This window comes from Atractosteus spatula, chromosome 4, assembly GCF_055471065.1.
Source record: "Atractosteus spatula isolate fAtrSpa1 chromosome 4, fAtrSpa1.hap1, whole genome shotgun sequence".
Lineage (NCBI taxonomy): Eukaryota > Metazoa > Chordata > Actinopteri > Semionotiformes > Lepisosteidae > Atractosteus > Atractosteus spatula.
The window spans coordinates 62,966,249-63,210,041 of NC_142709.1; the positions used below are offsets into that span (position 1 = coordinate 62,966,249).

Below are 243,793 nucleotides of genomic sequence, written 5' to 3' on the forward strand. Positions count from 1 at the left end.
CAGTGTGATTCTTCAGTGAATGTTTCATGTCAATGGGGGAGAGAATAAATTAATGTTTGGATGCATGGTTAAATTAATACCAAGAAATGTCATTCTAAACTATAATCCACTGACACAATCTCCATATGGTTCTAGGCTCAAAACCACTATACAAGCAATTATTATAGGCCTGTTGGGTATATAGTACATGACGCATCAAATATTGGACAAGGCCACACTTAAAAGTGCCTTATTAGTGAAGTGTTAAGCAAAATCTAGCAAATATACTTTCACAACTTGCATCCTTTTGTACCATTAGAAGTGACATCTTCTATATAAAAGTATCACCACGCTAATACAGTATCAAATTCTGGTCAAGTACTAAGAATTTGTGGTTTATCTTGTGCAGTAAGTTCTTCAGTTTTTTTGTTCGCTAACCTGTCTCATTGGTCTCTGTTTAAAAGTCAATCGCTTCTTACAAAGTGATTCAAGTCACCCTTGGTGGGGTATTCAAATATTTTAATTTAACCAGAAGGTAGGTTAAATATCCACAAAGACAGCCACTGTTGAGCACTCTAAAGCTTAATTAATCACTCTTAAAGTTCCTTTGCTCCCTGACAGCTAGTCAGTGTAACAAACTACAGCCGTTTACAAACCATTTTGTTTTCTGCTTGCAGAATTTTTGTGTAAAAACAAGAATACATCCGAAGTTATACATCAGGGTATCAATAACAATATATCATTTTATTTTCTGCAAAGCATTAACTGTTTATATCTGGTCTTACAAATCTATTAGTATGTATACAGTTCTGTATATAAACAGAATTAAAAGGAAGAAAAGCCTTCCCTACCATTTCACTGGAAAACTGCAAACATACAAACAAATGTCAATTTCTCAATCTAAAATTTCTCTACAGCAAAAACAACAATTGTTATCAATGACGATAAGAATATTAGCCCATTATCGTTATAATTAACAGTTTGCAGCATTTTCTTTCCATCATATCTACTGTATTCCTGAATATAACTGCATAATGCTGACCTACTGCACCACTGGTACAGCAGATTCTTCTTGTTGGGACTACATAAACAACATTCAGACTACAATATGTTCAAAAAACAAAAATGGTTCTATGGCAGTGATATTATTGAGTTAGTAATGGCAAATTTGCTAAATTACAATAGTTTATAATTTAAAGGGTACATTTCAAATCGAGGGGTATTATGTTAAAATTGTACAATTCATTTGTGAGACCTCATTTAGACTATAGTGAATATTTTATAAAAAAATATAGCTGCTCTGGAATTGGAGCCAAGAGGTACAGTATGTTCCCAGGCTTAAAGTAAAATATTACACTGACTGCTTGTAAAAAGTGAATCTCCATAATGGGGAAACATATGAGGAGATCTTAACTCAAATATTCAAAATCCTTCCTGACAATAGTCACCTAATGGATGTCTTCAGGATGAACAGGAAAACTTGAGCAGTGTATTTATGAATTTGAAACGAAAGCACTTCTGTTACAGAAAGGTTTGTGGGAGACTGGAACAAGCTAACCTGTCACTTTGTTGAAGCATACTGTATATTCTGGAATCATTCAAGAAATGAGTAAAAAAATAAAAATATAAATTAAATAAATGGGCTGAATAAATCTCCCATCTTGTAATGTATGTTCTGAAACTTAATATTATGTTTTAAACTGACACTAGACTTGACAGAGAATAATATACCCAAAATGTGTCACTTTCTATGAAGCCAACAGTCATCCAGACTTAGCTAACTCATTCTCTATTCATACTTCAGGAATTTTCCATTTGGTAGTTTTCCACAACAGGTCACACTAACTATTAGTTACTTGTGGCTCTTGCTACTTGTATATTCTGTGGTGTCCTGCCCCACCAAGTGGCTTAAGGTTTGTCTATAACCTCTTGAGATATTAAAAGAGACAAATGGATTGAGGATTATTGGGTTCTGCCGATTTCTTTCACTAATCAAATAATTGTCTAAAAAGTTCAATCATTGACCTATGTCTAAACCCACTGAAAGAGCCAATTACAGTGTACTACTTCACAGATGCAAAAGACTCACAATCCCAGTACTCATTTCCAGGCAATTGGAGTACAAATCGATCAAACACTTTCTCATTGTAAAAATCGAATGACCTCAGTTTTTTTTTCTGAACTTGCAAAAGAAAGCATTGGTACACAGCTTTTATTGTTATCATTTTAACAATCTGATTTTCTATACTCTATGCATTTACTTCAATTGCAGTAATTCAAAATCTAGAAAACCAAGCAAAGACATTCTGTCAAATGTTTCTTCTTCTAATACACATTGAAGAAACATACTGTTACAAAACAGGATACAAAGTACTGTACAAACAACAACAGTTCAGAAAAAAAACATATTTATATATATATATAAATCCCCCCCTCCCTTATCCTCATCTTTTCCACCATCTCTATTGTTTTGTTATCCTTTTCTATCCTTTTTCATGCTGTCTCGTACTTTTCAGTTCATTATAGAAACAATCTAGAATGCAGACTTACTGCGTTTGAACAAATGTTGAGGCTGGTTAAGAAATCAACTAATTTTATAGCCCAGGGACATTTTTAGTGAGCCAATTACATTGTTGCAAGGGTTTAGGTGGACGACAGGTAATTAAAATGCAGAAAATGTATTGAATCTTGCAACATTAATTCTGTCACTGTTTTCAATCTTGAAGGCCTGTTTTTGTCCAGAGGACATTCCCAAGTGCTTCATTAAAATAAAATGTAATCCCTTTTAATACTGTGGGCTTCAAAAATTGATTAAAACAGATTATATATACAGATCAAATAATAACTAGATAATGAAATAATAAGAAAATATGACTTCACCTTGAATAGAAATTTCCATTTTTAACATAAATCTTCCTCGTTTTCACTCCTAGTTTTTTATGGCGTATAATCACACCCTGGTTTATATTGAGCCTGAAGGGAATAGACTTAAGTTGTGATACAAAGTGTTTTCCATTTCACTCTTTAAGGTTTTAAGAGTTTGGCAGTTCTTCTCAAATGTCCATAGCATCTTCTGGGTTGTTTTCCATCTGAACTTCTATTCACTTAAAGTGGTTGATTTGTTTTTAACTGAATATTGTTTTTTATTTTTAAGCACATGTAAAATTCAGATTACCCATTAAATTTTATGGATAGTTTAAAATCTCAGTTTTCTTCAGAGCTAAAAGCAATTAAGAAATTTAAAGAAGCAGTAGTTGGTAGATCAGCCAAGATGTTAATTAAAACTCAGCTGGAAATACCGCAAAAAAATGCAGTCTCCATTTATATTTTGTTCCCAAATCCTACCACTAAGGGAACCAAAAAAGAAAATAATTACAATGCATCTGAATAAATTACATACTAATTAAGTTTAAAAATATGTGCCATTATTCACCAGTTCCAGAAATGTCTGATGTGTTTTAACACAGATCTCCCTCCAAACATAAGCTGCCCTGATGGAAAAAAATGGCAACTGCCTGGTACAAGTTTCCTGCTTGCAGCCGACAGTGATCAGTGTAGCCAGTGGTCACCTTTGGATGTCCATGGCTCTCGGGTGGATGTGAATAAAAATATGAAAATAAACACATTGAATCAATGTTGTCCATCATTGCAGGAATAATATTACAGAGTAAATGGAGTCCCAGTGGGCAAGATGTTGATCTTAAACTAGGTTTTCTGCTAATCTGACAGTTAAGATTCCTTCTCCAACTGAGTGGATCATGTAGTTCAATGTCAGAATATCAGGAAATCTGTGGGGAACAGTTATCCATGAAAGATTTCTCAGTATGGACATGATGTATTTTTTGTTGTATTTCTTTTTAGATTTGAACTAAAATTCTTAAAATACAATTTAGTCCTTAAGCATAAAAAATTGTTGTCAGGCACATCTCTGTCAAAAATTAAATCTTGACTATCCTGACAGAAATGCTGTTTGAAATTGTAAGGGTTTATTTTAATACACAATCATCAAAGGGTCACTTAGTCATGTGCATTACGCCTTACTTAGAAGCACAGAAATATAAGAATAAAAGAAAAGTACTACAATAAGGTTTCAAAGTATTCTTGTGAGGAGAATTAAAAATAATAGTTAAAGCTACTAGATATCAGTGTATATTTGTTTTTGTTCAAAAATCTGGATTTCTTAAAGAGGTTATGTAATCAGAATAGAATCCAATCATTTCTTTCACATTGACAGGATTAAATGTGCTAAAAGTAGGTTATTCCACATTTTTACTATTAAAATAATATATTGTATGAGTGTTGTCTTGTAATTGTGTAACATGTGTAAGCTTTTGCTAAAAATGTTGATTGCCAGAAATAATGATAACAATGTAAGTGCATGTAAAAACATGCACCTTAATAAGAATGAGAATGCTATTGTTCTGGCCCTTTAAAACTGACCTCTTCTTCTGGGTCTGATTATCACAGTCATTCTATGCCCAGCTACCTGCTCTCCCAGCATGTGTCTCTGTGGCTTAGTAATGAGGGACCGCAGGTGCCTGTCACAACCTGCTTCCTAGAAATAATGTCCTGGATGGAGGGATTATCCGAGTATCAGCAAATAACGGTGGAAGCAGTGAGTGGTTTGACTTAATTAAAGACAGAGGTGCTTAATGAAATAGGCTGTAAGACCTTCTTCTCATTTATAGACATGCCAGGTCACCTCTATAGGCCAAACAGAGCAGCTAACATCACCAAGCAGAGTGATTCATAGAAGCTTGCAAAGACCTCTACATACCTGGTGTTTCAGCACTGTTACGTCAGTTTTTATTTTCTGTTTAGATTACTGTAGGTCATGAGCAATGCCCAGTAAATTACCCAGTAAAGCATGAATTTTGCAGTTTGAAAATTACATCCGTAATTTGCTATGTAATTTTAAACTTTCTATTAGTTTAGTGATAGAAAATAATATTGCAATGGAGGCTATACAAAAAACTTATTTACAACAATAAGCATATCATTACAAATAGTGTGTCAAAAACTTACTTGATGAACACAAATTAATCTTACCGGAATTCTGTACTCATTTTCTGTATGACATGGACGAGATGTTTTGTCCCTAAATCAGAACTAAAATTGATGATGACAGGAAACAGGAAACACTCTTTTTTATAATTCGACACATCTTGTTACAAAGAACAAAAAACAATTTTCCTCTTATTTCAAGCCGTACATATTCAGTATACTCTTGTTACCAAGTGACATGTCTGCAGAATAAACAAAGAAACATTCGACAGACCTAACAGCATATTTGTATTAAAAGAGTACTGCTTAAATAAAAGAGAAATTAAGAACAAAAAGTAACTACTCACAGGTGTTCAATAAGTACGAACATGTAGGCTAAGCCATTTTGGGACAACTACCGTATTCCACATATACTCCACATATATTCCACATACAGTACTAATCCAGCACAAAAACAATGTTTCTGAATTCATTGTTTGTGAAATATTCCTTCAATTATGACCTGAAAGGAATACTAATGAGTTTTTGATGAACATGTTGACTAGTTAGACCTCCTAACTCTTCCATTCAGCTGTATAAACATGCATGTTGGCTCTGTGAAACTCCTTCTTATGCTTGTGTCAGCCTTTGCAGACCACAACAAAATGTTTACAGTTCTAGTACATTCCATCAATTGCTTTGAATGTAAACTGCCTTGGATAAAGTTATCATTTATTTTAAGTTACAAATACAGTATACGTAATCTCTAAAGCATATGCATACATACACTCTATATACAGTTTTATTTGTTTTCTAACTTTCAAACAGTTTCTAGATTCACCTGGACTCTGGATATTACCACGTCTTTTTGAGCTGAATGGTAGTTTAGACATTTGGTATTAAACTTAGTACTGTGCACATTTTCCTGCTTTCAGTATGTGAATGTAATAAACATTACTGATGTAATTGTCTTGATTTTAAGTACATGACTGTAATAAAAACTACAGGTATATAAAACATATTGTATATATTAAAAAATAGTCCAATATGTCTGTAAAAAATTAACTTCTTATTGTGTTAGTGAAATTGGAAAAAAATAGATTAGCAATTTCTCCAGTCTGACAGTGATCAATCTCATTCCTTTTCCACTGCAACAGTGAGAATTTTGTCCCAGAAAACAAGTAATGGGTTAAAATATGAGAACTAAGTGACCTAATTATTGCCTAAAATTGTTTGCAAAGCCCCATTCAATTCGTGAAATGATCTAAATGACAACTTGGACTATTTGTAAAAAGGTACATTTTATGAATATGATGAATATCAAGATTATACATCAAACTACATTTCTTTAACTTAAATCCACTTTGGTATTCCATTGCTCAACTATTGCTGGAATTTCATAAGCTGTGCTCTTCTGACATTGTACCACAAAGATTAATCCTTTCTCTCATAACACATACTCTGCCACATAAATTAAAACTTTTAAAGCGCCTCCTATTTTGTTTGTCTTTTCTATGTCCTCAGACTACATTTGTTATTCTTATTGCTTTAGGCTTTCCCCCCACATCTCTCTGAACTGTAATCTCCCTTGAAAGATATTAAATAAGGTGACAGATTTCTTGAATCAGTGGTTTCCATGGAAATGCAGCTATTGTGTACTTGTAATTCCAGTCTCTCAGAGCGTTATCGAACAATAGAGAAATAGACCATGTTTGTCAGACACGTCTAAGGGTAAAAGCCTACAAACAGCAATAGAATGTGTGTCAGTGTTATTAGTCTTTTTATGTAAAGTGTCTTTTTCCTCTTTTGTATTGCATTTCTATTGTCAAAAATTATATTCCAGCAGTCTGTTACATTAAAATGCAAAACAATTCTCCAACAGATTAGCATTTATTGATGACATGCAACTAGCTAATTCACTCAAATTAGCAACCAAGCAATTCAAACCCAAATTTTGCACAAGCAAAACACAATTATTTTTTTTCTGTTAGGAACTTGCTTTAGTAACTTTGCATCTGTTCCTTTGACACATTAAACTTGTGTAATGTATCTAAAGATATACTGCATAGCAAATTTAGCCGTTACATTCATCGTGAATGTCATATTAATTCACAAAAGATATCAAATCATTATTAACTTTTGAGATTAAGGGAGGGGTAGCTATTTTTCTGAAGAGCATGCTACATGCTTTCACTAAACATTTAAAAGATATATTTTATTTATATAAACATCTAATGTAAAAGTCAAAACTAAAGTTTCAAATACCAGGAGTACATGGAATTAATGAAGAATTTTTGAAGAATTATAGTTTATAAGTATTTTTTATCATTCACACAGTGTGTCAAGCATTTACAACATATTTGAATTTTTTGCCTGGGCTAATCAACTGTCACCCTGGGCAACACTTGAAAAATAACAAGCAACCAAAATTAAAATTAAACACAAGTGTAAGGGCAAATAAAATCAAGTAAAATGGACAGACTTTACATTCCACCTGGAACTGTGTCAGCATAAAATAATGAAAACTAAAGAGAAATGCTCTTAAAACTGAGAAGAGGAGGCAGTTCCTATACTCTAAGGAATACGAGTCTTGAATAACCTACCCAGCCACGTTATCAAAGTCTATATCATTGCCTCGCTCAAGAAATGGTTGGATGAGATTCTCTGATCTACTGTCAACCAAATGTGCTAGACTGGCTGAATTCCAGGATCCCAGACATGCTATTGCTGTACATTATAACTTCTGCTGGAATCATTCAAAATACTGCACAAATTGTAATCTTCTTAATCAAGAAAAATATTTGTTCCCCCTTTCCTCTGCAGATTTTTTTCTGTTCTTATATCTCAAGTACATGCCACTATTATTTTGATATGAATGTGCAACACACCTAAGCAGAAACTATGGTCAATACTGTAACTTGCTATTTCCAAGTTAAAAATGTTTTCCTACATGTCCAACACCTGCCTGGAGGGATTACAGACACAAAAGAGCCAGAGGACATAGCCACGTGGGAGTATGAATCAATCTTGGTACATTGATATGTTTTATATCATGTAAATGATACATCAAGAGTTCAAAGGGTCTCTTCAGTGAGAACACAGTACGCATTTGCATGAAAATAAACCTGCATAAATGAATGATAAAAGACATAGAAGGAGATCTGTAGGCCATTTCTCATCATGTTTCTATGAACAAAATAAACTTTTATTCTGTGAAAAATGAAAATGTATGAAAAACAAAATACAGAAATCTGTTTAGCTAAATTTATTTTTTTGTACAGATGACTCTTACTTTAATACAAACACAACTCCTGGAGATAGAAAATGAAACACAGGCCACAGGTTTTGTGTTTACAACAGACAACCCCAGTCTTCTATAACTTTCCATTTGATAGACCTGGCTGGGAAAGAACAAGCAGAGAAAGTTAGGACCAGATAAAAACTTTGATCAAGTCTGATCAGCTGTCCAGATTAGATTTCACTGAGTCATGTTAACCTTTACAACAGGGGATAAATAGGATCACTGTGCATCTAGCATGGTTTATGGATACCTCACGACTGGGGCTGGTTGACCTCATTGAAACTGAACCTTATTCCTGACTTCTCATCCCGTTAGGACCATTGTACAGCAGATTGTCAACACGTTATAGGGTCATAGGTTGGGTCACCTAGTACTATTTTCTTGAACCTTTGTTCTCCCGCTACTTTACCTTTGCCTACTGCCCTGTCTCTCTCACACCTGAAGAAGGCTCCACGGCCGAAACGTTGTGTTCTCTTTCTTCTTTTTTTCAGCATGGAATAAACCTATTACTTGTTCCTTTGCAGCCTACGCATGCTGACGCAGCTACCCACCTGAACTATTTTCTTGTCTACACATTCTATCTGAAGCTACTTGGATAGTAAAATAGGGTCTAATTTCACATTCCATAGATAATTTCAATGGCCCTTTAAAAGAGCCAATACCTATACAGTATATGCTCTTTCATGAAAATGAATACCACTGGGGAGTAGATTCTTTTCAATATGTGCCTCCTCATTTGAATTACATAGTAGTTTCTTCAATGCCATTAGCAGGCCTAGTTTCACAGCTTTTCACACCATGGTAAAATTTTAGAAGCTTATTCCAACTGGGAGACTAGTTTCTGTGAAAGCTAGAAAAGTAGAAGTAAATGATAAATTCTGTAGTGAAAAGACTTTTTTTCTGCCATGAAGCAGGTACTGTACTAACAATGTTTTTTTACATATAGTAGAAGAAAGTTTGTAAACGAGGAGGTCCATTTAACTCGTTTGAATTTTAAGAGCTAGCTGATCCAGCCATTTATGGAAATGCATAATGTTAACATCTGATCTTGATTTAAATTCAATGCTTTTAGTAAGAAATAACTAGAAATCATATCAACCACTAAAATGAATAAATACTCAATAAACTTTAAAGAAGTATGTTTGTCAAATTAATTTAAAATATTGATTAAATTTAATAGCTTTGTTGGAGAAAAGCAGTCCTTTTCTTTGTATTTATAGCACAGTATAATTCAAACTTTAACAGTATTTTTTAATGAAACTAAATAATATTTCTATTTCTTCATATAAGAGACACATTCTCACAATGTGGAAAAACAATTTGCAATATTTGGGGTTCCATGATAAAACAATCCTTTTGTTTGATCCATCTGGCAAACGTATACTGTACATAGAGAATAATGCAGTCTATGAATAAATATATAGTACATGGAAGAGTGTCTTCTCAAAGGGACTATTTTCTGATAGTATCAGTATCATCAAAACAGGGACAAGCCAATCAGTATGAAAAGCATTCAATGACCAATTTTCTTTAGCCAGAAACAAAATGAGAAACGCTGGTTAGAAATTCTTCAGCATTCAACAATTTACATGTTGACGTTATTAGTAAAGACAAGAAAACATATTTCTCAACAATTGCTCCCAGTAATTGTCTTGAAGAGTTCATATATAACAAAAAGACCATTAACTAGGATTTGAGATTTCTGCTACGATTTCTAAGACAGTGGGTGTAAAAATATACCCCATCCCCAGACCCTGTTAAACTAAAACTGTATTTTGTATTTGTTGTGTACATTATATGATCTTTAAAGACAGAGTAGTGTGTGCTACATAAACAGAGCTAGTAATGATGTAATAGTTTACCAGTAGCTTTGATGATAATTACTTTGCAGTACCACAAAAAACACCAAAACGTGCTGGAAAGAAACAAAAATTGAGGAAGTAGAATTAGATTTTCAGACCTTGGAAGCTAAGGACTTTCAATTGCATTAATTAGCCAATGTGAATTGGACTAATCTGCATGGTTTTAATTTAACCCTTTGTAAAACTTTATGATAACAGATTGGCACACTGGCTCACAGTTATGGAAGTGTATAATACTGCATTATATGAGGTGAAAAACAAAACTTTGACTTCTATGAAACAATGTCAGATGACAGAATAAAAACATCTGTGCTTTATTTACAGGGAAAAAAATCAAATGAGAAACTCCAGAACTTTAAACTCTAAATCCCAAACCCAGTACTTCATTACGGCTTTTATTTGGTAGAGGCAAAAGAAGGGACTGTCATTATAATAGCCAGTTAGAGCCAGACCTCCAAAAGTCATCAAATACTGTACTGTATATTCAAAATGTCTCTCCTGCCTTTATCTCCATCCTCCATTCCACTTGAGAAATAAACCTGTACCTTTGACAAAACGACTTTAATATTGCAACAAATTATGTAATAAATCATACTGATCAGAGAATATTTTGTAGGTTCTATGCATAGCTAAAGGTAGATTTAGACTTCCTCTTTAATATAGGTTTTAATTAACATTACAGCTACATTTTATTTGGGACTCAAAACATTGAATGTGTGCTATGGAGGACAAGCAGCTTTCCGAATATTGTTACTCAGCATAATTTTTATTGGAAGCTGTATCACTGACCTTGTTTATGAGGTAATGAGCTTTCAAAATGAGTTTTATTGTTATATCTAAATTGTTTTTTTGCCATGACATTTTCCTGTAAACAAGAAACATAATTATTATTGCTGTTGTTAATTTGATTGATTCACGGTGAGCGTGAATAATGTATCAAAGACTACTAGAACAGCTTTGAATTATGATAAAATGACAGGAGATCTCCTTTTCTTCACAATAAGCAATTTGTCTTAGCAGAAAGGTTCAGCACTCTTTTTCCTCAAATAGCAACATTAACTCCTATCCTCAAGAACAGCACCCTGAAGCTCTGCAGCTTTCTGCCTATCTTAACTAGGCATTTTCTGTCTAAGGATTTTGAAAAGGTCATCACCAGCAATCTCACACAGTACACTACAGAAAATAACCCTCTTTAATCCCTGGGGTTCAGTTTTCTGCTTTACCACAGTGCTTAATCTTTAGTAAAGAACAGTGTGAATGACCTAATGTTTATTGTCGACAATAGCAGATCCTCAGTTCTTGTTCTTGCTTTCCTGGATTCACCAATTAACTTTTTAAACGACAAATATTCAAAAAACTTAGTGCATCAAAAAACACTTTGGTCTACCAGGTCTCTAATAACTTCAAACATTTCTGTTTCTGAATATTTTGAAAATTGTTTGTTCTGAATGACCGGACTGGGTCATTTGGCTTGGAATGCATAGGCCTCTTTCTGGTACTATGCACTCAACATTGACAATACCTTAGAAATGATTCTGAATGTTTTCTTGTTGTTGTTTTTTTCTGGTTAATATATACGGCATCAATGGCTGAACAATGCCCTTTATTACAGAGGATCACTACCTTTCTCTTACTTAAAATAAATTGAAGACATTGGTTTTCTTTCATATTCACCTTCCACCTTACTTATAATAATTATGAAATGTATTTATATACTATATATGTGGATCTTTGTATTTCTCTTTTCACCAAGCTGACCAGTGATTTACATTTTTTTTATATTATTTTCCCATGTTCTTTTTAATGTTTAAGGAAGTTTTCATTAAAACCTGATACTGTATATACAGTATATTTAACAGCTGCTGAATATTTGGTCTTTGTAAAGTAACTGCAGTTTGCTGTTGTGCCTTTATTGCACTTATTTCCACTCACACAAAAAGAACTCTATAGAATACATACAGATTCATTGATTGATTTAGCCTCACTTTCTGTGCCAATTCTAAACTGTTGTCTTTGACTACTTCCTACAACTACATTGGACATATATATGTTAGATCCCATATTTCATAGATTTATATTCACTTTCTGAACACATTGACAGATGAAACGATTGCTAAGGAGTACATGCAGTAGGTTTTTCTCCAGAGACATCTGAATATTGTGCTGTTGCTATGTGTTTTTTTTCTGTCTCTGCTTTCCACCAGTTACTGGTTAGCACTTGTTCACAGGTTCATTTACATTATGCTACTTTGCAGAAGTGCGTCAGCTTTACTATAATGCAGGATATGATCATGTTTATCTCATGATTAATGGAATCCATAATTGATTAGTAAAATTATTTGAGAATACTACAGTGTTGTAACTTATTTCCCTTGTAACCCTTGGTTTAACAGACTAATAGAGGAGAAGCAGTCCATTGTTGCAGAATAAGAAAAAGTTTATTCCATGCTGAAAAGAGAAGAAAAGCAACACAACATTTCGGCTGTGGAGCCTTCTTCAGCTGTGAAGAAGGCCGAAGAAGGATCCACAGTCAAAACATTGGGTTTCTCTACCATTCTTTTCAGCATGGAATAAACCTTTATTCACTCCTTTGCAGCCTACGCATGTTGACACAGCTACAGTACCAACTTAAAGTTGTTGCAGAATGTCCATTGAATCACAAATGCCATTTTTTTAGCCCCAAAGCACACTATTATATGAGAAGATATGTAACACTATATATATATACTGTATATGCTCTCTGTAACTTCTTTAACAATTGCAATCAACACACTCAATAAAAGTGTTCCTGTGCCTTTTTGTATCATAAATATACAATGTTTACAGCTTTTTATGTTATGTATCTTAAAAATGCTGTTGTATATATTATGTATACTGTACATAGCATACAAAACAACAATCTTTTAACTAAAGCATACAAAACACGACACCCATCTTCAGCAGTTAAGCTATCCCAATACAACACCATTGATACTTCTGAATTTTACCTATTAGTAGAATTTTTTCATTTTGTTTTATTATTTGTGCATTTTACAGAGCTTTCTTACATATTGTTAGCATTTTAGGGTATGTTTTTCAAATGTATATTAAAAATTAATTAAAGCATACAGATCATGAACATCACCCATCATAAGCAATTCACCTCTGTTATTATGAGAAAAGTCTGGTTTTTCTGATTTTATAGACAAAATTACCCTTAAGCAGATTTTGTCTGTTAAAACCGAAGTCCATTAAACATGGAGTTTACATGTTTTAAGTACCTTCAGTTTTGAACAAGGCTATATTTTGGATTTTGAAAGGTTCTCCTACTACAGTACAGAAAGTTTAACTGAACTCAAACGCTGTCTTATATTCATCTATTTTACGTGAAAATGGCTACTCACATAGGCCTAATTAAAATATTAAAATATAACTTCACTGTGATGAGAAAACAACATACTGTACAAGAGGCCTGCACTGCAAAATAAACATATCATAGAAAATAAATGAAAATCTGTTAGAGTTCTAGCTACTGTACACAAGACGCATTGTATATAGTGGACAGAATGCCCTGCGATCCATTTCAATCTACTATACAGATTTCTGCAAAATTTGTATTCAAGCAGTCTCTTAAACAACATGGGAGGACACAATAAACTGGCATTGGACCTATTGTACGTATTTAGAAAACAGGATGTTGTAATCCCCCCCCCCCCCCCATTTTCCTCCTTTCTGAGCACAGTGTGGGTCTGTGTGTTAGCTGAAAACCTTTACAATGTTAATTTCTGTGTTCCACCTTCCCAGTGCATGGAGAGAGGTATTAGATCTTCTCTGCTGTGAATCTGGGGCTTTCACACATGAAATGAAACTTATCAGAAAGCTGCTGAAATTATGAAGCGTCACTGCTGGGCCACGGCTTTTTCATCTGCCACAGCTTCCTGCTCAGTGGCAAGATGACGTTCGGCAAATCGACAGCTGATCGAAGAGCCCAGCAGCCCCTGGTAATTAAAAATTAAAAGAAACAGGCAAGTGGCAGGTGGGTGACAAGATCACCACTTATCTCGCACAAAAAAATGAATTTTTCTGATGTCCCACACAAACCTACTCAATAATACTCAAAGACGTAGGTATATTTAACCCATTAAAGGCTGAAATTACACACATTATTCATAATAAAAGCTAAAGGTTTTAAACATATTAACGAAAATATGTTTTAGAATATAAACAGTATAAACAGTATAAACAGTGGAGAAAAGCTTATACATACACTACATCAGTTATTTTTATTTACATTTTTACATTACTTATATATGCGTATGCTGTAATTACATAGCAATGTTCACAGCAAAAATGTCATTATTTAAATTTGTATATAGTATGTTTACTTCAGTCAGATTGACTCTAATGATTGTGCAGACAGCATTGCTTCAGGTTCTGAGTATCCGAATGGCTAGATACTGTGTGTCAAATCAGCAAGAATGAACAATCTAATATCTCCATCACTTAATGAATGACTTTCCACATTAAGAGACCAAAACATGATTGATAAAAGGAGATCAAGGGGTTAAACCTTGCAGAGAGGTTTTTCTCTGTATGTGACAAAACAATGGGGGCCTTTGTAGCCATTTCTTATTAAGTAGAAGCAGGGAGCCGAGGTATCAGTATCAAAGATGTTATTACCCTTGTGTCTGGCTATCAGTGGAGCCCAGCAATCTGATCTCCCAACAGTGACTTCTTTTTCTGATTATCCAGAGTAATATTATACTTGATCAACCAAATACTGTGACCCTCCATTCCCTTCAGAAGGGCTCTATGATGCTGGTCTGACCTGCTCTATTCGCTCAATTTGAGAGTGGCCTCTCATTGCCAGGTGGAGAAGAGAGGTCAAATCCCAAAAGAATGCTGCTCAGGCTTCCATAGCGCCCCCAAATCTTGGCAGTCCGTCACAGGCCATCCAAGTAGCTATGACAGACTGAAACAATTACGCTCAGCTTAGTCCTCACCAGTGAAGGCCAATTCCGTTGCACCACTAAGGCTCTCTCAACCACGAGAATGAGTGATTGAAAATCCCTGGGTTATAACTTGGTTATGTAGAAGGCTTAAGAGCCGGCAGACATTGGCCCTATCTTTGAAGTCAAGCTGATTGCCTTGTAGCGTAATGTACTGTATTGTTTTAGAGATGTATTGTTAAAAAAATATCTAATAAAAGAGTATGGCTTTGATCTTTGTTCAACAGTATATTGACTATTGCACTTTATGTATAAGCAGGAACACTTTTGATATGAGTAGCATTTCAGGTGCAAGTTCTAATCTTCTCAGTGTTATTAATTCATTTCAGTCTAAGGCTTACTACACAATTTGTATGTAGAACAATGAAGAGTCACATTGTTTTCCAATACTTATGCTTTATCATAAATAAATCTGGATTATGCAGATCTAATCCTATCAAGATTTCACAGATCCCCCAAGCATTCTTGAAGGTGATGTTGAGTTTGGAACAGACGAATTACCTTCCATGCTTGATGAATCAATTGCACAGTCTGAGCACATAAAACAACTACCACTCAACATAAAAAATGGCAATGATATGAGACACATTTATCAAAAAGGAGGAAAATTGGCATTATAAATTATGCTATATAAATGTCTTTCCATGTTGTGTGAATCGTTTATGTACCAAAGACTTTCTTTTTCTCCTGGACAACATTAATGCAATTGCTATTACAGTCAATGCCCTTGTGCAGCACTCAATAACATGACAGTACAACATTATGCTTAAACCCTTACATCAAAGCTGGAATACAATTTACATTACGATTTGAACCCATATGCAAAGCACACATATATATATGAAGTTTATCAAATAATCTCAAATATCTGTAGCTCAGGGCTTTTCCAATGAGCTAAATGTAGACTTAAAATATAATATAGGATATTAAACAATCCCAGGATTAAGAAGGGGAGGGTAAAAATCCACTTATTACGTGTCACACGTCTGAGACTATATAAACTGTCTTTGCCCTTTGGCTGCTAAATTATTCATCCGGTCTCTGAAAGTTAAAAGTCAGTAGCTAGGAGCCAGTAATGTGGGTATAGTGCTTAAATCTTTTTTAGGAGCCAGTCTTTATTACATATACCTCTCATTGAACTGCTAATAATGTCTCCTGAGCAAAACTGCAGAATACTATTTATAGATGAAACAGGCAATGAAGAGAATTGAGTCCTGTGGGGGCGTATTCGTAAAGCATTAGCAAACTCTCATTTAGTTTGCACGTGACCTCAGGGCTTCTGCCATCACTCCTAAGGTTCATACATCTGACATAAGAAGCTGTTTGGGCTGTCCATCATATTAAGCTTGTATTTTACTTTGGTTCTGAACTGCAGAGCAAAGATCCACTGCAGAGCGAATTCTGGAACATAGAGCTCACTCATTGAAACAACATACTTACCAACTCTTTTCTACTTTTTTTCTTCTAATAAAAAATTAATATTGAAATAAATGAAAGTACAAACTCATCATTTCCACAACACACAATTCAATCATGTTTTTTTCAGTAGCTCGTACTGTGGCAGTGCAATGTGTTGGGCAGGGCAGCCACCATGTGTCACGCCCGACATCCCTCCCTAGAGGGCGCTCCACTGCTCTCATTATTGATCATGTCATTTAGCTCTCCAGGTGTACCCTTTTAGTGTTATTATTTAAAGACCAGCTCCTCCAGTCCTCGGGGCTCATCATTAGGGTAAGATGTCACGAGGCCCGCCTAGCACCAGGAAACCCTACGTCCGTCTCCTGAGGGCATAGGCCTCATCCCCGACACCTCCCGTTTCCTGAGCCCGGGGTCTGGAGGATCTCGCCCCGTCACCCTTGGACCTCCATGTTTCGTTTGTCCGTGTGCTCCCCCCTCCCGGGGATTTTAACTTTGTCGCGTCCCAGGATGGATTTCCAGTTGATGGACTTTCGGATCGTGCTTTGACCTGCCCTTGGACCCGTTTGGATTTGGATGCCGTTTTGTCTTCCCCGTACACTGTCTCACGGATTGTCACTATTATTTTTGTGCACTATTAAACCCCTGTGTGTTCCTTTTTACCACGCCTCCTGTTTTCTCCAGCTCTTACCGCATCGCATAGGGTCTTCTACAAGAGCTGACACGGATTCCAGTCCGTGTTCGTTATACCATGAAGTTGGTGCTCCACCTGAAGTCCTAGGGTGGGTGATGGTGGAGAAGGTGACCTGAGAAAAGTAGTCATGGCACCTTAAATGTGTTTTTAATCTTGCTAGGCTTAAGCGTTCTTGGACAATTGCCTCAACTAATGTTCTTGCTTCTTGCTGTATTGATGTGGCTTGCTTTACAGGTATTATGGCAGTAAAATATATTTTTGTAAGAAAATGAATTGTCTCTGTTAGATAAATTGGTAAAAAAATGTTACTGCTTTGGCCCCCAGTGTGTCAGCACAGTCTTTTCTTTCCCAAGTCCCTCAGAAGTTCTGAACAGTGCACCAGTCAAAGCATCTATCAAAAAAGCCCCTTCACATACTTCATATGTCATACTGCACTTCCACTGAATAATCATTGTTTTGACAAGCACAGCAGTGTACTCTGTGGAATATATTGACAGAAATCCATTAACCCATAAAGTCTGAGACTCCTGGGGTGCCATGTCATAAATATTGGATGGCGATAATTTTAGTCATTCTCCATTTGTAGATTCGTCACATTTGGCTGTGCTTACTGCCTTGACAGGGATAAACATATAATTACTTTTTTAAGAGCTACTTATTCTGGTTAGCAACATTCTCCAGATGCCATCAATGTCACCACCATTACCTTCGTGAGATGACTGGTGGAGTGTGATTCTCGTCTTCTCAGTGTATCGGCATTGCTGGCCATACATGACCTAACCCTACAATTTAGAACATTACAAATGAATATTCAGGGTCTGGATGATGAAGAATATTATTTCACACAGTCTTTAATAACAATCATTTAAAAAAAGAAAAACATTACTTTTAAACACAAAAAATGAAGAAAAATGAAGGGCACAAAGTATTGTAAAATTACCCTTCTGTAAGGTGTACTTTAAAATTAATCTGAAGGGTCACTTTTATGCACAATCTTTAACAAATTATAATCATTATTTAACTTTTAAAATGTCTAATTTTATTACTTTTTTATTTTTATAAAATGTCCTAAGATGCAATGCATGAAAAGGTTCTTTATACAGTACATAAAATGCTGTTGAATGGTAGATGAATGGCGGTTCTGCTTATGCTCCTTAAAAAATACAAACAAAAAATACAGCTGGCAAGACCTGGGTTGGAGCCATTACAGTGAGGCACGAACTAGGGTGGGAGCGGCGAGGGCACAAGCCCTAGAACCCGAATCCGTTACAATAACAAAAGGACAGATCATGAAATGTGGGCTATTTCGAAGTCGCAAATGTGAGATAAAAAGTCGCAATTGCGAGATATAAAGTTGGAATTCTGAGATACCATAGCGCATTTCTTTTTACTCCCTGGCGGAAACGGGCTTCCATACACATGCGATCACGGTCTAACTCAATATTTACTTTTGAGACCTGAACCATATATCATCATTTTTTTCCAACAAAACCACAAAACCTTTTCAGAAAATCTGTTATCAATCGAAAAAGGATGACCAGAGCTTTACAGAACCATTTTCAGAACCAAAAAACAATCAATTACAAGGACACTTTTTATCTGATGATGCACTACCAAACTTCCAAAGTGCATCGATAAGGTAATCAATAAGCCAGCAAAAGAAAATAATATATCCCATGTTTTTACCTTATTCTAAGCAGTACATATCCACAAAAGGCTAGACTAACACACCTCCAGACCTGGAGAAAACTGAAGGTTATTGGTTTTGGAATAGACATTTGAAACTGGACTGCCTGAAATAAGGTGATCTGATTGGTAAAAAACACTGTCATTCATTGTATTTTCAGCCATTCAGAGCCCTTAGGGGGTGAGACTTTCTCTAGAAGCCTCAGACTGCATTCCACCTGCCTTCTATCTGTCAATCATTGACTCAGAAGGGGTAATCAATCAGTTTCTAATCAGTGGTCCTTTTTTTCACACCAGAAGGCAACTCTGAGTTTTTCAATGCCTAACAGCAGAAAAAGGTTCTCTAGCAGTGTCTAGAGGTTTTTATAGCAATTGCAATGGATTTTATTGTTATTGAGTTAAATAATTTTTATAATTTATTCTGGGATGCGAGAAATTTCATTCCAGGTCCAGTCTTCACAAAACATTATGTAGAATTTTTTCAAATTGATCAATTTGTCCCAAATTTTTAAAGCATTTTCAGCTACCCGACAGGCCTAGAATTTAAAATTCTGACCTCTGAAGACCAAAGAAAAATTTTAACCTGCTGTTTTTTGGTTGTTTTTTTTCATGTTTGTCTGCTAATAAAATAAATTTGACTGTTTACACCGAAAGCCAAGGGGGTTAGCTTCAATTTAAGACCTGAACCAAGCTCCTGCTTTGTTCTGCTGCTGAGATATATCAATGTTTAAAGTGAGGAAATTCCAGGCGGACACTGGCTAAAAGGGCCTGGAACAGTAAGAGTCAGACGTGAAGTAGTCACATTATGCTAGCCTAGATTCAACTGCTCAAAAGTGGAAAAACTCTACACTGTGATCTCATCAAATTTATAATATACAATTTTGTGTTATAATAAATGTACCTTTCAAGTGTGGAATCTCACTGGTAGATGTGCACTTCCTAAAACAAATCCAGTAACACATCTTTTTTTTAATCTGGCTCAGTCAGGTGCTGCTGCGCTTAACTTACATCAGTGCTGTCTTATTCGATTTCTGTTTTCTGAAATGAAAATGCTGCTGTACAAAGGCCAGGCCTTCTAAGTAATAGAGTACTGTGGGAAGACAGTGTGAGCTTGTGGCTTCTAATGTTAACCAGAGGGTTAGTGAAGTTCTTTGATGGAAGAAAAAGTATTTTAACCTCCACTGTACTTCAAAAACAAAAGATCCCTTTGTACCATCTAATTAAGAATGCGATGCAAAACCTTGATCTCTCAAATTTAACTTCATTTCTTTTCTGTGGGAAAATATTTCATTGATTTTGAAGAAATCGAAAAAGGCTTGAATGGAAAGGGGTGTTGTTGTATTTGGGATTAAATCCTGAAGGAAAAGCACTCCTCAGAGATCTCTCTACATAACCAGCTAAAACCCACCCTCCGAGCATGCTAGTGTTCTTAGGTTTATCATTTTACGCTTTATTATCATGACAACTTTGAAAACTCTTACTACAAGTCACAAACATTTGGCTAAAAATAGTCTATTTTTATGTCTACATTGTCTCTTGCTAGATTTGCACTGTTAAATGTTTACTGTTACTTTCAAGGTGGAGTAGAATTTCCTGTACAGCAGAAAAGATTTGAAAGTCATTGTGTCATTCTCATTTTCCCCAGAGGGTTCAAATGAAACTGCATCTCACCACTTGCAAGCCACATGAGTTGAGCTCTGTCTCTTGTACTTTTACCCTGTAATGCTTGGTTTAGTTGCTAGGCAACATTCACTGATAAGATGCAGGGGGGACTTGTTGGCGATACCGGAGGACAGTCTGGTGTCTTTATTCTCCATGTGTGGGTTGAGGATAGGTCAAGTCTTAATTCTACACTAAAAAAATTAATAAAATGAAACAAAATACAGAAAAGATTAAGTATTTTCAAAAGGATTGGACCTGGACGGGAGACCTCCTGGGAAAAACTAAGGTTGCTGTTGGAAGTGGCCAGTAGGGGGCACTCACCCTGCTCTCTGTGTGTTACCTAATGCCACAGTATAGTGACAGGGACACCGTCTTTCAGATAATATGTAAAACCGAGGTCCTGACACTCTGTGGTCGTTAAATATCCCAGGGTGTTTCTTGAAAAGAGTAAGCATGTTACCCCAGCATCCTGGCCACATTTCCCATTGGCCCTTAACAATCCTTGCTTCCTAATAATCCCCATCTATGAATTGGCTTCAGCACTCTATTCTCCTTCCCACTGAATGGTGATGTGTGGTGAGAGTACTGGCACACTATGGCTGCTGTTGCATCATCCAGATGGGGCTGTACATTAGGTGTGGTGGAGGGGAGTCCCCATTACCTATAAAACGTTTTGAGTGGAGTGTCCAGGAAAGTGCTATATAAGCGTAAGCAATTATTATTACTGTTACTGTTATTAAACTTAAAAAGGTAATGTACAAGGGCAGATGTTGAACCCTATCATTCCACAAGTAACAGAACATTATGAAAATACATGTATTTAGATGGGCATTCTAATTCATGCAAAGGAACAAGTAATAGGTTTATTCCATGCTTAAAAGAGAAGAGAGAAAACACAACGTTTTGGCTGTGAAGCCTTCTTCAGTTATGAGCCATTCTAGTTCATGTACACATAATGCAAATATTAATGCTGATTGTGTACATATACTGTACTATTCAGTTGTTTTGTAGAAAGTCTTCAGACTGCAGTTTTCTTAAAATAAAAATATTTTAATAAATAAGGACACAGAAACATACCACACTCTGAAAAGTAATAATAAATGTAAACTTGGTTTTCTTACATTATACACATTAGTTACTAAAGTATTTTGGGGGAAAGTCCCCTTCACCAGCCATTCAGCATGAAGGATAAATCATGGAATTGTAGCTTCAAAGACAACCTGTGCTACTTAAACCCTGAGCCTGTCCCTAGTGATGGCACAAATTTGGCAGAGATTTTAGAGCAGAGTCAGCTTCAATTTTCTATGCAGCTGCTGCTACTGGCAAGGTTTGTCTATTTAGCAGTGTATAGAAGAGACCTGTCTCTATATTCTTTTACTTTGACTCCTTAGTGCCTCAATAAACAAATGTCCTGATGTGTGTGTGCACTGTGTTTTTGTAGGTGAAAAGCAGAAGCATAGCAATGAAACACAACAGATTTACATCTAAGCACAGAAGAACAAAAGGGGTCCTCAGTCCTAAAAAACACTTCTAATTAGGAGAAACAGAGAAGGTGATTCATGATGAAAACTGCTTCCGAAATACAGATTCTTGACATACTGACATAACGCTTTAGTGTGATAAAGCTGTTAGTGATTTGGCCAGAATTAAAAAAACAAAAGAATGAATCATTTGTACCTCATAATACTTCAGAATAAATAAATAGGATTTTATATCATAATTAATGCAAATATAAAAAAGTACAGATATTACATTCTTATCTTCAATGGCCTGAGTCTTATAAAAATAAATTTAACGCATTGAATTTTTAGGGCTAAAACAAATGCAAAATATGTCCACTTAGCTGTCCATTTAGCTGCTGAGATTCACACAAGGTATAAATCTGGTGACCCTACAGCCTTAGTTCATTTCTCCTCTTCACCACCAGTGCTCTATTCCTATGCATGGAGAGCAATGGAAGTGTAAATCCAGTCCCAACATAATTCATTTTCCTGCTTCAAATGAAATGGAGGTTATATTTATTTAGGGTTTACCTTCGCAGATGGGGATTGAAAATGCATGTTTTCTTCTCATCATATCCTTAGATTGACAAATGATGAGGATATAATAGACCAACTGGTAAAGCAAACCCTCAGAGTAAACAGTAATTATAATCGTGGGTGGGCCAGATCGTGTCTCACTTTCACTGTGACGCTTTTCAGTCTATCAGTTACATTAAACTCCTTGCCTGTGCCAAAGTTCCCCTAAAATCATAATTCACATGTCTACGGAAGATTGCTTTGTTAATTATATTTATCATAATTAAATTTGATAAAGTCCTCTGAGTACTGAATCTCATTTGATCCAAGCCAAGCTATTTATTATGCTTAAATGAAAAAAGGATTTAACACTACCATTCTTGAAGTGGTACAATTAAATCCAGGAATATATTACAAAAGTTGGAAAAGAGATTAATCACCTCTCTTCCTACAGTACAAACGCTCCTGAAATATTTTGCAATGTTATTTAGAGAGCTATTTTTGTTCCTAAAATATACTGTAAAACATACTGTAAAATACATGTTAGAATTTTCCATACTTGTTTTATGTATTTTAATTCAATTTGATAATACCAATGTTCATCAATGGATGCAGCTACAGCTGGGCATAGTGCCAGGAGGAAATTTATGAGTATGCTCATAAGTGCCACAGAATACCTGAATCCTGACCTGATCACCTTCTTTCTGGATGTCAGCCAAACAACGCTGATAAATTATGCTGATGTAGGCACAACTGTAAGGGGATGTGTTGTTCCTTTTTTAAGTGCAAAATTAGCCTAGGCCATCAAATTCTTTTCAGTGAAACCATAATTTAGCAAACAAACTGAAAAGCCAAAAAGCAACCACTGCAACCTTTCTAACATTCTTCCACAAAAACACCTGAGAAAGGAAGGATAATAACAGTGTTTCTTCTACATGGATTCCAGTGGCATATTCTGTTTAGATTAAAGGACATTATGACCTTGATGAGCTGCTAATGCCAAATTTACGATTACCAATACCAATTACGATTACCAATAGCATGGAATAAAACTACATGTACTTTTATACTTGTATAAAAACTATTTTACTGCAAAGGCCAATACAAACTGACTATTAGGACAACGCTGACAGGACCCCAAAAGAGATCATAGGAACTCCATGACTCAGATACTACACTCGATCTTAACCAAAGGGCCGGGAAGATTCAAATACCCAAAGGAACTGTCACGAAAGTGAAAGCAGACGAAAGGAGATGAGTGAGGAAAACACGGGGAAAAAGCATGCGGGAGTCGGGAATGAAAACAGGGGGCGTGTCCATGGTGCGCTGGTGTTTGGGGGAGGTGTGGCCGAAACAAACAATCCAGGAATAAGTCCAAGGGAGAATCCAAAAGGAGGCAAAAGTCCAAAGCCAGGCGGTCCATCCTAGACAAACAGGGTTAAAAACAGGAACCGGGTCGGGACCAGCACGGGAACGGGAACAGGAACAGAAACCAAAACCTTAACAGGACCAAGCGCTTCCAGGTCCCAGACTCGCCTGGTAAGGAAAACAGAGCAGAGCCCGGAATAGAGTGAGTGCCTGGCTTTTAAGGAGAACTGGAAAGGGGGTTGGAACAGGGAGCAGGTGCGGTGGATGAGTAGAAAACAAGGAAGGGCTGGAGCGTCCTTAGGAGGAGGGGTTTACGAGAGTGACAGGAACCCCGAGACTCAGATGCACAATCGGTCAGTGATAAAATTGCATGAGCTTTTAGTTGACCAGTTAGGTAGGCTTCAGAGGGACACTATCCTAGGGCTTAATGGTAAAGATTGGAATTCCATGATGGGTTGCAGAAGACTCTGTACTAACCCTCTCTCGGATGAGACGTTAGACCAAGGTACTGACTCTCAGTGGTCATTAAAGATCCCCGGGCATTTCTCAATAAAAGGAGGGAGTTACCTCGGTGTCCAGGCCAAATTTCCCCCCTCAGCCTTTACCGTGGCCTCCAAATTGTCCCCATGTATGATTGGCTTGCACTGGCCCTGCGATGGACTGCCTTGTGCTCCTTGCTTGCCGGGTAGGCTCCGGCTTCCCACGGCTTCCCACAACACCATATGGTATAAAGTATAAAGTGAACTTCTGATTAAAAAGTTACATATTTGGATAAGAAGTAAACAAGTACTGAGGCAAAGCTGTCCTCAATAATGGTGTCCTCAATTTGGTGTTAACAATATTGATGCTGATAGACATCAATGAGTTGAATCCTGGAATAAAAATGTCATTATGAAATGCTATAAAATTAAACTACATAAAATAAAATCTCCAATATATTGGCGATCAAGAGATGACATACTGTATAAAGGTAGAGCTGTGGTCTCTGTATTTTTGATCTTTATACAGAAAAGCTACTTTCAAGGCCTCAAAGGGAAAACATGCTGGCTTAAGCTGTTATCTATTATTAATGCTTTGTTGTACTGTTTCTGCACTGACACCATACATCTTGTAATATAAATGCAATGCCCACTGAAATGTAATTTTTACAAGGTTCAGATATTATTTAATGAGAAAGACACAGCATATACTTAACAGTTTGAGAGTACTGTCACACATTTTCAATGAAGTTAGTGTTTGAGTTCAGCACCAGACCAAAATGAACTCTTTCAAGGTGAATTTTTTAAATAATTTTCTTTTAATATTAACAATACAGATCAACAAAACAGAACTAAAGAAAAATATGGTTCAGTCCCATTGAATGGGCCTTCAACCCTTCCCCAAATCATCTTACCTCCTAGAACATGAGTGAGCTATTTGTACCAAATGAATAAATGCCATTATTGAACCATGCCAGAAACAAAGAGGTTTGGTTCCCAGGGCAAAGATAAAAGAAATATAATGCCAGATGGTTGTATGATCCAGCCATTTATCTCTAATACCTGTTCATTTTTCAACAGCCCACTGGGTCTCAACTGAGTTAGCTATAACAGGACCAAATCGTTAGTACATTTCATCACAGAGAAATCCATAAAAAATGCCTTCTGATCGATGAGGCTACACCAGCACTTTTTTAATTGCGTGCCGTGGAACCATGTTCAAGAGGGTGTAGTTGAAAAGCCCAATAGTACAGTTCAAAATCGGTACAGCTAACCCACCAGTTCACTTAGCACACTGAAGAATCATAAATCTAATCCTGGGTTTCCAGAAAATCTTTTTCATTACATTATTATCTGTTACTTTAAAGTAGGTATCGAAGTGAGGAGTAAGTCAATTAAGGAATTACCCAAGAATGAACTAAGACAATTAACACGAGTAACAATGTTCATTTTTAGAAATGTAGATCCTAGATTGTAAGAATAAGTGTGTGACCTGCTTCAATTTTTGGGAACAATGGGTAAAGATAATTCACAAATGTACAGTTAGATGAGGGATATTCTGATTGTAATTGTTAAATCAGACACAGTTATTAAGAGGGAAAACATCAGCAGACAAAACTGTGAAACTGAAAAAAAGTGTAAAAAGTGAACCGCTGAAATATGAAACAATGTACAATTATGCAACCGTATACTCCTAAAATAAAACATTAAATTATATAATAAATTTGGATTAAAATTTTCCCCTAATTTACTAAATATACAAACATCCATTTAATGAGCAAGTCCATCGAATTACCTCAATAAGCAACTCATATCAAGAAACACCCAAAGTTCCTAAAAATAACTAAATATAACCTGGAATTATTAAGAAAAATCAAACTATCAAGCATTGATAATGCACCAGGAAAATATGAAAATGTCTAAGCAGAGGTTTGGCTCAACAGAAAGAAAACTATATAATAAAACTTTGTCATCTAATCAATGTCACAACAACTAAAAGTAAAAAGAATGGGTCTTATCTGGTCCACAGATTCAAAGCACCCAAGACCCAAAAAAGATTATTTTCACTAATTTATTTAAACACATTTTGAAAGAAAGTTTTTTGACTGCATTTACTTAAAAATAGAGAACTGAGAAGAACAATAACAATATACAATTTCTTTCCTTTTGCTACATTGTCCGGTTTCATCCTTGACTGCTCCTAAAAAGGAAGGTAGCTAGACACCCCCCATTCCATTAAAGCCCTGTGGAAAAAGTAGCTCTGGTGATTCTGACCTGGGCAAGTCACGGGACTGCACAGTATATGTGTACACACCTTGTACAAGAAAATGTCAAATTAGATAAAAGCATCATGGTGAATTCCTTTAATTCCGCAGCTTGACTATGGTTTCAAAATGTCTGCACAGTTTTGCATGTCACTTTTTTCTGGTCTGTTTATCTGACAAATACAAACATTAGGTTCTAAGTTTTAATTTAAACTGACTGGTCCTACAGCGATAATATAACTTCCTATCACCGGAACACACATACACTGATGGAGTTACCGACAGCAGCTCTTTGCACTTCAAAGTATCATGCTGAGTCATGTTCTGTTTTCCAGGTAATTGCCTTGAGAATATTGATTGGAAAACTTAAAAGCCGTGTCTACACAGCAGCAATTTAAAGTTTAGGGAAAATGGAATTAAAACAATAATTTCCCTGGAAAGCCCAATTGAGAGCCTTGTCACAAATCTGGTAAGATTTAATGAATGACAGTGCATTTATGCAGCATGTTTCTATCAATCCAATTACATTCCTCATCCAAAGCTATGGAGTTACGTTATTGTCCTCCAACCCCCCCTTGTTCTGTAAGCAATACATTTCATTTCAATAAAAAGAATATATTTCTAAAGCTGTGATTAAGAAAAAAAGATCAATTACAATAAAGGCTTCTGTTCTACAGAAGCCATGACAACAGGAAAATAACTACCACAAACAGTCATTAAAATCACTAATAAAAAGCATCTGGAGTTACAAAAATAAAATTAAATCATCAATTTTCCCCCCTCATAGGTCTTGTAAGGGATTATGTAAAAAATGGAAATTACAATCTATAATGAGAACAATTCAGTTGTTATTACCAGACAGATCTCTTAACACACTCATTGTTCATCTACCTCACTAATTATGTGTAGTTATGGTAGAAATGGACCAAACTAGTTTTCCTGGGATTCAAAGTGTTTTGCAAAAGGCTCTGATAAAGTACAAAATCCAGTGCAGAACCAATTCCTTTCTTACTAGTCTTTGGTAACGTTTTTGGACATAGCATATAAATCAGTCTTTTTATTTTGTAGGAAACATTAACAATGTTTAATTGTCCCAGAGTTTTTTTGTCTGAGACAGCAAGAGATAACTTGGTGTGATGCTTTTGCTTTGATCCCTAGAAACCTGGGAATCTGAGTTAATCTGCAAACTTGAGATGCTGTCCATTTGGAATCCAGACCAAATTATATAGTTTTACTTAAACACTCCAGTGGGAAGAGTCTTAAACAGTTAATGAATCAGTGTGAATTATATAAAACTTTTGTGGTCTTTTAAAGTCAGCTTGGTTGCAGTATTCTCGATTGTATTTTTCCATATCAGCAAAACAAGAAAAGTGAAGCTACAGGAAACCAGAAAAGTCCGTAACAAGAAAAAAAAACTCTCATTGGAATTGCAAGCATGAAACAATTAATTTCCACATTAATTTTCAGAACTATAGCCCAGACAATGTGCAGAATATATACTTCTGAGCAACAAAAGGATATTGTTAAAAATCAGAAACATAACAAACTGATGATTTTATTCATAAAGTTTGTCTTTTTGTGGACTTCGGCCCAATATTTACTACTAATATGGCAGCAGGGATATTTTTCACTTTCCTATTGAATTATTTTGCTGTCATCTCTGTTATCTGTTGTAATTGCTTTCAGAATTCTTCCTTAAACCCTGGATTTACTGTACTGTAGTTCCACAGACATGTTTCCAACCCATCACATACAGATTATCAATATACTTGGCAATCTGTTTTCTTAGCTGAGTATATAAAGAAAATGACTTTTACAAAGCTCATTTTGACTTGCATTCTGTGCTCCTTGCATTTATTTAGAAATCAACATTTAATGTATGTAACAAAAGCGTCCAAATAAAAAAATTGAGGAAACACAGGTTCAGCCATCTGGTGTATGTGCTTGGCTGAGGTGCCAATGGTGTGAAGTTACCATCCGTGGGATGGCTGAACACTTTTAAGTGTGAATTTCCCCTAAAAGGTTAAGAAGACAACATTTTCAACAATCCTAAGATGCAATGTGAAATTAGACAAAATGAGGAAATGAAAGCATGAGACAAAATGGCCCTCCATAAAAACCACAGGAGGATAATATCTTTCTCAGATTTTGTCTGTAGTCTTTTTTAACTTCAATGTTGAGAACTAAAAGAACAATTGGATATGGGTTTGTCCATTTTGTATTTAATGGAGGAAGATGCTCTATTTATGAAAACACCACTAAAATCATTACATGAAAGCAGTTTTAAGGGAGAAGGGGAAAATTATTTTAATATTTAAAGAACTGCAGTTGTGTGTTTTGAAATTAATTTTTGCTCACATAGATCTCAACTAGATCAAACTTTTATTGACTTCATTCAATTTCAGTTCTTCTGTGTATACGTTCTTTAGTTCTTCTCGGTGTATACATTGCAAAAGACCTGGCAAAACAGCTTAAGTATGATATTTTTACATGGAACAATAAGTTATTAAATATATACTTCTTAATGATTTCTTCCTAACTTGCAACATTTACTTTTATTGTAGCTTCTAACATAGAAATTGCTGACAAATCTGGACCCTTCTATTCTTAAGGTGAAGTGCATACTTCTTTATCACTGCAAAGAACAGCATGTGTCACACATAATAAACCTTTTTTATAAGCCTGTAAACACCTTTGTACCTTTGTACTAAAAGAAGGGATTTGACCACTATTTAAAATAAATTGGATTATATCCACAAAAAGTTTCACAGCAACTACGTAGTTTCCTCTTACCTGTACTTCTGTGTTTCTTGATTCTATCAGTGTGTCTACAGTAAATCTAATTTCATCACTTGTATCTCCCCATAGTACATTTTCTTGAATTTCTGTAGTTTAGTGTTCTCCAAAGATTTTCTGGCTTGCAACCAAAACACAAAAAAGTTTATATATTGTCATTTTCTATACCTTGACTAACAAAAACCACGTTTATACCTTTCACAAGCTCAATTCACTGCGGTTGCCATGTAGTTTAATTTTAGTGATACCTTTCTTTTCCAAAACAATTTATTATTACTGTTGGAATACAACTGAAAAGATTGCAGAAAAACTATACTTTGTTGCTGTATTATCTCAAAACCAACACTCCTCTGCCTTAACTCAAGCAATATAAAACAGCAAGGATTAATTGTTCCAGTAATGTCCTGCTCTTCTCTTGATTTAATTTTTCATGCAGATCTGTCAATTTAAAATTTAATTGCTCTGGACCCAGCTCAGCTTAATAAGTTGGGTGTCTGGTTTTTTAACTTCCTTCTGATTAGCCCTGCTTTGCTTTAAGACATAATTGATTGCTGTTAAGTCAACAGTGATTATTAATTTAAATGTAGATACTCATGCAATTTGGATTACATATAAAATTAAACACATGAATAAGCTAGAGCCTTGTGCATTAAATGCATTGGAATCCTTCCATTGTCAGAAAAAACATACTGTATATACTCTTCAGTCTTTGCTTCTGTTTTCTTTTTTTAGCATTGATAAGAGATTTAAGGATTTTTTTCTAAAAGCAATACAATGAAATGGCATACAGTACAACAGATTAGTGGAAATACTGTGTATAAAAGAGGTTGTAATCCATTTTACCCTTTTTTAGGAATGGTTTCTGCTGATACTAGTTCAGAGGTCCCCAATCCTAGTCCTAGTTATTTATATGATAGTATTATATAAAAAAACTAATTGGAACTATAACTATAACATAATCCTAGTTATTTATATAATTACAGCATGGCAATACGTTTCTAGTCCAGCTTGGTTCTAAATGACCTGAATCAGCTCATTATTGATTAATTGGATCAATTTAACAACGTCTTATAGCTTTTTGTGTGCTATGCTTTGGAGCGACCTAGAAAACACACTGATTCTCTTGGACCGTATTTAGGGACCAGTGTGCTATAAGACTAACAAAGAGCACATCAGAGAAAAAGGCATCACAGAAAATATGTGCCAGAAGCAATAGAAAATATATTTCCTACTGTAGGTTTCAAATTGCAATGAATGAAATTATGAAGTACTGTACTATGTACTAGTACAACTGCTTCTGTAGTTGTACTATACACTAGTTAGACCCTAATAAAATATATACAAATGTGGTATATATGTATGTTATTTATACAATGATATGCGCACTACCTAATAAAAAAGGAAAAAGGTGACTAGATGCTTTAGAGAATGGATTCAATTCCAAAGAACCAATTTCCACTTAGTAGTCCATACACTTATGCTTTGTGGTGTAACATGACTCTTAAATAAACTGGTTTTCACAAAAGCACATTTACTGTAGGTTGATTGGTTTCTTTTTACATTATTTCTACAACTCATTCATTTTTAATTAATTAAGACCTTGTAAATTGCCCTTTAATTATTATAATGTAAATGGTGGACCAGTAGGTAACATTTTTCCATTTTAGCCAGAATCACAACACCTACTTCCACAGCATGGTGACAGTGGACACTGTACTGTAATAGGAGTTGTCCTTTGATGAGACGCTAAACCAAGGTACAAACCATTAATGATTCAATTATTTCATTAGAACAGGGATGTTACTTCCATTTCCTTTCCTAAAATCTGCTTTAGGGTTGCTCAGTCTGGCCAACCTGGTTTTCTCCATTCATTCAATTAATAAATTCAGTGACGTAATTCCTCACTTCTCCACCTGATTTGCTGTATAGTATGGTTGCTGATGCAAAAAAACTGTCACACGTTACCCAGCTCTTCAGTGGTGGTTTCCTATCCAAGATCCTCTGGGATCTTTTGGAATGAAAAACTTTACACAAATGCAAGGAATTCGTCTTATTATTCTTAAAACAAATTCAAGAACTAAATCAAGTTGATTGATCTTTATTGAGTGCATTTTTAGTACAATATTTCTCAGAAAGTTACAGTTACAAACTCTGACATACTCATCACAATTAACAATTCAGAATTATACAATGAAACAAGAAAACATCCAGTCCCTTCATTCTCTATGTACAGTGAGTTGCCTTTGTCATGCTGGCACAGCCCTGGCTGACAAACCCTACAGACAGGTTGGACATGAAGTGCTAAATGTCACCTCAGCAGGGTGTCAAGTCGTCTTCCTCCTACAGCGAGTTTGGAGACTGGCACTGGCAGGATCCTTGTCCTTGCAGGCTGCACTAGAGTCATACATTTGCCACAGCTGATCTGAAAGTTTACAGAGGAAAGTAAAACATTAAATTCCATTTAAATATCTGAGCATTGAATTAAACAAAAAGCTTGGACATTAAGTGTTTACCTGAGTTACTACATTAATTAGGATAAATGGTCTAGCAGCTCCCTTGAATTAAATTTATCAGTGGGTAATAAACAACACCTTTCAACTTTGCCGAAATCACATCTGCTTTCATGTTGGATGTTCCTGGCTCAGTACCCACTCTATACAAACCAAAATGCCTATCCAGCACCTCTGTACAATGACAGCTCAGTGCAATAATTCTGACCCCTGATGTTAAGAAATGAACATTTTAATTCTGTACATTAAAGACCATAATAAGTATTAGAGCCATTGTACAAGAATTCTAAAGGACAGTTCATACAGCATGCACAAACCTTCTTGGTCATCTGGTCTGTACTAATTTATTTCAAAACATCCACAGTGGATTATCTTCAAGTGATGACTCGTCATATGGGAATCCTACCTTTTGTTTCATTAGTCTATAAAATTTTATTTTATGCTTTCGTGTATTATCTCTACAAACATGACTCAAAATACACCTTTTGTGAATGAAAACCAGTAAGAAGTAAGAACAAAATTAAGTTTCGCACTAGTTCATTTAGCAATAAATAACCTGAAGACCTCCCAATACAGACACACACAAAAAAACCCTATCTGGAACCTCCAGTTCTTCATATTTCTCTGTCTCTCAGAAAGAAATGGGAAAGTTTGCTCCAAAGAAACACACGCTTTTCATACTGCTTAACACTGAAGGACAGAAAGAAGCCATTGAGGGTGGCAGATTTACAAACCCATCAGGATTTCCAAAAAGGCATTTCATTTAGAGGCTGTCACCAGTCACCTTAGCTGGCACTTGCACGGGCATGTCATGAGTCAGGAGGAGAGGGCGGGGGAAGGTTAATTGAAACAGAGAACAGTTTGAAAGTGCCAGCGTGACAGATAGATCACAAGCTATCTGCTACACCTACCATTTTGTCTTTGTTAAAACTGCTGCCGTCAGTTGAGGGGAAGAAGGTGTCGGGGGGAAGAAGGGAGAACTCAGTGTGGAGAAGTGCCTGTGAAAGATAAGCAAACATTAGCATTAGAAAGTCACCAAATCATCTATCACAAAGAGGATTTGCACTGATTAACAGTCTTCTTGAGAGAGCAGACTTGGGGGGGGGGGGGGGGGGGGGGCTGTTTCATGGCAAAGTGACTTGAGCATTTTTTTCTAGGTACAGTATGCAAACTCCAGTATGGCTGTAAGTAACTAGAGTACCATTTACAGAACCTAGGCTCTTGTGATGGGACGTTAGTCAACTAAGACAAGTTCACGAGGAATGACAGCAGCCGAAAGCTTGGGAGAAATTAGAATCGTTTATTGTGATGTGGAGATTTGGCGTAACCCGCTTGGCTGAGGGCCAACCTCCCGGCCGTCGGACGGGGAGGATAGGACCCCCATGCGACCAATGGGGTAGCTGCAAAGGTGGAGAGGGGGTGGAGGAGGGATGCAGAAAACGAACGAGGAAGAGGAGAGAGTGACGTTTGATATTTATGGAGACCGGTTGCTTACGTCAGGATTAGTGAGAATTGCGGCAGCTGTGTCGAATGAGCGCGGCTGCCTTCATTCCTCCCGAACTTTCATTAAAAACTCCATTAAGTGGGGTCAGTCTCACCAGACCACAGTTATGGGACACTGCAGAAGTATACTTGTACCTCTGAGTATTATACAGTTAATTACACATAGCCAAAAAGCCTATGTAAATCATCTTCTACAACATAAATGCTAATAAAATAAATAGCTTGCCAAACAGAGCTGCCTGGCCACATTATCAGATGACATGGATTTAATTAATCTTCAGTCTTTGCATTTCATCCTCTGGAAAAAGAAACCAAACAAACCACATATTTGTAGATCATTTTTTCTATATTTTTTAAAAAGCTTTTCAAAAATATGCTACCTCTCAGGATCATATTAAACAAAAACATTTACTTAATTTGCACAGGGTTATTTCTAAGTTGCTAAGATAATTTAGTGTTTAGTCCAATGTCACTGGAGGTACACTGATGATTTCTTAGGTTTTGCAAGGGACTTTTGGCAGAATTTTCTTATTGTGAGAGATTCTGAAGGATGATGGGTGATTTTATGGAACAATGCTTCAGAGGTCTTGCCTTTACAGCTGTCTGCGACAGAAAAGTCCTTTAAGTGTTACCTACAACAGAGCAGACTTGCTTTCATTAGTTTTTTTATTAGAAAAGTGATATTTGCTAAGATTCATGCCAAACTATTTAATAAACATCCCTGCTAAGTGATAAACAGCACTCAAACATCTTTGAAAAGTTTACTACAATACATTATTGAATGATTACCTGAATACGTTTTGAATTACCATGATAGAAAATGCTGTCCTATTGTTGTAGCATAAAGGTTCAAAGGAGCAGAGAAGTGATTTAGCATCTCTTACAAATTTATCTGGTGAGGTTCGTGGCAATAACCCTACGGTTAACAAGTACAGAAAGGCACTGGAATGTAAACTTTATTACTGGGATCAGAGCAGAGATGAGAGTTGTTCAACACTTTGCAACTAAATAACACTGATGTTTGTAACTTGGGAAATGTAAGACTTGTCGTTTTGCTACTTTAGCGAGGGGTGTTCAGTGTGGAGGCGGAGCCTTGAACGAAGGGCGACACATTGCCTGGCGAGTCACAGCTGGGCAGCCTTAGCCTAATGAAGAACCGTTCAGGCCGTATATAACCACACTGGACACCTTACTCTATCCCCCACCGACGGGTTGAGTAAGGTCCTATTCTAGAAGAGGAGCTACACTACACGGGCAGTTCTGGAGGGTGGTCGTACTCCAACGTGAGGTCGACCTTTATTTTTTCCCCCGTCTGTCCCGCCGTGCGGTTTCACCAGGGGCAGGCTGTTCCTTTTTCTATGGAAGCCCGTCTCCGCCAGGAAGTTAAAAAAAAAACGCGCTATGGTATCTCGCAGTTCCGACTTCGTATCTCAGAATTGCGACTTCGAAATAGCCCACATTTCATTGTCTGTCCTTTTGTTATTGTAACGGATTCGGGTTCTAGGACTTGTGGCCTCGCCGCTCCCTCCCTAGTGTCTCACTGCAATGGCTCCAACCCAGGTCTTGGTAAAGAACACTTTCTTTAGCCCCGGCGGCCAGCATCCCTGTTAGCGCAGGGGAGGGTGGTGCCATCACCACACTGCAACCAGATCGTACAACCTGTATGTCGGCCGCTCCGTTACACTATATTCATAAATCGTACAGGATCATAGGATCTATAGGCCTGAAGACTTGTCTTGTACAGTGCCCTGATAAAAATCAAATTAATTACACTAATTTTTATGGAATCCCATTTCCGCCAGGGAGGCTTCCATCGTAGCCGGATGGAATAGTGGACGGTGGGCTTTTAAAGTTTTTATTTAAACACCAGAAATACAAAAACGGAGACAATATGAAAAAAAATATAGAAATAGACACTTCACATCCAGAGGGATTCACAGTTATAAAAGCCGAAACTTATACTTTTTACATATTCCCATTGTATGTCCTTTTTTTACTTTAAAAAGAAGGTCTTCTTTAGCCTTGCTGACAAGACCTGGGTTGGAGCCATTGCAGTGAGGCACGAACTAGGGTGGGAGCGGCGAGGGCACAAGCCCTAGAACCCGAATCCGTTACAATAACAAAAGGACAGATCATGAAATGTGGGCTATTTTGAAGTTGCAATTGCGAGAGATGAAGTCGCAATTCTGAGTTTTCAAGTCGTAATTCTGAGATACTAAGTCGCAATTGCAAGATACCATAGCTCGTTTTTTTTTACTCGCTGGCGGAAACGGGCTTCCATATTTTTCACGAGTTTTATTCTTCTTTATTTTGGCCTTACACTCCCTACCTGCACCCAGAATGGACCCCTCCAGATACAGTAGGTAATAGTGCAGTCTGGTCCCCGCCGCTACACGGGGTTATTTTTCCAGGCTGGACCCCGTTAGATAGGATAAGTCCAGCCTGGGCGCCGCTACCCATAAAAGCGCAACGTTGTATGTTTTCTTTTTGTTTTTTCGTTCAGTTTTCGCTAATCTCACACCGGTGCCGCCTCCTCCCACTCACACGGGGCGTTGCCAAGTTACCGGTGTTCGCCGCGGATCCTCCCACTAGCGCACTGCTACACTAGGAAGGCTAAAAAGTCTCCGATGCTTCAGGAGAATGAAACGGCAATTTAAAATATTTTCTGGATTCTCTCTACCTATATTTTATGGAGTAGGCTAACATACGTAACATACATTAATGCATACTGTATACAGTACTGTTATATTCCAAATTGTTAGTAGTGAAATTTATAAAAGCAAGACTTTTAATAAAATATACATTCAGCCAAATCAATAGTCCACATTGGGCAGACAAGGGCCACCACAATTCTGAAGACCACGGCTTCACCTCTGTGCACTAGGAAGGCGTAATACTAAATGCTAGGTTTTAATACTTGACACATTAGGTGCTTCTTTAATTCATCAACACGCTGCAAACAGAATCTATCAGTCTATAGTGAGTAAGAAATTGGATTAATAACAGGTTCAAGTCCCTGCAGCAGACAATTGCACATGTTACACCTGTGAGTGAGGTGCTTTACCCCAGGTGCTGTGGTCCAACCATCTCTTCATGTGGGAACCAGCATTATTATGGGATTAGTCCCTGCAACAGACCAGCGTATCTGGAGGGGAAGTCAAATGCTCTCTGGTCTGCTGAACGCTAAAGAAACCAGGCTCTGCTCTTTTCCCATGAGCTGCTGTGGCCCTGGTAGGGACTTTACCTTTCGTGTTTTAAGTGGAAATTGAGGCTCGCATTTTCATACGTGACTTCTCCAGGCAATGCACTTGGGGAGCCTTTATCCTGGCAGCAATAGCGATATCGATTGACCTGTTTGATGAAATGGATGGATGAGAAGATGGGGAAAGCTAGCTCCCTCGTGGCCTTGGTAAGTACAGGTAACCATTGTGGTAAAAGGCAATCTACTCGCATTGGCTATCAAATGTGACTTTGCTGCCCATACACTGCATTCTAGACTTTTATCAAGGATAAAAATAATTACTACAAATATCTGTGTAAATAAAACTTCAGTTTTTAAGCCATATGCAATATGTAATGATTCTGTGTTCACGTATTATACTGCAGGGGATAAAATCCTGTGAACACTGAAATTGGCTTCTTGATGGTCTTGCTCTCGGTAACGTGTTGGTAGACGCAGGTTTTGACCTTTCAGTTAATAGCAATGCACCCTTTAGTTAACAAACTAAACACGACGGCAATCACTTCTAATATGTACAGCTATGTATGGTTAAATATGTAAAATAGTGAATTAGGAGATAAAAACTAAATTTGTTTCAAAATAGTTTGAAAATATCCTTAGAATGTTTAGAAAAATGAATTATGAAAATTAATTATCTTTGAAAGCACATTTCAAAAGTATGAGCATTAAGAATGTAAATGTGGGCTTGGCTATTTTATGTTTTTCTTAGAAATATGCTATAAATGAATCCCTCTAAGATTGCATAAATAGCAAATGATGTGTAAATTGTTATATCAATTACTGAAAGAGCTAGAATTTATATAATCTTAATTAAAATATACACTGTATGGTAATATATGATTAATTTAAATAGTTTTATCATCATCAGGCAATTATCCTTGGTAGTCATATTTAACTTTATTATGAAAATAATATGGACGGAGATGAAAATAAAAATATAATGTGGAAACAATAGGAATAGATTGGAATGTTTTATACGTCTTTAAAAATGAAGAATGTTATCAACCTTTTGTTTTTGAAAATGATTCGGCATATTTCCCCTTCAGGTAAGAATTTGTTGTAATCCTCTGCTTATTTGTTTAAAGACTTTTACACAAAAAATGTTTGTAATGCATAATGTTTATTTATTATGTCAGTTAAATTAGTAAGTTCTAAATAATATTCACTTGTGCTTATATGACTGTACATAAACTAGTAATCTAAAGAACTTTTTTAAGAAAATAATCTCCATCATATTTGCAAGGACTTCCAGTAGAGAAGCAGTTTATTATCACTTGTACTCATTGAAAATTGTCCATCAATGATTTTTATTTTTTCCTTTTAATTAATCTGGGGGGATTGTTACGTGCAGACATGTAGAAGTACTTAAACCAGAAAGAAATTTAAGAATATATAAAGTGTTTCTGTATTTTTAAAAGTATACCTCTGCAATTCGTACAAGGTGAACACTGTCCCTTTTATGTTAATGTGAAATACTTTCAGTCAGTACATTCAATTGCAGCCATGTGATCCTTACATGACACTTTTGTTTTCTCTGCTAATTATGTACATGAGCTTCACTAGGAAAAACTCTTGACCATACCATTGAAGAATAAGAGATCTCAGTAAGGGAATAGACTTTCAGATTTTGGAAATCACAAACAATGACATGCTGTGTCCAATTTCTGGTTCCTATTACTTTACCTACTGAAGTGAAACCAAATACTGACTCCAAAAAGTCCTACAACTACTTGGTTACCCTTTTTTTCCCCAACATATACTTTGAAAGGTAAAGAGGCCAAACAACATATACTACTATTTTACAAATCACAGTCATTTCTTTAAATCAAGCTGTAAATGAACACCTATAGGGAATGGTTAATCATTTAGTGCTTTTGCATACTTGTCAATACTTCCTCCCTTGTATAGGTTTCTTACAATAATGCGGTGCACAACATCTCAGTGAACTATATCTTTAAACATAAGTTCTTGGATGTATTTTGAGGCAAATGAAACAATTTGATGAAATTTCTCTGTAAAATAAACTGTATTGCTTAAAATGTTTTGAATGACTTGATTTTTAGGGCTTGTTTGCCATTATCTGAATCGCATCCAGAGAAAGGCTGCCACCCACCCAAACTCATTAACCTCCATCTTATTAAAAAAACAGTATCATCTCCAGAAGTAATTAAGTATTCCCATGAGATAATATGTATGATTAGTATGTACAAACTTATTTAATTAAAAAGCTTGACTCCTACTTTCCCAGTGAAAAGGGAGCAATAAATGATAACTGATAAGCTTTGCAGTCTCTGTGTCAATCGATATTTCCTGGGACACTTTGAACCAAGGCTTGGAGCTCTAGATTGCTTTGTGTGAGGGGAAGTCACTGGTGTTAATTAAAAACCAGGACTGCATTCAGTTAATTATACTGTGAGGCTCACTGACAGATAAGGGAAATGTTACATAAAGGAGGAAATTTGCAAAGTCCATCCATGTCACTTGGATTCCTGCTTCTTTTAAAGAGAAATCAACCTAGCTGACACACAAAGTACAGAATCTGTCTTTAATTCTGAACAAACTTTCTAAAAAACGGACGCACCTGTACTGCTGGATTCATTCCTTTAGTTATTTTTTAAAAATGAACCAAATCATTACTGTCACATGACAACAGGTCATATTTTTTTAACAGCAAAAGACTATAAAATATACATTACTGGTTGTTCTTTTTGATTTTCTGATTAGATTATAAAAAATAACTGATTTTCCAGGGTCTAGTAGGAACGGTGCTGAGGCACACTTGTGCTGGTATAATTACAAATCACGGTCTTGATACTTCTCCTAGGACAATTTTTCCGAGCATGTTCCCTCTTAAATGTCTTATCTTAGGAGGAGAAAATGGTAATCCAAAAGGATGGGAAGTATCTGTCTATTTATTTTTTCTTATTCAATTCTCAACATCAGCAATAACAAGCTTGCAGGTGTGTTTGCTATTTCATCACTCCCAGTGTGTTCTCTGACTGACCAGCACTTCTGTTCTGCATGTGTTTGTTGCTGAAAGGTGCTGGGAAGCTGTCAATCTGCAGCTACTGTACTTCCTTCATTACATTTTATTCCATCGGCTCCGTTTGGCTCCCTGAGGCTACCAGCACTTTCCCACTCGCTTATTTATTTAAACTTGTACGTACAGACACTCTGGGAAGAGACTGTCAATAGCCTGGCTGCAGAGCCAGCCAGTGCACTCTTTCCTCATTAAGAATCACGGTTTCTGAGCTTTTCTTTTTCATTAAAATGTGTATTATGTTGACAGTCAGCTTCCTTATACATGGTATGGTAAAAGAAGAGCTATACTGTACGTAGGTGGCATTTAACCTGTAATTGTCAAGTGCTATGTACAAGCTAGACACTTCCAGCCTGGTAAATCAAAATCATAAATCTACTACATGAAGAATAAATGAGGTAAACCTGTCAATGTTCCCCCTTGGAATTTAATCCATGAATTTTTACATGAGTGAACAACAGAAATGCTTGAAAGTTCTTTTTTTGTTTCTCAGGTAGAGAGATGATCTGTCAGTTCAGCTGTCTTGGAATTCACTAATGTGTTACAAGGAACGTATTACACTGTACTGTATATGTTGGAGGTTTCAAGGTTTAGAATCAACTGATACAGCAAATGTTTCTTTAGCCATTTAGATTCACAGAATTTAAAAGGTTAACATTTCTGAACTGAAGAATCCATCCTTATTCGTAGCCTGGATAAAATCAAAACTCTGCCCCACATGTCAAATACAAATTTCGAACACAAATACTTTCCATTGTGTAAGAAGTCTCTGCCAAACACAAAGCCACCATTTAGTGCCACATTTGGAATTTACCATTTGTATTAATGTACAACATTGATTTATTCTAGTGCTGTCATCTTTTGTGAAAACGCCATTTTTCAATACTAGTGGGAAGACAATCAGTTAATCACACATTAATGGCTATTTCAGAAACAAGTTCTAAACCCGTTGAGTTTACATAAAAGAAAATACAGAAAAGCACATTTAGTTTTAATGTCAATTTGAGTAAAGGTATAAGACTGAAAACAAAGAAAGGGATTCATTGTATAAAGAATTTGAGTAGCATTTTAAAATGAGTCCTGACTGACTAACCTGTTTCATAATAAAAAAAAATTCCCTTTATACATTGTACACATGTTTTAGCATATTCAAAGGAAAAGAAAGAAATTTTGAGAAGGTTAAGAGAAAGGTTAATCTTACAAATTTGCACTAGTTATTTCCTGTAATTATCTGATGGATGTTAACCTGAATTAAATAATTAAATTACTATTGAATTAAAAATGGTTTGGTCCTGTAGCATTGAATTTGAGTCTTTTGGGCATAAATGCTTCTCTTACTAATATTATCAAACACTGAATTTCTTTGAGGAAATGTTTGTTCCAAAAAGGTCTTCAGAACTGAAGTAAACAGCTTCTAGAACTCTCCCTACTCATTCACTATCTTATATTTTCTTCTGCTAAAGCCCTCTATTTACCTTCTAGGCTTTACTGTAAACAACTTTAAATACAGTTCTGGAACACACAACACATGTCCTCATAGTGAGAGCCCATTATTCTGGTTATGAAGGGTATCGTAAAACTGTGAACTTTCAGTTTAAGTAACTTCCCCTATAAATGGAATCTGGGGTCTACGACATCCAATAAGTTCAGCTATTCAAATACTATACATAATTCTGAAAGGAAAAATACCACATGCGTATACACATCATTCACAAAGACCTGTAAGTATAACAGTTAGGGACTGCACATTCAATACATCATAATTGGAAATACAAGGTATGTACATTTAAATTTTTTTCTTTCATACATTCTCTTTGATTTCTTATTACAGATGTAGTGACCAGTAAATCTTTCCATCTATTCACTTGCAAAGCTTTCCCTCTAGTTAAATAGGAGACTTGCTTTCATTCAAGTCTGTCTTCATCATAACTTCAGTTAGCAGTTATTATAATAACATTAGAAAGATTACAAGCAAGAGCAGACTGACCTGTAGCACATCTGACCTGTTTGGCAGTTTTTAGCGAACTGATCTGATATTGGCTTCAACAAAATATCTGGACAGCTTGTTCCATACTCCCACAGTCCTAGATGATTATTAGCTCACTTAGCTTTTAGGGTCTTTAGTTTTTTGTGTATGCAAGGTTTGTTCCTTCTTCGTTACTACTTCATAACTTACTATAAAAAAAGACTGCAAAGAGTCCAGGGTCGAAAGGTACGCACCAAACGACAATATTAAGAGACACAGTAAATCTGAAAGACATAACTTATGACTTTGAAAGAATAAATTACTTCAGTGCCAATGATTAAGGGTAGCCTAGGCCTTAAGCTGACTAACCTACTGTATGTAGCAGCAAACCGAAAAGAGAGGCCTTTTAACACCCAAAATAAATCTTAATCATCAGTCCTTGAGAAGAATAAAAAGAAACAAGCTGGGAAAACAAACACATGCTATAAAACAAAGAAAGACCCATATTGAAACATTGCTACCATCCTGAAGTTTGAAGTTTCTTTGTGTTTTGCTGAAGGAAGTGCTTCTGTAGTTAAGCCTTACCATGTTAGGCCAACCATTGCTTCATGTGTTGTGCATCATCCCTCAAACACATCAGAGAGATCAACAAAAGGTACGTACCAGAGAGTTTAAGCTGCCAAGCTGGGACAGTCTATTTAGAAATGCACAATGATCCAAGTGTTCCAACTCGAAGTAGGAAATCAGAAAAAAATAACGTCTCCATTTCCCTTATAATGCTCACCAGCAAACATCAGCATGGCATGGATAGCTCACGTTAAACAATTCAATATGTCTGTAGAGCTAGAATCACTTTCCATAGGCCAGTTAACTGACACTGAACATTTATATATAGTATTTTTTTACAGTGTTGGTCAAGACATAGTCTGTTTTCCATTGTTGTCTTATCTTCCATATTTGAAGCCCCAACCAGCAACACATGTATAGGTTTTGTCGACACAGTGCCTCTTAAAAAAGGACAGAGGTCCTGAAAGTCAGTTACAATCCAGTTAACACACACGTAATTGCCAAAAATGCAAGCAGAAAAAGTACATATGCTTATAATGTATCACCTTCAATATGAAGATTTTTATTTCTTAAAATTCATTCAATTCTCTGATGGATTTAAAATCCGGGAGCAACTGTTAGGTCAGTCCTTTGGCAATGACATCCACCTGGACATCATCAGGTAGCACAGTTGTTTCTTGTTAGAAAGCATCACGGCATTCATGGAGAGAAAAAAAAATACATTGCAGTTTGTACTCCAACTTTTCCAAGTGAGAAACATACAGACTCAAAGAAAGAAGAAAACCCAAAGTTAAAATTCATTAAGCAGAAATCCTAATTGACGATATTCCACAGTCTGTGCATTTTTTGTAAGTCTATTTTGAATACTTTTTTCATATTTCGTAATTTTCAAGCAAAATACAGGAGTCACTGGGGTGACTATCCATTGTGATCCTTGCATGAAATGGCGAAAAATAATGGACATTTGTTTAGCAGTTGAATTGATATGCACCATAAATGATGTTAAATTAATATGATCGTTTCAACCCAGTTATATCTTGTCATGTCCACAGCACTGAGAGGGCTTAAGGATCTGTCCCATGGAGCATCCTGTTGTCATGCCATAGATGTCGATGACTGGTTCATCTGTACGCTCATGGACTGGATGCTGTTGAGAATCTTCTTCTGATGCCCAGCTAAAGTTACCCCTATCCTAAGGAGGTCTCTGAAATGTTTAAAAGAGAAAGATGAAAAACATTAGATATGAAATTTAAAGTAATAATGATGATTTGAACTTAGGATGTGCACAGAAAATAAGCATCAAAACATTTGTGTTAAGACCTGTTCATGAACTGAACAAGCTATTCTATCACAATGTTCGGATGTTCATGCAAATACAATTAAACTTACAGTTCTCAGCAACATCACCTGTGTTTTTTTTTAAGGGCATGGGAGATGCAGACTTCTTGCCACTTTTTGTTTTAAAAGCTTTTTGGTAACCTGAATTTTAAATAACTGTAAACATATGTTTTTAAAAATGTTATTGCTTTTGATACATTGCTTCATATATTTCTCCAATATCATTTTGCATTTCATCAACAAGAAATATAATATTATATAAAAAATATAATATTTAAATTACAGCTCTTCCTATAACTTAGGTGTCAAGAGATACATATACAAATGCAATGCATTGAAACCATTGCTGGAATAGCAGATTTAATTAAATAATGTCTAAATAATAAATAAAATACCATATTATCAGGCCTTTTAAGTTAAAGATCATGTACCCAATAATTCCTTTGTTCTCATAAAATAATTATGCAATCCTGCTACTTTTTGTATAATTTAATAAGGTGGAAGGACCTTGAAAAATCAGACCTAACATGACTCCCATATGAATTTTATACATGAAAGCAGAGCCTGTTAATATTGAAACTGAAAAAGAGGTTTTTGCATGGTTTATTCCATAATTAGTTGACTTAATTATTCTTACGGAACTGACAACTTTTGAAGTTAGAACTGTCTTGAACCATAGTTAAATGCTCACTTTCATATGCCCATATGAAATTTAATCTAGAACTGTATGTGAGAAGCTTGAAGCTTCTCTTAGAATTTACATTGCTAGTCAGATCCTTAGCTTTCCTGGGAATGCCTGGGTACTGATGAGGAATGCGATATGAACACTAGGCAGTGTGGTGGCTCTGTGGCTAAGGATCTGTGTCTGTGGCTGAAAGGTTGCCAGTTCATAGCCCACGGCCGGCAGAGGTATCCTATTCCGTTGGGCCCCTGAGCAAGGCCCTTAACCCCAACTGCTCCAGGGGTGCTGTATAAATGGCTGACCCTGCGCTCTGACCCCAAGCTTCTCTCTCCCCATCTGTGTGCCTGTGTGTCTCATGGAGAGGAAGTTGTGGTATGTGAAAAGACAAATTCCTAATACAAGAAATTGTATATCTTAATCCATTGCTTCCTGGTGTTCTATTGAAGCTGTCACTGCACCCCCCTCCCCCACCACCCCAAGCATCCAAAGTAATACAAACATTGCTGAGCAACAAATAATTCAGAGTTCACTTCAGACAGAAAGTAAGTACATGTAAACGACAGAAACAAAGGACTCCCTCAAGGATCAGTATTAGCTCCCACCCTGTTTAATCTCCCAAAAATCACATCCTGAAAGTTTATATATTCTAACGACATCAATCTGGCAACACAGACCCCCACTTTTGACACCTTGAAATAGGTCCTAATGCGGATATTCAAACACAACTCAAAAACAATATCCAGCCTATTCCACCTCCACAATGCAAAAGCTACAAAAAAGCTCACCATACAAATTCTGGACAAGATTATCACATGCTCACAGAGACCAGAGTCAAGATTATTACAAGCTCACACACCCAGTTGAATGCCACTATGCACACGTCACTGAAACCCTACACTCCAACCCAGCCCTCTGGCTCCCTGTCCTATCACACATCCGACAACTCACAATAACCCACAAAATGCTCGAAGTCCAAAAAGCTCCTCACTTGCCCCTACATGAGGACATGTTTAAATCACCACCAAAACACGTCTGCCTTCAAGAAAGCCATCCGAAAAGAAACTCTCCCCAGCACAACGTCAATGCAAACTCCACCTGGGCTCAAGAATGGGAATCACAGGGCTTAACAAACAAGCACCTCATCAGAAGCTCTACACAACAACCTTCTGGCTTTCACTTTCTAAGAGAAGAGTGGTCCACTCTAAACTACTTGAGGATTGGTCATCGTCCCTGTCTTTCAAACCTCTATAGATGGTGAACCAGTGCAAGCTATCTTTGTTCCTGTGTGACAGAGGTAACTGTGTAACGGTTCTTGGGGTTTCCGCCCTTGCCGCCCCTGCCCTGCCAGTTCGTCCCTCACTGCCTGGGCGCAAACCCAGGTCTTCGGCGTCACGCAACAGGGAACTTGCCGGCTGAGCTAAAGGAGAACTCCCCCAGCCTGGGCGTTTGAGATACCTGTTATACGCAGGGGCTTATTCGTTACATTATGGAGCACATCCCAGAGGGCTGCCCAGTCCACAGACTCAGTGGAGAGCTACACATCCTCGACACAGCCAGACCAGGAGCTATGGTTGGCTCAGGGAATTTACATTCACTAAATGAATAGTGAAACAGAGAATTCCACAGAACTCTTTCTTTAAAGTATGCAAATGTATGGCTACAGCCCGTGTGACTAACAGGTCCTTCCCCTTTCCTCTAACTCTGAAGCTGGGGCAGAGGAAAAAGTAACAGGGGATCTTTTGGCAACATGTAAAGACACTTACTGAAAATGTTTTGTGTTGAGTCCAGAAATAAAAATGTTCACTTAGATAAATTTCAAGTTTTCTACTTGATTCCTGCCTCAAAGGCTGTTGTTTAGAAGTGAAATATTACTGACCTGTAATAATAATTCTCAACACCATTTTAATTGTTCAACTTGCCTATTTAAAATAGAAATAATGGGTTTGCACCCTAATCTTGTGCAGCTTGAAATAGCTTTTTTTAACAAAGACTTTTACTGAAAAAGCTTTCTAATGAAATGTTTAATGAAATTAATGACTTTTTAGCATCACAAACATTTTGCAATAAACAAAGATTGCAATCTCTGTAAAAGGTGCATTCAAATGTGAAAGAGTATTCTAATTATCATCATTGATGTGTGACAAAAGACTGGATTTCTGTATCATTTTTGTATATTTTCAGATATTAGGTCATTATGTAATTAAATGCAGTGATTCATATATTGGAACGCGATAAGTTTCTTTAAAGAAAAAATAACTGAGTTTAACCTATAACCTGTTATTAATGCAACTCATCACTACATCTTGGTTTGCTAAATGTTTGATTATTTATGTTCTACAGAAAACCCTGCTTTATCTTTAATTTTCATTAAAGAATACATCCCAGTATGATCATTTTTAAATTCCCCGGGTGGTGAGTTCTCAAATTCTCTGCAATTTTAGTTAAATATTTCCCGCCAGAAGTCTTATTTCTGTCACACAAAAAAAGGCTGTATGAAATCTGTAAAGCTGCTCTGAAGCAGTCAACATAAATAGCGATACAGATGAGTTCACAACAAGCAAAGATCTTTAAAATCACATTAAAAAATCTCATTTTTCATTGGGCCCCTCTTACATCTGTGTGATACTCACTCTGAGGTCATCTGTGCAACCAGCTGTAGGGAAGTGAAGCCAGAGCTCAGGAAGTTGTCTCTATACTGGTTCATTTTGATAGCACCCAGCCACTCTTCTACAGAGTTGAACGTAGTGAAGTCTGGCACAGAGCGATCAAGAAGGGGCTGAGAAGGCCTAGTGGAAACACATAAAAACATAAGAAAGACTACAAACGAAAGGGGGGCATTCAGCCCATCTAGCCCATTTGGGGGTTAGTAGCTAAGTGATCCGAAGATCCATCCAGCCATTTCTTGAAAGAAACCAAGGTACTGACATGAACAACTTGGCTGGGTACCTCATTTCCTACACCCACAACTCCTAGTCAAGTAAACCTGGTCAAATAATTTCTAAAGATAGAGATTAGATCCATATTCAATATTATTTCAGTAACTTACTTATCATAACAAAGGCAAACAAGGTCTGAAAATGTAGAATGTTAAAAGATTGTAATGAAGAAGGTTTCTAGAATAATTCATGCTACACTCTCTTTCACAATATGATTATATTGATAATACTAATCTATCATGCATAATTACACTATTGATGCCAGTAATTAGAGAAATTGTAAACCTAAGCATACCAAGCTGTAGACCCCAGCTGCAATACTAAACTATGCTGATCAGGCATCTTGATGTTGCCTAATTGGTTGTCTTGGAGTCCATTTTTAGTGTTTATATATAATTGTATAGGATTGGCAAATTGCCACAGTGGTACAAGGCTGGCTACACTGTTGGCCCTCCTGCCCCTCATCTCATTCGATTCGTTGTTCTGGGACTAGTTTTTACGTGAATGACTTTCATTATGAAAGAGGAAAGGTATACTTACACAGTAGAGATAGTGGCCACGGCTTTCAAGCTAGTGGGGTTGCGGATCATCTTGTCCAGTGTGTTTACGATCTCTGGGAAACGAGGTCGAGCATTGCGGTCCTTCTGCCAGCAGTCCAGCATGAGCTGATGCAGGGCAGCAGGGCAGTCCATGGGGGGGGGCAGCCGGTAGTCCTGCTCGATGGCATTGATCACCTGCCAAAAGGATTTCCAGACCAAATAAGAGTGGACAATTCCATAGACAGGTAGGAAAATCAATCTGTCTTGTTAAGCAGGGCTCCCGAAACAACTACAATACTGGGTAGTGATGTTTATGCATGAACCAAATTCGCTAGCATCATGTTGGTTCAATCCTTTAATCCTGTATTGTTAACAAAAATGGTTCAGCATTATGACAAAAAGTGCTTGCAATGCATCAATACTGGCTTTACATTGTCTCCAACTTTTGGGCAGATGCAAGACTTACTGTAGATGCCTTTTTTGAGCAAAAGAAAGCCAGCACAACAAAATCAAGAGGAGCCTTGACCTACCCAATAACTGAACACTCTATGAGGTAGAGCAGTAGTGCAAAGATATTTAGATTTACCATCTTCAGGTTTTGATTTTTAAAACTCTTGCCCCTTGAAGACAGTTATAGGAGCAGCCGCTATTATGAATAACTTCTTGATACCATTTCTTTTAAAGTTCTGATAAACTCAATAAACTCCAGGCTGTGTTGTGTACTATTTAACAGCGTACACCATATGCTGGGGGTGTGTCAGTTGCAGGCTATTAATTTATTATCTCCAGTGGGCAAATTACTCATTTTCATTTTAGAGTGAATATGGTATTTGAAGATATCAAGTAAATGGTAACAGTCCCATTTAAATTGTTAATATTGCCACTTGTTCACAGCATTAACAAAACTATTATGGTTTAAACTAATTTAAAGACACACATTAACATTGTATGATTAATCGTATTCGGACTAAGTGACATCCATTTCCTTAATTCCAATTTTATCTCTACAATGTTTTGTTCTCACTTTTCCATTATGCTATCTCTCCTACTTTATTTAAACAAGTGAGATTTCTATTCCTAAAATCATTTGATTCACCTGATGTGTCACAGGTCTGTATGGAGACATTGACAAGTGCCAGTATCTAGGCAATGCATCAGTCAGTCACAATGTAATAAAGTGGTCTGAAGCCTATAAAACACAAGAGCATTCTTACACAGTCTGTTGACTGCTCATAAAGATAAACAGGGACTTTAATGAACTTCACACACTTAGGCCCTGTCTCTGTTAAACTACAATGGCTTTAAGGGATGATTGCACAGGAAAGAATAGTGTGTCTGTCTCTTATATGCCTCCCATTATTTGTTTAAAACAGTTTAAAACGGGATGAACCTGAAGCAATCAGTTTGGATAATTGCCAGGCTCAACCATACCGTATCATGTATGCAATGGGTGGGAGAGATGTTATTTAAACCTGGGAGTGTTGAAAACTAGGAATAATCAATTCTCAAACAAATATGCAGTGACTGACCTACCTCGATTGACCTTGTCTTAATTGTGTCATAAGAAAATAAAGTACAAATGTTAGCATAACATGTTCACAAATGAACCCATTCAAGGAAAAAATGTTTAACAAAGGTGCTTGACTCATTTTTTCTTTTGCTTTTTCTCACCACCATTATGTTTTAAAAAACATGAAAAAAAACACCTCTATAATTTTCTAGTCTGAAATACAATATGGCAGCAGATTCAGAAAAACATTCTATATAACATTAATACTGGATTAATACTCTTTGGTATCACCTTAGAGAGGGTTACAAATTCCATTTATATTTTTATAACCAGTAATACATTAATAATGAGGTAGTAACTGATATCTATTAATGGTTAATAGCATGTTTAATAACAATCCTTAAATCATTTTCATGCACAGCTTATTAATTAATAATCTAATGTTATTTTCTGGTGGCACAGTCTTTTGGATGGGAACAATTTTAGTACCCATGTAAAATTTCACCAAGACACTAAGAGTTACTTAGTAAGTCTTAAGGGTTACTAGGGTTGTGTGTATGGTATGACATTAATAATTTGAATTTAGATGTGCCTGACTACATTTGTAAGATTTGTAATGTCTTGAAATGCTTCTATAAGGTTACAATGAGTTATTTATCTGATGTACTGTATCTCTTTACTTAATTTCAATAGATCTTTGACCTTCCACAAACAAGTCCTGCTTTTTTACAACTGGAAAAGCTCTGATGGTATGATAGATTGGTACTTATTTATTTTTTAATGTTACTGTAAGCTTATTTGAGATTGAAACCTTAAGAAATCATAGCCAAAATGTAGCAAAGAGTGTCTGGCAACCAAAGATGACAAAACTAAAATCACCCTTCTGGGTACCTTTTTTTAATTACACCTGCCTTTATTAGAAATTGATTTCAATTAAAGAGTATTCCCAAGACACACAGCTGCCCAGAAAGTAATGGAAATGTCTGGGAACATTTCCATGCACTATTCTCCTCAGCACAATAACGATACCAGCAACAGGTTTTCTTAGCAATGCTTAAGCAGTTCAAGCAAGTCAACAAACAGGGATCATATGATATTTTGTGTTTCAATTCATTTAGCTTTTCATATTTTCTTTTTCAGATTGATCTAATTACCAATTGTAAATTGTTAGGTATTAGTTATGTTCAGGTTGTAATAATTATACAATTTATAGTTTGCTGCTGTTCATGTAATGTCAACATAGCAAATAAAGGTATATCCTGCTCTATGGCCGTTGCTTGCCAAGATAGACTCTTGTTCCCACAGATAAAGCAGTTAGGAAACAGAAGGATGGATATTGGTACATGCTGTGGAAATGATCAAGAGAAAACTTAAACTTAAATAATAGAACTAGAAACTCCCAAATCTGAGTCTGATCTCAATGAAAAGAATAGGGTTCCAGTACACGTTTTTGTTTAGGACTTACACAATCTTAGTTTCACACAAACTGAAATATAAAAAAAGACAACAGCAGGCACAGAGAAAAATACGCCAAGCCTTCCTGACAATGATCAGTCCAAGTGATTGAAACATCTGCTTAATTGGCCTGGTTCTGTCTAAGAAAATTTTGAACAGCAGTGATGCGTACCAGAAAATTACTGAAAGTGGTGCAATTTGATGAAAAAAGCTTCGGCATCTAAGCTATCTCAGGAAGTACTCTAAATCACTGGGGCTCAACAGCACAGGAAAAAGGAGAACACAACAGCAACATAAACCTACAGTAGATTATGTCAACAGCCCTCCTAATTGACCTAATACATTGCATTGCAGGTCCTCCCTTTTGAAGACAAAATAAAGATTAAACATGACATATAGTTATGAAAAGTGTTAAACACTGCTTGCTGCTGCCTTAGCACCTTAATTGTGACTTTGGCAGCTATGATTCCCCATAAATTGTGTTCAGAATCTGGAATGAGAAAATACATAAACAAATACAACTTACATCCTGGTTGGACATATCCCAGTAGGGTCGCTCACCAAAGGACATCACCTCCCATATCACAATACCGTAACTCCAGACATCACTAGCCGAGGTGAACTTCCTGTAGGCGATGGCCTCTGGGGCTGTCCATCGCACTGGGATTTTCCCACCCTGGGATCACAGCAAACAGAAAGAGCATTATTAGATGGGTTACAAATGAGAAAAGGTCATTTGGCCCATCTATTGGTTTGTTTGCCTTATGTGGAACTTCCACACTAAACAGAATTTCTGGCACAGTTACAAACAATCAGGTTCATACTGTATGTATTTTAAATGTTGTGTGTATCTGAAGAGACATCTGTACAGTACACCAGGTATGTTTTTGCATGCCTGTCTCCTTGTACTTCAGATGATTCTTTCTTAAATGGCATAAAAAGCTTAAAGCATTTACCAAGGATAAGTCATACAAAAAATGACTTAGTCAATTAATACATGTCTCATCATCAACCCATTTTAACCACACCTTAGATGTTGAAATTCACATGCTAAATACACAGATAATTCACCACAAATATATTAATACACTGGACATTAGTCGAGACACTATCCTTGTTAATTTGTCAGGCCAGCAGGAGCCCAAAGTGGAATGAAAGACAAGCTGCTGAAGAGGCTGCCTTACAACAGACTACAATCCAATCCTTTATTGATCTACTCTGTTTAAAAATGTAAAACCATTTTGACAAGGCATCAGCACAAATTTACCTTTTATGGATTGATCCCTATCAATTGTCCCTTTACAGTCTCTCCCTAAAGGGAAAGTGCAGGGGTTAAGAAACTCTTACATCCACTGCTCAGTCTGTAATTGGCAAGAGTATGGGTGCCCTTGGTACACCAGCATGGTGATTGAAAGGACATGAATGTGTTTAAGATGTCTGACATAACCTGCACTCTATATACTCTATATATACTCTTAATAAGAATGGATTTTTTTCTGGTGAATTAATGACTTTCCACATTTCTTTGTTCTAAAACAACATCCTGACTTAATATCTATTAATTGCCTCCACAATTTCTCATACAGTACAGTATATCACCATGCCACACTAGTGCAGCAATGACTGCAAGTGCCATTTTTTGGAAAGAACACTGGATGCCAAGCTCAAGCCAATTTAAAACATTTTGATTTTGAGACTTCCTTCTGAACCAAAAAAGTAGTACATTTTGCTTGAATAGCACTGCAAGCCTGAAGAAAAATAAATTATTTCAGTACCACATAACACAAGTGCTAAAGATAGCCAAATCAGAAGAAACATTCTCTGGAGGTTCTTTAAGTGATAAATTATTGAACATCTTGTTTATGAGCAATCACTTGGTTGCAGATTTGCACTTCCACAAGGTCTTGCTGTTTTCTGATACTTCATGTCTCTATGTTTTGTACTGTATTCTGCCTCAGCACTTTTTTTAGTGATACCTTCTCTTCTCTCATCTCACCCTGGAATACTAAAATGAGACTCATATCTGTACTCATGAAAGGGGAATAGCAGATGGGTGGGACTGTAAACCGAGCCTTTTCGAAACTAATAACATTTTCACGGCTGGCTGGTTGAAGGCTGCTATGCAGATCTTCAATAATTAACGCTGTGGGGGGAAGGCAGCCAAATTCCACTTTAATAAAGCAAATTGCTGAAATGCGAAGGCAAACAAAGGGAAGGCAAAAATATAATGAAAAGTGTTCTGTTTTTTAATAACTCAAGAGAAAAGTGAATACCCCAGGGACGTGTGTTGAAGAAATGTTCAGAGAATTAAAATAAGTCTACTGTTAACAAAGTGCTGACACTTTCTGAAGCCTACAACTGTGCTCACTCAAACAGGTGGTGTATCCAAAGACCTTATTGACCTTGACATACACTTTTTGAACAAAATGCCAAGACACTAAGATGTGGCATCATTTAAACTGAAGCAATCTTGTCACCCAGGTGTTCCAATTAACTGTGTTCTGTATTTAAAAACACAACTTATTTTGATAACGATCATCAAAAACGATTCCAGTCTAAATCCTGAAGGACAAATGTGTACATAACTGAATAAACAGATACAGCAGGAACATGCATCATGTGTGTCAGGATATGTAAAACATTAGACGGTAGCACTGATCACTAGACAGGGGTAAAATGTCCATTTCATATAGATAATCTGCAATCAGCAGGGGCTCATAACAGAAAAAGAGGACAGTATTTTGAAAAGAAATGGAGAAATGGGATTTTACTGTGGCCACAGGTCACCTTGATTACAACAAGTAGATCTCTGTGAAGCCACTAGAAAAAGATCCATAAATAATAAGAACCCATCTTCTACAGTATGTTAAATGATTGACGGCCCCAAAGAGGATCTTCTTGGAATTGCTTGCTTGCTGTCAGGTTAAAAGCAATCATCCTAATGTCTGTGTACGACAGGGCCAAGGAAAGGGGAGCTGTGCACACAGCTGTCACAGATCTGGGAGTGTGTGGACAGCAAAAGATGAAAAAGCTCTCACCTTGCAATGGTCGTGCTAAAGCTTAATGCACACTTGTAATTACTCCACTAACTGGGATATTATGCCACACAAAGAGTAAAAATTAGGAAAAATGAAACAGGCTTATACTGTACATTCCTGATTTTATTGTAGATAATAACACTATGTGGGACATGTTGGGGTTTAGGTACCGTTGCACATATTTTTAATTTGTCACCTACTGAACAATTTGTTTTGCAAATAATCCCACAGAAACCACCAGAAGGTCCCGATTCTGACTAAATAAAAGAAATATGAATATAATATTATAAAACATGACATTTGTGTAAACTAAAATGTGATATTTCTTATCTTTTAATCAATGCATGTGCACATATATAAAAGAAAAAGCAATTCACATCACATGTTGTACTTGAATGCAATGACATGTCTTGTGAGTGTGAAGAAAGTATCTAGCTGAAATGATATTCAGGATACTGAGGGTACTCCTTAAAGCTTTTCCTAAACATCCTTCTTATGAATTCACCGTGGTCTCCCAATTACATTTCCTTTCTAATCTGTGAAATCTATAATTTTGTAACTTAAGCAAACAAACTTTAGACATGACTTTCAACTTTATGAAACAGTGTGTTCAAAGATTTACTTACATGAGTCATAGCTGTCCCTCCATGTTAATATAATGGCTAGCAACTTATTAAACCTAAAATTTGGATCTGAATGAAATTCAATGTAAGTAAAAAAGGCTGAAGCACTGCAATCATTAAAGCATATCGTGACTTGAAAGTCTGCTCTACTGCTTACTGGCCTTTTGTTATAAAGTGTTCTGTTGGTATATGTCTACTTTGCTTTCAATTCTACTCACAAGTTACGGTCCTGATGTTACAAATCTGCAACAGATTGCTTGCTATTACCATTTTGATTGTTTAAACATACAGCTGGTGCGACGTATTAAGAGAGGCACTTAGTAAGTTTGTATTTATATGCTGTATGGTTAGAATGTTTATATGAAAAACAAGGAAATTATGCAAAAACTATGCAGAAATTGTCTTTTATAGACAATTTAATTTTATGGAGATTTAACTACATTCAGTTTTTTTTTAACAAAACAAGAAATACTTGCCCTAACTAGTGAGTTTCTGATGAGTCTAGTGAACACGTTTTTTGTTCAAAGAAATGGGATGACAGCTGCAGCAATCAAGGGCTTTTTACTGTAGCTTGTGTCTCTGCAAAATGGACAAAATAGTTCACTCCTCTGTGGGACCACACTAATCAATTCTACAGTATACAGATTTTAATAGAGTATTTCTTAGCTTAGAGAATTATCCTATTCTGCATTAACAACTTTCCCAGTACTATCATCACAGGTAGATGCTGGTGTAATCCAAGGGGATTTCTTGGAGCTGTTAAAATGAGCTAATTAAAGCTGGCGGCCAATTCCCGCAGGGCATAACATGATAAAATATGGGCACATTTGTCCCAGTACATTTTTATTTAAATCTTAAAATTATTCAACACTTTACTATGCACAATAAGAAATTAATCATGTTCACATGTACATATTATGCAAAAGTGATCTAAATTGAACAATTTTACATTATGATGCAGCCTGACATAGAATTCAGTATATTAAAAAATGACCGGTATACAGATTAGGAGGAATTAATCAGCATAATAAAGCAACTGAGAAGCAATTTAACCATTTCTTTAGAGCAATATATAACTGAAGAATATGAATTTTAATTAAATAATAAGGACTTTGCACAGAAAATTATTATAGAGCTAAAACGTACTGAAAAAGACTTTTTTAATACTCATCATTTAGGGTGAACCCAGGGGGTATTTGTAAGCAGCTGTGGTAGCTCAGACGGCAGGGGCATCTAGCTCCTGACTGGAAGGTCCCAGGTTGCAGCCCAGGTAATAATAATAATTGCTTTCTGGACACTCCACTCAAAGCACTTTACAGGTAATGGGGACTCCCCTTCACCACCACCAATGTGCAGTATCCACCTTTGGGGGCAAGTGATGTAGCTTCATTTTATTCCTTCCAGACGGCTCCCAGGTCCACTCAGCCTGCTTTCTAAACGAGTACCGGGGGTCAGTCCTTCCAGGGGTAACAGGCCGGCCGGAGCGTGATGCTGACCACATCACCTCCACCTCCAGTGTCGGATGGTCAATCAAAATGGTGGCCCTTGCCCCCATTCCCCCATACTGTAGGCCTTTATGGCCTGAAACAGGATCTACCTACCTACCAGGATATTTGTAGGTATCAGGATGTGCAAAAAAACATGTGCAAAGCTAAAGTAAAAGAAATCGGAAAGCTAAATAATTAAAAAACAGTGGGAGAGAGACATCCAAGTCATCCAAGAAAATGCATTATACTGTATATGTACTGTATAGAGAGAATAAACCCATATTCACAAAGAAAAACAAAAATCGAATTTGTTCTTCTCTGACATAATGTGTAAACAAAATTTATTTTGCAAGTTCATCATTTTCATCACCTTGAAGCCAATCTTATCAGATCTCAGAAGCTAAGCAAGGCTGGACATGATCAGTACAGGAAAGGAAACACAAGTTGATGCTGCGAAAGGTTGATGCTGTGGTACCAACCATCAGATGAGCCTTAAAACTGTGGTCATTAATGTTTCCAAAACACCTTTTGAAAGAGCAGAGGAGTTATCCCAGGTGTCCTGGATAAATTCTGCTCTGGTTTTCCTAAAGTTCCCCCTTAACTTGGTTGGTAAAGGAATTTCTAACTTCTCCACATGAGAAGATGGTGGTGGATGAAGTGGGGTCCTTCTATGTATTTTTCAGATGAAAAGCACTTCATGAATTTGCAGCATTACTGTTGTTATTTTACTTTGGCAGCAAGAAACACAGAACCTAGCTTAACCTTCAGAAGTGCAAGGGTGAACGAGGTACAGCACAGAAACCTCAAAAAGAAAACAAACAAAAAATCAATGATATTTCCACGTTTCGTTGCAATAACCAAGGAAAATCGCATTAAAGGAAAAGGGCATGCACCTCCTATTTCTATCTCAGGTAGTTTTATTTTCCATTTGAAACACCAGTGGACCAGCTAGTTTTCTAATAGAAGCTGCCAGGTTATCAGCCAGGTTTATTTCTCTTGGCTTGCCAAAGAATAGCGGGGACCTTTCTCCCTTTTAATATCTCCTCTAACACTTCTTGTGTGGACAGGAGGAAACCTGATCAAAATTGACAGGCTTGTTTACCGTGCAGATGCATACCTTTCCCAAAGCAATATTCCTGACTAGTGAGCCATTTACCATGGATGTCTTGTCCTTGCCGCTGTTGTCTGAGCACATGAATAAAAATACATGCCTGGACAAGAGGGTACTTAGTCCTGACACCAAGCCTGGCACAGATTTCAAATTATTATTGTTTCCCATTGCTGAAGGTGTATCTATTTTATATCAGCTTCAAAGGAAGTGTACAATTTCATATTCTGCGAACTCCATACACAAAGCTGCATTGCTGTGCAAAGCCATGTTTTCCAGATGCACAACAAATAAAACCTTTTCTTTGTCCTGTAGTTGTGTATGTAAAATTTAGCATTGTGAAACACTCCTGCGCACAGAAAACAAGCTCAGATTCTATACATGTTCAGTAACTGTTGATAAGCATTATTGAAGGGGGCTCTCACACTTTGCTTTCATATACAGTTTAAATTAAAATACCGAATTAAAATATTTTTATCTAATGTTGCCCGATTCAAAGTCCAAAATGCAAACAAAAAGAGTGCAACTGTGTTTTGAACCATCAACAGAAACACTCACTGTAAATTCCAGGAGAGCACAGGTTAAGGAATGTCAAGTAGGTCAAAGATGTTGGATAAACATTGCTGGCTTTTGAATTTAGCTCTGACCTCAGCTTTCAGCCTAATTCAGCATCATCTCTGGGAGCTAAATAAAGGACTGAAAGCATTTTCCAGCCACGGTCTGTTTGTCTTGCCAGCAACCCAGCTGCCTTCCTGGGTGTGCTCAGGTGAAAGCTGTTATAAATAAGAAAAATAAATAAAGAAAACCAGCTTCGAAACGGCAGAGGATAGATGGGGGCTGGGATAATGGCATTTCAGTGCGCCGTGAAACTCCCTGCCAGCGTAACCGATCATTTCGAAAATCAATTATGGACTCTGCACCAGCCTCATCCACCTTGGTGTCACACTTGGTGAGGTGCGTTTACTACCTCATCCCTTGCATTCTGAATGAATTTGAACTGAAGGGTTAATGAAATGCAATTAAGTGGCATATCGAAGGCCTCATGGACTGCTGGTAGTAATTTAATGGGGATACAGGAAAGACAAAGACTGAAAAAAGGCGAGTCATTTACAGAGCAGGTCCAGTTGTAGATAAATCATATCATGTCAGAGAGATTTAATTTGCCTGGCCTTACTTCAGTGGCCTTGCTCTGTGATTGCCCCCTTCATCCTTAACATCTGAGGGCACAGCGTCAAAAGAAGTATTGCATTAAGCCTAATTAACATGGACTCAAGGACTCACTCTCTTCTTCTTTTCCTGCTTGCAACTTCCACTGGTCTGTCTCACCATTCAACAATTGTTAGGATTCTCCCCCAAGTGAATAAAAGATTTCACAAGGATTTATAAATCCCTTGACTAAGATTAGAAAACCAAAGTACTTTTATCTGTTATCTTTTATCATCATCATTCTAACATCTTATGTTAAAAGTTTCTTTCAAGCTATCATAGTGCCCTGTGTTCCATATATAGCATTATAAACATAAACTCCATACAAGAAATATTAACAGAAACATGAACTGAAACATGACATTTTCATGGAAGGAATATACTGAGGGCAATAATCAGCTTCTGACTAAAACAGAACTTTACCTACAATTAATTTCTCTCTGTATATACTGAGAAGCATTAAAGCACTATGATGAGTAATGGAACCAGTTGCATAGGTTGTGTTTTAGTGTCTCTTAGTATACAGTATATAGATAACTATATACAAATATAATCTCAGCCTTAACACTAAAGAAATTCAATATGCTTGTGGCAGATAGTACCCAGATCACCAAGCACGTACAAAAAGGCAAAGTTTTCAATCCTTTATCAATTCTTTTTCATTGTGTTCTGTATAAATTATATAAACATGAACTGAGCAAAAAAATGGTCTTGTCTTCATCTTAAAAATCCAAATAATAATAGCATTTCAAACACTTCAGATTGTGGTCTATGAGCTACAGTATCAAAGGGGATTTGACCTCAGTCTTTTCTTCCTCTATAGAGCACAATAGGTTCTGCACTAATTCCATGGTGGCAAACACCGTGTAGTCTATCATTCCTTTGTTGGTGTACAGAGTCCACAGTCATCAGGTCAGGCATTAGCCCAATTCAGCAAACTCTCTTAGAGTAAATGTTATCCTGATCAAAGCTTCATCTGGATCTCTTGAGAAAAAGTCATACACAGCAATGAGCACTCAGGTGTTGAAACTGAACTTAACTTATTTTAAAGGTACCTTTCACTTAAACTTGTTCACTTAAGCTTGTATTCAATCTCAAAGGTGAATCCACTCAAGTCAATTTTCTATATCCATTACAAGAGCAAAACCATTCCATGGAACCCAGACAACATACACATCTCTGTCACAAATGATCAATGTCCTACAGAAAAATACCATATCATATAGAGCATTTCCATAAATAGTAGAAATTCTACAAATGTGTGATAGGAACTTGAAAACTGTACATCAAAGTTAGGTCAGAACACAAGGTGACTGTTCAGAATTAGGCTTGTAAAGTTATTACTTTATTTCACTACAGAGATAACCCAGAGAGTCTACACATACCGTAGGTATGAGAAGAACAAAGAAGCAAGAGTTCAAATGTCTAAAACAGAATTCCAATCCTTAACAGATAATGCAAAGCTAGAAGTATGTTAATGAGATCTGATTTGACAGATATGATGTATGTACAGTATATAATCCACTCTACTACTAACTGCTTTGCTATTCAGTTAAGCATTAATATGGCTATATCATAATGCTGCACAATACTGTATGTGTAAACACAAAACACGTCTGATCCAAACATCAATTAAACATGCTTCCATCAACATTTAAACTACAGTAAGAATAACTTAATTCATTTATGAACGGGCTGGTGATGAGGATGTAGTTAAAACTGCATACGTTTGTCTGCGCATATGCTTACACAGAGGAGCTCAGGAAACATCACAAAAGGGGATGTTTGCACTGTAGCCATCAAATATACAGAGACAAATGGCAGAACTGATTCCTCAGCTGTTAAATGAGAGTTTGGCCTAATTGCAGTTCCATAATCACAGTGTAGGCTTGCACATAAATTGTAATGTGCAGGACACGTACAGGCAGAGATACAGGGAATGACAAGCACGTCAACAATAAATAACAGCATGGGTGGCCAGTTTTCTTGGTAGAATGGGGAAGGCAAACAGTGAGTTAGTCATGCTTGGATGCAGAAATCGGAGGTCTGGGAATTGCTTACCTGCCATCTACAAATAACCGGTGTGTGGTGTATTAAAATAGCAGATAAAGAAGGTCCTCCTTCTGCCTAATTAAAAACTATCTCCTGCAACTGGCTCCACATGAAGTAGTGTTTCCCCCTCACAGGATAATTACAAGATACCACACAGGGACGCTCCTGATCTGCCCAGGTTTTATGGATATAATGGTCTTTTTAATATCTCCAGGATGTAATTAAGTTCCAAATGGGGTGTATCAGAGTTGATAGGAAGTTGCATGGTTTTGCCTTCCAATTAATACAAGCGCATGTTTACTCAACCACACAAAATGTGACACATTCACAATGTAAAAGTCTGATTGCCTTAAGGGATATTTTTTTTCAACCACATGTAAGGTAGCACAGTTTGGGCCATTTATTGTTATTATCCTTTATGTAAGAAGGACACAATTTTGTAAAAAGACAGGTCTATGATAAAAATGAAAGTGCTTTAAAATGTTTTGAGGTACCTTTTGATTGGAGACCAAATGGCTCCTTTTTGTCTTTACATTTCCAAAGAAAAACATAAAAATGAAGGTCTATTACTGGCAAAACCACCTGATTAAAATTATCTTCATATGTGGATCAACAAAGCCTTCATTATAAAGATATGCTTTGTGCACACAAGTATTAAGGACTAAATAACACTGAGGAAAGTTTGCACAAAGACAATTCTCAGACAAAACTACATTTCATTATTTTTTCCATCAATTCCCTCGTTTGCAGCTATATTTTATAAGAACAAAGAAAGCATTTCCCAGTGTGTTCCAGATGGGGAAAATGACTAAGATTCAGTTGATTGCTGGGGAACAATGACAGAAATCACCCAGCAAATACCTCTGTGAGTGAAAACAACTCCAACAAAAACAACAAATAAACACTATTTCCTTTTTCAAAAATCAGGCGTCTTTTCACTCAATGCTAACCAATGGTAATTAAATGGTAAATGAAGTAAAATATATATATATACTGTAAAGCAGTCTGTACCACTGGAAGACTCTTTGGGAAGTAGGTAAGGCTCATGGATGCTCCGTCCTCCAAGCCTGATAGCATTGGATTACACCTGACATGAGCCTTTCGTTTTGGTGTAAGATTAAGGGTTAGAAAGGTGAGAGTGGGGACTCACCAGGGAGCTGGTGTAAGTGGGGTCAGAGGTGTCATCCTGAAGGTAGCGAGAAAGCCCAAAGTCAGACACCTTGCACACCAAGTTGCTGTTGACTAGAATGTTGCGGGCTGCCAGGTCTCTGTGGACATAGTTCATGTCTGACAGGTACTTCATCCCAGCAGCAATCCCTCGCATCATCCCCACAAGCTGGATCACCGTAAACTGGCCATCATTTTGCTGTCAGAAAGGGAGAACAGGGTAGTAACAGAAGCCCTTACTATATATCATCTGTATATTTCCATTAATACATAGATAATTCTCAGTTCTCTTTGATGATAATTGATCATTATTTTCCATGGCAATCAATTAATTCACTAAATATAGCTCTCTAAACTGGTAATTGAAAGAAATCATCCAGAGGAATTAAAATTATTCAAATAGATTGCCTTTCTGGTTATTGGTAGGGCATTACAATGCAACAATCATAGATTGCCCACTATAATCTCTTCTTGTTCAGATTTTATAGTGTTTTTAAAAGCAATTTTAGTTGCAGTGCTTAGCATGTATAATAACAATGCAGCAGGCTTGAGAAAACAATACAAAATCAGGTGGTGGAATACATACAACAAGGTTATGCAACAAGAAAATTAATGAAATAAAAATAAATTCAATTTTTGTTTAATAACAAGAGGTGTTGTATTTCATGCAGTATACTGTATATAAAAGGTTCACCAATGATAATGAGAAAACTGATTTTTTATTTTTCTTTAGGTTGCAATTCATATCAAAATTGCTTTGTTGGTCCACGTACAAATCAGTCCCCACTTACAAAATGCCAAAAGGAAAAAAACTCATCCGGAAAAATCACATCATTTTAGCATGAGCCTCGAGCAGGTACAGTACATACATTCAGCATTTGCGAGTGCAGTTTTGCAAAGCCTAATTCTTTTGATGCAGTTCACCTACATTATTATGACTTACCATTGATTTTAGTCAGAAATATGATTTGTTAATTGGATGTAATACAATGCTAAAAGATAAGCCTACACTGTTCCATTTTATTTGTTTTTGTGTAATACCTTGACTGAGTAATACCACTTAAAATTGACTTCCACAAATCCCTGAAATCTACTTTTCCTACTCACCTTTCTGTCCTGTCCTTTTAGGAAAATACCAGCCTTAAACATTTATCATTGAAATGTTTTTGGATAGTAATGTTGCAGTCTGTTTTGTTCTATCTTTAGCTTATTAATGCTTAACATACAGGTAGCTTCCCCAGGGCAATGTCTTGAGTATAATTTACAGGTAAGAAGATATTTGTATTCAGGTGTTGTATATAATTTCAGTTTCATGGTACATGCCACTTTCATCAATACTCTATTTCCTTTAGTATTGTTTCAAGATAATGTAGTAGCATGTACCAAACTTGGCCTTATTTACAGCACTCTTGATAGTTATTCAGATATACAGTACTGTACTTTTTTTTACTCCATGGATTCTAACAAATATCAGGTTAATCAAAATCAATGAAACACAAGTCAGCCTGCTTGCTAGCAAAGGCACTGCAAACTTACTTCAAATGAGTACTTTCAAACAAGCATCAAATCAAGCTGGAGAGGAAATGGATCCATTAACTATAACTATACTATATTGATTTGGCGATATTTATTTGTCTAACAGAAAAGAAATCTTCATTTTTGACAGTAGAAAGTCTACTGGAATCATTAACTATCCATTCTTTTAGTCAATAAAAAACATCAAGGCTGGTCATGACATACTTTCACACACTCTCTGTTGGTAGCAATGAGTTACAGTACATTGTGCTATGGGACATTAAGCTACAAATAAGGCCTTAAACATTTTACTGTTCTAACCTTGGAAATGTGGTTTAAAATAAACTAAGTTTGTTTTGTTTTATTTTTAAAGTTATTCAGCTTAGATAAAAAGTTCATTTATAACCCAAAAAGTAATCCCTGACAGAGAAACTGAAATTCCAGAAACTACATTATATTAACTGATCATCTCTGACTGCCCTGCGTTCTCATTCTCTTGCCTAAGAATAAGAGACAGCCTGCAGTAGTCCTGCAGTTATAAGAAGTAGGTCAAGTTTTCCTACTGGGCTGAGCCCCCCAGATTCCCCACCTCAGGAAGGTGTGGGCTGGGGAGAAGTAACACTTCATTAGCCAGGCCCAAGGCAACATGCTGAGACCTTTTCTCATTCATAGTTTTTTCTCATTCATACCCACATCTGAGGCCTGAAGCTGCAGATCAGCACCACTAAACTGTACACACCTAATCCTCTAAAATTGTACTCTCACTGATACTCTGACCTTGACGTCTCTGTGGCATAACACTCTTTCTATTGTCCTGAGGTATGCTGCCAGACAAAGGGAGGAAGCGTTGGGGATACAAGAAGAATTTTCCTATGCAGAGACAGGTCAGGCTGAGAGCTGAGCCTTTTTAAAGTTTAACATGCACAGTAAACTTTAATTGTGAAAAGTACAAGTAGTGACACCTATCACAAAGTTCTCATGATAGCTGACATATCTTGGAGCTAACTACTCCATGGTAGAATGTCATGTTGTAAAATTAGGTAAAGGTATTTTTAATTAAAGTTGGCTCTGGATTTTAAATATTTTTGCACTACACAGGTGTACAAAAAATTAATCTAATCCTGAATTAAAAGCCAAATGGCAAATATTGTACTCAATTTCTTTATTGGTAAGAGACTTGATCTCAACAATCAAGCAGGATGTTTTTAACAATAAATACAGTATTGTTTCCTTCAGTGTACTACAGTTTAAACCTTAATTTTTGCTTAAAGAGCTCAACTATTTGGTTAACTAAACAAAAAAAATAAGATTAATAAGTAAAGTTAATTAATAATAAATACCCACCCTAAGGAAGGAGTCCAGGGCGCCATTTTCCATAAACTCTGTGATGATCATGACTGGCCGGCTCTTTGTGACTACCCCCTCCAACCGGATGATGTTGGGGTGGTCAAATTGGCCCATGATGCTGGCCTCACTCAGGAAGTCCCGCCTCTGCTTCTCGGAATAGCCAGCTTTTAATGTTTTAATGGCCACATAGATCTCTCGTTTTCCAGGTAGCTTCAACCGGCCCTTGTACACCTCTCCAAATTCACCTGGAAACACAAATGATCTGTCACTCCACACACAGGACACTCGCCTACTCTCTAAAAAAACATCTAGTCACAAAACGAAGCCCCACAAATAGCTATGTGACTTCCATTCCAGCAACAAGACAACACAAGACAAGACAAGCTGTATTCCAGCAGTGTGGAAATGACCTCAATTTTTTCAGCTTCATTGGTTTTTCCCACCATATATATAATTAATCTATTTTAGGTATCAAATCATGAGAGAAGTTAATGAATGGATGAATGTAGTTTGCTACCTAACAAACACAGAAAACCTGAATAACAAACATCCTTTGTACCTGCACCAATGACTTCCTCAATCTTCACACAGGACACATCAATCTCCTTTGCAAACTCTCGAACTGCCTCATTTGGGTCTTCATATGTGAAAGGGTCAATGTAAATTTTCATCCCAGGAGAGCCTAAGGAGTAAGTTGGGAAACAGACGGATGAAAGAATGTAAATGTATCAAAAAAGCTCTACATAATTTTGTGTTTAAAAAATCATATGCTGGATATTTTATTAATCCACAGATTATCTGAGGAAGATATAATATTAAATAATAATATTAGACTTTCTAACTAGTTTGAGGTTGGCTATATACAGTATGTACAGGTACATACAAAGCTCATAACTTAACTGTGCATATACCATACTGTGTAAGGAATATATGCTTTGAAAAGCCAATTAACCCATTTTCCAAGGTTCCTATAGGAATCATAAAGTAACAGAAGTGAAACACTAAAACAGTAAAAAAAAACTTTAAGGGTGAGCTGTTGTCTGCAGTTAATGGAAAGTGAACACTGTTGTTTCTGAAGTCAACTTAAGAACACAAAGAATTGTTCCCTTCTTATTATAGAATAACGGCAAAAATGTTTACAGTCAAGGACAAGACTTTGTGCATGACCTGCAAGTCAGATCAACTATAAAGATTCTCAACAACAAGTCAACATCAGTATTTAAGACAGCATTCCTAGAGTAGATGTAAATAGCATTGTCAAAAGAATTTAAGCAAATGCCAATGCAGACCCAATTATTGCTGTTCTTGATGGGCCAGACATCACTGGCACATACAGTATTCTTTGCATCAAGACAATTCAGAGTCAAAGATCTTGGCAACACACTGAAGAGCAAGATTAAACTGACGTTCTTCGTGTTAATTCTGACTGCATAATACATAGATGAATAACTGGAAGTGTTAATCAAAACACACAACACATAGGTGAGCATTTGGTTGCTGAGGAAGACTTAAGCTTTATTGACCACTGGGAACCATTCTAATGTAAAGGTGTGACAGATTACTAAATGAGATGTGCACCAATCGTCTTGGGGCAAGAATCTACAGAAAAAATTAAAAATATATTTAATTTATATTTATAATTTGAGGCACAAGAATCCAAAGAAAATTTACAAGGAAGATAGTGAATACTGCCAAAAAAAAAACACACCAGGACAAAAAGAACAAGTAGCCAGAGGACTGGACAATTAAATACTTATAACTATAAGGAGGTGTGTTAGAATCAATGTACAAGAAATACAAGATACTGCATTAGCAGAAGTCTGCAATGTAATTGGAACCACTTGATTGATGGTATTTGGATTAAGAACTGTTTAATTGGTAGAAAGGGAACAGTACAGATAAAACATGAATGCACAAACTGGTGTGATGAAATTACCAGAGTACCACAGGGATCTGTATTTGGATGACTAATTCATATTAGTGGTGAAGATTCTGATATGGATAGAAGCATGTTGCTGAAATACTTAAATAGGCAGATTAGTAAATATTATAGAAACTGCAAAGAAAATTCAAAATCGTCAGGTGTTAGGTAGCATTAATTTATATATTATAAATATATACAGTATAATGACAAACAATGCATTTGAGGAAGGTAGCTATGAAAAAGGTCTAAGCATTTATATTGACAACATTTTCATCTTCTAGGTAAGTAATATCCATACTGTATGTTTAAAGGGACATTATATTAAAATTGTACAAAGCATTAGCAAAACCTAATTTAATTAACCTCCTAATTAACATAATTGGTCACCATGATACTAAAAAGGTATAAGTGCATTTTTAAGTCAAGAGTAGAGAAGATTACAAGGGAACCAGATTTAGGTATTCCAAGTCCTCATAGGCACTGACAACATTACCCTGGAGATATCTTAAGAACTAAGAGTGACAAGGAATTGGACAGCAATGGAAACTAACAGGAAGTCATTTAAAACTCAGAGTAGAAGCCACTTATTTACAAAGGATTGTGGGCATCTGGAAATAAGTTACTCAGCCATGCATTCAAAGTTGATAATATTCTGTTAACAAAACTAGATGGGCCAAATCTTTCACTTTGATTCTTCCAGTTTGCAAACTTTCTTATGTCCATCTTCACTTAATAATGTATATATTTTGATGAAGTTCACAGGTGAGGCTTCGAGTTTGGAAGTACCCCCCAGCTGCAAATTAAACCTGCTTTTGTGGCATTATGTTACCCAGCCTCATAGATTCAGGGTTTCTGATCTGTGAAGCTGTTAGAAAGCTCTCTGTGTAGAATGAATTCTTGTGGAGGGAGACACAGTGGTTAGGTTTGCTTCCTCGTAGCTCCAAGGGTTAATTCCAGTTTTGGGTGTCGGCATAAGTGGGTCTCATATGCTCTTCCCATAAGCATGTAGACTTTCATTCATCTCTCAAAGACATGAGAGCTAGATACAGTTTATTCTGAATTATCCTTTTCTCTCATTGGTCCTGATTGGAACTGAATCTCCATCCAAGGGAAGAGTACTGTAGCTATGTGCATCAGTCCCAATGTACACCCTGTGCTTCTGGGAAAGGCCCTGGCTTTCTGCTACCTTCCCCAGAATACACAACTTTCTACTAAATTAGGAGATGAATCAGAAGAGCCTATAACTGATAGGTGGAAAAGGTCTATAAAAAACAATGTTGAAAGAGTCCTGAATGAAACTTGGGATATGGCATGATAGACTTTCAGTCCACGTAAATCAATATAAGAACAGTCTTCATTTCTTTGAGTGGAAGCTCTGTCTAACTGATTTCTAATTGCTTTGAACCTTGGCTGCTTGGATGTAATTGACGATTAAGCAAGTCCATACACTCAAATTAAAGAATTCATTCAGCCGTTTGGAACAGCAGCTCTGCATCACATAATGGCTTTCTCAGCATCAACAAGCACTTATATTATCAGCCATTATGTAGTCTCCATTTCAGTAAACAACACAGATAGAACCTATTGCTTTTATTACAGGAACATATCTGCCTTTCATATATAATTTACAGGTTGTATTTTTCCTTATAGCGCTGTTTAACATTTTTTTATAGCTGCTAGAATAAATAGATATGTACGTAAATATTTTATGCATCCTTGATCTGTGCTTGCTCAGCACACAAAGCGGATGATGTACTGTTTTGTTCTTTCTATAAAAGTGCCTTAGTAGAGAGTCTACACTAAGTCATGCTATTCTTTATCGTATCCCATTTCCAAAATATAATCTTATTAGTACAACCATAGTGTAACTGAATCATTCCATGTTGAGTATACTAAGGTGTTGGTAGAGTTAATAAGGATAGTGTAATAAAAACCTTTATTCATGAAACTGTTAGTTAAGAGTTAGTTTGTTCAAAAAACAAGAAAGACAGGACAGATATTTTACTGCAATACATTGCACTTGGAAAAAGTTGTATGAATATGGAATCTGAGACAACAGATTGATTTGCCAAGCTGTCAAAAGCCATCAATGCAACGTGCTATCTGGTGTCAATAAATTTTAGAATTAAGGTACTAAAACTCCCATATGTTAAACTGATTTCCTTCATTGCATTAAAATATAATCATGCAACAGACCAGAAGAGCAGATGTGCAAATGTAACCAGCACAAATGCCAATATGCAGTATTCATTATGGCCAGCCAAGTGAAGGAAGCCTGTGTGACACCTCATGCCTGCCTTCCCTCTCATCATATAGGACTCCATCTGGCTCTTGTGGCACTTAATCCTCTGAGACACCACTTAACAACATCTGTACACTATAAGTGGTGACACAAATTACCATTTATTTACATGGGCGAGTTGCTCGTCCTGATTTGTGGGAGCGTTTATTGGGCAAGTGGTCTGGTATCCATCTGGGACCCTGTCAGCGAGGTCAGTGAGCTGATTGTCTGTGGTGCTACGGCTGAATAAGGTCAGAGCTGTGGATACTTAAGCAAGGTGACACACCATAACGGAGAACAAAGTCACAGTTTTAAAGCAGTCCACACCCTAAACTTCTGTTTTCACAGTTCAATGTCTGATACTATATTTCCTTGTCAAATCCAAGTGGGGATACACAAGTCAGTGGGACTATCAAGAATGTGCCATTACTAAAAGGGGTAGTTTGTGCATTTTTGAGTTTCATTTGATGTATCTGTTCCAAAAACTATTTTACCTACTGTAGGTGTCCTGGCAACAAAAAAGCTTCTGAAAAGACTCCTGAATGCTGACTTTTGGGAGATAATTCAGGGGAAAAAATAAAATCTTAACTCTGCTAAGAAAAGTTTTTTTTTGTTTCTTCCTGGAATCTCTAAATAACACGACTATAAAATGACTAAATAGCAATTAACACAGATGTACTGGAGTCTCACAGAATAATGTACAGCACAAACATAGCAGGTAAAATAAAAACATCACGATCAAGCAGCTGATGTTATCAGTCCTCCCTCAGTCAACTACGATAATTTTGCAATGACAACTTTGCGTCTCATAATTCTTGTAAGAAAACTAATAAACTACAAGCAAAAAAAGACCATAGAACGTATAGGTAGTTTATAAGAGGGGACCCACGTACTGTATATACTGTATTACATTATTGATTTTCATTTCCTTTCAGAGTAATACGTATTTTATATACAACAATGGATTAAGCAGCACTAAAATGAGCATGCAGTTCAAATGCAGTATATTCTAGTTCTTTACAAGCATGTATGTGTATTATATATCCATAAATCTCATATGTTCAGACTAGGAAGACATTTTTACAAATCTCTCAGCCTGTGCGGCTCAGTAATACATGACTAAAAATAAGTGGCGGGCATTTATCAGCCACACAGATAACCTCAAATTCTGTAAAGGACACACAATTCTTCAGCAAGCTGGCTGAATAATTTCCATAAATCGACATCTGATGACAAACTGATAAGGAGGTAAATCTAAAAGCTAATTTCTTCTGCTGCAACCGGTTCTTCCCGAACATATCTCTAGAGATATCTGTGATCTGTCATGGATGTTGAAGCACTGTAATGTCTCAACACTTAGAAAAGGAGTCCTGTGGTCTCATTTCATTTCAAGATTGACTGACAAATGTATCATAACTGGCAGGTCTCTCTTTTATTCATAAAATTACACTTCGCTTTATTCTTGTGGGCTTGCAGAACAGCTCCACTATCTCTTCAAATTTATCCTTAGAATGGAAGCATCCATGGGATGTTTCTTTTGTCTTTACATCACCCCGCAGGCAGAATCTGCCTAGAAAGCGCAATGTGATATGACATTAGTCATGAGTTTATAGACCAACAAGCTGAACCAGTTACAGATCTCTAAAACCAATCATTAGGCACACCAGTGTGTAAATGATCTCATGCAAGAAATAGTGATCATTACATTTAATATATGCCTATATGCTGTATTAATGCAATCAGCTCCCTTGAGGTGTAAGACAATAAATTACACCCCAGTGAGATACAAAAATGTATTCATTTAAAAAATAAATCCTAATATCAGTTAGATATATGGAATATGGTATGAGAGAGAGAGAGAGAGAGAGAGAGAGAGAGAGAGACCAGAGAAACTCTATTTTACTCTGAGACTTGTGTAGATTGCTGTAGACGAAAAAGGACTTCTTCTGGATCAGAGACAATGATTACAATATTTAAAACAAAACAGCTGTTGCTCCAGAACAATGCCTCTTTTATAGTATTAGTAATGTTTCCAATAGTTACATGACTAAAAAAGAAACAAATGATTCTGCAATACCTCCAGAGGGCCTGTGGCACATACTGTATGTCCATTGTTTGACAACCTTCACTCTCTACTGTCAATTATTTTGCAGGATTGTGTGATAAAGGTAAACCTTTCACTCTGAAAAGGCCTTGATTTTTTAAGAGTGAAGAAAAACATAACATACTAGAAATATACAAGGACCTCTTAGCCAACAAAGCCCTCAACTTTTATTGTACATGTCGGTTTTGAAAAGTTGCAGGGTTTTTATGTTGTTAGGCACCCTCTTTCCTGTGCCTACTTTTGTAAAGAATGTTTTTGTGTTTCCTTGTTATATTTTATCCCGACAAGGCCAAATGAGAATTGCATTATTTTACAGAGAGGTTTCTGCACTGAAACAGTTTTATTTACAATACGATTGCAACAATATATTGTTAATGTACTCTAATTAAAAAATTCATCCAATTCAGAACACAATATACACTTGCTAAATCAATTATCAAAGTTAAAGAATACAGGCTTAATAAATTGCAGAGTATGAACCTATAAATTGACTGCAGTCTCAAACAACAAGAGACAACTCCCACTCATTACAAACCTTGTTTTTTCTTAAAAGAATGTCAGTATATAGTACGAATTACAAAGACAGATAATTATAAACCAGGAATCTGTTTGACTCTTTACTTCTGACTCAGAACAGCAAATAATTGTAGAGATAGCATCTGAGAATCCACTTGAACAGACTATGTCATAAATAACGCTGCACAGATTGAAAATAATGTCATCTCTGTAGTTACACTCTTAGACAGCATTCTTAGATCTTGACTGACCACCTTCCTGACTTACTTCTATTACTGCTTATTTTGTATGTTACCACTAGTGTTAAGAGTATGATAAAGTATTGCATTTGTCATGTTCTTGTAGATTTATATAAGTGTCCAATCATTTCCTTCATTAGATTGGTGGCAAAATGTGTTTCATCAACTGTTTTTGAACTTATCTCATAGATTGTGCTGAAAGTAATTTGACCATTTATTTTCCACAAATGAATTAAGAATGAGTGAAAGTCATTTGGCAAACTTGCGTTCCTTTCCTTAATTGCTCATTTCAAGAGGCATTAGCAGATTGATAATTAGGGATTTTATTGTTACAGGTTCTTTGTTTATTTTCTCTTTGTTAATTGCCTTTATTGTCTTAATAAAGGCTTCTGCCAGAAGATGTTGACATGTAGCTTGAGTTTTAATTATACATAATACTCTGAAACTTTATTTTTAGAAAAGAATGAATTTGGCTTGAAGAAAAGCACACATTTTCAGTTTTAGTGTGTGTATACTGTATAACACCAGAGTGTTTTTTTTTCTTTCTTCAAATTTTTTTTTGCTTTCCTCCAACCATAAATATTTGATTAACGGTTCATATCTAATTTTTCTGTGTAGGAACTAAGATAGCTTCTAGGTTGTCATTTAGTGCTATACCTTTTATCATTTGAGCAGTTAGTTGTTATATTGAACCTCCACCTCACACAAACTGAAAGCAATGAATGCACTTGAATAAAGAAAAGGGATAGATGAAGAAGTATACTGAAAAGTGTCGAAATTACAGGGCACAACCTCTAAATGAGGCACTGTTAACTCACCTCGGCCTGTGCTGTAATGCTGCAATTTGTCACTGTAAACGGCTTCCTTAGAGTAGGCTCTCTTCCTGCATTAAAAAAAAAACATTGCATCATTAAACGTTTTACATTGGAATCCTAAATTTCTAACCAACACTAAAAGATTGAAAAAATGTTTTTTGTTTGGATAAACCTCTTTTATAATATCAAATTGAAAAAGACAGCATGTCTATTTAAATTCTGTATATTACAGTACTGGACACTAAGGCATGGGATACTGTACCTGCTGCAGACGATGGAAATGGCGACCAAAGAGACAATGAACACCACACCAGCAGCTGCAGAGCCAGCGATCAAAGGCAGCTGCTCTCTAAGCTCTGACTTGTAGTCGTCTGTGGACAGGACAGAGGAGGTAAAGGACGAGGGAGAACAGAAAAAAGACTCATGAATAGGGAGACAAGAAGAGGCAAAGCAACAGAAGCAGAAGGCTACTACTTTTATTCAGGTTGCAGCTTCCATTTTGCAGCAGAAATGTACATCTACTAGACTGTGTTGTAATACAGCTGTGTGGAACCAGTTCCTTTAACATAGCATGTATTTTTAAAGAGCAATATAAAAGTTAATTCCTTCCACAATTTTTAAAACTGAGTCACCTATGTCTTGTATCCTAATAAGATAGAATCTAACAGTATATTTTAAGTAAGTGCAAATGGCTTGCTAAATATCTACTGTAGACATTACAAATTAAGGAATTATTATTAGCAGGCAGTGTCATAAAACAGATTACATTTTTTATTGCTCTATATAATTAAATCATTAACTGGGTTTTTCTTTGATTTTGTGTATCTATGCATAGCTGGGAATACAGTTGCTAGGGAATTAATTACTTTAAAAATCCATCATTACAGTTAATGCATTCCATCAGCTGTTTTTTTATTCAAGTTTAAATGAGAAACTTGATGAAAAGTTCCTTTCAGGTTTTGATGACTAAACTTTTTTTTCCACTTGTCAGGGTGGAGCAAATGAAAAACAAAAGGTGGAGTATTTTTTCTGGGGCCACACTGCTCTTCACCAAAGACAGAGGAAGCAGGTTAACAATATTCATTTAGCAGGTAGATAAGATGTACACGAAACCCCTTTAAAACTTTACTTTCATTACTATGCCTTTTGATGGCCAGAACCAAAAAGAATATTTCATAACCAAGATTTTGAAAGATCCGTAATAGGATCAACATTTACTCCGCTTAAGGGACAGCCAAATACCAGCATTCTCATTCTGGTACATTCTGCCAGTACAACCAATTATTATAATCTAATAATTAAAGAGTTGTTGGTGTCTGAATCCTGCAAAGAAGTGAACTGAAGGGTGAAATATTCTATAGGAAATTCTGCTGACCTTTCATGTATAGACAACTTAAAGTATCGCCTTAATGTTTTTTTTTTAGTATATAGTTATTCAGACTATTATTACAATTGTTTTGGATGAAACAGTAAACATTTTAACTAAATAATTCAACAGCTAACACTTTATTATGTTTATTATCTGCATGCCGAAAGTCTACAGTAGTCTACAAATGTTTGACTGGATCCATACTGTATATGTTCACTGGCTCCCACCTAGTGGTATAGTCTTGGTTTAGAGTGTGATCTGGGCTCTGCTCTGTTAAAATCTGGCATCTATCCTATCAACATCATCCAGGAGGACCCTCAATATGTATGCCACAATGGTCAGTGCACCAAGGGAGAGTGTGAAGTGAACACCGGCACTTTCACAGTCTGGCCCCTGACTAAGTCCAAGCTTTGGATATCTGGAACAAAGGAAACAACCATTTTTAATGGTTGAGCCCTATAGGAGTCCCACCTCACAAAGAGAGTTAGTCTAACAGCAAAGGGCAGTTCTGCTCACCGACTTATTGGTTCAAGCAGCCTCACAGATTTAAACAATCAAATCGAGCTGAACAAAGGACCAATAAAGCACAGACTACATAAACCTCATTCTATCTAGATGAGTTGGAGTGGTCACACATTTTATGTGACAGAATTGTAAATGAACCGGATAAGATTCAATGCCCCGCTCACTCTAAATCATTAACACACAATCACCCCTTGTTGAAATCTTATTCAACACGTGATCACATTCTAATTAGATCACAGTAAGCAAGAACCCACAAATATGACAACACGCGAAAGGACAAATGTCTGTTTTTCTTTCTTCTGGCTGTCTTTGTACATATTATCCACACGCATGCGGAGGTGTTTCAAGTGAAATGAGAAGGCTGCCTGCTACTGCTTTGAATTCCAATTGCATGAATCGCTGTTAAAATCACTTACTTCCACCATCATGCATGGAACTCATTATGCAGAGAGACTTTAAAATAGGCTGGAGGGGGGTGGCAGCTAGCGATAGTCATGTAAGACGTGAGAGATGAAATGCAAACCCTCATTTCCCCCTGCTGCTAATTGTCTTAACGGGGGCCGTGTCTTGGCATCGAGCCAGCCAATGTTCTATCAGCTCCCCAAAGGCCGTGCCTTGAAAACACTGAATCCACATGCCACTCTTCCTCCGCTTCAAATAGCGGAGCACTAATTACCACCGGGTGGCCTGGGACCACTTCCAGAATTTTTTTTTTTGCCAAAGACAAGAAAAAAGATAAGAAGAAGATATGGAGTAACATTGTTTCACAGGACATCATCTGGGCAATTCAGCACCACTCAACAATCAGTCACATGTTGTTCTGCTGATGTGGGAGATGATGGTCTCATCACCAATAAACTCATTTCCCTGAAACTTTTATTCATTTTGATTCTAATTAAACTCAGGCAGCTGCAATTAACGCAATTATTAAATAATCACTTTAATCTTTTGAAGCTCCTGCAATACAGTGCTGTTTACTCCTTTACAAAATCTAATTATGATACAAGTCTTCAAAATGGCCGATTAGAATAAGAAAAGTAAGTGGTATACCCAGTACAAATAAAATTTCAGTTCATCATTTTTGTTTGGTACTTTGAAATGCTTGGAAGAATATGTGATGTTTGATATGTTCTTACTCTCACAAACACAGGAAAATAAGGGAAATGAAGGGAAAATAATAATTGTATTCTAAATTTCCCCTTGTATTATTCTTATCACTCTTGCCATTGATAATACTTGCAGGGCTTTTCTTCAAAAAACAGCATACATATAACTACAGTATATATAACTCACTAGATTTTTTTTTTAATAAAGAAAATTCTCATATAAGGCTTTATGACCTCATCTGTAGCATATTCATGGCTCAGTTTTTGAATGAAACTACATGTCTTCTTCTACAATTGATGCAAGCACAAATACCCATTACTATATATTAATGAGACGTTGAAAATTTCCCATCTTTCAAACTGCCTCACCTTTTGTTTACAAAGATAAGGATTTTGTCTTGAGTTCTGCCAGGCCTGCTGATTTTTGTTGTCTGAACATATTTAAAATAATTTACTAATGAGAAATACAAAGTAACTTCATACTGCTTTATCCTATATACCTGTACATTGCAGGCCTAAAACAAAGAACATGTGCAGTACATCCATATTAAACATTGCCATGTCAACATGTGGGCAGTATGGTGGCACAATGGTAAGCATTGCTGCCTCGCAGCGCTGGGGCCCTGGATTTCATTCTGCTATCTGCGTGCAGCTTGTATGTTCTTCCGGTGTTCGCGTGGGTTTCCTTAGAGTGGTCCTGTTTCCATACACAAGCCAAAAACATACTGCTAGATCAATTGGCTTCTGGGAAAACTAGCCCTGGTGTAAGTGCCTACAGTATGTGTCTGTTTGTCTGTCTGCCCTGCAAAGGACTGTTGTCCGTCCAGGGTGTACCCTGCCTTGCACCCATTGCTTGTGGGACAGCCCTAAAAACCCTATAGTGGATAAAGTGGTTAAGAAGTGACTGGATATCAACATGCTTCTCAGAACCTTACAATTGCATGAAGGAAAGAATCCTTCTTAAAATTTTGCTTTCTTCCTCAGAGGGGTCAGACTCCCTGTCTTTTATCTGCTGTGTAAGAAATAGCCCCCTTTGCTTTTCTCCCTCGTTAATCAAGCAGAGTGGAAAAAAGGGAAGAACAATTTATTTCTCGTGTAAGAAAATCTATATGCAATATCCTTTGAGTGCTTCAAACAGGGACTTTCATGAAGCTCAATGTGCTGTGCAAAACCTACAAGTCTTCATATTCTGGAAAAGTCATATGTTTACTTTGGAAGGAAAGAAGAACAAAATGTTTCATATAAATACTATACATTTTTCTGTCTTAATTTAAAATAGCATTAAACATCCTTTGAAAATCCACCCATCCCTTTTCTTACAGCGTTATCAAATTCAAGGTTGTGGGGGAGCTGGAGCCTATCCAGGTAAGCAATGGGCACAAGGTGGGATACACCCTAGCTGGGATGCCAGTCCAAAGATCCTTTGTAAATGTATTTGGAAAAGTCTGCAATCTAATCAGCTAATTTAAAAAGACAGAACAAAAACTAAAGACAAAGAATTGTGCTTATTTTTTTTTATAACACCCTGTGCTGACAAAATCCTGCTGTCGGCAGACTATCATAACAGTTACCGAAACAAATCCTTAAATAATAAACAATGGAAAACATTCAATGTTTTTTCAACTTCTCTCTTGTCCAGATCCTTTAAAGCCTCTAAAACAACAGAAACCCAATACACAAAGCAACCATAATCTGATTTTTTAAATAAAATAAAAATACACTTGGAGTTCCAAATGTAGACACCTTGAAAGAGATGGGGAAAAGAAAAAAGACAAATTCATCATGTACGCAGACAAAACATTGCCTGAACAGCAGGTGTTGAAATACTCCAAACAATTTTATCCCAATAGCTGATAATTAATCATATTAACCACTAATCACTGCTAAGCTTGCTGGGATAGCTTTCTAGATGTGGGAAGAACAGCTAAAAGCCAATTAACAAAGAGTTTATTTTTAATCACAAATAATTATTTGTGATACTTTCTCATCCCCATTAACCTTTTAACACACAACCCTTACCCATACCTCTAAAAAATGTTTCTTGGCACTGTGTTTCTTACCATCTGTCAGAGTCTGAAAGCACATTTTGCCACTGTATTTTCCAAAGCCAGCAACAGTCCTGGCGCGAACCTGAATCACATACACAGTCCCAGGCCTGAGGCCATCAATGCGAGCTGTGTTGGTCTGGCTCTTCACCATGGATGAGTTGAATTCAGAGTGATCCTGTGCAAAGAAAAAATGGGTCCTGGTCAATGTGATTTCCATTTTAACCCCAAATAAATGTCAGTAACTTTCATAAGGACACATTCTAGACATAAAACAGTTCAAGGACTGGTTTCAGACATCTGAGGCTCACCTTCAAAAGTTCAAATATACAGATTTTGTAGAGAGTGAACAGAAATGTATTGGTAATAAATGGCCAGGTAAAAAATATCTTTATTTTCTCATTTGTCTTTATCACCTCCTACAGTTTTATTTTCCACCTGCAGGAACATCTCATTGGCTTCATACAAGAAAGGTTTGAATTAATAAAAAAACAAAACCAACACCACTGTAATATTTTTGGTATTTCAAAAGATATTCAGTTATTCACTTTCTCTTTAACATAAGAACCAAATCATTCCACTTCATCCCAAGATTCACATATTTTCTTATGTCTTTCAACACTACTTTAAGCTTAATTGACTCAAGACATGAAAATGTCTCAGGGTAAACTATTTTGACTCTGTGGTATTTTAAGTTTTTGGAACTTGAATAATTATATCTGTTCCTTGAAAAAATTAATTGTAAAGTTTTTATCTACTTTCATGACAAAGATTTTGTTATTCAATCAATACGTTTTGATCAACAAAGCAATTAGCATATCCTTATTCTCCTACTATGAAGCCTTTCTTGAGAAATATTCTTTACTAAATATTTTGTCATTTGGTTCAGGCATCTATTTATTTATTATAATCTTTATATTTCTTTATTTCTTATATTTATTCACAATCTGTCTCTACCCTTTTCACTAAAATGGTTACAGGTCTTCATTTTTCCCCTTTTAGTAAACACCCAAGTCTCACCAACATAAAGCATGCCAGTGTTTTTATATTTTTTCCACTTTTTTCCATAACATAACGGGAGACATACTGGTCCTCGTTATGTTGTTGCTTTTGCTGTAATGAACTTAGCCCAGCTGTTGTTTGTTAGGGGAAGCTACTTCTTGCAGCAGGAGTTTCTGTGATCATGAAATCATTTAGTCTTGTCACCACCTAACATGCAGACTGACTATGACAAGGAGAAAATCAGGCATCGCAAATATCCTGGCCTGGAAGCACACGATAGCTTAGAAAGAATTGCCCTGGTGTTGTAACAGTATTTCAATGCCTGGCTACATCTTCTGAGGTAATACATTCTGACTTTCAAGTGACAGATATTTATAGATAATGTGCACATCCTGTAATCAAGCAAGATGTGTAAAAAATTGCAAAGTGTCCTTCAGAAAAGATTCAAGAATGTAGATAGCCAAAGGAACACATTTGTCCCAACCAATATACTCCATGGGGAACACCCAACTGCACAAAAGCAGCATATCTGTAGCACTGTGAAGTTTTTTTCTATTTTTTACTACGTTGGTTTTGATAGCATATTGTTCATTAGTTCGTGTTTTCAATAGCAGTCATGAAGATTCCACTTTTAGTTATGTACTCAGTAATAGAATCTATACTGTATGTGTACAGAGTCTATGGACCTACATGTAGTCAAGTATTGTTATTAAATAAAAATACATTTATGTGTACCCATGACTGATAAAGGCCCCAAACCTCAACAAGGGTAGGTAAAGATGGCCTTAGATTGATTGAATGACCTTTCACTCTGATTGTCTGAGAATGTTCTAATCCTTTTCATTTGAGCTAGTAGATCTGAAACCTAGAGAACCAAGACCACAGTACTTTCCTCAATTTAACGATTATGGTACAGACAAGACCATGTCTGCTAAAATCATATGTAGAAAAAAAAACACAAGCAAAGCAGAAAATGACCGAGACTAGAAAATTTGTATCTGTGTACGGTATGTCGAAATGTATTGCCTAAAAGCAAATGTTTATGAAAAAAAAATATAAAAGGCAAACTGCAATACTATTTTTATATTGTGGGGTTATGAAGAATCGCCATTGATGAGTTCATTTCAAACCACAATGAAAGTAAAATGTCCACAGTAACTTATAAAACCTCCAATTTTACACCACAAAAAGTGTTCAGCACCTTATTGTCCCCATTGTCTGTGATTCAAAACGTGGCAACAAAACTTGCAGTGATGCAAAGCAGCCCTATTACCTTGTGAACAAGCAGGCTTGTGAATACAGTACATGTCTTTTAATCCAATAGAAATATTGCTCTCAATTTCGAGACAGTTTTACCAACAAATACTACTTGTTAATGCTGCATGCAGATCACGCTGGAACATTTCTGAGGTGAAATGTTTGCTGCACAACCTGTACTTATTCGCTCATACATCATATTATATTGGTCATTACAATGACTGGTGAGCAGGAATGGCCACTGTATGTCACAATTCTCACAAACTCTATCGCCCGCGGCAAGACCAGAGGTTTACAACAACATGGTGACCATACAGTGCTTTCACAAAGGTAATGATTTTGTTCTTATTTCGTAATTTGTAAAATTTTGCGATACTGTCATTTAATTTATTTTGTTATTAATATAAGATTTAATAACCAGTCTGAGAAATTTGGACTGCATTCCCCTTTGATGGACCGACGCATATATACTGTAAGAAGTGATACTGTTTTCCCCTCGGCTGTTGATCATCTCTACTTTGAGGGCAAGAATCCAACCAAGTTGAGATGCTATACATGGTTCAAAATAGTCAATTCCAAGACATCTTCTTCAAAAGGTATTATTATCTGCTGAAAATATGTATAGTATTTCTGAGAGAGAAACCACTAAGTCTTTGCAGGTGACATAGCCAAGTCAGAAGGATATCTCCACTAGCTTCTTCAATCTGTTTTTTTTAATATGTAATTCCACAGTACTAATGGAAAGATAATGGGAATGGTGGAAAACAAAACATTGATTGCACTCCTTGAATAAGAAGCACAAAGTACTGTATATAATATCTGTCTGACACATATAATTATACACATAGCCAAATATATTTAAGCAAACAGCAGATAACGTGGGATTTGGATTGCTCAAAAACATGCTGAATCAGATAAATCATCTTTTGTTCTCTCTTTAAACAAATTAGCAACAAATTACATAAAAATGCCCTGTGATGTTGTTTGTACAACTGTCTAACTCCAACAGTCAGATAAAATTAATTCAAATGAACTGAAATGATAAAAAGAACTGAAAATAAAACCACACATTATTAGAAAACCTACACAAATCCCTAAAAAAGACTCAGAAATATATAAAAATATGTCAGAACTTTCCAAATGTCTTTCTCTAATGTAAAAAAAATATCCACACCTTGCATTCATCAAGTGAGCCTATCTAAACACTTTGGAAACTGTTTTCCTTTCTGAGCAGATTGTTTCTAGGTACCTTGGAAATTCTGAATTTCAGTAACACACAACCATAAAGCACACAGTCGTAGGACCTTAATGAACACAACGATATTTCCAGTCGCTTTTCATTAATCGCCACAGAAAAGACAGATTGGTAAAAGGCATTCTTAATAATAAAATGCAAGTCAAGCAGTATTCCATTCCACATAGCGTGATGCACAGTTTGCACAAAATGCGATCCCTTCTTTTTTTCCAACAGAACAGTTGCAACCTTTCCCGCTGTCGGTCAAACGGGGTTAAAAGCAGCCGGCCTTCCTCGGCTTTCCCAGGACAGGATGCATGACTGGAGCAAGGGTGAGAGGAGGAAATTGGCCAGTGAAAGGCTATGCCAGGAGGAACAGACCGGCCCCTCATATGAGGCCAGTTTTCAGTCATTACACTTTGGCAGGTGGCTCCCATTCCCTTTCTCCCACTGAAGCTGTTGCACAGTGGGAAACCACAGGAAAAGCTGTCCTCCAGCATGCTCCCAGCAGTCAAGCTCAAAGAACATTTTTTACAATGCCCTCGGCAGGCAGAGGGAGCTTGGCACGTAAGCATGTGTGAACACCACATGAGGGACTTTTCATAACGATGGCCCCATCTCACACAGCTCACTGGCTCCAACTGTCACAGCATGGCAGGTCAGATATGCCAATGGAGGCTCTCTTTAGAACAGAACAGATGAAACTGTCTATCCTTGTGTGCCTTGTGAATGCCGGCAATCTCAGCAAAAGCAACAGAACTGGATACCTTTTCTCTGCTTTTCTTAAAACACATCACATTTGCAAACATTCCAGGACAAAGGAAACAATCGGAGTTTTGACTTTACAGATCAACATGATCACATCCTATTTTCAACAGGATGAAAAGGGCGTTTTGGTACGGTTGACATGCAAATTGAAAAAAACTAGATGAAAAATAAATCTAAATTAATAATATCTGAAGACTAAATTATTTGTTTTGTCTTAGTTTATTTCATTCGAATGAATGTAAATTAATATCTAATTAATATTAATGTAAATTAATCATTTGTGCAAATTTGTCTCAAATCAAAACAACTTTCTTGGTTGACTACGACAAAAATAAGCACATCACTGCACAATTATCTATGACAATTATCAAAATGTTCTTCATAAATGAAATATTGAAACACCGTTTTTGTTCATTTAATATATTTTGTATTTCTTTTTTAAAAAAACTAAATCTCAACTATAAATTACAGGACAGAAACAGAACACCCTGTTTTATTAAATAGTCTCTTTAAGATATCAAACCATGATGGCTGAGATAAGTCAAATCTGAGCTAGGATTGTATGGAAGCAATTTGTAAACCCTTATGATGAGCCCTAGATTAAAGGAGTGGTGAAAAAAGAGTCTTTCAAGAATTTAAAGAGATAGTTGGACCACATAAAAGCTTAGACGAGCTTTTCTGAACAATGCACAACCCCTAAATTAGGCTCATTGTGTCCAGATTGAAAAACACTCAAAGCATTTTTTATCTCTGTCATTGTGTGAATTCATAATACTTGCTTGTCTTTAAAATATTCTCATTTTCAACATTTTTCTTTCAAAGTATCCCTTATTTCATTTTGTATGTATCTTTTTGTTGTTGCCAGCTAAAATGTGTTCCTGGCTTTTTGTGATTCTTCAGTTTTCCTTTGTACAGGGAGAGGCAGGAAAAAAATCAAAAAGGATGCTTGTTTTGGATTACAAATGATAAGAAAAAAAAGGACCAAGAACAGCTGTAAAGGAAAAAGCTCTGACCAAGGGAGAATTAACACAAAAGACTAAAATCTGAACTCTGACAGCATGTTTAAACTATTATTTCTCAAACTAAATTATCCAACTTCAAACTAGTATTGCTCAAGAGCTTCACAGATGAAATATGACAAGTCTCTATCTACATGGCAAGGCTTGTAAAAGACCTCACACACTGTATTTTAACCAGAGTGTCTTCTAATGCTTACATGAGCTGAAATTATCTCAGTGGGAGGGATCTGCATATTTCCCTATTCTAACATGCTTCCATAAGAAACAACAGTAAGTTAATTTTGAACAGTCATCCACAGTCATTGTGTCATGAAACTATATTTAATACTTAAAGGAGGTCCTGACCTTATCCATAAAATGACTGACCAAACATAATTTCTGAATAACCTGTCTTCAATTTTACTTTCTTGAATAAGAAAAAAGGCATCCCAAGATGACCTGCATGACATTTGATGTTAATTTTCCACTGTGTTGTCCACCTTAATCTCCTCATGACAAGGCCACAAGGCTATAAGGTGAGATCCCCCGTGAAACTCTATCCCTCTAATCACTACCACATTTATCACCTGACTTCCACATGAAGGTCAGGGGTGAAGCTTCCTATCATTAAAATTAATCTCTTATGAAATTTCCTATTAGAAATTATTTTTGTTCAGCTTTTTGGTCTGCATTACATACCAAGGCCCATTCTCAAGCTATTACAAGGTACAGTAAATAATTATAACAGTTTTTAAAAACAGAACTGACACATTTCTTAGCAATACTATCATATATCCCCAAGAATATAATGTAATCAAAACTGCTTTTTAATCAACAATTCTTTTTTACGTAGATCAGTGGATACTAACCTTGGGAATGCTAATGCTAACTGATGCCTTTAATTAATCTCTTTGCTTATTTAGATTTTTGTCTTACATGTTTCTGCACTCAGGTCTTAGATTCAAAATATCCAACTTCAAGTACTGTATATTCTTTTCAACAACTTCAGCAGAAAGAAGCAGCCTCTCCTTAATCCGTTTACTCTTATTTCTGACTAAATGCCCTTAACAGATTATTCATTTATAATATTAGACTCATGTTGGGATGATGATGTACAGTACCAAACATTCCCACAATAATTATTTACCTTCCACAGAGCTCTACTTGGATTACATTTCAGGATACATCCCTGAAATAAGGGTACTGGTAGTGGGTTGACAGCAATTATGAATCCCATTCACCAAAGATGGTTTTGCTTCTTTCTTGTAAGATTAAGCTACATGTGCACAGATATTATATTGTGGGCACTCCTACTGTACATGATCTTTTATTTTGAGAGAACATTTATCTTTTTTCGCCCACAATAGTATTCAATGTTCTTTTATTATTTGTGCCAAAATAAATCTCAAATGTATATGACTTAATTTGTATGCCAGGAGAGTAAGACTTGCCTCTTCCCAGGTTTGGGTATGCACAGGTTGCCTGCAAGTACAGATAAGTATGGTTTTATTTTATTATTCACATAAAAGTGGGAATAGGTTGAGGTTTGAACATGCAGCTCTGTTTTCTTTCACAGCAGAGCCAAATATTATTGCCCCTGAAATGCCCTACAAATCTGCCTCACCCACTGCTGAGAGTTTCTCCCTCTTAGACATTTAGAAACTTCTATATTTAATTCTACCTCAAGTCTCACCTTTTGCTACTCATCTTAAGAGTGCTGCTTGGTGAGATATTTTTTCTGTGATGAAACGAACGTTTACTGAATATGAAGTTGAGGCAAACTGTTTCTAAGTTTGTGTTCCAGAGACATAAAGGCAGCAAAAAGAGCAGGTATCACTGATCTCCCTTCAATATAATATTTCTGAAGCAAAACTATAACCATTAGGATAGAAATAAAAATGAGCTTAACCGGTGACAAGCAAAACCCACCACTAGACCTTAGCCTTGGAAATGTGGGAGATGAAGAAGAACTGTCCATACTGTACATGTTTGTGGTTTTTATTACAGTTAATGATCATTTTTGTCATATTTAAACATTGAATAACAGGACAAGATTCGGATAGATTCCCAGGTGTCAAGACTCTGGCAAATGTTCTCCCACATATTTTGCCTTCAGCTATAGAATGAAAGACAATCAATTTTAATGTAGAAGGAGAATGCCATTCTAATTTTAAGACTGAATGTCTGCCTCGCTTCCACAAATAAAGCCCTGTCTCAACATATGCAATGTGTTACAGGACCATGCAGTAACTTCCAGTGTAAAGGGGAGAATTTCCGTCCCGATATTATCCCTATACTATGATGATATACAAGCAATCCTTATATTTTCCCTCCTTTTACATAGCCAAAAATCATTCCAATTATTTTTTGGTTTTTAAGTCCGAAGAAAATGACCACATTAAAAGCATTGCATTTCACGGTAAGAAGCATCTGTCTTCCTTGCACAAGAACCAAGTTGCAAATTCAGACTGCTAAAAGGCATGGTCTTCAATGTTCCCGGCTGAGTCACCATTCTATTATTTTCGCTTTTAGAATTTATCCAGAAACCACAAGGTATATGTTTCAGGTAATGATATGTGGGTTCTAAAAACAATGCAATATCTCTCCTTCTCTTTCTTCAGATCTGGTCAGTCAAGTGCTCCTGGGAATAACTGAATGCATCTCACAGCTAGAGGTTAGCTGGAATGTGTGTGGTTTCACCTCACAGGTATTTTTAAATATGACACTTTTATTTGGCACTTGACTTTGGAAAGTTCTTTGAGGTGATGGGACTCTATAATGTAAATCTGGTTGATTTATTCATGAGCTTTGCAGATTTTCTTTATTAAAACAGGACCTGCTCAGTTCTTGTACTGTATATAGCCAGAATATCTAAGGAGTTGTAAGTGTAATTAAAGTCCGTTAGAAAAAACTAAGTAATAAAGTAATAGTTAAGTAGAGCCAATTGTTTAAGCATATCTTCTTTTGTCGAAGGGTATTGTACTGTTCATCATCATCTGAGTCAGGTAGAGAAAATTATCTGACTGTATTGAAGGGTTTGTATAAAGGGGGATGTAAATTTATCATATTAATCTTACGCCCATTTAAGCCATCATTCTAAATAGAAAAAAATGTAAAGAAATAAATCAATTACAATTTGAGCACATGCTTGTTCTTTAAACTCTTACTCTTATCTTGGACCCATTTCAGATTTTATTCTATTTTCAGCGTGACTTTCAGGATGATCTATCTAAGAATATTCTATCTGCTTTGTAAACTTAATTTTGAGAATCCATTACCCCTGACTTATGAGATGTATGACAATTGTCATATACAGTAACTGTAAGTCTCTTTAATTCCATGGGACAGCAATTTATCTGCCACCCTAGACAATATATGACAATTCCTAGGAAAAAACAGAAACAAATGAGGTGACATTTACACACACACAGACACTATTAGAAACCCACATTAAGGACATCTGTTTCCTTTTAAATCTGCACAACACTGACGTGAAAAATATAATTTAACAATAAATATTCAACATTTGAGAAAATGGCATATCACTAACCACAAAAAGAGTGATTTTTTTCTGCCATACTGTATTACGATTGAATTAATCAAGATGTAGCAGGTTTTGTTCAAGGGGCTATCAATGCTTATTCTGTTTGTGTCTGCAGCCAGAGGTACAGTTTTATTTCTTAGAAACGTCCCCTGCTAGCAACACCACAGTGAGAAACTAGCACCTTCTTAACACAGGTGTTATATCTGCAGAATGCACTATCAACACCAGGATCTAGTTCTACACCTCATTACTGGGAAGATCTAAAAAAGGGATGCGAGGAGAAAAAATGTTTTGGATGAATAAAATTGGTGTTCTTTATTTAATGGAGAGGAATCTCAATTACTGGAAGACCAATGGGTTTTCTAATTCCGTAACTCAGGAGACATTCACAGCTATTTCACTGTTTCGAATTTTAAGTATAAAGCTGATTGTACACAATCGTGCAGCTCCACACAAGTGATTTGGTATTTAATTCATGACCTCTGATAACATAAAAGGAAATTCCCATTCCTCAATCTTTTTACCCTTCATTTCCATGTGTCTGGTCTTGGTCTTTGGCTTGACTTGGAAATGTTGGACTTAGTTAAACAGCCAATGGCCCTTTGATACTTTGAATTCTTCATTCAAATCTACCAGTGTAAAAAGATGAAGTTATTTCCCATACCCTGTCTGCCTATGGCATAAATGTTTGTAACTGAACAGGTCAGTTTCTCTGTGACAAGTCAATGCCTGAAGTCATGGTTGGGCTACGTAAAACAAAGATTACATTGTTATGCCACCTCAGCTTTTGCAATAAACACAAAGTCCACTTGAGAGTTTCCACAGAAAAAAAATCCCAGCAGGTTACTAGGCACTGCGGTCTCCCTGTGTACCACGTCAGAACTCCAGACAGAATGATTAGGTATAATTGGAAAGATCAGGCCAGTAGTTGTGCCCAGGTCCCCACAGGAAAGAAAGCTGGATCACAGACGTTTAGTGAAGGAGGTCTTTCATTGCATTTTACCCAAGCGTAACAGTAACCTAGCAACATACTCCTAACATACTCCTAACTAATGTTTACATCATAAGTGCTAGTTAAACATAATTAAGAAGTCATCATTAATGAGAAAATGATTTGAACAAATGTGAAAGGCAATTAATGAATTTATGTAATGTGTAGGGGGTAGCTTATCCAATCCTTAACTGTACAATAAGGCTTCAATCTAGCATCAAATATGTTCAGAGATCCAAATTCTTTCTTGAGAGGAGAAGGAGAATCAGAAGAAAACATAGTCCCGAGACTTGTTTCAATATCTTTAAGAAGCTCAAGACTTGTTGGTCCTACTTATGTACCGCCAGTACCTACAATGCTCATACCACTCTATCTCTGACTACCCTAAATATTTAGTTTCTTTGTACTCTTTTTCACCAAGATGGTCTGGACACAGTGAACTGCTTTTCAAAGATTGCTATAATCTGAGAGAACTGGTCTGGTTTAGCAGAAAGATCACCTCCTTTTTTCCTGTGCTGTGCTGGGACTTGGAGAGTAACTCATTAGTCACATTTCCATTTCTAATTTGAGTGAACACAGTAATAGGTTAGATGCTTTCCAGATGGCCAGATTAAGATATTTATCCTGACAAAACAAAGTGGGGACACGCAGCTTGTGTGTTCCATTGATTTACTTGTTTTACTCAATGACTGCTTTTCATTAAAAAGAAATTTAAACATTTTACTAGCATTACATTATCAACTTGTTAAGTATCAACAACATTAAATATCAACAATGTTAAGTAGACTCATGACTAGCTCCCTCTAGTGAAGGATCAGAATTAATGCACAGGTTTCACATGTTCATATATAGAATATGGAAACGGGTATAGGCACCTTCAATCTCACAACAAACGTAAAAGATCTTCAGAGTACTGTGTTCATTCCATATTATTTCTCAGAAAAACTTATACAATTAAAAACACACACTTTATAATTTCATTTTTTTTAAAGCACTTCGAAATTTAAATCTGAAGTATACGAAGTTAACATTGTTTGCAAACAAGGGAGGCCGCCCAGCCTTGTTTGGTTTTTAGTAGTTAATAGAGCTGAGGATCTCATCTAGCTGTTTCTTGAAAAAAATCAGTGGCACTGGCTTCAACAACATTCTGTGCAGCCTGTTCCCAACTCCCACAGTGCTTTGTGTAAATAAGTGACTCCTATTCTCCATTTTAAATGCTCTTCAGCTTTGCTTCCCTGTGTGTCCTCAGATTGATGTTTGACCTAAAAATGTCCACAGGTTTGACTTCGTTAATGCCTTTGAGTATTTTGCACTTAAAGCAGTTCCCCCTCATAGCCTTCTCTGTTCAAAGATAAGATAACTCTGTTGATCCTGGGAGAGAACCTGGTTATTCTTCTCTGGACTGATGACAGAGCAGTAATATCCTTTTTATATCACTGTGACAAAACTGAACACATGCTAAAGAGGTCTTATTACTACACTGTACAATTTTAGCATAACATCGCTTGCTTTATAGACAGAAGATTAGATAAATTCTAATAATTCATCTATATTTAAACTAACATTCTGTTTGCCTTTTTAATTGTTTCCACACATCCAGAGTTTTCAATTCCCGTCCTAGAGACTCACATGCTGTCACAGTCATCAATAATGTAATAATAATAATGTTTCTTTATTAGCCCTATACAATTTCTTGCATTAGGAATTCGTCTTTTCACATACCCCAGCTTTTCTCCATGAGACACAGACACACAGACAGGGAGAGAAGCTTGGGGTCAGAGCCAGAGCCTGGGGTCAGAGCTCATCGTCCCTCTAGATGAGCCCTCTAGAAGGCGCTCCTACCTTTTTTCATTGTGTTCCCAGTTTTATTTGTCCCAGCTGTGTCTTATCCCCTTTTCCCTATTAAGCCCGGTGTCTCTGTTGTTCTGGGCCCAGCTTTGGAAGACGGACGCCCGGAAGCCTGCCTACCACCGGGCACAGGAGTGGCCCTAGGCCGCATGCTTCATCCCGGTGTCCTGACCTACTGAGTCCGGGGCTCGGAGCGCCTTGTCCCGTCAAGGTTTTAACTATCTGTATTCCTGGTTCCCTGTTCCCTGTGTTCGTCTTGGATGGATCTCCTGGCACCTGGACCTTGGACTGCACCCCGGTTTCCCCATTGGACTTCCTTTTGGACTCGTTCGCCTGCGCTCCGCCGTCATCACCCCCTGTGTTTCTACCCGACCTCATCCTCCTGTGTCTTCCCTGATGTCCCACTCCAGTCACTTCCAGATTATACCGTCTCGCATAGGGTTCTAACTATGCATTTCACAGGAGTCAGAACATGTTTTTTTCTAATTGGCCTTTTACAGTTTTGGCTGCTCCTTACATTATTGTATCATCTTAATCATCACAAGAACTTGATGAGTTTATTAACTATGTGAATCTAAATCGTTGATATAATCAGGAAAAGCAGTGGTCCTGGTAAAGTTCCCTGTGGTACCCATTAATTACATCACTCAAATTTGAGCATTCACCCCTGATCTTTACTAATGTAATCTACATGGAGAAATGATCAAATACATGACATAAACTAGAAAAACGCTGTTGTGACACATTTTTATTACTTTATTGATCACTTGTGGATATTTGTTATTCTTAAGTAATGTTTCTGTAGTCTCAAAAATTAGGCTGTTCAGAAAGTATTTTTAATATTAGTAGATTGTGGATCAATGTCTGTAGAACTTATTTAATAGAATTTTAAGTTATTAAAGCAATTTATTGAAGAGTATATTGACATACTCACAAGCATACTGTACATCAATAAATGGAGAGTCGGCAAAAAGACTTAATTTTAGACAGAGCCTCTTACCTTTTCATAATAACGAAGCTCATAGTCAAGGATGATGCCATTAGGTTGTTCAGGTTGTGGCCAGGACAATGTGATGCTCTTCATGGTGGAGCTGACCTGGTGCATGATGGGAACCATAGATGGGGCTGAGGAGTATGAAAAAGACCAGTCTTAGTCAAATGTTGCTTATCGCAACAGATGTGGCTGACACATATTTTTTAAAGAAATCACTCACTCTCAATCATGCAAAACCTGGGAGGAAAATCATTAATGCAAATCAAAGGACTTGATGTCGATTCTCTGTAAATACAAAATACAAGCAGTACAAAACATTCCAATAATAAACAACAACCTAATAGCAAACTAAAACCCCTGAAAGAGTTGTAGCAGTTCTATTTGTTGTTTTATGGATGCTGTTCAATGCATTTTTGTTTACACTTTTAAGTGGTCATGCTGTGCAACAGCTGCCAACTCTCCTAGACATTCATCGCAACACATAGGATTTCCTCATTTGTTGCATAAGCTGTCAGCACTGAGCCTTCTCAACATCTGAAACACCCTCCGTTTAGTTAGACTTCCGTTATGATCTTAACCCTTTTATTTGCATGAATTCACATGCCAGTTCTTTGTCTATCTTACTTTGGTCAAATTACCAAATCAGTTTTTTTTTTACTTTTAAATTCGTTCAATCTCCAACCACAACCACTATATCCAACTGAATACAACTGTCCCATCGGCTTCCTTCACCTCCAGTAAGACCAAGACAACAACAAGCACTGCAGTCATTCAGTTATATATTAAAACAACAAATTGAATTTTAAACTACTTTTTATGGTAGCAGAAAAATAGTTTTTGAGTTTGCTACAGCAGATTTCTTTTAGCAGACGATGTGGAACACCTGAAGTGGTGAGCCAGATTAATTCCCCAGCTCCAGATCAAATGGCAATGATCTAGGGAGGACTCACCTTGTGCTCATTGCCTTTTTTACTTTCTCATGCTCTGTCGCACAATGCATTTCCCAATTGTTTGGTGGTTCCTAGCACAGTTTTACAGCCAATGAGAAAACTTCAAATTGCTTTTTGCTTTTTTATCCTCACACTCAGGGACAGAAATACCAGCAGTGTTCATTTTGCAATCCTCCCCCACCCCTGCATTTGTTCACAATTACAAAATATGTCATAAGGATATGGAACTGCTGTCTGATTTCTTATGCATTTTAAGGTTTTTTTTCTGCAATGTTTTTTCTTTCCATAAGAAATTTTGTTCCATCTGTTATATTATGCGGTCACAATGATGAAGGTGAAAAGGACAAGGCTGAGTTTGCCTAACGACCATACTCTGGCTCTCAACCTCTTTCAAATGTTTGCTCATTGACATCACTATCAAATAAAAAATTTCAGTGATGTTAACCAGTTGATCTGGTGTGCTTACAAACCCTAAACTAGGCATTGCTGCATATACTTAGGCCTGGAAGAAGAAAACTGTCTAAAACAAGCATTTTAGGACATCATCAACAGATCATACTTTCAAGTACATTGGCACTATTGTTTTTATATTTGTTCTGCTGCTATTTTCATCAGAAAGGGTGCATTGGAAGGAGAGACAAACTACCATTTATGGGATTTTTATTTTTCTTGTACACTAGAATGCTATCTGAGATGATGAATGGCTTATGAACAATATGCTTGAGGCAGCAGTGAAGGAACAAATTACTGTACAGTACTTGGAAATATGATGGTGCTCTCCAGTGTGTATGTTCTTCACAATCCAAAAACACACCTGAGGTTTACTCAGAGACATGCACGATTTGACAGGGAAAAAAAATGATTAAAAAGTATGCAACAAAACAAAAGCTGAACTTAAATTTAAGCTAAGGGATTGTGTCTTTTGCTAGGCAAGTACAGAATTGACTATGAAATCCAAAGGATTTAAAGGCCTTATACATCTGCAGTTTTAGGCAGATGATACAGTACATGCATGGAGAGTGCGGCCAAAAGGAAGGCAAATCTGATAATAGTTGTATTCTTCAAATCTAGGCTGTGTTTGCTAATTTTTCTTTTTAAGAAAAATGGTTATTTGCTCTCTTTCACTCAAAGCTCATGTGTGTTTATGCAGTCACAAGCTGTGTGTAACTACACAAATCTGGGTTAACACTACTGAAAATATGGCAAATTAAACAGATAGATGCTAAAGAAACAATGTCTAAAACCCTGTGACTAATTGTCATTTAGTTTAGAAATAATGTGCTTTGATATCTGTTAAACAAGTGTAACAGACAAGAAGCTCAGCCCTGAGCTATATATTTGCCTGAGGGAGCTAATTATCACAGTAAAAAATAAAATATCTGCATCCTTACTACTGTAAATAGTGTGACAAAGGATTTCAATTTACCTTTTGCAAATGATAGAACCTTAATTTTAGGATGCTGTGAATATTATGAAAAACTGAAATTTACCTTCACTCAATGTGTAAGTGGTCATCGATAAAATAATCATACATTTAAAAAATACATCCATAACAAAAATGACACTGCTTTGAGAAAACAAATATCCTTTAAATTGACTGTGGCAGATGTTTTTTACTTCAAAGCTCTAATTATGCAACATCTTCCAAACGTTATATCAACAACACAAACATTACCCCTTGTCGGTTAATATTTGAATTTAATGTAACCCCTCAATCAAGTTTTCAGCTGTCTGGTGTCCTGTACTCCCCTGATTCATTTGCAAATGCAGACACATTGTCATTCAAATGGAGATTGCTACACATACAATCACATATTTTATTTACCCTGCATTTCTTTGCAACATCTCTTTTTCAGGCAGTGCATTTACCTTGATTGCCGGCTTGATAATTGCAGTTGCAGCAGCTCTTTGGACGTGTGTGTACCAACATAATTAAGGTGCATATTAGATTTAATTACAGCACTGACTGCAGGTGCAAACCACCATGGTAAACTTGGATCTCAGCAGCTTGAAATGGTGCTGCAGTTTTCAGGAGATTACAAGTGCTCTACAACACAGGTACTCTGTGTTTTGGCAGGGGACCCCTAGTTGCACAAATGGTTTCAGTGGGAACTCATTATAAAAACCTAATTGAGTCAGTTATACAGTATATACATCAGATTGGGGTGGCTACGGGCTAACAGGAATTTAAGTAAGGCAGAAGCCAAAAATGTTTTTGGTGTTTCTTTCAAGATGCAAGCTGGCTCTCAGGCCTCATGCAACATAACTGTTGAGTACGAGAGCTATTATCTTAGATTTCTCTTGCTAATCAATAGTATAAGTCTTCAAGTATACGTCAATAGTATAAGTCTCCAAGGACTGATCTGGGACGTCCAGTAACATTTGCTCATAACCCTTCATGAATTTACAGCACTGCAATCTGGGACTGTTTAACAGTTGTCATCTTAAGTGTTTTTTTCAAAATGACTGATCAGATAAAGTCAGGCTCACTGCATTATTCAGATTATTCAGATTTGAAAACATCTATCTGCATGCTGTTTTCTTCCTTTCCTATTTACTTTCAGTCTATTACTATTTTATTTATTGTGCAGTCTAACAGCATAACAAGCTTTTAACAAAATGCATGTTCCTTTTTGAAGTGACAGTGGTCTGATGAAAAAGTGTTCACATTAGTGACACTCTGGTGCTTAAATGTGCCACTGCCATCAGCTTCCTTTCCCCATATATGACATTACTTTCTTACTCAGATCAACAAGTAATATACTGTAGATATTAGAGGTCATCAGCAAGAATGAGAGTAACATCCTTAGATATGTGTATTATAATTTATATTTGTTGTCCATTCTGTAATGTCTAAATGTAAGATTCCAATTTATAAAATGAGTCTTTTACAACTATTTAATTTAGAGACTGCAGGCTAATGTTTAATGATGTGTAGATGAATACAGAGTGTTAATGCTGATGATACAACTTTTCACTTTTGTGTTCCTATGTTGTTATGTATGAAACACCCAAGATTATTTTTCTTTGCAATAAATGAGTGATTCAACATTTCTAAAAAAAAATGATCACGGCATTCCTTTTAGTTTTTGAGAGTAGAACAATCGGCATTTGTCATGATAGAAGAATTCCAATAAATGGCTTTTACATTTATTACAGTGGCTTTTCCTGTTTTCAACTGTTTTTTGTGCAATATATGCCAGGGACTTGTGCAATATATTTATATTTATAATGTGCAATACAACTTTTTGTGTACTGTTCTGGTTTGTTCTTTGTATATTCTGGACTGTGAGCAACTCTTCTTAGTGCACTTCTCACTGACTGTACTGATAGCATTGTATGTATTGTATTGTTCTATTATTGTATCATTTCGTTACACTGTGCTAAGCTACTGTTGCACTGCAATTTCCCTCATGGGATCTATCTATCTACCTTGGCAATAATCTTTTATTACTTTTTCACCACAAGAAACAGGCTTTCTAATACCCTTTAGTAATTGAACAGAAATGCAGAAAATGAAATACAATAAGAAAATAAATGATCTTACAAAATTCACTTTTGTATTCATTTTCTTAAAATGGCGGTGGTCTGGATTGCAATTTTGAAAGAAAAAGCAGAATTTCTAACACGCTCTAGAAGCCCCACACATTAAACCTTTGTTTTTTGTCTCCTTCAAAATGCAACCATTTCTTTAAAAAAACACAGATTAAGCTCACAGCCCATTCACAACATGCTCGGCCAAGGTCTTGAAGTGGCGAACTGGAAGGCAACACAGTGGTTCCCTGCTATTTGCAGGCTACAAAGCCAGACTTGGCTGCTACGCAAAGCTGCACAACCATCTGAAACAAAAGAAAGAGGGAGACACTTCGCTTGCAGTGTATGCCAAGTCTAGAGCTCTTGTTTTGTGGTGAGCACAGCCCATTTGATTGGAAGTGCACTCAACCACAGTCTAATATGAAACCTTCCATTTGGAGCCTCCAGTGTACAATAAAGATGACTGCAAAACTTTCTGTGCAAGAAATACAAAAAACAGTGCTAACAGAATCTCTGCAGTGCCTTCCTACAGTAACAAACAATTTACATTGTGTTTTGTTCCTTCTTGTCTTTTATAAAATTCATCCATTGAAAGTTGAGGGATCATGGAGCTTGTAGATGACAAACACATAAATCAGTTCTGACCTGAACTCGCAAAAATGACTGTATTTTTGTTGTTCATCAGTTCTGTTACATGACCATATAGCAATGCCATGCCAAGGTAGTCTATCCATAAGAGGAAAGAGATTTTTAAAATACTATATTTTGTTGCTCCTAATTTTAGTTGATCTGTCAAAGTATTTTGATACATTTACTTTATATATGCAGTATTCACGATTGTAGTTTTTTACAAAATATAAGACAATACAGAAATACTATTTGTGTAGTATTTCTCTACTGTCCTAGATTTTGTACAGACAAAAAGTTTAATGAAAAATCATCTGTTATTTCAGTCTGTATAAAATTTGGACAGTGGTTAGTTCGTAGAACAGCAACTAAGGAAAGTGACTTTTTGATCTTTGAGAATCACACTGCAGTATGAAAGTGGTGTTTGTAAGCAAGTCAGGATTTCCAACAGGGTGGAAATCTGTATATACAGTAGGTCAATCTGAATGTTGGTGATCAATAAAGACGTCTGGATTATTTTTTACTTTACAAGAAAATATTTTGACGTCACATGTACAGTATATACTGTAGAGGGCGCCTTACTTGGACAAAACACATCATTCTGACATTGCCTCACAAGTTAGGTCCTTCTTGTCCTTCTAGGTTCATTCTTTGCATAGTAGAAGATGGCTATTAGCTAGCCGAATTAATTGATGCTTAAACCTTGCAATGAAAAATATATTTAAAATCTATCAATATGCAGAGTGCTCTTGCTACTGAAAGTTTGAAGCCAACCCCTTTACATTAGCAACAAAAGCTTTCTGATGACTTTCCTAACCGCACAAAGCTTTTAATCAGCCTAATTGATATGCTTCTCAGGAATACTGGGAGCAATTACAGTAGAGTACAGTCTGCTTTAGCACAGTTAAGGCAGGTCTCAGGTAATAAACAGGTATATCAGCGCTACTGAGAGTAACACAGGGCCCCTTGTTTCATACACCCCCTCTTCACGCCTGCCAAGAGAAGGGTAAATTAAATCCAGTTCTCCAACAGGCCCGCGGTGCTTCTCAGCTCCCACTCACAGCAATGAAAAACGCACGCTGAGATGGATAGCCTACTGCAATCAATGTGACAACACATACACAGCTCGGAGGTAACGGCTGTCAGGACTCAAGACTGACACCTCGTTTTGGATTCAGGCCTCACAAGAAAGTAGACGGATAGCATAAAAGTGTTTTTATGCCTTAATATACTGTGTTTGGAAGAATTCATGTATCATGTGGTGTAGCATCACATACCTGTAAAAAACAAAATATTGCATATAGCACTTTAAGATATTCAAAAATATTTTAGATTTTCCTGAACAATTTAATTGACCTTTGGCTTTTCTATGTCAGCCTAATCTGGTGCTACTGTACGTTGCTCTTTTCCATAACTGTCTACCAGTTTCTTGTACATTTGTATTTGTACATTTCCACTGGCTTTCAGAAAGCTTTTTGTAGCCATGTTCCTCCACATTTGATATGTATATGGTTAACTGTCTATTGGGAAAAAAATGACAATTTACTGGAAACACGGTTGATTGCAGTTCTGTGTAAGACCCCTCAAAACCTGACAAAGATTCTAAATGGATTTGCAGCAATAATAAAATTGAGTCCACAAATATCTCTACTAAAATCATTAGATTAATTGCTATGGCAGGTTCAACATATCTGATTAAACATTTCCTGTCAGTGCCACATACAGCAGTGCCAGAGCCAATTTTCCTGTATTCATTTTTGCATACAATTGTACAGATTCTGTGATGCTGTGAGGATACTAGCAGTCCTGGAACCCTAGTATTCTGCAGCACTTATGGATATTGTTTCATAAATTTAAGTGCAGCAGAAAAAAAACAACAAAAGGCTTCAATATCCAGTCAGCAAGATTCCCCCTGTGTTTAGTTTGCCAAACAAGTTAATGCTTTAATACCTCCAAACATTTCAATAAACTGTGAGCAGCCCACAAGGCTGAAACCATTCCCAGATGTTCATTTGTGTCTTTCTTGGGCTGGAACTTCAGCATTCACCTAATTGCAGCTTTCGTAGAATTTATCTTTAGGAAAATGTATTTAACGTATTTAATTTACCATTTCTAGCAGAGTGTTTTAAAGTTTAAGTGTCCCCTGCAACATTTTCATTCTTTTCTTAAGATGCCTGGTTAACCAGCTTTTTCATTAAAATACCTCTGAAACGCTCCCAAAAGATGCATGCACTCTAATGAATTTCCCTTAAAGAAAATAAAAGCCATACAACATCTAGATTCAGCATATATCTCATATGGAAACAATCTGATGTTCTCTCATCACTATTTACTTCTGAACCACCATAGAGATGCACATGAAGGCACATGAACTTCAGACGTTCAATATCTATGTTTCAAGCCTTAATTACATAAAGGTCATATGCCAACACACTGGAAAGTTAATACTGATGAATGCATGGGCATCTTAAACCATGCTAATGAAGACAGATACCTAATCATTAAATGATGTACTGTATATAACTAGGTATTTATAGAGCCCATTAAGATAAATAAATTCAGATTATCTAACAGCTTGGTCTGAATTTATTAATTAACTGCAATGTAGATGTTATTTCAAAAGCTTATCAAAACCAATATAAGGTACAATGAGGCAAGTGAAACCATGGCTTTTCAAGAATATAATATTTGCAATATAAGGTGAGAGAAATAATATTTCTCAAAGCACTCATTCGATGAAGCACTACAGAACCTTCATTTAAAACTCCTCCGGGGTGTGGAAAATGACTTCTTACACTACAGTGCAAAGCAAAATGAGCCAGCCCAGCTGAGATCTGGCACCCCAAAGTGTCATTGGATATATACTGTATGTAACATTATATATACTGTAAACCCAAGTTCTAAAACTGAAAACACCCCAGTCATATATAATTTAATACAAGATAATTAAAAAGGTAGTGAAGCTGCCACAAATGAATTAGAGGACGGCAAACTTTTCTTTAAAACAATTTTCAGAAGGAGATGCCCACAGGGGTTTTATAAACAGAAATGTATTCAGTCTTTTGTTTTCCTCAGACCTTTCCTTAAATCCTCAGACCAAAATGTTTTAATAATGTGTTTATCCCAGAATGTTATAATAATGTGTTTGGCTTTAATTATTGTACCATGGTCATATGTTTCCAATTCTGGCAGAGTTCATCCTTGTTAGTTTTTCTAATGCTTTCCTATGGACAAAGGAAAGAATGAAGAGAGAAGTGCAATGTTTCAGTAGGATGCTGGCTCTGTAATGGTAAAGTGGAAAAGACTGGGGTTAGTCAGTGGAGCCTTGGTGTCGTGCCAGGCATTTTGGTTTGGCAGTACTACCCAGTGTAGTTCATCTGTGTTCAGAAAACCAAGCTGATTCATGAAATCCCTCTTCACTGCCCACCTTCAAAAGAGATTCCACCCATAGCACGTAGAGCCAGCATCTACAGCTTATCTTGTACATTTTCATTGCCCTTCATTTCCGCTGAGATTAGGAGGCTGAACTTTGTGCTGTGTCAGGTTTAGGGGGATTCAGGTAAAGCTTACAGCCAGATCAATTTGTGAAGTTCCCTTTAAGTCTATCCCAAGTGTGAATCAAACGCAGCAGCAAACAATTCCAGAGGGAGGAAAATAAATCAAGGCTGAAAACTTTGAAGTTTGCGAATGACTTCAGATCAAAAGTGAGCAAACATTTTCAAAGAAAGTTCTCTCAAAATGTTTGCATCCAGCTTGTCAAACAGAAACACCGAAATCTGAAGTTTTCAGATTTATCGTGATTTCCTGTCTGAATGGAGCTGTCCTGTAGGTTGTAAATTGGAATTTAGTCTGTGAAATTGAAATTAGCAGTCTTGTTACGGTAATGTGGAGTCATACGCAGCCTGACAACCTGTTAACAATTATCAGCCAAATATTTCCTTCCATACCAAATTCCAACAGACTTTTAATGAAAAAATAATGTATTCATTCTTATATTATCAGATTAAATTATATAAAACAAGTATTAATATCATTCAGTTATGGACTGAAATTTAAAATAAATTGAGCTGGAAGGAGAGGTTAGTGACTAATGGCATCACTCTGGAGTTTTGTTCGTAGGTGTTTGCTTTCTTTTGCTGTCTTTCGCTTTCACTTGTTCCTTTCTTAAGGAACAAGTGCAAAGATAACTCTTTAGGAAATATCTGTGAATAATTCAATTCCTCCTTTCCACCTTAAGAAGATAGCCTGAAGTCCCTTAGGTCTTCACAATGGAAGCCCTGTCAGAAATCTGCTGAATGGGGCAATTACTTGGCAACAATGGCAGGAGCATTCGTGGAACAAATTAAAAGCAGCCACCTAATTACTTACTGAACTGTTAACAATGGATACACCATCAATTTTACATCTGTCTGTCAAGCAGAGTACTTACCCTGTCAAAAGGGACAGTTAGACCATTAGCTCCCCTGATAATCAAGGCTATTTAGTTGAGCAATTTGTGATTTTTTTCTCCTTTCTTTGTAAAAGTCAAGAATAATAGCAATCTTAATAATCTAATATGAAATACTTTAAAAATATGATAATGCTCCTGTGTCTATGTTTTCTCCAAGTATATCCATTATCACAGTCAGATTTTTTTAGCTGCTCATGCCCTCATTCTGTTAACTATAAAAACCGTTTGCTGTGTTTCCAAAGCACCAAGTCTTTTATATATCATGTGATGGTGTTAAAGCGTCACAAAAACGAAACGTAAAAATTGGAAGAAGATATGGAAAGGAAAAAAAAAACAGGAAAACTAAAGCTCTGGAGATCTGTTCAATAAATCCATCATATACAGTAGTTACTCTTAACAATGACACTTATAGTCAGAAGAATGCAAACCACATAAATGGGAGTGAGATCTCTCAAACAGTTATTGTCTTGTGCAGATCTTTGATATTACAGTCCTCTCAGCCTAAACAGAACAGGGTCTGCCATCTTTGACACTAAGATGTGTTGTTTGACACTAAGATGTATGTGTTGTGAGTGCTGGGGAGGCACAGACCTTCACATTTCTATTACTATGCTGTGGTTAAACAGTACATCACAGAGTTTTGATGTCACCATACAGTTTTGGTTGGATGCAGCATTTATGAATAACCAAACATATGTCAAACTCAGCATCATTTTAAATAACAGCTATAGAGTGAAGGTCATAAATAAACCACAGTTATACTAGAAGTAACCAAGTGTGGTTCATGCCAGCCTTCATCCTCTGGAAAATGTTAGATAGTTCTGTGGCCATATAATGAGTACAGTTTTACTCATGTATTATTATCATCAATTTGCAGAAAGACGTGGAGATCCCTGATTTCTAACCTGTCCATTATGTCTAATAAAAGGCTGAAAATCTGACTATAGGACTGATTTTCACATTTAATTCACGTTTACCAGGAAGAAAAGTTTTGCAAAACCCTGCAAAAACCAAAATGCACACAAAAAGCCATTAAACATGTTATAACTGGTCTTAGCACATATTATTCATTAATAATATTATATATTATTTATATATACAGTAAAATATCACTTAATTTTGTCAGAGCATGTCAAAGAATCGTGTCAAAAACAGAGTCTGCCTTTAAGCAGAAACCACTCCAAAAAACGCAGACTATGCAATGCTTCCCCAGCTAAAACCAGGGAAGTCCAAACTTTCTAAAACAGCTTTGTCGCCTGTCTGAACTGTAACATTAGCACAAAGTTATTTGTCTCCTCAACAACCAAGATTCAGTCAAACCAAATCAGGGAGAGATGAACAAGTCAGAGGTGAGACAGGCTTGCAGTAATCTCAGACTGCAGTAAAATTATTTTTATAAAGACTAAGAACTGAATAATTGACCTTTGTCTTCTGTTAAAAGAAAAAAAAATAGGGAAGTCATTACACATAAAAAAAATCGAATTTAAAATGACCATAGAGGATACATTTTTCCTTCAAAATTTTAAAAGGACACTGAAGTTAATATTTACTGCAGTAGTGAAATTCACTGTTATATATCTAGACTCAACCTACCTATTATAAAGCCTAGAAATTGCTAAATGTGCATGAGATGTGTGGTAGCATAATTAGCTGCTATATGTTTCACCCTTAATGTAGCTGATAAATGTAAAACAACTCAAAGAGAAAGTTCTCAGATTTTTTTTATTATATGATTAAACCCGTATTAAAATCTTCTTTTGTCTGTAATATTTACAGTTGCATTCTATTTCAACTTGCACTATCCTTAAATCATGCCACATTTTACTTACAAAATATGAAAACATTTAGCCAGCATTAAAAAACTATAGTGAGGTAATTACCAACAAAATGTGTAAAATGTCCCCATTTATTTTCAATATTAAAAAATCTCAAAGCACATTTGAATGAAAACACCACATGCCTCCAACTTTCTTTGTACCTTTTCCATCTTTAACGTGTACTATTACTTTCAGAAAACAGAGATTTGATCCTGTTTGGATCCTGCATTTAAACCATCTGCTTTCCTGGTTTAATTCCATGGCAAATTGTACTTACTTAAAACACAGTTTGAATACAAGGTGTTGTTTAACAAGTTAAATATGTTTATATGCTTGAACCAGCACTAATTGGCCCTTGAGTCCAGTAAGTCTGCAATCTTGTCTGGAAAAGAAGAACTGAATGACTATCAGAGCGATTTTTCATCTATCTGCACTAGAAAGCATTCTCCTAAATCAATGGATAGAAGCCCTCTTGAACTTAACTGAGACAATCCGGATTTATTAGTAGTGGGTGGCTATTCATTCTCCTACTTTCTGGTGTATTGTGACTCAATATGAAAAAAGTTCAAATAAAAATGATTGGCCTTGTTCATTCCATTGGTACAACTGTAACATTTTTGTCTCCTGAAATGATTATTCATGTATTTATTTTTTACGCAATGGGTTCCATCTTATGGCAGAAAATAATTAGCTAGCTGTCATGGGACAACTCATAACTGGCAGCCCAGTTGTCTTCATATAAATTAACACCCACATCAATCCAGAGAGATCAAAGTTCACTGTAAAACAGGAAGCAGACAAATGGCTGGTCGCTGACAGCATATGTGTACTTGGAAGAATACGGGCTTCCTCCCATGGGATGTTTACAGTTATTACAGCAAGTAACCTCATTTTGTGTATTAGTATCAAACAACTCATATCTAACAGCCTCCGTCTGAGAAATAAAGCTTGGTGTCAGTTTTACACTTGATTCCTCTTAAAAAAGATTTACAAATGAAAATGTTCTCTTGACAAGGCTGTTTAAAATCTAGTTGTGGTCCTCATTTCAGTAAATAATGGAGTGAGTGCATTGCTCTTTAAATATATATGAGAGTAAAAGGAACTTTGCCTTTCATGCTTGTCATTTCTGGTGGCTGAGGTTCAAAGCTATCAGAAGCCACGAGCAGAATAAGTTTGACATTCAAGGCCTACCTATAAGAGATACGTATCTACAAGCCAAACCACTAACCTAAAGATAATGACATAGACTGAATGTCTGAGAGTGTTCAATTAGATTCACATGCACGATTGTTCACTTAGTTTTTAGCTCAAATGCTTTGTTCCTTCTTTTTATGTTCTGACATCAAATTAACTTATACTTGTTTTACACATAGGCTTTACTAAAAAAACCTATAGGGCAGAGGAAGTCTTTGCAAGTGTGTTATGTTTTGAAAAGATACGTTTGTCATCTCTAAGCTACTGTATCAGCAGTATCTGTAACAGTAGTGGTGTTAGAAAGTAGCACTTTCTAGCCTGATTTCATCAGACCTCATAAGATGAGCAAGGCTGAGGCAGTACTGGAATGAGAAACCTTAAAAGAAAACCAAGTTTTTGTTACTACCGGTGTTGGGGCACAGCTTGGTGACACTCTTCTCTCTAGACCAGAATTTCCAAACTACTGTCTCAGTATGGTGACTCATCCTGTATTAAACTGATGTTCTGACTTGGTCAATAAAGATTTCACTGTTTATAATATATAGGATGTTAACAGGTGAAGGTGTTAACTTCCTAAATTCCATTTTGGAATTGCATCACTTAGCCTAAATAGACAATTTTCAATTGATATGGCAGTTTCTCACTTCTCTCCCTGATCTGCTGTGTGTTGGGATATTATGGGTGCTTCGCATAAGTTCCTCTTATTTATGTAAATCACTTTGGTAATTCTAGTAATTCTAGTAAGTAATTCTGCTAAAATATGCTTGTAAAAAGTCTGAAAAAAACATTTTTTAGATATTTTAATTTGATTCTTTTCTCAACATTTCCAAAGAATTATGAAAGAAAAGTGTTTAAATTTAGGCAACCTAACGTCAAGCAATTTTTGTCAGCCAATAAGAAATCTGGGTTTCAGATTTTTTTTCAGCCCAATTTTTCAATTTGTCAGATTCCTTGCTCGTTTTGTAGCTTTCCTACTAAGGGTGAAGCATCTTGTATCTTGAAAGCTATAGATAATGATAATATAGATAATGGGTGCCAGTTTTTCTTACAAAGTGAGAACATGCTTGCAGTAAGTACTTGTACATTCCTGAAAAGCTTTAGGGAGATAAAGAAAGCCTCAGGATATACAGAATAATATGTTGTATAATATGTACTGTATACAATATACTCACCAGCTTGGTTGGTGGTGATGTTGATGGAGACATGCTGGGGAGGGTATGGACTCTTGTTGGTCACTCCATTTACCGCGTGGATTTCGAAGGTGTAGCGCGTGTGGGCCCACAAGTTGCTGATGAACACCCGAGTCTCGGTGAGGCCCAGCTGACGGGGCACAAACTCCACATTTTCATCACAGTGGGAGCAGACCTTACGGTCTGTACGGCACTTCTTGCAGATGATGTTGTATATCACGTCATCGCGTCCGCCTGTCTCCCGAGGTTGGTGCCACTCCAAGATGACTGAGGTCTCGTTGACAATGGAGATCACATTTCGAGGGCCTGAAGGAACGCCTAGAGAAAACACAGGGAAAGACTTTGAACTCATTGGTCTTTTTGCTCTGCAGTTTTAATGTGACCCCCACCGCCAGTTATCTTAGACATTCATTGTTTACAAACCTTGCTGTGATTTCTCATAAAAAAATTCTGTTACTCCTCATAATGCAGTTGAAAAATATTCATCATATATGACTGAGACAGAGGGTTTACTTACATAAATTTTAATTAAGGTGTGAAGTTATAATTATGCAATAAATTATATAAATCATAAAGCTGTAGCTTAACTGTATTAATACTAAATCATTATTAGGATAAGAACTTGGTAAAAGGAAGTTTGGTAATCCAATGTAGGGTCTGAGAACCCAAATAAGCATATTAACAAAATCAAAACAATAAAATAAAGCAATAAAACAAAGCTATTTTTGACAATAAATGTCTGTACTGCAGATATTTTCCGCGAATTACTCTTTTACAGTATTGTCTAATAAAGATAGCTCAGGTGGGTAACTGCGTCAGCATGCGTAGGCTGCAAAGGAACAAGCAATAGGTTTATTCCATGCTGAAAAGAGAAGAGAGAAAACACAACGTTTTGGCTGTGAAGCCTTCTTCAGGTTGTTGGAACTCTCATGCTTGCCTGGCACAGGCAGGTGTGGTGTTTGGGACTCACTAAGGAAGATTGGAATCTACGATCCCTGAATTGCACAAAGGTTTTTATCATCAGATTAGAGATTTTGCCTTTATATATACTGGGTCTGTTTTATATTAGATTTGAAAAGTGTCTAGATACTTTCAATTATAATCTATACCTATATACAAAAAAGAAAGCATAGTTAAAGAAAACTGTTAGGTATACATACTGTAGCTATAGAGTTGTAATGATCAGACCTAAAACATTTGTCTGAATCTAGGCTACACGGTTCTTGAAAAATGTGTTTCTCTGCAAACAAACATAAATGAAAAATTATGAGGTGGGAAGGGACACTCTATAATATTATAAACAGATTTAGTGAAATTAATTATTATTGAATAGTGTTCTTTGCAAAAGAAAGTAACCATTCTATTAAAGAGAGATTTCTAATTGCTCAACTGAATTAATATGAGACTGAATAGGTCTCAGCTTGCATACTTCTCAGCACTGTGCCATAAAGACCCTGTCATTGATTTCTCAAATAAAACACATCCAATATTTTTTTTTGCTTTGTTTTCTTCTCTAACATTAGCTCTCGAAATTTTAAATATCAACCTATGCAAGTGATTTTGTAAAAATAAAAATGTTCAGTACAGGTTAACCAATAATCTACTACAGTGCACTAAGTGTACTAGATAAGACAATAAGCTGGGGCCTCGTTTGTTCTCTTGTTGGTTTTTCAATTTCAGCTTAAATTAAATAACAGTTAAAACATATTTGTAGAAATTCACTGTAGTGAATTTTCTTCAGGAAAGAAAATGGAGGGAACGTAAGTCTGAATGATTTACTAAATAAGCACAACAGAGTCGGGTTTTTTTACTAGATTTTAAACAAAAATCGTTTCAACTTCTAAAAAAAACATCCTTCTGACTTCATATCCTGTAGTGCAAGAACTTGAAGTTATTGTTGAAACAGTGATGACAAAGTGTTTCTAGATGAAAAAAAAAACCTACATGCTGGCAGCACAATTAATCATTGTTCTGCTAAACCAAATGAACTGCTGCCTGGGTGCACAGACAATGCACTGAAATAGTGAATATAATGGCATTATTAAATACAGAAGTATAGAAACTAAAAGGGATACAGAAACATGTTAGTAAGTGACCTTCCTCAATGATTTTGCATTAATCAGCAAGTCAGTGAAACCAATCTTGCATGTTCATTATTTAATCCAAAATCTTAAAGTACATTTTAAGATGCTAGGCTTCATCACTTTTTTACTGATTGCTTTGTTATCTTTGAGTATTTAACAGCCTATGTGTCTTCTTGGCAGTTTTGTCAGCTGCATGTGGTCCGTGCTGATTTGCCTTTTGCTCAGTTTACTACTTGTAAACTGGAATTCATAATTTCAGAAAAAACGCATTTGGATTTTTTTAATATTGCAGTATGTAAATAGCAGGAAAAATGTAGAATCTCGTCATGCCTTTTTGCTTAATATGACCTTCTGATACAGCAATCTGATACACTGTTTTTTACAACGTTGTTATGAATGCTGTAAAAATACAGAGTTTCTTGGTTATTTCTTGATGCTAATAAAAAAGACTCTCACCTATCCTGTCAACTCAGCTCTCACAGGCCTACAGTGTACTGCATACAAACTCTTTACTCCTTTTTATAGCGCAACTTGGCATTGCTACTCAGCCTCATTCACCACTGATTATGACACTATGTTAGCCAGCAGCTTCTTTGACCACTGTGGTCCGGAAATAAACTGAAGTCAGTGTGTCAGCTGAAGCAGTCTCAGTAGCAGTGAATATCAATCACTAGATTTGCCGAAACATTCTCGTAAGAGGAATATTTTGCTTACGAGCAAAAAAAAAAATAGCTGTTAAGAAGATAAAAATAAAATTGAACAAAACAAATGATGGCTATGGGACAACGTTAGATCAGACTCAACTAATAGTTACCATCGCTAATTTTCCAGTAAATTTCCTTTTGTCTTACTTTTTCATCTTTTTTACAAAAAGTTTGTCTTCGCCTTCCCTGCTCCTATTATAGCACATAATATTTTCATTATTTTAAGAGAATGGGTGACAGAGACATAGATTGTTCATGCATAGAATGTGTCTTAATTTTTTCATGTACTGTTGTAACTTCTAAATCGATATGTCACTAGTTGACTGGGACCGGGACTCCCCATACGCAGCGCACAACTACTGTAGCTAAGTGCCGCAGAGGGTTGGGCTGTAATAAATCAGCCAGGTCTGTCTCGGCTCCACCCTCTAGCTTTGACCTCTTGACACTTCCTGGGAACTTAGAGGTGTGCAGTGCTGTCTGTGAGGAACGCACCTCTCTCTCAGTCGACAGTGAATTAATGTGTACAGGATCGCCAGGTTTGTGAAATTTCAAAAGATGAATGATTTGATGTTGGGTAGGGTGCAAGAATCTGTCTATGGTTCTTCCTCCTCCTCAATAATTACCTGCCGGATTTTTAGTTGTCAGTTAAGAAATTAGACACACATAACTGGTGACTCCAAAGTAATTGTATATAATAAAAGCAATTGGACTGGTTTTGTAGAAGAGGCCACTTTCTGTGCTACTTCAAAAACAAACCAAAATAAGGTGTGTATAAAGATAGTGAATTCCTTGTTAAGGGAAAAAAAGCACAAATTGTTGAAGCGCACTTACAAATACCTGTATATTATAAAATTCAAAGAAGACATAGTTTCACTCCAGATGTATTAATAAGTAGGTATGGTGATTACATCTGATAGTATATATTTTTTAAATGGCTGATTGTGTGTACTTCTAATTATGTATTCATAATTATAATTTAAATGGTCTTGTTGTTCTTATTTTCATCTACTTAAAGAATATCAAAAAGGTAAAGCATGTTTATCTACGGTGTAGTAATAAAGACTTATCTACAAGAGCTTCTCATGACTAGATCTACCAACCATTCTTTAGGAAAACAGGTCATCTAAAGGCACCATGAAAACCTTATTCCAGATTATATCTGACCATTTTTTACCTTTTCCACTCCTATTCTCACTTGAAGCGTTAAAGTAAGAAACAAAACATGATTTTGAAGTTGTCCTTTTGCTTCCATATCTATGTTCCATATATTTAATTTCTTTAAAAAGCCATCATTGTTGTTTCCCTGTCTATGGATAAACTGAATTTAGCTCTCTGCCATCATATCTTAACATTTTCTCTCAGCATTGCCAAGACTCTGCAATTCCATTCAGGATGCTGCAAAGTACCCTCTGTACCCTCCCTGGTGACATGGGGGAAGGGAGCACAGTATTTGAAGAAAGCTACTGCATGTAGCTTCTTGATTAATTGGCACCTGCAGCAGGGAGGCTGGTCTTCAACCAGGGCAAAGCAAAAAATAGGTCAGGAGAAGAGAGATTAAAAATGAGCATTGAGATGGTGAGTTTTGACACACTTGCCCAGTCTCTCAGGAATCATGCATATAGTGAGGAGAAAGACACCCAATCTGCCCATTGGCAACACTCTCAGCACAATTTCATAACCTACATATATACAAACTCACCTATATATACATTTCTTTTTAATCTCATCCCGCTCTGACAGGTAAGAAAAAAGGCTGAAGATTTATGTGTTAGATTAGAAAACGAGAATGTTATCTAGGCCAAGCTTTTAGGTGGGAATAAGTCCAGGCACTGCCAGAATTACTTCGAAGCAAAGTTTCAGCTCCCATAAGGCTTTCTGAAGTGTCTGTGACCCGGTTCTCAGCCAAGTGGAAATTATTAATGCAGCAATGGTAGAGAAATCAGTTGTGATCACCACTTAAATGGGTGATTTAGAGGCAATTATGACTGCTCTTGGCTGTCTTAATTTGTGAACGGATTTAATGTGTTGGGAGCTACACTTACCATGCTCAATGGGTATTTATTTAGCAGGAGCATTTCAGGCTGATTTTAACAATAATACAATAATAAACTTTATTCTATATAGCATCTATAAAAGTAATATCTCAATGTACTACAATAGATGTAAAAATGTATCAGAATCATAAATTACAAAATAAGTATATAAGAAACACAAGGTGCAGCAGACGATACATGGTCGTTAGAAAACTGAGCAGACACAGACACTGATTAAATTAAAGCCTTTCTGAAAAGAAAGGTTTTGAGTCTAGATTTAAATCCACTCAGGGAAAGTGACTCTCTGATATCCTCGAGGATAAAATTCCAGAGCTGTGGGGCGTAGCAAGACACGGCCCTGTCAACCATAGAATGTAAACTAACTTGGGGGACGTATGGAAGAGCGGAGTCAGACAAATGAAGCTTGTGAGTCTGGGAGTAAACAGACAATAAGTCAGATAGGTACTGAGGTGACAAGCCATGCAGACCCATACAGGAGAGCATGAGAATTTCTAAGCCAACTCAAAGCCTGATAGGAAGCCAGTGCATGGACTCCAAGACAGACATTGTTTGCATGATCACATGGTCAGGATTCTTGCTGCCGATTTCTGAAAATATTGTAGTTTGCTCAGTGTGGATTTAGATACCCCTATAAGTAGGTCATTGCAGTAATCAATTCTAGACAAGACAAATTAGTTGACCAGCTTTTCAGCCATAGTCAAGGACGATATGGGATGTAGACTGGCAATATTTCTGAAATGGGAGAATGATGTTTTTACAATATTCTGCATATGAGCCAGGATCAAAGACCTCCACTAAAATTTTTCACTTTTGATTGCAATTCAATCACAGTGCCATCCACAGATAGGGTTACTGCATTGACTTTACATAGGTGATGGGAAGTGCTGAGTACCATGACCTGTCTAACCACAGTTTAAGCCAAGGAAATTTTGCATCATCCAGATTTTTATCTCAGAGATGCAATTAGAGAGAGCAGAAATAGCTACTTCAGTGTCAGGTTTAGTAGGGACATAGATCTGAGTATCATCAACATATAAATGATATTTCACTGCAATTGTGATTTTACTATCTGATCAAGTAGGAACATGTAAATGCTGATTTAACAAAGCCAAATTCAGAAATAAAACCCAAGAGAAACAAAGCGTCGGCAATCAATAAGAAAAGAGCTGAACCATTAAAGAGCGATGTCAGAAACACCAAACACAGTCTCAGGATGGGAGAGAACAATTCATGATTAACAGTGCCAAAAGTAGCACTTACTGTAGGTTTAGGAGAATTCGGATAGATAGAAAACCAGAATCGGCTGCCATAAGAAGATCGTTAGTAACTTTTAACAACAGCAGTTTCTACAGCATACTACGTATTTGTCTGAAACCAGATTAGAAGGGTTATTTGCAATGAGAGGATTGCTAAATGTATGGGAAAAGCACGTTTTAAAATTTTCACAAAAAAAGGCAAACTAGGTACAGTATAAGATGAAAATGTTTTTGTTGTCCAGAGCCATATTTTTTTTTTAGGCACAGGCACAACTGAAGCCATTTTATAGGCCATTGGTACCACTCCAGTGCTCATGAACTCATTTATAATGTCGAGGACATTAGGGCAGAGAGCTGGAAAACGGGATTAAAATCAAGCAGAAGGAATGGGATCTAGTAGACTTGTGGTGGGTTTCATAAGCAATACCAGTTTACCAAGGCATGCAGTGTCTAGTTGAGAGAAACAGAAAAGAGAAGGACCTGCAAAAACAGGCCTGCAGGGAGGAGGTTTAGTAGTGGCAAGTGTGGTAGATATAGTGTAATGCAGGATATTGTCAATCCTGGCTGTAAAAAATTCTGAAAAACTGTTGCAAAATTGGGATTAGGTAGGTAATGTAGAGGGACAGTAAGTCTTTAGCAATTGATTGATGATGGAGAACAGATATTTAGAAATGTTTGGCAATGATATGGGAAAAATAGCTGGATCTAGCAGACTCATTGCATCACCCAGAATAAGGATATTTTTAAATCCTAAACAAAGCAGAGGTAGTAAATCAGCAAACTCTCTTAAAAAAGGATCATTATGCTTGGGGGTCTGTAAATCATAGCAATGATTGTAGACTGGGAAACAGAGACATTTAAAACAAGATGCTCAAGATTTTACACCCGCATAGGTGGAACTGACAATATTGCTAAGTTATTGATGTATATGTATAACAGATAATCATTTTCTAAACCCATACTAATTACAAAATTTAATTGGCTCTTCACAGCAAATCTGTTTTGGGATAAGCAATTGCTTTCTCCTGATAATGACTTCAAATGGTTGCTCTGTGAAGAATATTTGTGAATTTTGAAAGCACACAAGGCAACAACAGTCCTAAATACCATCAGACATAGTGCCAAAAAGGCAACACCAAAGATTTTTCCAGAACCTCTGATATCAAGAGGACTTGAAATAATCAATCTTGTCTACCATTCTTTACTGGGCCCTCAAGCAAGCAAATTGAAATGCATCATGTTTTAGTGGTGTTTGTTTTGTGATGTGGAATACTCCACTGGGGTTTAAATTGAGACCACTGCACTGATTTATATCGGAGAAACAAAAACACAAAAATCATTGGAATGCATTCTGCACTGCCTCATTCTTGGTTTACCAAGCATGTAGTCTCCACTGGGATTTTCAGCAGTTTGTTGGGTTTTTGTGTAAGATACTTAGTGCCTAGTACATTTCTTAATGATATTCATCTTTACTAGGATATGCAGTTTAATACCCCTCATTGTGTCTTCGACACATATTTAAGGTAGAAAATGCTGAGTTTCTTCTCTTTCATGCATTATTATCATAATCCTTAATGATGTTAGTACCTTTGTTCCAAAGCACTAATCCAACATTCTTCTATGATAATTTCTATCTTAAAGTGGTGTTGTACAGGTAAAAGAAAGAAAATGTATAACTTGGAGATTTAATAGAGCAGTTATTTATTTTATTCTGTAACTTTAATATTATGTCAACTTTTTTTTTTTTTTGTTTTAGATTTTAGTGCAGGACCTATTAGAAAAAAAAATAATTGTGTGCATGGAGTGTTCTCTCAATTATGATTTTGATCATGCCAAGTGAGGGAGTGACTGCGGGGTTTAGTACTAGGTTGTAGGACAGCTTGTGTCTTTTTGACTGTGCCTTGGTCTTGTACCTGACTGCCTCTCCAAACCTCTGAGATGGCTGTGGAGATTCCAGCTAACTGGAGTGGAGGGGACAGTTTAAGCACATGATGCAAACAATTCACTGGCTGGCAGTGCAGTCTGAGGATTAAGGGAGAAAAGCAATTACAGTGGCTTATGTTTGTTTACAAGTGCATTACAGAAGAATTGTCCTCTTAGTCATCAAATCTGGACTGTGATTCCAAATGTCAAAAACACACAATGCTGATTATCAAGCTATATTTCAGTTCCATTAAGTCTTGTTATATAGGGCTACTAAGAACTAAAATCTCTTTTTCGTTTGTTAAGATTTGAAAGAAAACATTAATGTTTCATTAACTTTATTATTATATTTTTAAATTAAAAGAGGATTTATCTTGTTGGTATTTGTACCAACATCCTTAATTTCTCATCATCTTCATCATCTGTTTCCTCTTGTTTCTTCTTTATTTGCTTTTCTTTCAAAAACATACAGACATATTAAAATATGAAGTACAAAATGCATCCTTTGTGTTTACTACTGATAGCTTTATTAGATAATTATTGATTATTGATTACTCAAAATAATAGTTTAAACATGGGAAACACGTTTTGGATCCCAAAATGTAGTCCTTAATAGTCGGAGTGTCTGTAGGCATGTTTTCAGTACAACCTGAATCAGCTCATAATCGGTTAAATTGATCCCATTTAACAGCATTTCCCAGCATTTCAGGTGATAGTCAATCTCAAGACAAGATGGTTGTGTAGAAACTTACTTTCTAAGAAGGAATTAAAGATCGGAGAAAGTAATATCTGTTCTATCTGCATTTAAGGTTGCAGTAATCAAGCCACTATGTAACAAATCAAGCTTATAAATTAGAGTCATAATTCACATTTCCTATACGTATCAGAAATCTTATCAAAATTATTGCAACTTGTGTTTTCCTCATTTCAATTAATATTTCTGAATCATTTCAAACAGTTTTTTCTCCAAGCTATACTACCAAAACAACGTCCATCGAATTAGTAATAGATACTGTAACTTTTGTCTTCTAAAATGGGTAATACCACCATTTTTGTCCTACAAAACTAAAGTGCAGCTACTGACACCATTAATCATCAAACACTGATCACAATAAACCATTTTGGCCTCTCAAGTCAAGTCCTCTCCTGTTTCAGATCTTACCTAATAAACAGATTTCGGTACATTAAAATAAATAGTAATTACTGTCATTTATTGCAAGTAATGTGTGGAATTGCTCATGGCTTCAAGTTTTGATCCACATGCTTTCTCACTATACCTGCTGCTGCTAGGGGATATTATGTGGGGTCATAATGTAAACTTTCACTGTTACACTACACTGATGACAGGCAGTTGTGTTTATCAATAAATCTACATGTCACCTCATCCATAAACAGTCTTCCATCCTGCCTTGCATTGGATTTTCTCCAGATGAGTTTTGATAAAACAGAGGTTCTTGTCCTCAAGGAAAATAGCCTCATAGCTAAATACTGTATAGATGGCTATAGCGGCAGCTCGAAAGATACAACACATAGCCTTTGTGTGGTGCTTGACCTTTCAACTGACTCCCACAATAAAAGGATGCAGACAAACTGCGACACTCTTTCATCACATCAAGACTAGATTATTTTGTTGGTTTGCTATCATGTACATTCAGCTGCCTTCTGTTTAGCTTGTTCAGAGCACTGATGAAAAGGTCTCTGCTCTGGCCACCAATGCAATCTAGGACAGAGAAGGCTCTGATAGCTTACAGAGATTTCGAAAGACTCACTCCCCCATACTGTACTTAAGTGGACTGCTAACAATATTTCAGGTTAGAGCACTCTGGTTCCAGGGCAACGGTTATCTTGTAGATCAGAGAATTTCCAAAATAACTGTAGGAGGCAGAGTGTTCAGTTATAGTGATTCTAAACTATGGAATGATCTATCCAGTTATATAAGAAATGCTACAACAGTCTCGCCCTTGAAATATTTTGTTTTGTTCTTTACTACTTTTAGGTTTTAATCTGTTAGTACAGCAGAAGATTCTGAAAATATTATGTGATTTCAACCTTTCAACTCTAACACTCTTTTTATCTTTCCATTGCCCAGATTCTAGGCCTTGTAGTATACAACTGACACGATAATCTGTGTACAGGCAACCTGTGACATTAGATTCAGGTTGCCAGCTTCGAAAGAAAAGACTTTGCAAGACCCTTGAGTAGGTTTTAGACCGCATGGCTAAACATCTTACCCTTCACATCCCAGATTAAATACCAAAGAAGTTACCACAGTCTAGAACCTGCCCATTATACATCATAAGAATCACTGCCCGGAAGGGAGGCAACCACTGGGCCACGTACCCCAAAGGTTTAATTTATTCTTTTGGGAATTTTTACTTTTCTTTCATCCATGCCGAGTGGTCTATGATATATATATACTGTATATGAAACGTGTTGTAGATCTTGCGGCAAAGCAGTCTGTAGCAGCCTCTCAGAAGTGTGCTGTGACAGACAGACATGGAGGAACCACAGAAGAGGTACTAAAGCTCTGCAGGTGATTTTTTGAATGTGTCAAAGTCCTGTGAGTGCTTCATTTATTAAAGATTACATTAAAGAATTGATTAATCAAAAGAAGACACAGATAACATACTTCAAAGTTGTAAGATGAGACATTTCTTTCCCTTGGGATTAATCAGGGCAATTTTGCCAGTTGACTCAAAGCAATTAGCTCAATTGTTGTCAAGCTTCCATGTGGAGTCACTGCTAACTTGCTGTGGGAGTGCTGATTCAATTGGCACAATTAAAACAACAAAGTGTGTTTGGCAGAGGACATTGAAGGTGCATTTTGAAGTTCTTAGAAGGGAAAACTTTGGATAGGAGATAAATAGAAGGTGATGCAGAAAAAAGAGAAACTGCCTAAACTGAGAGAGACAGAGGGTGCTGAGCTTGCTAAGGATGAAGAGGGGAAGATGGTGTTTGAAGAAGGGTAGTGTTCAGCAGAGCTCAATCGATCACACTGCCACCCCGCTGACAGAACCCAGAGAGTGCCAATCCATCACCGACTTAATCAGGGAGATTTTTCTCATCTCAAAGCAGAGATTTACAACATGGGGAAAATGTACAGCTGCTTGACATCACAGATTGCGTTATAACAGAAAAGATGGGCAATGAGGGGGATGTGCACAGACTTATACCATTTTCCTCCAGAAATGTAGTGACTGCTAGGACAGCTTTTGAACCAATTAAGCTGATGCTCCAAAAAAAAAAAACCTTGCATAGCTTCTTTTTGCCACAAAGGCTAAAGATTTCTTGAAAGATAAAAAAGAAATCTGCAGAGAATATTCTTATTGTTTTATAATATTTTCTCCCATAGGGCTGTAGAAATCTTACCCTAAAAAACAAAGTGTTATATTTTACGTGACAGATTAATGACGCAAATGGAAAAAAAAAATGGATTCTTTCTGGAGTGTAGATAGCTGGTATAAAAATTACAGTAAAGAATCCAGGGCGTGCCACTCACCAGCTTTTCGCAAGAGTTTACAGTGTCACTGGCAAGGTGCCTGCAGGTTTGGACTCAACATGCATGTTATCCTAAATAAAAGTGGGAGTGAACCACCAAACTACTGTAGGTTGAAAAACCCCATCAACGATTTCAAAGTGGTTAGAGCTCAAGACCCATAACTGAATGGCTGTGGGTGTAAATCCTAGGTGGGGCAGTGCTATTGTACCCTTGATTAATCTACATAACTGAAAGTGCTTCTGTATAATGCACAGCTGTATACATTACAGGTTTACAGTCACTTTGGATTGAAGCATCAGCATAATTAATAGTATAATTATACCTTTGCAGATTCCAATGTAACATTATGTCCCTTTTTCTAACTAAATAATTTAAATATATATATATGATGTCATTTTTAAGTAACACAACATTTTTGCACAAGAAGATAGTACATGACACAAAAACACCATCCTCTCAAGCTTTTTACCTTGGACAGCTTATTTTATGTACACAAAAACAGTAAGTAAAAAAATACACGTTTTCAGAATATCAAATACATTCAAAGTAGTAAGGCCTTTAATGCAGTAGTATCTTATCAAGCCCTTGTAGATAATTTTGAAATAACAGGACCTTTTCGATTAGATTTTTTGAGCCCACAAGCATCACAAAAACACTACAGTACAATCTCTGCTGAGCTGCACAAAACATTGTCTAGACAGCCATCTAGTAAGAAAGAAACAAGTTCAAAAGAAGATATAGCATTGTTTCCAAAAAATAAAATACATACAGTATGCCTTTAAAAAGCCTTTTAAAAGGAAAATATGGCGGTTGGTGTTTAATGCCTTTGCTGCAGCTGTTAATTACACCAGCACTGTTCATATTTTCTTCCTTATTATGTGATATTACTGCTTTAGAGGATGGGAGCTTAACACAGGCATCAACACAGGCACCATCAACCATCAACAAAGGCGCCATCAACCATCAACACAGGCACCATCAACCATCAACACAGGCATGCTGCAAGGCTGTGTTCTCTTCCTGCTTCTCTTCTCCTTGTTCACACAGCAGTTTCACATCACAGCACAGTCAAAATCCACAAAAACGCAAATGACACCACCATCATCGGGCTCATTACTGGAAACAATGACACACAATATTGGCTGGAAGTAGTTAGAACAGCCACTTGGTTGTGACCTTCGTAACGTCCTTCGAGGTCATTATGGATTTCAGGCACTCACAGGATCCCAGATCCCCCATCCCTATCAATGGTCAACAAATAGCCATAACCAAGTCATTTAAATTCCTGGGCACCTATATCTGTAGCTCTCTAAAATGGCACATTTACACAGACCATCTCATTATGAAGGCACATCAGAGATTGTACTTCCTCAAACAATCAAGGAAGTTTGTAGTCAGTCAACACCTCCTTGTTCGATTGTACACAGCCATTTTAGAGAGCATTAGTGTGGTACGGAAGCACAAACATCTTAACAAGGAAAACACTTCAACGTATTGTTACGAAGGCCTCAAAGATGACTGACCCCGCTCTCTTCAGCTGAATCCTTGCACACTCAACGTACCACCATACGTGCTAACAAGATTATTGCAGATCCATCTCACCCCACGCACGACTTATTTCAGCTGCTCCCCTCTGGTAGATGTTTCAGATCACTGACATCCAAAACTTCACCTTTCAAAAACAGCTTCTTTCCCGACTGCTGTTAGATTGCTGAACAAGTAAATGTGCCCCTACCATCAAAAATTTAGTACTGTGCTTATGACCTGCATCACATTTAAATTGCACTGATTTGTCAATGTTTATATTGCGGGGCATCAACTCAGCATTTTTTTTTGTATATTGTGTATTCAGGTCCAGTATTTATATTCTGTTATTTTAACAGTTACTGTATATGTCTGTAGCAAAGCTGTACCATCAACAATTTCCATCGGCCTCGGTCGTGTGGCAATAAAGATTCTATTCTATTATTTTTTCATACAAGGGATTACATATTACTATACAATGAACAGTTCTCTCAAAACATAAAACATAACTCATACAGTGAGGCAAAACAATCTGATTAGATTACTGTGAACCAGAATGCTGAACACATGGCACTTCAATCGATACCCCAAAGCCAAGAGGCACTTCAGCCCTTTTAATCACATTAGGCAAGGAGTTTCAAAGTCATGAAGAATAATGCAGAGCCTGTAGAGCCAAAAGTCTAAATCTGTTCTCTAAAGTTCTTTGGTCACCGCTGGTTGTGACAGCCTGGGGCTCTGTAGAATAATGAAATCTCTCTTACTGGTACCATCACAGACAGTCAAGGCATTGGACTCTAGCACCAGGACATGGGCTGTGCTGGCTCTAGGCTGTTATGATGAGATATTTAACACTCACATCCAGATTTACTCTTACTCTTTCTAATGAAATAAGAACTAAAAGCATCACATTATGGCAAGAGATACAGATTGAGAACTGCAGACTGTTGAAGAAGTTAAAAAATGTCCTACTGTATTTTTAATAATATTGCACAGAGCAAAGCCATACTGTAGGTATCATAAATAATTAGTTTAAATCATGAAAACCAGAGCTTGAGCATCTTGGCAGAGGGAACCAGGTGTTTGGTCAAAATGTCCTGGTAAGGTTTGGGCTTTGTGATTCACCTTATGTTAACTGAATTAATTTTTTTTTTTTTAGGTTCACACTATGGTTTACTGGATCCTTCACAAAAGAAACAGTGGACCAAAATCTTAAAATAAATAAAATAAAGTAATAGCATACTGTATATATTTTTAACATTTTATAAATTAAGAGTGGTATCTACCTTTGTCCTGTTGTGGTCCCTGTTGTTTTAATATGAACCTATTTTTTGTGACTTGTGGGCGTTTCTTGATCTGAAAGAGCACACAGAATCTTTGGAATGATCTAAATGCTGCGGAACGCATGGGTTACTTACTGGTACAGGCGGCATCAGGGAGGTCCATGTCTCCACGGTAGTAGCCATTGCGACACACACAAATGGTGGCGGCCTCCATGGTGGATCTGCTGTTTGGCGGACACGCGGAGCACAGCCTCGACCCCTGGCTGGATTTGAAAGTCCCTGGAGGACATGCTGTAAAACAGGAGCAAAACAACCACTTTTATACCAAAAAGGGATTCTGACAGTGCCTCAGGCAAGTAAATATTAAAAGCACAGCCAAAGGCGACACCACACCGTAATGCTTTCACATAAGCAGAAAGCATGCCACAATAGTCCAACAGACTATTCACACTTCTCTATCATAAAAGAACATAACTTTAGCAGAATAAATTGTTAAACTCGTTATGCCACATATCTGCTCATTTTATGTCAAAGTCCTTGCTATAAAAAAAAAACATCTGAACATAACATACTTATAAAAGTAGACAGCAACATCATAACATCATTTTACTAAATGATCGTTGATCTAGGCAGGAAGTTCTAAATGCTTGTATGGTAAGAGCAGGATGAATTGCAAGTGTCATGAGACAGCAGTATTCCAGCAGCTTCTAACATGCTATAGTTTAAACTGCAGCAGTTGTAGTTAAAAAAAAACTTATAATGAGGTTATAACCTTATAATGAGGAAAGAATGAAAATGCACATAAAAACAGGAAGTCAATGTGTGTTCTTGAACTACTGAAACCCCAAAAAAGCTGGGGGCTGCTCTCTTTCAAAAGACACCATTTATGGCCAATACTGCTTTTAAAACAGAATGAAAGCTACATGTAACTATGGTGCAGGTATGCAATTACTGATCAAATAAATGCTTCATAACACGAGGTCCACAAATTAGCAAGAGAGGTTTGTATGTTCTGTAAAAATGACACAATTATTCTTTCTTCCATTGGCAATTGAAAACCTTTTCTCTAGAGCAAAACTGATGGAAAACCCTGCTGCTAATCAATGAATCAAGTTAGAATGTACAGTACATTCCAAGGGACAGTTCTTCAAGTACTTCAAGTTGAATGTTTTTTATTCAACCCACTACAGTTGGTTTTTTTTATTCTGATTCTTAAAATTTAGTTTTCTGGAGAAAGTATCTGGAGACATGAAACAAACCTGTAGCTGACTAGCATTCTGAAAGTGAAGTGCTTAAAATGTTATTTCATAAGCCCCCGTCATCAGTAATGTACTGCTTGGCAGAAACTCCCAACACAATCGCCACTATTTCTCGGATTAAAGAATTGAGTGCAACAAACTCTATAAACACATTTCTGGGCAGCAAGATCACTCACCAAAACATATTGATTTGATAAACACAGGCTGCTAACTTCAGACTGAGTACATTTTAGATATCTCACACCCACAGCATGGGATACTTTTCCTAGAGAAAGTCCATAAAAATATTTTTTTTTTATGTGTGGTTATTGAAAACACAAGTATTTACCCAGTAGGGTGATACTAATATTCAGATTGTATTTATAAGTTCTAAAATACATGTAAGATGTGTAAGAACTGTAAGATGAGATAGTATTTTTGATTGTTTTATTTTTAGTACAAATAACTGATTATGAGAAAATGGATGACATTTACACATTTGATGAAGGCTGATTTTGATCTTGAATCCTAATTTTATGAAGTTATAGATAAATGCAATACTGCTCTGGAATGGTATGGACAATAAGCACTTATTGCATAATAGTAAAAATATTTTTTTCTTAATACATTGGCATAATTGTTCACTGAAGTACCTTTAGTTCCCTTGAAGAAACAATTTTTAACTTAATTATGCCAATTAAGTTTTGTATTTTTAGTGAAGTGCTTCAGCAATCTCTTCTCAAATTATTATTTTTTTCTAATGAACTCACCTTTCTCAGTGTGCATATTTAGAATCAAGTAATGTTAGACCCTTGTGGTACTGCTGATTTACCAGAAAAAAATCATCATGTTGTTCAATGTCTCTCCATTAGAGAAAGGCTGCCCACTATGTGGAATAGTATAAGTGAAAAAAAAAACTTTTCTTATAGTCTGATTCAGACACTATACCTCAGCATGACAGAGCACATTGCATCTTTGACAATGAACAGTAGAGTATGTTGTCTTTTATGTATCAGGATAAATTATCAAATAGGATTAGGACTTTCCATATTTATAGAAACCATATTTAAGCTTTAACTTTTTTATTTTAAACTAAAGTAAAACATATAGAGGAAGCTTATAATCTAGTGTGGTTTATAACACTCTAAAATCTGGGGTTTTATGAAGGCCCTTTATGTCTGACTTGCAAGAAATGACACACAGCACACAATTACATCTTTGAGCCCCTTCCTTGCTTTGACCCCAGAAAGACACAACAGCTCCTGCATTAATTCTGCCTCATGCTCTATTGTTTTCATGATTGAGTCCTGCCCCATCCTGGAGAGAGCTGGAACAAGAAGATGCCACTTTAACGAGGACACACGAGCAAAGTGGTTGCTAAACAGCATGACAGCTCATTTCAGGCCATCAGTACCATGGCAACCCTGTCCTGGAAATCCCAGCCAAGTCGAAGCTTCAGCTTAAAGAAGGGGCCACTCAACTCTATCTAACAAAGCTCATTAGCTACTTCAGTCACCCAGTTCTGTGTAGCTTCAGGCTGGTAGTGGGGGGCATCGTAAATAGTGTTAAGTGGAAAGCACATGGGGTTTTGAATTAACCAAAGTAACAGCAGCTAATGTCTAAACTAATATCCCCCCAGTAGGAAAATGGGAACCAAGCCATGGACATTAAACAGTGTTAAAAACTGTAGTTTTTTTTTCATTCAAAGTAAAAAAAGAAATAACACTACATTCTTCCTTGCACTGCAGCACAGATCAATTTAAAACTTTTAAAATCCAAAAAAAAACTTCCAGTAGGAGGTTTTGAGTTATGTGTTCAAAACTGATTTCCATCAAACATGGGGCCAAAACCTGAGCCTTAAAACAGGCCACAGGGACTGTGTATTGACCAGAATTCACACAGCAGCCAAATAAAAGAGACTGAGACAGTAAATCAGAGAAGCAATGTGGAGCCAGCCTTTTCTTGATCCTATAGGTTTTTTTTTAAAAAAAGGATCTTGAAAATCAATTGTAAAAGGGAACAGAAAGCAGTCAGAGGTGACCCACATGTGGTCTGGTTTGATAATCTTCCTGGAACATCAAGAGAGGGGAACAAAAGTCCTCTTAAACTTGTTAGGACAAACACAGCAAAAAAGAAAAAGAAAGTTCATAAGTACACATACTGTACAGGTGCATTTGATTTTGATCATTTAAAAGATCTTACAGCATGGTACTGTATGTACTGTGGTATTATAATGTTAAACTTAATAAAAAGAAGAATGTGCTTATTTTACACAGTAGGGGATGCTGCCCAATTGTTCATCATTTAATCATAAACCATGCAAGTGTGTGGTACTGCAGGTATGAGGCCGACAGGAGAAAAGACATGACCACACAAAGTTGCTTTGCCTCCACAGCAGAAGTCTTTACAGCTGAATTAATCTATAGGGTCTCAGTCCTATCAAGAAGCTACAGCAAGAAAAAACTACTCATTTTTTTTTTCATTAATTTACTTATTTATTTATAAAACTTCAGCAAAAAATCTAATAGCAAAAAACACATTTGTTTCTAGAGACGTGACTCTAAGAATACCCACTGTAGGTTCAGCCTCATGCTGAACAGATTGCTGACCTTTTATTTTACCTGGACCTACAGAAATCAAAGAACACACAGGAAATTCGCTTTTTATGTCCTTTGAAACAACTGATGCATTTTCATGAAGTTATTTTAAAGGGCACAGAAGTGCTCTTCATTCATTTCATGCACCACTTCAACCTTTAGTCAAGCAGGTTAAATACGTGCTATTGTTCCAAATCTTGCAGTCCACCCAGTTTCCCTTACATGCTGATTATGTGACAAAATTACTGTTACTGTAGGACAAGACAGGGGGAAGATTCCACACCGAAAGACAGCCAGTCCAGGTGGTGATGGATCTCTGTACCAGCACTGAGCAGCAGAGCAGGTGCATTCCACAGAACACCCCGCCAAACCTCCAGAGGCTCTAGACCTGAACAATACATGGATATCAACTATAAGCATGGAAGGATATATTTAACTGGGCTACGGAGGTCAGCCTTTGTCCTAGGAACTGTTGTATGAATCAGATTACAAAACCACCACCAGGGCATGAACTGAAAGAAATGTCTGTCAATCTGCACAGGTTGTTTGGAAAGATGCATGGGAGTTACAGGTACAACACAATGCAGAATAATGGCTCTCTACAAAGTTTACACTGGGCTGGCAAATATTTTTTTCTACACCTTCTGTGTAGACTAAATTGACATACATGTACAGTACATCTAAAATTAACTCCTAAACACACTCGTATTATGACAATGTAAACAGTGAGCACAATGGCATTTATTATAAGTAAAAGTCTAATAATTTGTCAATCAACAAAGAGGTTTACTTACATCATGTCTGGAGCAAGCTTAAAAGGGCCCTAGGTGTTTAAAACAATAAAAATAGATGTAAATGTAAATAGTAAATATGTAAATACAGTAGATCTTGTAAGATTTGTAAGAAAATTTGTAAGAAGAAAGACTGTCTCTTTGTTGGACTTGTGATTTAAAACCAAAGAAAATTGTTGCATGACGCATTCATAATACCAAGGAACTAAACCAAAACAAAATGTAAATTGGCCAAAAAGCAATTTCGTGGGCTGTGTTACAGAAAAGTTTGCAGACTCCTGAATTTTATTATGCCACTTGAGACACGCACAGAAACACAAAAGCACGTGAATAAGTGGTGCCATTCATACGCACCCTCATTCAGCTGTTTATCAAACAGATGGGAGGAGAGTAAGTGTTTATAATGCAGACAAGTGTGCTCTATCAGCAAGCTGTAATAATTTGTTCCAATATACACAAAGGATGCTGAGCTTCATGAATGCTCAACTAATACTCTGTTGCTGGGAATGTGCCTAATCAGTGGGAATCAGATTTTCAAATTTATTTGAAAGTCAATCTTCTTTCAATGGAGCTGTTAAAGGGCACAGAACACAGTAGTACTTAAGAGGAGGGGGCACCACATTAACACAGTATACAAAGCATAGAATAATGATTTAATGACAGGCATGTTTAACAACAACAACAGCAAATCCATCCATCCATTTTCTAACTGCTTCCTCTAATTCAATGTTGTGGAAGAGCTGGAGTCTATCACAGCAAGCAACAGACACAAGGCAGAGTACATTAGACATGATGCCAGTCTACTGCAGGGCAGATAACAAGATCCACAATAATAATGTTATTGTTGTTAATACTATAATATACTAATTGAAATCTCTATTTCCCAACAAAAACGTTGGATGCAATTTTGGATGAAATGACTGATTACTAATAAAAGTGTCCACATTTTAGTCCTTAAAAACTGACTGCTGGAAAGAAACGTGTCTGGACCTCCCTCAAAACCAACACATTTAACTGTAGTTTTTGCCATCTTACATAAATGCGCATTTCTTGCGAGGTATTCTCACTGCAGGCATCTTCTTTCCAGCCAAAAACAACAGAGAAGCTATGGGTGTGTGGTGAGTGGAGTGAGCTAATCTCACTCTCTGTGTTTGTAATTTCCTCAAAGAAGATAATACCATTTAATCTTTGTATGCACTGGAAAGTGTAATCTTTATCTCTGAGGCAATATTAAGCTCTATCACAGTCCTCCAAAGCCTTTGCTCAATACCAACAACCCATAAATTCCAGCCTGACTGCAATTCTCTGATAGCAATCAGACCACAAATATTGTTCCCACACTTCTAACATCCTAGCTGGATAGAGCGCCACTCTCTCCTTTACAAGCACCTTGTGCACTGGTGAAAGCTTTTACTTAATGATCTTAGGAGCCTAATTCATTAACTGGCAAATTTATTGCACCAAACCCAGTAAGACATCAAGACTATCAGTAGCAGCAAATAGATCAAAGAAGGTAGCAGAGCTGGCATGGGACAGCTAACAAATTCAACTTGAATTCAAAAGATTGAGTGAAGGGGGGTCTGAGAGCTACAAAAAAAGTCAACATAAGCAAATAAAAAACCATAAAGGCCATATTAAGGATTGGATAGTAGAAAAAAAAAATGAATGAATTTTTGTGTGGGAAAATGAACACTGTACAGGCGATTTCGTGACTGTTAATTCAATACCTCCAGCAAAACGAAAGTTGTAGAAATATGAGAACAAGCACCTTCAATTCAGTGATTCAATTCAATGAGCAATCAATGAGGGATATGAAATCCATTAAACTTCAACAGACCAAAGTGTTCAACAGTGCATCATACACAAAAGCAAGTAAATCAAAATAATCCACAATAAAATATAGATTACCTTGCTGTGAATCTGTAAGCCAGTAAATTCCTAACAGATTCACAGGGAACTGTGATTAGTGTTCCAACACTAAATTCTCATATTTCTGCACATTTTTCAGAATTTTCTGTTCCACAGCGGCCTTAAAGACACAATCCTGAAATACTCTTCTCTGTAGCCAACGAATTTGGTAAAGGTACCTGAAAGGTGAAACTTTCTTTCGTGCTCTCTGCAAGAGGACAGTGATTTCAAACTAAGCTTCGCGATCCATATGGTCACATAGCTACTCAAATGGGAACAGCCTCTGTCAGCGCACTTAACTTCTGTCCACACCAAAGGGCCAGGGCATGACCTTGATCCAACCCAGCATGATTTGTTATGCTGACATGCCGTGACACCAGAGCTAATTTACACATACTGCTCTTCAGTGTGCATCTCCTCTTGGCCTTTCCAAGTGGAGGATGGCGGTGATGGATTGATTTGACCCAACTTGATGGATGGTTGTATACTTTTTCTCTTCCTTTATTTTTTCCCCTCCACATGTCACAGGCCTGTTGCTCTCCAAAGTTCAACAGGTATCAACAGTGCAAACCACAGTCCTTTGTTTTTCTAACTGTCTATCAAACAAGTAGAACTGAAGGTTGTGAAGACATTCTGGAAGAATTGATTGATTGAATTGGTATTCGATCAAATACTAAAGTGTAAAGTATTAGAATGGCAAAACCATTCTTAATGTTTTAGCATAATTTAGACACTATAGACTAGCACTATATTTAGTCACTAAAAAAGATCTTACTTTGTTCAACTGTACCTCAGTGAAGCATGTTTTTTCTTGTTTGTCTACCAGGGTAAAACTTGCAATATACATTAAAAAGATTCTCCATTCATGTTTGATGTCAGATGACTATACAACCTCTCTTTAAAAATCCGTTTGTTTCATTGCTTTATTGTTCTGACAAAATAACATTATTTTAATAAAATGTTAACAATTATATACAATTCATGTTTACAACTATGATACAATGGTAGTGAGCTACTGAATAGTCTGACACACTTTCATTACAATATTGTATGTTGTAATGACTAGGCTGTTGAACAATATGTTGCTCTCTACAAAGACTATATTAATTTGTTTAAGAGGAACAACTATAAATATCTCTTATAAATGAATGACCACCAAACAGAATATGCAGCAGTCTTTATCCACAGACATACTCAGTACTATTTAACAAGGATTTTTAAAATAAAACGATAAACCCAATATTATTGAAGTACCTCTTGCTTTATGAAACGGTCTCTAGTAACCTCAGCAGGAAAAATGAAATGCCTTTAAGGTTTTATGTTCACTGCAAACCTTCACTCGACATTCCATTCAGCAACAATCATCACAACACTTGGATTTCCTCTTCACATCACCATACATTTTGAAAGACCAGTGAGACACGGATACAGCTGTGCAGATTCTGAGCTGGATTCTGTGGGTGTGTCTCCTGATCTTTTGGCATGTAATTGTCGGCCACTGTTTTGGATATTCAGGCTTTTCGGTCAGCCAAGAGAATGAAAATCCCACAGAAGGCCTCCCATTGTTGAATATTTCCCAGGAATCCCCTAAGAACATTCTGGGAACATTAATCACTGGTCTATTTTAGGACTGTCAGAACCAACTTTGCTCTTAACAGGAAATCTAGCACATTGTGTATTCAGAAGACAACTACTAAAAAAAACCAAGACGCAAACCAAGTCATTCTCCGAGACTTCTTTTAAAAGGTTATCTTCTTACCATGGGCAATACTTAATAAAAAATTACATTTAATTTATTCTTTCACCAAAATTAACATTTTAAACCAGGAAAGTTATACAACAATAATAAGAATTAATTTAACTATGCACTTATCTGTCACAAATCTACGATACACCTAGGGTTAGAGTTTCTCCTAGTTTCTACAAGATTACAACTTCTGAGAATACCCCTGAATGGGACACCAGCTCATTACAAGTTAACCCAACACAAATGCTGGTTCTCAAGTGTGCATCTGAGTAGATTAGAGCAGGGGTTTCCAATCCTAGTCCTGCATATGAACACAATTAAATAATTGGACCCTAAATAGGTTAAATTTGAACCTTTTAATGGTTTACTGGAGGATCATGTAGGAAATCTACCCTTTAACTTTTTTATTTCATGAGATCTCCAACTTTTGAGTAGAAAAAAGTTGCAAAGGTTCCAACCAAGCAATTTGTTGTTTTGATTAAGAATGTATTAAAGAAAGGGAATCAGCTGTAATGAAACTCATCAGGTGTGTGGGTCTGCAGGAACGGGACTTTGAACTTGCGGATTACAGCACTCAAAAGTAAACGACCTTGTTTAAGACACTCATGGTGTCTGCAGTGGTAAATGAACCCACACCCATCTGGCAAAGAGTCCTGAGACCTAAACCCTGCCATATGATGCCGTGTATTCATAAAGTGAAGCTGGTCTGAATGTGCTGTTCAGTTGCTTATTTTATTCGATGATCAAAACACTTACTGTATGTAGTATGCTTTTAATGATAGATAGATACTTTATTGATCCCGTGAGGGAAATTGCAGTAATTTCTGCAGTAATTTCTGGTCTTTCAAAATGTAATAGTGATATGTACTGCAGCCTACTACTAAAATGAATTACTTCACCACTAATTATATAACCAAGGCTCCTAGAATAAAGGAGGTCTCAGGTATTTTATCAAAGGCAGTCTAACGGCTTTTGCCCAGTTTCCAATGGTATATGCCCTTCCCGCCTGCTAACACTAACTTGCAAGGAATGTGCAAAATGCTTTTAAAGCAATGACTTTAATGTGTAGACTATCACAAAACATAAGTATTCAGGGTAAATTGAATATGTTTTCATTTTAAATATGCTTGTATATGGTGGAACAGAAAGGTATTCAATTCAAGTAATCCAACATTTGTCTTACAAAGCTGTGTCTGGTATATAATTTGTAAGCACCTGCTGATATTCTTCACAATGAAGAAGTCCTACACACAACACTATATACAGACCCTATGATGTTATACTGGCCAATGTGAACTTTACTGTGCAAATAAAGCAGCTTGCCTGCTCTAACTGACAGATTAAAGAGTAGGAGTCTGGCAGAAGGAAGAAATATTAGAAACAATTAATGCAAGTGGGCAGTTATCATGTCAGTGTGATGAACTCCGCACTTCCATCTTACGAGTATTTACAGAAAATTTTAACAACCATGTTTCCATTAAGGCAAAGAGCATCACCAGGTTATCAGAGGTGACGTTTCACTCCTCTTGACACAAATAGGTGACTCTGGCACTGTTTCCTTTTGTTTTTGTTCTAATTGCAAATTTGAAACTGCTGCACTTCCTTAACCTCTTTGTTTTTATATATGGTGCCTTTAGATTGCTAAATGTAAGCCGTCATCAATCTTACAACACACGTTCAAATAATGCATCATCGATGGTATTTGAAATGTTCTCAAAGGTTCATAGCCTTCTCTCTGAAAGCTCCTTGAAGTGACTCCCATTGCTCTGCTTTTGGTTTTGTCCACAGAAAAACAGACATTACAACAATGCTCACAGCCTGTATCTATCTGTCAACAGCTCTACATAAAGGCTTGCAGTGTGTCTATTTTAAACTGTCTTTCTTGTATCTGAAAAAATGTCTAAATCCAATTTTCAAGATTAATTATAATACAGATTACATCTGGAAATAGTTGTTAGGATGCACATTAAAAAATACAAACAATTGTTTCAGAGGCTTATGATAAATGCATAGAAATAAAGAGTTCTATTTTGTACATAAGCAAATGGCATTATTTTTGCTGATGTTATATCTGTCCTTACTCAACAGAGGGCACCCCAACTACAAAAACACAACCTAGGGTAAACAGGTACAAGCGCAACCAAATTAAACTTTGACTTGTGTCCTTTGACTTGGGTTTCTAACTCATTATCAGGACACAGCTCACAAATATAGTGATATGTTTTAATAAGCTCAGTTTGTATAGGGTAAGTAGAGCAATACTATAATAGTATGCAAGGCAACCCTCAGAACAGTCTTGTGCTTAGACTGCAAATGTACAGTATATTTCAGTAAAGCACAGGCACATGAATAACATAGACAATGAAAGGTTATACCATTATCTGATCATCTCTGCTACTAGTAAATATTACAGAAAAAACTGTTGGGCCATTGCCACATGTATACAGTAACACATAAGGCCAGATGATGCCAAGACGCCTATAGACAGTGGAGAACACTGCCTATAGTGCCATCCTGGATACCGATCCGTCACCATGGAAACAATACAACCGCTACCTCACTGGCAGAGAAATTACTGTCCTTATTGAACAGGACCCAACAGCAGACGGTGTCCGCTGTGAAATCTGGAAGGCTTTATGATACCCTATTGCCAGTTCTTAACTTTAGGGATTTGTTTCAGATCTTGAAGTTGGCACTGGTTTGCACAGTTGGCTACAGAACAGAGGCTTCAAAAAAGCTGTTTTTTTGCCAAGGCTGAACCGAATAGATGAAGATCACCAATAGGGAACATTGGTAGTTGAAGTGTAAAACCACTTCACCATTGGCTTCTTCACAAAGGCCCAAGCGTTTGAGAAACATAAGATCTCCATTAATTTACTGTAAAATCGCCTTTTTTCCTTAAAAGAACAACAGCTTGTGATATAGACTATTGAGGATCCAATCACTGCTGCATTGCTATATTGCTGCCAGAGGTTCAGACAGCAAGAAACAAAAAAACACATATACAGTAATTAGTTACAACTGGACCAGTTTGCAAGTAATTGATATCTGGCTGTGACAATACTGGCAAACTCTGAACTATCCTTAAAATACAAGAAAATGGGGCTGGATAGCCAGGGAAGGACAGCAATGGAGTGTGTTTACTGTTGCAGACATATAGTTAAAATTAGTCTTACATGCACAATAATACTAATTCTTAAGAATACAGCAGTCAAATGGTGAAACCCACTGTTGTTCCACCTGTAAGGAGTGTTTACTGTTTGTACCAGAATATCTGACAAAAAAAAAATGAAAAGATGCTGCAAAAAACACCTTAAATAGCAAATCACATAATTTGGCATTTCCAAAATTAAACTTTCCTATGCGATAAAGTGCACTTTCTGTATTTTTTACTCAGAATTTTATATTATGTTTTCCAAAAACATCTCTAACACACTGACTTTAGCCTGAGATCAATTAATCTTTATCACATAGTAAAGGATAACTGTACATGTTTGTCTGTATTTCCTTTTTCGGGAATGGGCTTTCTATTTATTTTTGTTTGGATTACTCCTTTCTAACCCTTACATGTACAAGAACAAGCTTATTCAACTGTCAATATTTTGAGTTACCCTGTAAAAACGTTCAGTGCAATTTCTAGCAATAGCTTGAACAGCAGTCTGACAGAATACCTTGATTCTATTTAAGCTTCCAAAAATATCTGTAAGACAAATAAACAGCTGTTTAGAGAGCTATGATTTACTGATGAATGTTTTAAGACATCTCGAAAACTGTATTATCTATATCAGTGTTATATGTCTTATTAGCAATATAGGTTATATTAGCAATAATATGTATTTATATAATGGAGACAGCCTACAACAGCATCTAGGCCTCTGATGGTGAGTATAAACTGTGAGGAAAAATGGCCACATTCAAAAATGATAAAGTGTCCAGGAGTATAGAAGTACCCAGACGTACATTGGCAGTCTAGTCACAAACATGGTTAAGTGTGCACTTGCTGACCTGACACTGTTTAGTCACACAAGTGTTTGAAATAAATCATTAGGCACAGCTTCTCTAAAACTGATTTCTAAATTCAGGCTTTTTGTCAGAGAACAGAAAACCTTATGCCACTTCTGCTTGCTTTGTTTTGTAACACTTGACTATATATTACATTTAAAATTTGAACCATTACCAGTAAGATACTTATTCATGTGAAGGCTCTAGCAAACTAGAGACTATCCCATTAGTGTAGCTCAGATGGATGTGTTACATCACACACACTCAGGCATAATTAGGAGGCACAGACTAACCAAGTCAACATGTTTTTGGAAGGTCGTAGGAAACTGAATCAACCACCAAAAAACTGTGAACACTGGGAGATCATCGAAACAACATTTAAGCAAATAAAAATCAATGACTAAACTGTTTAATAATAATAAAAATAATAATAATTCCTTACACTTATACTGTATAGCGCTTTTCTGGACACTCCACTCAAAGCGCTTTACAGGTAATGGGGACTCCCCTCCACCACCACCAGTGTGCAGCATCCACCTGGATGACGCAACGGCAGCCATGGTGCACCAGTACACTCACCACACGTCAGCTATCAGTGGGGAGGAGAGCTAAGTGATGAAGCCAGTTCATCACTTTGCTGGGGATTATTAGGAGGCCATGATTGGTAAAGGTCAATGGGAAATATGTCCAGGACGCCGGGATAACACCCGTATTCTTTTCAAGAAGCACCCTGGGATTTTTAATGACCAGAGATTCTGGACCTCGGTTTAACATCTCATCCGAAGGACGGCACCTTCAAAAATCTCCAGCACATGATTATCGGATCCAATTAATTGAAGGTTCTCATTACATTTTTAAAGCTACTCATTAACAGGATTTGAATCTGCTCTTGAAAAATTAAACCTGAAACATTCACACCTACTGTATTAACCAAAGAAGGATAAAAACTAGAAAACTAGAAGAGAAAGCATATCTGCCCAATATGCCTACAGTAGGTTTGCTCTTGTTTTCAAGATCTTAAGGAAGAATTATCACCCAATAATGGTAGACTTGCTTTTAAGAATTGTTGGTTGCGCACTGTGAGATAACACTCTATTATATTCTAGTATCCTCTCTCAGCCTTCCCAATCTGCACTCCTAGAACTGTAAAACACTATCCCACTGAATGGCATCGATAACAAGAGAAACCAACAGGGAGACAAAGAAGTCCTTTTTCCCCAAAAAAGGCTTTGTTTCTCACACCTAATTAATCAGACACTGTTTTGTTGCTTTCTTTGGTTGTTGTGGTTACCTTGTATGCTCAGCTGGACTATCCATTTTTGTTCTGAAAGGAAGTAAAAAGAAAGATTTTCTGAAGTTTTTTTAACTCTTTATTTGTGGCCAATCATGTGTTTTGTCAGATGTGCCCGTTTTTAAAGCCTTAAAAACTTAAGCTTGCCATCAAAGCAGAAGACAAAGTGACTTGAATACTTACACATACTGTATATGTGTACAGATAAATGGGGTAACTGGTGTTAAAAATAGTGGGGTAATTGTTTTAGCAAGATATTTATGTATTAATAGCAGGAAAATGAAGGAAGACGGTGGTCAATATTTTGATGATTTTATTCAGTTTTTGTAAAGCACTGCAACTCACGCATGGTCTTATGGATAGAATTTACACTCTACTACTGAATATACTGTATGAGCATGACAGAGTCAAGACAAAAGTTAAACCTTTAATGACAGACAACAGCTGGGAAGCCTATTGAGTGCACCAAAACTCCTCTGTAAGATGTTTGTCATTTTTGAATAGGTTTATCACCTAAAGCTATTTTGTGACAGTAAGTGCTGATGTCACACATTCTGACTTATACTAATGAGAAGTGCCTTATCAAAGTTAGCATTAGTCCTCCAAAATTAGAACTAATCAGGCATTGCAAAAATCTGCCTGAGGATTCTGATTCATTGGATTGAAATAAATTAAATACTGTATGTGAGGACAGAAGAACATCCCAGAATTCACTAAACCCCAGTAAGTTCTTTCTCTAACAAAGACAGAAAACATCTCTCTCTCCTTTCCTGTCCTTTTGGCAGTCCGTCATCAAGCCCCAGCAACAGATGCCTATATGGTTTTGCAACATATGCTTGTGCACATCACAAGTTATGTTTTTATGGTTCTTCATTGGCATGGATCACCAGCAAAACCATCTGCTGTCATTAGGCTTTCAGACTCACAGGAGCAGTAATCCTTTCTGTCCCACACAGAGACCTGAAGAAGACTTGGCTTCTACCGGAGGAACAGCTTCACAAGAACAATCAGATGGATTTTTAACAAAATCGATTGTTATTTCTGGAAAAATCGCCTTAGCCATACTATGACTTTTTGAAGGTGGTTTTTATGGCTGATATCCTGGAAAACCTTTCAATAAGCAACACAAAAACAGTTTTCCCAATTCGAAAATTACTCTGACTTTGAAAGGAGGAAGAATGGGGAGGCATGCATGTTTATTCCATCACGCCACACAGTGGTGGTGGAATCTGTCATACAGGCATTCTAGAGAGTGGCCCCCTGCCTCCACGCACCAGCCATCTTGCACATTATCTTTAACTTAAAGTAGGTAATTACATGTTTGCAAGAGATGAATTGTAAATGCGCTTGTGTTTTTTCCCTCAGGCCTCTGCAGAAAAACTGCTGAAGACCCAGCAGGGATTATGCAGCCTAATGAATTTGAAACAAACTAGAACAGGCTTTTCTCTGCAATAAAAAATAAATATAAATAAAATAAATTATAATTTACTTTACTGAAAATAAACCAAAGTAGTGAAAATATCGTAGTCAAGAGAGCAGAATCGCCTGCTAAATTGGCTAAAATTTAATTGTTCTAACTAATGAATTGAGGTCAACCTATAAAACATGCTGGACTGTGACTGTCCAGGACTGGGTTTGGAGTTTAACAAGAGATTAAATAAAGAGGGAATGAAATACAGAGTACTGTATGTCTTTTTTCATCAGAAATGGATAGAACTCCTATTTGATTTGTTTTCTGTGCCAATATCTCTAGACGCTTTATTGTGCTGCTGAAGTAGATATTTACCGATTTATTTTTTGCAGGTAGTAGGCAGGTGTGTATATTGTTTCCTATTCTGAAACCCACAACTTACACACCAATGGAATAGCAAACACATATACTGGCAATGACATCCTATGAGATGGTTTCCTGGTAAAGCTTGCTCTGTTTGTTGTGGACCTATGCACTGTATGCTTTTATTCTTTTTTATCTTTATGCTTTTCAGATCTCGGATACAGAACCAATTTCAAACATATTAAAAGTCCTGCATCTCCTCTAGCTGAAGTATTTGTTATGGTCGCATTCTATAGTAAGTATTGATCCATAAAGAAATTGTATTCTCACTAGATTACAGTGTAGTAGAACAATGTGTAACCCTTACAGTTTGTTACTTACTGTAAATATCATGATCAGCTTTTGAGAAGGATTCAAATACCACAGATGGTGTACTGTAGCATATTATATACAGTTATAATCCAGAAAGTATCTTAGGTTTCTTGTGTCATCATGAAAGTAGAAAGAATTTCATTCAGGCGGTAAATTTTTTTCTATTTTTTCTTTGGTTGAAAAACCGATAAATACATTAAAATAAAATTTTAAAATAGTCTTCCATTAAATGCATCAGGTGAGCTGTGCTTCCAGAATGCCAGTGACTCAGGACATGTGGATGCTGAGCTCTCGGTCTTGTCAGGGAACTCAAGTAAAATACATACTGTCAAGGTTGAGAAAAATCCGTCATGTTAAAGCACCTTATCATGGAACAGAACTAGGAGATTCTTGATGGAGATTACCCTAGTTCAGCCATTCATCCAGTGCTGAATGGCTTGACATTATCTGGTGGCCAGATCCAGTCAAGAAAATAGTCTCCCGCATTCCCTGAAAGGGTTGTTTCAGCGAGATTAAATTTGAATAAGAGGATCTAGACATGCAGAGTAAAAAGGACACAAATTTAAAGGGCAGATTTCATTTTGAAAAGAAAAATCCAAGACGACTTACTTTATTGTTAATGAAGGAGAAAAATCCAATTAATTCAATCTGGTGCATTGTTCCTGCAAAAACAATACACTGAAGACCAGTCTGATATTTTCAAATCTAAGGAAAAGTGGGCACTTCGTCAAGGTAGATTATGACACCCTTTCTTATTTGTATAAGCCATGTGCATTGCCCATCTAGGCATAATAATACGTTAGGAATTGAACTTCATACTAGATGGTAGAATTACTACTACCACATTCAGGCCCTCTCTTATTAAGTAATGAAAAAATAATTTTATAAGATCAGAAGAAATTCTTGGTGTGAACTGTTACTCAGATATATGAGACAGGGAATAAAGAGCTGCATTAATGGAGTGGACAAGATGACTTCTAAAGGAGTCTAAGCAGGACTGGCCCATGTCACATGGGCCTCTAATCACATCTGCAGGAATATTTATCCCTCTCAATTGTGCAATTAGCCATTGACACAAAGTGCCCCTTAACCATCTGAAGGGTTTGGAGGGAAAGGTGGGAGACAACATAAACCCAGAAAGCTCTTACATTATGGGGAATTTTCTGACAAATTGCAGACGTGTAGAAAACGTTTCAATAGGAGATTAAAGAGTTAAGGGGTGTGTGCGCAAGTGTGTGCAGAAAAGGGACTATTTCCTTTATAAAAAAAACTTTTCTAAGAGACCCATATCATACCAGGGGCATTATACACTTAATGGCTGCTTTCAAAAGACAGGTTTGAGAGCCCTCGGCACATCATTTATACTGATTTTTCTCTCAGCCCAGATAGAGAAGAGAGAGGATATTAGAGAAGGAGAGCAGTGACATTCAGAAAAGGGAAGAAAAAGAAATGAAGGAGGAAAAACTAGAATGCTGGAATAGACTTAAACCCAGGAAGTTGGGTCATCTGGATCCAACCACAGAGCCAGAAATTTCAAATTGAATTTTACACGAAAGGCTGGTGCTTTGGATTTATGCCACATCCTGACGCTTTTGTGGAAAGGTCTGGCTGGCATGGATCTGACAGGCCCCATCTACTGCCAGCATTCCTGATCTTAACCCAGCAAGGTTTGGACTGAAAAATATCTCCTATTACTAGAAGCCTAAACATGTCGATGACAATCAGATGATATTGGTTTTTTTTTCACAAATAACGTATGTCCAAATAAACTTACAAATCAGAATGATACAATATTTAAAGATTACAACACTCCAGTTTACTTCACAGTCATTAACATCTCCATTCTGTACCTATCTAAACAGCAGTCAGCCTTCACATGGCTTACCTTTATATTGAAGTACTGCATTCGATGGCCTTTAAAGTTCTAATACAGCATCTATCTCAGTCCTTTACCCCAAAATTTTTCCTTTTAGGTCCAAAAGATGTACAGTTAATCTATCATTCTGTATAAACTTGATAGCTGTAATTTTCATATTCTTATTCTCACACAATACTCCATACAATGCTCCTGCAAGTCATTCAAAGATTTTTGATGTGCTTAACTAGCCAAAAATCAGTGCTGTAGCTTAAAAGGATCCAGTCTTGTGTTATGATTTCAGAATGTCATCAATGATATTTTAAGCATTAGGCATAGTTAAGAAACATAAACCATGCACTTTGCCTACCTTGGAAAAGTCAAGTCTGCCTTTTTATTTCTTGAATTTAAAAGCAAGTCTCATGGACCTTATGTATGGACAGAAAGATTCTAAAACTGTAGTATCATAAGCCTGCTTTCATCTGAATTTTACACTTTGAAATCTCTAACACAGAGATACAAAACAAAACTGTTTAATAACTTGAATGTGGATGGGAAGATGGTTTAACTCTCTTGTGCTTGTGACAATAGAGCACAACTGGGAGGCCTCTAACTCAGTCGCCACCACTATTGGATGTGACAGCAGGATTCCAATTCGCTCTGTAGTTAGAACATTAACCTTTAGAGCAGGGGGTCATGGCTGGGGTTGGCTTCCCAAAACAATAGTAGAAAGTATAGACCCACATTTAAAGACATGGGGGCAGAGGTATTACCTGTATCAACTAAAACAAATGCAAATTTACCCTTACTCAATTTGTAAACTCTGTAATCCATGAGTAATAGGTTCTGTGCGCAACATTTTAAGACAACAAAAAAGATTTTTCCTCCATGCTCAGATTCAAAACATATATATATATACTGTATAAGTGAACATCGTACAAAACAAGTCAATTAAGTAGGACTGAAATTCAAATAATTTCCCAGCACGCCTTTTCATCACAAGCCTTTCTTTATAGCTTTAACTTGTCTTACTGTATATGCAACTCAGAGTACAGAGGGCTATTAAAATGTAAAAAGCATACCCCATTCCTTATGTGTTCTCACAAAATATCATGTTCAAGTGTTAGGAAAAAGATTTAGTATAAATACAATGCACCACACCATAATGGTGTAAGAAGAGCTCATAAACAAAAAGACATATGAATTTTATATTTAAAATGCCAATCAAGTATAAGCTGTGCAGCTACAGAATATTTTTAAAGCCTTGCTCCTAGAAAATCCAGGTAGGCACCACTCTTGTGATAAAATGTAGTCAATAATCACTGAAGAAAGTTCCTGAAACTGTCTAACTTTAGGTGGCTTGCATTCAGACCTTGGGATCTTTCCATTGAAACCTCTGATGTCTTCATAATGTTGTGCTGCTCTCTTGGCAATGAGCTCATAATAGTCATTTTTACCCAGCCTTTCATGCTGCAGGTCTTTTCAATCTTTTTTGTTCTTCTTTTTCCCTCCAAAGCCAAATGCAACAGTAATAAAAGAAGCTGCCTCTCTATTCTATTTCCTTTGTGTGCCCGGTAAACAAACACCACAACAAAGTGAAAGACAGAGAGGGAAGCAAATCCTTCTCAGGTCCAGCTCTACAAGCTGCAGAATGGGAGACGGCTTTTTTTTCTCATTGTTGGCACATTCGAATATTCCAGCAGCATCTTTTCAAGCAGGCGTTGTTTGCAGGCAGCCTCAGTGGGGGGTCCTTAGAAGACAGCGCGGGCCTGAGCTCTGATCAATAATTTGTCACAGGAACATCGCTCGCAGTCAGAAAACTACAGGCTGCCAAGCTCACAGCCCTCTCTGATGGCTCTACAGAGGGCTGTGAGATCCAATGGATAAATACATTTGCCGTTTTCCTTTCCACCGATGGAGGAGGTCTGTGAAGAGAGCCAGTCTGCAAAGAAACTCAGTTGGTTAGCTTGCTGTTTGTGTTTCATTCCTGGAACCATGCTCTCCAGCCCAGTTGAGTCACCCTTGCAATCAATTTTATTCTCACCTCATAAACACTACATAAAAACGGTAAAATACAGTACAAATAAAGCACCTTTCATCAGAAAATACTGGTGCTGTAACTGCCTCCAAAATCTTCAGCTACTTTTCCACTTTAATATTGGAATCATTTCAAGTTAATAAAGTCATAAAGTTAATAAAGCAACTCCACAGAAGAAATGCTGAATGTCGGCATGGAAAAGCATGATGCATAGCAACTGCAATGAAAAGTATCAAGTATGTTCAGTTTAATGTATCTGATAGAATGTAACCCAATCCAGAGAACAACTGTTTGGATTTATTTAGGAATCTTTGAAGCTATACTCCGCAGTGATATAGAAAAATATTTGAATCAGACTTTGCTTTGAAGTTGAGTTTCTGCTTCCAACATGTCACACAAAGGACATTTTCCCATTATTACATTTTGAAAGAGGCACTCCAAGCAATTCTGTTAATGATTGTTAGATTTATTTGAGTGTAAGATTTGTACTGTATATGAGGAATTGTGTGAGATGTCTTGCAAGTGTGTGGAAAGCAGAGTCAGTATCTTATAGCAAAAAAAACATAAAATGTTTATAAAAATAACTGAATTGACATTATGGCTTTTTCTCGACTACCAAAGAAGTTCAGTCTGTGATTTCATTAGTAGTAGAATCAGAATGTTTTACAATGCCTGGGCAGAGAGAGCTCTGCTGTGTGATAGATGAGGAGTTTAAGAATTAAGAGAACGGTCAGGAGTCTTTGTCAGCTTTTGTGATAGTACAGTATGTCCTTGTTGCAGAGTCTTTATTTTAGGTTTTCAGGTGACAAGATAAAACACCCTTAAAATTCTTCAAATAATGACCAAATGAACAAAATGCATTTTTTTCTTTCAGTGCACAGTGAATCAACGAAGGCTTCCTTCCTTTCATCATCATTGACAGCAACTCTGTCTCCTTGGGTTTGAATTGGCTTGCAAGGCGGTGTGTCACCCCCAGTGCTTGCCAATGGCTCCTGTTGTCCCCGCTTTTGTGTTTTGCCAACAGTGGTGGCAGAGGCAAATTGAAGAGAGCTAGGGCCATCTGCTGAGGCCATTCACGCCATTGTGTCCCTTTCTGCCTTTCTCCCGGTCTGCTTTACTTATTATCTGTAGCTCGACACAAAAGCACTGAGGGCTAATTAGGAGAAGAAACTGCAAATGCGGCGAGGAGGGGGGCAGGGTTGCAGGGAGATTTGGGGTGCTGAAAGGGGATTCTTTCTGTCACCTTGGCCCGCCCAAAGAGGCTGGAATGTGTCACAAGACGTGCCGAAGAGAGCCCAGTGTTCTCCTTTAAAAGCTTTTTCTTCTTTGTGGCACTGTGAAGAGAAGAGGGAGGCTGTGCATGCCTCATTAAAGACTCCTGGCACTTCATTAAGAGATAGGCACCTCCGTGTTTGGGTCAGAAGGAGAGAGCAGCCTCTGTGTTTGTCCCCCGCATTTCACCCACTCAGCCCATTCAAGGCCCAAGAAAGGAGAAGTCTTTTGTTTTCTCCTCTCCCTCCTTTTCGCCACCCTGGCCTTTTATTCTGTGCCACTAACGAGGACTCCAACGGAAGAGATACAGGGTTTTAATTGAGTTTCAAGGTGACAAGGCTGAGAGTTGGCTTTCATTAAAAGCATACGTGTGTGTGTTTGTACACATAAAATAAACTGTTTAAAAATGAATAGAGCTCCCTGAACAGGACGGAGCAGAACAAAGGACACACAGAGCACAATTTCCCAACTCTTCCACCACACAGCCCCAGGAGTGCTAAACACAGACCACCAAGCACAGGACTTCTGCTCATTGCTACAACACTGTTAGTTTAGCAATTATTTATTTTAGAGTGTGCTAATTAGTTCTGAACTAAGAAATAACTTTTCTTGACAAGTCACTAGAACCAAGCTATTGAGAATAGAAAAAAAAATACATTAAAACTCACTGCAACTCGGGGGTACCTAAATAAATGGATATGAATTTGATGAATTAGAAACAGATCAAATCATCCTTGCTTTACATTATAGCAGTCCCACAAAACTGATAGTTATCCTTAATTCTAAAATTGAAGTTAAGTCATTCAGTATATACTATAATGTTGGTAATCTTGAAAATATTTCTGATAGTGTCCAGACAACTTAAATGTAATTACTATTACAAATTTTGTTGATCTAATAACTCCAATAAAATATGTAAAATATGTTTTAAATTTTGTTTATATGTATTTCAATAAAAACGTTCATCTTGACAATGGAGTAACCAAATCACTACTGTTGCTTCTTGCGGCTGTATAAAATTTCCGTAAGAATCTTTAGAATTTCAGTATTGGTTATCATTCTCTTTTCCAGCTTATTTTATATCTTGTATAAAATCGAAATGCTGCTCCTTCCTCAAGTTTTTTTGTCGTTGTTATGGGATTTTCATTGTGTGCAGCCACCATTCCCCTCCAATATAACTGCCTACTGCTTAAAGCTTCTCCAAGGGAAGAAGTTTGAAATAAATTCACTGCTCCCATTTCTTCCACGGAGAAGTCTCTTATTGATTTTCCTAAAGATTAACTAGTCCTGTTCCTGCCGGCTGAAAGGTCATTGATCTAGTTTTTTTGCCCTTCTCTCTACCCACCTTTATTTACTGGGACCCTAATTAAACAGGTAACAGAAAGGGGGAGGTAGGGATTAACAAGACTGAGACACTATTTAAGGCTGGTTTGTCATCAGGATGCTAAATATGCCATTTCAGCATACTATTGAAGTGGATGATTCGTGATTGATATTGCACAATGCACACAAGAAAGAGAAGCAAATAACACCGCAAAAGAGCGCGTGTATATTACGTTTATATTCATACAGTACAGACTCACATGTGGTTTGGAAAATAACACACTTTCTTTTAACACGCTGCTGGACTGTCCAGTTTCTGAGGTTCTGGACTGAGCACTTGCGGACCTGCACTCCTCTTTAAAAAGGTACATGCTAACAGAAAGATACCGAAATTGATTGAAACGTAACAGCTTTTTTCCGTTTGCGTATTGTTTCCTTCTGACAGAAACAGAAATGGAAAGCACGATACTATGACTAATCTTTCTGTGCAATAGAATCTTCACAATTCCTCTAACTACTCGTGCATTGAGAGAAGAAAAGAGGTCTGTTGTTGTGAAGCTCCATTGCTTTATCTATTGCCTAGAGGCTGTATACTCACCCCAGAGTACCTCCTCCCCCGATTCTTGCGAGAGTGCAGCGATTCGTAGGGAACATGAGTGTACCGCTCCACTGTCTGCACACACTGCCACATGCAGATCATGAGCATTATGCATAAATAACATGGCAATGATGAATCGGCACTTAGGCCCATGGAACCACACTCAATCAATGGGCCGTGAGTCTCCTTTTCCCTGACAGACTGCTGAATGTTAAATAAAGTTATTTGAATATTTGTAATATTAATGCCAATGTGTCAAAAGCCTGGTGAAGCTGAACGCTCCGAAAATATCATCTAATGTCCCTGATCTGCATAATGGAATAAACATAGCAGAGAGACGAACAGCTTTGGGAGAAGGAGAGGAGAAAAGAGACCTGTCTACCTGGGTGAAATCCCTGCAGAAGAATGACATAGAGCAAAGGAGTCAGTCAACAAATACAACAGGAGGATCAGTCCATCCCAACAGTTTTAGAGGCAGCAAAACCAAAAATCTGGAATTCTGCCTCACTTTTTGTTGTGCATTTAACATACTAAATAACTGCAGTGTTTAAAGTTCTTTTAATTCCCATGTGGTCTTTGAATGTATGACAGCATTCATTAAAAAATGACTGTATAACCAGTAAAGTAATATATTTTGGCTTTTGCTAATGAAGACCTGTTTTATATACTGTAATACTGTACATAGCATAACATGTGAATTCTTAAATTATGTGTATCATCTGAAAACTACACCTGAAAAGTAATAGCATTTTCTTTTTGCTTTTGTGCTATACATCAAAATAGGGCACACTCTGGATTTATGGAAAACCACACTACTGCATGATCCCTTGGCCCCAGAGAAAGCCACAAAATTACAAATGGAGAGCAATTGCATAATACTAAGTGTGAGAATAAAGCCCCCTGATTCAGTCCCTGACCAATATCAAGACTGTCTCAGATATTAATTCCCTTGAGTTTAAATCAAATGATGCCTCTTACTTTTCTTGATTCTAATTCCAGATCAATGGGTGTTACTCATTTCTAAGCATTCAAATAAAATGGAGAATGCTACATTTACCTCAATAACCATTATGTTAGTTACAGCCATAAAACAACTCTTATTGACAAAGCAAGTGGGTAGTAAATTGGACAAAGATTGCTTATAAAAGTGTCCAGTAAAAGGCTATTTGCCATCCAACAAATCTTTGCTGTCCATTGAAGTCCAATTGTAATGCAGCAGATAAGACGGCTACATATTTATATCCCCCATGGGTTCTGCATCAGTCTCGTAGCCAGTACTGATTGTACTGAGAAAGTTCCCCTGAAACCCCTCGAAATTACAATTTAGAGTAGCCAGTCGAGTTCATCAGAAAGTCACACAAACTTGGGGAGAATTTGTTGAGGTGTTCAAAGACTCGATTGAACCCAGAACACATAAGCTGTGAAGCAGTAGAATTAGTCACAGTCCTGTTTCCTCGACTTCTCGATATTTTGTTCATGTCCATTTCAAAGTAACCAATAGATTAAGTATAATGTTTGTAAAGGTTTTCTGTTTCATAATTTCTATTCTAACTTTATTTTTAAGATGTTAAGTAAAAAGTATAAAAAGGATTATTTGCACATTAATGGAATTTTTATAATCAGATGTACAGTAGCTCTCAATATGATTTACTATTATTTAGTACAAGGTACAAGGGACCTTTTTTTAAAAAAAAAACAGCACTTTTAGAGGCTTTCCGAGTCTGCTAGATCCTTATTGTGTGGATCAGCACACACTGTACAATCCAAACAAAGAGTTTACCTCTGTCAGCCAAGCCTTCTGTTGTATGTTTTGGACAGCCTGTTCTGAAAGGACATTAACAAGCAATTAAATATTACACAGTGCTTTGGACAACAAGGCGCAGTAAAACTTTCTAAATAAATCCATCTGCGTTTTTATGGACAAAGAGAGAATTTAGCACATGAGAGGGTGAAAAAAGGTGGGGGCAAGTGAGGGGAACGATTACAAGCCATGCTGACGAAAGAAGCCGAGGCCTTTTAATGTGACATCCATTGCCTATTTTCATGATTAATTATGCTTTATGAAAGCCAGGCTGATCTGTGAAATTCTTATTAAATACCTGACAGATGCAAGCTTGGCACAAGCTGCATGTCAGATTTAAAGCTCTAGCAATTCTCTCTCTTGCTCTTTCTTGTGTTGAGCAAGTATTTTTTTTTAATTTCCCCCACTGCCACGTTTGTCACTTCTGACATGTGACTGACAGGTCTGGATATTGGCAGTAGTGGCTGCTAGCTCATATTCAGAGATGAGCGGTAGGTCGATACATTTTAATACTGATGAGACGGCTGCTCGGGTTCTGCATTAAAAGCAACTGAGGCAGTAAACTGTGGGAGCTCAGTGTTGCTCCTTTGGATGAATGTCATCATGCTGCCAGGAAACACTCAAACTGAGGTCATCTCTGCCCATGAACAGCCTCGCTGAGACACCCTCGGCAGGAAAAAAAATGTTCCCCACTGAAACCCACAAGCTTTCTGAGCAATCAAATACCAGACAATTCCATAACTGCTACATTTCTTTCTAGCAGATAGATTTAATTTGGATGTGAACACCAAGTCCCCTGTCCAACTTTCAGAGATTTTCTCAAAAAGCATTGCCCTAGTATAGGTATTCAATTATGATTTCTTATATCATTATTAATTTAAAATGCTTGACTTGGAGAGGCTCTGATAAGTCTCTTTGACAAGTACTTCCTGCCTGTCACAACTTGAAAGTACCACCAGTAGAAAAAGTCTATGAACTGTGAATCAGAGCCAGATGTGAATAGAGGCCTACAAGATATGAGCACTTCAATCACACGTGCTGTTAGAAACAATTCATCATTCATAATAAAAAACAAGGGGCAAAGTCAAAGATACAACACACATTCAAAACCACCTCAAGTTATATTAGGGCTTACACATGAGTCTAGTAACTCTCCATGGAGTACAGAAATGCTATATTCTTATAGTAATCTAATCAAATCTAATCATCTTTCTTTTCACTTCACCAAAATTAAAAGTAAATATGGTCAGTGCTCTTGTCATTTTCTTTTACAAAATAATAACTATGACTATATACTGGGCGGAGCAGTGGCCAGTATATAGGGCGGACCGGTGGCTCTGTGCCTGTGGCTGGAAGGTTGCTGGTTCAAATCCTGCAGCCGGCAGAGGAATCCTACTCCATTGGGCCCCTGAGCAAGGCCCTTAACCCCAACTGCTCCAGGGGTGCCATACAATGGCTGACCCTGTGCTCTGACCCCAAGCTTCTCTCCCTGTCTGTGTGTCTGTGTCTCATGGAGAAAAGCTGGGGTATGTGAAAAGATGAATTTCTAATGCAAGAAATTGTATAGGGCTAATAAAGAAACATTATCATTATTATTACTGAATGTATTTTAAACTATGTTAACCTATAAGACAACAACATATTATTACTGTTGACTAGACTTTTCAAAGCATTCATATCTGTTTGATACATCTAATCCAATCCTTTGGAAGGAATATTTCTCCAGTTTTAAGTTATTGGTCGTATTAGATTTTAATATAAAAATTCAACTAAAATGTTCTTTATTCCATTTTGGAACTCTGGCACTTGCATTTTTTATACAGCACATTTTATTTTTTTAAATATATACAGTATAACACACTCAAGCGGTGTTCCAGCACCCAAAATACTTCAAGAGAACAATATCTAAATATGCCTCATGCTCACCAGAAAACTGCATAATTCACTTTTCTGAAATGTATGTCACAAATGTATCAATATACAGTATGAATGTATCAAATGTATCAACAGCAGTACAAGACATTTCAAAATGCATCTTCTTCATTATATGAATTTCAAAATATGCCCCCTACATCTGTTAATAAAAATACTGTTCACTTTTATTTTACATTAAGTATATAACCCTCACTATATAAAATGTAGGGAATATCCATTTTAGGAAAATCCATAAGTTCAGTGTTATTTGCATTAATGGTCTTATAATTCTCTCTAGTCTAGTCATACTGTACATTGAAGTACTTGTGTAAACCAAAAATTTGAATACTAAAACCAGTATTTATAATTCAGTATTTTTGTACTGCAGGAATCTTCCCATAAAAAATATGGAAAATATTAACACGTATTCACTCTAACAAGAAGGAGATGGGGTCTATCAAACTGTCTTTTTGCTGCTGGCAGGCTCTGTCCTGTCTACTAAATAGAGTAGGAAAGAAAACTTACAATTTCCCTGTGGTTGTGCTCAGTTCTCCCACATGTCACCCTATCAGGGATTTCCAGTTGACAAAACAAGAGTCTCTTGTACCTCAAAAAAAAAAAACTCTCGTAGAGGAAATAGATTCTCACAAAACCATGTCCGCAATTTATGAAACCAACAGCAGTACAGAGCAACGGAGGCTCAATTATTGGAGAGCAATGGGCTTCCAAGTGTGTCAGGTTTGTGCTTGGGCGCCTGCAAGCAGACAATCTCATCCTTTGCAGCTGAGTGGTATGCCACTCAGGGACTGATTTAAAGACATGTTCCGCTATGTGTGCAAGCTTCCCAGATATACAGTACTGCCTCCTGTGTCAACATCAGTGAGACTGAGGGAATGAAATTCTGGGGACCAGACAGCTAAACCTTACTTTGACTCACTGTATCTCTTCTAATGGGACACTATCAGTGCTGCTACTCTAAGTCGCTGCCACGCTGCCCTATACCAACTTCAAGTTTTGCCTAGTTTGCCTTTTATTATTCCATCCCCAGATTTGATTAAAGGTAGGCTAGGACTATAAAACAGGGGCTCCTTTCTTTTTAAGGTAGAGTACATCACGAACAAAAAGAAGGTTCATCTATCCATCCAGTTTTTAACCGCTTCTTTCAAGTCAGGGTTGCAAGGGAGCCAAAGTCCATCCCAGAAAGCAACAGGCACATTGCGGGATACACCCTGGATGGGACCATCACAGAGCAGAGGCACAAATACAGACACACATACATACACTCAAATATAGAGGCCTGGAGTACACTTTACACTTATACCAGGCCCAATTTTCCCAGAAGCCAATTTATTTAGCAGTATGTCTTTGGACTGTGATAAGAAAGTGGAGCACCCAGAGAAAACCCATGCAAACGCATAAACTTCAAACAGATATCACTCCCGGTCCAGAACTGAACTCAGGGCCCAAGTGCAGTAATGCTAACCACTGCACCATTGTGCTGCCTGAGCAAGATTCACATACAGAAACTACAAAAATAGGGATGTCAGTCCCTCTTGACTGATGGTATTTGGTCTGGATTCATGCACACAAAGGCTCTTCCTGAGAAAAGTCACATAGGAATGTGACGCACTTTGGAAACCTCCAATAAAAAAATCAAGAGGACAACCTATAAGCTTTAGAAAGGAAAAGGAAATTTCAAGAAATGCAAAGCAATGCTGAAGGGAATTGCTATGGAAGTGAAATTATACTGCAACAAAGAAGCAGAAACTAAAAAGCCATTATTCAGTCTTGTGATTCATTTTTTTCTTCTCTTAAGTCTGCTCTCATACCCCCTACTGCTGTTGCCATTAAAGTAGTGAGTAAAGACAGCACAAGAGCGCATGCCCCAGCAGGGAGTCTAATTTAGGCACCCAGTAGACTGGGACGTCTAGCGGATCTCAGTGAATTAGCTGTGCAACACTATTTCATTCTCAAAGGGCCTTTGTGATCTTCAGCTGGAAAAACTGAATTCATGCACTGGGGAGAAAACAGTAGAACACCTGGTAATCCCCCCCCCTCATTCAGAGCAACATTTTTTATATGGACCAATTATTTCAAACTGGGGAAAAAAACAGAATGGAGAGCCCTTATGCTTACTTACTTCTAAAGTAAAGAAAATAATATTTTCATTCAAATTGCAAATAAAATGCACAAAACCTTATATATAAACTGTCAGATTACCACTGAGACACAAAAACAGTGTCTATCATCAGGTAGTTAATTCTGTTTCTTATTTTAGTTAATTCTAATATTATAATGGTCACAAAGAATTCAGACATTGGACACCAAAAATTACAGATAGAAACCCCCAAATCACTCAGCCTGCTTAACCGCATGTTCCGTATTGGGTATGTCAAAGCTGGCTCCTGAATATGTGTCAGGATTCTACAGAAAGAACAAGAGAAATACAGAGCTTCACAACTTGACAATTAGGCTGAATAAATCAATACCATTATTTATAAAAGGGAACAAACCCATTTTATATTACAAAGATTATACTATATACAGTAAGTGAGAAAGTGAAAGTTTAAGAAAAGTGCATACTTATAATTAAAATGTTCTATAATTCAAAAACGTATTATGAGAGCCTCAGTAATACTGAACCTGTTTGTACAGAGTAAAGATTCAGGAAGTAAAATTGGCACTTTAGATCTACTGTATATTAGTAAAATATCCAGCATTGTTTCAAATTATTACTGTTTTTATCTTACAAATACATGAATGTTGTACTATTTCATGATTATATCATGATTACCTGACAACAAAAGGGTCAGATAACTTCTTCAGTACTGAAAACAATGAGCTTCAGAATGCCCTAGGGGTTTGGTTTTTTTTGCCCTTGAGTTCTTTTTAGGACCTTCTAATAATCTTTTTTACAAGTAACCCTATGGTGAAAAGAAAATTCAAAAGCAGTAACTTTCTAAAAATATTGTTATAATATTTATTCAAGTAGATTGTCAAAACCTAGCTGTAGGTTTGATCTGATGTATTAGTTCTGCATGCATTGTAAAAGGAGGTTTAAAAAAAGACTAAGGCATCAATCAAATGAGTGTCTAAAAATGGACAAATTAGCTACTTACTGAAACGTGGAGACCTTCCTTAAACAACCACAATACCATTTTTGATTGTATGGCCTCTGGCAATTTGTGTTGAAAAAAAGTTATCAATACTATGCTCTCGATTTGGTAAGTACCTTAACACACGTGCTTCTTTAAGTCTGAATAATACATTAAACATTTCAGAATGAATATGTTTCCTACACTAAGGGCAGAATGGTCATTAAGTATTAAAACATCATGGCTTCTTTTCTTTTTTCAGGTGTGGGCTATCTCAGACAGTAATATGTGAAAAGGTCTGTGAAACAATGGAACAATAGGTATTAATCATTTATATTAAACAGTAAAATCAAATGTACAGTATTGCAAAACTCACTAAAGCACAATACAATGATCTCCATTTACAATTTTGATATGCTGTAATCTTTTCTAACCTTTGGCATTGCTTATACCTAAACTCAAGCTAAGTGATTTTATCTGCATCCTCATTGGTTGTACCTGAGTTTTAAGGGATACCTTAGCAATCTATGGGAGAATTCTGCAAGTAGTACAAAAATACAATACAATCAGGTGAAATTAGGAAATAAAAAAACGGAACCTACAGTTGCTTTTGAGACACTTAGATTTTATATCAGATCAAACCTAAAGCTTAGATAGCCACTTGGAAAGGGTAGAAGGGAAAACTGGCACTGTTTGTTTGTTAGACTATGTGAGGAGCCATTTCTTCTGTGGAAGAAATATAGCTTGGTGACAACAAAAAGAAAGCAAGAGGACATAAAAAAGATTGGTGTCTCACAGAAAAGTCTGTCCAGGTTGCTGGCAGAGAAACTCACTTCAATGATTTGTGCACATACAATATAAACATAAATAAACACGTATTGATTATATATATAAATGTAAGTTTAAACTATATTGTATTCCTCTGCCTGCTAGAGACATACAATATGTATTCATTATTTGTTTACCACTGGATCAGAGTCAAAGTCTACTTTTTATTTGTTGTTTATTGTTTTTAATTTAGTACTATTTTTTTAGTAAAGGATGGTCCTTAATAAAATAAAAATACAGGCACAATGTATGGGAAAAAACATTAAGTGTCAAAAAGTGGAAACTGTCAAAAGATTAATCCTGATATTCTCTACAAATAATGTAACCCATTTGCATGGATGAACACTTACAGTAAGAGTTGCATAAAACTGAAGAGCTACATGCTCAAACCTGTGTTTTGCAGTTCTAAATTCAGACTTAATTATGAAAGCAGAAAATAGTAAAAACACAGTACAGTTGAAAAACTAAAGTTTATTTTAAATTGTATCATATTCATTAAATATCATATTTATCCAAGTGGAGTTGAAATCCCAGAAGTGTCTGGAAAATCTTTGCTCTCATCATCTGAAATGTTTAACCAATGTATTGCTTTTAATATTTTATCATTGACATCACAATTACAATCAATCCACTCCAAGTTAACTTTTATTTCTGTTTGATTGGGGTCCCTAAGGAAAACAATATACTGAAAAGAGATCTCCCAACTGCAAAAAGTCAGAGATTTCCTGCTGTACGTTATGACCATTATCGATTCGTTCAAGAACAAGATTTTTGTCCACCTGCCAACAGATTACTGTAATCAGTATGTCAATAATAGTAGAAGTCACCTACAGCTAGTTCTCTCTAAGGTCAAAGAAAGATTTCCTCAGGATATCTGGATTTTTTTCCACATTGCAAAGGGTTGCTTTTTAATATTGATCAGATGGCCATCGATCTATCTTATCTGCTTTCAACAGAGGCTTGGCTAGTGCTGAAGGGAGCATACGTGATGAAGGTCTTGAAGGAGTAGGAAATGTCATTTGTGACCTTAAACATGGATACTTTTATGGGTTTAATGTATATACAGCATACTTGTCTAAGATGAAGGGAAGTACTGATGAAGAGCCCTGCCATTCTCCTTTAGTGAAAAAAAAATTAATCACTTTTCCACAAATCAAATGCCTCATTGTTCATTTTAATAAGAATTGTTCTCAGTAATAACAAGAAAAAAGCATTTAGGTAGTGCTTCAACTTCAACCGCTCACATATCTTGTTAAAGTGCCAAAAGAACTGTGAGGTGTTTTTATTCCTGCTACAATTTGTGAAGGAGTTGACAGAGATATGCTGCAATTTATTGTCAGCAGTAAGGTGAGTCTCAAATAAATTCTCTTAGCTGGGGTTACTGGAATAGCTGATTAAATCTGTAGTCAACAACATCACGAGTAATAGCATCTATCAAGCAAAAACCAATGGATACCACAGGTTTTTCTAAACTGATGTCCAAGCACAACACTACTGTACCAGAGCCAAAACAGCTTGTTTACTAAACAACAGTGCCTAGGTGAGCCTGATAACATATGGCCATTTAGATTGATTGTTTTCTGAGCCCTAATACATCTCGCTGGCTTACTCTACACAGCCTGTTTATTTTAGTGCATTACATACTGTGTAGAGCTGCATTAAATGACAAGCTCCATTAGAATAATAATGACTACACAGTTAAAATAATGTGTGACTTACTTACTGCCCTTACGTTTAAGACTTTGTTTTCTTTAACATTGCTTCCAGCGATGCTAAGTCCTTTCTCTTTTACAATATTACAATACATTTCTTATTTGCTGGACATTTGCTTCATACTGAGATTTGACAGGTAGGCATGATCTGAGATGGTGTGGCAGCTTACGCCCAGAACAAAGAAATGGTACCAGCAAATATTTTAATTCAGTGGTACGGACAGTTTATAACAAGAACAGGAATAACCTCTGAAGACAAAGTTGTGTTATAAATTCTGGTCTCGTTCTCATCGTGGAGAAGCAATCTTCTAACTTGAAAAAAAAACTGAAATTACAAAACATAGATTTATCTCAATATAGGTTCAGAGTAACAAAGGACAAAATTCTATTTTGCAATCAAACACATTCCAGATGGAGCAAAGAATTACAAATCAATAGTTTCCCCAGAGATCCTTTTTCATAAGGCAATGAGTTGTTGTATACAAAACAAAATAATAATTTACATAAACTCTGTGTAACTAAGAATCATTTTTAGAATTTAATGGGAAAAGATGGACCTTGGCTGTCAATGCATATGCATTTATAATGAATTTTACACATAAAATGACAGAATCAAAGATTCTTCTTCTTTGATAGTTTTCTTCTGTAGTGACTATATTGTCTAGACATTGACCCAGTGACCAATAGAAACCCACTTCATTTTAGAACATTTGATTTCAACCTAGAAAGTACCATAATCTGGAGGAAAAAAAGACAAGAACTTTAGAAGTTCTACTTTCTAAAATGTAACTGTTCCTAGCTGCAGTTTATTGGAATACAATCCTGCAATTATCTTAGATGTTGTACAGTTGAACATTTTCTTGGCTAGACATGATTTTGCATTGACTCTGTGATTAGATGATTGACTTTTATGTATTCTGAAGGTTTTGCATTCCAAATTCAAGAATACTGTATGTAGTATTGAATTGCACATTTTTCATAAGGCAATGAGTTGTTGTATACAAAACAAAATAATAATTTACATAAACTCTGTGTAACTAAGAATCATTTTTAGAATGTAATGGGAAAAGATGGACCTTGGCTGTCAATGCATATGCATTTATAATGAATTTTACACATAAAATGACAGAATAACACACTTTACCTGTTGGAGCACACATTTTGATTTGAAGTAGAAAATACAGCAGTAGGAAACTTCTGCTTAATTTACAGTTATTCTTACAATATCACTGATTCAGCAACATTTCAGAGCTTCAGCAGAAGACAGGAAGACAGGAGACAAGGGGTTCTTAAAAGGTTACTGTTTTATTTTTATTTTACTTTATTTTACTTTGAGTGTCAGTAATGAAAAGAGTCTTACCTCTGCACTCATTCCCATTATCTGGTTCGTAGCCAGCTTTGCAGGTGCAGCTCCCGATGGGCACCATCCATTCGCCATCTCCATTGCAGTACAGTTTAATGGGCACGTCCACCTCCTCCGAGTTGGTGATGCAGGTACCTCGTGCAATAACCAGTGAGGTGCTCTCAGCGCCTGTCATGGTCTCAGGGAAGATAGCGAAGTTCTGCACAATACTGGGGCACTTCTTGTAAAAGACACGGACAGACAGCAGGGACATGCAGGCACCGTAATCCTGGAAGGCCAAGTAGAAGCCATTCTTGGTGAGGGGGCCAAAACTGCGCACCTCGGTGTTGACCTTCATCAGCCGCCCTCCAAAATCTACCTGCGAGAAGCTCTCGTCGGCCGCAATGGTGTCCACTTTGAGATAGGGAGCCTCCGTCCAGAAAGCTGTGCCTTTAGTGGCAATGACTGAATCTGTCTCATAATAGTAGAGGTTGAAGGTCTCCTTGCAGGAGCCGGGCACGTTGGGGATGCTGCTGCAGTCACGGACTGTGAAGCGCATCTCCACGTAGATGCGCTGGGCACTCCTGCGATCGATGAAGGTCGTCAGCAGCCAGTTGTTCTGGCTGGACTCGAATACATTGCAGACCTGGTAAGTGCGGATTGTGTTCAGGTTCTCGTCGTACCCGCTCACTTCTTCCCACTGTGGGGGAGAGAAAACAAGCGATATGAGACAAAGGAATCAGCCCAAGCACTTACTGCTGCCACTTCTCTCTGTCCTTGTCCGTTGGACAACATGTTAGAATTATTGTAAGGAGGAATGTAGACAATGACTGTGCCTACTGCTCCATAAAAAACAATTAGGCAAGTGTCATCTGTGGAGTTAATGGTGAATTAAGTGACATGCTCAGTTGCTGCAGTTCAGAAGGTCAATGTATGATGTGTAGTTCTTACTAAGAAAAATCATGTTCTCATTATACTAGAATTCCCTTTTCATTCTTTCTTCATTCTTGTTTCTTAACTTTCTGATGGTTCTATAACCATATGACAAAGTTCACAAAGACAAGTCGTTAGCTCATATCACCAATTAAAGACACAGACGTAATTTTGATAAATGGGGCCTCCATTTCTGCCATTTTCCGTCTGTTTCTACTTCACTCGAGAAGCAGATTCCTCAAAGGACTTGCAAAGGAAAGATTAAAGTTACCTCCCAGATTCCAATTTTAAAATTCACCAAGAACCACATTTGGTTTCCTTTCTGGATCAGTAAGTGTACACACCGAAAGTGTACTTAATCATCCACCATTCCGTTTTCAGTCAATTTTTCCTGGTGAGGGTGAAGGTGATAAATGTACTTACCTTTGATCAATAAGTGATTACATGTCCTATCATTGATACACTTCTTTGATAGTTTTCTTCTGTAGTGACTATATTGTCTAGACATTGACCCAGTGACCATTAGAAACCCACTTAATTTTAGAACACTTGATTTCAACCTAGGAAGCACCATAATCTGGAGGAAAAAAAGACAAGAACTTTAGAAGTTCTACTTTCTAAAATGTAACTGTTCCTAGCTGCAGTTTATTGGAATACAATCCTGCAATTATCTTAGATGTTGTACAGCTGAAAATTTTCTTGGCTAGACATGATTTTGCATTGACTCTGTGATTAGATGATTGACTTTATGTATTCTGAAGGTTTTGCATTCCAAATTCAAGAATACTGTATGTAGTATTGAACTGCACTTAGACAAAATTGACTGCAAAGTACAAATAGCATTGGAGACTAATGGAGTCTTTTTAAGATACTGTAGTTACATTCACAGTACTTTAACCGGCATATTAGGATTTGTATGAGTTATAAGTACAGCAATACTATTCCTGCCAGACCATTAAATCGAGCTGCTCACTTTGGTATCAGGCTAGCCACTGTTAACAGACCACTTTTACACTGCTAAAGCAATCACTGGAATTATGCACTGTGTGCAATATGTTAAAAATAGCTCCTCAGAAATACTACTAGAGCATAAAAAGGAACATTAACAGTTGCAAGGCCTGTGAATGGATATACAATATTTCTCTGCTTAGAAATAGGAGAAAACTGCAGTACACAACTGGGTGGGGTGATGCACTGCAGCCATTTTACACTAGCAGCCCCACTTTACAGCTGATCATGTGGAGAAGTGAGAAATTGCTTCACTGACTGAATCGAGAGGGGAACTTTAGGAAAGCCAGGTTGTACAAGCCAAGATTGGAATTCAGCCAGGACAGCAGGGTTAACACCCCCCTTCTTTCAAAAAGAGCTATGGGACCTTTTAATGAATAGTCAGGACCCCATTTTAATGTCTCATTCAATGGATAACATCTAGAGTTTAGTTCCATTCAAAATGCTGGGACATAAATTTGGAAATTCTGGTCCAGAGGAAAGAGCTCCATCTACTGGTCCACTGACACCACTTGCAGCAGCAACCTATGAAGCTGGTAAACAATTGCGGTAAACAAACATTCTAGTGGCAGGCAAATAAATCTTGTTTATGGAAATCCAAAACTGAGCATATTTTTTTTTTGTTTTCCTGCTGTTGGCCATAATGTATCTCCATCCTAATCAGCAGTGACACTGTTACTGCTGAAGGTCAGCCTGGCGAAGCACAGAAGAGCTCCAAATTATACTTGGTTAAAATGCTCTACTTTTTTCATTGTACAATAAATCCGGAAATTCTTTATTATTACTGTTCAAACAGCAGATGTTCCCTGAAAGGTGCTAAATTATAAAACCCCCTCCTTCCTCTCTACTATTGTTTTAACACCACATTCTGATTAACTCCTAATCCACTTCAGATGCTTTCTCCACTATGGATAATTATTTCATAATCTAAGATTACTTTAAACTTAATGCCTCATCAATCTATACACTCAGAAAAGCAATAAAGTCTTGTTTTAACAGACTCAAGGATAGGTAGAGAAATGAACCCAGGTCAACTGTTCTTCTGTTTTCCATCCATTTCTTTTGTCCAGTTTTAGTTTTAATGTTGAAGGTTTCTATAGGTCTTGTCATAATCTGTCCAGAGTGCAAAAAATATATAAGTCAACCATCAACATAAAACATACATAATCCTGAGGGTTAGCAGACACACAATCCTTAAATCCAACTGCAACAGTCTCACTTAACAAGTGAAAACTCAAGAGGCCTCATTAACGTGAACACAGGACTTCATATTATATGCTTAAAACTGGAAAGAAAAAAAGGCTTTGGCACAGGAGCTCAAAAATGAAACGAAGAGCAGACCTCATTACTAGGATTTAGGACATAAGGATGGGAGCCTTTTTTAGGCAATGGGATTCTGAAAAGAAACTGGAATCCTAGTTAGCTGGAGTTTAGATCAGCCTACTTTTCAGAACCTCAGCAGTAGTGACTGGTGGAATGACAAGAAGCCAAGAGATAATAGCCCTTCACAGCTTTTCTAGCAATCAATGGGTGCATGAGAGCAGGGACTGTCGCTAAGGAGATGATATATACCTTTGATTATGTAAAGCTGCCAGCAGAGCACATTCCGTCATCCCACGAGTCACCAAAAAGACAGGCAAAGGGAATGAATTACTAATGTATGTTTATATATGCTACAGGGCACAATAGCAGGCGTTTCTTGTTATGAGGAGTCTTAACTCCACAAAAGCAGCTTGGCTTTTTCTTTTGTTTCATGACAGATAATCAGCCAGAATAATAGTTTTGAATATTAATTTATACAGAAGCCTTAGCATGCTACAAAGTTTTTAGTTTTGAGGGAAAATAAGCCCTTGACTTTTGTATGTGTCTTTTAAAAAGGTGAAGCTGTATGAATTGAAGAAAATCTGTGGCCTATTTTTCTTTCTTAACCAAATTTAAAGGCAGCAGACAGTACTATGGAATAATACGAACCTCAACGGCAGCAGGTGCGGTGAGGATATAAATTAAGTGTAATGGGAACAATAATATCAAGGCTGTGGAGAAAGGGTTTCACCGCCCTTTATTAAATATGTGAGAAAAAAGAATTCAGGTCATGCTCCAGATCTATATAAAACATATGAAAAAAAGATACAATATAAATGAAATATCTACAGTAGTGAGGGAATTTCTTACAACACAATGTTTGTTTTTTGTTCATTAGCCAGAAAACATTTGTCAGCCAGCAACACAAAAACATATTTTCATGATATTATGTACAAACACTGAAAACAGTTTATATTTAGACAGACTCCACACCTATCTGTATTTCCTAAAACAAGACTAATTGCTGCAACGTGTTCTTGATTTTGTGAATGTATGCTTTAAATTCTGCATGATATATTGAAATCTATTGGCAAACACAGATACATTTCAAGCTATAGAACCCAGAATTAAACATTTTCTAGCAAACAGAAGGGAAATTAGAGTATTTCATCCTCAAAAGATCCTGACAGTGAATAGAAAGAAGAAGAGAGTAACTGCCATTTGGATATCTGCTTCCATCAGCATTTAATGGTATAAATCATTTTTTTCCAGTTTCTGCCATATAAAAGCTCTATTTTCTTCACAAATACTGGGCAGTATGTTGACAACATGTCGGCTTAAGCACACACAGATTTAATGCTGATGAATACAGAAAATAAAACCTTACTTTGCCTGATGTACTCATTATTGTTATCGTACAGTAGCTTAACATGCTGGCATTAAGAACTTTAAAATACAAAAAAGCTCCACTAACAGTTGTTTGGCTGTAATGGCGGGGAGGGAATAGGAAGTTGTATGAGCTGACATGATTAATGAGTTTACAGAAATCCAAGGCACAAACGAAGCCTCTTTTGTGTCTCTTGCTATCTCCTCGCCTTTCTGCCGAAATGACCATTCATCAGAATTAGAATGATCTGTCCCTTTCAACACCGGCCATTAATATACTGTGTAACAGAATGTTCTCTACCAAGAACTGTTCATTTGTCCCGCCCATGATGGTGGTAATATTTTACAACCCAACGACAGCATTTAAATAATAAACACTGCTATCATTATGGTTGCTATATTTCAATTCATGAAAGGGGAGACAGTGTTATATGGAGGAAAATGTGAAAAGTATGCCTCTGCTATGCCTGTGTCCAGCAGGTACCACCATACAACAAAACAGTCCCGCCCACACAGCACAGACATAATAGAGATATGTCAAATGGAGAGTGATGAGAACTTATAATAGTGTTCTGTACTGCGTCTGTCAAAAAAACACAACCACTTTGTAAATTGCAAAGAGGATTAATGTCTGTAATTTAACTACAATTATATTAGCCCTAAGTGCATTGGGACAAAAAAAGCTTTGAGAGTTAGTCCACGGCAACCTCAATTTAATTTAAAAAATAAGACTGACAACTTACACTCCTTATTAGGCCCTCTAATTCATAAACAAAGATACAAAAGACCTTCACATTAAAATCCCAGTGAAACCACACATACAGTAGTTGCTGGGACTCCTCAAAAGAAGGTGTTTCGAAGGCATTCGAATTGCCATTAAACCAAAACAATAGTTCTAATCTTGAATCTTGAATTGACTAGGATAAAAGTATACTTCTAAATACTGTATATTTATGTTATTGCATTTTTCTTACTGAGGTAAAGACAAATTACGTGCTTTGTGCTTTCTCTATTTTGAGATCGCCTGTATCATTGCCATGATCTCCTGTGCAAGCATGGGGAAAAGGACTATAAATGCACTCCTAACATTTTTGAGCTGCAATGTGACAGTTGTCTAGTGACTTTTAAGACATTTAGCACACACGAGTTTCTGCAATGTGTTTCTGCTGTGTTACTGATGTTAGTTCAAACTCATTCATGGCTGTTAGGCCTCAGGCATTGCTGCTATGTGGCAAGATGAGACTGCCCTGACCCATTCATGCTCCTCCCACCCCCGGTGGTGAAGGACCAGCTGTGCTCTACAATATTTGGGGATCACAGTGAGAGCTGACCACTAGTACCACTGGCCCATTTTCCTGTTTTCTAAGCATGCAGTTTGCTGTTTGAGCAAATTAGTCTCAGCTGTCTACACTTTCTCAAGTAAATGTTGCCAACGAGTGCGACTTTCTGTATCTGAGGGATGTCATCTATTTATCCCTGTTCTCTGTTTTATTTTAGAGTCCTGCATTTAAAAGATCTATTAGCAGTGATTAGTTTCATTTTTATTTATTAGTTATAATGCTTTCAATTTAACTATTATAATGCTTTAAAATTTAACTATTACCAATAACATAGTAATAACATTTAATATGTTTATGTTTAAAATGACTTAATGACAGATCCTTGAGCTACAGTCTTCTATAGTCTATTCTTGTAAGCACATTACACCCTTGCCAGTTTGTGAGAACACACTGGAGGCTCTAACATTATGTGGCTTTTAAAGAATACAGCATCTCCCCTGACACAGTCTAATTATACAGCAGTTGCACTGAAAATGGCAATTTAACAATAACCAAAAAGATAATTACTCTGTGTACTTCTTAATTGAAAGTGATACACTCTCTAATTATTTTCATTTGTTGAACAGCCTTCTTCTCAGACAGACACGTCGTGCTTCTATTGTAAGCATTATGCAATATGCCAAATAAACAGCATGTGTGTGCAATTTATACTCAGTTTGTTTCCATTGCTTACCTTTTCCATTCAGCCCAAAGGCATGGCTTTTTTAAAACTAACCATTTTGTTTAAATTAAACATACACATAGAAACTTTGAATAAGAAGAGGGAATTTTAGATGGGGAAAGGGGTATCAGGATATCTGTGAATATCACTGGTACAAAGGTACAATAATACTGATTTGATCAAGAACATAGAGAGCTCACTCTATAATCACTCATTTTAATATACACATGTTTTGTGCTTCCCCAGATCAGTTGCTTAAAGGCATTTTTTTCCAACCAACAATTGCTAAGGCAGGAAACAGTGATCTCAAGGGTATTCAATACAATCTACTAAAAAATAAATCAGTTTTGTAATGCACAGCCATTCAAGACATCAATAAAAATAACTGCCCCCGATCATCCAGTGTTCGCTCTGAGATAAAGGAGTTCTGTAACGCTTATGTCAATTGTGTATCCACTCATGACACCTTACTATGTAAAGCTCACTCTCATTCACCCCAAGAATGGCTTATACTATTTCAGTGAAACATACTATTATGAAAATTGATTTTTATAAGACCACAACTCTCATTAAACATCCGCAGACTCCCTTTTTCCCCAGTGTAAATAATGCATCAGTAGTGTTTACTTTTTGCTGATGTAAATATGGTTTAGCAGCAGCTGCACAAAGACAACACTGTCACACACTTGTTGTGTTTAGGCTAATGCCCAACTAGGACAGAGGCCAATTTTTAGCTGCTTTGTTTGCAAGCGAGGAATGAGACTTAAAGGAATTTCTTTAATCATTTCTATCATTCCATTTTTTTGCATATCTTATTCTGCATGCTCTGTGTGAGCTCTCTTTCTGTTGTGATTGTTCTTGACCTTGTTTGATTGTGAGTAATGTGAGGTGGGGAAACAAATTAGTGGCTCATAGTGATCTGAGGCCTGATGCTGAATGTGAAATGCAACTTGTGCAACAGAAATGAGGTACCATATATTTCTTTGAGAAGTCTTTTAACACATTATAATAATTGAAATCATCATAGAAAAATATTTTTAAAATACTTCAGAATGTCAGATGTGGAGCTTCTTTATTATACTGCAATTACGATCTCAACATACTGTAGCATTTTTTTCCCTGTCCTTGTCCATATACTAAAGGTAAATTATGTATCAAGAAAAATACAGCTTCAAATAAACTGATTGATTGAAAAAAGAACTGATCTATCAACCACAACACTTTGTTACCAACAAAACAATTTAGCAATGTTTTCTTAACAAAGTCCTAGGTGCAGCTAAGAGGTAAGCTAAGTATTTTTCCATTTTCTGAGGTTCACTGATTGAGTTGACCTGCTTTCTACTGACAGCACATTTCAGAATTAAAAGTAAAATCCATCCAAATGAAGGACAGTGGATTGGGTTTTTTTTTGCCATCAAGTGTGATGTGGCTGCTTTATCCATTACTTATTAATTATTTGGTTTACTGGGAAAGGCAAGGCTGTCGTTAATTGAAAGTGTTGTTCAAGCATACTCTACAGCCTTGAGAATAAAGCTTTATTATAAGGCTTTAGATATTATCCACATTACAGGTCTTGGAGGCCTTATACAGCTTTGCAAAGAGTGATTTAGATTGTGCCAAGCTCAGCAAATCAATTCCATGCTTTAAGTTACAATAAATATGACGTTTCTGTAAAAACATTTCTCTGCATTTTATTTTCCCTGGTAAACAGGGAACAAAATATTTTGGTAATGTACAGTACAGTCCTGTCCTTTGGTAAACAGCTGTTCGTGTTACAGTTTTGCAAAGGATTAATCAGGTGCATCAGCTAAGATTTACTGTTTCAATTCAAAGAAAAGTGGTTTCAGCTCCCAAGGTTCTCATTAATGCTATAAAAACAAGTGAAAAAATTTAACGTTTTTAAAAAAACAAAATAGTCCTTAAATGGCATCAGAGTATTGTTTGGCAATATTGTAGAGGAGCACTCAAATCATCAATGATCACCCTTACTGCCTTGGTATGTGTGTATCTTAACTTGGCAAATGTGGACTTCCATTTGCATTCAGAAAGGTGCTCTTGAATGAAATGGAATGCACTCAGCAAATATCGTTTGATTTCCTAGTGTTCTATTACAAATGTTATATACAAATAATGTGTGCATCTGAATCAGTGTTTATAAGCAGATATTTACATAAGCAGTGTAAGGAGAAATCATTAGTTTTTCACGAGTAGTTTGTAGTGACTAAGTTCAATTAGGCATGGAATTAATTTTTAAATTACAGCTTCTTGCAGTTACTTTCAACATGATGAATACATAAGTGCTGGTTTATGACTGGGATTAAGATAATACAGAATATTATACAGGGTTCACAGCAACAGGAGGAGAAATATTTTTTTTCTGTGCTCCTAAAGCAATACATTGAATGTAGCTTCTGAAAAGTTGTTTTTTTCTGTGAGTACGAGAATTTTATTTTTCCTTCAGCTTACCTTAATTGAGTAGGGTGCCGTTCAGCCCTTAATAGCCATTTCAAACTTATTTTGTATGCTAAATGCAACTGAAAGGAGTCATATTCTCCTTTTTACAGCACTCTCACTCACCCTTCAAAACCATTTCTTTCAATTTATGGCATTCCATTTTTGAGCTCCAAAAGACAGAACCAAATGACTGCAAGAAAACAAATAACCCTTGCATTAGGAGACCACAAAACACTCACTCTGTTTCTATCTAGAATTAGAATAAAACAGGTATTAAATTATTTTTCTCTTTTTTGACTTGTAAATTAAACATTTCTTTTTGCTGGTGATTGCTTTATTTAATTAATGCATTTCTTATCCAGATTATATGCAAAGGGCAATATTAACTACTGTATGTGGCCTCCTCCTTCTTCAGTTAAACAAAAAAAAAAAATGCAGAGCAAGTTTTTACGACCATGTTATTTTAGCATGGAAGAAATTGTTTACATGCAGTTTGTAACAGAAACTCAAATTTCTTCATTCTGTCTCACTTTCTCACTTTAGTTGATCTTCTTCACACTGTCATTAATGCATCCACAAGAAAGACTAATGACCAGAAAAAAAGGCATTACTTCACACTCCTGTATTTTATTACATATAACACTACTGCAAACCTGTAATCTATAGGCGATCTATGATGGTAAATCATGTTGCTAGAAAGAACTTATATGATGGCCAGTCAGGATATGTTGATAGATGGGTAAATGGGCTCTTTGTTGTAACTCTCAAACTGGTAAAGCTTAATTAGACAAAGTCTCTAGAAAAAGTGCAGCTGTTCAAATACGTGAATAGTTGTTTTTGACGACAAATGCTAGATTGCCCACCCCACCCAAAGGGAAAATAATATGATTCATCTTAATACGAATTTTCCTGATTACCCAAAGTAAAAGCTAACAGTTAATTTTGATGGCTGTCCCATTTTGGAAATACACTAAGAAAGCACTCAAAATGAAAATGAAATGAGACGAAAAGAAAAGATTTGGGGATAACGTAGTAAATTAAAGCTAAAGTGTAATTTCTCAAATTTTCTCTATTTCTCCACAGCTGCTTTATCAAGTAAAAAAAGGACAAAGAGGAAGAGATTGGACAATATTAAAAGAGAGACAGACTACAGTCACAGGATCCACCAGGGAGATAATAGATAACCCCCACTAGGAATGGCTGTAATTAAGGCACATTAGTGGACCCCCACTTCCCTACAGTACCTGTAATATTAGTGGTAATTTGTGCTCTGGCTGTGCAAGGTTGCAGCTATTAGTGTCATTTCTTTATGAAACGCAGGCAAACAATGCCCTGGGCTCTTGGCTGAAACTCAGCTTCCACTTAGAGCAGCTGGTGGCTCAAAAATAAAAAAGCCATACAATTTGTAATCTCTCCTGAATTCTGTGACATCACACCCAAGTGGCATGATAAGGATGTCTTGTAGACATCTACTGTACATTACCTTGACAATGCGGTTGGCATTGCATTTTCTTCCTCTCTAGCTACACTGGATCCACAACTGTTATTGGATTGTCATTGCTCTTGTTTTTCTAAAATATAGATGGAATAAACAGTAACATACTTTTACATTTAAAAATTCTTAAACGTGTTCATAAAAAGACTTAGGAGGATATCAAAATAGTTCTTTCCAACAGGAGATATTTGCTGTGATAATTCTGTAATTTCTTTCTCAGTTTGAACAGTTGAGATAGAGGGGGAAAGGTAGAAGAAGAAAAAAGGAGGAAGATAAGCTTCTTTGAAAGATAAAGTCTTTCTAGGCAGAATACTTGACAAGATGCCAGAATAGAAGGAAATTCGAAAAGGAAAAACCACAGGGAGCCAATCTGTCACTCTCTCCCTTGGCCCCCCTTCCACAGCTAAGAGAAAATGCCAAAAGCTGTGAAAGACAGCGTCTGCCTAGCCAGTCAACTGTACAGAGCCACTGCCCTGGAAAGAAGTCACAAAGTACCATGTCCTTGCCATAATCAAAAGCACATCCACCAATGCTGATTCTTCTCACCCAATCCGGCTCTACGGGATACTTAACTAGTTTAGTCTGGTAGATTTCCACATGTCTAGTGCCCTCCAAATGTATTCATACCCCCTGATTAAATAGGAGCAATAAACATGTAATGACAGATTTTCAGAATGAATAATGTTTTGGGCTAAAAAATTATAAAAATGTTATTAGCATTGCATTGCATTTGCCATGTATAATTATTCTAAATCCAGAAAATATGAAGGTCGCATTTATTCAGACCCCTGTGATTAGTAGTTTGTAAATCCTCCCCTGGCAGAGAATACACTAAATACATGCCTTCTGTAGTAAGCTAAGAGGTTTTGGCATTTCAGAGGGGAAATTTACTAACATTATTCTATGTAGTATTGCTCTAAGTCTTTCTGTCCCTTTCTTTTCTGTTAGTTATCTGCCATCTTGAGTTAGAATCACAAATGTTCCATTGGACAAAAGTCTGAAGAATGATGACCAGTCAAGAGAGAGCATTTATTTTTGCAGTTTACTGTTAATTTTGTCAATTATGATGTAATTGTTGTCATGCTGGAATGTCCATTTTCAGCCAAGATTCAGATTCTAGTCAGAAAGAACCAGGTGTCTGGCAAAAAACATCCTGGTACATCTTGGAGTTCATGGCCAGCCTTATCTTGACAGGGGCTCCAGGACGGATAGATGCAAAACAAAGCTGAAAAATAATTGAGCCCCCTCCCCACACACACACAATACATAAATTATAAATAAACAAATACAATGCTGATGAGCATGTCCAAAAAACGAATCTTTTCGTCTGACCATAAAACATGTCGCCTCTTTTGTGGTTTGCCCTTGTGAGAAACTTCTTCCTTGCAACCCAGCTTTGAAGACAACCGTTATGCAGGCAACAGGTAATGTCTGACTGGAAGTAGAATGGTAGTTTTTGGTACTTATATCCTGAAGATGACAATATAGATTGGAGATCTCCAACTGATGCCTTTGGATTTATGGATTCACAGCCTGTGGTGCTTAGCAGGGTAGCAAATTCAGCATTTCATGGATTGTTTTATAGCCGTTCACCAATTTGTGGTTTATGCCCAATCGCCTGTAGCCTTCAAACAGCTTTCTGACCTTTACCATGATGATGCTTGCTACCACTGAATGTTTCCAGTGTATCACCTCCTCTTTTATACCCAAGGGAAACAGGAAACCTTTGGAAGCCTCTAAAGTCTATACACTGTAAAGTAGGTCCAGAGCCTTCAATTGCTCTTCCAAAAAGCAAAATGCTATTGTAGATTTGTTTTTATTGAACTTTACTTAAAGGAGTAGAGGTGTGAATAAATGTGTTCCTCTTTTTTCTGGAACTCAATTAATTATTTTGAACAAATATGACGTTGCTCTTGGTCATGCTATTATTACAATGTAAAACAATTCAAATTTAACTGAAACACATTATTCAATCCATAATATTAAATAGCATAATATATTTTGCTATTTGTTTTTCCCACTGTACTGTATAAATGGATGGGGATGGTCTGAGCACATTCACATTACATTTTAAAGCCTATGTATAGGCCTCTATAGTATATTTGGGCTTTCTGAAAGCTAACCAACCTTTTTATATGATTTTTTGTTAACACATAATGAATATCTTACATTCAGAATCCTTAATTAATTATTTAAAAAAGCAGATGGTATAATTAGTGCAACATTTACACAACATACATCTACATGTTTTATGAATATGGTTCATTTCTTTAAAAGTTGCTTGTAAACTGCCAACAGATAGGTTGAACAAGTGATCAGATAGGATTTGGGGTCAGCGAACAAAAAGGAAATTGTTTTATTGTGCTTCTTCAATGAAGTGTATACACAATGCACACTGTTCAACAACCCCTGGTCTGCAACACAATATACCCTCTATTATCAGGACAGCAAAAGTAATTTGTTGGGAAAGATTTTTTTTCCTAAGTTACACTGCAATATGACAACTTTAGTGACTGGTGGGTAAATCCGGTTTTCTAATGTTTTCAGTTACTTGAACTATTAATGAGCTAATAATAAACCATGTTTTTTTTTGATAAAGGGTGTTGTGGGACATGCATCTAGGTTATATTTTCAACCAAGTCAATTTACTGCAACCACACCTGATGCACGGCACCAAGAAACACACATATACGCACTGAACTGTGCACTCAGTATGCTGCTTCCTACATTGTGGGTACGTGCAATCACACTGGTCACTAGGGATCTTGCATTTTTGGCAGGTATTTTTCTCAGCTGTGTGCCCATCCGTGAAAACCCCAGGGATCTCACAGAATTAAATATAAAGATTTTTTCCCCCAGTTAACCCCGCACCACGTTTCCCAATGGAGAGCTCAGAAGTGGAACAGAGCCGCAATTCCCTGTCCAGAAGGGAAAATTCCAGCCTCTTGTTGCTTGTCCTGTACTAATTAATTCACAGGCTGGAAAGACAGTTGGGGCTTCGCTTGTGCCCACCTCTGTAGCAAGAGGAAATTTCAATACTGCAATAAAACAGATTTTCTGCTTTAAAAAGGAAGATAGGAAAATAATTTTAAAATACATATTGCCAAAATAATGATATTCCCGTGATGGCAGATGGCATTATTATATTAATGATGAATCTAATTCTTTGTTTTACATTTCTGCAGTTTCATTCAGAAGACAAAGAAACAAGCAAACCTAGCCCCTCTATTTCTTTTCACACCCCTCCCCCATTAATACACTTATTACATCTAGATCTTTCCCCATCTCCATGGTTGTATAAATGTAATAACAATAACTAAGGTTACAGGAGCACAATGAGGGTGAAAAATACTGCAAAGACAAGATCCTTACATTCCAGGTGCAACACCTTTTCTTCAGTCATGGATCGAGACTAATAACAGGCACTGTCTCCTTCTAATGTGACTGACTCTCCTGCTGCAATTCATCTCCCAGCATTGAAAGATGTTGTCAGTGTCCAGAGAAAATAACTCCAGACAGCCAACGTGTAAATCAGTGACTGCCAGGGCAACCATTTAATATTTGTGCAAGAGGATGTAAACATACTAATACATCTTAAGCCACTAAGTGGCTTTCCCACAGTGACACAAGCTTCTAGTGCAAGGACCTTTCTCTGTCATGAGAACAAAACGATGACAGTCCAATGGCTGAAAGGGGTGAAAGGCAAATTGTAAGGTGGGCGGGGTAACGGCTCAAAGCCAAACTCTTCTGTACTTCACTATGGCTCTTGCTGTGTGTGGGCACACATTGTCACATTGCAGAATGGTGTCCTTTGTCCATAAGATTTGCTTTATTGCCTAATGAAGTATAACATTCTCTTTAAAATGTATTCCAGCATCTGTATCTCTCTCTGACGTATGTCCTCCTAGTCCAATGCATCAGAGATTGTGAAGGGGACATACATAGTTAATACCTTTGAATTATAGATGCCTTCTGCCCGCAAAGCAATCAACCATCCATCCCGTTTCTCCAGGTGTTCTGGAGAAGGAGGCCCTTTGCTTCCCCAGGTGTTTACACGCACGCGGATGAGAGGAGAGCCTCCTGTGCATGGTGTGGAGCTGGCAGCCAGTCTGTTGGCCTCACAGGAGGGAGAAAAGGGCAATGGCCCCCTCCCGCCCGCTTTCTCCACCACCAGTTAATCAGATGAGAGGAGATTACCTTTGCCCAAGAGTCTTTCAAACTCACTTCTGCACGCCGGGCGACACTTTCTTTCATGCAATCTCTTTCGCCTGGAACCTCTCTCTCATCACTACCCCCCCCCCCCCATCTCCTTCTTTTTTCACCTTCTAAGCCTCTTGCTCTCCATAGGGTACTGTCTCCACAATTACCTCTCACGCCTGCTCGCCCTGCTGGATAGAATAGGTCAGAGGGCAGCCGGCTGTCTGAAAGCACATCTTTAATTCAACTGTAAGCAGCAACTGGCCTGGTGTGTGCCTGTCTAGTGCATGTGCCTATGCATTTTCGGAGTTCTCACATTTTTTTTCAGGCCTTTCAACACCTTGAATGTATATGCTTTTGTAATTGTACACATTAGTTTTGATTAGAAGATGAAAATTGCAGTATAAAGGATATACAGTATAAAGTGAGCATCAAAGCATCACAGGAAACCTATTTATGTTCTATTTTGTCCTTGAAACCGAGGAATACCATCTTCAGGGCTTGTCTCATTTTTTATTGATTTAATATTTAACATTTACTCTTTTTACGCTTTCAGAAGAATGAAGTATACAGAATTTCTATATTGATTAAATGTTTTCTGCATCATTTTGATTAATTGATCATTGAAATCATGCTCATTCAAGACGGATACACTGGAGTGGTTGACTGCTGCATAAGCACTAAATCACCTCATTAAGGCACCTCATTAGACAATTACATTTCTCTTTTTCAGTGAGATTCAATATTTTAAATTAGTTGGTGTTCACATCAGCAGAAAAATGGCACTCCAAAAAAACACCCTAGGTTTAGAAAGCATTCAAATCAAATAGGAGAGGAATATTCTAAAAGCCCACTATAAAATCAGAAAACCAACACCTGCACTGATAACATAGATGTTCTGGCCTGTGTTTGCAAGTCCATAAAAAAATAAATGGAAAATTTAAACCTTTAGAAATTAATTAAAACCAGAATGTATTTATTTTCTATGCATGAGACTTACAATGAACTCTGTGTGTGCAAAAGTCTTGAATACCTATTAATGGCATAATTTAAAAACAGCACATTTTCCTCCAAAAAAAAGCATTCAGAAGCCTGTAAGGTGTGATAGACATTGTTGTGATAGAAAAATGTTAACATTTTAGAGAAAATAGATAAAGACATTTATCAAGTTATTAAAGGTAACCCAAGTGCCAATCAAAAAAGCATCTTTTCAAGAATAAACTTTGATAATATATAAAATACTAATGTGCCCCACTAACAGGAAAAATCTTTATCTGCATGCGTCAAAAGCATGCATTCCTTATAAAGGATAGTTCGGGAATTTAGAAGACTGTCCAAAATCCAAACTAGTTTTTGTATTTTTTAAAAATGAAATTTAATCATATTTATTATTTAAAAAATAAATATGATTAAACCAGAAATCCAGAATGTTTCTACTGCAGCTGAGGATGTTGTGTGCTATCACCCTTCTAACACCTTCCTTTTTTAAATTACCTCAACCTGCCAGTCACTTTATTTCTAATTCTAACTGGTCACAGCTGTGAGTGTTGTGAATGGTAACAGCTTTCTAAACTCTTTCTTATCTGGAAAATGCTGTTTTCTGACAAGTAAATATGAAAGGACTAAACTCCCCTTTTTTTCTGACTGTCTCCTATACATACCATTGCCTACAGCAGATTAGCTGTTTGGGACTGAAATACCAAGGTCAGTGTAACTGCTGGATCTTCAAGATAAGTTCTGTCTGCAATTGAATGGCGATTTCTTTAGAACTAAATATAAGATTTTGCCTGTCTTTGAGCTTTCGGGACTGAGGGCAACTTTGCAAATCTAATACAGTATATTCCACAAAATTGAGACGGAAGTCTCTCTCATATAGCCTGGCTCGCTTGCTTGCTGCTTCCCTGCTCCTCACACAGACTGACATGTTGCTAGTTGTCTGCACAGCCTGCCACAGATGGGTTTGCCACAGCTCCTAAGAAACACCAGCAATTAAAACTATTGTGCCCAGATCCACCCCCCAACACAGTTCCTAACTGATGTTTTTAATTTATTTCCTTGTATTATCACTTCCTCTTAGCTTTTATTATGTAAAATGTGCTGAGAATGTGGTGGACTAGAAAAAGAATCAATCAGTAATTTTATGCACAGCTCTGTACCAATGACAACTAATGCAAATAGAGTCCAATGCAGAATGCAGTCTGATCTGATACAGACCTCAGCACCTTTGTCGATAGACCCCTTTTTTGCCAGTAGCAACAGTTTAAAAGAGCAATACTGATGGGCATTTCTGTATAGCCTTGTCAGACATGAGTCATAACTGAAGACAACTGACTTTCAATCCTCACACAAATAAGGCATCAGTCAGGCTGTGATCATCAAAACATAGCCTCAGATAATTTCCACTTCGCTGACAAACACAGACACTAGGAACAAAGGTACACTAATGTCTCCTTTCTGTTGATTGGAGATGTTTGAAAACACATTCTTTTCAGTTCCTTAATGCTCCAGATATGTAAGTAATAGTAAATAAAAAATAGCTGCTGAGGAACACTGTACTGTGTTAATATCCAGAAATCAGATGGGGATAATACCCAAATTTAATTACTTTCAACATGAGGCATTCAAAACACTACTTTGTATGTCATGATGATGTCATGTCTATTGTACTCAGGTTTGTTTAACCAACAGAAAGATACATTTTAAATACAAAGAAGAATTTTAAAATGTCCTTCTTTTGACTACAAACATGAGTAATAAGAAAAGGGAACAGCCTACAAAATATGTTGGTAGCAAAATCTGTTTATGGTAACAGATAACAAAGACAATGAATTGTGCAATTTGGTCACAAATGGAAAAGAAGCATTAAGCATGAGGCCAGTTCAGGACCGAGGAGGGGAAAGACATCATTATGCAGAGATTAATAGTGGGTGTGCTGACTAAGATACCTTGTCAGACTGTTTTTCCTGATATATTGATACAGTAAATTACTTGCTTTAGTTATCATGAACTAGACAAGCAAGGAATGGTCATATTCTTCGGTGATATGGTCATATAATGGTCATATAAGTCGGTGAAACTACTGCTATATACCACAATAATAAAAAATAAATAAAATTTCGTAACATCAAACTTTGCACAAAAGAAAAACTTTCGAAGTACCGATTTCATTTAGTATTATCAGGCAATTCACACAAGCAGCCTCAGTTCATTGTTAGTCCAATACAGGACCGTGTCACACACAATGGAGATCAGAGTATGTCTTTTAATATTAGGTGATCATCAAATAACAAAAGATTCAGCTTCCTAAATGAGATTTAATGTGGATTCATCATCTACAGCTTCATTCTAATAATGGTTACATTAATTATCAATACAAAACAGTGTGGATAATCATGTCTCAGCCACAAAGCTGGGAATAAAAGATTCCTGTGAAAATACATCTATACAAACACAGTCCTCTTCATGAAGTGACGAGCCCATTAAATAATCTAAAAAAAAACTAGAGAAAAGGAATTCAATTTCACCCACTGTGGCATGCACAAATAAAGAAGAAATAAATGCAGTGAAACCTAATCAAACAATGGTGACATCAGTGTGTTGCCAACTGTTACACTCAGAATCAAGGATGCATTTTCTCCAGCAAATCAAGGGCTACAAACAATATCATTCTGCCTTATAATGTTTCAGTGTGATGTTTCTCAAAATTATGCCATTCCTTTAGTCAGTGTTGGTTCTCATTAAACATGGTAAATTGGGCTACTGCTGCAATGCATGTAACACTGTCCTTACACTACACAAATGCTTGTATGAAAGACAAAAAGATAGCTAGAAGAAGGCTGACAAATCTATTTCTTTTGTTGTTCAGGTAATATTCTATAAGGGATATGGGAACCATATAAAGTATGCCTCTGCCACTGGAGTTTAGTAGCAGAGCTTTTCAACAAATTGCCCATACAATTTACTCAATACAGAGTTCAGAGTGTGGCTACAAGGGAAATAAGAACCAGCAAATACGTTAGGTGCAACACACTAAGCTAGCATACTTCTAAGTACAGCTCAAACAAAATCTACATTTCTAAGTTCGTTCAAACAAAGGCAAGATGTTTGCAAAGTGCCAGAATAACATCTACAGTATATTCCCAGAATCAGAGATTCACAATTTGAAATTGCGTGCTACAGAGAAGCCATTTCCACACAAAAAAGGAGTGTTATTCATTGACTTCAATGACATTATCCTCTTCCACTGAATTTAAAACACACCTAAACACCTGTCAACATTGTGCACTTTGTCTGTTACATTAACAAAATATATAAACAATTAATGATGTAAAATAATCCAATTCTTGGCTTCCTGCTTGTGTGAAAGAGCAACATATTCACAGATTTTCTCCTTCACCTTCACCGCATTTTCTTTTTATTTTTCTAAAAAAAGTTCTTGGCAGACCCAGAGTTGACTACTGTTTGTTTTTTTTTTTCATTTTGGGCAAATATACAACTGAATGGCACATAGAGAAGCTGAGCAATATTTTGAAGGGCAGAAAAACAGAGGTCAGCTCAAAGGTCTGCTATGTTTTTCTCATCTGGGAGACCTGAAAATGTTCACTGTCAAGGCCTGTCAAAGCAGCTGTTGGGTCATTTGAAGTGTTTGATGCTTGTGCGTAGTGTATATCCCAGAGTTAAGAGTTGTGGGATACATTTTCCACACACTAAACCAAAGATCAATTTTTGTAAAAAGTTTTGTAAACGTTTTGTTGACAAAAACGTTACAAAATTCTTAAATTAATTCCACGGTGCTATGCTATTTTTCCTTTCTTGTGTGCTTATATACTGATAACATTCTGACTGAAATGTTGTAACGCAGATAAAATGCTAATATAGACTTATTTTTGGACATTGTGGTTCTTCAGCGTTCACTATTCAGCTTCTGTGAACAAGGTTCTTAAACATACTGTGACAATTGTAAAACAAAAACTCTGGAATACAATGAAAAACACAAAATGTGAAAAACATAATAAATACAATAGGAACAATACAATACTGGAACTTTTTCAAAGGAGAGTTATGCTTATGCCAAGCAAGTGCATCATAACTGCAGAAAGCAGTGTTATACTTCATGGCGCAGTAAACATTCCTGCATTTCTCATAAGGGTTGTTTTTTTATGAAATATTTAAGTAATGAGAAAGAGTGAAGAAACGGATTAAATACTCACCCCTGAGGTAGGGTATGCTGTCCAGCCCAGCTCTGCTGTGGCGATGCGAGTGTCCATCACTGTTTCTATAAAGGAATATGAGAAAAAGTGTTCAATGCTTATGCTGACAATATCCATTTTCATATTCTATTGGTATGATATAACGATTTCTCTATACACCAAAATAGACAGTCACATCCATAAGTTTCTCTTTCAACCTAAATGAAGATTAAATTAAGTCTAGATACAATAGGAAGATCAATAACATAGGAGCAAAACTGGCAAAAACCAAGCTAGCACATGAACTAATCAAATAGGCCAGAGCACTCTGACTTTGCTCTTGTCAGCTTCAGTTTTCCTCCAAGAACTACAATCAACCAGTAGACTGGGCTGACTATCCTTTTTGTATTCAAACAGAACATTGGTAATGATAATCTGCTGCCATTGTACATGTGGAGATCTCAGATTAGCAGTAATTTATTTTATTTTACTATTTTCTTATAAGTATCAATAAATATTTAGTAGTAATACTTTATAATTTGTTTTCTCAAAAAACATATAGAAGAAATTGTTTCTTCAAACATCAGGACTGTGATGGCATTCTCACTATGAAAAGTTGACCGTAATCCTCTATTTCCCTTCGTTCTGGAGCGCTGCGCTTTTGCTCCTGTAGTTTCATCTAAGAATTTTCAGGGATTCCGAACATAAACCAACAGTAATGAGGGATGTGTGCAGCCCTTAATTATACAATTCCCTGTTGGGAGCCCACATTGAAAGCTTTCCTTCTGTTGCAGCATACACTTGACACACAAATGGCGTTGCGCTTGTTTACAACGTGACACAGTTGCCTCTTTTATTGAGCTCACTTCTTGACTATTCACTTGATCATGTTCAGGAGAAGAAAATTCTGTACGGTATTGTACCACAAGGTTAATTTTGAATTAAGGGAAACGAGATGTTCTCCATGTTAATCTAAAATTATTCATTGTGATTATTCACAATAGTTTTACTATTACTTAGAATCCACTAATCCGGCTGGATGTTTCCAGTTCCAAATGCTGGATGTGTCCAGTTGGGCAAATGCTGTGTTTGCATCGACTTGTTGACTAAAAATTTTTAAATAAAGGAAACACACAAAGTAGTTATATAATTGCTCATTGATGGGACCAGGCAATCAGCAGAAGCTTCTTATGAACATGTTTGTCAATGTGATCATACTATTAAAACACTTCTCAGAAGGTTAAATGAACAGTGTCACTAGATTCATCATGACATTAATGACAAGATTAATTCAATTAATTAATAAAGTGATTCAAAAGTGGTCAGAAATAGAAGAGGGGTTATCAGACTTTATTTTAACAATCACAATTTAAAAAAAATATTAGAGCCATGTAGGAGTCATATGGGTCTCAAGTAGGGCAGAGCCCTCTGAGGAAGAGGAAGTAATTAAAAGGCAGCATAACAGTCCTTTCTTTAAGCTTGCCTTCTATTAACAAACCTGTGGATGGTTTTCACACTTAAAACTGAGCTGCCTATCTTAGTAATGGTTCTTGCAGATCGTAGCCCAGAAGCACAGACAGTAAAACCGAATCGAAAGCATATCACTGCTTTCACCCACAATGGAACACTCATCCATCGCAGCACCACAGAGAAAGAGATGATAAAGAACGCCAATCTAAACTAACCAGTCTTTGGAAGGTGGTAGGAAACTGCTGTACCTGGAATAAATTCAGGAGAATGTGGGGCGAACATGCAGATTCCATAGATTCTTGCCCAAGGACAGAATCAAGCCCATGACCCTGGGTCTGTGAGCCAGGAATGTTAATCAGACTGCCGCCCCACGTGTACTGTATTCACAGAAAAGTCAATATCACACTGAAAGATGAGAACCTCTCTTAATTTAATAAACCCCATCTATCATCTGTCTAACTGTCAGCTCATTTCCAACACCAAATATACCTCAGTGAATTTGTTTTGAAAAGATTCTCCTTGTGATTTCAGCACAAAACAGGTTCTCTAATATCCCCCCACTAAAATCATCAAATAAAACCTGACAGGCTTAACATAACAAAGCTAACTGTTCTGGCACCCTCATCTTTCAATGATGCAAAGTGTGCCTGAAGAAGTTTTGTGATTGTCACGACCACAGGACTGTATCTGAGGTCCAGAATCACAGCAGAAGAAAGGCGGTCCAAGTGTTACTCTAACAAACGCTGACATTGGTGAAATGAATAAGGATGACAGGAATCCAGAGAGTTATATTAGGACTTCCTGATTAATATTTGTGGACTTTGTACATTCCTAAAAAGCCAGTATTGTTCCAGTGATAAGAGGTTCACTGCTAATATATGTTTCTACAGGTCTGAGCATTGTAACAATAGGACAGGACAGTTCACATCTTTATACTGCCCTTACTCTGTATTTAAGCAAAATACTTTATGTTTTTTCTCCTGTTTTTAAATGGGTGCATGTAACCCAAAGCATTTCTTGTCAGCCTCTTTATCCTACCAGTCATATGTTTCTCTTAGCAGTGCAAAAGGTTTCTCTCATGCAGTGGATCCAGGGAAGATTTCCTCTTGGACAAGATAGTCCAGACTCCAGCAGCAGGTTCTAGTTTATTTTGTATGCCCATAAACATAATATTGAAGTTAAAAGGAGGGGAAGCTTAAATATCTCCTTGTAATCTACTTAATGGCTCCAAACCTGCAGTTCCTGAAAGGCGTTCATTCTTGATTCAGTATTTATGTTGCATCATTTTTTATTGAACTGAGAAAACAAAAATTTACCGAAACAAGTTTTATTTTCTGGACCCTATACTATGCAACACAGGTTAGCGACACCACACAACATCAAAACATAATAAAGGTCAGGAAATCTTAGGACCCCATTCAGTCACCACAAAAACCTGTCCTGTCTTACAATGTCAAAGAAACCTCTTAATCAAGATTTTGATAACAGTAACTAAACTTTAGAGAGTAGATGAAAATAGTGTGGAAGAGTGGAAAGGGCTATTAAGAATTAGCTATTTTTTCTGCTCTCTGCTTGGTTGTTTTTTTCAACACAATTCAACACAATTAATTATAAAACTGATTAAAGGAAGGGTAAGCAATTTTAATAGCTCTACTATTGCTGTATAGTCCACTCCATACAGTTCCATGTACAGTACAGAGCAAAAATTGAACCAATAAGTTATACTTTTTTCAGCAAGAATTGGTAGAGAAATATCCAGAAAATGAACAATTGTGTAAGACTATTTTTAAGCGCTGACAATGGGCTACAACTATCACTTATGTCACCATCACTCAATTTCTTTTAGCATCCTTGTGCTGTGTCAGCTGGAGGGAGTGAGCTAAAATAGCTCTAAAATCACTCCAAAGCCAGCTTATTTTCAACATGGTCACTATACTATATAATGAACCAAGGACTGTGCTCCTCTGATTACCTGTGGGAGCAAATTCATGTCCACTAGGGGCCTCAGACAAAATCCCCACTTGAGGATAACATAATATTTTACTAGGTACTATAATGTACAGTTCCTATGCCAATGATGTTTTAATTATGGCAGATTTTTTGCCATCTAGGAGCACATGTACAGTACATGGACAACAATTTTAACCACAGTCAAGCAGGTTTGTGTAAGACTCATGAAATACTTGTTTTAATTTTTTGGAATTGCTATTAAACTACCCCAGACCTGCTAAACTGAGGAGTGCCACGTCGTTTTCAGTTACCTCTTCAGCTGAAAATCGTAAGATTGGTCCCAACAGGTATAATAATGCCCATAAATGAAAAGTGAGCAGTATCATTTGAAAGCATTATTAATCACTCTCAGAGACTCACAGAACAGGAATCCTGAGCGCAGATGGTTGAGGACAGAAAGGCTCTTTTAAAGAGTCATGTCAATCACAATGTGGGCTCACGAAATGGGCAAAAGAGCCTATTTGACATGAACCCAAAGCCCTGCCCAAAGTAGCTCTGGAGAAACAATTAAATTTTCACTGAGTCCTAAAGGAAATTCCTCTTGGAATCAATCAATAGCTAACGGCCAGCAGTTTCAACAAGGTCTACATTAAATATTGACGGCCCTGGCTCTTTGATCAATATTATGCTGCTCCCTACAATTACATATCAGCACTGGCATACACAGAATTTAATACATCAAGCACACACCTGGACGCACACAGTGCCTGCAGGGGTCTCTGTGATTAAGCGGAGCAGAAAAAAACAAAGCCATCACAAAGGTATGCAAAAATGAAATAAACCCGAGACTGAAGCCATTGCTGATTTTCTTGTTACACTGCAAATTCCATGCCGCATTTTCCAGAAAACCACAAGGCTATTGTTAATAACTAACATTGTTCTACTTTCATTCCAAGCCGTTATATAAAATATCTCAAGGGTAAAGCTCCAGCCAATTCATCACTCAATAATGCTGAAAAATTGCCATTGGGATCCTTCATCTCAACACTATTTAAGACTGCTACCTCTGTAATGATTTGGCTGTTTAGGATAGGCTCTTCATTCTTTTTCCTTCCAATTACCACATTTGATCTGAGAAGCTATTCCACATCATAAGATTTTCAGTTGCCATCAATTAAATCTACTTGTAACTGAACCATCTGAAGGCACTGAATTATTGAGTGAAAAATCAAAGTAATTTAATGCATGCTAAATGATTACCATAAAACAATGATGCTGATGCCAAGCATGGTATTTTAATAGATGCTGAAACACATTGTAAAAAAGAAAATACATTTGTTTTCCTTTATTATTAAGTCACAACTCTAGGGACACATCATTATGAGGCAAAGTTTTAAGAAAAAAATAGAATGACATTTTACAGTCATTTTCGAAGATTTCCTTGGGGAAATTATTATTGTGTGAAGGTTTTTCATTTTGTATCTCTCCACCTCGGAGTGTACATGGTGTAGGTCAAGATTGTTCAGTCCTGGTCCTGGAGGGCAAGAGTGTCTGCAAGATTTTCTACATCTCTTTCAAGGATCAGCACCTGAAGAGTGGACAGCAACTGCAAAATTGATCCAATTAAACTAATAATGAGCTGATTTACGCCATTAAGAAGCAAGTTGGAATAAAAACCTACTGACTTGCTCGCCCTCCAGGTGGGCATCCTTGGTATCAATGGAATCTGATAGGCCACCAGGGGTAACTTGCCCAAGGACCTCAAATTAATACATCTACCTGTCAGGAAAGGCAGTGAGAATTCCAGCTTGGTGTACTTTATTGTGATTCTAGTGCGTAATTTCCCATAATACACATATGTGGCGTGTCTGACCACAAGGGGCGAGATGTTTGACTGATTTGATCTGCCTTTCACAAGCTCTCAAGTAACGGTGGCGAGGGTACTAAGCATGGTAATGATCCGTGGCCGATAATTCCTCCACCTTTCCCTTGCCATTCAGTCTTGCCTGACATTTGCAATCTGAAGCACAATGTTAAAATGAGGCCTCCAGGCTGTTACAACAGGGGCAGCAATTACCGCACAAGTCATTACCCAGTCAGGCAGCTGTACATTAAATAGGAGATTTCATGACGGAACTGCAGGCTTCTACTACTGAGAGGGCCCCCATCCCAATTTTAGAAGGAAAAAAAATAAATGAGCCAGCGGACGTTAACATCTGTGTTTGGCAGATCGAGCCCATTTCCCTCCCTGAATCTCACAAGCATTGGACTTTAAACGCTAAAACTCTGACAACTCTCAGCCACGTTTGCCAACACCTTGAAATCTAAATTCACACAGTAGATTTAAGGCTGACATGAAAAAGACAGGCTTCTCGCTAGCAAGTAAGCAAATAAATAAATCCCTTAGGGGCTTTTTTAATCTGAATCTAGGCTGCACATTATTCAGAAATGTATAGTTTGAGAAATACTTTCTTTTCCACTTCTGATTTTGGCACTCTTTAAAAATTTCTTAGAAACAGAACCTAATGTGTTGGTAGAGTGTCATCTCATTTCTCCCTGCTGATGATGGACAGCATTAGGTTTTGCAGGATGGGATGTGCAATGTACTGTACAACAGGAGAGATAGTCTACAAAAGCCTCACTGTCTCTTTGCTCTGTTCCACTGAGTGAGCCTGACTTCCCATGTTAAAGAAAGAGCATGGCTGATGAAATGTAAATGCAGACTTCTTACCACCTATTTTGATGTGCTGCTGAACTATACATTACAGAAATGCACTTGGACATCAAGCAAAACAAAAACTTGGATTCAAACGGATCTGTACATGTTGTGTCATGGTGGGGTGGTGGTGCCAGCATACTGTACATTGGAATTTAAACCATAATAAATGCAAACAGCCTCAGAACGCACTTTCGAGAGAAAAAGTCCTTTAAGTGTAAAGATGTCAAAGTTATGTCTTAAGAAATCAAAAGGGAAACTCTTGAGGAAAAGTACTAAGCAGCTTGTGCCAAAGAAATAAATACAGTAGGTGAGAAAGTGTCAGGGAAATGGTGTCTGCAGAGGTGTTAGTGAGACATGTCCTGAGAGGAACTCTGCGCTGGTTATAGGTGGCCACCTGAGACAAGATACCCTCCTAAACCTTAGTGCGCAAAGTCGGGAATTCACCCAAACATCTGAGAAACAGCCCCATCTGGAAAAGAGCAAGGAGGGTCTGCTGGTGGAAAGCAGACATGGAAGAGGCAGGGGTGTTAATGTACTGGAAGAAATCGCTGCACATACAGAATCACATGCAGCGTTTGTACTCTTAAATCTTAAAGGTCACATAGTTATGGGTCTTGCAAAGTCATCATATGTTTTCCATTCCCAATATTTTACTTCCTTATGTACTGTATATCTGCCACATAAAACATACTGATAGAAGATAATTGGGAACTTCCTTTAAACCCAGGTACTGTATATGGTTACTATTAGTCACACAGTACTATCTGATACTGTTAGTGGAAGTCTGAGAATTTCAGTATTAGTATATTCCAGAAACCTGGTAAAAATTAATGGTCCTTAAATAAGTAAACAGATCTGTCTTTCTTCTCTTGATTGAATGAAATAAAGAATGCCACATAAGAAGTTTGGTTTCTTCTCACCCAAATTAAGCAACAAAAATAACAAACATATATAGAAAACATTACCTGACGCTCATAACATGCATGTATAGTGAGATTAGTGAAGACTAATGTCATGTGCGTATTAGCGAAGACTACTGCGGTGAGTTAAACAAGTAACAAAGTGAGTATTTACTGTATGCATCAAAATCTCAATAATTGAACTATTTTAATTGAACAAATTCAGTAATACACTGATAAAGCCTAGGGGGCATTTAAGGGACTAGAAGCAGAGCTGTTTACTTTCCACAATAATTGCAATTAGAACAAGGATGTTACAAGGTGTCCCACCAGATATACAATGTGTATGAATTTCACACACACAATAGTCAAACTTTATAGAATTAAACCCATAGGCACTGCAAGCTCCTACACTATTAAGAAAGCAACCCACTTCCAAGTGAAGTGAAGTGAATTAGTTGAACCTGACTGGATAGAACTCATACATGGTATTCTCTATTCCCCACTGACTGCAATGTTAAATGGTGGACAGTGTCCTGAAAACCCTTGGCAAATGCTACTGCAGAAACGAGGCACAGATAAATCGCAGACATACTGTACACGCATTTAATCAAATCCTTCCTTTCAATTGGGTGTTTTAAAACAGGTGTTGCACCCCTCCCACACCCCCTTCCCTCCCTAGGTAACTCAGCATTCGGTGAGGAATGCCCTCCGGTCAAGAGGTATGATGGTGCATCATTTGCATTCATTAATGCTGAATTCCCAGCCTGCTATTCAGAAACAGGGCAGAGGTGCAATCTTTAATTTCTCTACCATTCTGGCATTATTATTATTCCTGTTGGCAGATGACTTTTTGGTCTTCAAGGCAATGTGATTTTTTTCTTTTTTTCATCAGTCAGCAAAGAGCTTTGTGTGACAACAAAAGGCAGGTTATGCATGTACGAGGCAGTATGCAGTCCCTGCCTGGCAGGCTCAGTCTTTGTGTGCGAGAGGTAGGATGGCCTCTGACTTTGCCGAGCTGCTCCAGTGTGTGACCCTGTGTTCAGAGCATTCATTAGAAGGCAACTGTGCTTCCAATTAGAGTGTTCATTTCCTATTCAAGCATGACTCCCTAATTATATTTGCAGAGAAGGCAATTCCCCAGCATTATCAAACCCAAATGCTCCTGGCAAAGCCTCCCTTTTAAGGCAATCATTAGCGCCACATACAGTGATTCTGACAGCTAGCTAGGTGGCACCCAGAATCTAAAGGAGGACTCACATGGATGCATTATAGAGTTTAGTGTTGCTGCTAATGGCTGAAGACTACTGGTGTCCATACTTTTTTAAATGGACCTGAAAGTCAGCTAGGCAAAAGAACCAGTGACTCAAAAGATAAAATCTCACAGATCTGTAACCATTTAAAGCTATCCATTAGACTAGTCCATTCAGACTACTCCCTTAAGAAGTGCAACATACATTACCATCCCACACCCCAAGTATGAGCTGAAGCAAGGTCTGGTAGCAGATTGCTGCATTTCAGCTAAGGTGGCAGGAACGTGGCTACTGACTGAGAACTGCAAAGATACCACCACAGTCTTCAATTACGGCTCTCTTCTTGAAGTTGCAGTTTTAATATATATTTTGCCAATTAGTAATGTGCTTGAAATTATATATGTATGATCCTTTCGAAAATCCTGAAGCTAAAATGTAATTCTGATCTATTTTGTAGTGCCAGACCAACAAATGATGTTCATTTATCACAATGCATGTAACAGCTGTTCAGAATTAATAACAGCTTAATGGCACAAAGCTAGTGGAAAGAATCTATAATTACAAATGTAATTACAAAGTTTTTTTATGCTGCCTGAGCTAGTCATTACTGCTGATGCCTTATATGTATTAATAATCAGCAAACAACCTAAAATACTATTTTTTAAACTGCTGAGTTTTCAAGAAGAAATGCGGTCCATCATCATGGTGTTTTAATGCTTGCTGCAGAACTAAAAAGAAGGATATTCACTTATATTATTCAAATGGTTTTGAAACTCCTTTCATTAAGTGGGTATTACTAACCTTTTAAATATATAACCAGCCTTCTGCTTATTACTAGCATTAGCAAAACGTAAGAGGTCAAACTAGTTTTGACCACCATCAATTATTACAAAGGGAAAATATGCAAAAACCAGTTATCTAGAAATGTTCATTAAGAAATGAAGCTAAGAGCACTGGGCTGGAACTATAATCACCTGATTCTGTCCTCAGTAATTGCGTAGTGTGCCCCCATCAAGCAATCTGTCTTTTGCAAATGAGCACCCTAATTGGCATAACACAAACTTACCCAAGATCATCTTCTTTTCTTTGTTTTTTATTACCTTTTCATTCCCATAGTTGTCTTCTCTTCATGTCACCTATCTAAATCACTCTAAATCACAGAGTGTACTAACTATAGCTCAGCTGATCATTCTGCACATGTGCAATCAATGCAAGCGGTACAAACTGCACATGGAGAAATACTTTCAGTAAAGCAAAGAATATGCTTGTGTAGATTGTTTTTAGGGCAGGGAACTGTGCCTCCGTATTTACACAATTATACGTATTTTGCCAACATTTTCTTTCAAATTTATTCCTTTATTCAATTTGTTGTTTTTTTTTTATATTAGTCTTTTTTCAAGTACTTGTCACTGATAGAAATAATACATGAAAAATAAACTATGGCTAATTAATCTAGAAATCTACATTTATTGTAATTCAGAAATAGAGCAGATGCTTGAAATATAGAGGAATTATAGGTTGGAGTTAAAAGACTATGAACAGGAGTGCTGTAGCCTTTGAATATTTAAGATCAGTCCCTTTGTTCGAAGTGTTAAAACCTAGCATATAAATGGATCATTTTCACCTGCTATTTATCTCTATTCTATACAGTATCTTTCCTCTGTACGTAAGAGAGACTGGGCTGTGAAATTTCACTGTGTGTGGAGTATGTATGGACACCATGTTGGGAAATAAAGTCCCATCAAGGATCATTGCTGCAGTTTGAATCCCCTTTGGTCAAACTGGGGACCTAAGAACTACAGTAAGTCTCAAAACCTTTGACACCCCCTTCCTGTGCTGCCCCCCAACTCCTGCCCCCCTCCCCTTCACTGCCTAAAATAAATTAACATTGAAATGGCACTTAGTCTCCAGTGTATTCCTCCTTCCTGCAGAATCAAACTAATTATGAGTGAGCTTCTGAAGGCACCATTAAACATATTAAGTCATCAGCCATGGGTCAAAGGAAACGGTTAAGTAAAAGACTCCGCTTCTGATTGAAGAAATTGTCACTTCGTTCAGAGGTCTACTGCCACGTCCAAAAGGACATAAGGGAACCAAAACCAACAGCATTAATGGTGTACCTTAGAGTGTACTGACACCAAGACACGCCCAATTTGCTTTGCTTTGTCTTGGATTGGGTTTAATGCACTGTAGCCCATCAATCTCACAGACTGGCAGTCAGAGCACACAGACTCGTCCATATTAATTATAGGTGCAGTACAAGACTAAAAATATAGTAAACATGATCAAACTGGTAGGGTTATGAATCTTTTGTAATATTAAAATATGTTAGTTTTTTTAGGGTTTATTAACATTCTTCAAAGATTTTTTTGAAGAACGTTCAAGACTGATCCTTGTAACAATGCATTACCCCAGGAAAACTGTGGGGTAAACCTGACAAAGGAACCCACCTACAGCATGGTGTCATGGAGGACATTTGCTCTTGTGGGCAGAGCAGTGATACAGTGAAATATACAGTACATATTTCTGAAGCCAATTAGCACATCTATTCTGTTCAAGAATTCCAAATCTAAATATCAATTAAAGTACCAACAAATGACCTGTTCCCCCCCAAAAAGTAACATTCTATCTTTCCAATCAAGATAAAATAATTAAAATAATTCAATCTGTATGTATATCCCTGGATCATCAAGCATTTGTAAAGTATGTAATGGGATTCTGCTACTGCGTGAGGGGAATAATCAAAAAATGTTTTTTTTCACTAACTGGTGTAAACACTTGTGTGTAGAGGAAGGTAAAAATCTCTCAATTACCCAAAGGTGCTTCCAAATATCAACAGCTCCCACTAGAGTGACTGAAAGGTTCCTTGGACTTTTGTTGTTTGATTGTTGTTTTGGCAACAAGCACATAAACGCTTATTTACTTGTCAGTTATAAATTAATACACGTCTTTCTGGTATCCAATTTTTAGTATTAAAAAAATAGCTTGCAGTATCTCCTGTAAGTACTTTACAGAATCCCTAACTAACAATCCTACTGCAAAAAACTTTATGAAAATAGCCTAAAGGTTTCTACAGAAATGTCCCAGTTCTCTAGAGAACCCTTTATAGTCCTTAAAGACCTAGAGAAACCTTTACCTCTATAGACTATTTGTAAAGGGCAAGAAAGTATTGGTGGTTTTTAGTATGTCCTGAGTTTTGCTTTAAGGAAGTCTTATTCTTCATTGGTTGCACTATTTATTTCAGCACAACCCACACTGATTGCCAGAGAGATTGGGTGATTTGCAGTTTGATAACAGAGCTTTAAGAGCCAAGGTAACGACATAATAATCAGGTACCCTGTCTTTCATCTTCAAAACAACAGAGATCAAAGTAAATGCCGCTTGCCATCTCAGCTAGAGTGTCTAGTGCTGTTTTTCTGGGCTCACTTCAGCACAGCCATAGCAAAAAAAAATATACTGTGACAACCGTATGATACGGAACTGCATTGGATCTACCTGTATTTAACAGGAGCATAGCTTTAAAATACAGTACTTGAATAACTTCCAATGAGGATATAAGCACATAAGTATATAGGTCCCCAAATAGTTCAAATGAAGAAAGCATGAGTGCACACAAAAACACACACTCAAAAACTGTATAGGTTTTGAGACCCAAGACTGTTAAAAACATTACGTATTGGGAGTCTCTTAGAATTTCTGCAGCACAGGGAAAACAACAGGCAAATTTCATAAGTATTAGAATTGCAGTTAAACTATAGTCTGTGGACAGCTAACAGTCAATAGACAGTGTTGTATCTTTAGTTTGAAAAATTAAGAAAAGTTTTTTATGCTTTCAAATAAACAATGTAAACATAAATATTTTGAATACTTAAATGTTCTTTTTATATTGTTATGTTATTGTTTAGTTAATGTTTTTTTTTAATCTTCTTATAAAAAATTAACTTATACTAGATTTGTTTCATTCTGGGGGAGGAGTGTTAGAGACAAAATTATTCTTGTAGCTCATAAGTACTATTAATGTTTAATCTAGCTTTTTTTCTCCCTAAAGTGATAATAGCATACTTTTGTCCTTTTAAAAGGTTGATTTAACACGTTCATAATCTTGTTTTTAAATACTGCCAACAATATCATTCTGTACCATCTCAAGACATAGAACAGGTACAGGGTGTGTAAATTGAGACATACAGTGAAGCCTTTGTCTAGCAATGCCAAATTTGTATTTTAAAAAAAGAGTCATCCATAGCCTCTCCTGTTTTGGCAGGCACCCTGCAGGAAATCACTGATTTAAGGGAAATGTTTATAATGTCTACAGTTTTGTTTGCTTAATTTCATTCTTTGTCTATATCATATCATATAATATGCCTGCAGAAGGTGGCTCTCTATTATAGTTTCTGTTTTACCATTTTTTCTTCACACTTGCAAACTGTTCCACTCACAAACGGCTTCCAAAAGATTTCTCAGGAATACCGAAAGAGGAAGTGTAGAAGAGCTACACCAGCACTGGACCTGACCTCCTGACCAGTGAATCTCAAGTGTTACATATTTTACTTTCTCTGCATTCTTTCTCCCAGATGATTCTGGGCCTTATCAGAACGTATTGTTTCTGGTACAGCTTGTCAGCAAGCAGCCTACTAAACAGATTCTAGAGCAGATAAACACACAACTGAGATTACTTTGCAATAGAAAAAGTGGAGCAATTCAACTTTTTTTTTTCTAAAAAAAGAGGGAAATTCACATGGTAACTCCAGCTCATGCAATGTTATTGTAACCGTAATATTTATTTTCATTCTAGTTTCCCTCAACAAACTCAACTGGATTGAAGCTGTGTATATCAGAGCTACTAGTAGCCTGAACTGTTAAATGTCAATTATCAAAAAGTCTGTCAACTTTCAACAGCATAAAGGACGCTGACTGTCATACCCCCATTACCGCCTCCCCTCCTATATTGTCTGATCAAACAAACAGGATCTAGATGGGGATCTCATTCTTTAACCTCACAGGAACATGTACATTAAAAAGCCATGTGCAGACATGTCAGGATGTCAGCACTGTCGCTGTTAACAAGTTAGAACTGGTAATTGACATTGTCTGTTGCCCCTATTACACCCTTTCGTGATAAATGTTTGTAGTTGGAAAAGTAGATTAGGATCCTTTCTTCTTCTTGTATTAAAAGAGCTTTGGCCTTACTAATACTGTAGTGTAGGGATTAGTCAAGCACATACTGTATGCTGTATGACAGATAACAGAGAGAGATGGAGATATATATTTTCTGTGATAGAAGCTGCATCTTTATAAGTGGTATTATAATACCATTAACAAACATATAGTATACAATTCCAAAAATATCAATTTGAGAGATAGGTAAATATGTACTGTATATCTAGACACCATGGCAGGGGGAGAGAGAGCGACAAAAGATATGAATAGTCAATTAGAGCTAAAGTTTGGTCTCCCTGACACTGACGGGTTTGTACAGGGAGAGAATGCAACTGCACCTCCAGCAGTTAATCATGACATACTTATCCAGTGAGTCCAACAGCATTAATTAAACAATTATTCAGTTGGAGAAAATGCCACTCTCCTCACCCCCAAATACTTATTAACAGTAATTTTATTTTTCTAGTCACATCTACTTAACAGGCCACTACCAATGACATGCCTCTGCTGCAGGAACACAGAGCCGGGTAATTATAACCTTGACTGTGTTATCGACTGCAACATCCTTTTTTTATTTGTGTGTTTCTATTTTCTTACAGAAAGCAGAGCGCAATGCTTTCAGACAGCCAGGTGCACAAAAGCTTCAGTAGAGTTTTTAACCCTCTCCCTTCTGCATTTCTTCACAATAAACTAATTCTTCAGAAGATTCAGGTGTAACAAATTGAGAAATGAGCATTCAACAACCTGTTTCTACAGATTCTTCAGGATTATGGCCTGTTTATGTAAAATCACATGAGACCTAATGTGTGTGTTTAATAAATGGTTTCAAATTCTCTTCTTGTTTGCACTATTTAAACAACTACAGTATTTGGAGGTTAGCGTCTTACTTTTTAGTACCTATTAAAAAAAAACGTAATTTGTGTTTTGCCATTTCTCTCTTTCAAAGGCTTCACATTGTGCTGTTTCTGGCAGGCCTCTTTGCAGATGGATTTGACAAGGAGTATAAGAAAACAGGTTTTCACTTCAATGTTTCCAGAAAAAATGTCAAAAGATTTACGTTATGAACTTAACATAAGTAAGCAAGGCTGAGTAAACACTGTTCATGCTATACCTGATCCTTTACGAGACCATGGAAGATTTTTTTCAGACGTGCCAGGAAATAAGCCAGAATAAGCAGAGCGGTACAATCAATTACTCTAGCAATATTTTTCCAAACAGCAAGGATCACCAGCCTTAATCTTGTTCACATGTGTTCTGTATATTGATTATAAAACCAAAAATGCTTCTAAAATTAACACTGGCAAAGGGCTGTGGAATAAGTTAGACAAAAACAAAATGAGTCTGGTACAGTATTTCAAAAGAACAGCAGGTTACTTAAACTGTGCTTTCCAACACCCAACCTATATATACACCGAACAGGCACAACAAAAATAAATTAATCCAGGTATTTGGAAATGCTCTGACTGTGCATTGGATGCAGTGGTAAGAAAACGGATGGATGGAAGTTATATTCCTAAACCAGTATAAAACTACTGAGCAATAAAAACATTTAAACCGTACACAGAAGTGGAAGTTGAAGAAGATAACTTTTGGGTTTTTTTCCTCTAATAGCTTTTCTTTCTTACATTCACTCAGAAAATGTACTTGTGGATTCCAATGGCACATGTCCACTGGACCTATTAAGTATGACAGTGGCAAGTGACTGTCACTGGAGCTGTTTTCCTCTGAATGACAAGTCCCTCTTAGAACGCACTCAGTTGTGCTGCAGAGCGTGACGGCTCTGACAGCACAGGGTCCTCACTGTCACAGCCACAGGTTCTACGTGTTCCACTTGCATTGATGTCAGGTCCACAGGCACAGGAACTGAGGTGCAGTGCACCAGCAGAATTGTAACAACAAAAAGATGTGGGCATTACTTCTTTCACCACAAGCTGATTTCTTTGTTCTCATCTGTCCATGCAAAACATTCTTCAAAAACTCTTGTGGTTCATTTTTGTGCTTTTGAGCCAATTCTGAAGCATGGAGGTAATGACATGCATGGTCCTCTCTGGGACTAGATTATTGCTATTTATTGATGATATTAATGTTGGTAGCAGCAGCAGTTTGGAAATTTAATTCTAAAACATTGCCTGCTCATGTAGATGAAAATACTTCCTTATACTGTATATACATGTAGGGGTTGGCACTTCACCACACAGCACGATAATAACCCAAAGCATATAGCCAAAGAAACCAAGAAACGCAGCAGGAAAAGGCAGTGAAAAATTATAGACTGGTCAAGTCAATATAGAAATTTAAAGCTGATTGAGTATACTGTATATTTTACATGCTGAATTCAAAATTAAACACCCCAATATCAGGCAAGATTTTGAAGTAGCTAGGGCAAAGGTTTTGCAATGCATCTCAAGTGATTATATAAAGAGATTGTGAGCTCAGTGGGTCTCAGACTTCATTCTTATTGCTCCAAAGTGATATGTAACCAAATTCTACCTTCTACACTCTGCAATTTACTTTAAGTGTACATGTCCTAATACATCTGGTGACTTTAAATCACTGAGCTGAACACAAAGTACATGCATGGAATTGCTAAAAAATATATATTACTGTATATTGTATTTGCAATTCATATTAATCTCATGGTTAAAACCTAACAGGTCAAGTCATGTCATTTCAAACTTTCCATTCATTGATAAATATTATCATATTAAAATATTAAAAATGTCATGATATTGTAAGTGAATGGCTCAGATGCTCATGGATAACACTGCTCAGATGGAATTGGCCAGACACAATAACACAAATTTGTCTCCTTCTGTGCAGCACTTAGCACTTCAGTCCCAATACACTCCCACAGTCCCCAGAGAGCCCATTAGACATTCGCCTCAATCTATCCTTTTTCCTGCTCCTCCCACAAGTGCCTCTACTGGCATCCATCAATTCTGACCTCCACCAGCTCAACAGCAGCTACTCTTTCAACCCCCACTCCTGTATAACGGGTGAGCACCCTCGCTATTGCACTTGTAAGCTCGCCCTCTGCAAATGTTAAGTTAAACCCCACAGAATGAAGATGGTTCATTTTACGAGGGCGTTAATAACATATCTGCTCTTTCCTTCACAAAGCTGGTCCACAGGTCTTCTACAGGCTATTGTTTGGATTCATTATTTTACAGACTTTCAGACAACTCCAGTGGCCTTCTCTCTTTCTCAGTGTATTGTTTCTGCTTTAGAGACATTGTTTCATGAAGTCATCTCAGTTGCACATTAGGGTTACCTTCTAAGTTTAATTGAGTATACAATCCTCCACAACGCATATACTTTAGAACTCATATGTTAAATTGTTAAAGTGTCTATATTTAGTGCCTTTTTTTAACCTCAGACATGCCTTTTGTTTTGCCTCATTTGAAGTACTAGTAGATTTTAAAGTTTAATTTACTGACTGAGCTGGGGCACGTATAGTGAAATAGCCCTTCAACCTCCTGTGTGGCTCCTATTGAACAAACACAAAATGAAATAAATAAATTGCATAATAATAACAACAATAATCATCATCATCTCATCAGCTGCATTTTAGGCAACTGTCTTAGAAAGGAGTTGAAACAAGATGCAGTAACCACAGCAAAAAGCCAGAGAATTTCTGTAATCTGTAAATAAACATTTCTGCATAAAAAATCATCATCTTGCAATCTGGCTTACAAAGAATGCTGGAGGGTATCACGGAAATTGGTGGACTTCTCACATCTCTCACTTCTGGAGGGTGGAGCTCAAGAAGATGGTCGATGGTTTTGATTTAATCCAAGTGGGATACAACCAACCACCATCATTTCATCACGAAGAGAAAGATAATGCCTGTAGTTATTCCTAAAATGAGAACAATGGTGATCAATAGAACCTGAACCATGTTGTCTCTTTAAAACTTGTGGTTTAGTCATACCGCTATACTATAAGTTAGAGAAAAAAGTAGAAATTTGAACAAAGGTTATTTGTGCCATCTCTCTCTTGAAGACAGCTTTTAGAGTAAGCTGACCAGTACAGTTCTCAAGCATTTATTGGATGTTCAAAACTAGTGGAAGAAAAATAGTTAATGCTAATTTTTCCATTTTCTCTGTGAACAAAGGTTTCTGCTGATTCCACAGACCCTTTGAGATATTATTGATTGAAAAGGATGCCGTACAACCAAGCAACAAAATAAAACTTAATTGTGTATCATAATAATACCCTTCAGTCTTCCAGGATATCTGAGAACATTGTCGAAAATATTATGCACAGTTTATTGTTTTCTTCAAGACTCCTGGGAGTAACAACTGTAATATCTGAACCTTGCCCAATAAAAATGGAAAACATTTCACATTAACATACTCCCAGTATCCTTTTAATAACGGCGTTCATACTTGCTTTCATGTATTTTTGATAGAACAAACACAGAATTAAAATATGGGAAAAGAGAACACACTTAAGTGGGTGAATATTTTACAATTCTAAAGTATATGATGAAATGTATATAAAAGAAGCACAAAGGCAAGAAACTTTTAGCACTGAGCAATGCAGTCCATTTTCATATACTGCACCCTCCAAATTTATTCATGACGATGATGAAATATAAACAAAAATATCATATAAATATAGGTAGCTGATATTTCCTAGTTCATTATTTCCCCCATCCTAACAAGGGATCCAGAACGCTTAAACAGCCCCAAAACATAACAGACCTACCCTGACATATTTTGTAGTGGGCACGAGGGTTTTCTGATGAGCATGTTCAAAAAGCTCAGTTTTCATTTCATTGCAAAGAAACCAGTTTGCATTCAATTTCCAACTGTTGCCTTTAGATTTAAGGTTGCTTCCCATACCACCTTCCTCACAGTCTGTGGCTCCTGGATAAATGTGTGCCCTCTTCCTAACAGGGATGCCACTATACCTGTAGCTCATTTTTTTAATAATCAACACTAAAGTAGAAAATAGCAATTTCAGATTTCTGTGGATTCTTTTATAGTAGTCCCCACCTTAGGAGGTCAATGACCATTTGTCCGCAGTCCTCAGAGAGCTCTCTGACCTTAACATGATGCCTGCTACTATACCCCAGGGATATAGGAAACCTTTAGAGGTCTCTATCATGTTCTAGAGGATTCCATTGCACTTCCAAAGAGTAGAATATTATTGTAGATTTGTTTTCCTATTAGATTCTATTTAAAGGAACAGTTAGAGGTGTGAACAAATGTGTGAGTTTTCTGGCATATACAGTATGAATTTGCTTACTGCAGCGCTATCAGGATTACAGTATAACATTTATATAATTTTTTAAACAAGACTATCTTATCCATAACTCATTCTGTTATATAATGTTTTTCGTCCCTTTGTTCCTATTTCATTTGGGGTATGAATACATTTGGAGGACACTGGGAATAATCTGCAGCAAACTGCTGTTTAAATGGCTTACTGTATATTTTGCGGTTACAGATATGAACAACAAAGCAACGAAGACGATTAATTCAGACTCACCTACAGTAAGTCCGTCTTGCTGTTTTGGCAGTTTTGACTCCAACCATTCTGACTGTTGCAATGAAACCCATTTTACAAAGTAGATTTTAAAGCAGATGACAGCAAACAGTGTGGATTTCTGTCTAGAATTAAATACAATGTGTTCTGGGTGAATGTGCCTCGTTTCAGTGGCTATGAGCTTGTGCAAGTTGGCAAACTGCCCAAAAAACAAGCAAAGCACTTCTACTAAAGTGGCAGTCTTGTCCATAGCCCAAACGTAGCCCAAAAGCCTGCATGCCACATCAGTACTGTCGCCCTATAGCAGATCATGGCTCAAGGGAAATACTGTATGCAGTTCAGCTACACCTGTCAAAAACATAACAAACATCACAGCTCATGCAACAATTCTTAATTTTGGAGTGAATGGTGCTCATAGATACCTATTTACATAGAATATTCGACTACAGAAAATTAATGTTTACTGTTATTCTACGAAATTTTTTAACAAGTTAAAACTGAGTTTTTAAAGTTTAATGAACTTCCTATAATAATGCATATTTTATTACAGTAGAACATTTGAGTTATAATAGTGTAAAAGGTAAAATTTTCAGTACAAATGTATTCTTCTATATCACCTTTAATATTAATGCTTTCATCACAATGTTGTACTGAATTTTAAGTACAAATGACACCACAGGAGGTTTATTGCCTGACCCAAACAAAACACACACAAATACAATTGTCCAATTTATAAATGGTCTGAGTAATTCTAATTTAGAACTTGATATATACTGTACAATAAAATAATAATAGGCTTTATTTTTCATAATCTAGCTAACCTTATAGCATAGCTTGGAAACCTAATAACAATTACATTTTATATACTATGCTTGGTCTAAAACTGCTTGCTGTGTTCTGGTCATACTTCGCACAGCTGTCTGGATTATTATTTCTGTCCTGTATATCACTGTGAAAGTTAATGCAGGCATCATTTTGCAAAGCTCCAGGGCCTAAGTATAATTATCACTGTTACTATTAGTGATGGCATTATCTAATAATTACTACACTAACCTCTTGTCCTCGCACAAATAAAAACAAATTCATTCTTAAATTTCTTTGAAATCTGCCCCTTTTCATATTTCTAAAGTGAAATCTTCCAAGAAGTGTCAGAAACTACGGTGGAAAGTGAAGCTTTCACTAAAAATGGTGCTTTCGATATTTGCACAATTTACTTGCAATCAATGGTGGCACATGTAAGTGGCACATAAGAGGCACATCAGTGACATATAAGTTAAAAATGTCATTGCAGGGGTTCACCATCAGAGTTAAGACCTTTGTGCCAATGTATAAATAATGGGTAACAAACATGAATGAAGTTACATGTAACGAATGAAGTCCGGTAACAGGTCTACTGTACAGTAATTCCATCTCACATGAATGAAGTTATGAGCATGCTGTTGATTACATGTGGGTTCTTGCTGGGATCTTGCTTTTCCCAACAGGTGCAGAAATAAGCTTTGGGGTCAGAGGGCTGCTGGGGTTGGGAATAAATTAGAACAATTAGCTGTGAAATGAAATTACAAGGAAAACCAGATGAAAAGTGGCGTGGAGATGCAGACGGGCATCAGCTTTGAAATGGCTGCCAGAGTGAAAGTCTCTTGAAAAAGAGAGATTTTGTTTGCTAGCTCAAAGAGAATTCTGACTCAAGACAGCCAGTTGCAGAAGTCCCAAGGCAGCAGGTATACTTCTTAAAGCACTTCCTAGCTACTCAGGGAGGACTACACCACCGGGACTCTCTCTTTCATACTCACATTCTCTCCCTCTATTTAAAAAGATGGCTTAATTTTACCTGTCTTTCTTGTATCATATAACCTAGAAATGTATCTTAAAATTAAAAGGTAGATCTGAATCTTATTAACAATAACCTAAATGTTGTGTGTTAAAACATATTGGATGTACAGCGAAAATATCCTAAAGCACAGAATGGAAGACCAAATAATGTCTAAATAATCAAATACAAATCCATGCCTCACAGCATTTTTATAAATCAAAAAGGTTTATAAGGCAAACAAGCTGCAAGATATTTTCATTATGTATTGGTGAACACAATTCAATTAAAATTCACAGGTGCTGCATATGGTCTACTGCTAAAATTCCAAGGAAAACCTCTGCCCTGTTCAGAACCACAATTTAAAGAGGAATGGAAAAGGGAAGACATTGTGCTTAATTCTGTTTTTTCACAATTCAGCGCATCCCTGCTCAAACACGATGTGTATTGTTGACAATTTCAACCTTGTGGAATAAAAAAATATATTTTTAAAACAGTACAGACTATGAAAACAGGCTTCAGATGCCTTGCCAGTTATTTTCTGTTTGATTTATTAACATTTTGATGGCCAATACAGCTACACGGCACAAACTTAAACTTAAACGTTTTCATGAAAAATAGGAGCTTCAGTTGTGCTGCAACCCCTGTAATTAGGTATAGCAGGCTCAGTGCCTGAGTGAATATTTATTTGTCTATGTTAAAAGGAGGAGGTTGAAAGGTTCAACATAAGACAAAGGCACAGCCACTTACTATGCAGTTTTGCAGGCCATCCCTTCTTGTAGAATTTTTTACCATCATGCCAGATACCTTCCCCACAGGCAACTCGAAGCTAGTAATCAATTCTGACAATAGACAAAAGCAGTGATGTCTGCAGGCTGACTTTTAATAACACACCATCAACATAAAGAAGCTTCCACAGTAAGTACTGTTGGAATAAACAGAATCTCACAGCTTGTGAGAAATCATCAAATACCGGGAGGTATTAACTGCATTCTGGAGGTGCTATTGGATGTAAAAGTGTTACTGCAGGTACAGCAGGACCCGGATGTTAAAATTAGGACATTTAATTCAGTATAGTGGGCAGCATGGTGGCCTTGAGGTCAATTCCAGACCTGGGATGCAATCTTCATGGAGTTTGAATGTTTTACATGTGTTTTCATGGGCTTCCTCTGGGTGTTCCAGTTTCCTCTCACAGTCAAAAACCATATTGGTAGGTTAATTGGCTTCTACGGAAAAAATGGGCCATAGGTGTAAATATGTACGTCTGTGTGTCTGCCCTGCAATGGACTGGCGTCCCGTCCAGGGTGTACCCTGCCTTGAACCTGCTGCTTGCCGGTTCCAAAATCCCTCCAAAATCCCTTTGACCCTGAATTGGAAGAAACAGACAGAAATTGGATGGATGGACTTCAATATAGTATGGTACCAAATAAGTACAAAACCCTCAATCAAATATTAAAGAAAGAAGAGCACACACTGTACTTACACAGTGTTAAGAAAGGAAATTTGAAACGTCAAAATGAGTGACATGTTTAATTCTGAGAATAAACAGTGTCAGTACCTGGCTGTCGGTACTAATCATTCTTTTACTAAAGCAAGAGAGTTCACTGTAACTGAGCTTCAGCAAATCTTTTTAACTCTTTCTTTGCAATTCAATCACAGAAGCTGCTCTTTAAAATGTGCAGATTACGGACTGAATTTATGGTTTATCAAATCAAATTGAAAGCTTTGTTTGGCTCTGTTCAAAAGGGCAGACTGTTAGTGCACAGAGCATTGCATAGTGACTTGGTATATAGTGTAATACAGAGTAGAGGTCTTTCAGTTGCCAACAGACCACAGGAAAGCTGTGGTGTGAAACACACCATGCTAAATTATGTGATAACATTTACACCTGCATATTTTCTATGCTTTCTATTAAGGACAGGTGCTTTTCAATTGATATTGAATTTGTTAGTATCACAAAGACTTTTTTATTTTTCTAATATTCTCTCAATGAAATGTATTAATACTATGCAAACCTATAAGGTTACTGAGATTATTCCTAAGGCCCTGCAGTTGGCATTGTATGGAATTTGGTTGTTTTTTTTGTATTTGCCATTTTTAAGCAAAAACAAAATTAAGCATCACCCATGGATTCCAAGATGTTACAATAGATAATACAATTGCACAGCTTGTAATTTTTGCTGCATTGCATGGTTAATTGCTGCAATGAAATTCAAGATTGCTAGGTCTGGAGCAAGTGTGAAAAAGCTAAAGAGCTACACCTTCTCCAATTAATAACTAATTTTACATAAATTGCAATTAACAGCCATTGGATTTAGTGCAATTGGAGAGATAATCAGGGAGTTCAGAACCAGCGACTTAACCATGAAGTCTAATTCAATATGCTTTTGCAAGTAATTCTATTGCAAATTAATGGCTGCTTTTTTTAAGTCTTATTCTGTTAGTATACTGGAACTAAAAAAATAAATACAATTATTGTATAGTAAATTAGGGATTTCTCATATTAAGTTGCTTTTGTAATTTTTCTTCTTTTAACCTATCATACTGTCAACTCCCATTGTTCAGAGTTCTTTTTTCCAAAATAGAACAGATATTTAGTACTTAACTGTACTTAAGAAACATAACCTGGAGCAAGATTTCAGTTTTTAAGAGTTTTCTGTGCAACAGAAGATGTTTAAAGATTATGTCTTGATGAAAGCCTCTAGACCTTTTTAACTGTCAGCAAAGATTAATTGTTTTCATTGCATATTGGAATAAACTGCCTGTGCTCTTTGCCTTTGCACTAGAGACAATTATTGATCAGACATTCTCCTTTCATCCCTTAGAAAGTAGCTACAAGTGAGTGCAGATCTTTCACACTAGAGATCTGTTGTTTTAAACTAGGCTAATTTAATATTAAGTTACAGTACTGGTTCCCAAATTGGGATTCAGGATTCCCTGAGGAGCATCAGGTGTTTTCCAAAGAAGATACAGAACCATTTCACCAAATATATGAAAATACCTCCAAATATTATTTTCTCAATAGTCTAATAAATGCAATTTAAATATTCTTGGATGCAAGTTTTGCCTGCAAAGCCTTCCTTAGATTCAAGCTGAAGAGCTTTGTAATCACAATAGCTACAGCCCAATGAGATCCAACTGCTTAGAGTCCAGTTGCTTTGTCTCCAACATCATGAGGTCGCATCTTATGAGCTCAGCTGGTGAACACCAATGACCCATCTTTAGGCCAGGTCAGGAACGCAACTATAGCCTATCAGTTTCATCAGAACCAGGACCAAGGAGGTAAGGCTCTTTTCACATTGTCTGCCCTCTTTACTGCACCATCTGTCTGCTAGCAGTTTTCCCTGTTCCTTCATCTCCCCCAGAGTTCAAGAAAAATGGCATCTGTTTCCTGTAATTCCCTCTGCACATTTCACTCCAATTAAAATATCTGTTTGCTCAGTCCATTTTTATGCAGGGGTCAAATGATTAAACCCAAGTACTCCAATTTTTATTTTGACATCTCCATCTGTATAACGGAGTTAAGGAATCCCGAAGATGATGCTAATTACAATTAAAGGTAGACACTATATACAGTAGACTGCATTGTAATTGGTCTGGTGTAAAACTGTCTCTAAACCAACTGCCACTTTAAAGCAATAATTTCTCCCCAAAAAACTACGTTGGGTAGTACTTAGGAAAACATTTTTCTGCTTTATGGCAAGTGATACAAGCTTCTGTTTAACTTAGAAGCTGCAACAAGACTGTTTACAGTGAAAGATCTACTCAAAGCAATATGGATGTGCCTCCTACTCTCCCCAAAGGACCATGAAACTTGCTTTTACATTCTCATTAAAAAAAAAAACAGAAGACAAATACTAATCCCTAGACTATAGCTCATCAAAGAAGTGTAATAAAGGTTGGGCGGGAGTAAAACTGCAGTAGAGACTGCTGCTGACACAATGTAATGGAAAGTACAAAAGTGCAACCATTAAAATATTTATCTACAAACACAACTTGAGCTTTGTTCATTATTTCTGATATTTTAGAACAACAAATACTTGACAGCTGACCACTATAAGCATTCAATAGTAAAATTTAATGCAGGATGTTGTCTACCAGTTCCATTTCCTATTTACCTGCAGTAACAGAAGAGGGTTAGGTACTTCATTCTTACTGCAGTGAAGCCATTAATTACTTTACACACTACAATGTCTAAATAGAAAGAAAAAGACTTCACCACTAAAGACCATTTGAGAGTTTTTCTAGTGATGTATCATAAGTAGAAAAGACATCAAAATTATAACTTGATGACAAAATTAAGAAAATAAAAACCAATCAGTACTATCAGGGGGAGAAGAAAACAGGATTTATCTGAGACCCCAAATTCATCGACTGGATTGTATCTCAGCCCTGCCTGTTTCTTAAGATTTAAGATCTTAAGTTGTGAGGTTTGTCCACTATACTGTAAATACATGCATTCTGATACACATATATGACTTATACCATACAGAACGGTACAGGGGTAATCTTTGCATATCTCCATAAACAAGTCTTGATATATCTTTATTTAAAAATTTAAATGATAAATCTTTGTTTTTTCCCCCTTTTAAGGCCTAAAAATATTTTTAAAATTATTTCTGAACTCAACGTTCCAGAGCGAAGGATGAAAAGTGGGTCATTTTTCCGAAAGAATTTCAGACCCACCTCAATTTCCCCTCTCTGAGAGAGTGAAACAATAACTCACTTTCCAACGCTGATGAGGTGGTAAGTAGCAAAGCTATATTACATTCCTCTGCACAGTAATGACAGGATTACATTGGAATATTGCCTGCGCTTCATAAATCAGCCCGTCCCTGCTCCATTCTCCTGTACTGCTCCTTGACACTACCTCCTTCAGCGCTGGGGAACATAATTCATACCTTGACAGGCACAATTACAAACACCATACATATTTCAACAAGGCATACATGCCCTTTAGTTAACTGTATCAAAACTATCATTAATGCAGCCCTGACAGCTTTTCAAAGCATTTTTTTAAGTGTACCCTTTTTCGTCTCACATGCAGAGGATAAAGGTAATCTTAAATCACATTGTTGTTATCCTTTTTTTTTACACCACTCCTTTTTATAACTCACTTCTTTAAAGGAATCATTTACATTATCAGTTCTGTTATTACATTTCTTACTTTGACGTACACCTTTTCATATGTGCTCTACGCAATCCAGTGCTGCTCTTTACTGCATTGTGTTAAGATAATTAACTGTGGCAGAAAAATAGTCTGAAAAGGCAAAAAACAAAGTTCATTGTCAGGAAGGCCACGGGGGAAGCAACCATATCTCTTTTCATACAGACACACGGTATTACTACAGAATTTCCATTCACTCAGCTTAAAGTTTTTTTTTCTTTTTAGGAGCAGTGTTTGCTGAAATAATAAACCAAGCCGGACAGCAAAAGAAAAAATCCACATCACATATATAGAAAAAAATAAATAAACGGGTGTTATATAACCTATGTTTGTGCCTGAAAAAACAGAACATACAGTACATACTGTATAATGCATTTATTACACACACCAGACATCCAACAACAAACCCCCAGACAGCCATGAGTTAATATTCTGTGGATTCTAGTGTTAAATATTTTATATGTTTTCTTTTTCTAACCTCTTCCTATAGGTAAAGACAGGGGTTGTTGTTTTTTTTTTGGTCAGAATGTTACCAGTTCTTCTTATCATATGTTTTTTATCACGATCAATGAACAACTTATGTTTTAGAGCAGGATAAAAAGGAAAAAATATTCAAATGAATGTCGAATGTTAATGTCAGTTTCATTGTACTTGAATATTTATCTGCCAAGAAGATAATGATTCAGGATTAACCATGATATAAATGAAACTAGTCTGGTTTGTATAATGCCTCTCCTTCACTGGGTAATACACTCTGTCATAATGATCTTAAATGCAAAGTCTATTAAATATGTTTCATTTTTTGTGTGATATTTCCTTTTCAAGCAATTAAATAGCATAATTGGTTAATTTTCCACACAAGAATGGATCATACTGCTGCTGCCTACACATGAACAAAGAAAATGAACTGGACATAATGGCCTTCTGATATTCATGACGTGCGTAGTGAACATAGCTGCTTGCCTATATCAGGGAACATTCTTGATCGAGTGAGCTCAATGCAGCCAAATTTTGGCTTGGCCATACGTAACAACAGGCTAATGAGATTTTATGTGCCAATTGCCTATGTGGCTAACCATTTAACTATTTAATAGCGAACTTTCAGGACATCCAAGCACACCTTTGTTAGACAATGAGTAGTGTATGTGCATGTGTGTGGATTCCTACTGGAGTCATTACAACAAAGATATAAACTGGTAGAGATCAGGAAAATCTGTGCCTGATAAACAGTCCTGTTCTCAAGACAAATGTCCATTAGGGTTGATCCTAGCTTCTACAGAAAGCTTCTGATTTGATTTGACAGTGATCTGCTTGAGACAAGTGAAGACAAACTCCCACATAGAAGGTATTTCTCTCCCAAACCTGACTGCCTCAAGAGGTTACTTTTTGATGCTGGAGTCTACTCTCAGTAGCACCTGTGCTCATCTTCTGGAGCAACAGACTGTACTATGGAATCAGTGTGCTTCTACTTTGTACAGGATCACACCTTAACTTAGATTAGATAGTCCTTCACCACAGGATCTCAGCTGTCTCAGGTTTTGGATATGGATATCCTCCTTCAAGTAACTTCAAACACTTAGGTACTCAGAGTACACTTTAGGCAGGCTGAAAGATGTTGGCTTCCACAGCACTGGAAGGGAAATGTAAACTTTGAAATGACTGACATGCAAGAGAAAAGCAATCACACCCACCATTGCCCTTTTTGGCAGAAGCCATATTTACGTCATGCACAACAAAGAAATAGGCATCTAGATTATTGCAGATTCCTGGGAGAAAGAGTGTTGACTGTAAAGTAGGGAAACTCTCAGTTTAAAGTAACAAAGAAAAAATGATCAAGTTAATCTCCAAACCAAGGTTCATCTCCATTTCTCTCACACACTGTAGTAGACATATTTTGCAGATATATAAAACATAAAAGTGTTTGGGTGGGAAATTATGGCCTGTAAAATCTCCTGAAATGGCTTTCCCTGATCCATGCTATCTTGTCAGAAGGGAAATGTATCCTGTGAAGTTTTGAACATTCATTTCACAGTTCAAGTCTCATGGCCACAGAAACACTGTTACATAACACCATTATAGCCAGCAGCCATATCACTCTGCAACTCACAACCGGCAACCCACTGAAGCTAAGCAGGTGTGAGCCTGGTCAGTACCTGGATGTGAGACCACCTGGGAAAAACTAAGGTTGCTGCTAGAAGAGGTGTTAGTGGGGCCAGCAGGGGGCGCTCACCCTGCAGTCCATGTGGGTCCTAATGCCCGAGTATAGCGATGGGGACACTATACTGTAAACAGCTGCCATCCTTCGGATGAGACGTAAAACCGAGGTCCTGACTCTCTGTGGTCATTAAAAATCCCAGCGCATTTCTCGAAAAGAGTACGGGTGTAACCCGGGTCCTGGTCAAATTTCCCATTGGCCCTTACCAATCATGGCCTCCTAATAATCCCTATCTTGAATTGGCTTCATTACTCTGTTCTCCTCCCAACTTATAGGTGATGTGTGATGACCGTTCTGGCACACTATGGCTGCTGTCGCATCATCCAGGTGGATGCTGCACATTGGTGGTGGTGGAGGGGAGCCCCCATTACCTGTAAAGCGCTGTGAATGGAGTGTCCAGAAAAGCGCTATATATGTGTAAGCAATTATTATTATTACAGTGAAGCGGTCTTTTACTGTGATCCTCATTTTACTCCATAAAACATAGATATTATCTAAAAAATGCTAACTGAGCCAAGCACAATACATCTAAATATCAATAACCTATCTTTTTGCAATCATTCTGTGTTTAAAATGATTGTCCCCTGAATAATATTTTAAATGGAATTATGGATATTTTACTGATTGAATTGACACGTAAAATTATGTTAGCCACTTAGGAAGGCAGAAATTGGCTGGGATGAACTCAGTTGATCAAAAAAGTCCTATGTGGGCAATCAGTTTTGTTCACTGTGTTCATTATGAAAGTGTGAGATTAGAATAGCAAAAAAAGACAAAATCTTCTATATACAGTAGTAGATGAATCCGATTTTAAGACCAACACCAAGGTTCAGAAGGCTGCTTTACAGATCCATCTTGGGAGGTGAGATAGTGGCAGCTTTCATTCTTCTAACAACATTTGAAACAATAAATACAAAAGTTTCGCTTTGAGAAAGTTGATTAAAAACCACTCCAAAACATTGTCCAAAAAAAATTCTCTCCTGATATGAAAAAAAAATCTACAGATTAAACGGCCACCTCTGCCCTTTACAAAATGCAATTAAAATGAAAACTGTAATTCTTCATAGTAATTTTATTGTCACAAAGGACCCTCAGACCCAGTACTAGAGGAGAATTATTGACAGATTAACCTTTAGACACACCAAATTCCTTCAGAGGAGTTGTTTTCATGGAAAGTTTTAGTCAGGCTGGAGCCCTGGCCATTTGTACTTCACGGTCAGAACAGTATTAGTGGTCATGTATATTACAGGCTTTGAGGGAAAGACTATTTACCTTGGCAACAGCCTTCAGGAAAGAATCATATGAATGAAACATATTAGGGAACGGCACACGCTGCTTAATTCATCTCTCGGGCTTCAAACCAAAACCTGGCCGCAAACTGTGAGCTGGAGTTTTTTTTTCAAAATTGTGGTATTGCTTCCGTATTTTGGGTATTCATTTGAAAAGAAATGTGACTCTTTATTTCCTTTTAATTCCCTGATGATTTTAAACTGGGTTTCATAAATCATTTTAACGTTTAAGTTGTGTTAGAATGGTATAGAAAAAAAAACATACCCCACAATGTAATGAGTCTCTGGTTACATGGTATATAGAATGGCATGCACTACTCTCTCTAGCAATAAAGTGCATTCATACAGTGGCTTCACTAAGTAACTCACCAGCTGGTAAATGCATATTCAATAGAACAACAGAACTGTGTTTTATAGCATTGTAAAATCCCATATATTATTTTTGAAGTCCACTAAGTATAAACCCATTTTCTACCTCTAAAATGAAGTGCATTATTCTACAAACAAGGTCACTGCAATGCATGTGTGCATGCTGTACTACTATTACAAAAAATAGAATTGCAGTCAGTGATTTCCCAATTTTATACAGTTCTCCTCTCAAAGTTTATAAGGATCATTGAAAAAATCAAAAATTTGTAGGAAGCTAGTAGTTTATATATATTATAGTTGATGTGAAGAACAAAATACATTTAGCCTTTTAAACATTTATTAATGCCCCTTGATGAGGAAACAACCAGGCTATGAAATATACTACTATTAGAAACAGTTATTTTTCAATGTCATACATTATGCCATGAGTTGTAACTGTATAACTTTAATTAATATTATATGCTTCTCCCCATTGAAACGTTAATATAGAAAACAGCTGTTCTGAACAAATGTCAATTGACTATACTTCATATTTTGTTTTTTACAACACATTTGTTTGTTTTTTTTCAGTCTCTTTTTGCAATCTCATCTGAAACATCTGGTTTATAAAGTCATTCATAAATTAAAGGTACTAAATATATTTTTAGTGTTAAAGGGCTCTAACTCCAATTACATTAGGGTCCCTCCCAGTCTGTACCTGAAAGGACCTCAGTGAATCCTCTGTGAGAGCATGACCAGATACAGTAGATTGTTCTGAGACGTACTGTATAAGGTTCTGAAATTCTATTTGGCAGTGTAACGTCGAAAATTCCAATATCAATGCCATTCTATTGATGGCTTCAACTAGTTCCATTCAATTACAACTTGCTCCTCACATATTACTGCTGTTAAACATTTAAGTCAACGAACTACTGGGAAAAATAATGTGGTGCAATAATGTGGTGAATCATTTCATTTACAGCCATGTCAGCCTTATAAGTTGCTAGAAACAGTTACTGTACTTTGTATTTGGAGACCACTATCTTTCATCAAGATAAGGAGTTTGTCTTCTTTGATTTTGTATGTTTCTCAGATGTGTACAGCGATTGAATTGCACAAGATTTCTAAAAAGTCTCAGGTCTCTATACTAAAACAGCAATGTGGAAAAGGTACTATAAAACTCCTTAGAAGAAGCAGAGAATTATTCTGTATACCTGAGCATATTACTAGAGTGAAAAAGGTAACTTATGATGACTGCAAAAAAAACAATGCATATGTATACTGTATACTGTATACTGTATATGCGAAAGCTTTCACTGCCAGGACAAATTAAAATACATGAGACATAGCTAATGGGCAATTACTGTACCACTCTCCCCTTTTGCTGTTGATTTTCAAAAACATTTCTCCCTCAAATTCAGGTAAATGCTTGCTTAGCAACTCCTGTATATTTATTTAGTCCAAGCAAGCATACTGCATACTGTAAATACACTACAATCTGTTAACACAAGCACACTAATACAGTGCATTGTTCAGACAGCACGTTTAAGTTGGCAACGGGCTCTCTGCAAACAGCTTTCTTTTAATAAAAGCAAACATAATGTGTCTCTGTGCTTCTAGGCTATAACTTACAGCTCTAAACTGACAACTGCTTGGCAGTAGTACAGGACATTGTAAAGTCCTGTAAAATAATGGATGGAGTATCCTCTTTATGGCTTTATAACTGTCAAGAACAACAAGCTGATCTCTGGCTTAAATATTTTCAGAGCCTTCTGTGTCAAAAGTGTATGTATTTCAACTAGTTAAAATGATATAAAAACTCGTATTGTCCTCTTCTACGCACCAGAGGCACTCCCACCTCTCTAATGAACCTGAGATCCTAATATAACTGAGATCCACAGATTCAGACCTGTTACTAATGTAACTTGAACTCTTAACTAAGACTTTATCCCTGTAACTGCTTTGGAAATCTCTGGCACTTACTGTTAGAGACACCCTTTACCCTTTCCTTTTTCAAAAGTATATACCTCACACATCAGCTCTCCAGAAACATCATAGTTCTTAAAGATCACATTTGGACAATATAGTACTGTACTTGAGTTGCCAGGAAATAAGACCCTCTAGAAGTAATCTAGTCGAAGAGAATGGGATGTCATGGGCATTCAGGAAACCTTTAAAGCTTAATTTGCAGGTTGAACAAATACAAATTAGGGTCTCATTATTTGGAGTACAAAATGTCTTTCACCTAAAAAGCGTGATCCTGTCAGGACTTCCTTTATCCCATTACCTGTGTTATAACCAAACACGTATTTTCTTGTTTATCTACCTTATTCTGATCAATGATTTTTTTTTATCTTAAGACACCCTTTGTTTTCTAATGCTTTTTGGATGCATTTTACTTTGTCAGTGATATTTGATTTTCATTTGCTTAGAGTATTACCACTATTGTAATACTGAGAGGTAGGGGGTTGTAGGGAGGTTGACCAAACAATTAAATTGTGCAAGACAAAGCTAGGACCACCAAAGTCATGGGGCTTTTATACCTAAGTGCAAACACAGGGCTGCTGATGGAAGTGGAAGTTTAACAAATTAAGTGTCAGGGATGCCCCTGTCTTTGTGCATTAACAAAGTAAGAAGAAGCCTCTGTATCAGGGTGCAAAGCGGATGCGTCCTTTTGTGGGCTTTATTCTCTTGACATTTTCCATGATGAATCTCATCTCTGGATAGGCTTGACTGACTCGGGTGTGCCAGTGTAAACTCCTGCTGAACAAAAGCCATTCCTCAGCACTTGTCATGCCAATCTAAAAGAGTTTCCTGCTCTTTCCACAGAACCAACAGCAATCTCTCATGAAAGCTATTAAGAACAGGTCTGCTGCACAAGTTTCTCAAATCTGACTTCCAATTAAACAATGACATGACTGTAGCCCTGGAAAATCATAAATAAAGTCCTTTTACAATCCAGTGAAATAAAAGTGTATTTCTGAATTGCCAATGAGTTAAGATATTTACTCTTTCTTCTTGCGGGTTTGAAGGTTTTGTGGAACTGTACAATGCATTGCTCAAACCTAAAAAAGTAACTAATGAAACAAAATCCCTTCAGATAGACTACACAATAGACTTCATAGGACTTTGAAAGAAAATTCTTAAATGAACACAGCAAATTTTGAAGTTTCATTTAATGCCTTAAGAACACTTCTATGAAGAACTCTTACCTGGTATAATTTAGGCACTTACAGATCCATGTTTTAATTTGTACAGTAATATGCATGAGCAATGGTTAAAAACCAACAGACAAATAAACAAAAGATGTGACATGAAATAAAAACTCACAGCCTTTGGCTCCAATATCAGACAACTACCTTTTGTATTGTTATGTAACTTCCATAATAATACTGAACACAGCCTAAAAACCATAATGAGAAACTGGAGAATATCGAAAAATGTGAATTAATTATTATTTTTAAAGTCTTTAAAATACATACCTCTTAATAACTCACCATTGAAATAGACCTTTGAAAAAAATCTGAATTTGCAGACTTTCCCAATATTTGTTTGGTTTTACTTAGCTGTCTAAACTGTGGTCATGGAATGCAGTCACATTATCGCAGTATGTATTTTGTGGCTGCCTATGAATATTCACAGAATAACTGTTTTTCCTCTTAATTAGCCACTGGGGGACCACTGCTCAAAAAGATGTCTTCACCTTTCCTGCTTTGTGAGCTAATTTGCAGTGCCCACCACAGGTGCAGCTATAACACTGAAAGAGTGGTACTGCATGCAGTTTTAATTCAGAAGAACTCACATGTCTGCACACAATGTGGGAGCATTTCAGAATGATTAAATACAGCAGGTCTTCAGAAGCAACCTGGCATCATCTGCATCTGCAGCACATCTGTTAACCTACTTCAGGTAATTTACTCCCTGCGTGATCGCCACTTAAACCTAAAAGCCACAGAAAACATCTTTCATCTCATATGTACAAGTCAATGAATTACTACCATTAATTGCACAACAACCCAAACCTTTCCAGGTTTCTGTTCTGTTATGGTAACAATAACATATAATCAGAAATCACTAACTAATAAATTACTGAGGTTGTATAGGCAAATGCTAAGAAGCTATGCAACTCCCCAAATTATACATTTTTAATTTGTAAATTACTTTATTCTACACCTTACATCTGCACTGGCATTTGCAATAGCTACAGGATATTGTTTTAAAAGCTCTAACCCAAACAATGCCATGCTGTCCACAGTGATGTGTAGACAAATTTGGTCTACTATACTATATGAATTGATGATGGAGCAAGTCATTTCAATAAGGAGAAAAAAGTAACTGTTTTCAATTAACAAATGCCTGCTCTCTGTAAAAGAAGGCTGCATTATTATTGTGATCATCAAGAAAAACTTGATTGCTTTTATCGAGTCTGTTTATTTTTTCCAAGTCTTTTGCTAAATCTCTAAGAAGCCATCCATAGCTGGGATGTTTATTTCTTGGCGCATTGTGTATTTTATAGGGTTTACTATTATAGGACCAAACAAAGGTTATACAATTCAGATAGAGAACTGTCATATTACTATATAGTTAGTATACAGAAATTCATGCAAGCTTTTATATTAAATTGTTTTGGAATACTCTGTCTTCTACTCTCAACAATATTCTGGGTCCTACCCTTATTCACTTGTGTTCTGGCTCTATATTCACACTAAACAGCAAAGCCTACCTCTTAAGTATTATATAACTCACAATTAAACTTCATAACTGAACAGGCTCTCTCTATGACAACCATAAAAACAATAGTAGGTTGTACAGGTTGTAAGATAATTATTTTGTGATTTACCATTACAGACAGACAGATGCAGATGCAATGTTATGCCTGTTATAAAAAATATATAGTATATAGTATGAGATTCCCAGACTTTCCTGGATTGTTTTCCATTATTTCCTTCCATTAGTGTTTAAAAAGAAAAAAAAGCAGTACATTAAAACTATGCTGTACACTTGTAGTCGTGTATGTCATTACACTTGACAAACAGATACAGTAACCAAAAATTAGCAATAAAGAGCTTTGGTGCATATTTTGCTTACTGATTTGCTTTAAGCTCACATCAGTATTTGCTGATCCTAATCAAAAAAAAATAAATATAGTGTGAATAGGACAGTTCTATACCTTGGAAAAATGTATGTTGATTGAAAACACATCCCATTTTCCCAGATCGTCAGATCCATTCTTGCACTGTTTTCCCCTCTGGATCTTTCAGTGCAAGCTGAAACATGTATCTGCTTTGCTTTGTAGCTTTGTACAAAATGTGCCCATCATGGGGGGGGGTCTAGGGGCAGACATAATCCAGATGAGAAGAGTCAAATCCACCTTGTCCCATTGAGAATAACGAGAAGAGGAGATTAAGAAAACATGCACCAGTGAAGAGCCAAACACAGTACAGCTTACACTGAGGGCACTGCAGAAATGCTGGTTAAACACAGGCTCAGCTGGGTGTGCTGAAAGCATACCAACACAGATTACCATTTCAAGCTCTTTTACCATTTCTCATCCCTAGACGCAGCTTTGAAATTAAGCCAAAATTAGTTTCCTTCCCCGTTTTCCTTACTGAAATGCTAACGACTCACTTCACATCAACATCAATGTACACATGATTTGTTTTTATCATCAGCTGATTTACATGTCAGTCGTGTGAGTTTCAGTATGTGAGGTTTGTTTAAAGGAGTTTAGATGAGCTACATGAGACAGCAATGTATTCAAGAATGTAAAATGAAGAAGATGGCAGAAATGTAGAACAGAAAGAAACACAAGGCTGATTCTTTTCACACAAAAGCCCCCTTTTAAATGCTGGCCAGCTAAACTTCTGGAGCACAGCTCAGGTTTCACTCACTTGTACTGACATCTGCATGCGTGTTGCAATGGCTGATCCCCCAAACCTAAGCAGAGTTGCATCAGTACAACAACACTACTTAGATCTGAGCTTCTAAATAATTTATTTACCACATGTCTGTTTACATGAGGGCAATTCACCCTTGAGAATAAGGGCCATGTCAGGCTTTAAGTTCTAGATTTCAGTTATAGGACCTGCATGGGAGATTAAAATCATTCCATAAAATTGTAAAACACAACATGTGTCAAGTGACAACAATATTACACTGTTTAAGTACTAGTTAAGTACAACTTAAGAACATCTCTTACAACCCTTTTGCCTTCAGAAGTATGATTTAGCTTCCATGTAGTGGAAACCTATAAGGATTGTTTCAATGTTTTTCTTTTTTGTCTAATTATGAGGCAGGTGCACCATGACAGATCCATGAAAACTGTGAAAAAAAACTTTCAATCAGATATCAGATTTTATTCAAAGCCAAAGCACAGTGTATTGTACACGGGAAAAGTTCCTACAATAATTGTTATGCTCACAATGATGGTTTATAAACCATTTTGTGGTCAGACATGGTCCAAAAAAAAACCCCACATTGCTCTAGCTCAGGAACTGTTTGGCCAATTAAAGTTTTATATTTAGACTTCTACTACTAACAGAATTAATATATATGAAAGTGGTGCAAAACTTTAACTCTGCCTGTTGTGTGACGTGCCATTCTATCCAGAATAGCATTAACATTTGAGACACTGTAGTTCCTATACAGTATATACCAAGATGCTCAAATTATCTCACAACTGAAGCTTTTCTTGTCGTGGAAACTGCTACATTGATTTAATTGAAACTTGGATTTCATGAAAACATACACTGTAAAGTGTCATCAGCTATTTGGTGAAACAAAGGCTCAAACTGCTACTACTCAAAAACTGTTTGGACAATTACAGTAAGTTCAAAATTCACAGGGATCATCTGAGTGGCATTACAGTTATAATATGGCCAAATAGGGTTAATGCATTGATCACAATGGCTTCGTGATCACCTTCTTTTTCCTCAAAGTTTGAGATACAAATTTTTTGCAAATCATTGGTCCCTTTTGTGGACATGTTACTGTAGTTAGTGACAACAGGACTAACACACATCAAAACGGTTCTCCTGTTTGGAAAAATATGACAATGATTTTATTCTCAAACATCAAGTTACCACTGGCTTAAGAACCGTCACAGTGATTGAATTGAATTGTGGTCATTTTTTTTCACACTACAACCTGATCTGGTCTTGGATTTTAACACTGCAGTGAAAATTTGTATTTTTAATACCTCTCAGCGTAGTAATAGCATTATTAAAATTGACATTTAATAAAGTGCTTTTGAGCATTTTGAAATGAGAGCATTGTGAATGTATATATTTTTTTGTATTTACTTTGTATTATTAAATAAAAAGCACCCTGTACAAATGTGTTTATAGAGATTTTCTTAATCCCTGTGGGAAATCTATATTTTGGGTATTACAAGGCTCCTAAATAACAAGAACAAACAACCCACTGTTGAGAAAGGAATCTCAATTAGGTTGTGTATTCTTAAGACTTTATTGTGAAATTCGCATAAGCTGGTTCGCTAAATTGCATCCAGCAATTTAGATTTTGCACTCAGAAAAATGAGCATAACCTGTTACTCTTTTAAAGTCTATTTCTTTTTTAACACACTGCAGAAATCTAGTCATTGGCAAATACAGTAGCTTGACTATTTTTGGAGCATAACAGTGTAATACTTTTTCCAAATCTGGGGTCTCGGGTTTTACTGAAAGGGACCTGAGATACCGTTTCAGAAAAAAAAGCTTTCTTCGCACGCTGGCATGATTGTTTTATTAAGTACGCTTTCAATAGTGTGTTTACCCCAAAAAAATTAATAGTAAATTAACTAAAACAGAAAAATAGGTCTAGTACTATTCACACTATCATTAAGTAAAACAAATCCTAAAAAAAATTTGAATAATACTTTAATTAATCTCCTGTTTTGTTCCACTCCTGGAGACATTTGATACGATTGCAATATGTACGCAATATGAAATGCAATATTTTGTACATCACTAAGCTCACAGCATTAGTCATGCTGAAGAGTTCCCAGGTTAGGCTTGAGCCTTTTGTTTGACCCTGTGGGAAGAGTTTTTTTTTTAATTTTATACCTCTGATCCATGGATCATGAACAGGACATCCTAGAATAGGAACAACGTGATGAAACTTTATCTGAGTACAGATTTGATGACGAAACCTACTCTTTTCCTAAAGTCCTACTCATCTAAATATTTTACCATATCAATCCCAAGACCGAGTAAAATGATTAGAATAAGTTTAATGTTCTTATTAAAGTATATTTATTTAAATAAATGGTGATTTTTGTGTTGTATTGATACTATATTATATTTCCAAATTATTTGTAAACAGTGTGCACATATAGTACTCCAGTACTCTGTACAAATATCAGTTTTCAATCACGTTTAAAAGAAAAAAATCATCTTTATAACCTGTTACCAAGGGAAGACCAAATCAGATTTTAAATTGTTGGCTTAAAAGTAAAGTTATAAAAAAATAAGTGCTTTAAAACAGACTTCCTTATTTAAAGTTTAAAGGGAAAGCTAAAACAAATATCAGTATGTACTGAATCAAGAGTAAGCTAATTCTGTCACATGCAAATGATTTGTTTAGTCGGCAATACATAAACAGACATCATGAAATCCAGAAAGAGGTCCCAGATTTTTATGTTGTTGATTAGTGGGTGGAAGACTAACTTGATTCAATGGCTTTCCCCACTCCAGTTATTTTTATAGGTCACCCTAAATCATCTGTTGTTCAAAGATTAGGAACACGTCTTTAAACAACTGATCAATTTAATAAAGGAAGCACTAGTTCTTGTGGGCTGGGGGATATTCAAAATTTTGTTCCTGATTATCCCTAAATTATTCAACTGAGCGCACCACCTGTTTAACTGTTTAACACTGTTTATTCCATGTCTTCAGAAAATGATCGTTTAAAGGTTACCTATAAAACCTGCTGCACTTGGCCTCACCAGGACAAGGGCTAGAGACACCCTGATCTAAAATCATATACATAAAGCTGGGCATTTTAATGAAAAATCCGAGTAAAGTACAAAAGTACAACACCTAATTAAACCCAGAATTTTCCATTTACCAATCCAGAGCCTTAACAATGAATCCATCACACTGCTGCTAACAACAACAAAACAATCAAAATCATTAGTGGTACTGTATCTCCCGCATTTCTACAAAAGCCGTATCTCAATAAAAGGGCAGGATCTCTAAGATATGCCAGCATGTTAAAGTTGAGCAGTTTGCCCTTGCTATCTGCACACTGTGGTTAGACAGATGATGTTAGTTTGCAGTGGGATTAAAACGTTTCCCAAAGGCCTAAAATCAAATCAAATTATTTTTTTTCTCTCCAGACAGCAACACAAAAGAGCAATCACTTCTACGCTTCAACATAAAAATAACAAACACTGCTAACATTTGGACTCGATCGCTCAAGTAGCCCTAACCTCCACATTTGACCAAACAGTGAAAACCTGTTACATCAAATGTCAGCAGATGTTTTTTACATTCGCTTGGCAGCCTTTTGCTTGCTCTACGATCAAACACACCAAGCGTAAAAGATTGTCAACAAAGTTTTCAGATAATCCCCCAGTATTATTTCTGGAGGCCCACAGGAACAGGCACACAGGAACAGGTTTCTCTGGCTGGCACACCTGAACGTGTAATCTTGAGGTGATTATCACTAAGCTTCTGTTAAGAAGTTGCGACAAAAAGGATAATTTCACATTCACAGGCACAACATGAGAAACCACCTTCTACAATATAAAGCATTTTCACACATGTTCAAACTCAGGCACCTTGGGCATCTCTGGAACGTGACATGCACAGGGCCAAGATTTGCCTTCCTTGATGGATTGCAGAGTGAGATAGAACTTAGGTCTGCTTCTACAGCTCATTTTCTAAGTACAATAAGCAGCTTTATAATGCTGAATGCAGTGTGTGTTTTGACAAGGAAATGGGTACTGAAACAGCTTGACTCCATAATGCAAGAGCGGTATGAAATGGTCTTTTGTTCCTAATGGGTCTTATTCACCAGGCTATAGTCCTTCACTACCAGGGCAATGACCTTGAGCTGATTGGTGCTTTCACAAGCATATGCAACCGCAATACATACTGTACACACATACTCTATAAATCATATATATTCATGCATTTGGTTGATATGTAACCCCAAGAGCACTGATATGGATGCTGCTGGTATTGGCACAGGTACTGTACTTTTGTCATGTTCTGCTGAATTCATTTCTGTGTGGGGTTCCTTTATTTAGTAATGCTTAAGAATTAGCACTTTTTAAGAGTATTCACAGGTGTCAGGTGGGGCACAATTTTTAAAAAAGTAAAAATATATTTTAGTAAATAATTCAATATTTAAAAAAATGTTTTTTTAATCCTAAATTTCACATTTCTATCAAATGTGTTATGTCTTACTACACTACCACGAGTGTATAATAGATCAAAATAGATCTCAGAGTACTGAGCTCTATTATACTGTATGTGCTCAGCATAGTTATATCTATCTATCACTATGTTACTTTCTTTTAGCATGTTATTAGAAAATAAAAATGTTTTTGTATTTTTCTTAATCTTTTTTGGTATTAGTTTATTAATTGGTCATTTGTGACTGACCTTGAAAAACTCAAATTCCTTCAACTCATGTATAAGCACTAACTCAGGTTTTTAGTTAGAGTTGATTGGGCACGGATGATGATTTTATTTGGCCCAGTTAAAGTCAAGTGTAGTGAAAATCAAGAATAGAAAAACAAGGAAAGGAACAAGAAATATACCCAACTCATCAAGAACCCAATGGCGTTCATGTCATTGGTATGTTTGAGGCAAGATCAAGTTAGCACATTGTCACCTGCTGTCCGTGGAGTTTCACAGCCAACAATTTGCAACCAGGCTAGACACAGCCCATCAGTGACACACCTTGTAACAAAGCTGTCCATTTTAAACAATGATAACTCTGCTGATTTTTGCTTTTTCTAAAACGAGAGTGGATAACTGCTGCAGGTTTCTCTAAGTGGAATAGTCCAAATAGCAGGAAAGAACGCAGACATATTAAATATTTTGATTTTGATTTATTCAATTTGTCTTCTACGACCACTTAGAGAAAGAGATCAATTAAATTAATTATTTATTCGATTGTGAAAAAAAGAAAAAGGGCTGCACATGACTGCGGGGGCTACTGTTGATCCTTCCTGAAACTGTTAACATCATTAACTGGGCCTGGAAGCTCACCTAAACTCTTTGCAAGGACATCATTCATTCAGCATAATGATGATTTGTGTTTAAATACTACTTCACCAAAAAAATAAACATTTGTTAAAGCACACTATCAAATATTGGAAAGGCAGGTGTGTTTAAAAATACTATATTTATCTTGTGTATAACTGTTGTAGAACTAATAATAATAAAAACAGAAAATAGCTCCAACTAAGTGGGTGCATGCTAGTTTTATAATATCAGAAAGGGAAAATTGGGGCACAGGTGTTATTTTTATTGCTTATCAACAGCTTTAGGCAGTCACTAAAAATGGATTCAAGTTGCATTTCACAACCCTGAGAAAAAGCAAGTCAGTGTGTATGACCTACTTTCAAAATAGGGGAGCCCTGCATACTGTAAGTGTTAAGACCTACCAGGGTTTTGTACTTTGCCAGGCAGCTGTTGTGTCTGCACAGTGCTGCCCAGAGCTTGGGAAAGGAAGGGGAGGGTGAGGGAATCCTCCCTGGACCATTGGTAGAACCCTCTTGCACACACTTGTCACTTTGATGTGAAGCTTCCATGTCACCCTGCTTCACCAGCCCTTGCCTCACAGGAAATGAAAACAGCCTGGAGGGTTGGGGAGCAGCTTGTTGATGGATCTGACCAAGTGGAGAATGGACCTGCACAGACATCATGCATTGAAGTCTTTGTGGTGGCAGAAGGGGATGTCTTAGTTTCTCTCCAAGCAGGCAGATCAAGGGCAGATGACAGATTTAGTAAACTAAGTTAGCCTGGCTCAGCAAACACACTTGACTACTATATAACAGACCATACCCCATTCCACCTCTTACAGTACGTCTTACTCCCTACAGTGGTAACACCAACTGCACAAGCAACTACTGAAAGCTGAGGCAGACACATATTCTTGCTAGAACACAGTTCTTTGCCTTTGCCTTCTTTATCTTGAGGGTTATTTTCTGCTCTTATCAATCTTTTCTACTTTCAGTCAAATACTTGTTAACACTTGTTTCTGATCACCAGTGGTTCAGGCACAGCTGCACAAGTGAGATGACTTGAGATGTCTTTTAGACAAATATAGAGAAAGTATCAGTTCAGACAGGGAAGAATGCACTTTATGATCTGTCAGAACTTTGTGACAAAACCTTTGACAGTGACTGAGACACAACTGGGCCACATGCTGTGCTTTAATAGGTAATGAAATGATCTTCTGCTGTTCTTTTAAAGATATTGATGATATTAAGTACCTTTGGACAAAAAAAATAGCTTTTTAAAAATAGCAGGATACTCTGTGCATTTTGGCTATAGTTCCATGGAAAAAGTCTCTTACTGCTCTGTTGCTGGGGCATTTGTAAAACTATACGCATGTTAATGCTGCCCTAATGACCCACTCTCTGTTATGTGATGTTTTAAAATACGTGCTTGAGCACAAGCTATGAGTGTCGATTCCCAAATGTTCAAAGCAAAAAGTGTCTAACATTAATATAAAAAATGAGACTTGAAACCCCTTGCCTCCCTACCCATACGAATCTACTGTCCACAGCATATAAAACTAGTTGAAAAGGTTCATCGAAGTTTGCTAAGATTTTTGTTCATGCTTGAGTAGTGGCACTGGCTTGTGAGAGTGAAAGTCCCATTTCCTGAGGACGTTTGTGAAGATTAAGAAAAGTCACGTGACAATAATTAACTTGATTATAAGGCTGAAAATCTCACATCTACTAGACGTCTCTTTAGGTTGTGTCACCTTAAGCTGGGATTCAGTGTTTGTTAAAGAACTACAGCAGAGTACCCCCCTACTCAACAGGATGCAAGCTAATTCTTTGCCTTTTGACTCAGGAAATGAGATACTCTTTGCAAATTACCTGGAGTGATTTATTATAATGAAGTATCTGTTCCAGCCTTAATTAATTCCCTCTGCCTTCACTTTGAATTGTAGGAAGCTTGGAAGCTAGGGTTAAAAGACTTCTATTTTTTTTTTTGCTTCATTTTTGCAATTAAAACAAACCCATAGGTCAGTGCTAGGCCTGCATAAGGCAATAAGGCCTGAAGGAAGGTTAGTGTTTTCACGTATTAATTAACTTGTCAGAAACTATTTTTTGCATTATTCTTTGCTGAATCCAAACGCATTCCAGAGCTGTCTAAGTAGATTGCAGCACTACTGTACTTCTGAATTTAACAAACATGACGACTAAAAACGGATTCTGCAATAAAAGAGGAAAAACTGACGCGGTAGGGCCCATTTATCTTCCAGTGTTTGTGCAGTTACAGCAACATTGTTTTCTTAAGCTCTTTTAATGAACAATAAGCATTGTTTTAAAGTCAGTGATTGTGAGCAGAGGAAAAGGAGGACAACCCCACCCTTAAACTCCACTCCATCACTCCAGCCCCCCTGACCTTTTTGACACAATGCTTCAATCAGCCTATTTCCCCCTGATCAAATGGGAATGAATTTTAATAGCTTTTCAAAGACGACAGAACCTTTCTGTCCCTCCTCCCTGAAAAAACACTGCCCTCAATTTCAAACGACAGCCAGCCAAACCAGAAACTGAAATTACTTTCCAAAAGGAAGGGTTCCTGGTATCACACCATGCCTAGATTTTTAATGAATGCCAAAGAGCAGCTAGAGAAAGATCCCTCATTTTGCCAACCAAAGCAAATTGATAAAGGCTTTTTAGCAATTGCCCAGATTCACAGAAATCCTTCTGGGAATGTGTGAAAAGGAATCATTTGGTGTATGCACAAGAAATATATATATACTGTAAATTGTTGATAAAAGCATACAGAATGACTCAAACCTGAAGTACCGTATATTCAGAACAGAAGACTTGTCTGTACAACAGGCACTTAGATGCATTATGAATGTTCTTTTGCACATCAAAAGCAGAGTTCCTGAAACCACAAACACAAAATAAAAGGAAATATCTCTTTAAATGTACTATTCTAAGAGAAATGTTTACATTGATGGATTTATTAACCTAAATGTCTTGCTAAAAATATTCAAATTTCACTTCACCTTAAAACCTAATTTTGACAGGAGTTTTTCCACTTCACCTTAAAACCTAATTTTGTATGAAGTGTGATTAACTAAAACAATGTCTTCCTTAAATGCTGAAAGTTCATATCGAATTTAAAAAAAGAACTGATCACCATGTGCTTCATGTTCAATCACACTGTGTAAGTGAACACTCAAATTCTGCAGAACATGTCACAGCATGTCAGGCAAAAGTTAATAAAGTTCCTTTTCACTGTTTCCTGTAAATTTTCAGTAGTGCATGCATTAACCTGGAATAATCTGGAATGCTTTCTCTTGAACCCCCATAGGTGAAACTATATACAACCAGCAAATGGTTATAATAAAGGAAAAAAGATTCAATGTATATCTGTACAGTATGTGTGACAGTGTCAACAAAATACTATTCTTGAGCTACAATATGGTATCTCCCTATAAGAGTACCAGCACATTCCCCTATAGGTAAAACGATACCAGAACATTTTCAAACCATTCTGCATCCATTAGATCTACCTGCAGAAGGGATTCTAAAACGACGGCATATGACGCCCTTGCTTATCCTGTCAGCAAGTGAGGGCAAAGTTGTGCCATATGAGTGTGAGCAAATCATAGTCATTAATCTCTGTTAGACCAGATCTATATTTTGCAAGATGATAATATCTAAATAAATCTGGGTCTCGATAAAAGCTTTTGTTGCTTTTCAAAACTTTTCCTTTTACTTCCTGCCTTTTAGCACACTGCTTGATAAAAGTCAGTGCAGCGTGGTCTCTGATGGGTCCACACATCATCCACTGGGAGAGCATGCAGGCAGTTTTATACATTTCTTTCTGTGGGATGGGATTCTGTCCAAGAAGGTTGTTTTATTGGTTATAGTCATTTCCTTCTGGCTAAAATGGGGGATGGAGGTAGGGTGATGAAGATAAAATATGCTTTGTATATAAAAAAAAACCTAAATATCAAGTTATAGTCAGAATATGAACCATCCATTAGACAGAAAGCAACAATTTTATAAAACTTGATGTTTTCATATCACAATTTCTAATTTCACAAGATTTTTACAATTGCTCCTCTCTTGCCTTCCTTAAATTCTCTCTGCACAAGTATTCCCTCGTAGAAACTGACAGGGAAAACTGCAGAAAGATTGGCCTCCCACTTTGAACTTTTTTAATTACGAAATGAAAGCAAACTAGTTGTAGAGCAAGAAAGGTCGATTATGGGTAAAGCCTCTCTGCTTTACAAGTTTGTTCTTTCTTGTAGTACTGTAAGAGAGGATGCAGGCTAATTAGTCCAGCCTTCAGAAGTAAACCCGGGCACACTACAGTAGGACTACGAGATCTGACAGCACTGCTTGTTCTGGAACCCTATGCCTATTTTTTTTGTGCTGAATAAATTAAAAGTTGGCATTTTAAAGGCTTCCAACTTCTGCTGCATATTAAAATATGCAGATCAGCCAAATCAACCTTTAGGAAATCTGCTTCCCTGGTTGCTGAGATAATTACTTAACAACTTCATTGGAGGAAACTTGCAGTGTTGCTCATGCTTCTTTCGTTTGTAATTCTTACCTTCACTTGAAGGCATTCAACCTATGTGTCCATATTTTTTTATTACAAAAAGAGAAGATATACCACATCAGCAATTCCACTTTTCCTGTTCCTTCACTTTGGGTGTCAGTGCCTTTGCTTTGTGTCATGAACAAGATTAAAGACATGTTGTTCCATCAGGATGAAATACGCACTGTGCTGCTATTTTTTTCTCAGCTTCACTAGCAGAAAATTGGATCAATTTTCAGCCTGTGTAACCAAGTCCTTTTGTTCAGGTGCTTTATTAACCAGAGAAGAAGAGAGACATTTATCAGCTTTTCTTACTGCAAAACTTTTACACCTATTTTACCCTACTCTCAAGTGTCTAGGATTCACTTACCACCTAAATAAGTCAACACGGCGACAAAAGATATTGAATATTCAGACACCTGTTCACTATCAATCCACACTGACCCCTTGATGCAAGCAGTGTTAAGAATGAGAAAGCATGTAAAAATGTTCACCTCATAAGTATTCATTGACAAATGCAGTGGACATCATGTAGATATACGGTGTAAAAACACTGGGATAAGTGACAGCTATTACATAGCTCAGGAGCCTGAACATCAACGACTGCGTGAGAAAATCAACAATCTTTCTGTCCCTGGCATGGCAGATAGTGGTAAATGAAAAACCAAATCTGCTGTGTGATCATCATCAGAAGGAGCCATCATCAGTAATCGTTTTAAAAACCATAGTTACCATTGAAGCCTGAAGGTTAAAGGGAAGGACTGGACAAAGGGTGGACAGGATCCATCTCTCACTTGGGTGTTTCACAAGCTCATTACTTTCCTCTAAGTACTGTTCAAAGCTGTGGATCATTATTAGAAGATAATAGTGTCGTTTAAGAAGGGGGGTTGTAGCGCTATTAGATAAGATCACTTTATTGGCCATATCATATTGCAATTTCTTGTATTAGGAATTTGTCTTTTTACATACCCCAACTTGCTCTCCATGAGACACACAGACAGGGAGAAAAGCTTGGGGTCAGAGCATAGGGTCAGTCAATCATACGGCACCCCTGGAGAAGCTGGGGTTAAGGGCCTTGCTCAGGAGCCCAACAGAGTAGAATTCCTCTGCCAGCCGCGGGATATGAACCAGTAACCGTCCAGCCCAGACGCAAATCCTTAGCCACAGAGCCACCACCCCCTCTCTCGACATTTTACTGTCCACATAAGTCCCATAGGAAAGCATCCAATTGAGAAAAATCCAGTCTGAAATGCTGAACATAAGCAATCAGAATATTACTTCTTTCTCTGCTCTTAGGGCTCATTCTTCAAACCACAGTTCAGTGTCATCATTAAGTGGCTCATTGAGGGATCCCAAAATGCCACTGTTAGTTGACATAAACCAGTAGAAACACCACCTGTCTTCCCACACAGCCTCTGTAGGATGCTTAACTACAATAAAAACCCATTGGTGAACTCCCATCCATGATGGAGTTACACATCTGTGGAGAGGATCAAGCAAATCTTTATGTACTTGCAGAAGAACAGCGCTCATTATTTGATTGACGACCATAAGGTCTCAACCAGTACATATGGGGCGATTACTGTAATTTGCTTATGTAGGAGGGAGCCAAGCTTCATAAATCCTTTGATGCAAGCAGTCTCAAGCGAGGGAGGCAGATAAAGGCAGAAGACAGACGGAATTCATTAGCCTGTGTTTCTGCCAATAATGTGAGGATTGCAGAAGAATACTTTTATCCTCTCCTAACTTGCCTGAGTTTGCTAAGGACTGAAATCAAAATGCAAATGTGGAGGTCTGAGGAGTTACAAAGACCTTTTTTATGTTATAGACCTTCTTATGGTTTTAAGCAAAAAAGTAAAATGGCGTAAACCCTGTGAAAATCTGTTTTTTTCACCAGGGTTCTATGATTTTGTGTGCATATTCATTTCTGAAACTGAACAACATACTGTACAGTATGTAGAAGTATGGTGATCAACCATTCAAGGGACAGTTTTAAAAAAGACTTACTTAAATTAAAGGAGAAATAATATTTTTAACTACTATAAGGAAATTAGGCTTGAAAATCAGGAAATATAGACAGCATGAACAGATACTGTACAACAGAACAAAAATTTAGGCATCCTGCATTTTATATTTCCGTCGTTATTTTAGAGCAGATGTATATGGCTTTACGTAGATCAGTTAGCCCTAGAGAAAACTATCTTGAAGTATTTTTCTCATTAGAATAGAAAAATACAGTTTTTTGGCGTAGAGCCTACATCTGTAATTTCTAATATGCTCTGAGGAGAATTGCTTTGGATGAGGTGATTGTCATTCTAAAGGCTTAAGTAAAACCAAAGCATGCAGATTGTTTCAATTACGTGACATTGAACTCTGTACTTGTATATCAATAAATCACTTGATGCCCTGCAGCCAGGATAAACTGCTAATTCAAGAAATGTGCAGATAATTGTCTCCTGCCATCACATAAACACTGAGGATGGTCACCTGCAGTCTATTATTTTTCATATGCATTCTTTAGCATACTATAGAAGACCAGGAGAGAGAGGGATATTAACTACAGGGGATAGCCAAGGTCTTAAACAACCTCACACTGGCACAGCTTAATGAGACTTGTAAATATCAATGACTTGGTTTGGAAAACATTTCTGTGCCTCTAATTACACAAGTGTTTGGTGGCATGCACACATACTCTGGATTTTAGAGAATGCTGGAAAGCTCAGAGAGGAAAGACCTTTTACTTGGTCAAGGTTTTTATTGCAAGGGATCTGACTAATTTAACAATTGATATACAGTACAGTAGATTGATTTGATGAAGTCATGCTGAAATGATGTAAACATCATAGCCATACGATACATAGCACACATGTCCTTCAATTTCACATGCACAACAAGCAATCATAAAAATCAGAATCATAAAAGGAATTTTAAAAAAAATTGGCACTAATGTAGGAAACCCAGGAAGTATTCAAAACATCAAAAAAACAAGATTCAATATTGTTCATAGCAAGTTCTTGGAAAATGTGTAAGCCATTCATTTTCCATTTCAGTGTTTTCTCTTGTGATGCTTCAAGATCCAAATGCATGTTCTGTACCAGAGGCAGTGTTATGGTAGCCCGTTAATTTTAAATAACTACAGTGACAGGCAAAGGGAAACAGCTTATCCAGTGCATGCTATCATCATTAATAAAGTATTTTATATAACTTCCTATAAAACAGAACAGTAGAAAAGGTTCTGAAATTACTGTGGTACCTTTGTCCTATATTTTTATGTCGTCACAGACAACCTAACACTGTGTGGCATTTAATAAATACATTTGCTGACGGTGATTTAACCGATTAAAAAATGGTATCACTTTCAACATGAGAAATGTGGATGTCTTATATGATTACTGAGTATAAAAATCTTAAAGATGATATTCATAGTCAGATATTGTTAAAGTAATACCTGTGGTGAGCCAGTTTTTATTTCTATATTGGTGGTTCTAGGCAGAAGCTGGGCCAACTCTGAGCCTGTGCCAAAGTTTTTCAAATAAATCTCAATTTTTAACCAACTCTTCACTACAGATGCACAGTGCCAGCAGTTATGGTGGAAGACAATAGTTATTTGATTAATGTTAGATTATCCTAATGAGCCTGCTGCTGATGATGAAGAAACTGTAAATTATGGGGGACCCATGTTTATTCATAACGTCAATGTTCATAGACTTTGATTTGGTTTCAGTTCTGTAAATAGAACAAAAAAGCTAGAATTGGCCTGTGTCTCAGTAATCCTTTCATATAAGACTCACAAATGAGACCATTCTTAATTAATGCAATGAATCATGCTACTACAGGGCCAGAGGGCAGCCCACGCTGAGTTTCACATAGAACAAATGCAAACACACAAGCATGAAAGGATGCAAACAAAGCCATAGCATGGATCACTTTGAGGTACTGACGCGTTAATAAATTAACCTGGGGCATCTCAGCTGTGTCGTCACATTGATGCCACTGATAAAGGCAGCATGCTTTTTGTGGCATGCAGAGGTGGGCACCATCGTGTGCAAGAGGCCTCGTCCCTCAAAGGCATGTTTTTGGTTCCCTTGAGTTGCCAGTGTGCCATTGTTGAGAAGTTGGAGATATAATTAGCATAACTGGATAACATGATACTGTCCCTAAGGTCTTCTCCACAATCCAGATACAAGACTGGATTAATTCCACTTTCCAATATTTAATATTTGACTGTGTTCACATCCTAAATGATTTCCTTCCGATGAGCACTTAATCTGACAGGAGAGCTTTGTAAAACTAAGCCAATGGAAATCAGACAGCTTCTGAAGGAATGGATGTGGAGGCTACCTAAAGACAGCCGGAGCTTAATGCAGATCTTGATAGAGCAGGAACGCAACAACAGGATTAACCCACACTCTTACTCCACGCAATTTGAGACCTTTCTCACCAACTGGAAGCCATCAGCCAATTAGGTAGAATTATAAGATTAACATTAAGGCTAATTAAGGCTTTCGCTTAAAAAACGAAGAAAAAAAAACAAATTTGTTAACACAAATTGCTGCTGAATGCCATTTTATTCTCCTGTTATTATATCTTAACTGCTAGGCAATTTCCCCTGAATGTTGGGTTACTTTTCGCTGGTGTATTATTACATTATTTTAGGGGGGTTTTTCTCTGTTTTTGGAGCAAGACATTTTGTACTATATTATTTGGTCATTATGTTAGAACCATTTTTTAAAAACTCATGTTGTAAAGATTTATACACATTGCACAAGAGAGACAGAGTTTTCCCCAGACATTTTACTTTTCTTCTAAAATACTTTTTTTCAGTGTAATTGAGATATGACACTGAAAGCCAGCAATATGGCAAAAGTGCTAGCAATAGGCCTTTTATATGTGGCTGGCTGGCATGTTGCCCCCCTAAAATTGTAAACCTGCTGCTACACAAATTTATTTTTCAATTTTTTGCTTTGATGTACAGCATCAATAACAACCTAAGAGAAAATGCCAAGGCACCTTGAAATAGGTCAAAGAGAAGTAGTGTTTAGATTAAATGTAATGCTCTTAAAAATGAGCCTAAGCTCATCAGTTTCTGGAAAGATTTGATTGAGATTATTAAAAAAATGGTCAACAAATACCACACAATACCCCAAATACAGCACAATGACTAGAATAATAGAAAATATTTTAAATACATTTAACATATAGCTGAATACAGTATGTTTCCTAAAAAGTAAATGTGGAAACAACAAAGAAATTATTATTTTTTCTCCATAGAGATGTGTGGGTATCATGATCAATCCTGTAAAAAAGCAAATGTGCCTTCATGAAGCTCTTGGAACAGTTCACTTTTTGTTCTCCATTCTGTAGTTTTGGCACCCTTTTCACTTTTCATCTATAATGAGGTTTTTATCCCCAAAACACTATTAGTATAAGGCCGCCTTGACAACGTCCAATATGTTACCATGACCTTTCTTTCTGTTGCACAACAGACACTTATCCTGAGAAGCAAAAACTGGAAGGCCAATTACTCTATTACTGAAGAAAGAGTGTATTTTACCAAATATACTCTTTCTTTGGTAATAGAGTAAACCTCTTCTAAAATATAGAAAAGGTTTACTCTATTACTGAAGAAAGAGTATATTTGGTAAAAATTAAGGTATAGATGTTTTTGTCCAATCATTATAAAATGTCATTTCACTTTGACTGAACAAGACAACCATTTTGACTTCATCATGTCTGCAAGTGACAGTGACTGTGTTTTGTATGGAATTTGTCAGAACTAATTTCTCTTACACACACATACAGTACATAATTACCATGGTGTACTTATTTAGAAGTCCATTCAAAATTAATCTTTTCAACAGATGTCTATTCACTTTTCAGACAAAACCCTCAGATCTTGTTCACAATGCAAATGACCACAGAAAAGCAAATCAGGCTGTTTTGCGTTTTCCTTTGTGTGTTTTTTTTCCCCTCCATATAAAAAGCAATGAACTTCAGTTCCTTTTCATGCAGTATAGAAGTTTCTAATTATTCTTCTTATACCTGAATCTAAATTTCTTACAGTCCCTAAATAAAAATGAATCCATTTATGAACAAATGTGAATAAGGGAACACAATGAAGCAGAAAATCCACTTACTGCAATGTTTTTTCAGGAACATTCTGGTATCAAAATGCACTTTTAATAAAGGAAATACAACTTAAAAGAAAAAAAAACTGGTAGTTGCTTATTTCATAGAGCAAAGCCCAATATTGCTTTTCCAAGAAAGGGGGGTGTGGCTTGGGGGTTTTAATATGGCTTTTTAGAGGCAAAACCATTTTAATATTCAATAACAATCTTGCAATGTAATAATGTTTTGACTATATATAATACGCCCTGTGTATTTAGCTTTTTGTCTTTGTTTTTAGATGTAGAGTATATGATTCTATTAATTTAGAAATATCTATGTGTATCACATGTATGTATTTATGTACTGTGCAGCTCCCTAACTTTGGGAAGTGATTTTGAAAAGAGGAAATGCATTTTAAATCATCACTTTACAAAAAAGGGAATCAATTCACTTAGGGAATGCTGAATATCTATCAAATGTAGCACTATACAGCATCAGTGCCTAAACAGCACGCCCACACTCCCTCACACAATCTAGTTTTGTCTTGTAAGCCATCAGTTAAAATCACACACCACTATGAGAAGCTGAATCAGAGATGAGTCCCTGATATTTTTGTGGGATGCCAACTTGGCTGAAGAGTCGGCTGTTAAGTACCTGCATGGCGCTAACACCTCCTATCTAAATGGGGCAACTCTAATCTTGTCTTGTACTCCAAATGTAGCATACAAAGGTTTTCATTTACCCTTCACTGTCCATCTGAAATAAAAAGCTTGCATGCTTCACATAAGAGGAGCTGGAATGTCAATGATATGAAACGATGCATGAATACCCAACAATGTGCTTGAAATGTAATTGCTTTCACAAATGATACAAAAAATAAAAAGGCATTTTATTGACGATAATGTTTTATTGTTTTATTTGTAGCCTTGACAAAATCAGTTGCTAAACAACACCTCTTATTCGAAAATTCATATCATTTCATAAAAACATTCACACTCTCTGTGGAATCATTTCCTATTAAAAACACAGAGATCGTATTAATCTAATGTACTGTACGAGACTACAACTCAAAGTCTAGTAGTAAAGATGTGTGGCGTTTAAAAAGTTCAAAAGAAATGGCTGGAAATTTTTATTAGATTTTTACACAGGCAGTTTTCCTTTACAAGTCAAACCTGTAAGAATTAAAAGGAATGCTTGCCTACAATCTGTAAACATTTACATGCCAATAAGCAACCTTGGACTGTATTCATTAAGCATTTTCTTCATTACAAAGAGTACTGCAATTATTTTGAACTACACATGTTATAAGACCAGAACAGTCTGAGTAAGACAATTTCCGTATCTAGGTCACAGAGGAAAGTATCAGAGCCATTCTTCTCATGAGTAGGTAAAAAGGTGGGGTGTTTAGTTACTTTGGGAACAAAGTCTAAATTCCTGATTCTGGTAGTACAAGCTCCATACTCAGTCCACCCAAGATATTAAATTTCCTCACTGCCCAGGGGGACCCTTAAATTAAAAGAGCATCCTCCAACTAGAATGTGATACTTTATATCTTAATTACATTGTTTACTTATGAACTATGTTAGCAGTTTAAAATAGCTGAGACAGATCCAAACATTTTAACAAGTATTTGGGCATTATGAGAGTGTTTATTTAAAGCTAAGGGGTGGGAAATAAAAGCTGATTGTTCCTCACTTTAGTGTAAAAAAGTGTAGCTCTAGTTTAGACACAGCGGGAGACTTCAGAGGAGGATTAACCAGGATACTTTTTAAACACCATATAGTCTACCAAAGCTAACCATCCACTGAAACTAGACACTTTACCAAGTGTCTTCTCTTTACAATTACAAGAGTGAAGTAAAGTTCATCCCTTTATGCTCTGCATTTCTAAATAACAAACCATAAGTTCATTAAATAGAATGTGCTGCTTTTGAATACATTGAACAGCATACAAGGCCGAAAGTCACGAGTGGAAACAGGAAAAAAAAATGGGTATTTTATTTACAAAGAAAAACACTTCCTGACAAGGACTAGCATAAATAACTAAAATTGAAGGCTGGATAAAATAAAGAACTAAAAGCCTTGGATATTAATAGTACAGTCATAGAAATGTTCTAAAAGAAAAAAAAAACAGCTAATAATCTGGATCTTTCACAGACTCATCCACAGCCCATTAGAGCTTGAGATGCTTTCTGCAGCAAAAGCTCACTGAGCATCCCGTTTGAAAAGAAAGCTGTGATTCCCAGTAGACTGAACTTGTGTCACTGTTAACATAACTGCAGCAATATGATTCCCCTTCTTCTGACTCAGTAAGATGCTGACAAAAAAAGCATTTCTTCAACCTGCTCTAAAACCCGCACAGAACAATAGTGAAGATGCCGGGGATCACAGAATGGCCTCCTTTTCTGTTGTGTCAAAATTCAGTGTACAGATTCCCTGGGAGCAGCACTTTGTATGGCCAGCGAGACTGAAGTTCAACCTATAGTTTTTCCTACTTCTATTTAAGAATTAGCAGATTAACATTCATCTAGGATTTTATGGTAAATCAGAATTTCAATTGTAATACAGTATATGTAATTGGGGGACAATGTTCACTTACATATACTGTATTACTTACATATACTGTATTACAATGAAAATTCATCTTACGCTACTCTGTGATGCAATGATCAGAGAAACCTCAAGCCTGAGAATGCATACATACTGATTTCTTTTATTTTCTTTTTGTTAATCACATCAAAGAATGGAAGTGCCGTGAGACACTTTTAATGTATGCAGTTCCAACAAGGCTGCTGGTGGGGAGGATTATTGGACCAGCTAAATGCTCCGCAACCTGTGTGCCAGGTTGGGTTTCAGCGAGCACCTCTTTATCTCTCCAAACCAGGCAGCCATGCCTGTGGCTGCTGGGCACAATATCGCCCCTTTCCTTCACCTCATGCTCAATCGCATAGCCGTGCGACAGCCAATATTACCCAGTAATTACAAGGGAGCTGGCTTCACTTTTTTATTACCCCCACTGTTTAAAATCAATACTCAATTACTTGAAAATACTTTCTTTTCACCAAGATCTTGTGCTGGACAGCAGAGCTGAAAAATCCAGCAGGATTCACAATATGCGCAAAGCAAGGTCATTAGAGCTCTCTCTCTCTCTCTCTCCACATTCCTTTGCTTGTTTTCTTTTCCTTTAGTACCACCTCCAATCAATTCTTTTTAATGGCAGACTGCAAGGTGAAACAACCCCGCTGCAGTAAGAAAACATGCCCAGGTCAAAAGCCAAAAAGGCTGAGAGATGACTCTGGTAATTGCAATCAACATGGTTTACATTGCATTTAACATCATGTAAAAATAAAATCAACAAGTGGAATTAATCTCCTGAACACAATCTTTAGAATGTGACACACAAGTCATTTCTCTCAGGCTCGGTAAATAAAGAGTTTTAATGCGCAATATTTTTTTTTTACCACCCACCTTTTACCTCAGCTTTCTAAGTAGAGATCACACTTCCCCTCCTGATATACAGTACAACTAAAAGCACTAATATCAGCTCACGTGACATAATAGTAAATGTATTTTAAGTAGCATATATATTCCAAAAATAAATTTAATTGAGAATTTTGCCTACTGTAAGCCTAACAGTAGTTACTACAGTAATTATATTGTGCAGGATCAGCACATACTGAATGGTATTTATTGTCCTGAAGACTATAGTAACAGTATGACTAGCACATATTTTGATGGTGTACAGTGGTCACTAAAATGCTGGGTCTGTATGCATTTGATGAGGTATGAACAAAATATTGTGCATTGTCAACTGTTAAATTTCACTGCCTTTTTTTCATTCTGATCGTTTCTAAGCACTGGAAAGACATTTCCAAAAGTACATTAGAATTAAACCCAAAGCATGATGAAATTCAGTACAAGTGGTGAAATGCAACGTTGCTTGGCCTTGTTACCAAAAGAGGAGAAACGGTTACCACTCACAAAAAGTCTGAAACCATTATGCAGTTTTACTATTTACTATGCTATCAAATTATTTAAAAATGTGATTCTCTGTTTGGGTAAATCAAGGTGTGGAGCTCTCGAAAAAGGCCTTCTTTAATAATGTTAAGCAAATGGCATTGCAAATCACCATCAAGCTGCTGATTATTTGATCAGGCATCTATAAAGTATCTAAAAACATTCAACTGTTCCTTACTTGTGAATGTTTTGCCCATTACACATCTCAATATTTGTTTTTCACTCATTCTTGCTTTCAGAGTGCCTCCACTCATTTGCCAAAGCCCCACAACCCAGAGCTAGGAGCCGAAGAGGAAAATTAAATCATTATGTCAGGGCCCCACAACTGACTTCCTGGAAAGAATAATAAATGAAGGTCTTTGTTGCCTTCTTCCGTCAAATCCAACTGATTTTTCTTTCTTGGCAAGGCTCGTTGCCCCTACTTCCCCTGTGTAAATATTGAAACGGATTCATATTTCAGCTACTTAAAAAAAAGGAAAAAAAATCAGGCCTTTCTTCTGTGTGCTATTAAAAAAAAAAAGTCAACCGATTCCTCCACCACATGCTGAGAAGCAAAAGGAGGCCAGTCCTATTTTTAATTAAAATGTCTTACTTCTCAAAAAACGTTGAGATTCCTAGTTCAATTGCTTACATTATTAAACACTGGGGCCTTATGGAAAAGCAAGGCCCATAATTTCTATTACTGAAATATGTTATCAGATAAAGCTATAGAGATGAAACCCCAAGAGAAAGACTCTACACCCACTGTCCTGACTTCATAATCGCTGTTATCGGTAAACTCCTTGCTTTCACATGGAGATTGGTTTTGTACCATTTATACCATATAGTGCTGATGAAATGGTACGAAAAGGCAAAAGACTCAGCTTAAATGCCTCTCAGCCCTCTCCAGAAACCAGGGTCCATCCCCAATAGAATGACTGTGGACTGAGTGCAGAGAGGCTGGATCATACTCCCAGCCTCTGGAAGCGACTTGCTTGCTAGGATGATAGCTTTACAGTAATATGTACAATAACTGCTTCATGGAGGAAGACATGTAGCTGTCAGTGTTAGCCCTCCTGCATTCTTTCAGCCACTACGGAGCAGCGCATTCTAAAAGACAGCAAAAGAAAATACCAGCAAGGTTCTGGAAAAAGTACAATAGAATAAGTAACTCCAGCAGTTTGCAGGAGAGGATTTTATGAAATGCTCTGGAACACTACTTATGGCGAAAGGCTTTACGCTGTACTATAAAACTGTAATTGAATTAACATCTCCTTTTTTCATCAACGCTTTCTCTAGCGTCTTGTAAAATGCCTAGAACTTCTCAGCACCTAGGCAGCAAACCCAGCCCCAGCTATTACTCGCCATCTTCCCCCTCACGAATGAATGTGCATCAAACGTCTGAACGCAACCCATTCGTCGCAGCGCAGCGCTTCAAGTTCGCCTCCCCGCTCCCCTTTCGGGAGCAGTAATTGGGAAATAATGAGGCTCCTTTCACAAGCTGCCGCCGCCAAGCGTCCTCTTTTATTGCAGCTCAAGGTATCATGTCAGTGGTGCACTTGCACTCCCACGCTCCTCATTACAAGGCTCTGCCCTGTGCTTCTCCCCGCGCCTTTTGCACTGATTAATCACACTCTCAGAAAAAGAGGCCTATCAATATACCAGGAAAGGCTATAATGCCTTCCAAAGTACCAGGCAAACAAGCATTTTAGAAGTCGCACTGCATTTCGCTATGAAACCTGTGAAGTTTCTTACCACTGCATGTTTAAACCAGGCTAAGACAGCAAAGTAGTTCCTCCATTTTTCTGATGCTCCTTTCCTTTTCTTTTTTACTACTGACCATAAAAACACAAAAGAGAGAAAAGTGTGCCAAAACTTTGAACAGAGCTTTTTTGTCTGCATATCATAACTAATTTTGATGCCTGTCTTTTTGATAATCAAACCTCTATGTAGGATTCCTTCCGCTATGCAGACTGTACTGGACCAGAATAACAACGGGTCTGCCCACCATACAGAGGAAGATGAAAATTCCTTGGAAAAGGAAAGCAACAACAGAGTTAGCGTTGCCAGAGTTAAATCTGAGGCTAAAGCTGGCTTTTTGTGTGCCATGATTCATCTTTGAGCCATCCTTTTGCAAATGACGTATGGGGATCAGAGTTTCCTAATGGAATTAAAGACACTATAACTGGATAAGGCCTTCCTGTAACCTATAAAACAAGTCAAAAAAGGATCTAATAAAAAGGAAGTCCACTGAAGGCATAACCAATATTAAGTCTTTCTTTTAGTCCTGTTCTCAAGTTGCAGTTAAGGATTAAATTGCACGGACTCTGCAAAAGTTTTTGTGGCTTTGATTTTCCCCACAGACACCATACTGTAGATGTTGATAAATCAGCACTCTTCACAGAAAATGACCATTTACTCCTGGGTTAGACTCAGAAATCATGGGTGCTTACAATGTACACACCATACGCAGATTTGTCTATATTCCCTTCTGGGCTCTCATCTCCCACTGTCCATGTGTTCTTTTTTGTCAAGGGAACACACACAGGAATGTCTCTTGGCAAAAGCTCTCAAGCCATAGTCATAGTCATAGTTCAAATCAGACATGGAAATATCAAAACCAAAAGCAGTGACATGGTTCAAGATGGCCGGTAAATATTTATGGCATAAAAAGCAGTGAAATGGGGAGAATGCTTAAAGGACAGCAAATGATGAACTTCATCTCCTTGATCGGCATGATAAACTGCCAGCAACGAGGCAGTGAGATGTAGACAGTCACGACTCAATAGAGTGTTAAAACAGCCTGCATGGCCACACAGTGTGCAGCATAATGCATCTATTATAAGCTAATACATGCAATTGAGTCCATCTCTGATATAATAAAACACTTATACAAAGAAAAGTCAGGCCCAGGCATATAGGCTGCAGTGTCTGTAAAAGACATTTCAATTCAGCTGGCACCAAGACAGAAAAAAGGCTCTCAGATTTGTAGCATAAACAAAATTCTACAATAAAAATGGGATTGTATATCCTCAGGGTAATTTTAATTAAAGACACTAAAGGGAATGTGATTATGTTTTTACTTATTAATTTAAAGTGCAGAATTTAACCTTGACGTTTTCCTTAAAGTTAGAAATCTGATTTACAAGGGCATACCACACCATTATTAACCTTTACAGTAAGGCTTATTTTAATAACGTTAACCAGATGAGTTAGTAAAGAGCCCTGTAGCAAATCTTCTGTAATCAAATCAATATGACAATATACCTTTTGTAAATAGATTATAATGCATTTGATGGTATTAAAAAGAACAAAGGGGGAAATAAATAGTTCAAAGTTAAATTATTGCTGAAATAAAACTGGGCAGGGTTATCTGTAATACTTTTAAGTGGTCACAAATTACATTCGTGCCAGATCACGGCAGAAAAATTAAAAATAAATCTCAGCTGAGCGTTTCCATCTGTAACTCCACCAGATTGCCTTCACTGCTGACAACCATGACTGCAATAAGCAATAATGCTGTTGCTGTGTGAAAGTCAAAGCAGAATTATGGCACTATTTACCTGAAATCTGAGGTGTACCATATAAACTTGCATGCATTTCTGGGAAAAACTTCAGCGGCAGAGGTTAAATCCTGCCTCTCACCAAATGGTCTTGTCGGCTTTAATTAAGGCCTTTACTTTTATTCCTTTTACATTGAACTCAACCTGCCTGGGCCTTGCTTGCAATACAGAAGCAACAATGTGCCTGAGATTTTGCCTCGGCATTGCATAAACATTCCATGCCTGGTAATTTTCCATTATAATTTAAAAAAGGAACACAACACACATCATAATATAACATCCTGGGTCTAAGTGTCCATTTTTTTAAATAATGAAGCAATTTCAACTGCCAATTTTGAAAAACAGAGCTTTGTCACTACAGAGGATTATTTCTTTTTTGCAATTTAGATTTTATTTTCATTACATAAACATTAAATTACTGTATATAATTATCATGTTATATAGCCATTATATGGTGAAAATATTAAACAATAAGAAAATATATGCACTTAAACACGATATCTTCTCTAGCAATAGCTGTTACTTCATGCCATTCTGAGAATGCATCCACACATAAGGCTTTTACTGTAGGTATATTTTTCCAATAATAAATGAAGAGAAGGTTCAAACACACTCCAAGGAAAACCAGCGAGCTGATTCAAGTGCTATTGGTGCACTAGTAGGCAGCATTCTTCCCCCTGAACACGAATTTCCAATAAGGTCAATGGGGATACTGTGCTGTAGTAGGTCCTGTCTTTTGAATGAGGTATATAACCACAAGTCCTGCCAATGTAGTCATCAAAGCTCCTATGGCACTGTACCTAGGAGTATTATGCCTGGTGTCCAGGCTAAAATTTGGATCTGCATCCTCGGCCCATCTGAACTAAATTTCCCCTTTAAATCAATTGGTGAAATAATGTTGCACTTCTCCATCCGATCTGCACTGTCGTGAGGCTGCAGGCTCATAATTCCTGATGGACACCACCCAAGTGACTGCTGCACCTCGGCAGATGAAGCGATCACCCTCTTCTATGTAAAGTATGTAAAGTGCTTTGATGTCCTTTAGGATACAAAGTAAAACACAGTATGGGTTATTATTGTATCTCTGAGTTTTCTTTTCCAGATTGCAATCATATCATGCAAGCTGCAAATATTCCATAATACTGTTCTATTCGCATAAAGCTTTGGTAACACCTGCGTAGCATGATATACCGATAAGGCTTGTTTATTGGGGGGCCCAGATGTGTTACAAAAGGTTAACAAGAACTGGTATGAATGAGTACCCCTACCATATACATTTTGCTCTGTAGGTGAACAGAGATGATTAATTCTATCACCACAACTTCAATTGTCCCAGTTTTAAAGTACCTACTGTAACACCTTTCAGCTGTCCAACTTGTGTGTTTCTTAACAGTATAAGCACATTTATCCCTTCCTACACTGCTGCGATTGATATCTCATATACTGTATATACAGTTCCAGAGCAGGTCAGTTCAGAAAGATGGTGCAAACATAAGAAATGGCACTCTTTGATCAAATAAACAACTCTGATTAGGCTACATTAGTGCCAGAGATAGAACAGATGTGTTGGAATGAGGACTGCTGTAGGTTGTTTTATTCAACAACAAAAGGAAAAGAAATCAAACAAGCTAAAGAGAGAAGGAGAAAAGAAATTTGCATGTCATTAAAAATGTGTGCCGTTTCCTCCATTGCCAGATCATTATTCACAACAGCAATCGTAATTCTCTGCACTTACAGCAACATCACTTATTTCTATTTGCCCTGGAACCAATTAAACCTAGATTGGCCTGCTTGCTAGACGCCTGGAATAGAAAGATGAATTAAGAGACAGGGATGTATCAACAGGGACATGCTGTACAACTGAAGCTCTTCTGGCGGCAATCTCTGCCCATTAAATTGCCTGGGGCTGATTGTTTTGGTTTAAGGCACATTAATCAGGGAGAAGGAGAGGGAAAGAGAGATGGAGAGGTTGAGGGGGGTGGCTGAGAATGGTGGACAAAAAGCAGTGAAGTAGAAGAAAGAGGGAGTACAATTTTGGCTAAGACAAGTGAAGGACAGAGTGCAAGAGAAGGATCTGGAACACTTTTTCTAATGGTAACCGTGTTTATTTGATCAATACTCTCTGTTTGCTCCTTGCACTGTCAGCGTGGGGCTTTGGAAAGGCTTGTTTCATGCCCAGGTAAAAACATTATATTTTAAAAGAGTAGTCTGAGCCAGGCTGGCCGACAGAAAAAGAGAGAGGGAGGGGAAGTTCACAGAGCCTTAGAGCTGTAAAATATTTATTTTTTTTAAAACATGACCCATTTTAATTTGTTAATCACCCAGTTCGTTAAGGAATGATTTGAAAGGTAGACAACGCCAGCAATTAGAGACCTGGTCAGCAATAACCCTAAAGCAAAGCCAAAAGGCTTGCTACTATGAGCTGATCGATAAGCCTGCCATTTCAATTTTATTGTCCAGAGACCCTGTGAGAGAGATTACAGTAAATGGTTATACAAGGAGTGTCACAAAATCCCAAATGAATGCAAACTTTGGATCATGTAATTACATCTTTGCAGGGCAGCAAACTGTCCAAACATTCCTGTAGTCACCAGACACCTACATGAAGTTAAAATCTTAGTAATTAGTATGTATTACAAGAAACCTAACAAAAGAGCTACTGTACCATTTAAAACAAGAGGAAACTAATACAAAGCATCAAACAGCTTGATAAGAAAGCTTCCTATATCACTGCATTTAAATGGTCAGTTAATTTTCTCCCTCTTGTGCTTTGTACATGCACACAGAATACAGGAAATACCAGTAATTCCAAAATGAAAAATATTAAGTACAGCACATTGGTTACAGATCCATTTTGAAATAAATTCTATTCAAACCTAGGGTAAATCTAATCTCACAAAATTCCTTTGAATCCATTGTGGTTTTTATATCCATTCCAGACAATTTTACCCCTTAAGAACTGCCATATAAGGATCCTTTCTGTCAACTAGAACAGTTCAAAACATAGAATAGCTATTCTTATTAAGATTGGCAAGGACCATAATATGAGACACATTTTCTAAATATTAAAAATATTCCAAAGTAGAAATCCACCTATCATTCTAAGTTGTAGGACTCATTTTCTTATAATATCTGCAAAATCAAAAGAACATAATGATTCAGCTGTGTTTCTTGACAAATGGTAGGGTATACTGTACATCCCTATATAAGACCAACAAGAAGCTGTAAATGTCCTAAGAACAAAAAGAGTCCCCTAACTACCATAAAGATTAAGAAAAGTTCAAGCCAGTCCCGGTCACAGAATTTACTGTGGTAATGAATGTAAAGCCTCATTCAAAACGCCTGTAGCTGAAGCCATTCTGGATTCAAAGGAAGAGAAACAAATTGGTTCCACAGAATGCATCTCATTATTCAAGATTCTCCCTATTAAGAAGCCTCAGCTGCAGTGATAAATTAATCATTGTTCATTAACACCTGAAAGAGAGGTCTAGGATCACACAGGCTAAGATACTGATCTCTGCCAGCTTAGCAGCTGATAAAAGGAAAGAAGCAGCTTCTGCCTCAGTTCTGTCTACCCACTGGGAGGGAGCAGACACCCCTATATCAAAGCGAGCTCCAGTGGGACAAGCAAACCTGACATACGTGCCATGTGAGACATTTCCGGAAAGATTTGAAAAAGCACTTTTACATTAATGGACAAAACTTTGCAAACATTTGGTAAATAGTTCTTAAGTAATAATACATTGAGAGATAATAGTCTGACATAGCAGAAACAAGGAATAAAATGGACAGAAAAAAATATTATGCATTTTACACAATGAGCAGATAATAATTAACATGGCACCTTGTTACAGCATTTTAGGTCTGCCTTTGGGGGTCTGTGTAGTTCACTAAGCACTGGATGATTCAATGTATAAACACACAGATTTTTAAAGCACGGTACAAATAAAACTTTTCTGAGTGCCAATCAAGTGATAGCGTGTTTAAGTATTAGCCTTGAAGAAAAGAGCCAGTGACGTGCAATGCATGCAATAATCTGAACAGGTGAGCCTCATCTGAGCAAACACTGAAGAGCATGCAGTTCCTCACCTGGGATTGCCTCATCAGGTTATACCCAATGGTGCTGTAACATACGCCCAGAGAGCAGGCTGAAACGGATCTGTCCCACTCTGTCCCAGTAACAGATGGAAACAGTCTGCCTGACATGATTACCATCTGTATGGCAAGTAGAGAGCCCTTTGCAGGGGCCTTCATCTGCTGAAGTGTATGGAAGCTTAACACCAGTGTACATCACGGCCCATTGAATACAGCACAGCCTGTCAGTTCAAGGGAGAAGCAGCAGCACACTGAATTGCTAGCAATTATTTACGGTGTGATCCACTACTGTTGATGGCTGTATGGTTTTAAAGAAAACTGAGTATCTGTAGCTTATAGGCACTGAGGGAGCTTATAGGCCTTTATTCGTGTTACCTGTCTGACTGGCATGAATGCAGTGCCACAGGTTCCAGATAACAGAACAATGCGTATTTATTGTTGGAAAAAAAGATAATTACTTTTTACTATTGTGTACTATATGCAAGGCATGAACTCCAATTCCTCACAGTTTGTAACAGCATGTTGAAACTGGAATACATTGCACCACATGGGCAAAAATATTATCATTCTAACCTGCTGCAGACAGGAACATAAGCAAATTCTTGGAACTTAAAACAAGTTAGTGTACTTTGAAGTTGTATTACAACGTCAATTCTATCCATGCCAGAGACCAAAGCGAGAATCTTTGGAGTTTTTTTTAATGTTGAGCGAAACGTTTTTTTTTTCTCTGAAAATCCGAGGAACCTGGAGCTACTGGAGATAAAAAAGAACAAGCCAGAAAGGCTCAAGACAGCACCTTCGGGGGACTTACTGTACAGTATTAGGGCTTTTCTCACCAGCCCTCGTAATTAAACATAGCGTAATAGGCGTTGATGGCTTTGGCCTGGAAAACTATATATACTGTATATATACTGCAGCATATAAAAAAAGAAAAAAAACATTGAAAACAAAAACTCTTTAATGTCTTCTATTTAATCTAGTACAACAAACTTTTCCTTTAGCTCAACCAAATCTCACCAACATGTCGTAATACCAAACATGTCGGAAACATTGTTTAACAATCTGGCACAACAATAGAAAACTTAAAAAAAATTATTACATTGCGAAGCCCTGAAAGATAATGTATTAATGCATTTATATTACTTCAGGCAGACCCTATCTGAGGACGAGACATACCGGTAGAGGCTACTACTGCTTGGTTTTGAAAGCCACTTCTATGCGATTTACCATAATATTCAAGGCACTTAAAATTCAGTACCATACAAACGCCTTTGAGCTTTTTAAAATCGCTTTGGATGTCGTGATATAAGTGTGCACATAGGCTTAATCGTTTAGATTTAAATAAGTTAAATAAAAGCTGTTCACTAATACAGTACGTTAAAATTCTTTCCAGGCGGCATCTTGTTAATTGAGTGCTGCAAAATCTCAAAATGCAGTATGTGAAATTCAATAAGTGCCCAACTGAATTATTGCCATTCTTCTACCAGAGTAAGAGACTGAAACCTAAAATAGTGCAATTCCTTCAGTTTTTTACTTTGGGGTCGGAAAGCATGAAATAGCAAGTGGATATGATCTCAGTTCGCTCTTTATTGGTATATACAAAAGGCAGCAATTACACGATATAGAATGAGATGGTAATGACATTAATGAAGATGGAAGTCTAAACAGAAATATTTTTAAAGTATTAAACGTGGAATGGGCATTCGTCAAGCAATAGAAAGACAGCAACAGCAAAATACATAAACAAAATTTAGGCGCTGTTCACTGCACCCCAAAAAGGTCCAATAAATCCAATAAATTCAGAAATATGTTTCGCGTTTTAACGGATACATAACTAGCATGGTTTTCTGAATGAGGTGTACTTCAAATTATATGTATTGGAAAGAAAAAAAGAAAATGAGTTTAAAAAGTAAAGGTCTTCGTTTCTTACCAATAAATATTCAGTCATTTTGATGCTCACGGTAATAATTTCCATCATAAATAGGTCAAGAGTAAAGAGTAACGCGTAAGAAATCAGTAAGAAACAGCTCCAGAAACTGAATATACAGTACAGTATAAAACTCAATTTAAGACGCTTTCTGCTCTCTAGTATCTAAGATCCAAGTGTGTTTAGAAGAATCAAAACTTAACGTATAGAAATTAAAAAGAGAAAGTGCTTCATAACCATCAGTGATTAATGCTGATCGATTCTTTAATTATTGAGCATCGTAAGTGCTGACCATACTAAGTCGATCGATCGTCCATTTAGTATTCAATTTATTCTGTTAAGTATAAGAATTTGAACACGCGGCTATAACGCGCTCTCTGAGATGAATAGAGCTTTTGCTACACCTCCTCCCCATCTGTATTCAACAGAAGGTTACATGGATATTACAAATTTCAGCACGGACATACGTACAGTCTGCTCCCTGGGGATTCACCTCCCCCCAGAATGATTTCTGCTGCTGAGGAATGCGTCTTTTGTGTTTGACCTATTAATGTGATGCACGGAAGGTCTTCCCGTGAAAACTAGCCAAGAAACTTACCGTAACAATCCGAAACAGTGCTGCAACATACAGTACTAGAGTGCTAGATTGGTAGCTTTTGTCCTGAAATGTTTAAGAGAAACTCGAAAATCTACGCTTATTACAGTGCGTTGAGTGAAGCATCAACGAGTTATCAATCAGAATATGCAAGAACTGTCAATGCACCAGTCCTAATTCTATTTTCATTGTAATACAGTCAAACGTGTCTACAGCTATTTTATTTTTAGACCGGAGACGAGATAATAATCACTAAATTCTGAATGCATAAAATAATTACTTTTAATGTGAGAATGACAACTGCTTTCAAGAAGAACTGAAGTACCTTTTGTACATATGACTGAAAACGACAATTTCGTGTCTAAGAAGGTACCTGTTGAACATTGCTTAGCAGAAAAATTAAGTTTAGAAGTTTAGAACTACTGGCATTTAAGATACAGTTAGGAAGTTAGTGTTCATTAGGCAGAATAAAGGTTACCTAGGACCAGCACAATTCTGGAAAGGCTACGACTCTTGGACACCACAATATTCAGTTTTGCCGATTTTGTTCTAGTATCAGTGAGAACAGTGTCCTCGTACAGCGACTAGTCATGTGAGACGCCCTCCTTCATAAAATCAGTATATGGTAAAATGTTACCACACAGACTTTCCGTGTCTCTGTACTTCATAAGACCTGAATACTGCAAAAATAGTTTTTTTTTTAATCACTGGATGATGTATTACTTGCTCCATCACCACTTAGGCTCAGCAAAAGTAGTCCAGCGACATTTATATTAAGAGCAGTGCGAGTCACACTGTCTAACGTTAGAGGAAAGCTGGAGCAAGGTAACCTAATTTAGCAGCAAGGCATCCACGGTATCCAGGCTGGCAGCTCAATCCTGACTCCTGGTTCTGGGCTACACTGCATTGCAGTTTTAGCAGCATCGGGTTTACAAAAAGGCAGCTGTACTACAACTGTGAGACGCTCCACCAGAACTGACAGTTTTGGAAAAGACACAAAACTATATGCACAAGTACTTGCATCCATGTTTATTTTTCCAATGCCAAAACTCCAATAGTTGTGCCACTGAGAAACCACCGTATTCACAGTATTCCCTGAAAACCGGAGAGCGCACACAGCATTCAAAAACACAGAGACAATCCCATTAATTTACCTTCCACTGCAGAAACCGTAGTGATTAAACAGAAAATCGCAATCAAATCCACTGTCATGGCAAAGTTATTCTCCCCTACTTCTTGTATTATTATTAGCAAGAGGCGAGCGCGCACACAATCCTTCAGTTGTCACAAAACGGTATTCCAGTTTGTATCTCGCACCCTTCAGTAATGTATATTTTGAGTCACATTTCAAGCCGTAGTAAGTAGTATGCGAGAAGCTGCTTTGGACGCTGAGATGGGGGGCGGGGGGGTGGAAGAGGGGGTTCGGAGAGACCCCACTGCCTCCCCCCCTTAACACCTTCTGGCCAATCGCAGAAATAAAATTGCAGATCCCGAACCAATAAGCAATGAGCGCCTCCTCCCAACAGCATTGTTGGTCTCAACAAAAACTTTTCACTGGCCTATATGAGCTGATGTCTGAGAAAGTGATATAGCACCGACTAGTGGCAGTTTATATATATTTCACCTTTTCTGGCCTTTTTGAGTCCGATTAGTCTAAAAAATAATTCATAGTTTACAATAACGGTGTCACACCATCAACAAGGAAAAGAGAACCACGTTAGCACTGTTATCCTTTGTCTAACACTGCATTTGGGTTATTCAATCTGTATTTTATATACAGACCAACGATCCGAGTAAAGATGTGATACCGGTTCAGTTCTGTGGTGCTTAATTCATATTTGAAGTATGAAAAAAAGCGAGTTTTTCCTCATCAGCTGTACTACTGTACAATCTGATGGAATGTGGACTATTAGAGGAACAATGATACAAAGAATTAAATACGTCTGAGGATGTTTATCGAGGATTTAGAGTGATATTTGGCTTAACCCTCTCGGCTGGCCTGAAGGCCAAGGAGGCTATGACCCCCGTGCACAGTGAGTGAGGAGTTAACGAAGAAGGAGTTACAAAGGTACGGATGGGGTAGAAAGGGAAGAGAAGCATGCGTACAGTTCATTATAGACAGTAGATAACGAGAAATGTCGTATGGAAATTATTATGATTTTGAACAGACGAGACGAAAGTGGCTTGTTTGTCATCCCGCCCGAACTTCAGTTGAAGAATTCTATTTATTTGCACAGGAAAAATAACTCGCGATTTATTATATTCACACGTACATTTATTTTAATATTACAATTCGTAACAGAAAAAGACGTTCTAGGTCAGATTCACGAATTAATCTGATCATCTCAAACCTGCGATTAATACTACAGTAAATATCAAGGGACCGATTCTGTCGGTAAATATTGTAAATAGAACTGACGCATCAGGAAGCCATTATTTCTTTAAATCAAGTGCATTAAAAAGGTTTAGGATTAATTGTATCTAATTTATATAAGCATTTCCATCATGTAAATAGAGCATGTTATCAGTTAAAAATTCATGTCTTTGGAGCCTAATTGTAGACCTTAAGGGCAGGCAGGTGTACACTGCCAGTGACAAGTCCACATACCAAGCAAACTGCAGCCTGTAACGTCATAGTCAAATCTTCAATAAGATCCCTTCCAATGGCTCATACAGTACATCCACTGCGCCACGATGCCACCCCATTTCAGGAGTGTTTATTTGCATTGTAAATAACGTTTTGCCCCAATAACTAACTGAGAGTATGACTTCAGTATAGTACAGTACATTTCAGTCTTCTGTTCCTTCACTCAGTCCCTGTCTTCTTCACCCGTTACAGTGAATAAGTCAAGATTTTCCTCATAACCTTACCTGCTTTCTCTCTCATTTTATTTTTCTATGAACCAATATCATCTTTGAAGTTAAAAAAGCAAAGTTATAGTTCTGACTGTTATTTATTAACAATACACACTGTACAGTATTTGCAATATTTTTAGAAACGTCTAACTGTTGTGACAGTTTCTCAGGTTTTGCACTTAATACACAACCGGGAAAGTGTTGCAGTTGATCATAAGCATGATTCATTTTGGGGCTGGCAATAGAAATAAACATCTGGAAAACATCGTGCAAGCAATTCATCCAACAACCCTCTGAGCCCCTCGTTTCCACACCTGCCTGAGGTTATTAGATAAATTAATTTGATGGCTTTGATGCAGTCATTAATAGAGTTTTCTATATGTGAAACAACACCAACACTAGACAGTATTTGGTGGGGAGTTCCGTTTTTGTTGGCTTATACTCTGTACATTGTACTACTCAGAGCAAGGTAGGACTGTGGGACTGCTAATATAAAAAAGCAGCACAATCCAAATGAGGGAATTACAATGCTTTCTCTGTCCTGCTCCCTCTCTTCTGGTGCATTAGGTTGTCTTTTGTTTTCCAAGGTAAACCACAAAATGAATGAAACAGTGTATTCCCCATTCAGGAAGAAGTCTCTCTGCCCACTGTAGCCCCTGACAGCTCATCTCTCAGAACTTCATGAAAAATGCTACCAAGTCTGGCCTTTTGTCTTCCCCTGTACTTTTCCCAGAAGAGTGTTTTTATGGATATTTCCAGGGCAACAGTTGGTTATTATTGGAAATAACCTAAGTGAAAGATCCACAGAAAGTCAAACAGGAAATATGTTAAAATGTGCTAGTAGAAATGAAAGAAATATGAGGGCACGTGGACTAAATTTGCTTTGCAATGTGTTTTTTTAAAGCTGGCCCACTGTTAAATGTGTTGCACAGTAACTGCTTTCAAATTATCTGCCCACCTACTAAGGTGGGTTTTTCAGGCCACCGGTAACGGACCTCCCCTCCTCGAGTACTGGCACACAGGAAAAGAGGGCACTGCGGGAGGCTCTTTGTAGCATCACGCTGAAAAAAGACTCGCTCTGCCGGGCATCGTGTTGTAGAGGTTCACTCCGTGCGGATGCAGGGGATGGGGAATGTTATCTTCATCAGCACACAAGAGCTGCATTTGCATTTAAAATGCCATTTAATTGCCTTGCAAATATACGACATTACATGTACATTTCATAATGATATTTGTGGGTTGAGCCCCCCTCCTCCCCCACTGCTCTGCTACCCATTGTGGCCGCCTGCTTCAACAGATGGTAGACACAATGGCCCCCCCCCCATCCTTGGAGACTTGCCGCAGACACAGGGCTGCTGACAGGGGCTGATATTTGCTTATCAATAAAGCAGCTCCTACACCTGTTTCTTTTCAATTATTCCTCCTGTTCCACTGGGCCGGGGCATCACGGCCGAGGCCACAGCCCCATCGGAGCCTCTTGGACGGCTGGAGTCAGATAACGCTCATCCAGGACCATCTCTGGCAGACTTTTGCTCAGCTTTATGTCAAGTGGTCTAAAAAAAAAATACTGAGATGTGGGAAAAAAAACAACCCAACCGGCATATGCAGTTAAAGGAAGCGTGAGACACCTACGCACATTTAGAGGCAGGCTGAGCAAAACGTATAGAGCCTGACTAGCAGGAGGTGAATATTCTACAGCCAAATATGTTCATTCTGAAGGTCAGACTCACCTTTGGTACCAATATGTCACGCCCGTCCAGGTTACTTTTTCAGGCAGCCTCAAGTGCACATAAAACAATATTGCTAATAACTATACCGTATTCCTTTTATCATGTCTTTTTAAAACGTCTCCAGTGCTGCTAACTGTTCTTGCAGAAAAGGAAATGCCACCCTGTTAAGCCAATAATTGTTCCATTAAAGTAAATGAATGTTCAAGCATTTTATGTAAGATACAACAATATTTTACATCTTAATTGCTTTACAGTTGTTAAGCCCATCATCTGTCTTTTACAAGGGGTCCGACTCCTTTGGTAGCTAGTGACCTCCTGTTTGATATATCAGTTCAATTTGCAGTTTTTCCATTTCCAATTTTCTCTGTTGGTTTGTTTATGTGCTCAAATCTAGACTATTCACTGGCATGTGGTAATGGTATTAGTAGCTCATAATATTATAAAATGATATATAACAAGGGCTCCCTGTTACAGTACCTGTGCTCCTGCATAATGTAGAAATTGCAGTGAAGTACAGGCATAGACTCTGGATTTACCATATTACCTTTCCTATGTGTCCCACTGCTTTGTAATCCTTAAAAAATGCTTTTAGAATCTTAGAGTTTATAAACCCACTGAGTATAACAAGCTAAAATAACTGTGACAAATAAAGGATTTACTTTACTGCAAACTACCACCACATAGTTCCATGTATATTAAGCATCACTATATTATATTGATATGTTGAAATTAAGTATATAGCAACATCACTTACAGTATAACTTACATTCAAATAAACTTGTTCATTGTTACTTTAAATATTTGTGAATTTTGTTAGAAATCAGGAGAATGACTCTTGTAGCATTTGTGGTGACGTTTTATTGAACAGGCTTGGCATACACTGTAGGTACATTTATTTTGCTGATTAACATGCATCACCAGCTGGGGATCTACTGTGAAATTTACAGGATAGTAGCATCCATGACCAGTATTGGAACTAATACAAAATCCCAGTATTAAACAAACAAGCACCAAATTAATTATACCATAGATAGTGAATTGCACTTGCACTTAAGCATTTTAGAAGTGTCAAAATAGAAAACATGCATTGGACAGGAAAGCTCAGAATGCAGAACAGTTCATCAGGGCATGCTGCCTTGCCTGTACTTAATGCCAAATGCCTTTTAATTGATTTGTCTGACAACAACAGTAGCATCCAGCTCTCAGCCACTGAAGTGAGAATGCAGCTTTCAAAAAATGCCAGAAAAAGAAAACCAAGAGAGAACCTGTCAGGCTGTCAGTTTTAAAAAGCCAGTAAGCTCAAATTCCATCCGGCATTTTTTTACGGTCCAGATGTGTTTTTTTTTTGTTGTTGTTGTTGCTTACAGCCGTAAAAGAAAATAAGGATCTAGAAAACTAAGAGTGTTAAATGTGGTTGTATACACTCTTTATATTCATGGGATTAGCGGTTGTCATATTTTAGAGTCTCAACAAACAGCGTACACTCCAGTTTGAAATGAAAGTGTTCCATCTAGTGAATGCCTTTGCTTTAGCATAAAAGAAATATTCTCTGTCCTGCTCTACCAACCACATAAGCGGTGCCCTCTAAAGGTATCAATACAGCCAAGTGAAGGCAAATTTGTAATTGTGATATATGGATGTTGTATACCATGTACAATATAAGATCAATTTTATTTTTAGGTAATTCCAAGCATCCATTCAATCATAATCGAATGAGAATGTGTCTTGAATCTCTGAAACAAGCGTGAACTTGCAAAGTGGGATTTCGAGTCAATTGGACAAACCTTGCACTTTCTGAGCTCAACCCAAACCCAAGCAAAATTGTCTAGTAGGTTACTCAGAAGAGATAGCCTACCCTAAATTGTGACTAAGCACCTGTATGAGAGAATTCAGTTAATGCAAGTCGGAAATCACAACTGGGCAAAAGATTAATGTATTCAATAAAGAGATGCAAA

At 36.9% G+C, this 243,793-nt stretch overlaps 1 protein-coding gene across 2 annotated transcripts; it reads right to left on the reverse strand.

Moving 5' to 3' along the window:
• Nucleotides 1-31,578: 31,578 nt before the first annotated feature.
• ephb1 (EPH receptor B1) lies at nt 31,579-238,630 on the reverse strand. Of its 2 annotated transcripts, XR_016090951.1 has the most exons (18): nt 238,407-238,630; nt 171,457-171,521; nt 151,489-152,170; nt 118,108-118,263; nt 103,631-103,966; nt 89,893-90,017; nt 77,266-77,428; nt 72,468-72,576; nt 72,209-72,273; nt 64,886-65,008; nt 64,324-64,571; nt 61,448-61,663; nt 51,310-51,459; nt 47,820-48,013; nt 46,974-47,129; nt 42,420-43,527; nt 32,918-33,004; nt 31,579-31,918 (listed from the first exon to the last, which is right to left on the reverse strand). XR_016090951.1 is itself a non-coding variant. In XM_088913568.1 (16 exons), exons 1-16 carry the CDS (start codon nt 238,462-238,464, stop codon nt 43,419-43,421), a joined length of 2,955 nt encoding a protein of 984 aa, XP_088769694.1. In that variant the 5' UTR covers nt 238,465-238,630; the 3' UTR covers nt 40,600-43,418. The 2 variants fall into 2 exon arrangements, 1 of the variants encoding a protein (XP_088769694.1); XM_088913568.1 differs by lacking the exons at nt 31,579-31,918; nt 32,918-33,004 and having other exon boundaries at nt 40,600-43,527.
• Nucleotides 238,631-243,793: the final 5,163 nt, after the last annotated feature.

Coding starts and splice junctions, on each gene's coding strand:
- ephb1 (XM_088913568.1), bottom strand. CDS start 238,464: ATGACAGTGGATTTGATTGCGATTTTCTGTTTAATCACTACGGTTTCT. Junction 77,429..89,892: donor AGCTTCGTTATTATGAAAAG/GTAAGAGGCTCT, acceptor TTCTTTGCACAG/GATCACTCTGAATTCAACTC. Junction 72,577..77,265: donor CTTTCAGACTCTGACAGATG/GTAAGAAACACA, acceptor TCCTGTCCACAG/ACGACTACAAGTCAGAGCTT.